This window comes from Dermacentor albipictus, chromosome 3, assembly GCF_038994185.2.
Source record: "Dermacentor albipictus isolate Rhodes 1998 colony chromosome 3, USDA_Dalb.pri_finalv2, whole genome shotgun sequence".
NCBI lineage: Eukaryota > Metazoa > Arthropoda > Arachnida > Ixodida > Ixodidae > Dermacentor > Dermacentor albipictus.
Genome location: NC_091823.1, coordinates 179,134,515 through 179,410,878, shown reverse-complemented (window position 1 = coordinate 179,410,878; position 276,364 = coordinate 179,134,515). Strand labels below are relative to the sequence as shown.

The window sequence follows — 276,364 nt, the reverse complement described above, 5'->3', positions numbered from 1 at the left end:
ACATGCTTCTTCTTCCTTCTTATATCTCGCTTTATACGTGCGTGTTCTAAGGCATCCCGATCTCGCTTCGAAAAGTAATGAGCTTCCCTTTGAGTTATCATAAATGGTTTCTTTCCTAATTTCGTTTTTTCCCCTTAAGTAGTTACTCATGGCAGGTTTCTTTTCCATTGCCGCCACCCATGAGATTAATTCAGCCTCTCTGACTTTCCGCTTGACCTTCTTTGTTGCTGTGTTGCCCACCCCACAGGCCGCATACTTGCTGGTAAGCTTCCTAGTTCTTTTCCTCCACTGTGAATCAATGTTTTGCCTGTACAGATACCTGAACACTCTCCCAGCCCATTTACTTTCCTCCATATTCCTCAGCCGTTCTTCATACTCAATTTTACTGCGAGCTTCCCTCACTTCAAAACTAGTCCAGCCCATATCCCCTTGCACAGCTTCATTTGTAGTCTTCCCGTGAGCGCCCAATGCGAGGCGACCCACTGACCTTTGGTTCCCGTCGAGTCCTGATTGTACCCCTGATTTAAAGCAAACAACCGCATTTGCAAAAGTAAGTCCTGGAACCATTACCCCTTTCCACATACCTCGGAGGACCTCGTACCTATTGTATCCCCATAGCGCTCTGTGCTTCATTATGGCTGCATTTCTCTTCCCCTTGACTGTTATGGTTTTTTCCTGTGTTTCCATATATCCGTTGCCTTCGTTTATCCATATACCAAGGTATTTATATTCTGTTACCCGAGGTATTTCTTGGCCCTGTATCTCCACTGTCTGTTCACTGTTTTCATTGAATACAATAACACCTGATTTTCTAACACTAAATTTCAAACCTAAATTGTTGCCTTCCTGTCCACAGATATTAGCCAGACGTTGCAAATCACTTTGCTTGTTTGCGAGCAACACAATGTCGTCCGCATAAAATAAACCTGGGAGTTGCTGCTCTATTACTGTACCTGCCTGTTTGTATGAGAGATGAAACCCGATATTACTTCCTTCTAGCGCCCTCTCCATCCTCACCATGTACATCATAAACAGCAGCGGGGATAAAGGGCACCCCTGCCTCAGTCCCTTGTTGATATGAACTTTCTCCGCGCTCCTCATCCCTTCCCATTCAACGCAAACAGTATTTTCTAGGTAAATCTCTCTCAAAAGCTGTATACAATCGTTACCTAAGCCTTCCCCTTCCAGAATATCCCACAAAATGCTGCGGTCTACGTTGTCGTATGCTCCTGTAATGTCCAAAAAGGCCACATACAACGGCCTGCTTTCTGCTTTTGATATTTCAATACACTGAGTAAGAACAAACAAGTTATCATCCAAACGCCTACCTATTCTAAAGCCATTCTGAAGCTCTCCCAAAATGTCATTATTTTCTGCCCATGCTTGAAGCTTTAATTTGATTGCCTGCATTGCTAGCCTGTATATTACCGATGTAATGGTCAACGGTCTATACGAGTGAATTCTGTCTTTCTCCCCCTTACCTTTATAAATTAAATTCATTCTACTTTGTCGCCAACTGTCTGGTATTCGTCTATCTTTTAAAGTTTTTTCAACTGCTTTCACGAGAGCTTCCTTACTTTTTGGTCCCAGTTCATTTATCAGCCTAACGGGAACCTCGTCTAGCCCTGTGGCTGTGCGCTTAGGAATTTTCTCTTCCGCTTTCTTCCAGTTTAAATTTGTAAGCACTAGCTCCTTTCCCCCTTGGGTCTCTTTCATGCTCTTTTTTTCTTCAAATACAACCTCGTCCTTGCCTTGGAAAGATTCGGCTGTTACTTTTTGGATGTAATTTATTGCTGCTTCTCCTTCCAGTCTGTTTTCATCTTCGTCTAGGATATGTTGTTGTATTGTTGTTGATTTCCTGCCTAATAATTTTATGTGATTCCAAAATATTCTAGGTGCGGCCTTCTTTTTCTCACGTATTTCTGACAACCAACTTTCACTTTCACCTTTTAATTTTGCTTGCACCAGTATTTGAACCATATACTTTTTCTCCCGGTATATTTCCCATTTACCGGTTACTTCATCCTGTGGCAACTGCGCCTTCTTTGCCTGCCTGTGCTCTCGAGATGCTTTCTGTCTTTCGGCGATCGCTTCTCGTATCTCCTTGTTCCACCAGCTTTTCGGTTTCTTTTTTCCTTTCCAATGAACGTGTTGTTTCTCTTTCCGTATTTCTGTCGTTACTACACTTAGAAGCTCACCATATTCCCACCCCTTGCTTGGCGACTTGCCAATTTCTTCCTCCACTCTAGTGACTATATTTGCTATTTGTTCAGCGTTCAAATTTGGACTGGCCATTTTGCTTTCGTTGCTCTCTTTCCCAACTACATATCCCATTTTCAAAATGATGCGTTTATGGTCACTGCCTATGCTGCTAAACCCTTCCTCATCGATGACCATTTCTCTCAACTTATCATGAATTCCTTCTGTCATCAGACAGTAATCAATGGTCGATTGCCGGTTTCCCACTTCCCACGTGATCTGTCCTTCACACTTAGGCCCTGTATTCACGATCACGAGGTTATGTTGCTCGCAAAGGTCTAGCATTGACTTCCCGTTATTGTCGGTATAGCCATCTAAATCCTGTATGTGGGCATTCATGTCACCTAATAGGACTATCTCAGCACCATTCCCGAAACCCCTAATATCAGCGCTTATGCATTCCACTAACTCTTTATTCTTCTCTGTGCAATTTATTCCGGTCCACAAATACGTAACTCCAAGCCAAGTTTCTTTCCCACTCATTGTACCTGATAACCAAAGATGCTCTTGACATTGTGAATTTACTCTTCTCCATTTGGCTCCCTGATGGATGAGCATTCCGACTCCCCCTCCCTTTCTTTCCGACTTAGTTCTGTTGCACCCTTCCCATACATAATTCTCAATAACTGGCGGCTCTTCTGAGTCTCTAAGGTGCGTTTCTGTAACCGCATACACCCCTATTTGTTCTCTATGTAACTGCTCCTCAATCTCTGCCCACTTTTCCTTTCTTCTGCCGCCCTGCATGTTTATGTAGCCTATTGCATGGCGAGCTCTTGTTCTTGCTTTCCTCCTTTTTCTCTTATCGACGGCGATGCTCTTCTGCTGTTCCCCTAGGGGACCTTCTTTATTACTACCTACTCTGACCTCCCGAGCGCCCGCGTGCCCCCTAAAAAAGCAACAGCGCGACCCCCAAGTCGCCAGCCCACTTCTCGTGCTAGCCTGTAATTGAAGTGGATCCCATCTCGTTTAAAACCACCACAACTTCTCACTTCCCTGTTTACTTCGACAACCTCGAAGCCTTTCTCTCGGCTCATTTTCCATATTGCCTCATTGGCAGCCATTACGGCTCTTTGTACGTGACTGTCACGCACAGGCACCTCCGGCACCGTGCACACCACGATCTGCACCTGAGGGGATAGCTCGCGCAAGTCGTCCACCCCCTTCGCCAAGCGCTTGGCTAGTCCTGGCCCTTTCCTGTTCAGGACGTCATTTAGCCCACCTGCTACTACGACAAGGTTGCGCACGTGGGCATTTTCCGTGAGCTTTTCTTTTGCTCGCTCCATGACAGAACCCAGTGTCTGCCCTGGAAATGTCCCTACCGCCACTCTTTTGTCGCCTTTCACCCTCTCCACAATTGCTCTTGAGCACCCAGCCATGTTTGAGTCGCCAGCGATAATCACCCTTTCACTCTCTCCTACCTCTCCTGCTTCCCGGCTTCCTGTGGCTGCAGCGTCGCCTCCCGCGGGGCGTGTTGCGCTGCTTCGCTATAACTACGCCGATTCACCGGCGGCGAGCTGACTACCGCTTGCCCTGCCACCCTACCCCCGACTTCGCATGTAGGGTCTACCCTACTTTCTGTGCTTTTGCCACCGGCTTGGTGTCCCGACCCATCATTCTCCGCTGCGCGCGTCTCAAGCGCATCGAGACGCCTATGCAGTTCTGCTCTCCTTTCCTTCTCTTCTCCAAGCTCGGCCACGGTTCTTACTAATTGCGCGGCCTGCACCGCTTCCACCTTGACCAACTCGGCGACTTTCGCCTGCAAAGCTAACCGCCTCTCCCGCTCCTCCTTCAGGTCTGCTTTCAGCTCCTCGAACTTGGCTGTCCAATTTCCTTCCAGTTTTTGGACTGCTTCCCTGACCTTTTCGCACAGCCTGCACGTAAAGCTAGACTCTTCCGCGTCTGCTAAGCTCTGGAAACTGGTCTCGTCGAGGGAGCACCAGCGCAGGCACTCTTCGCACTGCACTTGCTCCGCATCCCCCGCGGCCTTCCCTTTGTTTGGTTTCATCGCTAGGCCTACTTCCTCAGGCTCAACGAGCACGTCCGCCAAATCACTTCGAAGAGCTAGCTGAGATAGTTACATAGGCCTATCAAACAGGTCCCGCCTAGCACCCAGGCCCAACGAGGGAAACCGCCAGACCCAGACAAAGCCGGCACGTTTACCACGCTTACCACGCTTACCACGAATTCAAAATTTGCGCCCCCGCTCCATGCAAAACAAAACTCTTCAAAAACATCAGCCAACAAGAAGAAAAAAAGACCACCTAGCCACGAACGAAGTCGCTGAAGCCTCGACACAGGGGCGTCCGCACGCCCAATTACTATTTAAATACAAAAAAACAGCTAATAAAAACAGAAGCAAGCTCAAAGCATGCACAAAAACTTATGATTTCGTCGTCGCCACGGAGCCCCGAAAAGCACGTCCATCCGCCACAAAATCCAAGCTAAGACTCTAAGCTAACTATAACTATAAGCTAACTATAAGCTAACTAACTATAAGCTAAGCTGCTTATGGGGCTTAGCGCCATCTGTATGTGGTGGGAACACATCCGGTGGAAGAAAAAAACAATGTGACGCCATATCCGTTGAAAGCAAAAGTGACGTCATTTTGTTTTCGAAGGCGCGAAATTTGTTTCGTTCGCCTGCCTTTGGAGCTATATATTCAAATGCCCCGCCATTCGACTTGATGGGCGTTTCGACCTTTCAGCGAGGCAAGCGATGCAGGAAAAGGCCAGCCGTATGGTTGTCGAAATCGCACCCCTGCACAGAACATACTTTCTTTGGAGGCCGACGAAAGCTTTAGGTGTAGAGTGATGATCCTATCGTCGGATGCCAAGCCCGTCGGCCAGCGCAGTCGCACGAAAACAACCACACAATTATCTCGCGGTCGTAACTCACTACTTTTGACTGAACAGGTTAAGAAGCGATGAAGCTACCCGCGTCACCAAATTCAGACACACTTCGACAAGCAAGAAAGCACAACGTGTGAGGGGGATGTATTTCAACAGGTGGGTGAACTTTACGAGCGCGCCTTTTTGCACATTTCAAGACGTGCATTGCACTGCGAGTGATAGTGGCGTCAACGCCCCCTGTAACAATGGGCGCTGAAAAGAAATGTATTTATTATTATTAATAAATTCAATAAGCTTGTATTTTTTAACTCGTCACGAATATAAAAAATTGACCAGGAATTTTATTTTCGTTGAATGAATCTAACTGTGTCTCGCTTGAATTAAAAAAAAAACGCTCTATTCTTTCCCAATGTTTGTTCCCTCCAAACGTAGTCGCGCTTCAATCGCTGTTCCCATAACCCCCCTTGCTGATGTCGGTGACAATTTGTACTGAAACGCGTTTCGCCCGAAGCTTCGCCACCTATTTGGATCGAACTTGCTTCCGGCGAGCGTCACTCGAACACTCGTGTTTAGGCGACGCGGCTCCTCTTTCCGCTCACAGCGCGATTCCTAGATGCAGCGTCCGATGCGGGATGCCTCTGACGTGATCGCTGTGCCGTAGCGCGTCTGGTAGGAAAGCGTCCCCTCCGATGTGCGCGGTACTGCTGGCGAGGAGTCGTGCGTCTGCGTGGTGCTCCCAAGCGAGATAGAGGACGATCCCATCGAGGCGTCAGCCCCATGATCGCGTGCGCCTTCATGGCGCGTCGCGGCCTGGCTGCCCGTGCCGATCCCGGTGTTTGGCTCGCGTAGATCGTTTCTCCCTCTGAAACACCGAGTTCTTTGATTCGTTCCGCTTGATCAGGCGCACGTTTCGTCTTTGTGTGACTCAAGAGCATGCCCAGCGAATGAGTTGGCGGTGCGAACGGGGTGCGATAACGCTATCGCGTTCCACTCTTGAAGGCGAAGCTTAAGCATCCTCCAATTTTTTCTTCACCCACTTCGACAGTTCCAATTTTATCAGGTACATTGTCATTCGATATGCCACCGACGTTACTGTAGCTTGCCTTACTAGCTCGTCTTATCCTTATCACATTTGCATTTGTAGATAAGGTTCTCCTTGCTTTCAGGCCAGCCAACAGGAATTTTCTTCGTTCTAATCACTTGTTCTATGGCGTTAGTCACCAGTGCCTTGCTCTTTCGACCGATGTTTTCGATTAGCTCTATTGGAATTTCGTCGGGTCTTGCAGCTGTGTTAGTAGTGGTATTTACTTCTGCTGTTACCGACGAAAGCTTTCTATACTAAATTTTTATCTTTCAGGCTTCTCTGTTGTTGCTCGATCTGTTTGAGTCTGAACTACGCTTTCTTTCGTGCTGAAGTTGCCCCTAGTAACGTCTCGAATATACCGCAGTGCTTCGTCTCCATCGTTTACGTTACCATCTTCATCCCTTATAGCCGTTAGCGAATTTTTATTGAGACCTTCGAGTACTCGTACATGCTTCCATAATGTTTTTGGGGCGCCTTTGTCTCTTTAGCGAATGCTATGCACTCAATGTTGACTTGGGCATTTAATTTTCTCTTGCACTAGCTCAATCACTAGCCTATTCGTTTCTGGGTATCTATTACAGTTAAGGAGCACCTCTTCGAGAAATGGCAACTTCCTGTCTTTTCGATGATCCCTAGACGCCTACTTACGCTTCTTTATAGCTTGCTTTATTTCCTTCTTCCGCCACTCACGTGGTTCTACCTTTCCAATCGAAAAAAATTTTCTTGCGTGTGTTTTGTTTCCTGCTGCATAACGTCTACCAGTTCCTTATATTCTGAGATTGGTGTAGGAAAAGCCTCCATTTCCGTATCTACATTTCTTGCGATGTCTCTTATCTGCTCTTCATTTATTTTGTAGAAATTCTGACGCTATTAGTTTGTGTTTTGCTTTAGTATCTGTCTGAACCTTTATTGTAAGAAGTCTGTGACGGCTACTCAGGCTATTTTTCCATGTTTGTCTACTATCATTTGGTCTAGCTGTTCGTAGCCCATTTCTGAGGCTAAGGCGTAGTCTATACATTACTGTCTGTTTCCGCATTGCCACGTTGTCTGTCCATGACACTTATTTTCCCAGTTAACTCCTATAAGCTTGTTTACTTATCACGCAGACACAGCACTAGAGAACCGTTGTAATCTGCATATGAATCTAAATGACCCATGGTTGCGTTCATATTTCCCAGTAATATCAGCTAGCCGGATTTATTGAACTTGTCAGGAAGAAGAAGTGCGCCGTGCAGAGCTCCGCAGCCGGATCGCCAATGCCTCTGAAGTGGGGCATGGGCTAGACGCTGTTCCTGGTTTTGTACCGGCTAAGCCTACGCTGTTGCGTCTTCTTGTCCACGTCCTTCGTGTCGTCCACAGCCGTGTCGGACTTCTTTGCCATAATTGGTGGAGGTTTGCTGGGTCTCCTGCAATCCTCGAATTGCGCAGCCGGACTCTCCCTGCCATCATGACCACCGAAAGCGCCACGAGCTTACCATCACCTGCTCCCCAGTCTACCGTATGCCCCGGCACGTTCCGCCAGCGGGACCCTCCTATCTTTAGCGGCACTGACGACCATGACGTTGATGACTGGCTCTCATCATACGAACGCGTCAGTCGGAACAACAAATGGGATGACATCACGAAATTGACCACCGTCCCTTTCTACCTCACCGGAATTGCCCACTTGTGGTTTCGGAACCACGAAAGCGAAGTTCCAAGCTGGACGGTGTTCAAGACAAAGTTCAGCGAGGTCTTCGGCCGCCCTGCTGTGCAAAAGCTTCGTGCCGAACAGCGCCTGCAGTCGCGCTCTCAGCAGCCTGGGGAGAACTTTACCAGCTATATCGAAGATGTCATCGATCTCTGTAAACGCGTCGATGCATGCATGACTGAGGGCAATAAAATCAAGCATATCATGAAGGGTATCGACGAGGACGCATTTCAGATGCTCATTTCAAAGAGCCCATCTACTGTTGCACAAGTTATTGAACTGTGCCAAAGCTATGACGAGCTCCGCCGTCAACGCCTCCTCACTCGCCGTCCTGTTTCCCATCAGGAATCGTTGTCCGGCTTGACCTCTCCTTTTCCAGATGCCACCCTCCTCTCGCAAATCAAGGCTTTCGTCCAGGAAGAAGTTGCTCGCCAGCTCTCCCTGATCTCCAACCCACCAGAGTCAAGTTCGTCCCTTAGCCCAACCCTACGACACGTTATACAAGAACAAGTGTCCGAGGTCCTTCCTCTGGAACGGGCGCCTCAACTCACCGCCCCATAGACTTACGCCGACGCCGTCGCACGACCACGACCACCGACCATCCGGGCTTCGCCTCCGATGCCTAGCCCTGTTTTTACGCCCACGCCGCCACGACCTCCAGCCCATCGAGTGATTAATCCCTGGCGCACACCGGACAATCGGCCCATCTGCTATTCGTGTGGTATTCCCGGGCACGTCGCACGCCTGTGCCGCCGCCGTCCACCTCATCCACGTGATGACCCACGCACAGCCGCGTACGACCATCCGTTGTCTTACGCTCCAGACCGCGATTTACCCCTTCCCCGCCCAAGCCTTCGCCCAGTTTCCGACCGCCGTTCTCCTTCTCCTCGTCGTCGCTCGCTCTCCCCGATGCGTCGACGTCCCTCTACCGCTGACACGGAAAACTAAGTGGCGCAGTTCCCGAGGCAAGAACTGCGTCATCGTCACAACGCTCAAGCCCTCTTCTTTCGCCGCCCAACGTTATTGATGTCGCTGTTGAAGGAGTCTCTGTGCTTGCCGTCATTGACACAGGTGCCGCCATATCTGTAATTGCCGAAAAACTATGCCGCTCAATACGAAAAGTCACGACGCCTTTCTTCGGTCCTTTACTCCGCACAGCCACAGCAGAGCACGTCCAGCCGGTGGCTGCGTGCACCGCCAGACTTGAAATTCAAGGAGTGGTCTACACAGTCGAGTTCGTCGTTCTTCCCCACTGTTCCCACGATATTATTTTAGGTTGGGACTTTCTCTCCCGTCACCAAGCTGTTATCGACTGCTCCCGTGCAGAAGTCGCCTTCTCTTCGCTTGGCAATGCCATATCTGATGCCGTTTCGCTTTCCTGCACCAAGTTGTCCCTCACTGACGACATCCATATACCTCCGCACGCATTCGTTCTGGCACCTGTATCCTGTTCCGTTGCCTCCGACTCTACCGTACTGTTCACGCCTTCGACTGCTTTCGTTCACCGCCACCTCTCACCACTCCCAACTGCGCTGCTTAGCCTTCAAGCTGGTGCTACTCACCTTCCTATACGCAACCACTTCCCATTCTCGATTGCGTTGCTTCGTGGTGAATCTCTCGGCACTGTGGAGCCTTATGACACCATTACCACGTCGGAACTTCCTGATGGATCGTCAGAGGTCACCGCCCTCTACTGTAGTCCCGCACCTGCCGCATCGCCTGAAGACGTTTTCAGCCACGTCATCGACAACGGCTTAAGCCCCACGCAACGCCATGACCTTCTCCGTCTCCTCGAGAAATTTCGCCCTACTTTTGACAGTCATAGCACTTCTCTGGGCCGAACGACGACTGTATGTCACCGTATTGACACCGGTTCTCACTCACCGCTACGGCAGCGACCCTACCGCGTCTCGTCGACAGAACGACGCGTCATTGATGAGCAAGTAGGTGACATGCTAAAGCGTGGTGTCATTGAACCGTCCGACAGCCCATGGGCATCGCCAGTTGTTTTAGTTAAAAAGAAGGATGGCTTGATCCGCTTCTGCGTGGATTACCGCCGCCTCAACAAAATAACCCGAAAGGATGTTTATCCATTGCCGCGGATCGACGACGCCCTCGACAGCTTACAAGGTGCAGAGTTCTTTTCTCCCTCGATCTACGCTCTGGTTATTGGCAGGTGCCTATGGCTGCAGAAGATAAGCCTAAAACTGCTTTCATCACACCAGATGGCTTATACGAATTTCGTGTAATGCCATTCGGACTTTGCAACGCGCCCGCGACTTTTGAGCGGATGATGGACACTATTCTTTGAGGCCTCAAATGGAACACGTGCTTGTGTTACTTGGATGATGTAGTAGTGTTCGCACCAGACTTTCCTACTCACCTTCATCGCTTGGAGCAGGTTTTACGCTGTCTCAGTGACGCTGGCCTCCAACTAAATCTGAAAAAATGTCACTTTGGGGCACGCAAGCTGACAATTCTCGGACATGTCGTGTCGAAGGACGGGGTTCTCCCTGATGCCGCTAAGCTCCGTGCTGTTAAAGAATTCCCGAGGCCAACGTCTCTAAAAGACTTGCGCAGTTTCATTGGTCTCTGCTCGTACTTCCGCCGCTTTATTCGAAATTTCGCTTCGATTATGGCACCTCTGACAGAGCTTCTTCGGGGAGACCCCAATCTTTCCGCGTGGTCCCCGACTTGCGATGATGCCTTCGCAACGCTACGTCGCCTGCTCACAACACCACCGATACTGCGCCATTTCGATCCAACTGCTCCCACGGAAATCCATACGGATGCTAGCGGTGTTGGTCTTGGCGCTGTGCTCGCCCAGCGAAAGCCCGGCTGCCAAGAATATGTTGTTGCTTACGCAAGCCGTACTCTGACGAAAGCTGAAGCGAACTATTCCGTCACGGAAAAAGAATGTCTCGCGATCATCTGGGCCATCACAAAATTTCGCCCATACCTGTACGGCCGGCCCTTCGATGTCGTCACCGATCACCACGCACTTTGCTGGTTGTCGTCTCTCAAGGATCCCTGCGGCCGCCTAGCCCGGTGGGCACTGAGGCTCCAAGAGTACGATATCCGGGTTGTCTACCGCTCAGGCAAGAAGCACGCCGATGCCGATGCTCTTTCGCGCTCGCCTGTCCACGCCGACATTGTCAGTGTGTCTGTCCTAGACGACCCACTTCTCCCATTCGCTTCTGTCGACATGGCTTTGGAGCAGCGCAAGGACTCCTGGATTTCGTCTTTGGTAGATTACATCTCTAATTCACCTGCACGCCCACCATCCCGAGCGTTACGCCGACAAGCTTCGCACTTCACCATCCGCGACGGAATTGTCTATCGCCGTAACTACAGTTCCGACGGCCGCAAATGGCTGCTTGTAATACCTCGGCAGCTCCGCACTGATGTATGCGCCGCTTTCCACGCCGACCCTCAGTGCGCACACGCTGGTCTCTTCAAGACCTACACCAGACTACGTCATAGGTTTTATTGGCGTGGTATGTACACATTTGTGCACAAGTACATTCGTTCTTGCACAGAATGTCAACGCCGCAAGCCTGATCCTTGCCGCCCTTCTGGACCAATGCAACCTTTGCCATGCCCTTCGCGGCCCTTTGACCGGGTTGGGATAGACCTCTACGGGCCTCTGCCATACACAGCTGCTGGCAATCGCTGGGTCATTGTAGCTGTAGACCACCTCACGAGGTATGCAGAAACGGCCGCTCTACCAGCCGCGACGGCTCGTGACGTTGCTTCCTTCCTGCTTCACCGCTTCGTTCTACGTCACGGCGCTCCCCGCGAACTCCTGAGTGACCGAGGTCGCGTCTTTCTCGCCGACGTCATTCAAGAACTTCTCGCTGAATGCCGCATCATTCATCGCTGTACCAGTGCATATCACCCGCAAACAAACGGATTGACAGAGCGCTTTAACCGAACTCTTGGCGACATGCTTTCGATGTATGTCGCCTCCAACCACACCAACTGGGACCTCATCCTTCCCTATGTCACGTACGCCTACAACACGGCACCCCAGTCAACGACGGGCTTTTCTCCCTTCTTTCTTCTATATGGCCGGGAACCATCCTTTCCCATTGATACTATTCTCCCTTACCGTCCCGACTTATCAGAGGGTACACCGGCTTCCGAAGCCGCCCGGTATGCAGAAGAATGTCGGCAACTAGCTCGCTCCCTTACAACGCAAGAACAAGCGCTACAGAAATTTCGTCATGACGACGGGCGCCCCCACCACCAGTTTTCGCCTGACGCTCTTGTTTGGTTGTGGGTGCCTCCTACTTCGACACAAGGTGTCTCCTCCAAGTTCGTATCCCGATACCATGGACCTTACCGGGTTCTACGCCAAAATTCTCCTGTGAACTACGCTATCGAACCTCTGACGCCCTCTACGGACCTGCGACGCTGAGGCCGCGAAATTGTGCACGTAGATCGGCTCAAGCCGTATCACGAGCCTTTCGTCCTCACCACGCCTTAGGCCTCCTGTGCGGCTCCGTCTTCAGCGAGGGGGGAAGTTGTAAGGAAGAAGAAGTGCGCCGTGCAGAGCTCCGCAGCCGGATCGCCAATGCCTCTGAAGTGGGGCTTGGGCTAGACGCTGTTCCTGGTTTTGTACCGGCTAAGCCTACGCTGTTGCGTCTTCTTGTCCACGTCCTTCGTGTCGTCCACAGCCGTGTCGGACTTCTTTGCCATAAACTCATTAATAGCGCTTCCAAGGCAATCAATGGATTTCTTATTTTGATCTCTGCTATCATTACCTGTTCATTGGTAAGCTACTTAAAGCCAAGTCTTTTTGCTTTTCCATGTGCCTCTAATCCGTAAATGCTCCCTACATGTCTATGTTACCATTTGACAATTCAGACCTCGCCTAATTAGCATGTCTACGTCTCAGTCTTTCTTGTCATTCCGTTTCACCCTTCACATACAGAATTGTCAGTAACAGGTGGCTGCTGAAAATATCGTGGATGGGTTTCGATGAAGTCGTACACGCCATTCTCTTCGTCGTTCAGCTGCGTTAGATTTCACGCCCGGTTTTCCTGCTTGCGATAACCCTTCCTGTTTATTTCACGAAGTTTACATTCTCTGTGCTTATAGTTTTAGCGTCTTTCCTTACCCTTCGTGGCCTAATTCTGCCCTTAATTTTGTAGAGACAGCGCGTGCGCCACCAATTGACTCTGCTCCACCAATAGGGACGCGCCCATGTCATCGCCTGCCCTCGCTGGAGGGCTCCAACGGAAGGATAAAAAAATGTCGCTGCCTTAAGTTTTATTCAGGTGGCTAAGCGGCAGGAGTATCAGCTTGAGAAGTGGAGTTGCGCCAAGCTTTATAGTTTCACAGGGCGATGTGATAGTAGTGTCTTGCATCATAAGATACACGATACATTATTTCATGTATCTGCAATACTAACAGCGAAGCGTCATCATCATCATCATCATCAGCTTGACTACGCCCACTGCATTGCAAAGGCCTCTCCCATACTTCTCCAACTATCCGGTCATGTGCTAATTGTGGCCATGTTGTCCCTGCAACTGAGGACGACATGGCCACAATTAGTACATGACCGGGGCAGTTGGAGAAGTATGGGAGAGGCCTTTGCCCTGCAGTGGGCGTGACCAGCCTGATGATAACGATGATGATGATGATGATGATGTCCGTGCAAACTTCTTAATCTCATTCGCCCACCTAACTTTCTGCCGCCCACTACTACGCTTCCCTTCTCTTGGAATCCACTCCGTAACCCTTAATGACCATCCGTTATCTTCCATCATTACATGCTCTGCCCATGCCCATTTCTTTTTCTTCATTGCAACTAAGATATCATTACCTCGCTTTTGTTCCCTCGCCCAATCTACTCTCCTTTTATCCCTTAACGTTGCACCCATCATTCTTCTTTCCATAGCTCATTGAGTCGTCCTCAATTTAAGTAGAACCCCTTTCGCAAGCCTCCAGGCTTTTGTCCCAAAAGCTGTTATACACTTCTCTTGTGAGGGATAATGAGAACCTGCTGTTCATGAACTGTGAATGCCTGCCAAACGCACCCAAGCCCATTTTATTCTTCTGATTATTTCAGTCTTGTGATACGGATCCGCGGTCACTACCTTCCCTAAGTAGATGTATTCCCTTACCACTCCCAGTGCCTCGCTACCTATTGTAAACTGCTGCTCTCTTCCAAGACTTTTAAACATTACTTTAGGTTTCTCCAGATTAATTTTTAGACCCACCCAGTGAAACACGTCTTGCCAAACGCATCATGATACAGGTACGAGATACCCAAAAAGTATCTAAGATAGTATCTAAGCTTTATGCATCTTTGATACTGACCAACACTGTGAATAGGTTAGCCGTTGCTGACGTTGTTGAGCGAGATATTGACACGTGTACTTGTTTATCCTTACTGGGCGACCACCGAAGGTTATCGCGTACCGCAGGTCACGCCTGCATGTATCGGCAGTTTCTGGAATGGTATCGATGGTTCCATCCGACGTGTGTCACCGCAGTTTGTGTAATCTGATCGCGTGTATGCACGACGCGAATTATCTAGAATTTTGTAGAAAACACGCGGGTCCCAGTAACTGCTCTGGAGCATTCGACGACTTATGTATAAAAGCTGATGCGCTTGACCCGCAGATCAAATTTTCGACGACGCCGACTGCGTTCGCCGTTTTCGTTGAGCATTGAGTGAAGCCTGTTTTTTCTGGGCACAGGTTCGCCCAATAAAGTTAGTTTCGCTACTCACAGTTTTGTTGCTGTGTCCTCAACCGCCACTACCACGTGACATCTGGTGGAGGTGCTGGTTCGTTCATGTACCGGACGCCCCCGACAAGCCGTGATCCAAGCCCGGACAGCAAAGACAAAACCTACGTCGTCCCGGATGATCGAGCATGTTGCCGACCTGCAACAGCTACCCCGAAACACGGACTTCTACATGAGACGACCAAGAAGATCGCGGCCAAAACAGCCCCAATAGCTGCCCCAGCGGCCCCCGTTATCCTGCAACAACCTCGGGATCCACCGACCTTCCATGGAGCAGTGACTGAAGACACGGAATCCTGCCTGGATACCTTGGAACAAATCGCGACTTTGAGCAATTGGGACTCCAATGACAAACTGCGGCATGTATACTTCGCCTTAGGAGACGCCACCAGAACGTGGTTTGAGAACCGCGAGTCGACCTTGACAACACGGGACCTGTTCCGTAATGGCTTCCTGCGCACCTTAACGAGCGTCATGAGCAAGGAAAGGGCCGAAGCTATACTGGAGGCACGAGTGCAGCTTCCTAACGAGAGCGTTGCCATCTTTATGGAAGAAGCCGTCTGTTCCACCACTCGGACCCGCACATGCCCCAGGAGAAGAAAGTCCACCTACTCATGCGTGGTGTGCACGAAGAACTTTTCGGCGCAATGATACGAAGCCCACCGAAGACCGTAGAACGAGGCCGCCAGCATCGAGAACGCTCTCGAAATGCGGAACCAGCAATTCAACCGCCGTCTGAACTCTACACACTACGCCGGGATGCAATCACTCGCCACCGACGATCTGCGCGAGACTATCAGAGCGGTCGGACGGGAAGGGCTGCAGAAGTTGTAGCCGAGGTTGCAGCCTCAAGTCGCCTAGATCGCCGACATCGTCGAAGAGGTTCAGCGATCCCTTGGAGTTCCTGAGGTATGACCACCATCACCGCAGCGCCAGCAGGAAGCGATGTCATACGCGGCCGTTGCCCGCCGTAAAGGCCCCGCTGCGCGACAGTGCTATAGCCCTTTAACGCCAGAATTCCGTCGTCCGCTGCCACCAGCACGCCCACCCGTCGCCCGCCGCAGCTATGCGAGGAAGACGGACATTTGGCGAGCTCCTCACCACCGCCCACTCTGTTACCACTGCGGAGAAGCGGGTCACGTCTACCGCCGATACCCATACCGGGAGATGGGACTGCAAGGGTTCGCCGTAACGGACCGCGACCACAGCTTGGGGAACGACCTCGCGATATCGCCGACTACCTCGTCGCCACTCAATGAAGCTCTCCACGACCATCCCGTTCGCCGTCACAAGGCCACTAGTTGGCGCCGCAGCCCCAACCATACTGTTCCAGCCTGGGGCCGGTCTGCGACCGCATCAAGCGATGGAGGTGTGGTTGCTGTTCTTCGAACTGATGAAGATCCTCGGCCGCCGACGAAGACGCCGTAAAGCCTACCTCGACAACATAACAATGACACGCCACCGTCCCGACGAAGTCTGGAAGCAAAGAATACGCCATAAAAAGACGACCTGACGACGCCACATACCAGCCACAGGTCAACGCGACGCAGCCGTAATCCGACGCCAAGATTTTAATGTAACGCAATCATTCGAGTGCAGTCCAGGCAGCTGCAGGATAGGACGGCATTTAACCGCAAACCTTTTTTTTATTGATATGATATAAGGAGATGTTGGCACACAGTTTAAGGCGTCGGCTACTCCTCATCTCTTGAGTGGTTCCGTCATACATCGTACAGGGTTCAAGGTTACATATCAAATAGTCTTTTCACGCAAGCATCAGGACTTATCACGCAACGTTTCCACAGGAAGACTATGACGTAAGGAATATATGGTACATACAATACGGAATGTAAATGTCTCCACACTTATGTAGATGAAAGTCTCAAAAGTACAAAAGATATTGTAGCCTAATAACACATTGTCTAGTCAGCGGGTGGTACATACATCATGTAAATGCATTATCACATACAGTCAAAACAGAAGAGTCAACATAACATAATTCACAAACAGATGAATATATACAGTGACAATGAAATGAAGGGAACAATGAAAGCGCTAATAACGTCCAGCAATGCCGCTGTCTTCAAAAAAAGTCTTTAGTGCTTTTAAAGCACTCTTCTGTAAGGCCTTTGTTGGCCAAGGGCCCAAAAGTTTCCTTAAACTGAAAGGTCTGCGGTCTAATTTAATTAGCGCTGATTTAAGTCGGCTTCTTGGTGTGTCGTGATGTGCGCAATCTAAAAGGAGGTGATATATATCTTCGCCTACAAATCCACAATCACATTCGGGGGTATCCGCACGGCCAATTCTGTGTAAGAAATGCTTTGTGTAGGCAGTGTCTAGCCTTAATCGATGGATAAGGGTTTTCATAGTTCTATCTAATGACAATGAAAATTTGAATTCAATAAATGGATCAATATGATATAAGTCCGAGCTCTTAGAATTCTGGTCAAACCAAGTGTTTCTAGACATTTTGAGAGACGTTGTCCTTATTATGCAGCGTAATTCATCCTTTGATATTGGGAACGGCACCGTATCATCTTTGAGGTGCGCTTGTCGTGCTGCTTCATCGGCCGTTGTGTTGCCAGGAATGTCGCAATGCCCTGGTATCCACTGGAATGCTATTGAATGTTTCGATTCCTTTGTGAGGTTTTTAAGTGTTTCATATATTATACTGTCACTGAATGTTTTCCCTTTTGTGTTGCAGAGTGATGTTAGAGCCGCCTTTGAATCGCTGAAAATTACCCATTTTTGCGCATCTCTTACTGACAATATAAATTTTATCGCACATAGGATTGCGAACAGTTCAGCCGTGGTGGACGAAGTCGCACGAGATAACTTAAATGATTCTTGTTTGTTGAGGTGCGGTATAATGAATGATGAAGTTGAAGAGGTTGCTGTACTGGAGCCATCTGTATAGACGTGTGTGTATCCTGAATACCGCATATATATCTGGTACAGGGCTAGTTGTTGAGCAGCTCGAATGAACATGTCTCTTTTGCTGAATATCCCATCTACTGACAATTCGATTTTTGGAGCTGTAAGCAGCCATGGAGGATATTCGATGTCTGAATTCCAAAATTCATTTCTTGGCAATATGTGAAGATTTTCTTAAGTTTCTACATGAACGTAACTTCTATCTCGTTTCATTATGTCTAGAGCCAATGGGTGGTTCTTATGCTGGGTTTGAAGACGGAAATAATGCCGGCATGTTTCTGTAGTTCGCATAACTGGAAATGGTGATTGGCGAGCCTCAGTTATTACAAGAGAACTAGAAGTCGCTCGTGGAACTCCTAGGCATAGGCGTAGTCCTCTAGCTAAAAGCCTTTGAAGTCGCTCTTCTGACGTGTGGGAAAGTCCGTGTAAGATGGGCGCGGAATACGCAACTTTTTGTCGTATTAATGCATTGTGAACAATCAGCATGGACAATACTGATCCGCCCCATGATGTGCCAGCAAGTCTGCGAAGTACAGTCACTATGGCATTGACCTCGTTTTCGAGTTTTTTTTTTATGTGGGGTACCCAGGATAGCTGCCTATCAAGTATTATGCCTAGAAATCGATGCTGTGTGACAATCATTAGAGGGTGTCCTTCCAGATTAAGAGTGAAATTTTTTAACTGCCTTCGATTGAAGGTCAATACAGCTGTCTTTGCGTGTGATAGTACCATTCCTCTCTCTCTCTCAAAAATTTTTTCATTATACTTATGCTGTCTTGCAATGCCATTTGAAGTAGTTGAGCATTAGACCCAGATGTACAAATACACACATCATCTGCACACATTGAAAACTTTAACTGTGATGGCAGCCTTCTTGTTAAATCAGCTATGACGCAGTTAAAAAGGAAAGGGCTGAGTACGCTTCCCTGTGGTACTCCCTGTTTGACAACATGTTCAGAACTCTTTCCTTCACCCGTCTGAACATATATTTTGTGACCTGATAGAAATTCAGACATCCATCGCAAGGACCTGCCAGACAGACCAAGTTGCAACATGCTTAGCAAAACATGAACGTGACTAACAGTGTCAAATGCCCTCTTGATGTCTAGAAATACTGCTATAGTCATGTTCCCACGGGCACGCTCGTGCTCCACGCAGGTTACTGTATCTAATATTGCATCCATTGTGCATCTATGTTTTCTAAAACCTACTAAGCAGTTGGACAGCACATTCGTTTCATCACACCACCATTGAAGTCGCGCGTCAATCCTTTTCTCCATTACTTTGCATTCCCGCAAACTTGTCAAACTAACAGGGCGGAAGGATTCAAGGCACAAGGGCGTCTTACCAGGTTTTAAAATTGGTATGATTCGAGCGACTTTCCAAGAGTCAGGTACAGTTTCCTCTATCCATAAGTTATTATAGATGTCTAAGAGAGCATTTGTACCTGTCGGTCCGAGGTTTCTTAGCATATTGTACGTAATGCCGTCCGGCCCAGCAGCGGACTTTTGGCGACATGATGCAATTGCACATTGAAGCTCGCTTAATGTGAAAGTATGATCTAATTGAGGATGTTGGGCCCAGTAGCAAGCAGTAATTTTTCGCTTAGCCAACACTACTGAAATATCAAATTCTGCACATATCGATGACAAAGCAGGTCTGGAAATAAGCTCACGAAATTCATCTGCAACTGTTATTTCACATGTGTCCCGAGCTACAGCGAGAGCATGAAATGGGAAGCTCTGCGCTACAGGTCCGCTTAAAGAACGAATTGCTAGAAAAATTCGTGGGACAGCCGTGTGAGGAGACAGCGTGCCGCAGAAATCGCGCCAGCGCCGTTTGCCTAAATTGTCCATTCGTCTGCGCATTACATTGTGTATTTTCTGAGCGTTTCCGTATGCTTCTAAACTTTCGCTCCGTCGGTAAGTTCTTTCGGATCGACGTGGGATGGCTCTTAGGTGTTCATATTCTCCGTCAACTGCAGCATAATCTTTTGGAATTGGGACCTTCTTTGTGCATATGTTCATATTGTCCTGCGAAAATTCTGTAAATTTTTTCATTGTTGCATGTTGATTAATTTGATCCGTTAGGCGGTACCGAAAAGCTTGCCAGTTGGTTAGTCTGCTGTAACGCCTGATATCACAGTGCATGCTAGGGTGGTAAACAAGGATGGGAAAATGATCACTTCCGCGCGTTTCCATATCTGTTGTCCATCCCACACCATTCACTAGATCATGTGAGCACACGGTAACATCTATGCAGCTTGAGTAATTATATCCCCGAAGGAATGTTGGCGACCCATCGTTTAAAACAGTCAAGTTGCATTTATCCATGGCGCACTCAATAACGTTACCCCGTGCATCACAATGATCACTGCCCCAGATGGTGTTGTGTGCATTGAAGTCGCCACATATAAATACATTAGAATGAGCTATTTTGAAGATATCCACTAGCGCTTCTACTGAAATCCGGTTTGAAGGTTGTAGATATAGATTAATCACTGTTGTACAGAGTTTGCCAAAGGATACTTTACATGTGATGAATTCCGGGAAGTCTGAATCACTGGACTGAATTTGATAAGATGGTAGGTCCTTTCTGACGCACAGGAGCACTCTGCTAACAGCACCTTGAGGAGAAGTTTTGTATATCACATAATTTGAGAGGCGAAAGTCGTCATTGATTCCCGCCTCTTGAATGCAAAGTATTGCGAAGTTGTATTGCACAAGCAGTTTACGCAGGTCAGCACACTTCCTTCGAAGACTGTTGGCATTCCACTGAATTATGGAGACATTTTTGTAACGGTTATTCATGCTCTGCCTGCAGCAGTTTCGGCCCGGATTGTTGACACAATAGTGCTTCTAGAGGCAACAAGGCTTTCACTTCTGGTAGGTTGTTTGCTTCCGGCAGAGCAGACAGGTTTGCCTTAAGAGCTGCGAAAAGCATTGGCAAAATCAGTTGTGTCACCGGTGCTGTGGTATGTTCGCTATTAGCTGGGGTTACTTCTGCAGTAGATGAGTAAGGTTGCTGAGAGAAATGTGTGCGAGTACTGGAGCTTTCTTGTGTATTACTTTCTGCCTGTTCTCCTCTGGGTTTCCGTAGCACTGATGCATAAGACTGGGCACTTGACTGTGATCCTCTTGATTGGTCTCTTGTTTGCACTGTTGGTTGTTCTCTAGAGGAGGAATAGCTTGTTGATGCTCTTGGCTGTGGTGGTCCCGGTGCCCGCTGAGGGGGGTGATCTGGCACTGGATGAACAATCTCAAGGTTTGGGGCGGGTTCATTGCGTCGCGGTTGTCCTCCATGGATTAGTTCATGTCGATGCATTTGTGCCGCTGCTTTTTTTGAGGGCAGCCTGAGAAGGAGGCGGCATGGTTCCCCGCACAGTTTGCACATTTAGGTTGAAGAAGTGACTTGCACTCCTTGTGGTCATGATCTTCTGAGCAGATTTTGCATCGACGTGTGCTGCGGCAGGTTTTCTCCATGTGCCCAAATCTCTGGCAGTTATAGCAGCGAAGTGCTGATCCTAGGTATTCCTCGACAGGGTGACTGGTGAAACCCAAGTAAATTCTTCCTGAAATAGGGCGATCGTCTCTGAAAGTCAGAATTACCGTGTGAAGTGGACGTGACTGTACTGCTCCATCTTCTTGGCGGGAATATCTTATTTGTCTGCGTGCCTATATAACTGCTGCGTCTTTCAAGAAGTCTAGGAGTTGTTCGTCTGTATACTGCAGAGGCACATGTTTTACTTTCCCAACGTTTCGCGTGTATGACTCGGGGATGAAGGGCTTGACTTCCAGGCAGCCTACACTTGAGAGCATCAGAAGGCGTTTCGCCGACGCTAAGGAAGCAACGCTGACACTGAAGCTTCCATCTCTGTTCGTCCTGAAAGACTGTACTTTTTCTTTGGCAGCGGAAACTATTTCGGCAGACACTCTGTTTGGATTTACTTGCCAAAAAGTAGTACCTTCACTTGTTGGGCGAAAGACAACCGGAATGCCTTCGGCTCGCTTTTTCTTGTACGTGACCAAAGTAAATGGTGCATCTTCACCCATCTCTTCTTCATCACTTAGCTCATAATTCGATGTTGTGTCATCGTACTTGCTGTCTTCTAGGCGAGGCTTCTTGCTCTCGGCTTCACTGTCAGCCATTATTCCTGAATTCGCCGAAGTTGATTCCGAGTTGTGGAGAACCAAACGTGCCGGCTTTATGAAGCTTTGTGACGCTTGCAATGCCCCAGGCTTTTCATTACGGCCCGTAGCTTCATTCATATGGCTTGTTACGTTTGGACGAGCATAAGGCTGGTGATGATGTGCTCGGCTTCCGACCACCGTAGCGGCAGGGTAATAGCCAGGTCCTCAAAAAAGAAATGTCGTACCTGTAAGGCGCCTGGCTAGTTGAATCTTCGCCCGACGTCTTGTTAATCAATCGTCGTCAATGGTAAATGTCCAAAAACCAGAAAACTCAGAGCACCGCACAGAAACAGCGACTGAACAGATACACTTCTTCTTTCCTCAACCGCATACCTTACTTCACGCAGTGCATTCCATAGCACCACCCAGGGAACCTGTCTGCAACGAGGCCAGTAAACCCACTTCATATCGCCGTCCCATCGCGACTTGTCTCGCACGTGTCAGCGCATGGATACACTTATTAAGTTGGAAACTACGCTGGAGGCTGCAGACAACGCCCTCGGATGAAACCGTGACGTCATCCCAGGACTATGAAAGCACTGTACTGAGCGGGCAAAAGCATCATTCGAGAGCAGGCCAGGCAGCTGCAGGATGGGAAGGCATTTAACCGCAAACCTTACTTCACGCAGGTATGTGCTGAGGCATTTCTAAACGTTCTATTTGCGCGCACTGTTGCTCTTGGACAGCTCTCTGGGTGAAACTTATCAAAATGATTACTATAAAGGAGCTGGGTAAGGCAATGTCAGATTTGACTGCACAAATCGCAAAGAATCGCGAAGAATTAAAACGCGATCTCATCAAAGTGATTGAGGGCGAAATGGAATCAGTGAAATCGGCAATGAACTTCATTAATAAGAGTTTTGAAGAAATCAAATTGGAAGTCGCTGCCGTGAAGTCGGACAGCATTGATATAAGAGAGGAGAACAGCCGCCTGTCATAATAACTGAAGAATGTTAAACAAGAGCTTACTGCCGTTGCACAACACAGTCGTAATAGTAACCTGGAAATCAAGGGTGTTCCAATTAAGTCTGGAGAGAACATCGGTACCACAATGCAAGCCATCTCTACCCGCTTGAACGTAGAAATTAAAGACTGAGACATTGATGTGATACACCGCGTTCCTGCAAAGAATAATACATCTGCACCGAACATCATTGTCAAGCTTGCTTCTCGAAATATTAGGGACACAATTCTGAAAAAGGAAAAAAAAAAACAAAAAATTAACACGAGTCACCTGGGTTTTGATTGCGAAGCCACCCCGATCTTTGTAAATGGACATTTGTGCCATTCAAATAGAGCTCTTTTGGGTCTTGCACTGAAAGCAAAACGAGAAGAAAGCTGGAAACTCACGTGGGTATCGGACAGAAACATTCTAATGAGGAAATCTGAAAACTCACGTGTGGTCCATATCACAAGCACCGAAGATTTTGCTCAAATTGTATAAATACTTGGAATTACCAGCCCTAGTAACGATGTTAATTGGTTTAATTGGCTTATAACATTGACGAACTTGAAGACTTACATCGTAAGGAAGATCATTTTTCACTTTTGCACTGCAACGTACGCAGTATTGGAAAACACTTTGAAAGCCGATCAGCATACTTATCGCAGCATACATTTACTTATGTCATTATAGCTCGCACAGAAACATGGCTAAAAACGGGTGAAACAGTCCAGCTACCGGGATATGTCAGAGTGTCGCAACCCCGACTGGGGACAAACCGACGTGGAGGAGTGGCACTATTTATTAAAAGTAATATTAAATATGTTACGCTCCCTGAAAGCTCGATCTGTCTGTCACGTGCTGAAATTCTATTTGTTCAATTGAAGAGCGGTGTGAAAGTAGTAGTCGTGTACCGGCCTCCTTCTTCAAACATGAATAATTTTGTTGCAAGCATGGAGAAAATAATGATACCCCTTATTTCCTCAGATAACGCTGTAGTCGTTTGCAAAGATTTCAATGTTGACCTTATAAAACAGAATTGCTATGGTTACATGTTCTTACTTGAAAAACTCAACCTAAAATTGTCATTTCTTCTCCGAAACGTATTACAAACCACTTCGAAATTCTTATTGACCACATCTTGTGTAATTTTGAATTTAATGTATCAGCTAGTGTTTGCGATGTTACCATTGCAGATCACAACCCTACGTTTCGCTTCTTACCTCATAAATACCTGTCCTCCTTGTGTAATACACGGGATAGAAGACCTTCTTGTATAAATTGTGCAGTAGTACGAAGATTGCTCCAATGCATAGACTTTAAGAAAGTATTTGATTTGCGTGATGTTCATACTCAATGTGAAAATTTTATTCAATGTATCTGCAATGCCATTAAGCAATCTACAAGTGTATATGCGCGCCACAATTACGAGCGACCAGTGTGTCCTTGGATAAGCAATACTATACTGGAAACATTGAAGCAGAAAGACCCTTTTTTGCCGTGGATGGAAACGCAACAAATCATATTCATATTACAGGGAGAGCTTTAATTACTTTAAAAATATCTCAGTTAGTATGATTAGAAAATCGAAAAAGCAATACTATACCAACCTTATTAAGAACGAGAGTGGTAATACGAGAAGGATATGGGAAATCACAAAAGAAGTTTAGGGCAGGTACGGTATTAAAAGATAAAATATGGTTAGCCAAATTCGTTCCTATGTTAGAAAAATAATAGTTAAAATCATTAGCTACTTGTGTCCATGGTTTATCAGGTTGAATGCTCTGTGTTTTGCTTTTTCCTATACCTAGAATAGCTGACAACGACTTTCAGCTAGAAGAAATAAGTCATGATGAACTTATATCAACGATAAATCAACTTTTCATCTAAAGAAAGCGGCTGGTCATGATGGTATATCCACTAGGATTTTAAAAGACAATACAGACATTCTCCGCAGTCCCATATGCAATGTATTCAATCTAGCGTTAGCTTCCAGCTCGCATCCAGATATATTAAAAACAGGCAAAGTCGTTCACGTATGCAAGTCCGGAGATTCGAACCAACCAGAGAATTATAGGCCAATTTCCGTGTTTAATATGATAAACACTGTTTTTGAAAAATTATTTCCAAGAGATTGAAGCAATTTCTAACTGAAAACAATTAATTTGTCCGCAGCAGCCTGGTTTTGTTCCCTCCAGATCGACATCAACAGCAGTCCTAGCACTTTCGCAATTAATAAATTCTGCACTTCATCATAATAAAATATTTATGGGAATACTTTTGGATATAAAGGAAGCATTTGATACCGTTTCTCACTCTATACTATTGCAAAAACTTGAAAGTTATGGCGTCACAAAGGATTTCCTAAAATTTTTTTCCAGCTATTTATCCTCACAGAAACAAATGGTAGTAATGGGTGATTATTGTTCTACATACATCACAGTCACCAGTGGAGTCCCACAAGGTTCAGTGCTCGGTCCTGTGTTATTCTCATTGTCATTAATGACCTCCCTAATGCTCTTCAGAACTCACACGTGCTAATGTACGCAGATCACACAGCTTTTATTATTCACAGGAGACACACTTTCTGCACTCCAAACGCATGTGACGTCCGAGTTATCGAACAGTTCCTCATGGTTCTTAGAAAACAAATTTAAATAGCAATAAATACTTTAAATAGAATAAAGACTTTAAATAGCAATAAGACAAAATATGTAGTTTTTCGATCGAGGAGAAACAATGTTGACACCAGTCAAATAAATATCACGTTAAATAAAAGCCCCATCCAAGAAGTTGATTCGTTTAAATATCTGGGCGTCATATTTGACCAGCATATACATTCGGAAGCACATATTCATAATCTATGCAAGATGGTCGCATATCGTTGTTACTCCCTAATTAAAGCAAAGCAATATTTCCCTCACGAAGTACTCAAATCCCTTCACTGTGCGTTTTGCCATAGCCATATTAGTTATTGTTTAAAATCATAAGGCGTGACTTACATGACATACTTACAACCTTTACAAAAACTACAGAAAAGGGCCCTGAAAATAATTAGCGCTTCAAATTATACCAGTAATACATTTAATGATGTTTTTCAAACACAACATGTATTATCCGTTAATGCACTATGTAATGACAAGATCTCAATTTCAGTTAATAATATTTTATGCACTAACTTTCCTATTCCTCGAAACGTCTTTCCATTTCCAACTCGCAGTTACATTAAAAGGTAACCTCAACTTACCAAAGTGGTACAATGTGTACGGCGAAAGGTTAACTGAATTGAGTGGAACAAAAATCTGGAATATTTTCCCCCTAGAAGTTAAAACAACACGTAATTTCAAGCAGTGTAGCAAATTTTTTTCTTGATAACGAGAATCTCTAACTTACTTGAATTCATTATTTACGAGTATTTTCAGACTGTTTTTTGTCTATATAACATGATGACGTGTTCCGGAATACTGTGCTGTTAAAAATCTCGGCCTGACCTGTCTTTTGTAATTTGCCACTGGACCGCAAACTAGCCTTCCCCGTCTATCGGTCCAGATATCTGCATAACCACAATTATGTGAAGAAAAATAGAGCACTTGCTAAAACAAAAAAGAACCACCGACCTCGACATGATTCTCTACGGCCACGCAGTCACCGCCTTAGCAGACAGAAGAGATGATTACTCCATCATAAGTGAACCCATCGCCGTCCAGTTCAAGAAAGTTAAGACTGCACGGGAAGGCCCTCAAATTTGGAACGCTGGAGGACACTTCATCACGCTGACTTTAATCTGCCCGGCAAGAATTACCGTTCATGACCAGACTTACACTGAAACCTTCGTTATCCCACAACAATGTTCACGCGATGTCATTCTCGGCATGGACTTCCTGAACCAACACAGAGCAATCATCGACCTGCAGTAGAAGTCGATAACGCTGTCGGAAGATCAAGCGATACCGCCGGAGAGCTCTCGTAGTCACCACGCCTTGAGTATGCTCGAAGATCACGTGAGCTTCCTGTCGCGCTCCAGCGTTGTCATTTCCGTCGGCACCAAAACAACTCATCATCGAGTTGTCATCGAGTCAGCGAGGGTGACAAATTTCCACTGCTAGGCCGTGAAATTGGTGTCGCAAGAGGGATCGCTCAACTGCACAGAGGACAAACTAAAGTGTTGCCGACAAACTTCCGACAGGAGTTCAAGTACATCAACAAGGGCACGACGATCGCGTACATCAAGGAAATTCTGGAAACCAGCAACACGTTTCTCTTCTCGGATTCTGTCGCACCTACCGTGACGACCATAATTCCTGAACCAGACTTCGACATAAATCCAATTCTCCCCATGATTAAGCAGCAACAGCTCAGAAGTCTGCTCCAACCATACAAAGACTGCTTTTCGACGTAATCGAGGATTCGACAAACACCACTCGCAAAGCATTGCCTAATAACCGATGAGTGCCCTCGACCACTGTGCCCGAGCCCTCGCCAAGTTTCGATGCGAGAACGTAACGATATAAGAGAACAAGTCGACCAAATGCTGCGCGACGACATCATCCAGCCGTCAAAAAGCCCGTGGGCATCCCCTGTTTTCTTGGTGAAGAAAAAGGATGGAACCTTATGTTTCTGCGTCGGTAATCGTCGACTGAACAAGATCAAAAGGAAAGATGTATACCCCCTACCACGGATAGACGACGCATTAGATCGGCTATGCAACGCAAAATACTCCTCGTCGATGGATCTCAAATCTGGCTACTGGCAAATAGAAGTCGACGAGAAAGATCGCGAAAAGACCGCACTCATCACGCCAGACGGCCTCTACGAGTTCAACGTCATGTCATTCGGACTGTACTCGGCCCCTGCAACGTTCTCGCGCGTCATGGATACGGTGTTAGCCGGACTGAAGTGGCAGACCCTCTTGTTTTCTTGGGTGATGTCGTCGTCTTCCAAGGAAATTTCCACGATCACCTTAGGCGACTTGCGACGGAACTAGAGGCCATCAAGTGATCAGGGTTCACTATGAAGCCAAGAAAGTGCCGCTTCGCTTCCTAGGCGACTTCATCAGCAAATCTGGAGTCCGCCCCGACCGACAAAAGACTGCTGCCATTGCGAAGTTCCCACAGCCCATTGAAGAGAAGGCAGTGCGTCGATTCCTTGGCATGTGTGCCTACTACAGGCGCTTTGTCAAGGACTTTTCACGCATCGCTGTGTCGCTGACACATCTAACTAAATGTGCTGCGAGTTCAAGTGGAAAATGCAGCAGGCGGACGCATTTCAAGAACTCAAACAAAACATGCAGTCGCCCCCAGTTCTCGTGCATTTCTACGAGGACGCCGATACCCAAATCCACACTGATGACAGTAACCCACGCCTCGGTGCCGTCGTAGTCCAGAGAAAAGACGGACTTGAAGGCGGGATAGCCTACGCTAGCCAGTCGTTATGAAAAGCGGAAGGCAATTATTGTACTACCGCAAATTAATGCCTCGCCATCGTTTGCGCTACAGCAACATTTCACCCTTACCTAAATGGCAGACCATTTAAAGTCGTCAGCAACCATCACGCCTTGTGTCAGCTAGAGAACTTAAAGGACGCTTCAGGACGGCGGGCGTGGTGGAGCCTAAGAGTGAAAGAACATGACATCACTGTAACCTACAAGTCCAGACGAAAACACTCTGATTCCGATTGCCTATCAGGCAATCGACATCATGTTGACTCGCCACCTCCAGATGACGAGGATGACGACGCCTTCCTTGGTATATTCAGCGCGGAAGACTTCGCTGGACAGCAACAAGCAGAACCGGAGCTTAAAACCCTCTTTAAGTATTTGGAAGGGCACATCGACGTTGTCCCTAGGGCATTTAAACGAGGATTGTCCTCGTTCTAGTTTCAAAACCACGTATTCGTAAAGAAGAACTTCCCACCAGTTGGCGCCAACTACCGTCTTGTTCCGTCAGGGCTATGTCCAAAGGTACTGCACGCCCTACATGACGTTCCGACTGCAGACACCTCGGATTATCCCGGACACTTCCGAGGATAGAGGAAAGCTATTATTGGCCGCGCCTAACCGCCGACGTCGCCCGTTACGTCACGACATGCTGAGACTTTCAGCGACGCAAGACACCACCGAGAAGGCTAGCGGGATTACGACAGCCAATCGAGCGTCCTTGCCGACCATTTCAGCAGATCGGGATGGACTTGTGGCCATTTCCGACGTCATCAACCGGAAATAAGTGGATCGTCGTGGCAACGGACTACCTCTCCCGCTTCGCTGAAACGAAAGTTTGTCGAGAAAATCCTGCTGTGATGTGGCGCCCCAGAAGTCCTCATCACCGACAGAGGAACAGCCTTTACAGCAGAGGCAGAGCCATTCGCAATACAGTCAGACAAGGCACAGGACGACAACTGCCTAGAACCCACAGACGAATGGTCTTACGGAGCGCCTGAATAAGACCCTCGCCGGTATGCTAGCAATGTACGTCGACGTCGAACACATGACCTGGGATGCCGTCCTGCCGTACGTAACATTCGCTTACAGTACGGTGGTGCAAGAAACAACCCGCCGTGGTTGCTCAACTGGCTATGGTGTTGGGCTGCTGAGCACGAGGTCGCGGGATCGAATCCCGGCCTCGGCGGCCGCATTTCGATGGGGGCGAAATGCGAAAACACCCGTGTGCTTAGATTTAGGTGCACGTTAAAGAACCCCAGGTTGTCAAATTTCCGGAGTCCTTCACTACAGCATGCCTCATAATCAGAAAGTGGTTTTGGCACGTAAAACCCCATAATTAATTTTTTTTTTGCAAGAAACAACACAGGTCACGGCGGTTAAGCTTGTTAACGGCAGGAATCCGACGAGGACCCTCGACGCCATGCTGCCGCACGTCACTGACGAAGAGAATCTTGACATCGCTACCTATCTCCAGTGCGCCGAAGCCCGACAGCTCGCACGCCTATGGATCGAGAACCAGCGACTTAACGACAGCCGACACTACAACCTCCGACGACACTACATCGAATACCAGCCCGGCGACCATGTTTGGCTTCGGACCCCGATACGCCAACGAGGACTCAGTGAGAAACTATTGCTACGCTATTTCAGACCCTACAGACCCTACAAGGTCATCTGACGTATTGGCGCACTGGACTATGAGGTCGTGCCAGACGGCATTTCGCATTCACAGTGACGCCGCGCACGATCTGAAGTGGTCCACGTGGTGCGTCTTAAGCCCTTTTATGCATGCTGACAAACTTCCTTATTTTGTTGTTTCTTTGCTACGGGTGTTTTTCTTTATTACTTTCGTTTGTTTGCAGCATCGGGTTTTTAAAAGGGGGTATTGACACGTGCACTTGTTTATCTTTATCGGGCGACCATGTTTCACCGCATAACAAATGTTATCGCACAGCGCAGGACGCGCCTGCATGTATCGGAAGTTTATGGAATGTTATCGATGGTTCCGTCCGATGTCTGTTACCGAATCTTGTGTAATCTGATTGCATGTATACGCGACGCGAATGGTGTAGAACTTTGTGGAAGACACGCGGATCCCAGCGATTACTCTGGAACATTCGACGACTGATGTATAAAAGCCGATACGCTTGCCTCGCTGATAAGATTTTTGACGATTGCCGACTGTGTTCGCCGTTTTGGTTGAGCATTGAGTGTAGCCTGTTTTTTCTGGGCACAGGTTCGGCTTAGTAAAGTTAGTTTTGCTGTGGCCTCAACCGTCACTACCACGTGAGAATATCTTGAGCGCCACTTGTATCCTTTAAGGGTGGGAAACTGAAACAGTCCGTGTAGGCGTGCGTATAGTGAATACCGCATGGTACGGTACTAGCTGTTGCGCAGCTTTGATAAACGTATGTTTCGTTTTCTGTCTGATTTTATATAATTTATTGCCAATTCTATTGGCGGGGGCCTAAGCAGAAATGAATGGTATTGGACCTTTTATTTTCAAAACTCATGATTTAAAAGTATATTGATGCTTCTTAAATTTGTTTTCGGACGTAACTTTTGTCGCTTTGCTACATGCCTAAATGCAATGGGTGGTTTTCATGCAGGGTTCGTTGTCGCAAAAGAAGTAGTCGCATAATTCTGAAGTTCTCGTAACTGCGAATGACAGCTAAAAAAAAAAAAGACAGCTAGATGTCACTCGCAGAACTCCCAAGCTAGAGTTACTCTATATGACTCCCTGCGGGTGCCTATACAGTAAGTCTATCTTAAGTATACGCAGTAACCTGTCGCTAAGCGTCTTTGGAGTTGGTTTCCGGAATGAGGAAATGTTGCGTGAGGTGCGCGCAGAGTATGCTATTTTTCTGTCGAGTTAGAGCTTTGGGATAGTTGAACAGGGATGATACTGATCCGTCCAATGATGTACCAGCAAGCAAACGACGTACGTTGGCTATCACCATGACCTGATTTTTCGTTTATTTTGAAAGCCGGCCAGAACTCACTGCTCTTCGTTATTTTTGAACTGTTTTCACTAATGCCGCATATATACTCGCAAGGAATAATTAGAATTTGCGCTTTCATCTTGCTGATATCAATTTAGCATACCTTTCTTCCAAACTCCTTTGTCTCTTTAAATCAAGGGTAATCGTGGATTGCAGAATCCTTGTGACTGCTGAGGTCCGTTAGTGCATTTTACCCAACCTAATATCTCGACATCCTGCTCACAGCTGCGATCGCAACGTAGTGCAAAGCCGTTTATATATGATACGATATAGCCTTCATGGCATTGTCAAACAAGTTTTATTTCCGGATATCAAGCTATCAAGCTGTCTAGCTGAAAAAGGACTTAAGTCACTGTTTGTGTGCAGCTGGATATGTGGCACTCTGCACTGAACCCCTTCGACGCCAACTTCGTTCACCGGCTATGAGCCACGGTATGTGCTCCTAGTAAGATGAACCTCTATGACGCCCACTAGGGTGATTAGATATGTACCCCACGGGAATGTCCCGCTCTCCTTAACAGTCATAATAAGATATAATGACATATCACCATGATTTATACACCCATGAGTGCATAGATTGCTAATAAAATGCACAAATTGTATAACGTGTACATAAACCCTGATTTATTTATGCGTTAGCATTCTTAAGGTACTTCACGCATTTTTCGGTGCGTGTGGGCGCGTGTGTGTGTGTGTAAAACATTTTCGCTCCTGCCTGGGTCATTGGGTAGTCCGCGGTCGAATGGGTAGTGCATCGGGCTGCTGTTCTGAAGGAATTAAGTTCAAAACCAACCCTTGGATCACTTGGGTCACTGAGCATGTGGCAATGCTCACATATGTCTCGCTCTTTAACCAACCTTTTTCATGCCTCTTTGGCCACTGTAGATGCTGGACTGAGTAGGTACCGCTGTTGAATGACACTCTTTGACGCCGACATGGACACTGGGCATGTGCCACTCGGTTTGTGCTGGCCTTAACGAACATACTTGATGCCTACTTTGGTCACTGGCTACGTGTCAGTAGGTGTGTACCGTTCCCCGGTGAATATGTTGGCGCCAACTTGGGTAACTAAGTGTCACTTGGAATCTGCCGCTCTACAATGTTGAAACATACCTTAAATTTATTTATCGATGATGGGCGGAATCGCACCCACGTCGCAAGCGTTCCTCAAGAGCTGCAGCCCGATACATCAGCAGGCTGTGCCACAAAGGCACTAGATATGTGCCGCTTTTCAATGAGCCCCTTTCCCGCCGACACTGACGAGCTGCTACAGGAATGCACTGCTATGTGCCGCTCTTCAATGAACCTCTCTCTAACTTTCCCCACTGTGCGTGTACCTGATGGTGCTGCAAGCGAGGGAACAATTCTCAGTGTCCTCAGGCACCGGCCCACCACGCTCCTCGTTTCGGAATCCACGCGCGGACTTCTAGGCAGTACCGCTAAATGGCGCACCGTGTCCAGAAATAACCACGGGACAGAAGCGCGGTTCCTGCATGACGCGTTTCCCTGCTTTCGCACGCATCGAAGTCTATGCATTTTGAGACTATCGCGCAGCCTTCGCGGTGGCGGCGCTATAAGATATCGCTGAGTGTTCTTACGGTAGCGCGAAAGAGGTATCTGCTCCATAGCGTGCCTCACACGTAACTAATTTGACGGTGGCACCACGTTGTGTCGCCATAGTGATTTAGTGCTACACGCATTGCCATCGACAGTTACCGTGAGAGGGGTTCCGCCGAATCTCTTTCTGAATGAATTCATTTTCACCTCTAAAAGTGCTATTTGTATACATTGATAGTAATCATAGGTGAGTTCTGCTAGAATTTCACCCTCCGCCGCAGTGTGGAAGTAGTTTTGACGTTGCGCTGCTAAGCCACAGGGCCTGGGATCAAATTTTGACCATGTCGGCTGCATTTCAATGAGCATGAAATGGCAAAACCGCCCTGTACTGCTCATTGGGTGCACGTTAAGGAACTCAAAGTTGTCAAAATTGATTCGGCGTGCCCCTCTGTGGCGTGCCTAATAATGAAATCGTGGTATTGCTTTGCAAAACCCAAAAATATATATATTTTTAAAATTTCGCCGTAGACTAACATAAGTGACTGAAATGTTGCGCCCATAGGCATTACTTATGTTACATCATGCCATGTTCGCGCAGCTAACATTGATTGGAATTGCTACACGACACGTTGAGTGTCTTGGGCACGTATATCGCAGCATAGTAACCGTGTTGCGAATTTTGCTCTGGTCATTGGTCACATCTTCTCTTTATGTGCCCCTCACTTCGGAACAGCGTTCCAATTACTAGCAATGCTTAAGTTTTTCAAGTGTGCTCGGAACAGTTGATTCGAGGTATGACTTCCCTAGGCTGTTGCTCCCTGATTCGCAACGAAAAATACCTTGTCTGGAGTGCGATTCGAGAATGTAATGCTTATTCGGCCTCGTTTGGCGAAAACGTGTTCGTCTCATTACATTGTGCATGCGCCTGCCAGCTCAGCCAGTGAAATTTGCACAAGACGCGTTCCATTTGATCACTTTTTTCTTATTTCGTTTGGATATTTTTATGTCCACTTCTCAGTACAATTTTCCTCCAATGGCTGTAGTCATTACTTATAAGGTGTTCCTCTGTTTGACCAATACCAAAAGATATCTAAGTCGTCCATGAGTGCACTTAGTATAATAACTTGTGACCCTTAATATTGCAAATTAAACGTCTTTATATGCTGTCTACCAGCATATTATTATGAATAGATGTAGGATATTGGGCTTAAAGTGCGTGAAATTTATATATCAGATTCTGCATTACTAACTGCGACCGTCTCGTCAACGCTGAGAAATTCGTTGATGTTCCACAATACGGCCCTATGAACTGAAATTCCTACCCAGCATACGGGTTTCTCAAGAACATCTTGCGGCAGAAAGCATCACACAGCGCTGCATTTACCTAACTAGTCCTTCTGACCTCGCTAGTCGCTATGAAATACAAAGCAGCGCATAATAATTTCTACGCAACAGGTTGGGCCGCCGCCTTTGTGAGGGGCTCCATAGTCTCTAGAGATCGAAGGACAAGATTTTCTTGCGAGATTCACGTGGATGTAAGACCAGTAATGTGCCGAGGACTGATAACTGCTGTTTTGGAGTGTCCTTCGTCGCATTCCGCTCGGCATTACCTTAAAAGGAGAGGGAGAGACAGAGACACAGAGAAAAAAAGCTTTATACAAAGTCTTTGCTGGGGTCAAGGGAGGCGGGGGGCCAGAAGACTAGCCCCACAATAGCCTCCCTTCCTCAGACGGCGGTCGCACCTTGAGTCTTGGTGGCGTTGCCAGCCAGCCGGACTACCCAGGTTCGATCCTCTGCGCATTCGCTGAGCAGCATGGCCGCCCACTGCTCAGGCGTAGTGATTCTAAATGCAGGATCAGTGCCGTGATTGATGGTGCGTCGTACTGCGGGGCATGCCCAGATATCGAGATCCGCGCGTGGCACGTGGCATGTTCTGCAGCTTGGTGTAAAAGCATCGGGGTAGATATGTGATGATAAAGTGACGGGGCAGGAGTTGATGTGATGCAGGAGGGTCGCGAGTGAGCCACCGTCCGTATTCCAAGGAAGCCGATTAGTTGTACAGTGGTCCCTGGGGGCGGAGTCGGGGCTTAAGGTGCTAAGCACAGCCTGTAGTTCCGGAAGGGTAATGGGGCGTTAAGTAACGGGGAAAGGGTAACGGGGCGTTGTAATCTCAGCGCTGCCCTGGACTGTGTAGGTTGGTTGTTGTTTAGGTTTTTGTGTGCTAATGTACTTGGCGGATAGGTCCCGTAATAATTGATCGTCGGAGCCCGGGGCCACATGTAGTGTTTTCTGAAGATGCTGCCTTCGTGTTGTAATACTGGACGTGATCATCGAGGAGATTCCAGAGGATATTACAGGTTTTGTGGAGGTTAGGTTGCCGTTGCATACTTTCGCATGCAGCATGCCATTGCTGACTGGTGAGCTGATGCGCACAGTGCTCGATATCCCGGTTGAGTGCGCGATGAGTTTGCGGAGCCTACGGTTGAGTTTCTGATCCTGGTATCACCTGTGATACTAAGTCCCTCAAGCGCCTCTAACTTGTTTAGAGGTCGGTTGTCGAGTTGCTGTAGGCCAGCTTCTTCAGACACTTTTGATCGCTTTCCAGGCGTCCTCTAACAAACCCTAGCATGATTCCATTTCGGCAGAGCTATCGGTTGTCGTATAGTCCATTCCTTGAGGAAATGGAGGCGTCTTTTTGGATCGAATGAAGCTTTTTCGCGATGAGACATAGACGCCTAGTGAGAAGACTTTCCTCAAACGAATGCCGATGTCTCAGACGGAGTTAACACATGTGCAAGCTATCAGTAATGTGTTCAATTGTTGCTTGGCATCACTGAAATTGTTCTCCCAAATGGAGGAAGCTGGCTCTTTGACCTGTGTACTGCCTTTGCGAATGTCTTGCGATGTCGGATGCGTGATGAGCTTCTCCATTATTAAGACGTTACCTGCGTAGAAGAAAAGAACGCCGCTTATGAGCAAGGGTTCATTTTAGTTCAATGGAGAGCACTGCACTAAATTTGATGGGTTTCATGCCATTCTTTTTTTCACGGTGGCATCCTCTATGAGTATCAAACTATCGCAGATTTTGTTTTCCATTTGCTGCTAAGCTTGTTTCCATAAGTTCGGTGCCAATAATTCCATAGGTCTGCCGAGACCAGAATTCTCCTGCTGAGAAACTTGAGGATAGGAAGTGTTACGCTGAGGGATGTTTTTTTTTGTTTACGCTGAGAGATCTTGTTTTATTCACGATGACACAGCAGTAAATTTGTTGCTGCCGTTTACTATGACACAAAATGAAAAGCGGGTGGGGCAGTGCAGGTTTTTTACTTGCAGTGAAACTTAATTTTTCTTTATCGCGGTGCAAACATTGCAATTTTCGACTCTACCCTTTCATGCTGGGTACATTGGTGGCCCTGGAAGATCCCGTAATTTGCAATCAGTAACTATGAGTACGAATTACTGATGTAATACGACGGTGGTAGCGGCTGAGATATTGTCACGTGGTAGTGACGTTAAAGGGAAGCTCAAATGTTTTCCAGAAAAAATGAGTGAGCATCTGTACATAATGGTTTTCAACCCTCCGAATTCGAATATCGTATCGAAATTGAGCGAAAGAAAGCGCAAATATATTTTATTTCGACGAAAAGTGCAGCAGCGGACACGCCCAGCTCGCGCGTCTCGTTTCCGCCTGTGATTGGTCGGGCGCCTCGTGACGTCAACTCTAGTAACCGACCACTGCCGAGCCGATTGCGAAGAGCCGGCCTCTCGAAAAAGCAAACGATGCTGGTGCGAGCAGTGCTTTCGACGCGAACGAAAGCAAAGTCTTGGGATCTCCTCGTGTTGGAAATGCTCTTTGGTGAGTATGTTTTTTGCAAAGCGATCTAGTGATCTCGCCGATCTTTCGCCGATCTCGTGAGCTCGGTTCCGGTCAAACAACTGTAGTGTTGTGTTCCTGCATGCCTCCTCGTGAAACGTAAGCGGGGACGCGATCGTCGGCATTTGTGCGCTGTCCAAAGCTGTCGGCAATCTACAAAGACGGTTTAAACGCGTGAAAAGCTTCCCGGTTCATGCAGTACGTGTAGTGACCTTCATCTGTCGACTACCACGTTGACTACCACTCACGTTGATTACCACTCACGTTGACTACCACGCACGTTGACTACCACTCTACATACACGCAGATGCACCAACAAAGGCATGCAGGGTCGATCGAAGCAGATTACGATGGCACGCACGCAGAAACAAGTGCGGTCAGGCACGGTCGCGGACGCTGCGAAGGAACGAAACACTAGAGTTGACGTCACAGCACCGCGGTTTCCGGTCTCCGCTCGCATCGTCAGCGTCAGCAGCAGCACGCGGCATTCGACGGGGGGGGGGGGGGGGGGCGGAGCTACAGCGCAATTTCAACCGACGATTACGTCGCTCCTAATTGAAAAAACACCCCCCAAATTTTACCTACATGGTTTATAAGGTTCCCGCATCCGTATATGAGCGTCTTATTGAATTCGACAGACTCTTCAGCTTCCCTTTCAAGAACACAGTAGCAATATTGGGAAAGACCAAACTAGCTATTATTGGGCGAACCTGTGACTACAAAACAGGCTGCACTTAAAGCATAATGAGAGGGGCGAGCACAATCGGCGATCGTCGTAAAATCTGATCAGCGGGTCAAGCGCGTCGGCTTTTATACAGCGGTCGTCGAACGTTCCAGACTAATCGCTGAGACCCGTGTGTCTTTCACAAAGTTGTACACAATTCGCGTCACGCGATCAAATCGGAAACATAAGGTTCGGCGACAACAGACAGCGAATAGAAGCATCGATAACATTCCAGAAACTTCCTATACATGCAGGCGCGTCCTACGCTGTGCGATAATATTTGTTAAGCGGTGGAACGTGGTCACCCGAGAAAGATCAACATGTACATGTGTCAATATTTAATGTGCTCCTGCAACGTCAGTATCAAACGTAGCGCTGCGTGTCTACCACCACTGGATAGATGAACTAATGATCTCTATACTATACTTTAGAACCATCATTTAGAGCTTGATTATAAATCTCTAGAGGTTGATAAAATAGGTTACCATTGTCTTGTGAATATTAACCTTGTGGTCATAGCATCCACCTTTAGCTGCTTACGCGGCGCGCACTGCTCGCACATCAAAGGACCACCTCGGATTCGAGCACGCAGCGCCCTGTAAAGGCGCCACAACACGACGCTAATCGTATGCGCCTGACCACATGTCGCGCGTCTTCGATGCCGTGTGCGCTTGTTCTTAGGGAGATGCGAGAGCCGCGCACAAGTCAGGCAGCACATGATTTTGAGCATAATTTTGAGCGTAGGCAGTAGAAGTGGCTGCTTTTGCACCGACATCAAGTGGGCGGCATGCAAACGTCCGGCACGGATCTTGAAACAGGTTGTTTTGGTTTAGGAATCGTGCGGAGACGACGCGAGTCAGCACTGGTTTCGTGTCGCACAAGTACGATGGAAGCTAGCTATCAGTAATCAAAGGCTGGTCCCCTTTGTGTAGACTCAGCCTGCACTTTGGCCGGCGAGGAACGAGCGCCATAAGAATAAGCACTTGACAGGGTGCTTCTGGGCCGAGGTGGCGAGAAATGTGATTCCTAATGCTGCCGTAACAGGTAAGTGCTCAGAATTTTATAGTTTCAACCACGATCGAGCACGCGTCACACGCGTACGGCCTCGGAGACGCGTACGCTCACGTGCACGTATACGCTTAGCAGACGTGCATCCCGCGCTCCGCGTGGTCAGGCCTTTACACGCATCCTTGTCGTAGCACTGACAATGTGAGTTGATGCCCCCAAATCTAGACAGAAGGCTCCTAAGGCGCCACACTATGACCGCCCTCCCCCCCACTCACGCCGCCCTCACGTACACGTTTATCCAGACGTGTATCCCATGCTCCGTGTGGTCGGGCCTTTATGCGCATCCTTATCGTTGCACTGACAACGTGGGTTAATGCCCTTAGCTCTAGACAGAAGACTCACAAGGCGTGGCACTTTGACCCCTCTTCACCCCGCCTGCACGTGCACGCTTAGCCAGACGTGTATCCCGTTCTCCGTGTGGTCGGGCCTTTATGCGCATCCTTATCGTTGCACTGACAATGTGGGTTAATGCCCTTAGCTCTAGACAGAAGACTCACAAGGCGTGGCACTTCGACCCCTCTTCACCCCGCCCGCACGTGCACGCTTAGCCAGACGTGTATCCCGTTCTCCGTGTGGTCGGGCCTTTATGTGCATCCTTATCGTTGCACTGACAATGTGGCTTAATGCCCTTAGCTCTAGACAGAAGACTCACAAGGCGTGGCACTTTGACCCCTCTTCACCCCGCCCGCACGTGCACGCTTAGCCAGACGTGTATCCCGTTCTCCGTGTGGTCGGGCCTTCTTGCGCATCCTTATCGTTGCACTGACAATGTGGGTTAATGCCCTTAGCTCTAGACAGAAGACTCACAAGGCGTGGCACTTCGACCCCTCTTCACCCCGCCCGCACGTACACGCTTAGCCAGACGTGTATCCCGTGCTCCGTGTGGTCGGGCCTTTACGCCCTTCCTTATCGAAGCGCCAACAACGTAAGTTGGTGCCCCTAGGTGTGCACAAAAGACTCTTAAGGCACCACAGTTTGATCCCTCTCCCCCCCGCGCCCGCATGCACACGCTTAACCAGACATGTATCTCGTGTTCCGTGTGGTCGGGTGGTCGGGCCTTTACGCGCTTCCTTATCGTAGCACTGACAATGCCAGTTGATGACACTAGGTATAGACAGTAAACTTTCAAGGCGCCACAATTTGACCCCTCCCCGCCTACACGTACGCGCTTAGCCAGACATGTATCCTGTGCTCCCTGTGGTGGGGCCTATACGGACGTTTTTATCACAGCACTGAATGCGCCATACTGCATGGTACGCGGTATATCTTTTAGTGACGCTTTCGTCACAATCGAGCCAGGCCTACTCTCCCCCGTATACTCCGTGCGCTCAGCGCCTACACATTATCGCTTGCGCATCCCGCGGTGAGAGCTTATTTCCCATGAGCTTTTCCTTTATATTTTGAAGACTACAGGCTTCAAGATACTTTTCTGAAACTGTTGTATGTAAATCCTTTCTTGACTGCGCTGAACTCGAAGCACGTGAATTGTGACGACCTGAGGAGGGCCGGGGGCCTTTGTCAGGCATGACTGCCTTTAGCGCCCTTGGCACTGCAGTGCGCTTTGTAAATTGCTTACCATATAACAATTTGGGGAGAACATATTAGTGCATTAGGTGAACAGCTTGATGCAATGAATGGGATGAAAGATACCTTTCAGTCGCTAAATATGACTTGCTGCTGTTGAGTCTTTCGAACTTATGTAGCTTTCTGTAAATATGAGGGAACATCGCCCAAAAGAAGTTCAGCTGGTATAGCACGAATACTTACGTTACTTCTTTGTAGCCGTCAAACTAACACATTAATAATTCATGATATGGCACGGTAACCGACGTTCCACGGTTTTGCAGAAAGTATAGAAGTATTTAATGGAAGTTGACGCGCCAGTAAGCAATTCTGTACAGGACTTTCTTATATAATAAACACGATTCATATCACTCCGATTAGTCAATTAAAATCATTATTGCAATTTTCTATTCTTCCTTCTAGAGGATAGATTGATGGCTGTTCGCGTAGCACAATTACTAATGCAAAGCATGCGTAATGCAGAGATTGGGAATTCGTCTCCCACCGGCGTCAATTAATCTTTTATCTACTTTCATTTTCCCGCTTCCTTAACCCTTTACTGCACAATGTTTTGCTTCCTTAAAATATTATTCATGGAGCTGTAGGGAAGCATAACAGTACCTGTACTCCCATGGAAACTTACTTTAGCGAATGTCTGTGGTTTCAATTTGCAGAAAAAGGGTATGTTGCATATTTGCAATGATGTGCAAATGAAGAAGTTGAAAGTAAAAGATAGATTTAGTGCGACTCATACTCAGATGCTTATTTGCACGAGACAATCATTGGTGCACCTATGATTTAGTGTGGAACAAAGAGAAGCACTTGTACATGCTTGTGCAGCACAGGTGGTTCCCACACTTCGTGCAGTACGTGATGCAGATTCCCGTCCAGCCACGAAACAATGCAGTGTTTTCGGGTTATTGTCAAAATGCAGAACATCGAAGCACAGACGTCAAGCTGTGCCCGTGATGACGTGACACGGCAACGTGCGGAGGCGCAGCGTACTTTTGAAAAGGAAAAAGGAAATTCGACCAGAGAACATCTTGTCCACATATTGAATCGAAACGGACTTACACTCGTGGCTGTCGCGACAAATGGAATTGTCACTGCCTTCACTATCAGGAGGAATTGATGGGCCATACCAGCGTTTTTTTTGCGCTTTGTCTTATGGAGAAATACATCTACAATTTGTAAAACTTACCTATATCACTGCTCGCGGGCGCGCGCAGCCTCCGCCACGTTTGTTTTGGTAGAACATGCGAAGAATTAGCACAGATTGCAGCACAAGGTGCCGCGTTTTACATACCAATGTTGCGGATATGCAACAACGTGTACAGCAGCTCCAAACTGACTTTGCTTCGGTTTTAACGCCATTAATCAGAATGTTGCGTAAATGCAACAAAGTGCAGTAAAGGGTTAATATCTTCTACATTTGAATTTAAATCACGGTTTCCTTAACCTTGGTTAATTAACCCGTATGCTTTCCACTGCTTTATCGCCTGTTGGCTTTATGTTGTCTTGATTAAGGAAAATTTAGCCCTTCTCTTTCCCTGCATCTCGTTCATTCTTATCGAAGGTCTCGATTCTGGCCTCCTTGACGCCTCTAGGTAGCCTCTACAAGGGTTAATTGGCCACGTTCCTGCTCTCCTAAGTTGACACGTTACGTGACTCCATCTGGCGAGAAAGGTTGTTCCACATCCACCTGTCATCGATCTGAGCTGCGCTCACTACGACTCTCAGGACCAGCTCAAGAAATACCTGTAATAGTGGATGGATTGATGCCCGTCACTGTAGTACCACGCACGCGTAATGTAGAGGTTGTGGATTCGTTGCACACCGATGACAGCCCACTTTAATTTTTCCTTTTCATCATTATTTTCTACATCTGTATTTGAACCAAGGCTAATTACGCCTATGCTTCCTTGGCTGCTGGATTTCAACGGTCGTCATTAAAAAATAGGGGCAAACTCAATATACTGTAGTCATGGGTGACTTCAGTGCAAAAGTGGGCAAAAAGGAGGCTGGGGAGCAAGCAATTGGCGAATACGGCATCTATTCTAAGAATACTAGAGGGAGATGTTCATAGAATGGGCAGAAAAAATAATTTACTACTTATAATGAATACCTTCTTGAGGAAGTAGGCCTAGAAAACACTAATAGAGAAACAAGAAATCAAATAGATTTCACACTCTCTGCACTCCCAGCCTAGTGCAGGATTTAGAAGTGTTAGGTAGGTTAAAGGCCAGTGGTTACACGTTAGTAAGGTCAACGATTGCCCTCAGTTTGAAGGCAGGAAGCGCAAAACTAGTCAAGAAGAAACAGGCCAGCCTAAACACAGTAAACGTAAAAGGAGACGAATTCAGGCTGGTGCTCGTGAAAAAATATCTAGCTTCAGAACAGGAATATGAAGATACCATAGAGGTACAGATTGAAACCATAACTAGGCTGATTTAAGAAGCAGTAATTAAAATGACAGGTACGACTCCAAGGCACTGATTGCACACCTTACTTTTCAATAACAATGGTAAGCTTCCAGTCAGGAGCTGGAAATGTCGGCCCTATGCGATCGAACCCGTTTTCCTTCTTCTATGAATTTCCTTTTAATGATCAAGGTTCCCTGTGATTAGTTGACCTAGATAAACGTACCCCTTCACAGACTCTAGAGGTTGGCTGGCCATCCTGAACTCTTGTTCCCTTTCCCGGCTATTCATCTTTATCTTTGTCTTCTGCATAATAATATTCAATCCCACTCTTATACTCTCTGTTAAGGTCCTCGATCATACGTTGTGATTCGTCTGCATTGTTGCTGAATAGAACAATGTCATCGGCAAACCGAAGGATGCTGAAATATTCGCCGTCGATCTTTACTCCTAAGCCTTCTTAGTTAAATAACTTGAATATTTCTTCCAAGCACGCAGTGAATAGCATTGGAGAGATTGTGTCTCTCTGTCTGACCCCTTTCTTTATAGGTACCTTCCTGCTTTTGTGCAGAATTAAGGTAGCCGTAGAACCTCTGTAGATAGTTTCCAAGGTATTTGCGTAAGCGCTCCGTATTCCTGGATTACGTGATGCCGCTACGACTGTTGGTATTTCTACTGAATCAAATGCCTTTTCATAATCTATGAAAGTCATATAGAGAGGCCTATTATACTCTGCGGATTTCTCGATAACCTGATTAATGACATGGATCTGATCCATTCTAGAGTATCCCTTCCTGAAGCCAGCCTGTTCCCTTTGTTGACTAAAGTCCAATGTTGCCCTTACTCTATCGGAGATTATTTTGGTAAATATTTTATGTACTACTGGGAGTAAGGTAAGGTGCCTATAATTTTTCAATTCTTTAACGTCTCCCTTTTTGTGGGCTAGTATAATGTTTGCATTCATCCAGTTCCTTGCAGTCGATAGACACTTCGTATAAAGAGCCGCCAGTTTTCGAAGCATTACGTCTCCTTCATCATTGGTTAAATCTACTGTTATTCCATCTTCTCCTGCGGCTCTTCCTCCTTTCATGTCTTGCAAGGCCCTTCTGACCTCATCGCTAGATATAGGAGGAGTTTCCGGATCCTGTTCATTGCTGTTTCTAATTGAGGTGTCCTGACTCCTGTGGATACTGTACAGATCAGTATAGAATTATTCCGCTGCTTTTACTATATCTTTGAGATTGCTGATGATGCCCTGCTTATATTTTAGCGAATAAATCTTGGTTTCTCTTATGCCAAGCTTCCTTCTCACTGATTTCCGGCTGCGTCATATTTTTGCGGCTTCCTCAGTTTTTCTCCCGCTATAATTTCGAATATTCCTCATTTTGGCATTGTTGATCAGTCTTGACAGTTTTGCTAATGTTACCTTATCTCTTGAGTTGGACAGTTTCATTCTTTGTTACTTTTTATTAGGTCCTTTGTTACTTAAGAGAGCTTGCCTACTGGTTGCCTTAGAGCCTTGCCTTCCAGTTCAGTCGCTGCCTTTGAAGCTAGCCTAGTTACGGTTTTATTCACTACCTCTGTGTCATCTTATCTGTTCTAAGGCTGCATATTTGTTTGCAAGTACTAGCCTGAATTTTTCTGCTTATACCCTTACTGCATCTAGGTTGGCCTGTTTTTTCTTGACGGATTTTACTATTTTTCTCTGCAAATTGATTATTGCACCTTACCCTACCTAACACGTTTACATACTGTACTACGCTGGGATCAGCAGAGAGTATAAAATCAATTTCATTTCTTGTTTCACTATTACGATTTTTCCAGGTCCACTTTCTGTTGCTAGGCTTCCTGAAGAAGGTCTTCGTTATTTGCAGCTTATTTCTTTCTGCCAATGCTATCAGTATCTTTCGTCTAGCGTTCCTAGAATCGACACTGTAGTTGCCAAATGCTTGTTCACCAGCACTTTTTTTTCCACTTTTGCATTGAAATCGCCCATTACTAAAGTATATTGAGTTCGCACATTTCTCATCGTTAATTCAACTTCTTTATAACAGTGATCTACTTCAGCATCATCCTGAGTGGATGTTGTAGCGCAGGTTTGTACTACATTCAATCTATATGTCCTCATAAGTGTGATTACGACTACTGCTACCCTCTCGTTGATGCTGTAGAATTCGTCAATGTTTCCCGCTATATGTCTTTATGGTTAGGAATCCTACCCCGCATTGCTTCTTATCCGGGAGACCTCTATAGCAGAGAACATATGGCCGTTATTCAGCAATGTGTAAGCCTCACCAGTTCTTCTAATCTCACTAAGGCCGATAATATTCCAAACAACGTCTGATAGTTCTTCGAAGAGTCCTGCTAAGCTAGTCTCACTCGAGAGGGTTCGGGTGTTAATGGCTGACAGGGTCAGTTTCCATTGATAGCGTGTCGAGACCCAGAGATTCTTAGCAACTTCTGCTGCATTTCAGGTCTAACGGCTGCCTTGGCCAGCTGCTCCGCAGCGGCTAGGGACTGAGGGCCACGGGTTAATTGTAAGGATCGTGATGGAGGTAGTGACCGAATATAACACCAGGGAGGCAAATTCATGTTCTTGTGAGGGAGTGTCTTTGTTGAAGCTAAGTGGGCCTTCCTTATTTGGTTGTACCTGAATTAGTATAGCCTCACTCGCTCTTGGCATCTTTTGCCGGTGTCAGGCGCCACTGCAAGCCTGGAGACATCGGGACTGCCACCTCGTCAAATATGGGCCTAGTTTGTCACACCGAAAACGAGCGACCGAGCCTTTCCCCTCGTTTATCTATACGTTAGCACTAGAGAGTTTCGTTCAAGTACTAGACGGAACTGTGGTGCTACTGTCTACGGGAACTACAAGCAGGACGATTCAGATAGCATTGAAAGGACGTTTAGTGCATGGATTTGCCTCAAATTAGTCCTTATGACTTTGAAACGGCTTCATGACTGAAAACTGATCATTTAAAAAAGAACTGCGTCATAAGTATATAAATATTGTAAAATTGTCTGAAGACAGGATTTGAATAGAAGACATCTACAGAGAAGCCTGACACTGAAACCATAAATTTGTGAAAGCACGGACAAGCAGAACCACTGCAATTAGCAGCTATTAGGCGTGTTCGCAGTCTTACTGCCTTCTGCATTTAAAGGACGTATATATTGCGTTTAAATTGAGGCCAATGAAGGCAGAGAAAGTGTAATAAACATAGTCACAAGAATATCTGAAGCTACAAGCACGAAGATCACACAAACACACGTAATAATCATCATTCTCAGGGTGGGTGAACGATCGATGCTCCAGTGCTCCCTCTAGTAATTATTGTAGGAAACTCTATGGTTAGCACTATTAGGCACGCATCTTCCGTCATTATCGGGATCGAAGTCCAGGATATCAACTTGCGCAAGGTTCGCAGCGTACTAGACGTTGAAGTTCACATTTGAAGTCGCTGCTATCGCTGGCGCGCGGACACTTCGTCATGTACTATTTTTTACGTTTCGCTTTTTGTCCAAGAAATGCATTACGCAAGGTGTAGGTTGCTTTAAAATCTGTGAGCGTTCCTTTCTGTACACCCTCCACTTTTTCATTTATGTCTTATCAATTAACGAACGTGAGTAAATGTGAGCCAAGTAAACGTAATTACTTTAGCAAAGTGAAACAAAAAAGTGAGTACCTTTCAACTCTGTGACAAAAGATGACCAGTGAAGCTGTGTATGTGGGCCACCTAATGGCGGGCTGCACCTCCGCCATGGGTCTGCCGGCATTGTAATATCTTCGGGATCGGACCACGTATGGGCAGTGTTTGAGGCTTGCTTCACCTCCGCCGCGGGTCGATCCGGTATTGCACTATCTTCGGGATCTGCCCATGCACGAGGAGTGCTTAACGCCTGCTTCACCTCCGCCGCGGGTCCGCCCTCAACATAAACGGTCGGCGTTCGCGTGGGGCCCTGTGTCCTAATTTTTAATTATTGGCGCAATGTAGTAGGGGCACTCAGTATATTGAAAAGCTGGAGGTTCTTTGAAGGAACGACTTTTCGATTACACCCTTCTTTTTTGCAAGAGGCCTTTTCACATTTCTTTAGCCTTGAATGTGGATACAAAGTACGTACCGTGCACAGTCCTGTCGTCTGGTTGCAGAAGCCTTCGTCGAAACAAGAACTGCACGGCTGCCCTTCGCTGTAGACCGGCTCGGTGAGAATGTTGCCCCTGCGGTGACGAGCAGACATTAAGCATTGTTGCAGCTCGAGGTGGCGTTTGGGAAAGGAATCCACCAAGCCATTTGACGAGTACGTCCGGTTGTAGGAATGAAGGAAAAGGGGTTTATTTAACTTTTTTTTTACGGGCTCCAGATACGGAAGCCCACTCCAAGTAGGAGCATATTAAACGTCTGAGTTCACAACAGGACACGTGAGCAGCTCCTCACTGCGCCAAGGTCTCGAGTTTGAATACCGTCGCCTTTCCGATGTGTCTAAACTGGGGAATCTGATGACTGTATTGGGGCTAATGAGAGTCGTTGAATCAGTCGCAATATCCCGCCCGCATCATTCCGACGAACTCCGCCTTCGATGTTGTACCTTCGCCCCCACATATTTAGCAATCTCGGAATCTGAGGACGAAGCCGCTCCCACGGTAGCATTCGACGTTGGCCCTTATCATAAGTTAGTTCAGGTTATCAGGTTTAGGTAGAGGCGCCTTTTGTTGATCCGTCAACAGTCGGCGTCAACGCTGCGTTGACTTTTGGATAGGCGCTGATGGATGAGGGTGGTGGCCTCATGGTAAACATCTAATCAATGCCCTTGGCCATGTTTAGACGTAAGAGACCCTTCCGCCGCCAGGAAATTTGACCTCCGGATGACAAGCTGTCAGTTTGCCCGAAGTGTCGAAGTTCCCTTCTGAAGTAATGGCTGGGACCCACTGCACCGTTATTGTGGCGTTCTTGCTACGAAACACACACTATCACTGGCGTACTCGAGCGACATGCCTACCGGACACTATTACCACTTGACCGCTTTAAAAAGTTCTACCCCTCTCTCTGTCTCTCTCTCTTTGTCGTGGTCAGCCGTCGGCAAGACAGAAATTAGTTGCCTATATCAGTAATGTTTACAGCGATACGTACAGAACACGTTAAAAAACAACACCTTGGGTCCGTTGCTTAAAATACCCGGCTCAGACCCAGTGCATTGTTATTATGGCTCCCTTTCCCATACTTGAGCTTGAAATTGTATGGCTGGAAAATGAAACTCCATCTCAGCAATCTCTCGTTTTTTCTCATCATTTACTTCAGCCATGCAAGTGGCAATGGTCGCTCTCAACAGTGAATTTCGTGCCTTGAGTATAGCATCCTAGCTTTTGAATGGCCTATACTGTGCACAAGCACTCTTTCTGGGAGGCGCTAAACGCCTCTTCTCGTGGTGTCAGTTTTCGACTGAGATACAGCACGGGACGCTCTTCACCGCGTTGGTTAAGTTGCACAAGGACGACACCTAGACCACCGTTGCTGGCGTCACTGCGGAGAATGAATTCTCTGCGAAAGTCTGGCGAGACAAGCACAGGCTCTGAAGACAAAGCTTTCTTCAGATTCTGGTGAGACTCTTCCCTACTGGCGCTCCAAGTGACACCTTCTGGCTCACGTTTCCGGAGGCTGTCAGTTAGCGGACAGGCAAGCTCTGAATAACTTGAAATATAGTGCTCGTAATACCAACCATTGCCATAAATGATCCCAGATCCTTTTTTGTTACTGGCCTCGGACAGTTAACTATTGCCACCACTTTGGCTTTCATAGGTTCACGTTTTCCGTGTCCTATTTCGTGCCCCAAATACGTGACATGGGCCTGGCCAAACTGACACTTCTCGGTTTTGATAGTCAAGTCCGCCGCTCTGAGTCTTTCAAGCACCGTTCGGGCATGTTGTAAATGAGACTCCCAAAGGTTAGAAAACACGGCCACATCATCAAGATAGAGCGGCGCGAATTCTTCTAGCCTTTCAAGCAGCTGATCCAATAGTTGAGATACAGAACTGCGCGTTCTTCAAGCCAAAGCTCATGATAACTGACTGGCGAACCCAGAAAGCTGTCACAAAGGCCGAGTAGCGACTGGCTCGATTTGCTAAGGCCACCTGCCAATGTCACCTTACTAAGTCGAGGGATGAAATGAATGTAGCCATACTTACAAGTTATACTCTCTCTTCTATATTCACTAAGGGGTAGATTTTGTCCTTTTTTGAGAGAGAGTTCTTTACTGTGCATAATAATAAGGTTACAAATGAGGATTATACTTACATACAGAGGGAGGTCCCATAGTCAACATACTGTACAGGCGACCTTCCATTACAAATGAGTAGGATATGTAAATACAAAGCAGCTGTATGCAAACACGCAAGACACCGTATTAAGTTAGTCACTAGCTAACGCTGTAAAATATTTAATGACACACAGCACTTATTAATATAATGATAACGTTGAAGTTGTTATATTGAGTGCAAACATTTACGAAGGTTTGATTTGAATGTGAAAAAATGAGAGAGTATCTTAATATGACGCGGTAATGAGTACCAAAGTGTTGTGGCTGAAAAATTAATAGTAAATTTACCATAATTAGTTCTATGTTTTGGTAGTAAATAACTGTTGGTAGAAGCGAAACGGGTAGACGTGGAATGTGGATACTGGCTCTTAGTACTTACAGGGAATGGGAGCTTTCCCTTAGCATATTTATAAAGAGATATTCCAAGTGAGTATTTATTTAGTTTCTGTAACGATAAAATGTAGTTAGATCTGAGCAATGGAGATGCTTCCGATGTGTAGCTGCTACGTGTAATGATGCGAATTGCTTGATTTTGGCTGTGCTGTAGTGGGGATAAATGTGTGGGATACGTGTTTCCCCATGATGATATAGACACGTGCGCTTGCTTATCTTTATCGAGCAACCACGTTTCGCCGCCCGACAAATGTTATCGCACAGCATGGGACGCGCCTGCATGTATTGGAAGTTTCTGGAATCCTATCGATGCTTCTACCCGCTGTCTGTTGTCGCCGAGCTTTGTGTTATGATTTCATCGCGGGACGCGAATGGCGCAGAACTTTGTGGAAGACACGCGAGTCCCAGCGATTAGTCTGGAACATTCGACGATGGCTGTATAAAAGCCGACGCGCTTGACCCGCTGATCAGAATTTCGACGATCGCCGAGTGTGTTCGCCGCTATCGTTGTTCTTTGAGTGTAGCCTGCCTTTGAGGGCACAAGTTCGCCCAATAAAATGCTAGTTTCTATAATCGCAGTTTTGCTGCCTTCTTCACCGTCACTAATACGTGACATCTGGTGGAGGTGCTTTACATTCATGTACAGGACGCCCCCGACAAGCCGTACTTTAACCCCGGACCGCAAAGACAACACCAATGTCGTCCCGGAACATCGAGCAAGCCACCGGCTACAGCAGCTGCCCCCGGAACACGGAATTCTACCAGAGACGACCAAGAAAATCGTCAGAGAAGATCGCCGAGAGACGACCAAGAAGACAGCCCCGATGGCAGCCGCAGCGGCCCCAGTAGTTCTGCAGCAGCCCAGGGAGCCACCGGCGTTCCGCTGTTCCACATTTGAGGACCCGGAATGCTGGCTGGAGACGTAAACAGTTGGGACAGTGACGACAAGCTGCGACATGTCTATTTCGAATTGGAAGACGCTGCCAGGACCTGGTTGGAGAATCGAGAAGCCACCCTAACGACCTGGGACCTCTTCCGAAGCGGCTTCTTGCAAACATTTACAAGCACCGTGCGAAAAGAGCGAGCTCAAGCTCTACTAGAAACCAGAGTGCAGCTGCCAAATGAGACAATCGCGATCTTCACGGAGGAGATCGTCTTTTCCGGCACGCCGACCCGGAAATGTCCGAGGAGAAAAAAGTCCGCTTCCTGAAGTGGGGCGTCAAGCAAGAACTTTTCGCCGGGCTTATTCGTAACCCGCTGAAGACCGTAGCTGAGTTTTCTGCAGAGGCATCAGCGATCGAGAAAACTCTGGAAATGCGCACCCGACAATATAACCACTAGGTGCTCACGCCGCATTACGCCATCCAAGGACTGGGTTCCAACGACCTTCAAGAGACCACCAGGGCCATTGTGCGCGCAAGGTCTTGCCTTCGTCGCAGCCTCAAGTGGCCTCGATAGCCAACATCGCGAAAAATGTAAAGTGATCGCTTGGAGTTCCTGAGGTGCAACCTCAGTTATCGCAGCCCCAGCCAGAAGTGATAGCTTACGCCGCCGTCGCACGCTGTCTAGGCCCCCTCCTCGACCGCGCCAGGGCCCTATAACGCCGCAATTCCCTCGTCCACCACCACCGCCGTCGCCGGCGCGCACACCTGTCGCCCAGCGCACCTACGCGAGGAAGATGGAGACTTGGCAAGCCCCCAACCGCCACCCGCTCTGCTATCACTGCGGAGAAGCCGGCCATGTGTACTGCCGATGCCCATACCACGACTTGGGAGTGAGAGGGTTCGGCGTCAACGTGCCACGTCCACAGCTTCGGGAGCGCCCACGTGACATCGTCGACTACCTTGCAGCCACTCAGTGGAACTCTCGACGACGGCCCCGTTGGCCGTCACCAGGCCGCTACCTGTCGCCGCAATCACGACCATACGCTGGCCTAGCCCGGGGTGGTCCGTCATCCCATATCCGGAAAACTAAAAGCAGCAACCGATGGAGGTGTAGTTGCTGTTCGTCGAACTGTTGAAGATCCTCCGTCACCGACGAAGACGCCGAAAAGACTGCCTAGACGACATAACAACGACGACACACCGCCGTCCCGACGAAGTCTGGCAGCAAAGAACACGCTGATGAAAGACGACCTCACGCGACGTTCCAGCCACTGGTGAACGCGACGCAGCAGTGCTCCCACGCCAAGACCTAACCGTAACGCAAGACAAAGAACCGCCGACCTCGATGAGCTTCTCGACGGCCACGAAGTCACTGCCTCAGTCGACACAGGGGCCTATTACTCTGTCATGAGTGGAGACATCGCCGCCGAGTTGAAGAAGGTCAAGACTGCATGGGAGGGCCCCAAAATTCGGACCGCTGGAGGACATCTCATTACGCCGGATGGAATCTGCACGGAAAGAATTACCGTTCATGACCGGACTTACCCTGCCACCTTCGTTATCCTGCAACAGTGTTCATGAGACGTCATTCTTGGCATGGACTTTCTGAACCAACATGGCACAATTATCGACATCGATAACGCTGTCGCAAGATCATGCGATACCATCGGAGAGCTCTCGTAGGCACCACACCTTGAATGTGCACGAAGATCAAGTGAACATCCCGCCGCGCTCCAGCATTGTTATTTCCGTCGGTACCGAAACAGCCGCTGACGTAGAAGGCGTCACTGAAGGCGACCAGCATCTACTACTCGACCGTGATATTTGTGTCGCAAGGGGGATCGCTCGACTTCACGGAGGGAAAGCGAAAGTCATGCTAACAAACTTCAGCCAAGAGTTCAAGCACATCAACAAGGGCAGGACAATCATGTACACCGAGGAAATTATAGAAACGAGCAATGCCTTCGTTCTCTCAGATTCTGCTGCATCTACCCTGCCGACTATAGTCCCCGAACAAGACTTCGACGTAAATGCAAGTCTCCCCATGAGCAAGCAGCAACAGCTCAGAAGTTTTCTCCGCCGATACAAAGACTGCTTTTCGACGTCATCGAGGATTCGACAAACACCAGTTGCAAAGTATCGCATAATAACCGAAGAGTGCGCTCAACCACTCCGTCAGAGCCCTTACCGAGTTTCGACGCGAGAACGTGAAGCTAGTAGGCAACAAGTCGATGAAATGCTCCGCGACGACGTCATCCAGCCGTCAAAAAGCTCGTGGGCATCTCCTGTTGTCCTGGTGAAGAAAAAGACGGAACCATACGTTTCTGCGTCAATTATCGTCGATTGAACAACATCACGAAGAAGGATGTATACCCTCTTTCACGGATTTACAACGCATTGGATCGCCTCTGCAACGCTAAATAATTCTCATCGGTGGACCTCAAGTCTGGCTACTGGCAAACAGAAGTCGACGAGAGAGTTCGCGAAGAGATCACCATCATCAAGCCAGACGGCCTCTACGAGTTCAAGGTTATGCCGTTCGGACTGTGCTCGGCGCCTGCAACGTTTCAGTGCGTCATGGACACGGTAATAGCAGGATTGAAGTGGCAGACGTGTCGCGTTTACTTGGATGACGTCGTCACATCCGCCGGAAATTTCGACGACCACTTTAGGGAGCTTGCGGCAGTATTAGAGGCCATCAAATCATCACGGCTCACTCTGAAGCCGGGAAAGTGCCGCTTCGCTTACGATGAGCTTCTGTTCATAGGCCATGTCATCAGCAAATCCAGAGTACGCCCCGACCCGCAGAAAACAGCTGCCATCGCAAAAGTTCCCACGGCCCATTGACAAGAAGGCAGTGCGTAGATTCCTTGGCATGTGTGCCTACTACAGGCGCTTTGTCAGGGGATTTTCACGCATCGCTGAGCTGCTAACGCATCTAACCAAATCTGATGCCGAGTTCAGGTGGCAAACGCCGCATGCCGACGCATTTGAAGAACTGAAACGACGCATGCAGTTGCCGCCGGTATTTGCACATTTCGACGAAGACGCCGATACCGAAATCCACACTGACGCCACCAGCCTAGGCCTCGGTGCCGTCATAGTCCAGAAGAAAGACAGCCATTAACGGGTGATATCTTATGCTAGCCGGTCGCTGTCAAAAACGGAAGGCAATTATTCTACGACTGAAAGGGAATGCCTCGCCATGATTTGGCCTACAGCGAAATTCCGCCCTTATCTATATGGCAGGCCATTCAAAGTCGTCAGCGACCATCACGCGTTGTGTTGGCTAGTTATCTTAAAGAACCCTTCAGGACGGCTGGCGAGGTGGAGCCTTCGACTGCAAGAATATGACGTCACGGTGATCTACAAGTCCGGACGAAAACACTCATACGCCGACTGCCTATCACGCGCCCCCATCGATCGCCTGCCGCAAGACGACGAGGACGACGACGCCTTCCTTGGAATAATAAGCGCGGGAGACTTCACTAAACAGCAGCGAGCAGACCCGGAGCTAAAAGGCATCATCGAGTATTTGGAAGGGAACACCGACGTTATCCCTAGGGCATTCAGGCGCGGGTTGTCTTCGTTCACGCCACAAAACAACCTGCTTGTAAAGAAGAACTTCTCACCAGTCCGCGCCAGCTACCTTCTTGTTGTACCGTCAGCGCTGCGTCCAGAAGTACTGCACGCCTTACACGACGATCCAACCGCTGGGCACCTCGGATTCTCCCGAACGCTGTCGAGGATACCGGAAAGGTATTACTGGCCACGTCAGACCACCGACGTCGCCCGTTACATCAAGACATGCCGAGACTGTCAGTGACGTAAGACACCACCGACAAGGCCAGCAGGATTACTACAGCGTATCAAACCTCCTTGCCGACCATTTCAGCAGATCGGGATGGATTTGTTGGGACAATTTCCGGCGACAACATCCGGAAATAAGTGGATCGTCGTGGCAACGGACTTTCTCACCCGCTTCACTGAAACTAGAGCTCTGCCGAAAGGCAGCGCAGCCGAAGTGGCGAAATTTTTCGTCGACAACATCCGGCTGCGACATGGTTCCCCAGAAGTCCTCATCCCCAACAGAGGAACAGCCTTTACAGCAGAGCCATTCTGCAATGCAGTCAGACAACGCACAGGAGGAGAACTGTCTACCACCCGCAAACGAATGGTCTCATGGAGCGCCTGAACAAGACCCTCGCCGACATGCAAGCAATGTACGTCGACGTCGAACACAAGACGTGGGACGCAGTCCTGCCGTACGTAAGGTTTGCTTAGAACACGGCTTTGCAAGAAACAACACAGATCACGTCGTTTAAACTGGTTTACGGCAGGAACTCGACGACGATGTTCGACGCCATTCTGCCGCATGTCACTGACGAGCAGAATGCTGACGTAGCTAGCTGTCTCCAGCGCGGCGAAGAAGCCCGGCAGCTCACCCGCCCTACGGATCAAGAACCAGCAGAGGACCGACAGCCGACACTACGACCTCCGACGTCACTTCGTCGAGTACCAGCCCGGTGACCGTGTTTCGGTTTGGACCCCGATACGCCGACGAGGACTCAGTGAGAAACCACTGCGACGCTATTTCGGACCCTACAAGGTCATTCGACGTATTGGCGCACTGGACTATGAGGTCGTGCCAGACGGCATTTCGCATTCACAGCGGCGCCGCGCACGACCGGAAGTAGTCCACGTAGTGCGTCTTAAACCCTTTTACGGACGCTGACGAACTTCCTTACTTTGTTGTTTCATGGCTACGGGTGTTTTTCTTTATTACTTTATTACTATTGCTGCATAGTAGAGGGACATGAGTGTCTTCATATTAAAGAAATTGCGAACTTTAAATAATATTCTTATTCCATAATGCTGCCTTCTTTGCTAAGGATAAAACATGCTCGACAAATTTTAGGTGTTTATTTATTATGACGCTAAGAAACAGTACACTATCAGTAGGATAAAGTGCACTGGAAGCAAAGGTTAGCGATGGATACATTGAGATAGGCTTTTGTTTAGCTGAGATGACGATGAAGTTAGATTTGGCAGTATTAGTATGTAGTATGTTTAGTCGGCACCAGGTTACAATATTAGCCGCGTCGTGGTTAAGTCTGAGAAGATGGTAGTTTCGTCAGCATAAAGGATACAGTAAGAGGACTTTAGGTAATGTGGGAGGTCATTAATGTATAATAAAAACAAGAGAGGTCCTAATATATATTCTTGTGGTTCACCAATGATAGTTGTTTTAGGGTGCGAGTGAGTGCTGGATATTGATACACTATATTCTCTATCTTTCAAATAGTTACGTAGTAATCACAGTGCCAGGCCGGTTATACCAATAGAGCCTAATTTAGCAAAAAGGATGTTATGAACAAGTGAATCGCACGCTTTAGAAAGGTCAATATATTGCTACGGGATAGTATTTCCAATGACGAAGAGCCGAGCAGTAAGAAGACGACGACGACAATTGGAAGCTAGCGCGGGCTGTTGCCTCTTGGCTAACTGCGGAGTATTGCCTTGTAAACATACTTGTAAATAGCTTTTCGTTGGTGTCTTCCTACGTAACATATCTGGTGGAGGTGGGCGTTCTCTGTACCTCGTCACGGAGCTTCGCAGTGGACGGTACGTCGAGCCTTCCTTCATGGCTCCCGGCGACGACAACTCGACTCCGCTGGCTCCGACACCTGCTGCCACATCGACGACCTACATCACTCTCCCCGCTCCTCGTGATCCTGGCGTATTCTCGGCAAAAGATGCGGAAGACGTCGAGGACTGGATCAGCCTGTACGAACACGTCAGCCGCAATAACAGGTGGGACCCTACTATCATGCTCGCCAACGTAGTCTTTTACGTCGGTGGCACACCTAGAGTTTGGTATCGGACGCACGAAGATGAGCTGACCAGTTGGGATTCGCTTAAGCAAAAGCTTCGAGACCTGTTCGGCAACCCCTACGGTCACCAACTTGCCGCGCAGAAGGCGCTTTCCGGTCGTGTGCAGACGTCAACGGAGCCCTACGTCACGTACATTCAGGACGTCTTGGCTCTTTGCCGCAAAGTCGACGCACACATGACTGAGTCCGACAAGGTCTCCCACATCCTCAAAGGCATTGCCTATGACGCCTTCAACTTGCTCGTATTTAACAACGTCGCGACGGTGGATGCAGTTATAAAGGAGTGCCGCCGCCTGGAATTCGCTAAAAGCCGACGTATCGACCAACAGTTTGCCCGTCTGCCCAACACCCCAGCGACATCTTCCTGTGCAGACGCTTCTCGTCCCAACAGCACTGGCGATGTTACCAGGATTCTCCGGCGTGAGATCGAGGCCGCCTATCCGGCTGCCTTCGACTCCAACCCCTCCAATGCACCTGCAGTCACTGTTTCCCTGATCCAGGCAGTTGTCCGCCAGGAGTTCGCCAACATGGGTATTCACACCATCTGCTCGGCCCATCGCCCTGATACCCACCCGGCTTCTTCGATTCCGCCCTGTCCAGCACCTTCTTACCCACCACGTTTCTGCAACCCCTCTGAATGGCGCACTGCAGACGACAAGCCAAATTGTTTTCACTGCCATCGAATTGGGCACATTTCTCGGCACTCTGGCAGTCGCTGGAGTTCCCTGAACCAGTCTACATATACTGCATACTCTCGCCCCCCAGGTGGCCTTTCTCGTCCCTATGCTGCCCGCTCAGATAATGCCACCACCAATTCTCCTGCGCCGAACCTCCCCTATTCTCGTTCGCCTTCGCCCCAACGACGACAATTCCGCTCCCTCCAGCCCCGTCGCTCCTATTCGCCGACTCCCTTCGGACGGCGCTCCCAGCCGGAAAAGTAGACGATGCAGCGCGTCGAGGTGACGCTGCATTACTCCCTACGCCGCCAAATCCTCCTGACGTTGCCCACTCATCTGAACCTTCTTGACGTGCAAGTCGACGGTGTTCCTGTATCTTCTCTCATAGACACTGGGGCGCATTTGTTGGTAATGAGCGCTGACCTTCGGAACCGGCTGAAGAAAATAATCACGCCCGCCAAGACGCCTGTTGCTCCGCCAGTACTCTCCGCCTCGACCTGCCTGTTCTGGATCCCGCTGAACAGCACCCTACCCGCCTCAGTTCCGTCGACTTCGTTCGCTTGCCACCTTCGGCACTGACTTACGTTGAATTCGCGTCATCCCCACCAGTCCCCGACGGTCACTACATCGCGGCTCTTATGCAAGACGTCCTCCTTACACACGGGATCACAGTACCTCATACAGTTTTATCTATTACGGCGAATTTCGTCTGCCTGCCAGTGGTCAATTTTGGCTGGCCGACACAAGTGCTGCCACGCGGGATGTCTCTGGCCCAACTTTACAGATTCGAGGATCACTCTATCGCATCGATTTCAGTAGACGACAATTCAGCCGATCCTCCTCTACGATCGCAGTCGGCAACTTGTACCATCGCCAACTTACAGAAAATCATTGCACCCAACATGCCGTCCGAGCACGCTCGTGCGCTCTACCGCGTTCTGATTTCCTACCAAGATATTTTTGACTTTAACGATCGTCCTTTGGCCCAAACAACAGTTGTTAAACATCGCATTAGGAGGGAATCAGTTGTTAAACATCGCATAGGAAGGGCATCGCCGTCGGCGATGCCCCTCCTATTCATCGCTGCCCGTATCGAGTGTCACCGGCTGAGCGTCAAGTTATTCACACCGAAGTTCGCAAAATGCTTGCCAAGAACATTATTGAACCATCATGTAGTCCATGGGCGTCACCTGTTGTGCTGGTAAAAAAGAAGGATGGCTCATGGCGCTTTCTTGTGGCTTATCGGCACCTTAACAGGGTTACCAAAAAGGACGTGTATCCCCTATCTTGGATTGATGACACCCTTGACTGCCTCCACGGTGCTCGCTATTTCTCCTCTATTGACCTTCGCTCCGGCTATTGGAAGATTGCCGTGGATGATCTCGACCGCGAGAAGACTGCCTTTATAACACCCGACGGTCTTTATCAATTCAAAGTGATGCCGTTCGGTCTATGTAACGCTCCTGCTACTTTTGAACGCATGATGGACTCCCTTCTTCAAGGTTTCAAATGGTCCACGTGCCTGTGCTACTTGGACGACGCTATAGTATTCTCCCCAACATTCGCTACGCACCTCGAGCGCCTCTCAGCAGTCCTGGACGTTTTTCGGCGAGCCGGTCTGCAACTCAACGCATCGAAGTGCCAATTCGGCCGTCGTCAGATTACAGTCCTTGGACATCTCGTTGACGCGAACGGAGTGCAACCGGGGCCAGGCAAGATCCATGCTGTTACGCACTTCCCTGTTCCAAAGTGTGTCAAGGATGCGCGCAGCTTCATCGGCCTTTGCTCGTACTTCCGCCGTTTCGTGGAAAATTTCGCGGCCATAGCACGACCATTAACCGAGCTTTTGAATAAAGACGCCCCTTTCCAGTGGGGCGATAACGAGGCCTTTGCATTCTCGCTTCAAATCGACCTTCTCAAAACGCCTCCCATTCTGGCCCATTTCGATCCTTCTGCACCTACCGAAGTCCGTACTGATGCCAGCGGTCACGGAATTGGCGCAGTACTGGCACAACGCCAGCGTGGTCACGACCGTGTTATCGCTTACGCCAGCAGGCTCCTCTCGCCCGCGGAGCGCAACTATTCCATCACTGAGCGTGAGTGTCTGGCCCTAGTTTGGGCAGTTGCGAAGTTCCGCCCATACTTATATGGCCGACCCTTTTCCGTTATCACAGACCATCACGCGCTTTGCTGGTTATGCTAATTGAAAAACCCTACAGGAAGACTTGGTCGCTTGGCCTTACGCCTCCAAGAATATTCGTTTTCTGTTGCCTGCAAATCTGGCCGACTACACAAGGACGCTGACTGCCTGTCTCGCTACCCTGTAGACGAGCCTGACGACGCCGACAGTAGTACCGCCGACGGCATTTTCTCTGTGTCTGCCTTTGCTAACATCGCCGATGAGCAGTATCGAGACCTATCGCTGCGAGTACTCATCGAGCGTCTGCGCTCTACACCTACCGACGCATCCGTTCGCAGATATGTCCTTCAGGGTGGCATTCTGTACCGAAGAAACTTCCTTCTTGATGGCCCTGATCTTCTTGTCGTGCCAAAACATCTACGACAGACTGTGCTCTTTGAGATGCATGACGCACCCACTGCAGGGCATCTTGGGGTACCCCGCACGTACGACCGCGTCCGCCGCCGCTTCTATTGGCCTGGTCTCGCTCGCTCCGTCCGACGCTATTTTGCTGCCTGTGATCCCTGCCAGCGTCGGAAAACACCTGAGGTGCTACCTGCCGGTCATCTCCAGCCGATCACCATCCCTGTGGAACCGGTCTTTCGTGCTGGATTAGACCTCCTCGGTCCCTTTCGCACTTCATCCTCTGGGAACAAATGGGTAGCCGTCGCAACTGATAAAGCCACCCGATACGCTATCACGCGGGCTCTCCCTACTAGTTGCGCCACTGACATCGCGGACTTTCTCTTGCGTGACATTATCTTAGTGCATGGCGCCCCGCGACAGCTGCTTACTGACCGTGGTCGTAACTTCCTCTCAAAAGTTATCGCCGACATTGTGCGTTCCTGCTCTATTTAACACAAGCTGACTATCTCATACCATCCTCAAACCAATGGCCTGACAGAGCGGTTAAACCGTACTTTTACCGACATGCTGTCCAAGTACGTTTCGAAGGACCACCACGACTGGGACGTTGCCCTTCCTTACGTCACATCTGCTTATAATTCTTCCCGGCACGACACCGCCGGATTTTCTCCATTTTATCTACTCTACGGTCGCGAACCGACCTTGCCCCTTGACACGGTACTTCCTCCTGCTGCGACCTCAACAAGCGAGTATGCGCGCGATGCCATTGCCCTCGCCGACCATGCACGCCAGCTTGCCCGTGCTCGACTGACGGACTCGCAAACCACGCAGCAGCGTCAGTACAACGCCCGCCATCGTGACGTACAGTTTTCGCCTGGTGCGCTCGCGCTCTTGTGGTCGCCCTCTCGTCACGTCGGACTTTCAGAAAAGCTCCTTTCTCGGTACACAGGGCCCTACCGCGTGCTGCGCCAGGTGACGCCTTTGACGTACGAAATCGCTCCTGTGAGCTCAACCTCGTCATCTACTCTGGCATCTAGTGATGTCGTGCACGTCACTAGGCTCAAGACCTACTACACTGCTTCAGAGTCCGGCTTTTAGTCACTCCGGGATGGCGCTTTTGCCGCCGGGGGTAGTGCTACGGGATAGTGTTTACAATGACGAAGAGCCGAGCAGTAAGAAGACGACGACGACGATTGGAAGCTAGCGCGGACTGTTGCCTCTTGGCCAACTGCGGCGTATTGCCTTGTAAATATACTTGTAAATAGCTTTTCGTCGGTGTCTTCCTACGTAACAATATAATGAACCAGCAAAATATCCCGTGCCAATTGCTTGCCGAATCTTGTCTGTTAGATTGTTAATGCCAAATCAGCTGAGTAACCCTCCCTAAACCCAAATTGGTTTCATGATAGGATACAAAATTTCGATAAATAACTTGATAAGCGTGTTACGATTAGTTTTTCGATAATTTTACTAAAGAACCAAAGTATAGCAATAGGGCGGTGGTTAGATGTTAGACGCCTATCTCCCTTCTTTAAAATAGGGATTATTTTGGCCTTTTTCAAAGAAGTTGGATAGAATCCTGTTGTGACAAAATATTTGAAATATTAGAAACGCTACCATTTTTATGAGAGATAGGCTGAAGTTATGAAGACCAGACCCTGTATTTTTTAGACTGAAGTTTACTGTCACTATGTCTTCAGGTGTCGCGGGATTAAGGAAAAAGCTATGAGGCACACGGGGGTAGGTAATGGTCAATGAATCGTTGCGCCCTTCATTATCGGCACAGAAGAAATTAATGAAGGAGTTGGCAATGTCCAGGGGATTATCAAGGAAAAGATCCTCCGATTATATGATAGTTATCTCGGAATTATGTGTGGATCGACCTTAAAAACAGTTTGATACTTTCCATTGCTTTCTGACATCATTACCTGCAGACCTAAATTTCTTATTACGTTGTTTTAGCCTGTTTGAGTAGTTTTCCCAGTAAGTTAAAATATTTATTGTACCTTTCGTGAAGCGCAGTGTTAAATGGCTCTTTTTTGTTTTTCTGTAAAGGTTCTCTTTTCTCCTTAAGCCATTTAGCAAACTGGTGGATAACCATGGGTCACAAGGAGCTGAAAATGTCTTTTTTACAATTCATTGGTACCGTGGAATCTGAAATAGCACTAGAAATTATTTGTGAGAATGCGCTATAGGCAGATTCAGGGTTATTACATACCATTACTGGGGACGAGTCTGAGGCGGAAATTAATTAAAAAAAAATTACGAATTAAGTCCTTTTTGGTGAAGCTTCCATCGGTAGTGCCATCAGTAAATGTTAAGCGCAGGAATGTTGGGTAATGATCGGTTATTGAAGCTTCGACAACGCCACAGTCAGGGTTAGCAAAGAAGATTGGACAATATGCGGTCGATAACCGTGCCCTGCTTGTTCGTGGGACAATGAGTTGGAAGAGTAATTCGGTTTTCATATCCGAACCCATTTTGGCAGCTAACGTAATCATTAAGTAGTAGGTTGGATGTATCTAAGAGAACAATATTAATATCGCCCATGATAATGATATTTTTCTGTTCGAATGATAAATTATGCAGCAAATTACTTAGTGCTAAGCAAAACGCGCTTCCAGATGATGAGGGTGAACGATAGATGCAGCCAACTATCGGGTTTTTCTTATCTTATGAAAAAAATGTATCGTCAATGTCGACCCTGACAGATTCACAGTTCGCCACGTTGTGTGTCAAGTCATATGGCCTATGAAAACGCAACTCTGAGGATACAAAAATAGCACGACCACCATGATTACTGTTTTCACGGTGGCAGTACTCAGATGAGTACGAAGGAAAGCTATACAAGTTGTTGTGAGATGCGAAGAGCCAGGTTTCACTAACGCAAATAACAGAGAAATTATGACGGGTAGATGATAAAAAATTTTTGATTCCATCCATATGTCTTTAAAATTTTTTGCGGACTTTGCGCATTGAAATGGGCCAGAGAATGGCAGTGCGATAAAAAATAAGCCTAAAGCCTCAACTTTCGACTTTCATTGCTAGCTTGATATCATGTTTTATAAAATGACTTCTTCCCAGCTTCCCCTCAAAACAGTCCACATATTCCCGTATAAGGCTTCTGAAATTTACCACTGTCTGACTTTGTAGTTTCTCCTTGTTAGCAGCACGCGTTAATTTTTTTTTTCATACTAGGGCCTGTTTTCCCACGAGACCATGGAGCTCTCGAGGAACGTGTCTTCTCAAACATTCACAGCTATGCTGACAATGGAGGTTGACTCGAAGAAGGTTTCATTAGGTGCACATGATAAACCCGTTCCAGACGCGTACGGTGTGATTCACATCTGAAATGCGCTCAATAACTTCGGCGGTTTCATAGAACTGGACTTCTAGCTTACTTTGGCGATATGACCGCAAGATCATCACTTTATCGCCAGTGTCGAATGATCGCTTCCTCGCATTTCTCTGGTAATATCGCTTTGAAGCGTCATGCGCTGCCTCTAGGCTAGAATTCACGATCCCACGAGACTCACGTAACCTTTGCATGAGATTCAACACATACTTGATAATACTTTTGGGCACCCGATTGTTTTACTATAGCTCGCTAACTAACGTCAGTGGAGCTCGAAGATGTCGGCCATATACCAGCTTTGCTGGAGCAAAAACCTTGGTCCCTCGTTTGGAACCGTGCGCAACGCAATGATTGTGCCCGGTGGGCAACAGTCCAACTCACACTTCCTTTTTCGGGAAGCCGCTCTCCAAAATTTCTTGTGGACAGCATGCCATCTCTCTACGCTGTTGCTCTGAGGATGATTGACTGAGCTATGCGAAAGCCTAACGGGACATTTCTCGAGGAATGTTGTCCTGAGTGCGCTCATGAAAGCTGTTCCTTGGTCTTATTTTATTTCTGCCGGGCAACCAAGGCGTGATAACATGGAAAGCAGAGCATCCACTCCCTCGACCGAAGTTGCCTCTTTTAAGGAAAGCGCCTCAGGAAACTGTGTTGCAGGTCACAATAAATTTAGAATTTACCTATTCCCTGTGTTTGTTTTTGGCAACAGTCCAACCAAATCCACAACAACTCTGCGGAAAGGCAGAGAAGTAGTGGGCATCCTTACCATTAATGCTTTCCATTTGTCGTTAGACTTTCCAGGTCTCTGACAACTCTCGCAAGTGCGGATGAATTTTGCGCCTCTTTGAAACAACCCGGCCAATAAAATTCCTGCAGCAGTCCTTTTTCTTGTTTTATTTATACCTATGCTCCGTTCCATACATAGCAGTCAATTCTGTGGAAACTATGCAAGAAGTTTGCCATGAAAAATTATCACTCCTCGCGTGCCGCCTATGCTTCGTTCTGTCCAGGCTTCGCTGCGCGCCAACGGCGTTCGCTCGCGCGAGCACGCACGTGATGCTCCTCGCGACGGGTTGGAAGTAAAAAAAAAAAAAAACTCGAAAAGAACAAATAATAAAAATGATCTAAAACAATGCATTAGCAGCCATATAACACAGTGTGTTTGTTTCTAAGGAATAAAACTTGTTTCATTCAATACTGAGCCTATATAGAAACATGCGCACAATTGCAGTCAACAAAATATCGATCTATATCCCGTTGCGAACGAAGCCACTGCAAGAAGTATGTCTAGCCTGCACAGCGTTGACTGCTATGTATGGAACGGAGTATAGGTGTCCTGCCTGTGAGTGATCATGACAAAGGCTCCGCACGTCCTACGATACGCTGCCGGCACCACTAGTTGATCGTAAGATTGGCTTCGCCTATCTCGGTACTTGCGGTATAGGACACCATTCCTCACTTCGAAAGAAATGTTTTTCGACGACACACCTTCACTTGTTCCGCTGTTCAGAACCGCTACCATCGAGTCATTCTGCTGTGCCACCTGTAGCACTTCCCTGTCAACACATAGCACGCGCTCATAGCTATGCGGGGTCAGTGCCAGCACGGACCCTGGAAACCGTTTTCTTTTCCTTTCGAGTGCATTTTTCTTTTTTTCTTTAGCGGCTTCTCGGCATGATCCTCCTCCTGATTTTCTTTCGGGAAAATCGGAAAGGTTTTCTCCTCCGGCTTTACTACGCCTCCGGAGCGACCTATTTCATTCTCTTTTCCTGCACTTTGTTCCTCGTCGTAACGCAGCTGATGAGCTAGTTCGCGTGCTTTGTATCTCGTCTAAGCCATGACTTGGGCTTCAGCAATGTGCACCCCCTTTTAATCAGTAGCGACTCCGAGTGGTTCGCGAAAAAGTAAGGGCTGCCTTCCGGTAGCCCACAGAGACTGCTCCGAAAGGTCCCTCAATTTGTAGCTTTGACATAGGCAGCAGGCACACTGAGTCTTCGCTGATGGCCAGCCTTATGCATGCGCATTCGGACACGTAGTCTCCACTTTTCACATACTTCGGATGGACGAAGTCCATGGTGGCTGTGGAGTCGCGGCTACCCTACACTGTTTGCCATTTACCATTGGATCCATCACCTATGGTTTAGAAGGTCATTCCACTAGGAGATCACAACGTGGCATCTGGTAAAGGTGATTCCTTGTTACCGACTCTTCCCACAAGCCGCAAACAAAGTAAAAAAGATACAGACATCGTCATCGTCACCTGAGACCATTCAGCTAGCCTCAGGCTGCAAGTATTGTCCCCGAAGTGCGAGCCCAAAAAGGCCAGGAACATTGCCATGACCATCAAGAGAACTCTGGAAATTCGCACGAGGCAATATTTTCACTAAATGCTTGCGCCAAAGTGAGAAATACAAGACGTAGCTTCGAGAGACTTTCAGAGCCGTTGTGTGCTTTGAAGTGCGCAAGATGTTCCCTAGCTTCAGCTGCTGACATCGCCCGCGGAGGTGCAGGAGTCACTAGGAGTTCTTGAACCGCAACCTGAATTGACTTATCCGGAAGCGATAAACTACGTGTCTGCTGTCCGTCGTCATCTTCCGTGCCAGTGCCCCGCAACGCCACACTTCTGCCGTCAACTAACGTTATCACGTTTACAACTCATACGCACACGTTGTGTATTCCAGAATATGTACTTTGCAGGCCATATGCCTGCAGGAATGCATTTTATCGCAACTTCATTTATTTTCCGCGAGCATTGCCGGCACTTCGTGAAGGGTCAAGAAAATCTCCGTTCACATTGAATTGCACTGTGCACCAAGGCTGTGACTGATATTTCCGAGCGCCGTAGTTTGAGATCGTTTTCTCCGGTATAGACGCCTTAGGGATACGAGAAATTGAGCTTTCTAATATGATAGACAATGCGGCTAAGGCACTGCTGGTCAGCATCTGACAGGCTTTTCACGAGTGCAAATTATGTACAAAAATAGACTGATTCAGGAGCAATGTCACTGTGAGCGCCAAATGCGAGTAGGACAGAACCTTTGTAAGTACTTTGGACGTGAAAATTTTCAGCCAAGGCCCATTGAATAGGTCGGAAAGCTTGGAACGAAAAGCGTGCCAAAACCTATCGCCAGAGATATCAGTTAGTGGCACACGATTGAAGTGCGACTAGGTGAGGGCGCGGACAAACAATGAAACTAGAAAACCTATGTGATAAAAAATGTTCAAGATTTTTTAATCACACAGAGTACTGTCATACGAGTAAATATTCCGTTTCAAATATATATGCGGTACTCCAGTGTCAGCATGCCCAGTGTCAGCATGCAATTTCGCGCCACTGGTGCCACGCAAAAGGGGGACTTCGCACAAGCGCCGCTAGACTGCGCAGCGTGTCCAGAGGGAAGCGCGCCAGAGGATCCCGGCTGTCAAACACGGCATGCCACGTTTCATCGCATGCGACACGGCTGTCGCTACTTTGCCATTGCCAATCGCATTAACACCGACAGTCAACGTGAGTTGGGTTATGCTGGAATTTCTTCGTTGGGGTGCATATGCTGTCGCCGTTTTTTTTTCTAGTACGCATTTGTTGGCTCTTAAAGCAGTTATTTGACACCGATGCAACATTTTAACTGGGCAGAAGAGCTACGCCACAGTGTTATCGATAATGATGGAACAGAATCTCTTCTTCGAAACGACTTTCCTTGGGAAAAAAGTCAGGATTCGAGCGATTTCTTCGGCTTCGAAATCATTAACTGTGATTGCAGCAGAGTCTCACAGAGCTAACAGCAATCCTTTCCAGAACATTTCGTTTGTCACGCACATATCGTCCTCGACAGCTGTGGCCTCTGAAGAAGACAACAATATACTCAGTGATTATGCAGTGCGCAAAAAGGCACAAAAACGCTGAGGCTCCGCGATAGCGCAGTAGTTAGCGCGCCAAGATGCTGAGCAAATATAACCTGATAAAAAACGAGGGCTTCACGCAGCATGAGCGTGATAACCGCGTCGTTATTCAACTTGTGTGTCCTAATTGGGGTACTGAAACTGAACCAAAAGCCAAAAGGCAAAAGAGTCGCCTTTCTTGCAACCGGATACGAACTGAAAGGTTAATATTTCTTTTTTTCACTCAGGAGTGAAACCAAAAAGTAAACTTAACCGTTTTCGGTTTAGGCTGGCCTCCTTTTTTGGAGCTGTACCTTTGCCTACGCCTTTAATTGGCTCAACTATATATGTTCTCTAATTTTTAAATACAAACCATATTTACCTGATTTTAATGTAGCAGCAATATTAATAATGTGTTCAACTTACCGTTTCGGGGGCAGTTAGTAATGAAATCTTAAAAGTTTCGATTGGGTGACCGTCAAATCGTTTCCTATTAATCGGAGACCTATATCATCAAAATTATCATGAGCATCACCGTCACCAGCATATATATATATATATATATATTCACTGGAAAACAAAGGCCTCTCCCAGCGATCTCCACTTACCCCTGCCCTGCAGTAGCTCATTCCAACTCGGGCCTGCAAATGCCCTAATTTCATCAAGCCACAAAATTTTTTGCAGTCCTCGACTGCACCTCTCTGTCCTCACGACCATTCTCTAACTTTAATGGTCAACCGGCTATCTGTCCTGTGCAACACATGTCCTGCCCAGCTCCAGTTCTTCGGTTACTGTCAATTAGAATACCCGCCATCCCCGTTTCCTCTCAGATCCACACCTATCTCTTCCTGTCTCTTAACGTTACGCCTAATATTTCTTGTTCCATCGCTCCTTGCGGGGTTTAGAACCTGTTCTAGAGCTTCTTTGGTAACATCCACGTTTCGGCCCCATATGTTTGCATCGGTAGAACGCAATTATTGCGCACGTTTCGTTTCAATGACACTGGAAACCTCCTAGTCAGGATTTTTTAATGCCTGGAGTATGCAGGCCAACCCGTTTGTATTGTGTAAATTTTCTTCTGTATATGATCTATATCACTTATATGAACGATATATGGCTCGTAAAATAAACAACCGCTTCTTAGCTGGGGGTGGGCCTATTAATATTCAATTGGTTTATGTGCGCTTTCTTACGGGAATTTTGTTTCTTTTGACTATCAGTATCTATTGTAAGGACACAGGCCTAGCCAAATCATCTTTTTGGCTTTCTGAGTCTAGGCTCCTGACATGAGTACAGATTTGATTTGCAGCATTAGAAGCAGGTGCCATACAGAAATCACATTGCTTTTGACATGTGCTTCTGCAACGGGATATTATATGGAAACCCTTTTTGCCGACTATCCTTGGTTGTCGGAAATTTTTCATTTGTAATAACCGGGTACAATCTGTAATGTCGTTGATGGGAAATACGGGCGGGAAGAAACGGAGTGGACAGTACATACGCTCACTTGGAACTGAAGTTTCATTAAAGGTTTTCCAGGGAGCGGAGGGACGCATATGCTTGGTCAAACCTTGATACTAAGGTCATGCATAATCACATGCAAAAATTGTAAAGGAAGCTACAGCCCAAGGATATAGCTAATTTCGTTATCCGTCAATGAAACTGACGGGACCCTGACAGAAGTGGCAGATTATGCGTATATCTGGCCAGCTTCAATATTTCTCTAGCCAGTCTGTCATTAGACTTGCTTAAAATGGTTGCATTTCTCAATAGCCGAGCGTAACCACAATCTGATGTGTGCGGTTAGGTGCATACCACCCGTAACAGCCTTTAAAGACGCTGACTGCTCTCTGAGTAGGTCTTTTATACATCGTCCCGTTTGGCCAACATAAATTTTACCTCAGCGGTGTGCAATCTGGTGAACGACCTAAGTGGCGCAAGTCACCAGGGTATATACGTGTCTCTGCTCGCATGCGTTGTTTTACACTTTTCTTTTACCTCCGATTACGTATCAGAGAGAACAACCTCGCGAGCTTACAGGGGGCTGTGAAAACTACGTCCACCTCATGCTTGCGTCCTACTTTCTTCAGTTTGTACGAAACTAAATGTATCTCCGCTGAAAAATTCATAAGCGCCATACCTCCCATATGCAATAATCCGACATGAAACATTTGGGATCCCATACAATAGCCCGTTCTTCCTACATGTAGCATGATGTTATACGATATGGGAGTTAAGGGGAATAGGGGTTTTTTGTTCAGTAGGGATGTACGGTGTCACAACAACCTTTTTTGGTTTCCGCTTTTCCTGTGTCGTTGCCGCGGCTGCCATGTTGAGCTTCTTTAAAAGCGAACCTCCCCCAGCCCCCAGAAGATGGGAGGGGAAACATAAGCTTTCGAGACGTGACACATGCAAACTGAAGCTGTGCTCAACCTTGTGCATACAATACTTTCTCAAAGCGGAATTCAGGCACGATAAAGCAATTCCTCGTTTGCCGAGCTTAGTGTGTGAGGAGTCATAAGGTATAAGGCTTTTCTTGGAACCTGGTAAATATTTTCAACGGACATGGTCGTCCTATCTAAAATACAAATCGAGGTATAAAAACTGCCTCACGCTATTAGCGGGATGTGCAAGGCTAAAAGACAAAGAACATGAAGTATCATTAAAAAGATCTAACACGCTATTAGCTGCTGATATCATTCATGACGATCAGGTATTGGAATGCCAGGGTCAAGTACATATTTTCATGTGAGACCATCCATGACGTGGACCAGGAGGTAGATTTGGTCGCACTTCACTACGCAAGCCTGGGGTTGGTTGAAGGAGAAGAAAACGGGGTTGCTTGAAGTGGTGGACATTCAGGCTATGGGGCGGGCGGGCAACGTCAGCATTGGCATTGCTGGCCAATCCGTGCCTCTGGTCGGCGTGACGAACGACGGAGTGGTTGAGCCTGTGGTTCGAGTTGGCCATATCAGTTTTGTCAGTAGGTACAATCTGCCTTCGTGGTGATGGTGTTCTGGAGTAAACACAGAGGACAGGAACTAGCATATGGGCAAGTTAAAACTGAGCCGACAATTACGACGTCTCTCACAAAGATTGTACGACAGCCCGTAATCCCCTTTCTGTGAAGGGGCTCGCCTCTTGACCTCTTCCATTGCTGAAATCTTGCGCGACAGAGGGCAGCAGGTGCACTGCTTATAATCTTGCGTCGGTGCTGGCTAAAGCCTGTGTGCTGCCATGCCAGCAGGAAGACGTCGTCTGGCTCTCCGATGCTGCACCTCAAACACCAAATTGTAGATGTGTCTGGTCCACTATGACAAGAAGTCTTCCCTTTGGAAAAGAGTGCCAGCCTCACCGGCATTAGGGCAGTGCCCGTATACTATTCTTAAGCAAAGTTTGACTGCTCAACCGTGTTCCTGCGGAATCAGACCCGGGGTCCCAATTCACAAAGCGGTTTTTTCTTAAGTGGCTCGCCGGCTTTGTTAATATATGTCCGGGATTGGCTGAAATATCTTTACAAAGAATTCTAATGTAAGATCTTTTTGTAGATAGTACCAAATACACGTATTTACAAAAATCAATCAAGGCCCTCTCAGAATTAATAGTTAACGCTGGCTTAGATTCAAGGCTGTTATTGGGCCATTTGGACAAGAACGCGTATATGTAGCCGTATCCAACTGCCAACCTCGTCATCACCCGTCACTTTCGTAGATATCTCTATCTTCTTTCCTTTACCTCAGCAGAGAAGAGCAACAGGTTAGAAGACTGCGTTTCCTCAATCAATTGTCCCCTCTCTCCCTAAAGCTTCCCTTCTTGTAGAGTACAGCACTGGTACAAAGAATTCAGCTGATCCAATTATGTGTCGCCTTAAGAACACGCGAACAGAAGTAGCGTCGAGCTTTTGTAGAAAATATAGTTGTGCTGTTTCCTTTCGATAATTGTTCGGTGATAAAAATCAACTTAGTGTTGAAGCAATGAACGACAGTTTTGTGGGCATCATTAAGGAGTGTGCAATAGAAGTCGGTGGTAACTCCGTTAGACAGGATACCAGTAAGCTATCGCAGGAGACGAAAGATCTGATCAAGAAACACCAATATATGAAAGCTTCTAGCCCTACAGCTAGAATAGAACTGGCAGAACTTTCGAAGTTAATCAACAAGCGTAAGACAGCTGACATAAGGAAGTATAATATGGACAGAATTGAGCATGCTCTCAAGAACGGAGGAAGCCTAAAAGCAGTGAAGAAACTAGGAATGGGCAAGAATCAGATGTATGCGTTAAGAGACAAAGCCGGCAATATCATTACTAATATGGATGAGATGGTTCATGTGGCTGAGGAGTTCTATAGAGATTTATACAGTATCGGTGGCACCCACGCCTTTAATGGAAGAGAGAATAGTCTAGAGGAATTCGAAATCCCGCAAGTAACGCCGGAAGAAGTAAAGAAAGCCTTGGGAGCTATGCAAAGGGTGAAGGCAGCTGGGGAGGATCAGGTAACAGTAGATTTGTTGAAGGATGGTGGGCAGATTGTTCTAGAGAAACTGGCCACCCTGTATACGTAATGCCTCATGACCTCGAGCGTACCGGAATCTTGGGAGAGCGCTAACATAATCGTAATCCATAAGAAATGGGACGCCAAAGACATGAAAAATTATAGACCGATCAGCTTACTGTCAGTTGCCTTCAAACTATTTGCTATGGTAATCGCAAATTGAATCAGGAACACCTTAGACTCCTGTCAAGCAAAGGACCAGGCAGGATTCCGTAAGGGCTACTCAACAATACACCACATTCACATTATCAATCAGGTGATAGAGAAATGTGCAGAACATAACGAACCCTTATATATCGCTTTCATTGATTACGAGAAAGCATTTGATTCTGTCGAAACCTCAGCAGTCATGGAGGCATTGCGGAATGAGGGTGCAGACGAGCCGTATGTAAAAATACTGAAAGATATCTATAGCGGCTCCACAGCCACCGTAGTCCTCCATAAAGAAAGCAACAAAATACCAATAAAGAATGGCGTCAGGCAGGGAGATACGATCTCTCCAATGCTATTCACAGCGTGTTTACAGGAGGTATTCAGAGACCTGGATTGGGAAGAATTGGGAATAAGATTAATGGAGAATACCTTAGCAGGTATTCTCCATTAACTCAATGAGGAGCTCAATGAGGAGCAAGGTACGATGATCACTCACCAACTAGCCCAACTTTCGACTTTACCTTAGCAACTTGCGACTCGCTGATGATATTGCCTTGCTTAGTAACTCAGGAGACCAGTTGCAATGCATGCTCACTGACCTGGAGAGGCAAAGCAGAAGAGTGGGTCTAAAAATTTATCTGCAGAAAACTAAAGTAATGTTTAACAGTCTCGGAAGAGAGCACCAATTTATAATAGGTAGTGAAGCACTAGAAGTGGTAAGAGAATGCATCTACTTAGGGCAGGTAGTGACCGCGGATCCGGATCAGGAGACGGAAATAATTAGAAGAATAAGAATGGGCTGAGGTGCCTTTGGCAGGCATTCTCAGATCATGAACAGCAGGCTGCCATTATCCCTCAAGAGAAAAGTGTATAATAGGTGTGTCTCACCAGTACTCACCTACGGGCCAGAAACCTGGAGGCTTACGAAAAGGGTTCTACTTAAATTTAGGACGACGCAACGAGCTATGGAAAAAAGAATGATGGGTGTAACATTAAGGGATAAGAAAATAGCAGATTGGGTCAGGGAACAAACGCGAGTTAATGACATCTTAGTTGAAATCAAGAAAAAGAAATGGGCATGGGCAGGGCATGTAATGAGGAGGGAAGATAACCGATGGTCATTAAGGGTTAGGACCTGGATTCCAAGGGAAGGGAAGTGTAGCAGGGGCGGCAGGAAGTTAGGTGGGTGGATGAGATTAAGAAGTTTACAGGGACGACGTGGCCACACGTAGTACATGACCGGGGTACTTGGAGAAGTATGGGAGAAACCTTTGCCCGGCAGTGGGCGCAACCAGGCTGATGATGATGATGATCGAAGTGAACTTGAACTGTTTGGAACTGGTTTGCAGTCATTTTTTTTTCACAGGAGTTGAACCGGAACTGAACTGTTTTCGCTGAACCAGATCGAAAACAGGAACGAATATTGGTTTGAAACTCTGGTTCTATTATGGTCCGAGTCACATTCGCAGAGTCAAGTACTAGTGGGCAGGAGATACGAGTCATCCCCTACAGAACACTTCCGTGCCCACCCTGTAGTTGCCTATTATCTTGCTAACGACCCCAAGGTATGCGGCAAGCCATGGCTAGGTAATGAGGAGTGAAATTCAGCGCTGGGTGATTGTTGTCACTGCTCTCTTTCTGATCGTTAAGGCGAGCGAATGTAACGCGGTGTGCTAGCCGACTTTCATCTATTCGTGCTATAGTGAAGACGACGAAGTAATTTCCATCACGTATGCATCACTTGCACTGCTGAAATTGAATTCGGAAGGTTCAGTTCAATATTACGGAAATATAAATCGCAATAATTAACTGCAATACAAAGCAAGATGTCCCGAAAGCAAAAAAAAAGATGTATGTAAGTATGTAACTCCCATGTGGGAGTTAAAATAAGGTCAAACAAGGACAACCTTACAAGTAAAGTATGTACATCATAAAGTAGTCTATTAAACTGTTAGTACGGTGTAGTTGCTGGCGACAGCAAAGAGAACACAAAATGACGAAGAGCTCTAGTACGACCGCGACTCAATCATGCTCAGCGTTTGGTGTTCTCTTTATATATTGACACGTTCGCTTCTTTTCTTTATCTTTCTCCGGCGACCGCTCTTTCCCATCAAAAAAATTTTCAACGTTATCGCTCAGCGCAAGAAGCGCCTGGATGATTCGGAACTGATGAGAATGCCATCGCTCATTATATGAGTTGTATATGTCCTCATCGAACTTTCTACTATCAGACTGCATGGGCCCCACGATTTGTGTAGAAGTTTCTGGAAAGCACGCGTGCACCAGCGATTACACAAGAACCATCGACGAGTCATGAATAAAAAAACGGCACGCTTGACCACTAATCATATTTCACCGGTACCGACTGTGTTCGCAGCTACCATTGTGCTTCGAGTGCTGCCTGTTGTTGAAGACACAGGTTGACCTGCAGATCTCAGTGCCCTTCCACTCTGTGGAGGATGACCAGCGAAGCTGTTTATGTGGGCCTCTTAATGGCGCATTGCAACGCCACCGCGGGTCTGCCCGGCATCGCACTATCTTCGGGATCGGCCCACGTATGGGGAGTGTTTAACGCCTGCGTCACCTCCGCCGTGGGTTGGGCTTGCATTGCCCTATCTTCGGGAGCGGCCCACGTATGGGGAGTGCTTAACGTCTGCTTCACCTCCGCCGCGGGTCGGCCCGGCATCGCACTATCTCAGGGATCGGCCCAGGTATGGGGAGTTTTTTTTTTGCTTACCACAACGACACGAAAATTTCCTTGGACGGTAGAGGTATACAGCTTCACTGTAATAAGAACTTAGTTTCCTCATTTATAGTTTTGCTACTGTGTTCTTCACTGTCACTAGTACGGGGCATCTAGTTGAGGTGCCAATGAGTTCATGTACCGTACTCCGCCGCAACGCCACGATCCAAGCCAGGGACCAGAGGACAACACCAACGTCGCCAAAGACCAGTGAGCTAGGCGTAGGCAGCAAGGACTGCTACCGGAATACGGATCTCTTCGCGACAAGACCACAGGGATGAAAATCAAATTAGCGACCTGAATGGCATCCCCAGCATCCACAATCTTGCCGCAACAACTTCGGGAGCCACCGACCTTTCGTGAATCATCGACTGAAGACCCGAAACTTGACTGGAGACTAACGAGAGTACCGCGACGTTCAACTGGAATGGCGATTAAAAGCTGCGCCAAGTCTGTTTTTCATTGGGTGACTCGCCTTTTACGCGTTGCCCACCTCGAAATGTCTTAAGAAAAGCAAGATCGGTTCTTAATGCGGGCTGCGAAAGAGCTATTCGCCGGATTGATACGCGACCCGCCCAAGACGGTCACAGAATTTGTTTCGTAGGCCACAATGATCGAGAAGACGCTTGAAAGGCACACCAGGCAATACACCGCCGTGCGTTGACAACAAACTAGGCGGCAGCTTAAGCGCTTGGCACCAACGACCTAAGTCAGATGATCAGAGCGATTGTACGGGAAAAGCTGCAGAAGTTGTGGCGAACGTCGCTGCCCCCAGGTGGCCTCCGATCACTGACGTAGTCAAACAATACCTTCAGTGTCACTGAAACTACCAGAATGTGCGTCATTGCTACAACTGCAGTTGGAAGTGATGACCTGCGCTACCGTCAAGCGCCGTCAAGGTCTCCCTCCGCGGTCGCGCCAGGGTCCCGTAACGCGGCAATTCCGTCATCCACCGCCACTGCAAGCCCGTCGCCAAGGACAGCTACCCAAGGAAGACGGACTACCCAAGGAAGACGGACCCAAGGAAGACGGACCCACCGCCGCCCGCTCTGCTGTCACTGCGGCGAAGCCAGCGATTATTACCGCCGATGATCATAACGCGACTTAGGACTGAGAGGGTTCGCCGTCAACCCACCGTGCCCACATCAAGGTGAACGGCCACGGGATATTGCCGACTACCTCGCCGCCACTCAGTGGAGCCCTCGACGATCATTCCGTTCGCCGTCACCAGCCCGCAACCTGGCGCCGCAGCGCCGATCGTACACTGGCTCAGCCAGGGGACGGTCAGTCAGACCATATTGACACGCGCATTTGTTTACCTTTTCCGGTTTAGCCCTTTTCACCGTTATCGCTTTTGACAGTTAAACTCTTATATTAATTCTCTATTATATACTTACTCTTTTTATTTTATCGCATCTGTGCATTTTTATGTAAACCTTTCTTTATGTGCCCCACCTTCTAGGATCTCTCTTCGAGATAGCAGTATTCATAAATAAATAAATAAATAAATAAATAAATAAATAAATAAATAAATAAATAAATAAATAAATAAATAAATCGTTCAGCGCGCACGCGCCCAGATGTATAGGAAGTTTCTCGATTGTTATAGATGGTTCTGTTGTCACCGAAGCTTGTGCAATCTGATTACATGTGCGACGCAAATTGTGTAGAATATTTCCGGAAGACATGCGGGCACCATCGATTACCCTGAAACCTTCGATGACTCGTGCATAAAAGCCGACGCGCTTGACGGGCAGATCAGATTTTTTGACGATCGCCGATTGTGTTCGCCGCTATCTTCGTTCTTTGAGTGTTGCCTGTTTCTGAGGGCACAGATTCGCCCAATCAAACGCTAGTTTCGTTATTCCAAGTTTTCCTGCTTTCTTCACCATCACTACTACGTGACAACATCCGCAAAACGAAAGGCAGCAACAGATGGAAGTGCGCTTTCTATTCGTCGAACTGACGAAGATCTTCCGCCGCCGACGAAGACATCGTAAAGAATATCTCTGTTTATTTAGTAGTGTCGACAGAGTAACAGCCTGGACCAGTTCTCAGCAAGCGCAGACACCCCAGCGTTTATTCGTGCTCGTTTTATGCCCAGGAAAGGGCACACAAGTGGCCAGCATGCGCCGAAGATCCTACACGCAGGCACGTATCACTTCAGCTTATCTAGCTGATACAATCTCGACAACATATCAAGACACGCCGCCATCCCGACGAAGCTTGGAAGCAAAAATATGCATTAGTAACATCTTGATGAGGGCTTGTTGGTTCATATTTAGAACTCAAGTTGAAAAGCCCCTCTCTAACGCCTCGAATGCCCAGAGGGTAAATAAATAAATAAATGAATAAATAAACAAATAAGACAAGGACACGAGGAAGGCAAATACTACATACAAGCGCCTACTACCAACTGAAAGCTTATTTGAAAGTTTTCAGCCATATTATGCGTTTTCCAGCATAGACATGTGTACACCAGTCGCAAATACACCTGCAAAATCACCAGCATAATAATATTTCACGCAAAGAAGCTACTTCTTTTTCCCGCAAGGCAAAAGAGGGAGCGCTCACATACTTATCTGCGTCATTTCTAATGCAATGAGCCTCTATTGTTTCCCTTTCCTTCTTGCCTTTTACATTTCCTATGAATTAAGTTTTTTTTTCAAATGTGAGTGTGCAGAGAAACTTGTTACGATGTCCTGCTAAATGACTCTCGTAACCATTCTTTAGGGTACTGCTGTGCTGACGAGCTCCGTCCCGTTTGCCCTATATAAGTTTTTCCACAACTGAGCGGTATCTGATAGATAACGTTGTGACTTCAGTCAGTGGAACGATATTTACGATTTGTGTTGCACAGAGGCCTTTCGAGCGTTTTCGTAAGAGTGCATGTCGAGGAAAGCTTGCACGGGGCACTGAAAAGCAAATTAACATTATGTCTATTGGAATCTTTCTTTAGATTGTGTGACAACTTGTACAAGTATGGCACCACGTGCGCTCGTATATTGACATTATTCTTTTCTTTGTGGGCTGGTTGCGAAGTTATTCTTTTTTCTTTCTGCGAGATGGCTTCGCATACTGAAGTGATGAGAGAATGGGGAAAACCTGCATTCTGTAATTGTGCTATCTGATTTTGAAAACTTCGCTCGCACTTATCCTCACACGACTACAGTGTTGCCTTAATGCATGTGGTTGCTATGCCTCCCTTATTCAGTTTAGAGTGTGTCTTGCCGTAGCGGAGCTAGACTTCTTTTAGATCTGGGATGATATGTCCAGCATACATGCTCATCCGATGAAAAACAGAGATTGAGATCGAGAAACTGAATGCGGTTGTTTATTGGCAATTCATCCGTGAACTTAAGTCCTCCCGGTGAGTTGATGAACACGCCCAAAATTTCTTCGACCGCGTCATGAAAATGCATACATATATCATTCTTCATAACAATTAAGTAGTTGTCAACGTACTTAACACTCGCGTTCATGGCGTGTCCACTAACTTAGCAGAAATTACATCGTCAACCCGAGGATAAAAAAAATGTTGTACAAAACGGGGCTGTGGCTAATTCTATACAGATGCAGAACTGTCCATCATAAATAATGGCAGTTTTTAACGCTTTTCGATTTTATCTTCATTCAACTGAACCAGTACGTTCACCTAGATCTACTTCTTGTTTCTGACTCCAGTGATAAATTCCCTGGTCGCCTAAGATGTACAGGTCATGTTCGCCTGCCAGCTAAAGTTGAGATTTAGGTTTCCTTGTCATCGACCCTTGATGTACCTTACAGTTACTGCATATTATCACCGCTTCCTGACGTCTTGCTTATGCCCAGCGTTGCTGTTCCCAAAATTGAAGACACGTGCCTTCCTTTTTTGAATCTCGGCTTGTTCTCACAAATTTTACCGGCAGGAATATCAGTGGCCACAATTTACGCTGTTCAGGTCCAGCTCATCCCTAAACGCTTACCCTAAACGCTCCCCATAAGCCTCAAAATGCCGAGAAAGGCTCACGGTGGGAGCATGAGACATTCTGGAAAATGATTCAATCGGATTTTCTGCTTCTGTAGACTGAAGACATCTGCCAAATATTGAGCACATACAGATATTGAGCACCTTTCTGACTTTAACAACTGACAATTAGGTCAAATATCAGTCGTCACTCACCGCACTTGCACCGGTGACAGTGACCGCATTCACCGTCGGCCGTATTGTGTCCCTGCTGCTGAGCGCGAAACTGTTCAAGATGAAATAAAAAAGATGTTCTCCAATACGTAGTTTAGCCTTCGTCCAATCCTTGGGCATCACCTGTTACTTTGGCAAAACATAAAGTAGGCACTTAGGGCTTCTACGTAGATTATTGCCACTTAAACAAAATCAACAAGAACGACATCTACCCGTTGCCTCGCATTGAGGATGCCATTGACTGCCGCTATGGTGCCAACTACTTTTCTTTAGATTTTCGCTCTTTTTATTCGCAGATGATTGTTGATGACAGGGACCGCAAAAAGACCGCGTTTGTCACACCCGACGGGCTTCATCAGTTCAAGGTAATGCCCTTTGGCCTACGCAACGCGCCAGCAACCTTGGAGCGAATGATGGACTTCCTGTTTAATGACTTCAAAACGTTCATTTGTTTTTTTTTGTTTCGCTACCTCAACAATGTGATCGTGTTCTTGCCTAAGCCCGAAGCAGACCTAAAGCGTATGCCGGTAATTTTTACCGCCTTCCACCTGACCGATCCTCAACCCAACTCGTCGTAGTGCCTTTTTGCCCTCAATCGAATTCCTGTCCTTGGTTATCTCGTACACGTTATGTGCATCTGCCAAACTCTGACAAAATATGTGTGGTGAGTGATTTTCCAACTTTCATTTACGCTTTTAGCGTTCACCTGCTGGCAGACAAACAAACTGCCTCGCGTGCGCTGAGGTTAGATTACGAAAAAAGTAGAAGAGCGAGTCAAGAAGCAGATTTTTCTTAGGTCCACACGATACAGATGTCAATGCAGCCTACACAAATTTTCTTCCTTAGCGCAATCAAGATGCGTAAAAGTAACGTACAAATTTTGTAGAGCAGTGCGCCTCTTCACACAAATGTTCTCTTGGATGAACGAAGCACTATATACTCAAAGTGATTAGATTAAGAGAACACTTCCTGACCGAAATGAAATAAAATAATGACAACGGCTATTATAAGGAACTGCGCAGAAACACACGCAACCTATTGTTATCGATGATGAGTAAACGAAATACAGTGTATTAATGGAGGTATCGTGAAAGCTAATGGTAACACATAGAAAATTTAGCGTATGAGAAAGGCAGCCGTTAAACTGTTCGCAGGACAAAACGTTAGACCACGCTTGAGGATATCAACTTCACCGGGATTTAAGCTCTGTGATGCTCATGCAAAGTGCGCACTTCTAGTGGCAACACGTTGCGGAGACCGGCACAGATGCGGTACCACCTAGAATCTGCTGGACAAGCTCCGTCTTGAAAAGAAACAAGCATACGCAAATTGTTCGGCCGGGAGCTGTTGAATATTATGCTCCGAAAAAGAAGAGAAGAAGACGAAGTGAGAAACGAGGTGGAGCCGAGCGCGCGCCAGCATTTTTTGGAGTTGTTTTTTAGCAAGCGTCGAATAAAGAAGACGTTCTCTACTTCGGCTCCGCTTCCTGGTTTTCAACATATAGTGCCGTGACCAGGATATCAGTTCTACAGTTGAAGACCCCTGACGATGAAGCAAGCTACCTGAAGAGGACGACCGACCGACGCGATCAACACGACGACGCTGTGACAGAATCGAAGAACGATCCACGTCATCACGAAGCCACCGATTCCCGACGTGACGACATGGAAAGACTACGACGGAAGCGTGCTACCGTTCGTGCGGTGGTCACCAGGATCATCAACGACATGACAACTCTTCTGCAGACGGAACCGACGCCATATGGTGAGCTGACCGATCATCTTAACCTATTGAAGATAAAGGAAACTATGCTTACGGACCTTCATAACCAAGTAGAAGAGCATGTTACGGATGATAACCTTGAGGATGAGCTTCAAAGCGTCGGACAATATCAAGAATCTATCGTCCTCGCGAAATCCCGCGCTGAACGCATTTTATCCGATCAGCAAACAACGACTACGCGCGAATCTCACGATGACTTTCGTCAAGCACGCGCACACGTTAAGCTACCGAAGCTCGACGTGCCGAAGTTTCATGGTGACCCCATTAAATGGCCAGAATTTTGGGATCAATTTGAGTCTACTATTCACCAGAACAGATATATTACAGACGTAGACAAATTGAAATATCTTCGGAGCTACTTGATGGGTAAAGCGGAAGGTGTCATCAGCGGCCTGTCGACAACTAACGAGAGCTATAGCACAGCTATAGAACTTCTCAAAGAAAGATTCGGTCACAAGTCACTGATCGTTAACGACCACATGCGTCGCCTTCTAAACCTACGTAAAGTTCGTTCTTGCGAAGATTTCGAAGGGCTTCAAAGGTTGCATGAAGAAGTGCAGACTCGCGTGAGATCCCTGCATAACCTTGGCGTCGAAGAAAAAGAATATGGAGTGCTTCTGAAAACTGCTATAATACAAAATCTTCCGCAAGAAATGGTGCTCCGTTATAATCAGCTCATCTTGTCTTCGACAAATACAGGCGTTACTAGTGACAGGGTAAATGAAATGTCTGTTCTTCTAGACTTCTTGAGCCTTGAAGTAAGAAGCTGGGAACAGACTATAATGATGACTTCTGACAAGAGAGAACAAGCCTCAACAGCAAAACGACAATCTAATGAGCATTTCCAAGGTTCTGCATCTATGCTGACCGTGAAACTGACTCCAGAGAGTTGTATATTATGCGGAGACAAAAATCACTCGGTGGATGTCTGCACAGCGGAACTAGCATTAGACGAAAAGAAAGAGAAACTACGGAAATTAGGATGCTGTTTCCGCTGCGCTAGACAATTTCACAAAGCTAAGGAATGCCGAAACTGGAAGAGACTAAGCTGTGCGAAATGCAAGGGGCGACATATCACCACAATGTGCGACCCGAAATGGAAGCAGAAGAATACGGAAACACAGACAACTGTTTCCAGTTCGTCAACAGATTCGCCAAAGTGCGCAGTTCTTCTGCAGACCGCCCAAGTTTGGGCTGTGTGCACTGGAAGCAGATGCTTTGTAAGAATGTTAAATGATGGTGGCAGTCAACGCAGCTTCATCACGGAAGAATTGTCTAGGAAGCTGAAAGCCACTGTGTTAGCCGAAGAGCAGCTCACAATCTCGGGATTTGGAAACGTTTCAGCACCGCGGAAATATTATAGGAGAGTACGAGTCACGCTGCATAGCCAGTACGACTCAAACTCACAAGAAGTAGAGGCGATAGAAGTTCCCGAAATATGCAATTACTTGTCAGCATTGACAGATACAAATGTACTTGCAAAGTTGAAAAGCAAGAACTTACGTTTGGCTGACGTTAACGCAGTTCAGGTCTCGCCTGAGCCTGGAATAAGCATCCTTATAGGTGCAGACTATTACTGGCAGCTTGTCAGCGGAAGAATTCATCGACTGGGCGACTCCTTGACCGCCATCGAAACAATCATAGGATGGACACTTCATGGAGATACGAGAAGTCCACCTAAGTTCTACAAGCGGGAAACCATAAGGAACTTCAATATATGGCTAACGGAAGCCAACGTTTCCCAGCAACTGAGGTCTTCCTGGGAAGTAGAACATCTGGGACTGACTAACGAAGACAGACTTTCGAAAGATGACGAGCACGTCCTGGAGAACTTCGTGGAAACAACTGTTAGAAACAATGGTCGCAATCAAGTTGAACTGCCATGGCGCTGCAATTGTTCCCAGCTTAAAAATAACCGGGATGTCGCATTAAAGAGGCTGGAGTCCTTGCAGAGAACACTACATCGAGAACCAGAGTTTCAGAAGGAATATGACACTGCCATTAGGAGCAACTATAACAAAGACTACGCTGAGAAGGTCCCAATGGACAGTACGAGTGAACATATCACGTACTATATGCCACACCGAGCAGTAGTGCGATGCGACAGAACTACGACTGAAGTACGGGTGGTATCCGACGCCTCTTCTCATGCTCCGGAGTCACCTTCACTCAACGATGTCTTGTGGACAGGACCGAATTTGAACCCCAACATCATCGACTTACGACTGAAGTTTCGCAGCTTCAAGATTATAATTTCCGCCGATATCAAAAAAGCGTTTCTTCAAATATCGCTGGCTGAACAAGACCGAGACGCGTTTCGTTACTTCTGGTTTGAAGAAGGATCTTCCAATATTAACGAACTGCGCATCACAAGGGTTTCTTTTGGTGCCTGCAGCAGTCCCTTTCTCCTTGCTGCAACTCTGCGACACCGCTTCCAACTAGTAAAAGACAAATACCCTTCTACAGCCAAACTATTGAAAGATCTTCACAGACTGGAGGCCACCAATAGTGTGCCGGCTACTCAAGGACAGTCATGGAATTCTTGGACCAAAACTATCTGCCTCAAGAGTCCAGAAAACGAAGAAACCGATACAGAGGCAGAGACAGCGAAAAGAGAAAGCGATGCCATGAAATTAAGAAAAGTGGATACGGGACTTTTCGGATTTTGTCTAGCGTGGGATGATTTCTATTTAGTTGTGTGTGAAATATGTAACCAAGTCACAAAACCACACGCTCTGCGAAATCACTTGGAGCAGCGGCATGGGAGCACCGACACCTTTGGTAAGGGTGACGACACTGCTGACACGTCCGTGCTCCAACCGGCGGGTGGAGGGAAGTCCTCGGGGCACAGCTCCTTGTCATTGTCGTCCTCATCGTCGTTTTCAACGTTATCGTCTTCCGCCCTGCGACACTCGAGCGGGCCTACTGGGCGCCCGTCGTCAACAGCAAAGGCTTCATCTGGGTCCGCACTGTCAGGGAGGCACAGCAGTGGGGTGAAAAGACCAAAACGCAGCAACCACACGCTGGCCCCCGTTGTCCAGGTGGAGCGAATGCCACTTCCACGACAGCCTCAAGCCATGGCTGCCCGCAACAGCTCGCCAGGCGTTGAAAAGGAATTACCTTCACCCCAACAGCCACCACCTTTAACCACTAGAGGGCTAGGAATGCTGTCTGGGCCGGGGCCAGGGCAGGCCAGTCACATAACACCCGACGCATGCACCAGCAGTACGTCAGCAATGGTGGCTGCGACGACTTCCACTGCGGCACCTACGCCCATCAGGAAGACATGCCAGCAATGGTTCCACCACAAACACAAAGTGCTCATGGTGCCGACGGCTTTGCCGACGGCAAAGTTCGCTCATGCAAAGTGCGCACTTCTAGTGGCAACACGTTGCGGAGACCGGCACAGATGCGGTACCACCTAGAATCTGCTGGACAAGCTCCGTCTTGAAAAGAAACAAGCATACACAAATTGTTCGGCCGGGAGCTGTTGAATATTATGCTCCGAAAAAGAAGAGAAGAAGACGAAGTGAGAAACGCGGTGGAGCCGAGCGCGCGCCAGCATTTTTTGGAGTTGTTTTTTAGCAAGCGTCGAATAAAGAAGACGTTTTCTACTTCGGCTCCGCTTCCTGGTTTTCAACAGTGATATGTCCGCAACGTTTCTGCAGAGCTCTGGATGCTTGCTCGTAGCACTATCGGTAGGAGCTATGTGCTGTAGGGGCCATAGCAGTTTTCTTGGGTGGATCTGCAGCTCCAATAGCTTTGTGCTGGCACTTGTTTAGTAGGTTTTTCTGCCTAGTTACGACGACCTGTTCAAGTTGTTTTTTTTCCGGTTGAGAGGAATTTATGCTATCGAGTTGATTAGTAATTATCGTAAGTTGTTCCCAGCAGAGTTCTTTGAGGATATCAATTAAAGAGAGCGCTTCATTTTCTACGACAGTCACCGGACTCAGTGAAGCACAATATTTTGCTTTACAAGCTCAGAAGTTCTGCATTTAGAGGGAGAGTTTGAAAATGTTTTCGCAGCTATATGATTCAGTGAACTCACTCCGTACAAATATTCGACAACAAAAAAGAAAAGATATTCTTTGAAACAGGAGTGCCACAGGGTTCAGAACTTGGACCAATCTGTTTTCCCTCTGCATAAATGGTTATCCTCTCTTCTTGACATACACGTAAACAGGACTACATGCTGATGACACTGCTTTACTTATAGGACACCGCTCTCCTAAAGGGTTGGACAACTAATTATTCAGGACCTAGTTTTTTATGGCGCAACGCAAAGCTCACCATAGGTAGTGTGTACATCTGCAGTGGTTACTTCCAAAAGTATGTGGATATTCAGTAAGCAGTTTTTTCGATCTGAGCAGCGTCTAAAAAAGTAAGAGTCCCTCCTCAAGCAACGCTGAGAAGTCAGAGCGATGTTGATAGCCCGCCTCGCAAATTCTGAAAGCCTCCCATCGTTCTGCTTCCCCAGGAGTAGGTGTAACTCTGGTTAACCACCTACATTTTGACCTTTTCAACCACTGTTGAAAATGAAAATCTCGTGCAATAAGTTGGCGTTGTTTTACAGACAGTTATTGTATTTCTTCCGCGTTTTGCCCCAAGTGCACCCCTCCGTCATGGCTGGCCGGCCCCTCGTCGTTGTTCTGTCGATAGACGGGCCAAGCCAACTCGCCCATAACGAAAATGAAGGCAGCGACACTTTTCTGCTCACTACAAACGGAGTCTTATGAGCACACTGTAAGTCAGGAAAAACTTATAATAAAGAAAGAATGCTTCATTTCAATAGTAATAAAATGACCGATACAGTCGTACACCAGTAGAAAGTCCCTTGGTGGACCTCTTATGCAGTGTCATGTTTTTGCCGCGTGAGGTACCAAAGGTAATTTTCGACTTTTAGTGATGAATTAAAAATATAAATCCACATTTAATTAGAAAGACACGAGTCGTTTCCTCAGCGTTTCATTAGCGGGGTTATCTCGATTCAGGTTCTGAGCGATTTCCTGTTCCTTTATGGAAGTAGACTTGCGCACTAGTTTAAAGTACAAGAAACTTCTAAGTGGTTTAAATCAAGCAAATTAGTGCTATATACAAAGAGAACTACGTAAGTTAAATTCACTTCTAAGCGATATGTGGTGCCTGCAAGATACGCCAGGTCTGACCGCTCGTCGCGTATGTCGTGGCCCCCGCAAAGCCGGCGCTCCGCTTAGCAGGTGGTGTGTCGTTAGCTCTCCGTTGCTATGACGACGCGTGACGTCGGCTTGCTACTCACCGCCAGTGTTGCCAAGTTTGGCTATATATAGCCAAATTGGGCTACAGAAAAAAGTGTTTGGCGTCGACTTGGGCGAGTTGGCTATATGGCTATATTTCGGCTACTGAAAATATGCGACTTGGCTTTGTTCGGGCTATAAGTGGCACCTTAATCCACTTTCCAGAGTTTACTCTCATCAATGCCTCCTTTACTAGACGCCTGCCGCGTTGTCCGGTAAACTTGGTTCCGTGCCCTCTCCCTTTTCTCGTCACCGCGAAAAGGCAACGAGCGCCTCTCATGGCGAACGCCTGCAACTTAGAACACGTGCTGTGGCCTCTGAGATTACCATGGCATCTGTCAGCGTCTCGGACGCTCGCTAACAGACATCCGCGCATATAACGCGCCGGCGGAGGCATTCAGCCGCCGCTGCCACATCAGCCGGAAGTTAAAAAGGCAACGGGCGCCCCGTCACGGGATTCATGCTGAGCTAAGGGAACAGCAGCTACAATGGGAAAGGGAGCAACGCTGCGGGAATCTAGTAAAGGAGGCATTGCTCTCATCGAGTAGAAACAAATCTCGAAGGCTGTGATTTAACTGGCTGAGCCGGCAGCGTGGCTGTGCATGTGCGCGCGAAATGCCGCACCCCCCCCCCCCCTTTGACGCACTGAAATTCGCACCGCGGTTCACCATGCTAACATTTACGCCAGCAACGTCGTCTAATCTTCGTCTTATCCCGACACCCGATCACCGGATATCGGGATGAGCCTGGGAGCGGAGGGTGTTTCACAGTACACTGTACTAACTAGTTACGCTCAGAAACGGAGAGCAATGGAGTCGGGCGATCGTGGCGCTAGCATGAAAGAAGGGAAACACGGGTAGATAACACGCTCCAGTGTCCCATGGCGAAGGCGTCTGGTTGAAGTATCGCGCTGGGTACAGCTTTGAACCTACTCCGCGTTTCTCTCGGTAAGCTTCCTTGCCATTTTCCTGTGCGTGCCAGATGAACTTTAACACGATAGTGTTAAGGGCCTCATGTCACAGGAAATCCGGCGTCGGCACCGTTGTATGTGTGAGAAAAATGATGCCGAACCACGTAGGCCCTTCGACTGACGCATATGCGGGACTGAAGTAATTCAATTTCTCAAAGTAGAACGCATCAGAAAATTCGTAAAGTATGACTTACACTCAACCTGCAGACATGATAGCGTTGAGTCGTAATTTGAATATACGAGAAAACATATGTTTGTTACGCGGAACCTCGAACACAAATCCTTTTTCCAGCTGCCATTCGACGTCTTATGAGGAGGGTGATGGTTTGTGCTAGTTGATTTTCCATGAGTCTTTGTGGTGCCGTGCTAAGCGGGACAGGGGACGCAGGAAGAAACGAGAACATGCAGTTACTGCCCAGTAGGAGTAGCGCGCCCCGCTCGGTCTCTCGCCTCCGCGGCAGCGGTGGCGCCTGCCGTGAGGGTGGAATGAAAAAAAAAAGAACCAGAAAGTTCGCCTTCGTGCATATCGTCCACCTCCAGCGTTTGCATGCAAACATTATGGTTACATAGGCCGCAGTTGCCGAGAAGTGTGGGAAGCAGTCAGGGATCTTTGAATGATATCGCGTTCCACTCTTAAAGGTGAAGATTAAATGGACTGAGAACCAATTTTCATGGTGCCTATTTTTTATGCAATGGAAAGCCTACCAGTCAGAGTGTCTAATCAAGAAGTGGTAACGCGGAAAGCGCCATGGAGCATTTTTATCAGAATTCTTTATCTGCAATGAGGATGTAGTCATTCACAGAAAGCTTGCTGAAAGTGGTGATAGGTGAGCGCGCTAGCAATTATACGCCGGAATTTGTGGGAGACAGACAAGTGCCGCCGTAACTGTGACAAAGTATCTTGTTTAATTATTTTTAATTATGGAGTTTTACGTGCCACAACCACTTCCTGATTATGAGGCACGCCGTAGTGGGTGACTACGGAAATTTCGACCACCTGGGGTTCTTTAACGTGCACCTAAATCTAAGTACACGGGTGTTTTCGCATTTCGCCCCCATCGAAATGCGGCCGCCATGGCCGGGATCATCTTCTCTAGCAATCCAATATTCCCGTAGTTCATTTTTTCCGAAGTGTTAAGTATTTCTGCGGCAGAAATTCTGAAATTCTGAAAACGCGTAGCTATAGCTACGCGTTTTCATTGTTTCCTGTTTAACTGCTTTGGTATTTAACTCTTTCCCTACCATGGGGAAAGTAGGTGTATTTTATAAGTTACGCCAAGTCTTTTTTCTGGAGAAAGTGCTGAACTAAATATTTTACGTAATGCATAAACAAAAAGCAGAATAAATCCACTTTTCATGCATAATAGTTTTATTAACGAGATATATGTCAAAAAAGACAAATTGCCAGAATCAAGATTGTGGTATAAAATTGAACGATGTTTGTAAAGACGCGCTTGTATCTACTAAGAAATATCTGTAAAAAAATTATGAGAAGCAAAATGCATTACCGTCTAATGGGCACTCTCTCCGAAAAAATTAAAATTTTTCATTGAACAGGTATCCCACTACAAAAATGTTGCATCGTCGTCGCTATCAGAGTCAAAATCCGACGTGCAGGTAACATCCTGAGACTCGGTGCTGCTCGATCCATCAATAAAATCAGCCGCATACCCACGGGAATCGCGACATCTACAATCTTTCGAAGTGCACGCACCTCCCCCGTAGGCGGCCATCTTTGCTTTCTACTTTGACGATCGCGGAAGTTCAGAGTGCATTCAAAAATTACCGCCTGACGTGACAAAATCTACCTCCTTAGAAAAAAAATGTGGTTCTCTTCCTTCACGTCCAATGGCGCAGTGTGTCCGTGAGTGGTGCGTAAGGTCTCTAAAGCGGTGTTTTAGACAATCCATAGCGGGCAGCCATTTTTTCTTTCCACTTGGACGATCGCGAAAAATCAAAGCGCATTCAAAAATAACCTCCTGGTTGGAAAAAAGCGAACTCGAAAGCGGCCTTTCAAACTATCATTAGCGGGATAACTATGTCCAATGCGCGCGCTATGGAAAGGGTTGAACAGTCAAAGTGAAACCAATTGGATTGAAAACGAAAGGACGATTTTACACGTGACACGCAGTTCGGCGTGTTGCCGTGGCCACGCGTGCGCTTTTGATTTGAGAAGCATAGAATAAAGCGGAAATGTCTAATGTTATAGCAACTGCAATTTTAAGCAATAGTTAGGTTGTACTTAATAACGGCCGACTTACAAATCTCTCATAGACTACATCCGAAGTAACAATATTTCATTGCCAGGCCTCACCACTTACCGGCCTTCGAGATTTTCCTTGCCAAATTGAAATTATAATCCCTACTTCAATTGGGAACAGCGTGCCTTGATCTTTATCACTGCAAATAATGATAATTTCATTTCCATCAACGTCCTATAACACATTCTGGCCAGTTGTTTTTTGTTCGTGCTTACATTCTATATTCATTTCGACAGGTTCTCCCTCAGCAGCGATTCGTTGGAACTTGAGTATCCGGGGCCAAGAAAAAAGCTTTCTGTGTGCAAGCATGATGTCGCTGTGGTGAACGTCAAGGGCCGACAATCACAGCGTCACGGACTTTTTGTTACGATGGGTTGTGAAAAAGGGATTCCCGCAGTCGAATGTGAAAATGCATATACAAATTAAAATGGCTATATTGGCTACAAATTCGTTTTGCTCTTCATTGAGCTTGGATACATTTGGGCTACAGTTTCTCTAGCTTTGGGCTACGCCGCCTTGTCCGACCTGGCAACACTGCTCGCCGCAGCTAGAAGGGACGTCGCGTGTGCGGTGGCCGCCGCGCCAGCGCCGCGCCTCATAGGTGGTCTCTCCGTTGATATGACGACCTCCTCGCCTTGCGCTCGCTCCGTGGCGGCTTCAGTGGGATACGCTACGCGTTTGTTGATTAGTCTCGCCATGGAAGTTACCGACGAAGAATCTATATCTGAATCTAGTTGCTCTACTGCTTCGGAACAGTTAAATTCTAAGGCGAAAGCTAAGCAAGCTAGGAAGAATGAGAGAAAGAGGTTGCAACGTGCCCAGGAAACAGAGGAACAACGAGAAGAACGATTGCGAAAACGAAGAGAAGCCGAAGCAGATAAGCGAGCCGCTTTAGGAGGTGAGTCTAGTTGTGCTAGACGGAATGAAACTATGAGACGACAACGTGCCGAGGAAACAGAAGAACAACGGGCCGAACGTCTTGAAAAGCGGAGGAGGAAAAATGTGTGTCTTTCTACTGAAGAAACTGTGCAAATAAGTGACTACATCGAACGAGTGGCTCGGTTTGCATCAGCTACACGCGAATTCCATCGCCGCTTCACCGAGAACTCGTTTGGAATTGTGTGTTCTGTATGTAATCGACTGTGGCATAAGCGGAATTTGCAAACGGTGAGTGAGAACATGCATGTGACTCTTCGCACCAACTAGCCCGCCAACGCATTGTGCTGAACTATCTTCGTGAAGCCTTCTCAGATTGCACTGAAGTGACTATAGAAACTCCCAAGGTGTGCAATACTTGTAAATCTAGTCTGAGAGAACAGAAGATTCCACTGTACAGTGTGTCTAATAGTTATAAGTAGCCTCCTATGCCACCAGGTTTGCCTCCGCTTAACTGTGTAGTCGAAACGCTAGCTTTCGCAATTCAACCAGGTTTAACCACAGCTACACCACAGCCAATTTTTGTGGCCACAGGTTCACCTAGTAAGAAACTGCTTCGTCATTCACACTTTTGTTACCGTGTTTTTACCGGCACTACTACGAGACGATATTTTACCATATTTTATTCGCACCTAAAATATTGCACAGAGTGAATAGGCTACATATATGCCTCGTATTGTTGTGTAGTCATTGTACTGCTAAAAATAGCTGTACGAACCACTCCCTCAGCACCCAAGGACGCACAGTCCACTGAACGTTTTAGAAACCAGAACATATTAGTTTACCATGTCATTGGGCAATATAAATGCGCAACATTAGTAAAAAAATTATTTTACTAGGGCGTGCGCTTTCACTCATCAGTTTTATGAAAACCCAGGTGCAACGCTCAACAGGCGGTGCAAAAAAATCGTAATCTGCTCATAGTCCGCAATGTTTAACGCCGTCATACAATATTCTTTGTTAGAGCAAAGATTTGGAACAATATTATTACGATATTATCGGTAGATACCCGAGAGACGAGCCGCCGTGAGAACGACGACGAAGTGGGTCTGTGCCCTTGGCGCGAGTGAATGTCGGCCTGGCGCTCTGGCTCCAGTCTAGTGTAAATAGTCTGTAAATAGCCTCTTCTATACATAGCACGTGGCGCTCTGTAATAGTTCCTCGCCACGGAACTCCGGAGTGGTCGGTACGTCGAGCTTGTCACCATGCCTCCCGGTGACGAGCCCGCCTCTGCAATGGCTTCGGCTGGTCCGACTGCTCCCGTCGTCACGGTTGCTCAACATCGCGACCCTGGTGTGTTCTCTGGCCTGTAGGGACAGGACGTTGACGAATGGCTCAAGCTATATCAACATGCCAGCGCTAATAACAGGTGGGACCCAACCATTATGCTCGCCAATGTCATCTTTTACCTTGGCGGCACCACACGCGTGTGGTACCAGACGCACGACGACGAGATCAGCAGTTGGGACTCTTTCGAAGAAAAGCTACGGGAACTGTTCGGCAACCCCATTGGCCGCAAGGTTGCCGCGAGAAAGGCTCTCGCGTCTCGCGCTCAGACATCTACAGAGCCGTACATTTCCTACATCTTCGACGTCTTGGCTTTATGCCGCAAAGCTGACGATTCTATGTCGGAATCAGATAAAGTGTCACATGTCCTAAAAGGGATCGCCGACGACGCTTTCAATTTGCTTGTTTTCGGCAATATCTCGACAATCGACGCCATCATTAAAGAATGCCGTCGCCTTGAACAAGCCGAGAGCCGTCGTATCACACGCCACGTCACGCGGCTACCCACACCGCTGCTACGTCGACATGTGAGGGTCGATCGCGTCAGGCCACCACCTGTGACGACGTTAGCCGTATTGTTCACCACGAGCTCGAGGCCGCCTGTTCGCCAGCTTTCTCCACGACGCCTCCTGATCCGCCAGCAACCACGATTGCCATGATTCAGGCAGTAGTCCGACAAAAATTTGAGAACATGGGTCTGAACTCCGTGTGTTCAACATCTCAACCCAGCGTTCCCCAGTTTTCTACCGGCCCCCCTCGTCCCCGACAGTACTTTTCCGCCACATCTCGCCGCAACCCGTCCGATTGGCGTACACCTGATGACAGACCAATCTGCTTTCACTGCTGTCGCATCGGCCACGTTGCTCAACACTGCCGCAATCGATGGCCTCCGCCTCCTCGGATGTACGCCGCCACTTACTCCCGCACCTTTGGACCTTCTGTTCCCTATGCCACCCGCCGTGAACCCACTGCCGCTGATGCCCCTGCTCCGAACCTTCGCTACAGCCGCTCGTCCTCACCTGTCGCTCGCCCCCGTTCGCCCCAACCCCGCCGCTTCTCTTCGCCGCCTATCACCTCCCGGGCCCAGCCGGAAAACTAGGCGCTGCAGCTTCTGAAGGTGAAGCTGCGTTGTCGACACTGCCCTCAAATCCTCTGCTCACGTTAAACACGATCCAAAACCTTCTTGACGTTAACGTTGACGGCTATCCTGTCACGGCACTCATCTATACAGGAGCACGTCTTTCTATTATGAGTGCTGCCTTCCGACGACGACTGAACAAGCTCCTCACCCCAGCGTCGGCACGCGTCGTCCGCGTTGCGGATGGTGGTACTGTGTCTATCATCGGCATGTGTACGGCACGTGTTAGCATCGCCGGCCGCCACACTCCTGTTCTCTTCACCGTGATTGCTCATGGCCCCCACGACCTCATTCTCGGCCTCGATTTTCTATCCGCGCATTCTGCTCTTATTGACTGCTCTGCCAGTACCCTTCGCCTTGAGTTACCGATTCTCGCAGAACCTTCTGACGCACCCCAGTGCCGCCTGCGCCCCACTGGCTTTATTTGCCTGCCGCCAAAATCAATAGCCTATATTGAACTCTTGACTTTCCCACCAGTCCCTGATGGCGAGTACCTTGTCACTCCTCTGCGCGGCATTCCACTACAGTATGACGTTACCGTGCCTCACAGTATACTTGCTATTACTGCGAACCGCACTTTTGTGCCTATCTTTACCTTGGATTGGCGAAGCAAATTCTGCCACAAGGTATTGGCCTTGCCAACGTTGACTGTCTCGGGGACCATCACGTGTCAACTTTATCAACCAATCCTTCTTGCGAGCTTAGCAGGCCTCTCGTGCCAGCCTCGGCCGCCGATCCCAAGATACAGAAAATGTTTGCGACGGACCTGCCTTCTGTGCAGGCTGAAGACCTTTATCAAGTATTATCCGCCTACAGAGATATTTTCGACTTCGACGATCGCCCTTTAGGCCTGACGCTCGCGGTCAAGCATGGGATTATAACTGGCGATGCTACTCCTATTCACCGACGACCGTACCGAGTTTCTGCGTCGGAACGCCAAGTCATTCAAAGCGAAGTGAACAAAATGCTAGACAAAAACATCATTGAACCTTCTTCGAGTCCCTGGGCGTCACCTGCAGTGTTGGTTAAGAAGGCGGATGGCACGTGGCGCTTCTGTGTAGACTACCGTCATTTGAACGACATTACTAAAAAGGACGTCTACCCGCTCCCACGTATAGACGACGTCCTTGACTGCCTCCACGGTTCCAGCTATTTCTCTTCTATTGATCTAGGCTCTGGATACTGGCAGATTGCTGTTGACGATATGGACAGAGAAAAAACCGCGTTCATCACACCTGATGCCTCTACCAATTTAAAGTAATGCCGTTTTGATTATGCAACGCCCCTGCCACCTCTGAGTGTATGACGGACTCCTTGCTCCGAGGTTTCAAATGGTCCACATGTCTCTGCTACCTCGACGACGTCATCGTCTTCTCACCCACGTTTGACACTCATCTTGAGCGTCTCACAGCTATACTTGATGTATTTCGAAAGGCGAAGCTGCACTTTAACTCGTCCAAATGTCGTTTCTGCCGCCGCCAAATTACTGTTCTGGGCCACCTCGTTGACGCTTCCGGAGTCCAGCCTGATCCCGACAAAACTAGCGCTATCCGAGACTTTCCGGTTCCGAAGACAGCCGCCGACGTTCGAAGTTTTGTAGCGCTATGCTCGTACTTTCGTCGTTTTATTCAAGATTTTGCGGCAATTGCTAGACCCCTCACTAATCTTTTGAAGAAAGGCGTACAATTCTCGTGGGGTACTGCAGAAGCCGCCGCCTTCTCTCGTCTCGTTTCTCTTCTCTCCTCACCACCCATTCTCGCCCACTTCGGCCCTGATGCCTCTACAGAATTGCGTATAGATGCCAGCGGTCATGGCGTAGGTGCCATCTTAGCCCAGCGTCAGCGTGGCCAGGATCGCGTTATTGCTTATGCGAACCACCTCCTCACACCACCGGAGCGCAACTATTCCATTACGGAACGCGAATGCCTTGCTGTTGTCTGGGCGGTTGCAAAGTTCCGTCCATATCTTTACGGTCGCCCTTTTTCCGTAGTCACTGACCATCATGCTCTCTGGTGGCTCTCATCGCTAAGAGATCCTACAGGCCGGCTTGGTCGATGGGCTTTGGGGCTACAAGAATTTTCATATTTCGTAGTTTACAAGTCTGGCCGCCTGCACCAAGACGCTGACAGCTTGTCGCGTTACCCTGTTGACGACCCTGACTCTTCCAATATTACCAGTGCTGCTTGCGTATTCTCTGTGTTGCAGCTGCTTCATTTCACCGACGAGCAACGTCGTGACGCCTACATCAGAGCACACATCGACCGTTTTGAACACTCTCCGGCCGACGCCACACTACGCCTCTTCATCCTCTTCCGCCTCTTCATCATCCGGACGGCTCTGAGTTCCTACTTGTCATACCTAAACACCTCCGCTCAACCGTTTCAGAAGAGCTCCACGACGCACCAACGGCAGGACACGTCGGCGTATCTCGAACCTATGACCGTGTACGTCGCCGTTTTTTCTGGCCGGGCCTTGCCCGTTCCGTACGATGCTACGTCGCCGCCTGTGAACTTTGCCAACGACGCAAGAAGCCTTCCCAGCTCCGCGCTGGTTACCTGCAGCAGCTCGACATCCCTGCCGAGCCCTTCCATCGTGTCGGCTTAGACCTTCTCGGCCCATTTCCGGAATCAAACATGTGGGTTGCAGTGGCGGCGGACTACGCAACCCGCTATGCCGTAACCCGCGCTCTTCCGACCAGTTGCGCCACTGATGTTGCGGACTTCCTCCTGCGTGATATCATTTTGATTCATGGTGCTCCGCGTCAATTGCTGACAGACCGTGGCCGTACGTTCTTAGCCAAAGTCATTGACGACATCATGCGTGCCTGCTCAATACAGCATAAGTTTACCACCTCCTGCCACACTCAAACGAACGGCCTCACTGAGCGTTTGAACCGCACCCTTAGACATGCTATCCAAATACGTTTCAGGCGACCACCGTGACTGGGACCAGGCTCTACCTTACATCACCTTTGCGTATAACTCTTCCCGTCTCGAGACTGCTGGCTTTTCACCTTTTTACCTCCTGTATGTCTGTGAACCGACGCTACCTCTGGACACTGTGCACCCGTCCACCACAGCATCAACTAGCGCTTATGCCCGTGATGCTATTGCCTATGCTGACCATGCTCGCCAACTTTCGCGCGCTCGTCTACAAGTCTCTCAAGACAAACAAAAGCAGCGCTACGACCTTCATCACCGTGATGTCAATTTTGTCCCCGGCACCCTCGTGTTGCTTTGGTGACCATTGCGTAAAGTTGGCCTTTGGGAAAACTGTTTTCCTGCTACACGGGCCCATATCGCGTGCTTCGCCAAATAACAGATGTCGCCTACGAAATCGTTCTCGCCAAGCCCACTACGTCCTCTGCTGTGACCACCAGTGACATTGTCCACGTCCTTTGGGAAAAACTGCTTTCCTGCTACACGGGCCCATATCGCGTGCTTCGCCAAATAACAGATGTCGCCTACGAAATCGTTCTCGCCAAGCCCACTACGTCCTCTGCTGTGACCACCAGTGACATTGTCCACGTCGCCCGACTCAAGCCCTACAACTCTCCACGTGCCTTGGATATTTAACAGCACCGTGACGGCGCTTTTGCCGCCGGGAGGTAGTATTACGATATTATCGGTAGATACCCGAGAGACGAGCCGCCGTGAGAACGACGACGAAGTGGGTCTGTGCTCTTGGCGCGAGTGAATGTCGGCCTGGCGCTCTGGCTCCAGTCTAGTGTAAATAGTCTGTAAATAGTCTCTTTTGTCTGTGTCTTTCTACACGCAACAATATATATGGCTTGAATAAATGCCTGCCAAATATTACACCGTCACTAAAAAGACTCGTTCTTTCGGGCAGCTACCAGTCACCCTACTGATATCGTACTCGCGAATCACTGCTGATATTGTATACATGTCACAGTGGTGCTGTAATTTCCATATTAGCATTGTATTCGGTAAATGATGTTGTTTTTACTCAGCCTTTCTTAATTTATCCTCAAGTAGCCATATCGGCTATGGATGCAGATGCCGTCGCCGTCATATTAACGGATTTCAGAGCAATAATCATTGTTCTCCTTCTTCCGGTTCTTCACTCGGTCAAAGACATGCAAAGCTTTCTAGGGCATGCTTCTATTTTCGTCGCTTTGCCAAAGACCTTCTCAAGGGAAATGCCTATTTTTCATGGAATCCTCAAGAAGTCATCGCCTTCACCGAGCTTGTAACAAGCCTCAGAACGCCGTTTGTTCTGGCATGTTTTGATCCAGCCGCAGTTATCAAGGTGCAAGGAGACGCCAGTTGGTAATGGCATCGGAGTAGTGTTTGTTGAACGACAACGAGGCCTTGGCCACGTTATTGCATACGCCAGACGTCTATCTAAAGCACAACGTAACTATCTTATTATAGAGCGGGAATGTCTTACTAGGCTGTTGTCAAATTTTGCCCTTAGTTATACGGTCGGTCCCTTTCTGTGGTTAGTGATCATCATGCTTAGCTGAAAGACCCAACGTGACTGCTTGCTCGGTGGATATTACATTTTCAAGAATATTCGTACTCAGTAACGTACAAGCCCAGCTGCCTCTACAAATACGCTGAGTGTTCGGCGTGTTATCCCGTTGATTGATTGATTGACTGAGAACTTTATTTAATAGATAGGAAAGGTAAGGGAGGGGGATGGGTGGGTGCCTAGTCCAAGACTCCATTGGCCGTTGCTGTACGCTAAGCCTGGTCTAAGAGACCCTTCCGGGTCTCCAAGTCCGCTCTAGCGAGGACGGTGACAAAACTGACGTTGTACACACTGAGTCTTATCCACTGCGTCTTATCCATCTCTGAGTGTTTCCACATTCGCAACGAGCAGCATCGTGATGACTTCCTGTGGACGCTCATGAATCTCCTTCAATTCAGGCCTCCTGACGTATCCATGCGCATGTTCGTTCTCCAGGATGGGGCACAATATCAACGGAACTTTCTGCCTGGCGACCATGAAATATGGCTCGTCCTACCGAAATGCCTGCGTTTTACTGTTTAGTGCCAGCTCCCCAACGCGCCAACCACAGGACATCTGGGAGTCTCCCACACATACGGCACTTATGAGCGGGCCAGGTCTTGCGCGCTTCGTTGGGCGTTATGTTGCCGCTTTGTGTTGGGTCGATATCCTTTCTCCTCTCCATACATCTCCCTCAGCTAAAAATTGGGTCGCCGTAGTCATGGAATTTGCGGTATGCCATTACCCAACTGCTCCCTACCAGCTGCGCGAGTGATATCGCAAATTTTCTTCTGAGCGGTGTCCTTACAGCGAAGCTGTTTATAGCTAAGCTTCCCTAAAATGTCCATGTGTGCGAGCAAATATTAACATCATCAGCGATGGCTCGTGCCACTGCTCCCGCGTTAGTGGTCGTCGTCTTCCACAGCTCGTTCCAATGGCGCTCATGCTAGCGTTCCTATAGTGCCCCTCCCTCGGCGAAAGCGCTGACGGCACTAGCCCACTACCAGTCGGTGCTGTGATTTTGGTCTCAAATTCTTTGCTTCATTGTATAGCTTGCGCCTTCGTCGTCGTCGTCTTCCACAGCTGGCTCCATTGCCGCTCATCATGCTAGCATTCCCATACTGCCCCTCCCTCTGCGAAGGCGCTGACCACGCTAACCAGTCGGTGCGGTGATTTCGGTGTCAAATTCTTTGCCTCAGTGTGTGGCGAAATGAAAGCACGAGTGTATATAACAAATGCGTATAACGAATGTATAACACGAATGCATAAAAATAAATCTTCGTCATGACTACCACTGATAAAAAAAAAAATATGCAGATCCCACGCACTGTGTGAATAGAATTAAGCGAAGCCTTACGTGCTGGATGCTTTGATTGACGAGAATTAGCGGTGATGTTTACGGTAAAGCTTAATTTCTTCAACGCTTAGTCTGACACGAGTGTGGTGAGTTGATGTTCAACGTTACCTTACGGGCTCCAGTGCTGTTTGTCTGCGTAGTACACAGAACATGCAGGGAGAGGTGTTTGCTTGAGGCATTGTTGCGATTCATATTTCATAACCTCTGAGAGGATTGAGCACAGTAATTAGTTGACATGGCACATCGCATTGTGGCAGAAGTATTAAACTTGAATTGTATTATGGCACTGTACGTGCCAAAATCACAATGGGGTTAGGCGTCACACAGTAGTGGCGGACTCCTGATAAATTTTGACGCTGTGATGCTCTTCAACTTCTCCCAAAATCTAAATGCACGTGAGTTTTTTTTATTTCGCCTTCGTCGAAATGTGGCTGCCACGGTCGGGATAAAATCCGCGACTTCTAGCAACGCCATAGCCGCTAAGCTACCGCGGCGGGCACAGAAGGGGTGATATCACGGGTGACCGCTTCCGTACTGTCGCCTGGACCCTGCGGTGTACATTAATTAATGCGGCTCTACTTCTGCACGCCCTGCGTAGTTGTCCACTTGACATATTTGCATAGTGTTTATTTTTCATAAATAGCAGCAACGTACTGCTCCGTACTTTGAACATAAGCTTATTCAGCTTCTCCCGTAACCGCCATCCTATAGTGGTAGGGTTTGCTTACCTTCTCACGTCACCCCCCTCCTCGCTTGTATAGGAATTGTCTCTACTCCTCCCTCCTCCCCATAGTTCTACGTCCCCTCTGGACTCGTACGTTAGTAGAAAGAGAAGCGCTGCAGTTTCTGTAATTTTTCTGAGGGGAGTCACGGATAATTACAGCTGTCAAGAAGCTATGGTGGCGATGGCCAGGGAGCTCTAGAGGGCATTGCGCACATTCGACGCAGTGGCGTGAAAACGAGTTTCTAGCATCACCTTTCCTCTCTGTCTCGCCTCTGTCCTATATGCACACGCATTCAATCACCCCCTCCGCCATCCGACGCGCTGTGCTTGACAGCAGCAGCAACAGTGGGAAAGTCGAAGGAAGGGGCAAAGACAGCTTCGCTTTAAAAATAAGTGTGTTCGTACCTTTGTTCAAAATTTGGTGTTACCTCTTTGTCCAGAGTTACACAGCTTCGTTGGTAGCTCAGGACTGCGCACCTTCACACAGTGGAATGGCTCATTATTCTTTCCTTTTTTACAACATGGTGCTCCACGTCAGTTACTCACAGATCGCTGCCGTGAATTTTTGTCGTGAGTTATCGATGACATCGTCTAATCATGTGCTATGCAGCATAAACTGATCACGTCCTATCATTTCCAGCAGGAATAGTTTGGCCGAGAGCTTGAACGATACGTTGATAGAGATGTTCGCCATCTATGTCTCCGCTGATCATAGTGAGTGGGGCTGTGCCTTACCATGCGCAACGTTTGCCTGCAACTCCTGTGGGCACGACAGGGCTGGTTGTTCTCCCTTTCATGTGTCTGATGTGGCCGAGAACCGAGGTTATCACTGGATACCGTGCCGCTCTTTTCTACGTCACCGGCTGTGGCGAGCACGGCGCCATTGCACGGGCCGATCACGCACGACTCATTGTCCTCACTCCGCTCACTGCGTTCCAAGCCAGCCAGAAGCACACTTACTGCCATCGACGCCGCGCAGCTAACGTTTTGCCTGGTTGACATGTGGTCCCCGCCACGGCCAAGCGGGCTTGTCCGAGAAACTCCTTGCCCGCTACGCCTGTCTTACCGTGTGTGGCGCCAGGTGACTGAAGTGACATGTGAGATAGCCCCGGTGTCTTTTCGGACGGTATCCTCATCGCCTTCCAATTTTGTCCGCGTTTCTCGGCTCAAGCCGTGCCATTGTACTCTCGACGTTGACCTCTAGCACCACTTTAACGGCGCTTTTGCCGCCGGGGTAATGCTACGGGGCAGTTTCAGGTGGCAGGAAATCCCAGGGACGACGACGAAGAGCTCTAGCGAGAGCCGCATTCCATCTTGCTCAGCGTTGCCTATCTTGTGCTCGTATAGCTTGTACATAGCCTTTCGCTTGCGTTTCCTGCCACTTTAAATATATCGAAGCTAGAAAACCGTGAATTGATAAAATACGAAGTACGCACAATGTTAAAAGATAACTAAAAGATTGAGTTAAAAATTGAGTTAGAAGTTAAGATTGATGACAATTGAGTTACAGTACAATAAATAAAGGTATTTGTGCAAATGTGTGTTATGCAAGAGATACAAAATACCGGATCATACGTTTTACATCAATAAAAGTTCATTGTGACAATTATTAAAATTGCAAAGTGAGCAAAGGTATTTATATAAAACGCAAGACAGCAAGTCTTGCGTCTTGCAGCAAGAGGCTCACAAGAATGTATCTAATATACAGTTGTTTAAACAGTTCGTTTACCATTGATTTTAAAGAGGCGATCCTTTATTGGATCAAGTAAGCATGACTAATTAATTATTTTATTTATTTCAAGAAAAATCTTGCAACGGAAGAATTGAAGCTAGAACAGGGCGTTATACCAAAGAGGCATTCGTAAAGAATGTGGACGCGTTGTTCCTGTTGTATACATGAAACAAGCTCGTGAAAGAGGGGTACGAAAATAAAGAAAAAATGACGTAATTTTAGCTTTTCTTTGAACAAAGCTTTGCTGTGATACTGTTTGAAGATAGCAGGGAAACTTGTGGCTAAATGCATTGGCCTTTCGACCTTGCTAGAAAGCTTTGCGAGGCTAAGCACGAGGCCACCTGTTCGATTCCCGGCCACGGCGGTCGCGTTTCGATGGGGGAGAAATGCACGGGCGCTGGTGCACCGCGCATTGGGGTTCAGATGGACGATACACAGGTGGTCGACATTGATCCAGAGTCCCCCACTACAACGTGCCTCGTGAACAGACGGTGGTTGCGGCACAAAATAAAAATAGAACACACAGAATTAGGAAAGGACCCTTTCTAACATGCTAAGCAGTAAAACTATTTCAATCACATCATGCCTCGTGGTAAAATTTAGCTACTGACATTGTGAAAGGTAACTCAAGTTTTCTTGCAATCAACATGTCTTGGACACGGACGGGACTTCGGCTAATCAACTGCGAAAGGTAGGCTGATTATTAAGGCGATGCGGATATTTAAAATTTCGCATATGAATCGAATAGTATTTGCTGTTCCATTCAGGAAATCACCATTCGGAGGGGTCGGACATTCACTTCGTTAGACTAATATTAAGGACCAAAAAATTCTAGCAGTCTACAGTGAGAAAGACGGACGCGAGTGGACGCTCCTAGGAATAATTGTAGCGCAAGAAAGCTGTAGTTGTTGCCATGACGAACGAGTTGCTGAACAAATTCATGGAGGAGATCACTCCTGCACAACAGTTTGTCTCGCCTTACGCAGCCTGCGAATTCACTCGCTCAACATAGCAGACCAATTTACTATTTCAGCCACCTTCTTATGCATGTTGGCACTCTTTTGAAACAATTTATCGGGTCCTATTTCACTTAGCTCCGTCAACAATCACTTCACTTTACTATGTGCCTCGAGCTATGCGCAGTTCCTTTGTTTTCTTTTTAGGCTAAACAGATCCAATCACTTTTTCTTTGTTCTTTATTGACAAGCTTCTTAGCTGAAATGAAACGCAGTTGGTAATAGCATGAAATGTATTAAATAGCGGAAGTAAGCATTTTGTTGCCAACAGACTCCATGGACCCGCATATTTCATATTTTTTAGAAATTAAGAGTATTCGGCATTCGATTCGATATTATAAGGTTGTATTACTCGGACATTTGTGTTCGATTCGATTAGAAAATTTTATTTGCGAACACTTCTGCTAATTAAATGAAGTTATCTTGCAAATTCTGGTTAATCAAAGAGCCAGAATTCGCTAGATTTTTTGCCTGCGTCCGTAAAATACTGCGCTTGCAAAAAAAAGTAATGTTTTGTTTTTACTGCTCTCTTTTTGAGAAGTATCGAAAGTATATACATACCTTGGTCCGTAGTTGCATACTTGCGTGGTCTGGTATCTCTTAGCGTTGTCGTCGTTCTCCAGCGTGTAGAATGTGTAGCCGCAGCCGACGAACCGGGTCTCGCCCCACATGAGCTGCGAGAAACGAGTCAGAATCGCAAGCTGACCACTCTAGGCATTTCAGCACTGTACTCGGAGCACAGGTTGCGCCGTGGGTGGTCAGAGTTGGATTCAACTGCTGCGGAGAGCGGAAGCGCGAAGCAGGAGCACAACCGGACGACGAGACAGACAAGGATGAGCGCTACTTCCAGCTGAGGTTTGTGTGGGCAAGACACGGAAATAAGTAGTCTACCAAACAATCACAACCAAGCCTTTTTATCGAAGGAATTATACTTAGATGTAAAACAAGAAAGGCTAAGGAACTATAATCTCGTTTATTGCATGCACCGTTACTTCCAAGGAAGCTCATTCCCTTGTCCGATAGGGACAGGGAAGATGTGCTCACGCATGAGCCGCGCTCATGGGTCATCTGCGTAGTTTCAATGACAATGTGGGCGCTGTGCTCCCTGTGGCTTTATAATGTTATGGTGTCGTGGAACACGGGTGAACAAACGCATGAACGGCAAAGCTGTGCAAAGAAGCCATCTTTGTCGTTCCGAAAGTTGTTCGCGTGTTCTTGAAGGCGGTCGTTAAGGTATCTACCTACCTGGCCCACGTAACAATCACCGCATGAGAGAGGTATCCTGTAAAAGACTCCATGTGCACAATCCACATAGCTTTTCCCGTGTTTGACATTACACATGGTGGCCTGTTTTTCCGCGGGAATGGTTAGTCTGACAAGTCTTGCCAATTTTGAGCAGTGCGAAAAACGCCACCCGAATTCGATCTCTCTGTCCGATCTTTTTTAGATGGTGGAAAAGCCTGTGCTTCTATGGAATGACGGATTTTTCGCAAGCTTATCCGTTATCTTTAGTGGGGTATCTTGTCCTTTGCTGCTCTCAGTTTTTCCTTTTCGGTGGATTACTTCCGCAGTTGAGACGATAAACGCCTCTGCGAAACACGAGGCCTTAAGACGGGATACTTGGGCTTTAAAATCCCTAACCATGGTATGGTGGCAAGATCAATACAAGGTGTTCCAGAGGCACCTATGTTCAATGCCTCACTTCACCAGTCTGCTGCGTGTGGAAGAAAAAGGCAACAGTGGCTTATGCGCATGGGATTCGTAGCACCAATATACATGATGAGAGTGAAAAAAACAACCTGATATTGAAAAACCACAAAGTATTGCTTTCAATCTCCCGTTTCAATGCTAGAAGTATCAGACACTCTTCAAACGTGTCTATCATCTGCACTGCGAAGCTTGCGGGACCGCGCTCTAAAGCAACTAACAAATCGTCAAAGTACATGATGTTCATAATGACACGCGTACCTTCGAACCATTTCTGCAACAAATTGTCAAGTTGGAGCAAGCACAAATCGTTCAGCAAAGATGCAGTGCAAAGAAGCGATTGAAACGGCCTTCGTTTATAGGATATACACATTTCGACTCCGTTCCACGAGGTGGATGCGAAGTATAACTTAGCGAGGTCTATTTGTCGCAAAATTTGGCTGACTTCTGTACGCGTAAGCCCACAGTAGGTGCAATGATAAAAATATTGTGCAGTTTTCCCACAACACCGTAGGGAGCAGAGTGATAGCAAGGTTCATATTTGGGCTTGGATCTCCTAATATGGTGTTCTAACTATACCATTCGCGAGCGCGATATGCCCGCACAACTCCTGCTGGTCAGAAGAAACAGCGCCGTGGCAGCTAGCAGGCGTCTCACAACGCTAGCGTCACCAATAGGACTGCATGTGTCGCACCTTGATGGTGCACGCGATGAGACTCGCGGGTAACCATCGGCGTCATTGAGGGCCCAGTGAATTGTGAGATAACCGCAGCTTGACGTTTTGCGGCCCGTCCCGCTTAGACCAGTTGGGGGTGAGGACACTCTGTGGCGCCGCCTGCAGTCAGCGCCTCAATGCAAGGAAAAGTAGGATCACATGTCGGGAAGTCTACTTCAGTGCCGTCGCCTGCTTTGAGTTTCGTCGCACATCCGCGAAATTTCGGTTGCTTGCCGTTGTTGCAATTGGGTCGCAAGCCCCAAGGGTAGCGTTGTCCTGGTGGCCTGGGGCACAGCTGGAAGCATCCGAAGGCCCTGGCAAAGGATGAGTAGACTGCTAACAGAACAACTTGTTTATTCTAGCATCGTAAAAGAGCGGCCGGTCAGGTCGACCGAAGTGGAGAGACGGGAGCGCACGTAACTCGACAGAAGAAATCGGAGCCTCTCTCTGCGTCCGTGGGCTGCTGCTTTTATACTCTCGGAGTTGAGGGCAAGAAGGAACGGCTCTGGATGGCGCGCACGTGACGGCGCCGCTCGGGCACGTTGAGACTAGAAGGTGACGCATTCGCCGGGCCGGCGCCGGTCAGACCTCCTCGCTTCACAGTTGGGGAGCTCCTCTCCGCGGCTGCCGCGCTTTGACAAGCGTGGGCACCAACATGCACACACACACACACGCACACACGAAGACACGTGGCATTGAAACATGCCTGGACGCGATTGGCGGGGAGGTGTTGCGGCAGCGCTGAACGGGCCAAAATGTCCGCCGCTTTGAACGAAGCACCGGCGTCCGTTGCATCCGCGCCGGCCATACCACGCGTCGTAGGCGAAACGTAACACCGTACTGCTATGCAACAGCGCTTCTTCTTTGTTCTGATCTGTATGTTTTATACGGTGCTTTCCTGTGCCCATTTGGGCCGAATTTGACTCTACGTGCTATAGCTGGTATAGAATTCAGGGTAGCTTCTGCCGACGCTGAACAGTCCTTAAATCCCGGTGGCAAATTTTAAAGCGCGCATACATATCTAGGAAACAAAACGAGTTCATTCGAAAAAGTCATGCCAATCGAGTACGTAAACCGACTAATGCAGCCTGTCATGCACGTGGCACAGTGGCTTGAGTTGGCTTGAACACGTGAAGGAATGGTGTCGTAGCCCTTGAGGATATTTTGGCCTTTTGTATTGTAATAATGCGAAAGCATTATGTGACTCGTGAAGTGGAAAATCCGGCGTTGTCGGCGTGACTGGACCAAAAGGCCAACGACCGCTCAACCTTTGGTGGGAGTCGTACCCACGACCTTTGATGTTAATAAAGCTAAAGTTAATTAAGGTACTCGAACCAATAACCTTTGTTGGGAGTCGAATATAGAACTAGGTGTCCCAAGAACTAGTTACTCAGCGGCTGAAAGGCTATAGACATTGCACGGCAGTCGCAATGCTTCACGTTGGAACAAATAAGTGCCCCTTGAATCTTTTTCACTCCATCGCTGACGACGTGCGCATGCAGTTGTATCGCGATGCTCGATTCAGTTATCCTCACCTGCCTGTGTAGCATGAATTGCGGCTTCAATATCAGCATCTCTTCATGTTGTTATGTATCTTCCTCGGTTAAGTTACCAACAATATTGTTGATCAGCAGAGAGAGAGAGAGAAAACTTTATTTGGTCCATTAAGGGTTTAGCGTGCACTGTTCGTCTTCATCGCTGCAGACGCTTGACTTTCTTAGCAAGGTTGGGCGCCTAGTTCAGGGCTCCACTGAGCCGCGCTGCTTCGCTTGCGTGCTGCACCATTGCCCTTTGGGCGGCGAGCTCGCAACTGGTGAGCCGGCTCTCCCACTGCTCCGCACTCGAGGTTTTGTGTTGGTGGAATGTGTAGTTACGTTTACACTCCCCGGTTATATGGTAAAGCGTGGTGGTTGCCCCGCACCACGGGCATGTGTCCCCAAATTGTGTAGGATACATCTTGCTTAGTATATGTAAGTTAGAGAAGGTTGCCGTTTGCAGCCTCCGCCAACTAGCTGCTTGTTGCTGTGTTAAGGCTTCGTGTGGCGGGGAGTATCTAATTTTCTTGCCTTTGTGGTACTTCAATAACTCTGAATAGCCGATCTCCACGGTGAAGTGCTGTCCTAGGGCGTGTGGCCGCTCAACTCGGTACGTGAGCTCGCGAGCCAAGCTGTCTGCCCTTTCATTTCCTTCTATCCCCGTGTGTGCCGGAATCCAGATTAGTTTGTGGGTTTCGGTGTGTCTGAGGTGTTCTGCCTTGCGGAGGATAGCTAAGGCAGCCCTGCAGATTCTACCCTTTGTGTAGTTCCTGCATGTCTCTTTTGAATCCGTTAAAATGACCATTGATTTGTCTTTTTGATAGCCCTCAGCCGCCGCCAGCGCAATAGCGACCTCCTCCGCTTCCACTATCCTGGCGCTACGTGTCGTTGCGCAGGTGATTAGCTTGTCTGCATTGTCAACCACTAACGAAGCTGCCTTAACGTAATTTCCATGCCTATTCCATGGATACAGTGTTGCATCCATGAAAACCGTGTCTTCTAGTTTGGCTAAATGCCTTTCCACATAATCTGCCCGCGCCTGCCTTCTGGCTGCGTGGAGATTTGGATCCATGTTTTTTGGAATGGGATTGACCTGCAGGGTCTTACTGATCTAGTCGGGTATATCGGCGGATCGATCTAGATGCCTCCTTGGGTCGCGACCTAACCTTGTCAGGAGCGCTCTTCCCGTAGCCGTGTCGCTGAGTCGGTGATACTGTGCTCCAAGCTGTGCTTCTGCCAGTTCGGCGAAGGTGTTGCTAATCCCTAGCTGTAGCAGCTTGTCGTTCGGTGTGTTTCTTGGTAGGTGGAGTGCCGCCTTGTAGGCCTTCCGCAGGATTGTCTCTGCTTGTCCCGTTTCGCTCTTGATCATGGGGTGGTATAGCAGCCAGTAGATTACCCTGCTGACTATGAGGCTTCTGACGAGTTTTAGCTTGTCCTCTTCTTTCATCCCACGCCTTCGGTGGGAGACTCTGGTTATCATCTGCCTACCTGTTCAGCCGACTGTGTGGCTGAATTTCCTGCTTGCTTGTAGCCACATTCCCAGGACTCTTATCATGCTCCTCTCCGGGGTGTTTCGCCCCTCCAGTTTCACCTCGAGTCCATCCAGATCCAGATACTCGCTAAAGAATAAAATATGATTTTATTTTATTTTATTTGATGCATCAGTGGGTGCCTTGCTACGCTCAGTAGCTCAGACTTCTAGGTAGAGCAGGCTAGTCCTCTTTCCTTCACGTATTTTTCTATGCAGCTTGCTACTTGTTGTAGCTTCTCCTGTTTCTCTCCCAGGGATCCATGGTTCACCCAGACGTGATGTCGTCTGCGTACATCGCGTGCTGGATGCCCTGGATTCTGCTGAGTCTTTCTGCTAGGCCGATCATCGCCACATTAAAGAGTATGGGCGAGATGACCGAGCCTTCGGGTGTGCTTTCGCTTCGCGTGGTGAAGACATCATTCCTCAACTCCCCTAGTCCCACTGTGGCTGTTCTGTTGGTCAGGAAGTCTTTGACAAAGTCATGGATTCTTCTCCCACAGTTGGTGTTATTTAGCCCCTCCATTATAGCGGCGTGGCTGACGTGGTCAAAAGCACTTTTTATATCAAATGCCATGACTACGCTTTTCCCATTCTTGGGCATTGTCTCCAGGACCTCTTCTTTAAGTTGCAGAAGCGCGTCCTGCATCGAGAGGTTCGCCCTGAAGCCAAATATAGCGTCTGGGTAGAGCCTCTTGTTTTCTAGGGGTTGCTGGTTGCGTTTCGTGACGATCTCCCTCACTTCCAGAAGTGAGGGAGATTGGTGTGAGAGTCTCGATCTGCAGCTTCTTGCCTGGTTTGGGAATCATGACTACCACAGCATGCTTCCACTCGGCTTGTATCTTTCCTTCTTCCCAAAGCTTGTTGAGGTAGCCCGTCAGCTGGTCTGCTGCTTCATCGCTTAGGTTCCTTATGAGAGAGTTTCTAATTCAATCTGCTCCTACCGCTGTGTTTTTCGTAACGGCTCTCATTGCCGCGGTGACTTCTTCTCTGGTGATAGGCTTGCCTATACCTCAGTTTTCCTCTCCGAGATAATCTCGTTCATATCCCTTGGGCTCGTCAGTCCCGTAGCATTCGGTTCTAACTTCATCGAGGAACTGCTCGTCGGTTCCCTCATGTTGGTGCACTAGCCTTTGAATTGCTTTGCCGTTTTCTGCTTTAGTCTTGGTAGGGTCCACTAAAGCCTTAAGAATACGCCATGTTTTAGCCGTTCTAAGTGTCCCATTCAGTGAGGTGCTGAACTGTTGCCACCCTTGCCTGGTTAGGTGTGTTGCGTACTCTTCTGCTTGAAGTGTTACCGCAGCTATTTTCTTCTGTAACTTCTTATTAAATTTCTGCCTTTTCCACCTTCTGGTGAGACCGCGTCTTGCCTCCCATAGCTGGAGTAGCCGCTTGTCTACCTCTGGTATTTCTTCGGTTCAATCTGCCTCCTTGGTATACATTTCCTGTGTTTGTTTAAGTTGTTGGCACCACTCCCCTATCGAGGTGATGTTGCCCTCCAGCTGCCGGCAGTGGGGTCTAAAGGCGTCCCAATCCGTGCGGCGAGCTGTGCCGATCTTCCTCTTGACATTTTCTGCTACGGTGCTTATTTTTATAATGTGATGGTCACTGCCAAGGTTTTCTAGCAGGTTCTCCCATTCCACTTGCTTTGCTCCTTTGACGAAGGTTAGGTCGGGACACGTGTCTGGGCTAACGCTGTTGCCCTGTCTAGTTGGTTGATTCTCATCCGTACGGAGCTCGCATCTGATGCTCTCTGCAGCTATACAGATATTTCTCGCCTTTTCGTCTTTGGGGTAGCCCCAGCTCGGACTCCTAGCGTTAAAATCTCCCGCTATATTTAGGGTGTTCTACCCCATCAGCTTGCTCGCCCCGGCGAAGAGCTTAATGAAATCTGCTTTCTTCTGCCTTGGGGGGCTGTATAAGTTTACTATGAAGGTGCTCCTGGCTTTCCTTTTCTTCTTAGGTATAACCTATGTTATTACATGTTCAATCTGTGTATCCTCAATCCCGTCATGGGCTATAGCTATAATTTTGTTGCTAACGAGAGTTGCGGTTCGTCCGCTCTCTTGGCACTTGTACCCTCGCAGCATGGGTGTGCAATTAGTTTCTTGAAGCATAATTATATCTGGTGGTGTGCCTTTGGTATAAATGAATTGCTGCAGGAGTCCCCGCTTGCGCCTGAACCCCTGCAGTTCCATTGACATATCTCTAATTTGTTTTGTCCTGCCATGTTGCGGAGTTACTAGCATTTGTTCCTTGCGCTTTTGATCCAAACTTTTGTTCGTTATATAGCCTAGTTCTGGCATCGTTAATGGTTTGCTGGGTGTTTTGACTCTTCACGTAATTACGGAAGCTCTGATCTGGCAGCGCTACCTTCTGCTGTATTTGTTGGACTTGGTTCTGCATAGCTGCCATGAAATTGCGCATTTTATCTTTGAAGCTCTGCTCTTCTGATTGTTGCTGTTGTGCGGGCTGCTCAGCTGGCGGCGGCGGCGACCTAACGGACGAACACCCTTCCTGCCTTTGCCATTGCATCTCCCTTAATAGGTCGCCAATTCTTTCCTTAAGCTGGCGCGTCTCTTCACGGCGGAGCTCTAGCTCTCGCTTTAGTGCCTTGTTTTCCTCTATGATTCTGTCATAGTTTGCCTACATGTTGTTTTGTTTGTGGGTGTTTTGCCTCGAGTGCGGGGCTAGCGATTTGGGAGGGCCCGCTCCCCAGCTCACCTTGACTCCGCTGCTCTTCTTCTGCAGTTGCTGCTGCTGCCCTGCCGCTGGCCCGGCCCGCCGGTCTGCTTCGCCAAGGGAGGGTAGGATTCGTCCCTGATGGCGCCTCGACTCTGGCTCCTGCTCCGATTGCGGCTTCGGCTGCATGATTTGTGTCCGCTGCCACCGCCGCCCCGGCCCTGGTCCGAGTCTTCCTCCCCGAACCAACGTGGCCTCCGTGTTCGGCTCCGGCTTCGGCTCCGGCTGCGCCGCTGGCCTTTATGACTCGGTCTCCCCCACAGCTCCTCGGCCGCCTTGAGGCCCTGCTTACAGTCCCGCGTGCCTGTCACGTGGCCGCCCCCGCAGATCAGGCACTTGGGACTGCACTGGTGCTGCTCCATTAGATTTTGTTCGCCGCACGGCTTGCAAGCCTTGGCCTCGGGAGTCGGGCAGACATCTGACCGATGACCTTGCTGGCAGCGGATATAGCATACTTGTCTTGTTGGACGATGTGGGTAGCACGACATTTCACCGCCATAGTAGAGAACTTGTTTCGGAGTGATGGGGCCGTCGAAGGTTACGACCGCGGTACTTGATTTTCCCAGCATGCGGGCTGCAAGGATCTTAACTCCCTGCGTCCTGACTCGTAGATATGCTTTGAGCTCCTCCGGCGTGGTCCCTGGGTCCACCCCGTGGATAACTCCTCGCTGCGTGCCTTCCGGCACCGCAACGTGAGCGGGAGCGTAACGTGATCAGCAGAAATTTCTTGGACGTAAAATTTTAAATTTTACAACACGTAAAATGCAAAGCCTTCAGGATCAGCGCGCACCTTTAATAACGTGCATAAGGAGCTTATCGTGCCACATAGGCGTGTCTTGTTCACATGCCAGCCCCGTGCACAACAACAACAAAGACGATGAAACTTGGTGTAGTTTTCTCTTTTTACCGCAGAAGCCCCAAAAGAACAAGAAAAAAAATTATGCACATCCCACACACTGTGGCAATAGAAGCGAAGCTTTCCTTCCTGGATGTTTTCATGGACGATAATTAGCGGTGATGTTGATGTCTAAAGCTTAATTTCTGCAACGTTTAGCGTAACATGTGAGTGGTGAGTTGATGGTAAACGTTACCTTGCGTGTAACACTGCTGTTTATCTGCACAGTACACAGAACACACCGGGAGAGGTGATTGCTTGAGGCGTTGTTGCGCGCCATATTTTATAACCTCTGAAAGGGTTGAGCGTTGTCATTGCCTCACATGGCACATCGCAATGTGGCAGAAGTCTCAAACTTGAATTGCATTAGGGGGCTGGACGTGCCAAGACCACACTCGGATTATGAAGCACGCCGTAATAGTGGACTCCTGATTAATTTTGACAGCGTTGTCCTTTAACGGGTCCCAAAGTCTAAGCGCACGTGCATTTTCTATTTCGCCCCCGTCAAAATGCGGCTGGCGTGATTGGGATCAAATCCACGACCTCTAGCAATGCCATAGCCGCAAAGCTGACGCGGCGGGCCCAGAAGTGTTGATTTGATGGTCAACCGTTTCCGTCGTTTCTCCTGGACCCTGCGGTGCGCTTTAATTAATGCGGCTGTGCTTCTGCGCGCCCTCCATAAGCTGCCCGCTTGACATATTTGCATGGCGTTTATTTTCAGAAATACCAGCAACGTACTGAACCTTTCTTTGAACTTAAGCTTTTAATGTGTCCACGAAACCGCTGTTGTATAGTAGTTGGGTTTCCATGCCTTCTCACGTCAGGTCCCCCACCCCCCTCTCTTGTTTGTAAACTGCCTCTTCTCCTCCCTCTCATTCTTCGCCTGTTCTCTCTACACATCTACCTGCGTCCCATCTGGCCTCGCACGTTAGTAGAAAGGGAAGCGCTGAGGTTTCTGCAATACTTCTGACGAGAGTCATGGATAATTACAGCTGTCAAGCGGCTAATGTGGTGATGGCCAGGGAGCTCCAGAGGGTTATTGTGCGGATGTGACGCGTTGGGGTAAAAACGAGTTTCTCCCGTCGCCTTTCCTCTCTTACTCGCGCCTGTCATCTATATACAGACTCTGCACCCCCTCCTCCCCCACCGGACGCGTTGTCGTGACAACAGCAGCCCATAGCAGCAGCAGTGAGAAAGTCGAGTGAAGAGGCAAAGGAAGCTTCGCTTTAAACAGCTTTGTTTTAAAAAACAAGAATGATGTGCGAAACTAGAAAGTGAGGTGGGGAGTGGTCATGTTTTTGTTTTGTGCTGTGAAATTTACTTGAAATTTTCTTATTTGTTCAAAATAACCTTACAGGCCCTATGGCAGGGCATAAAGTAAGGAGGGCATATTAAACAGTAAAGGTATAAAAAGTACAAATTTCCAAAAGGAACAGTTCTATAAAAAGATTTCCGTGTTCATTATTGAAGACAGGGAATACAAAGTAATATCTGAAGCCATAGGAACACTTTGTTTTGTGTAGGTCGGTGTGTTTTGTGTGTAGGTCGTTTTGTACGCATTGCTAAGGAAAACCGAAGTCAAATGCGTATTTCTTCAATATGGTAAACGTTATCATCAGCTGTAACCCGGTCACTTCTTGAACTCCGAGTCTTCGAAAACAAATTAACTTGCTGACCACAAAATTCCAAGAACGCGCCTTTAACTAATTTATGCCGTCAGAAGAATTTCTCACCAGTTTACTTTCACACAGATCAGGTGTTGTCGCTACATTCTAAAGAAACAATCCAACCAGAAGAAAAATTAATATATTCCACGATGAGCGTATTAACAGCAGCTAGAAGGCCCTGAGCAATTCCTTTCGAGTATAATGTGGCAATTTGTACCGTTAAACCACGAGGGGCAACGTTTTATGAACAATCAAACTAAAATAAACCTAAATTGCACGTGCCGGCGGTGGTGACTACTTTACTTTTTCTTTTGAATAAAAAGGGAAGAGGGATAGAAGGCGGCCGAGGGTGCTACGCACGGTAGTCATCTGCAACCCGCTCAGCTCACTCCACGATGTCGTCCTGGATTGCTGGCCTGAAGCTGCGCAAGGCAGCTTTCCATTGCTCCTCACTACCTATTAATTTACGGAGGGATGGCAGGTAAAATAGCCGCGCGCACTCTCACTGCGGCTAAACAATGTCACCTGGCACAACTTTCAACGCAATAAAGATTACAGCGCGGCAATTCTCGTGGTGGTCATTGCGCCCAATAAATAGTGGACACCGAGGAGGCTCACAGGACAGCGCGTGCTTTACTATATTCCGCTGATTTGCCCTCTGCGCAACGCTCGGTCGTTGCTCCGTCCTGGCGTATAACACGGGTCACTCACCCTTCCACACTTGCGGACCTTGCAGAGGCGCGGCGGCGCGCGCACCGCGATCGCCAACAAATAATTTCCCACCTGGCGAACATTGAACCAGTGAAATGCAGGAGCCCCCAGACGAAGCTACGGAGGCTCGATGCTCTGCTTATCCGACAGGTGCAGACCGCCACTCTTGTCTCTAGCACAACCTGTCCTCCTCAACAAGTTTGGCTAGTCGGCGAGGCTGCAGCCACCTGGGCCTGGTCCTCCCCGTCAGGCCTGTCTCCGGTGTTCATCTGTGCTGAGACAACACACCACCTGCACGATAGCGTTCTGTCTCACGCTTTCTTGGCTCTGCCACCGAGGCAATTAAGTGTAGCCCTGGCAGTGCGTCCTGTCCGCGCCGTCATTTTTGCGCCTAAACGCACTTCGCGTCTATGGAGACACGGAGCGCGTGAGCCGCGCATGCGCCGTCGAGTGGGACCGTATGACAACACTGGTCGCGGCGGCGACTGCGCCGAGAAGCAAATGCGCCTTGGTCGTTGACATGAAATCGGTTGCCTGACTTGTGTTGAGAGAAGGCACTACTCGTTTTAGAAGCAGCCGGCCCATGGCATGCCAACGAAAGCGTGATTTGTAGCTGAGAAAGGGGGCACTAGCCCAGCTCTCACTAATATCGCAATCGTAAGGAATGATCCCATGTAGCGCAGTTGTACTCTCCAAGCTCCGTGCTGTAATCTCACAAGTCCAAGAAATCTGGTTATGCGAAATACTTCTCCTTTTCCTAACCTGATTAGAGTCTGCAATCATCTTTACGCATCGGCTTATCGAAAACTACAGCTGGCATAAATGAGCTGACGGTAGCAACTGTGGCAACTGCCGCAGAAGGACCTAGAACTCTTTTACATCTATTGTGTAGAAACAATGCGAAATTGGTGAAAGCATGCACTGCTAAACATCGGACGTCGATAATGCTGCGATGTGCGCGCAAAAGGAATTGGGAGAGGAAAGTGGGCGATAAGTTGCATATATTATCGAGGTAGCAATTATATGTCGTCATTCCTGTCGTCTTCGTGACCGTAAGCATCGCTGTGATGTTCGGTATAAAATCCAAGTGCGATAACATAGCTTAGGTGCTGTAGATAGATAGCTGTAGTTAGATAGGTGTAGGTGCTAGCGAGAACTTGCGAGGGTGAGCTGGCAAGGGTGATGCCTTGATGCGGCGGTGTCTTCTCACGCTGGCAAGGAAGGAAGGCGGGAAGGGTGCGTGGCGTGCGCAAAGAAGGGAGAGGGCAAATGTGCTCGCTTTTGAATGGCGAGGGCAGTGCGCATCTGCTCTTCTACTGCAGCCGCTGAGCGTGGCCGCGTGCGTGCTATTAGTGAGGCAACTTGCGCTGGGTTCGAATGCTAGCCGACCAGAGATAGGTGATCGCTTGGTGTGCGCTATGTTTTCGCGCCCATAATTCCCGTTGATGCGAGCGGCAGTGCAAAGTGAAATTTCTTCACTGCTGCTGGCACTCTTGATCGGGCCAGCGTTAGGACAGCTAGTTTACACGGTTATCGAGTGAGATGTATTCGTGTTTGCCTGTGAGCACGTGAAAACCTGCTTCTTTAGTTATTAGGCAAATGTGTACAGTAGTTTATCATCATCGTTGTCACCATCACCATCATTATCACACCATCATCGTCACCACAATCATCACCATCATCACCAACATCATCACCATCACAACCATCATCATCATCATCGCCATCATCACCATCCCCATCATCACCATCATCATTCAGCGGCAGTCAGCGGCAAACCTTTGTCGAGGACTAAACGTTTGCTTTGTTTTTAGTAGGCGCTGCAAGCAGCTGTGGGACAGTATCAGCTGGAAAAGCGCTCGTATCTTCAACGGCTATCATCTTCGCAACTGTTACTGGTTACTGATCTACGCATGCGGATCTCGGGGAAGCTGCAGTTTCGACGTAGCAAGCCATCATTGACTTCATTGGCTCTGGACCTACCAATAACGTCCCCCTGGCGTCGATCACCGATTATTTAAAGGCCGGCAACTTCGTGGATCGTTGCAGTCAGCGGCAAATCTTTGTCCTAGACTAAACGTTGGCTTCGTTTTTGACAGGTGAGTGTTAATTACACCTGTTGTAATTCACCACTTTCCGGGTTTTGCCGCTGACTGCACCATGTCTTCTTTGTGTACTTCTTGCTCAAAAGCCATACCGAAAGATGGAAGATTTATGAGTTGTTCTACCTGCGAGGGCGAATTCCACCTGGGGAAAAACTGCTCGTCAGTTTCTGATAACACCTACAAGAAGATGAGTACAGTAACACGTGAAACGTGGAAGTGTCCTTCATGCAAGGTGGATTCGGTTGAGCAACCAGACGAAGCATCCAACCCAGGTGATGGTTCATTCTCACAGCAACTGTCTGCTCTAAATATGAAACTAGATTCTTTGACTACAACTGTTTCAGCACGGATGGTGAAAATTGAGGAACTATTGTTGGTCAAGAAAACTAGTGAAAAGGTTGCTTCGGCAGTCGAGCACATACAGTCCGCTATTGATTTCCTTTCGTCAAAGTATGACTTGGTGCTTGCTACAGTGGTCACTAATCAGAATGATCTTGCAGACCTTCGATCACAAGTTCAATCGCTCGCTCCAACAGTAGTTTCCCAGACAGGTGATTGACAGGATAAGTGGAGAAATAAATGACCTTGAAGAATACAGCAGATGTAACTTCAAGATTCACGGCCTTCCTGTCAAATCTGATGGAAACTTACACTCTTCCTTAAGTACTTTGGCAGGCAAGCTAAACATAACCGACTTTCAACAAGCAGATATCTCGGCAGTGCATCGGCTGCCATCCAGAGGCGACCATATTCCACCGATTCTAGTGCAAACTCGCTCAATTTCTGTTAAGCAGAAATGGCCCGGGGCCCAGAAGAGCCTTCCTGATTTGGTGCACGACGATCAGTATCCTTGGTTGTTTTTGAATGATAACCTGTCTCGGGCTAATCGCGAGTTGTTCCGTCTGGCAAGGTCTCGTGGCAAAGAAAAGGGTTTTGAGTTCGTCTGGACCAAAAATGGGAAGGTCCTTGCAAAACAGTCCGAAGGCGCACCTCTCATTCGTATCAATAAGCTTTCGGATCTTGAAAAACTAACATAACCATGTCTGACATTGGTTTCGTGAAGTGTTCCGATTTTTCTGAAGTCCAGAAGTTCTTTCAGCATCACACAGGCAATTCATTTCAGTTTAATCACGTTAATATTCGCAGTATACGGAAGCATTGGGACCATTTTTGTGCGCTGACTCACTCTTTTCATTCAGATTTTGATGTTGTTGCTCTCACGGAAGCGAACGTTTCGTCAGATGTGTTATCACATTTCTCGCTGTCAGGTTACCAGTTACATTCTTATACTTGTCTACAACGAACAGGAGGAGGAATCGCAGTTTTCGTTAAAGGTTCTTGGTCCGTTTCTGAAATTAGTATTCCTTTTACTCAAGCAGAAGAAGTTGGGCTCCGCCTAAGTACACCTTGGTTGTCGTTTATTCTACTCACAATTTACCGCCCTCCGTGTTGTAACAGTCGAATCTTTTTAGCTGAGCTTGATTCTGCAATATCATCATTTTCCAGTGAAGAACACGTGTGCATTATCGGGGCTATGAATGTCGATATTCTACGCCCAACTGTGCCAACGGTCGCAGATTATCTTGACACTTTATCAAAGTGTGGACTAGAGACTAAAATCCACAGCCCTACACGTGAGGAATACTTAGCTGGGCAGCTGATCTCATCTTGCATCTACCATATAAACGTGCGTTCTCAAAACCGGTTGGTGTGGCCTGCTGTGGTTGAAGTCAAGCTCGCAGACCACTATTTTGTCTGCTGCTCCTTAACGGATGGTTCCAGCCATCCTGCACCATTGCGCAGCCAGCAAAACGTATTAGTACTTGATTATTAGTGTTTCGATGAAATAATAGCAAAGTATGATTGGGATTTTTTTATTTACAATGTGTCCCCTGCAGACTTATATGACAGTTTCGTAGAGGTTTTTCGTTCACACAAAGCCGAATCTTCACGCATGGTGATCGTTAAGCAACGATATTTAGACAATAAGTGGATATCACCCGCAATATTGAAAGCCAATAAAGAGAAAGATTTGCTCTGGGCTCGATCGAGACGTGCTCCAAACTGTACTGAACTACGACTGCAGTTTAAACATGAACCAAACCGAGTTATTGCCATGATCCGTCTGGCCAAGCGCAACCACTTTAGATCTCAGTTTAACGACGCACGTTTTAACAGCGAAAAAACATGGTTATTGGTAAATAACCTCAAAGGAGTGAGCGCTGTTATTTATAATGATAGATATTTCACATCTCATTTCCATAAACATGCAAAGAGCATTGCGAATGACCTTAACAAACTATTTTCTCTGGTCCATCTCGTACCCCGCCTACCCTCTGTCCTATGCCTCCCAGTGTGATGGAATCTGCTTTCCTTTCTGACATTACCGAAAGTGATTTAAGGTGTATACTTTTCAGTCTTAAACGTAGCAAGTCTCCTGGTCATGACGGCCTCACTGTTTTTGAATTGTGCAGAAATTTTGAAGCGATTAAAGGTGTCATACTAGTTATCCTTAATAGTATCATTACCAGGGGTATAATACCGACTTCAATGAAAACTGCTAAAGTTATACCTTTGTATAAGGGTGGCTCCAGAAATATGATGAGTAATTAGTGACCTATCTCTATTCTGCAATGCATTGGCCAAATTTTCGAAAAGCATCTACTACTTACCATGACGAATTGTTTGAATAGGCACAATGTTCTATCACCTTGTCAGTATGGCTTCACACCAGGAAAAGGAACAACAGATCTTCTTGAAGAATTCTCTGACATACTAAATTCAGCTTTTGATAAGAATGAAGTCGTATGCTCTCTTTTTCTTGACGTAAGCAAAGACTTCGATAGCATGTGCCACGTTCTTCTGCTTGATAAACTTTCTGCATGGGGATTTCGAGGTTCGTTTTTACATTTACTTAGTAACTTTTTATAAGATAGGCGCCAATATGTGCCGATTTCAAGATTCCATAGCGATTTAGCGGCAATTACTTCTGGAGTCCCGCAAGGTTTTATAGTGAGTGTTTTGTTAATCAATCTATACGGTAATGATCTTGCTAACAATGTGCCTGTTTCACTGTTCTAGTATGCTGACGACACTGTTATTGTTGCGCACGCAAAGAAATACACTGATGCTGTCACAGCATTACAGATGGCAGCTATTAAAGCCAGGTACTGGTTTCAGTCTAACCATATCAATGCTAATACTTCTAAAACGCAACGTATTTGTTTTCATAACCCTTTAAAAAAATTTGAGTTGAGTCATCCTCTTTATTAGCATAATTCCTCCTGTTCTCTTTGTAACTGTGTACCAGTAAAATATGCGCATTCGGTCAAATATCTTGGCCTGACCTTCGACAGTGATCTCTCTTGGAACTCGCACCTTTCTTTTGTTTGTCAAAGACTTCGTGCTATATCTTGTGTGCTGTATATTATTAGACATTTTATGCCTTTTTCTGTCCATAAATGTGTTACACACGCTCTAGACTATAGTGTGCTTAGTTACGTAATCACTGTTTATGGTCACTGCGTTTTTCGCTGGAAGCGCAGGGTGAATTCTCTTCTGCGCTTACTTTTAAAGAATATTGCCTACGACCTGCCCATTCGTAATAACATTGATATTTTTAGAAGATTAAAGCTTCCAAATTTTAAGGCTTTATTCACAGAATTTATTGTGCTTAAACATTTCTGGTACAGTCAGTTCACCATTCCATATGTTCCTGCACGTGATTTGAGAGCAAAATAGCGTTACTGCATTTCTCGCTCTTCAACCCAGTACGGAAAGCGCACACGTCAATACTATGTACATACCTGCCTGTTTCAATAGTATGCCACCTAGTGTATTCCGCATGAGAACAAAATACACCCTGAAAAAAATATTGCGCTATGTCTCCGCGTTGCTTCCTGCCCCATAATGATTTAATCGAGTGTTACTGTCTTAATTTCGCATTGCTGTCATCCCTTTTGATGTTGTATGTTGTAACAGTTATGTCTCTATATAAGTGTCTCTGAGTTGTTAAATATTTCTTTATTTCGCTTGTCGAGTTCGTTGCAACACCTCTATTTTTCCTTTGTTTTGCTAATGTTTGCTCAAGCCCTCAAGCCACTCAAGCCCTTGGTGAGGCTTTGGTAGGCCTGATTTTAGTGTACGAGAATTGATATTAATAAAAATTCTATCTATCTATCTATCATCACCATCATAACCATCATCATCGTCATCATCATCATTGTCCTCATCATCGATGGTGGCGGCAGCAGCACCTTATCTAAGGACCACAACAGGATGAAGGCCTCTCCCTGCGATCTCCATTTACCCTGTCCTGTGCCAACCGATTCCAACTAGCGCACGCGAATTTACTAATTTCTTCGCTTCACATAGTCTTCTGCCGCCCTAGACTGCGCTTCCCTTCACTTGGCACCCATTCTGTAACCCTAATGATCCAACGGTTATCTAACCTGCGCATTACATGACCTGCCCAGCTCCATTTTTTCTCTTTATGTCAATTAGAGTATCGGCTATACCTGTTTGCTCACTAATCGAAACCACTCTCGTACTTTCTCTTAACGTTACGCCTACAATTCTTCGCTCTATCGCTCTATGCACGGTTCTGAAGTTGCTCTCAAGCTTCTTCGTCAACTTACAAGTATGTGTGCCATATGAGAGTACCTTAAAATGCACTGATTCTACACCTTTCTTTTCTATGATAGTGGTAAGCTTCCAGTCAGGAGCTGACAATATTTTCCGTGTGCGAAACAACCAGTTTGTATTCTTCTATGAATTTCGTTCTCATGGTCAGCGTTCCCTGCGATTATTTGACCTTGGTAAAGGTACTCCTTCACAGACTCTAGATGCTGACTGGTGATCCTGAACTCTTGTTCCCTTGCCCGGCTGTTGATCAGTATCTTTGTCTTCTGCATATTAATCTTCAACCCCACTCTTAGAATCTCTCTGTTAAGGTCCTCAGTCATTCTTTTGTAACTCGTCTTCAGTGTTGCTGAATAGAACAATGTCACCTGCCAACCGAAACTTGCTGAGATATGCGGCGTCGATCCTTGCTCCTAAGTCTTCCCAGATTAATAGCTTGAATACTTCTTCCATGCACGCAGTGAATAGCATTGGCGAGATTGTGTCGCCTTTTCTGACCACTTTCTTTATAGGTATCATCCTACTTGTCTTGTGTAAAGTTAAGGTAGATGCGGAATCACTGTAGATATTTTCCAAGACATTTACGTAAGTGGTCTGTACTCCTTCATTACGTAATGCCTCTATAATTGCTGGTATCTCTACTGAAACACCCGTTCGTAATCTATGAAAGCTATGTAGACAGGCTGATTGTGCTCTGCAGATTTTTCGATTACCCGAGTAATGACATAGATGTGATCCCTTGTTGAGCATCCGTTCCTCAAGTCAGCCTGTTTCCTTGGTTGGCTAAAGTCAAGTGTCCCACTTATTGTATTGGAGTTTATCTTGTTGAATGCTTCATATAATACTGTAAGTAAGCCGACTGGCCTATAACTTTTCAATTCTTTAACGCCTCCTTTTTTTGTGGATTAGTAAAATCTTTGTATTCTTCCAGTTTTGTGGAACCGTTGAAATCGATAGCACTTCGCATAGAGAACAGCCAATTTTCCAAGCATTATGTCTCCTCAATCCTCATCATCAGCCTGGTTACGCCCATGCATGCATTGCAATTGGTCCCCCTCTTAATAAGCAAGGCAATATCATCAGCGAATCGCAAGTTACTAAGGTATTCTCCATTGACTCTTATCCCCAATTCTCCCCAATGCAGGTCTTTGAATACCTCCTGTAAACACGCTGTGAATAGCATTGGAGAGATCGTATTTCCCTGCGTGACGCCTTTCTTTATTCAGATTTAGTTGCTTTCTTTATGGAGGACTACGGTGGCGGTGGAGCCACTATAGATATCTTTCAGTAGTTTTACATACGGCTCGTCTACACCCTGATTCCGTAATGCCTCCATGACTGCTGAGGGTTCGACTGAATCAAACGCCCTGTCGTAATCAATCAAAGCTATATATAAGGGTGGGTTATATTCCGCACATTTCTTTACCACCTGATTGAACTGTGAATATCGTCTGTTGTTGAGTAGCCTTTACGGAACCCTGTCTGGTCCTTTGGTTGACCGAAGTCTAAAGTGTTCCGGATTATATTTGCGATTACCTTCGTAAGTACTTTGTAGGCAACGGACAGTAAGCTGATCGGTCTATAATTTTTCAAGTCTTTGGTGTCCCCTTTCTTATGGATTAGGAATAAGTGAGCGTTGTTCCAAGATTAATAATCATTATTGAGACTTGGCAGCAGCGGGGGCAGCGAAGAGCACGCCTGAAACGTCATTCTTGTCGCCGCAGATATGCCCATTAAACAAGCCACATCTACTGCTTGCCTCGGATCCACGGATCCAGCCTACGTTGGGGGTGTGGCAACAGTATCTTCTGGAATCTGCGCCACTGTACCGCCACCAGGGGCCATCGAAGCCTATATAAACCGGACATCATCGTTCGCCGGATCACTTGGCAGCAGCAGGGGCAGCGAAGAGCACGCCTGAAACGTCTTTCTTGTCGCCGCAGATAAGCCCATTAAACAAGCCACATCTACTGCTTGCCTCGGATCCACAGATCCAGCCTACGTTGGGGGTGTGGCAACAGTATCTTCTGGAATCTGCGCCACTGCACCGCCACCAGGGGCCATCGAAGCCTATATAAACCGGACATCATCGTTCGCCGGACCCCTTGGCAGCAGCGGGGGCAGCGAAGAGCACGCCTGAAACGTCTTTCTAGTCGCCGCAGGTTCGATATCACTCCAATATGTACTTTCTTTTGTTGTTTTAGTTTTTCATTATTCTTTTTTTCCCTTTTTTTCTGCGTCCCGCTGCCATAATTATCCACTGTTCGTTTGGTACCCTGTCTAATAATGTCTACTCGTTTCGAAGAAGATATCAGGAAAGAAATGAAAGAATTCAGATCTAAAATGGAACGTGATCTGAGGAAGGACTTGAGAGAAGTCAAAGAAAGTCTTGAGTTCCTAAGTCTAAAATTTGAAGAAAGCAAAGTGAAAAACGATATGCTGCAAAAAGAGAATGAAGCTCTGAAAAAAGAGAACCTAGCGCTCAAAGAAGAATGTAATAAGACTGAAAAAGCTTGCAGATCATGAATCAAGAATCACAAATAGCGAGCAATACTCTAGGAACCGCAATGTGGAAAACAAGGGTATAGAGGAAGATAGGAATGAAAATCTGCATGAAATACTGAATCAAGTGGGTACAGCTCTGAATGAACCAGTAACCGAGAGCGACATTGATGTTTGCCACAGAGTGAAAACCAGGAATGATTTTTGTTTCAAACATAATAGTGCAATTTAAGAACCGCTCAAAGCGTGACGCCTTTCTGCTTAAAGCAAGAAAAACTAGGCTCTCGGCAAATGACATTGGTCGCTCAAGCAATAAGTCAATATTTGTTAATGAGCATCTCTGCCTTACTCTCAAGAAATTGCTTGGAATGGCAATCAGTAAGAAAAAGGCATGCGAATGGGAATTCGTATGGACAAGAGATGGTAAGATTTTTGCTCGAAAGGGTGAGCAGTCCGCAGGGTTTCGCGTAAGCACTGAAAGTGACATCGGAAAAATAGTTTAGGTGAATGGCGTCAGGCTACTGAAGATCACTCCTATTCATCATGGTATTGCAACCCGAAGACGTTAACAGTCTTTCAGCTTCCGAAAACGATATTGGACTAACATGCTTCCACCTAAACATCAGATCTGCCTACCATAAACACGACTTGCTAAACGTATTCCTGGACCAATTTTGCTTTAAATTCGACGTAATTATGCTGACCGAAACGTGGTTTAATTCGGACTGCGATGCCATACAGATTGATAATTATCAGACTTTTCGTCTAAACCGCCAAGATCAACGTGGTTGAGGAGTCTTACTGAATATCAAGAAGTGCATTACTTGTGACCTACTTCCTGAATTTTCATTTATAACACGTGATGCAGAGTGTGTTGCTATTGTATCACAGAAATATATTGTAGCTGTAATGTACCGCCCTCCAGATGGAATTGTGGATATATTCATTGTGTATGTGGAAGGTTTATTGAATTATGCAAGTGAAAACGACCTAGTACTAATACTGGGGGGTGATTTTAACATCGACATGCTGAATTACTCAAATGCTCAAAACAAGTTACAGACAATGCTATCTTCGTACTGTTCAACTTATGTAAATAGATATTTTACACGAGTGACATACACAACGAATACATCAATTGACCTATGTATAACAAACCTATGAGAGCACAAAGTTATTGGTGGTGTATTGGCATCAAGCATTAACGACCACTTACCTATTTTTTTGTTGGCAAAAGTGCTTAATTGAGACCGTGCGCCACTTCCACAAACCATGAAAATTCTAGAAATTTGCGAAAAAATCGTTGCAGAACTTTCGCAGTCACCTTATCAAAATAAAATGGGATGCCGTATACATGTCTCATACATCTGACGATGCATATGACGAATTCTTGCGCCTATTTCGTGATGCATACATGAAGTCATTTCCATATATCGTACACAAGAAAAGTAAAAAGGCGCGCAAGCCTTGGATAAATAAGGAATGCCTTAAAATGATTAAAAAGAAAGATAAGCTTTTTAACAGGTTCCTCCAAACGCGTAACACTGATGATAGGGACGTATTTCGTACACACAGATGCAAAACTGATGCCTAATTACGGAATACAAAGCGAAACTATCTCTACAGTTACTTCGATATTGGGAGAAAACAGAAATTGGACCTAATGTGGAGGAAAATTAATGAGATGCTAAATCGGGTACCAAAAAATGCAGAGGTTGGTGAAATAACGCTGAACAATCAACTTAAAGAAGGAGCTGAATTAGCAGAAGCATTTAATCACTACTTCACAAATCTAGTCACTAGCTCTCGTTCTCCGGAGGGAGTAAATCGGATCTCGAGAACTTCTACCAGCATATTTATGAATCCCACAACTGAGAGTGAAATAAATAACGTGTACAAATCTCTCAAGAAGAGCTTAACGTGTGATATCGACAACATTCAAATCAGGCCAGTAAAGTACGTTCTTGACATCATATTGACACAGCTAACGCATATTTATAATCTAGCTCTCTCGACAGGTGTTTTTCCAAAGAAAATGCAAATAGCAAAAGGTATTACGATATTCAAGGGCGGAGAAAGAAACAACTTATCAAATTATCGGCCGATATCCATACTACCCGTGTTCTCCAAAGGTTTAGAAAAAATAGTGTACGCTAGAATAATTGGGTTTGCCAACAAATACAATTTGATTAGCCCCACCCAATTTGGATTCAGAAAAGGCAGGTCTACAGAACTTGCCCTTGTCATGCAAAAAGAAATCATTCTGAAAGCATTCGATGAAAAACGCCTGATAGCTGGTATATATATCGATTTCTCAAAGGCGTTCGACCGTCTAAACTACTTAACACTAACTAAAAAACTAGAAGTATATGGAATTAGAGGCACACCCCTCCCGCTTATAACATCCTACCTGCAACATAGAATGCAATGTGTTTGCATTCAGGGAAATTTATCTACATGCAAAGCAGTTACCTGAGGTGTCCCCCAAGGGAGCATACTTGGACCGCTTCTATTCAATTTCTATATCAATGACATTACAGAAGGTAACCACGGCGCAGAGTACATAACTTATGCAGATGACACAACAATTTTTCTTCACAGGCATCATTATGAAACTCTTGAAAGTAAAATTAATGGAGCTCTCCGCGATTTACACAAGTGGAGCATAATAAATTCGCTTGAAATTAACATAGATAAAACAAAAGCTATTATCTTCACACCTCGACAGTCCCCTGCAACACCTACTTTGAATACAATCTTAGGGAATTCACGTATAGAAATTGTTACACAGTAAAGTCACTTGGTGTAATTTTCCAAAAGCATATGTCTTGGGACATCCATGTTAACCACGTTGCCTCGCAAATTGCAAAGGCACTAGGAATTCTGGCGAAATTCAAGTTCCACTTAGCAACAGCTGTGAAACTTCATATTTATAACGCACTACTTTTTTCACACTTGAATTATTGCTGTCTAGTATGGGGCACAACCACGTTAACGAACCTGAACCAGTTGCTTATGTTGCAAAAGAAAGCACTTCGTCACATTGCATGCATTGAAAGTACTGCGCACACAAGACCTCTATTTTTAACATACAATCTTGTAACTGTGCATAAATTATACGCTCTAAATCTAGCCAGAAAATATAAATATGATTCAGACGGTCTTCCACGTACACTTTCAGAGTTGACATCACTCACAAGGTCTTATAATTCACGCAGAGATGATACCTGGAAAATACCCTTTATACGCCTTATGTTAACAAATCCACTTTTTTTCGAGCCCTCGTCTTCCACAAAAGAACAGATTTGTGGATGGAATAAATTTTTTTGATCGATTTATTTCGGTACGTTCGAGGTCATGAAGCATTGCGTATACAGGGTGGCCAGTTTTTCTAAAACAATCTGCCCACCATCCTTCAAGAAATCAGCTGTTACCTGATCCTCCCCAGCTGCCTTCCCCCTCTACATAGCTACCAAGGCTTTCTTTACGTCTGATGTCTCCTCCATCTTTGATTAAATCGACTGTTATTCCGTCTTCTCCTGCCGCTTTTCCCCTATTCATGTCTTGCAAGGCCCTTCTGACCTCATCTTTATTTATAGGATGAGTTTCTATATCCTGTTCATTACTCGTTCGAAGGGAAGTATCCTGTCACCTCTGGGGACCGTAAAGATCAATATAGAATTATTCCGCCGCTTTTACTATACATTCAAGATTGCTGATGATACGGCCCGGCTGATCTTTCAGTGCATACCTCTTCGTTTGTCGAATGCCAGGTTTCGTTCTCCCTGATTTTAGGCTGCATCCATTTTTTACGGCTTCTTCAGTCTTTCTGACGTTATATTTTCGAATATCGCTTATTTTCTCTATGCAGATTAGTTTTGACAATTGGACTCTTGAGTTGGACAGTTTTATTCTTTGTCGCTTTTTTATTAGGTCCATTGTTACTTGGGGGAGCTTGCCTTCAGGTTGCCTTGGAGCCTTGCCTCCCAGTTGAACTGCTCCCTGTGAAGCTAGCCTAGTTACACTTTCATTCATTGCCACTATGTCAACTTCATCTCTCTGTTCTAAGGTTGCATATTTGTTTGCAAGTACCAGCCTGAATTTGTCTGCTTGTACCTTTACTGCATCTAGGTTGTCCTGGTTCTTCTTGACCATTTTACTATTTCTCTCCGAAAATTGATTACTGCACTTCACCCTACCTAACACCTTTACATCCTGCACTACGCTGAGATCAGCAGAAAGCATGAAATCAGCTTCATTTCTTGTTTCACAATTATGCTGTTCCAGGTCCACTTTCTGTTGCTACACTTCCTGAAGGAGGTGTTGTTTATTTGCAGCTTATTCGGTTCTACGAATGCTATCAGCATCTTTCCTCTAGCGTTCCTAGAATCGACGCTGTAGTTGCCAATTGCTTGTTCGCCAGCCTGCTTTTTTATCACTTTTGCTTTGAAGTCGCTCATTACTGTAGCTTACTGAGTTTGGACTTTTCTCATCGCTAATTGAACATATTCATAAAACTGATCTAGTTCATCACCTTAATGACTGGAGATTCGAGCATAGGCTCGTAACCCCTTTGATCTATATCTGTATTTAAGTTTAATACGACAATTGCCACCCTGTCATTAATACTCTAGAATTCGTCAGTGTTTCCTGTAATGTCCTTATGCATAAAGAACCCTACTCCGTATTGCTTGTTATGTGGGAATCCTCTATAGCTGAGGACGTGGCCGTTAGTCATCACTGTATAAGCCTCACTAGTTCTGCTAACCACACTGAGGCCAAATATATCCCAAACAATGTCTGATAGTTCCTCAAAGAGTCCTGCTAAGCTACACTCACTCGAGAGAGTTCGGGTGTTAAAGGTTGCCATGGTCAGTTACCATTGGAGGCGTGTACAGGTCCAGAGATTCTTGGCACCCTCTGCTGCAATATAGGTTTGACCGCCGCCTTGGTCAGGTGCTCCACAGCTACTGGGGACTGAGGGCTATGGGTTATTTGCAGGAATCACGCAGGATGGAGTGTTTTTGTTGAAGCACAGTGGGCCTTCCTAATTTGGTTGTACTTGGATTAGCCGCAGTCACTGTCGACACCTTTTGCCGGCCATCATCGTGAGACAAAAAAATAATGCAAATCATACAAAAATCATACAAAATCACACAAATCATACAATCATACTTCCAACTTTGGCAACCCAGCATCCGACATGCCTCAGTCAGATAATCCCGTAGGCGGCCAGGCTACTATCGTCGAAAAGTACAGGCCTTACATGCCTGAGGGATCCGTTCATTTATCCTCCATATATTCGCACAATATAGTGTAAATTCTCAGTGGTCCTAACATCGAGGCTGTGGAATCTCACGTATGCATGCGGCCATAAACGCGCCTTGGTACTCGATATATTTCCGACGAATTTGAACAGCACCTAAAAGCAACGTGTGTGAAAGAAACAAAGCAAGAAAAAGGAAAAAGGTCTCAGCGCTTACCGAGAAGCCCCGAGCCGCGTCATGTCTGCCTGCCTCTTGCCGTCGTTTGTATATGTATAGAAACTTGCGCTTCCGGGCAAATACTAAAACGGCCGAGACGGGCCACCAGAACAATACGGTTCTGAGCCTCGTGTAAAGCAGAAGACCTTGACAGTGCTTAGGTGTCTTCGACCTTTCTACAGATTTAGACGGCGCCTATACCAAAGCTAATGCGAAGAAGAAATAGCGGACCGGGCCCCTTACGTTTCCAAGAACTCTTCAGGCCTATACGCTAGGAAGACAGGAATGCTATGCTGCATTTAAGCTACAGTAATGCTGTCTGCGATCAATCAGGCATAGCTAGCACATTTCGCTCGTGGAAGCAATCGAATGCGCCGTTTCCGCCGCGCTCGCAATACAATTCGCGGGAACAGAAACGAAAATATGCCAGAACGAATAACTGCAAATGTATACAAAAGGAATGAACGCAAATACGATCGTTCCGACGAGATTAAAATCTATGTGTTAACTTTAGTTCATGCAGGTGGTAAAATAAATCCCCTTACTTTGTATGGCCACCCAATAATTTGTTATCGTAATCAATGGTTCGCCTGTCGGGTCAAACTGACTTTTCCCCCCGCTCGATCGAAGTGCTGAGAAAATGGCAAAACTGTGATCGTGAAGACCCTCGATAATTTGAAAGTGCCGCCACTCTTTGAACGCTGCCACCGCCGCCGCGCGTCCTTCTCGCCCCTTGCCCGGAACCAGTTTTGTCCCCGTTTCTCTGCGCGCCGATTGGTCTCTTTGCCGTTGGTCTTGGAAACGCCGAATCTTGCGTTTTGCTTGTGTTTTTCTTTTTTGTTGGCGACATGTTTTTCCTTAGCTCGCGGCTGGCTCGGTGCAGCGAACGTTGCACGCTGTGTTTCCTGCGGTGTTGTGGTGACGCTATGCCGTGCTGCAACGCATATAACCGCAGCAACAAGCCTGAATATTGTTATGCCGTTTTTATGATACCACAAGGAAAGCGTAACGGCTTGTGCAAGAAGCAGTGGCTGCACAACATTGGCCGAAAAAAACCTTGTTCCGACAAGAACTGTGTTGTTGGCGAGGTGAGGCGCATTTGTTAATGCTCGTAGCATAGCATCCCTTAATGCTTCATATTTTAACTCCTACGGCCGGCTCATCAGCGTTTTGGCTGCGACAGTTTGTACATAGCCAAAAATGGGGGTGTTTAGTATGCTGAATATTCTGCTAGGGCTCATCATCTCGCACGTCGTCAACTGTTATTAAGACGGAAATGCAACTCTATAGGTTCTGCTTTCAGCCGTGAATAATTATGTGTGAAGATACAGCCTCTCGATCGCACTTTTCGTGATAAGATACATTGCCTGATTTACTGAAAATCGAAATAGCGGCTTCTAGAGAAGCTTTCGTTGTAGCTTAGGTCGATGTGCGTCAATCACTTAGATACAATGAATGAAGGCCCTGAAATAATTAATGCCAAATATACCGGTGGCTTTGCCGGTGATAAGCGCTAGCTATTCGGCATTGCGTTTTAAACCCGCCGTGGTTGCCTAGTGACTTGGTGTTGGGCTGCTCAGCACGAGGTCGCGGGATGGAATCCCGGCCACGGAGACGGCATTTCGATGGGGGTGCTATTGAGTGTTTGGCAGAAGTGGTTCTGATGTCGATAAACGTCTTCGCTCGGGATGCCAGAGTGGATAGTAACGCTACGAAGTCATTCTTTGTTGCCTTCCCACATGACACTAGTGCTATGAAGGGGAACACACTTATTGTGTTCATGGACAATGCCTGGCTTCAAAGAAAAGATAAAATGAAATTATTAGGGTTGGTCTTTGATTTGAGATTAGGCTTTAAGGAACACGTTGATTACGTTGGAGCGAAAATGGAACTTGCTACCAAAATTGCAGCTTATATTAAAATAGAACATTTGGTAAACCCTTTTGCCATTAGAGCTCTACACAGGCAAGTAGTGCTCCCTGTCACCTATGCGGGACCGGTCTGGTGGTCGGAATTCCCGGATAGTGTTCTAAAGGCGAAAGTTATCTCTTTACATAGAGTCACGTTGATTACACTCGCAGGGGCTGACGGCACAACGCGCACGTCGGCCCTGCAAGTCCTCCTGCGGGTGGCGCCGTTACGATTGGAATTGGAACGGCTTCGCACTGAATATCATCATTTTACTCTTCTTTGGTTCACATGTTATGGCCCTGTTTATTACCTTCCAGCAACGGTTGATTATTCCTGTGATCATTTGATAGACCACCCAGCCGAGAGATGCCGGTATCCATTTGCAAGGCTGAACATCTTAGAGGCATTTAAAAAATCGGCGGAGATGCCATTCCATGTCTATACCGATGGTTCTTATTCTGAACTCTCTGATGGGGTTGCATATGTAGTCATGGGCCCTCGCAATAGTCTTCGGAAGGTCGGTAAATTAAAGGTTGAACGGGCCGGCGGCGCATACTGTGCGAAGGCCACTTCATTTTTTTGAGGCGCTCGATTACCTGGCGACGTCGCGGACCGAGGGACGCGTTAATATATACTCGGACTGTCTGTCTCTATTGTCGGCGATTGCGGCACTCAGGTCTAGCGAGGCTTGGGGGGTACAGATAAAGCAGGCGTTACGCTGTCTGTCAACTAAGTTTGATATTAAGTTATACCACGTCAGGGGCCACTCCGGTGTCTTTGGAAATGAACCTGCTCACGAGGTGGCGTCGAGTGCAGTGCGGTATGGCCTGCCGCGCAGCGCTCGAACTTCCATTCGACCTATACGTGCAAAATTTTATAAACAGATTGAGAGAAACTGGCGCCGCTCATGGACCACTGAGTATACTGACACTGAGGCCTTTCTTTGGGTCCCGGACATGTCAACCATCCCGGCCTTTTCACCCCCTCCTAAACCTTTAGTACATGTGATCACCGGACATGGCCGGTTCCCGTATTATTTACATCGATTTCGTTTTGCCCCACACAGCATATGCCCCTGTGGGTTTCTTTGCTCGTCATTCTGCTACTACACAACGAATTATCGTTTCGCTGGCGGCGCGGCTCACTGGTGCCCCGATGGCCGTCTGGACGAGGCAGCTTACCCACACCTTTTCGGGGGTAAATGTAATCGCGCTATTCTTTTTAGGATCGCATGACTCATATGTGCGGCGTTGCCGGATTGGCAGAGGGGCGTCCCCCGCATTGATGCGTCCTAGGCCGCGCTGTTACCTGGCCCTCATGCCCTGTTTTTTTTTCTTTCTCTCTTCTTCCTGCTCTTCGCTTGGCATATGGTGGTAGCTGGGTCGGTTCTCTTGGTCGCATGCTATGCACTGCATCTGTACTTGACCGGTGTCTCGCTGGACGCCAAGGGTACATCGGCCTCGCACGAAGGTGGAATCAAATGGCCTGATTTGCGTGCTCGGAGTCGTGGCTGACTCTGCCATCCTGAGACTGGGACAGTCGCTGGCACACGTCCTGGCTGGGAGCTGTGGCGTGCCCGTTTAGCAGCGGGCGTACGCTTGTGCACACAACCGTGTTACCGCGCCCACCTTTTCTTTTTCCCATTGGCTTTTATATTAAATTATGTGATTTTGGGTTTTTTTCAACCCCTCATTTTTTATTTTTCATTGCCTTTAAACCCGTTATTCTCCTCACTAAGTACTGGTTTCCCCTTTTTTGCTTAGTTTGCTTTTACTACTTTCGGGGAACAGAGGGAATCCTCGGGCGAAATGCGAAAACATCCGTGTACAGGTGGTCATTCAGGTGCACGTTAAAGAACGCCAGGTGGTCAAAATTTCCGGACTCACCGCGCAACGAAGTGCCCCATAATCAGATGGTGGTTTTGGGACATGAAACCCCATAATTTAATAATTACCTGCGTTTTTATTGCGTAAGAATTCTTTGACAAGTGCCCCAGCCGCGTCACGCGAAATGTTTGATTGCGTTGTATCTGCAAAAAAAAATGTATTTTGAAAACTTGTCATTTAACATTATAATAGTGTAAACGTACATTATTGATGACTTTATAAGTGAGAACAATTTTAACCCACAAAAACATAAATAGAAAGAGAATACCCAGAGAAATACATAGGGCTCATTATAAAATGCATGGGGAAGCTTATAGTAGAGGTGGGCAAACTTGAAATTTGGGGCTGTGTCAACATGAAATTTAGAGGTCAGCCAACTGAAATTTGGGGGTGAGCCAACCTATATTTGAGGGCTGGTCAACCTAAATTTGGGGATAAGCCAAGTTGAAATCTGGGGATGGGCCCACTTGAAATTCGGGGTTGGGCCAACTTAAAATTTGGGGGCGGGCCAACTTGAACTTCGTGGTGGGCGAGCTTATTATTGGGGATAAGCCAAGTTGAAATCGGGAGGTTGGCCAACTTGAAGTTTGGATGTGGTCAAACTTAAATTTGGGTGTGAGCAAAATTAAAATTGGGGGTGGGCTAACTGAAGTTTGGGGGTGAGTCAACTTCAAATTTGGAGCAGGGCCAACTGAAATTTGGGGGTATGCTTGCGCATACTTAGACAACTCCTGCGGAGTTTCTGTATTATTTTGGTGTTCTTGAATTCGTTTGAATTGGGCTGCTCCGAATGCATGAATGGGTGACGATTGTTTGGTTTCTCAGTGGTACAGGCAATGTGCAAGAGGTGTTTGTATGATCGCGCACCCTTGCTCGCACTGAAATTGCACAAGGGTCTTATTCAGTTTCACACTGAGCTACGTAGCTTTCACATAGTTACTTTCACATTGATATGACAAACACATGGAAGGACAATGCTCTCGCGGCTAATTCATGACACGAAGGCACGCTAGGTATGACACCTGCGATGCACTTATGCGCACAGGGAAGAAGAAAAAAAGCCAAACACAAAGGGATGTGCCACAAGCAATACTAGATGAGATGACAAAGTGAAGCATCACTTCATGGGACAGAAAAAAGATTTATGGAGTTTAAAACTCACCTCAACGCTGCTTTAACATCAGTATGCCCCATTCTTACAGCTTTAAGAAACCAATTCCTCATAAACGACGATACCTTCAGCGCTCTCGACGCTGTTATCACTAGTTTTCAACATGCTATACACCACTGTGGCGCGCAACATGTCGAATATGATGCGTCTCAATCGAATAGTGCGACCCATCCGCGGAAGCCATGGTGGCAGCCAACGAGATAGAGTGTGCCGTGCGCAGCGCGCGTAGCTGGCGTGCAAGAAGAATGAGGGAGGAAGGCGCCGCGGGCAGGAGAGTGTCGCTACTTTCAAATTATCAAAGGGCTTTATGTAATCTACCACTCTATCATCACCTACTGTTTAAATTTAGCGTCCACTAAAGCGTCTATCTAAATTGCAATAATTAGGCGCTAGTGTCTCTGATTTCGGGTCTATATTTATAGAAACATAATTCAAACCTGAGTGAAGTGACCCGTTCTGGGTGGTCCGCGGATGACCTTGAAGCTTGCGATGCCTTCGGGCGGGTAGCCCTTGTATTCGTCGAACCAGTTCTTCACACGCTGGCTCCAGGTAGCGCTACTGCGATTCCGGTTCTCACCACGCCAGCCAACATTTTGGCCGACGCGGGGAAATCTCGCTGAAATGAGAAGTCAGAAAATTATACAGTCACGATGTCGAGACTTGGGACGGCTGGAAGTTTATATTTTGGTAGTTCTGTGCTAGACCTTTACGCTTTATCACTTCGTGCGTTCTTACACTGATACCGTTGTCTTGCAGGCTCGACTTTTCAATATTTCTACATATTAGAAATGTGCCCTAGTTGTCACTAAAGGAATCCAAGACACATTGATAACTCCATAGCAAATGTACACCTCATAAAACTCTGTATTCTAGAACATTTTGGGACAGGATTTCACACTATGCGACACTACGAAATTTTTTCTAAGCCTAAACTTCCGCTGGGTGTTCCCGATACTTTGCGGAGACTGGCTGCTGCCACCTCGCCGGTTATACGTTGGCGTGGACTCCTTTGAATTCACCACTACGTGTGTGCCTAAGAGAGAGAGAGAAAGAGCGAGAGAGAGAGAGAAAGCAAGGAGATGAAAGGCAAGGAGGTAAACCAGAAAAGCATCTGGTTTGCTATCCTACATAGGAGGTAAGGGGAAGAGAAACAGAAAAAGGAAAAGAGTGAGAGAGTGAGCCCTGAGTACAAGTGGGAGGATACACAGAAGCACTATAAGTGGCCTCTTAAACCGGTGCACTTAAAGTAGTGTACTAGTGCGCAAATCGCTTCTTGTGCCGGTGACGGCTATGACCACGGCCCGAGAATATTTGACCCAGCGAATGGTCTGGACTCCAGTCGGCTTAAAGTTGCCCTGAAAGAGAGGCGTTGTAGGCTGTAGCGACGACAGGTACACAATAGATGCTCGATGTCCTCTTATCTACAGGAGTCGTTCATAGGGCTATCGGCCATTCCGGTACTATAGGCGTGCAGCGGTGCGACTATCGCCTCCAGAGCCGGAGTGGAAGACGGCTCGCGTGCATGTAGGTCGAGAATAGAACACGCTATCGCGCTTGACTTGAGCGGCTGAGGTGTTAGCCGCTCCCGAGATGCTGCTGCACCATGGCTGGCCGGCCTAAATGAACCGGGGCTACGCCGGCTACGTCATCGCGCCGCCTCCCACAAATTGGTGACCATGACAACCGAGCCCAGCCAGGCCAGCGTCAGCTCACCGACTAAACCAATGCTTGAGTGATGTCGCTTCTTGCGGTCCGGGAGTGGTCCCATGGTTGTAGGTTGCCCGTGAATTCTACATCAACATGCAGGAGATCTGGTTCATCCAGCTGAGCAGCCGCTTTCTTCTTAGCAAGGTTCCAGGCTCTGGCTGCGTTCGAGGCTCCAGTTGCCATCCACAGGCCTTGACTTTTGCGAAGACTTACTGTTACCAGCTCCATCTACAGAAACTACCGCATCCGTACACAGGAACACAGATGCGTGCATGGAGATGGATAAGGCACGTAATGCTAAGAGGAAATTAACGGAAGTTATAGACTCCACTGCACAACCGGCGAAGTTCCTCGAACAAAAAGTCGAAGCAGTACAACAATGAAAAGCCTAGCGTAGATCATAGAAAAAATATTCAACACAATACAGTGTGTAATGCAAGAAACACTCAGAGCCTTACATGACCTGCTTAAAACCAAAATCAATCCGCGTTCTACCCACCTTAAACAGCAACACAGAGACTCCGCAATCCTCGTTGCCACCATTGAACAGAGGTACGAGTCACGCAGGACGACCTCAGGACGGGCACGGCATCCCCACAGATGTGCCCGACGCCAGGTCCATGGTATTTCGAATAGGTGATGGCGGAACAAGTTAGGATATTACAGTGGAACTGCAGGTCGTTTGGCAAAGAGAGTGCAGCGCTGCAGTTCGCAATGGCGGACCTCGACCCCAAGGTCGATGTCATCACGCTACAGGAAACAGAATCAGCAATCAAAATAACGGGCTATACCTGCTTTAATGAGTTTTCGACAAACAAGAAACCGAGTGCAAGAACAGCAATTGTTGTGCATCGAAACATCTCCGCAATGCAGATCCACTTAGAAATCACAAATCTGCACTACACTTTTGTACAGCTAATGCCCCAAAACAGGAAGCATAAATGCCTCTATATACTAAACATATAAGCTCGCCAAAGTGCAGTACTATCCCTTTTCCCACAATTACGAGAAAAGTTGGGAAAGAGGCGACAAAAGCTGTGGTCGTCGTTCTGGAAGGCTAATTAAAGCCATACCATGTGGGGCTATCCGCGAAATACTAAGGGAGTGTCGAGAGCAAATGGGGCCAACAACCACGACTTGACCCTGCTCACAGATCGCACGCAGCCGACAAGTATTGGCAACAGCGTGTCACGAAACACTACTCCTGATCTTACCTTCGTTCGGCAAGTGGAGGGAGTGACGTGGCCCAATACAGGCCTCGATTTGGGCAGTGATCATTATGTCTTGTGCATTAGAATACCTGCAGCGGGCTATAATAAAAAGAAGAAACTACTCGTCAAATATACAAAATTGGAGCAATTTAGACTCAGCCGCAACCGTCAGGCAGCAACGAAGATTAAAGACCTAAACGAGTGGACGACGCAGCTCCTCTAGGATGCGGAAGACGCAACGATCGAGGCGCCCAGCGAGGACGATAGCTCCAGGCCCGACACTAAGCTGATCAGCCTCTGGGAAAAGCAGCAGACTCTCCAACCAGAATAGATCAAGCTCAAACATAACCTCCCACTTAAACTAGCAGTGGCCGCACGCAGAGTACACTGGCGAAGCGAATGAGAGCATACATGCCGGCACAACCGAGGCTGAGGTGAGAGCTGCGCTCGCCGATCCAAAACTACCTCGGCAGTGGGGCCCGATGGCATAACAAATAAAATGCTGCGCAACCAAGATGACCGGACAATTAGAAGTCTAACCGGCCTCTTCAATCATGTGTGGCGCACTGGGGAACTGCTACAGCCATGGAAGGAGGCTGTCGTAGTATTTATTCCAAAACCTGGAAAAATGCTGCAACTGGAGCACATTGGACTTTGTTATTGGAATTATTGCACTTACGTCATGTCTGGGCAAAGCAACAGAGCACGTGGTTTTAACACGCCTCGTCGAGCATGTAGAGGAACACTAATTATTCCCACCCCCCTCTTTAGCTTTCGGCCAGCTGTGCCCACCCAATACATCATGTGGATGCTCAAAACGGACGTTGTGAATGCCGGAATCCCGGGGGCAGTGCGCGCGATCCTAGGGCTTGATTTGCACAAGGCTTTCGAAAACGTCAGACAGAGGCCATGCTCAAACACCTATCGGACATGAATGTTGGGGCACGGGGAACAGATACATAATCGCCTTTCTTCGCGACCGGACAGCCACCTTCAAGATTGGACATATAACAGCCCTCAGATCAATCTCGGCGCTAGGGGTACACCCCAGGGTGCAGTACTATCTCTTTTTCTTCTCAACTGTGCAATGAGGAACCTAGCCAAATAACTTAACAAGATCCCGCTCATCTGCCATGCCATCTATGTGGACGATGTTACCCTTTGGACGAGGCAAGGCAATGCTGGAGCCGTCAAACAGGCATTGCAAACAGCAGCCGACACAGCACAAGCCTTCATGGCCGACAACGGCCTCAAATGTTCCTCTTCCAAGTGAGAACTGTTTATTGGCGGAAAAACAACGCAAGCAATGAAAACTACCCTGCATATCTACACTGTAAATTAGACAGGCCCACTAAGCTTGCACAAAGACACTCCCTAACCAGAACATGAATTGACCTCATTGGTTCTGTATTCGGCCACTACCTAAATCATGATTCCTACAATTAACTCATCACCCTCAGTCCCCGGCAGCTGATCAAGGCAGCGGTCAGACCTGCAATGTAGCTGAGAGTGCTAAGAATCTTTGGGCCGGACAGGCTGCCAATGGACACTGACCCTTGCAACGTTCAACACCCGAACCCTCTCGAGTGAGGCTAGCTTAAGTAGCTAGATCTTTGAGGAACTACTAAAAATTGTTTGGGATATTATCGGTCTTACTGAGATTAGAAGAACTGGTGAAGCTTACACATTGCTAAATACCAACCATGTCTTCTGCTATAGAGGTCTCCCTGATAAGATGCAATAAGGGGTAGGATTCCTAATCCACAAGGACATAGTGGGCAACAGTGACGAATTCTACAGCATTAACGAGAGGCTAGCAGTACTAGTAATGAAACTCAACAAGAGGCGTACATTAAAGGTAGTACAAGTCTAAGCTCCAACATCCAGAAGTAGATAAGTTTTATGAAGGTGTTGAATTAGCGATGAGAAAAGTGAAAACTCACTAGAGAGTAGTAATGGGTGACTTTATTGCAAAAGTAGGGGAAAAGCAGGCGGGTGAAAAGGCAATTGGCCACTACGGCGTCGATTCTAGAAACGCTAGAGGAAAGCTGCTGGTAGAATTCGGAGAAAGGAATAATCTAAGAATAATGGACACCTTTTTCAGGAAACGTAGAAACAGAAAGTGACCTGGAAAAGCCCTAATGGTGACACAAGAAATTAAATTGATTTAATACTCTCTGCCGATTTCCACACAGTGCAGGATGTAGAACTAATAGGCTGGGTAAAGCGCAGTGATCATAGGCTAGTGAGGGTTAGGATCCACCTCAATTTGAACAGAGAAAGAGTAAAATTGGTCAAGAAAAACAGGCCAACTTAGCGGCAGTAGACTAAGGGTAAAAGCAGACGCATTTAGACTGGTACTTGCAAACAAATATGCAGCCTTAGAACAGAGAGCTGATGATGATGACATAGAGGTAATGAATGAAACCTTAAAGGGACACTAAAGCGAAACAATAAATCAGTTTAGACTAATGAAGCATTGTTTGAGAACCCTGGAGGCAGTCATTTAAAAAAAATAGTTTGGTTATTAGATGGGAAAGTGAAGGTCTAAGTATCAGTATTTGAATTTCGCACCGAAACTCCAGCGCCGGTACGTCCGCGATTCCAAAGTATATTTTCGCATCTGGGCCGCGTTGGCTCAATAAGGGTTCCCGAAACTTGCCATGTTTAATATTTGCTTCCTTTAGAGCATAATGTAGTCAATCTGTACCACTATATATGATTAGTAGGTCCTAGAAGATGCCATCAAAATCCAAGCCGTCACAGCCCCCAGGTGCGGGAACGTAAGTAGGCGTCGCCACCCGTATTTCGTTCTTGCGCTTTTTCTGCCTTACCAAACATCTTATCGTTGTAAGAGCGGTGTTTTTGGTGTTGTAGCACTGTAATTTACTGATGCAGAAGGCATCATTCTTCACTTTAGTGTCCCTTTAATGAGGCTGGATTCAAAGGCAGCAACTGAAGTGGGAGGCAAGGCACCAAGGCAACCTTAGGCAAGCTCTCCCAAGTAACGAAGGACGTAATAAGGAAACGACAAAGAAGGAAAGGGAGGGCGGAGCCAAAGGGGAGGGAAAACAGGGAGGTTAGCCAGTGTGGGCACCGGCTGGCTACCCTGTGCTGGGGAAGGAGTAAAGTGAATGAAAGGAGAAAGAAGAAGAGGGAAAAAAGGAAACCGGAAGATTCACACAGTAACGCGATACTACACGTTGCAATTCTCAAAGAGAGTCACACAATTCGCATGTCCTTAAAAACTTCACAAAAGCCCTTACGGTCTTGAGTGCCGAAGCCCGTCTGGACCAGTGTCCTAGAGCTTTTTCCTCTGTAAAGGGGCGATTGTCCTGTTTTTGAGCGCGGTCACGAGCACTTTTCTTGGCACTTTGTAACAGGGACAGTCACAAAGGAGGTGCTCAATCGCATCCTCGCAGCCACAGGTGTCGCAAGTAGGGCTGTCGGTCATTCCAATGCGGAATGAATAGGAGTTCGTGAATGCCACGCCGAGCCACAGGTGGCACAGAAGTGTTGCTTCCACTCGTGGTAACCCTGGTGGTAGAAGGAGTTGCAGACGTGGATCCAATCTGTGGCGACGTACGTTCGTGAATTCCTTGGTGTTCCTCATATTCTGCGAAAAACTCGCGGGTGAGGGAGCGAAGACTTGTGGCTGCATCTGTTCGTGACAGTCGTATTAGTGTAACATGGGCACCATCGTGGGCCGATCGGGCGGCATCATCCGCACTGTGATTTTCCAAATTCCGAAGTGACCCGGTATCCACCGGTAGATGATGCTGGGCACCGTGTTGATTGCGTGATGGTGGAGTAGTCGGATGTCTGCGACTAGTTGCACATTTGGTCCGTGATTGAAAGGGCACATCAGAGACTGGAGAGCTACCTTCGAGTCACATAAGATGAAACATGAATGTGATGGTTTGTGACCAATAAACTCCAGAGCAGCATGGATAGCTGCGAGTTCTGGAGCCGTGGATGATGCAATGTGAGCAGTCTTGAATTTGAGGGTGACGAACTCTGCAGGAATTATCACTGCTCCAGCTGAACTTTTACAGGAAACAGAACCGTCCGTGTGAACGTGGATACGCTCTTTGTGCTCGTCATGGAGGAATGAAAGTACGATTTGTTTGAGGGCGAAAGATGACATCACTGTTTTCTTTTTGATACCGGGAATTACAAGAAGAGCCTGGAGTGAATGGAGGCACCCAAGCGGTAGTGATGGTCGTGCTGCAGGCGGGAAGTTTCATGGTAAAGTTCCATGATTGGCGGCAATAATCTTGCTAAGCGCTGAACGAGGTCGAGCGGCACGAAGGGAGGCGAAATGATGCGACTGAAGTCGGGCGAAGTGCCTGATATGCATCCTTAAAGCGTTGACTCGAAGATACTTATTGATGGGTTGGTCAGGCGCGATGGCTATTGTTGCTGCCCTGAATGCACATCTGGTAAGACCAAGGGAAATTTGCAGAGCTTGAGCTTGTACAGACTGGAGGGCACGGAGGTTGGTCTTACCGGTCCCATCCAGTGAAGGTAAGCTATAGCGCAGGAAACCGAGGAACAATGCATTATAGAGTTGGAGCATCGCACTCACAGACGCACACCATGACTTTCCCGCAAGAAATCTGAGCACGTGGGTCATCATGACTAATTTTCTTTTTAGGTAGGAGAATGAGGACTCCATGAGAGGTCTCGATCTATTATCAATCTTAGAAAGCGGTGCGTCTTCTCGTAGGCAATAGGCTGTCCATTAATTCTGACAACGTATTGTTTCATTGCTTTGCGCGTGAAAGCGACCATAGAGCATGTCTCGGAGGACACCTCCAGACCTCGCACTCGAAGATAACTTGATGTTAGTGTGGCAGCTTTTTGAAGTCTGGCGCGCACTTAAGGACGCGTCGCGCCGGATGACCAAAAGCATGTATCCTCTGCATAGATCGACACATGGACGGATTGCGGTAGGGTATGAACCAGGTTGATGAGCACGAGATTAAATAGAATGGGGCTCAAGACTCCGCCTTGTGGTACGCCACGGTAGGTGATCAGATGACGCACCAGCCTCTGTTTGCACAAAGAATTACTTGTCCTTCAAGGAGCTGAATATCCATCGGAAAACAAGGCTGCCTAGGCCGACATCGCCAAAGGCGTCCAGGATGGCTTGATGGGTTACGTTGACATAAACGCCTTTAACATCCTGGAACATCGCCGCTGACAGCCTCCTTAGGCTTTTTTCGTGCTGTACAGACGAGACAAGATCTATGACGTTGTCTACAGAAGAGCGTCCGCGTCGATAGCCTGCCATAGCGTAAGGGAACAACTTGTAGTGTTCTAGATACCACTCTAGACGCCTCAGCACCATCCTCTCCATTACCTCTCCCAGTTGGCCAGCGCAATGGGACGACAAGACGCCACGCCACGTCAAGGGGTGATTTACCTCGTTTGAGCAGAAGCACAAGGCGACTAGACTTCCATGCAGCAGCAACCACTCCTTCACGCCATGGGTTATTGTACATGCCTAGAAGAGCAAGCCGGACTGTTTGACCGAGGTTTCCAAGAGCTGCGTATGTCACCCCGTCAGGCCCAGGCGATGAGGAACGTCTGCACGCTGCCAACGCCGCCTGCAACTCCTCAATGGAAAACAGATTGTCCATACGAGAATCCCGCAAGATTGGAACATCCCGGGGATCACGTGTGGTGAATGATGGCGGTAGATCAGTAACCTTGAAACAGATGTCCTCCGCTACGTCGATCTCTCTGCGACCTTGGTAGAGAGCCAGGCAATTGAAGGGGAGGGGTTGTAGCGGTGATGTTCGAAGACCACGCACCATTCTCCATATATCTGACAGGGGTTTATGCGGATCAAAGGAATCGCAGAAGGTTTTCCATCTTAGAGAATGTAGGGAGTTGGTCCGATGCTGTATCTTCCTCTGCATGCTTCTCGCCGCCCTTATGACGTAGATGGACTTGGTGCGCCTGTGCCTTCGTTGCGCGTGACAGCGGATTGCTCGAAGCCGCTCCAATTCTGCTAGAATTCAGAAAACTTAGGAATAGCCCTAAAAGCTTTTGTGGCTTCTGGAGCAGTGGCGTTAATTGGCTTCTCGATGTTGCCACGTAGACAGTCCTGGAGTTTTTGGCAATTCTTCTCCATGAGCAACGTGTATTCAGGCCAGTAGATGTAATGAAGTCTGGTAGAGTGTGACTTGAGTATGCCGTCGATTTTAATTGATGTTGCAACCATGCCATGCGTTTCCATGCGTTTCTTTGCCCGTAAACTCTTTCACACTGGCACTGAGGCATCTTGAAACAAAAGTTAAGTCCAAGCAGCTGCTGTGTGTCAATCCCCGCAGAAAAGTGGGATTGCCATCATTTAGGCAGCAGAGCTCATGGTCCGACGCGAAGGGTATTACACTTCTTCCTCGGCATTCATTCTTAATGCTTCCCCATAGCGGATGATGCGCACTGAAGTAGCCGGTTAATAATCCATGGTTCAGGTGTCGCTGTTAAAATTGCACTTCGTCTTGCGTTGTCAAATCGACTCGAAGGTGACATGTAGGCACCTACGATTGTGAGTGCGACGTTCTTGCATTTTATAGTCAAACGTACGTACTGATTGTCGTTATCAGGTGCCACTGGGTGTAAAACATACGTGAAATTGCATATGATATAAACGATGACTTTGCTGCGGTTGCTACAGGTGGCAGACATGAAAGCTTCATATCCTGAAAGGTGGATGGCGCTCTCAATGTTTGGTTCACAAATGACGGTTATTGGAAATTTGTTCTTAAAAACAAATGGACGGAAGTCCGAAATGCGGGATTTAATGGCTTTGACATTCCATTGGAAGATAGACGCTTCCTTGACCTCTAAGGAACGAGTGTAGAGGAGCCGGCTATGGTGCTTCTCAAGACCGGACAGTACCGGATTCAGGGCATCCAGTATTTGAAGTGCGCCTCGAGCCGCAGGAGTGTGTATGGCGGTCAGTAGTACTCGTAGCGCGTTCATAAGGGACCTTATCATGGTGACAACTTGTTTGTCGTGGTCTTGATTGCTGCCAGAAGGTGAAGCATGATTAGGCGATCGTGCTACATCTTGTAGGTCCGCTTGTGGATCTAGCCGTGGCAACGGCGGCCACTCGTCGCATAAGGCAATAATTTTGGATGCGTTCTGCTTAGGATGATCATTGCTACTATTGCTAGTTGTATGTGGGTTTGCGGACTGTAAGTGGACGCGGTGCATCCTTAGCAGTAGGTGCGGGTTTCCTAGATCTCCGGTGACGTGAACGCCGACATCGATCCTTAGCGGCAGCCTCCCTGTGCGAGGAACCGTCCCTGACCATTTGCCTCAAGATTTTTCTATCACTTTTCCATGTGGGAAAATCTTTGAACTTGCATCGTGAGAGCCTTGACAATTGGGGCACTTTTGGTTTTCTGCACGACAGGAGTCAGAGCTGTGCAACCGACAGCATCGTGAGCACACGGCAGCATTTGTGCAAACCGCACTAACGTGCCCTATGCTTTCACACTCCCTGCACTGAAGCGGTTTTTGCACAAAAGGCCGTACTATGTGTCGGAAGTAACCGACCTTGACGTGTGGCGGTAGGCTGTCACCTTTGAAAGTTAATTTCACACACTACGAGTTTCCCAGGCGACAGGCTTGCAATGTGGCAATTCCCTCTGTCGTCGGCTTGATGCGTATATGCAAGTCAGCATCGCTTATGGAATTATCGACGTGATACACAACGCCGGCCGTACAGTCATGATCGTCTTGTTTTTAGCAGCGTACGTTGATGCTATCTAGCACCTTAACGTTGCTCAGAATGTCTAGCGCGTAGCGGTCTGTGACATCTACAGCGAGGATGTTCTTACGGGCGTTGAGCCTTACATCTTTGATTTGACCCGGAACAAATGCCTAGACCGACACAGATGTGGCTTGGCGGTTGATCCAGTTTAGATTGTCGCTAGCAGCCACAGGCACAAATAACTTTTGAGGTCTGATGACTTTCACGTCGGGATCACAGTTGCCTTACTTGTGGAAGGAGATGTCCTGACTAGTCTTCTCTTATCTTTGTGCTTCGCTATGGGCACGAAGTCACTGTCATCCGAGGTTTCATCACTGGTCGCTGAGTAGATCACAGTGTCCTCGCTGTCGGTGTCACTCGGGCGACTAGACCTCCTTCCCGGAGCGGCCGCTGTTGACGGAAAGGGACCAGTAACCCTTCCTGGTGACTTCACGCCCATCGCCGTAGTTAAGGGAGCGGCGTTTCCCACAAAGTAGCTTCAAATTCGCAGAGACAAAAAAAGTAGCGTTCCACAGAGTAGAAACTTCGTCATCGTCTCCAACTAACCACCACAAAGAATGAAAGTGTCCAACTCAAGAGATAAGATAGAACTCGTGGAACTGCCAAAAGTGATCAACAAAGCGATAATAAGTGATGTTAGAAATTGCAACGTGAGAAAGGCTGAGGAAGCCGTAAAAAATGGACGCAGTCTGAAATTATTGAGATGGAAACTTGGCATAGGACAAACCACGATCTATACACTGAAGCAGGCCATGGACACACGTGTCCTGCTTGAATCATACAGTGACATCTTTGATTTCGGCGACAGGCCTTTAGGACAAACATCTGTTGTTCAGCACCGTATAAACACTGGAGACACGAATCCTATTCGTCGGCGTCCCTATCATGTATCGCATGCTGAACGTCGAGTCATCCAATCAGATGTGGACAAAATGCTCTACAAATGGGTTATCGAGCCATCAGCCAACCCCTGTGCTTCACCTGTCGTCCTTGTGAAAAAGAAGGATGGTACCTGGCGTTTTTGCGTCGACTATCGCCACTTAAGATCAAGCGAAAAGACGTCTACCCACTACCACGCATCGATGACACCTTGGACTGCTTGCACGGAGCTGAATATTTCTCGTCCATCGATCTTCGATCCGGCTACTGGCAGATTTCAGTTGGTGAAATGGACCGCGAGAATACAGCTTTCATCACGCCGGATGGTTTATATCAATTCAAAGTCATGCCCTTTCGCCTATGCAATGCTCATGGGACATTTGAACGTATGATCGACTTTCTTCTGCGAGGCTACAAATTGAGCACCTGTCTTTGGTACTTTGACGAGGTTATTGTTTTTTCTCCCATGTTCGCCAGCCACGTTACCCGACTCACTGCCTTTCTTGCGGTCTTCCGAAAAGCCGGCCTTCAACTGAACTCCAGGAAGTGTCAATTAGGGCGCCGTCAGATTACCGTGTCAAAGGCCGAGCAACGTCGGCCTTTGACAGATGTTCTAAAGAAGAACACGCCATTCTCATGGTGCCCAGAGCAGGATCATGCGTTCGCCGCTGTTGCAGATGGGCCGCAAGCCCCAAGGGTAGCGTTGGCCTGGCGGCCTAGGGCACAACTGGAAGCTTCCGAAGGTCCTGGCAAAGCATGAGTTGACTGCTAACAGAACAACGTGTTTATTCTAGCATCGCAAAAGAGCGGCCGGTCAGGTCGACCGAAGTGGAGAGACGGGAGAGCACGTTACTCGACAGAAGAAATCGGAGCCTCTTTCGGCGTCCGGGAGCAGCTGCTTTTATACTCTCGGAGTAGAGGGCAAGAAAGAACGTTTCGGGATGAGGCCACGTGACGGCGGCGCTCGGGCATGTTGAGACTAGAAGGTGACGCATCCGCCGGGCCGGCACCGGTCAGACCTCCTCGCTTCACACTTGGGGAGCTCCTCTCCCCGGCTGCCTCGCTTTGACAAGCGTGGGCACCAACACGCACACACACACACACACGCACACACGAATGCACGTGGCATTGAAACATGCCGGGACGCGCCTGGCGGGGAGGCGTTGCGGCGGTGCTGAATGGGCCAAAATGTCCCCCGCTTTGAACGAAGCCCCGGCGTCCGTTGCCTCTGCGCCGGCTATACCGCGTGTCGTAGGCGAAACGTAACACCGCTCTCATCGGGTTTCTGACCAACTCTCCCATACTTTCCCACTTTGATCCATCTGCACCAAGTGAAGTCCACACTGACGCAAGCGGCCATGACATCGGCGCTGTTCTCTTCCAAAACAGAATGGTACCGAGTGTGTGATAGCTTACGCGATCCGCCTCTTCTCACCTGCCGAGAGAAATTGCTCCATCACGAGCGGGAGTGCTCGGCTTTAGTTTGGGCTGTCGCAAAGTTTCGCCAATATTTGTACGGCCGCACATTTTGGTCGTTACAGACAACCACGCACTCTGCTGGCTGTCTTCTCTCCGGGACCGAGACAGGACGGCTTGGTCGTTGGGCTTTGCGGCTCCAGGAATTTTCCTTTATTGTCAGTTACAAGACTGCATGGACGCTTCCACAAGGACGCTGACTGCCTCTCTCGTGCCCCCGTGGATCCCCCTGATTCTGCTGCGCAGGATCCGGTGACCTACGTGATGGCTTTTACTGACCCACATGCGTGCTGTACAACAACGCGACGAATCCTTACAGTCCATCATTGCCTGCGTGCAATGTGGCAGCACTGACGGGACGTGCCGCATGTTCTTGCTGCAAGACGGCAGCCTCTACCGCCGCAATATCACCCCTGACGGCCCTGAATTGTTCCTTGTCCTTCCTCATCATCTGCGATCCATCGCTCTCGAACAACTTCACGATGCACCGACGGAGGGAAACCTTGGAGTTTTGCGTACATACGACCACGTACGATGCCTGTTCTTCTGGGCGGGTCTACTACTGTGCCGTGCGTCGCCATGTCGCAACTTGCAAATTGTGTCAGTGCCGGAAGAAACCTCCCCTGCTACCTATCGGACGACTCCATCCAATCGAAGTTTTCTCTGAACCGTTTTTTCGCGTATGCCTTGACCTACATGGCCCTTTTTAGATGACGACTAGAGGGAGTAAGTGGATCGCCATCGCTGCTGATTACGCGACACACTACGCGATAACAAAGGCGTTGCCGACTAGTTGCGCAACCGACGTTGCCGATTTTCTCCTTCATGACGTTATTCTTGGCCATGGTACGACTCAACAGTTACTTACAGACCGCGCCAGCTTGTTCTTGTCTTGAGTTGTCGATGACCTCCTCCGCTCTTGTGTCACTGAGCACAAGCTGTCCAGCGCCTATCACCCACAAACAAACGTTCTTACGGAACGTCTCAACCGAACAATCACAGAGATGCTGTCGATGTACGTCTCCAACGATCACCGCGACTGGGACAGAGACTGGGACGCCACGATGGCCTACGTAACGTTCGCGTACAACTCGTCCCGACATGACACCGCAGGATATTCACCCTTTTGTCTTTTGTACGGTCGCGACCCCATATTGCCGTTTGGCACTGGACAAGCCGGGCGTTGCATGAATGACTGTTTCAGGGAACTTGTGAAAAAAAAACTAAATAAAATGGAGGATAAGGGCGCACATTTGGTGGCTCATGTTAGCGCGTGTGGTTGTGACGCCCAATTTTCTGCGACTATTATTCTGGGCACGAGTGGCAACGACTCTTCCAGGCTCGCTCGTGAGGCCTTCTTTGGGAAGAATAGAGATAGGTACATAGGAATAGAGCCTTCTATCACATTACTAGATGCCGAATTCGACTTCTTGCGCAACCGCCTTTGATGTGCATGTGCCTGTTTCTCTTCTGCTTCATGGGCGCATGCGTGACAAGAGGATATATATGTACTCTCCTTCCTTCCATTAAACAGTTGTGAGTAGTGCTTGTCCTTGTCCACCTTTCTTGCTTCTATGTTTTTATAGCACTAAGTTACTACTTCAAATTATTCATCAAGGACCAGCCCTTAGACGCAGCTCTTCTGGTACATTGTCCCAACGTCAGGAACAATTTTTTCTGTGATGACACCAACGTAGTGAGAGTTTTGTGGCTCTGTCATGGGCCTGATAGGGCGTCCACTTAGCCCGAAAACCTGGGTGAGTAGAACGGCCGTCAAATACTCGAAATACCCGGGCTCCTGCACGTATCGATCGCCTCGAAATTTGTCACCGAGGCCGACGGATTGCCTACACGGGCGTCATAATACTCGGAAGGTACGTAGCACGTTGCAACGCTTATTTTACGTCCACTAACTGGCCTTTTTTTACCTCAATAGAGCCCATGCACGAACGCTTCAAGACGCGCTAAGGCCATTGAGGCACTAAGCGGTCAGGGCCGCTAAGCGTGTTCCATAAGGAGGAACTGAACGCCCGAACGGAAGAATTTACGCCGGAACTTCGAGCCCCAAATTTTGAAATTATTCTGTTTCGTTTGAAAGGTAAAAAACCACTGCAATTACACCTTTCAAGGGCTCGCATGTAAATCGCCAGATCACCTTCGGCGGAGGTGTATACCACTGCATCCCCCACTGACATAAGGCGCAATTTCGCTGAACTTGCTTTGCCATAAGCCACAGATCAGGCGTCTGCCACGACACTGGAAAACCAAGGTGCAGAACATCTGGAAAAACTGTTGGAAGTCCTGCAGAGGATCATTGCTGCAAACCAGGCTGCGGCAATGGGGGCAAAGAGCACAAGGCCGATGACCCGACTTCTGAAGTTGGACAAGTAGCAGATGAAGAGGTCAGAGAGGTGGCCTATCTGAGGAGCTTACAACAACGAGAGGAGCACAAGAAAACGAAAACAGTCCCTATCGTAAGCCGAAGCCAAAGCCCAAAACGCAATTCTGACAATATATCGAGAGACAGATGCTGTGAAGCCATGAAGTCCAGGGAACGCAGGTGATCCAGGGGCCGCAACCACTCCAGGGGTGGTGGCCAGTTCGGAGGCCATAGACAGTCTGAGAGCCAAAGCCAGTCCGACGACCGCAGCCGGCCTGGGGCGGAATCTTATAAGGGTTCGGTTGGGGGAACCATTCACTTGGCCTCACCCTATTGACCAAATTTCCATTACGTCACAGGTAGTCACAGGCAGCGGAGTGGTATCGCAATATGAATACGTCACGCGTCTTTCAATCGTCTTCAAAGCGAACCGATCGTGGGAACCGAAGAAGGGGTAGTCCGCTTTGGGTACCGTTGCTGTGGCTTGGCTGTTGGCTTGCGACGCTGGCGCTGCGCGCCGGTCGCGCGACCATGGAGACACGCGGGCATCGCACGCACGTGCGTTGGTTGCTTCGGAGGCTATAAGTTGCCTTCGTCGTCAGCTTGGCGTTGCTCTTTCGGTGTCGACGACGGCTGGAACAGCGATACGCGTTTCCCTTCTCTTGGTACCCATTATGTCACCCTAATGGTCCAATGGTTATCTAGTCTGCGCATTACATGACATGCCCACCGCCATTCTTTTCTCTTAATGTCTATTAGAATATCGCCTATACCTGTTTCCTCTCTGAGCCAAACCGCTCTCTTTCTGTCTCTTAAAGTTATGCCTAGCATTCTTCGTTCTATCGCTCTTTGGGCGGTCCTTAATTTGTTCTCAAGATTCTTTGTCAGCCTCCAAGTCCCTGCGCCGTATGTACGCACCGGCAAAATGCATTGATTGTATACTTTCCTTTTCAATGATAACGGTAAGCTCCCAGTCAGGAGCTCACGATGTCGGCCGTATGTGATCCAGCCCATTTTTATTCTTCTGTGAATTTCTTTCTAATGATCAGGGTTCCCTGTGATTAGTTAACCTATCTAAACGTACTCCTCCACAGACTCTAGAGGCTGACTTGCGGTCTTGAACTCTTGTTTTCTTGTCAGGTTATTTATCATTATCTTTGTCTTCTGAATATTAACCTTTAGCCCCAGGCTTACGCTCTCCCTGTTAAGGTCCTCAATCATTTGTTGTAACTCGTCTGTATTGTTGCTGAATAGAACAATGTCATCGGCAAACCGAAGGTTCTTGAGGTATTCGCCGTCGATCTTTACTCCTAAGCCCTCCCAATTTCTTTTAACATTTCTTCTAAGCACGCAGCGAATAGCATTGGAGCGATTGTGCCTCTTTGTCTGACCATTTTCTTTTTATGTATCATCCTATTTGCCTTGCGCAGAATTAAGGTAGATGTGGAATCTCTGTAGATATTTTCCAGGATGTTAACATAAGCGGTCTGTACTCCTTGATTACGTAATGCCTCTATAATTGCTGGTATCTAAACTGCTACAAATACATGTTCGTAATCTATGAAAGTCATATAGAGAGGCTGATTATACTCTGCGGATTTCTCGAGAACCTGAATAATGACATGGATGTGATCCATTGCAGAGCAACCTTTCCTGAAGCCAGCCTGCTCCTTTGGTTGACTAAAGTTCAGTGTTTGCTCTATTTTATTGGAGATTATTTTCGTAAATATTGTATATAATACTGGGAGTAAGCTAATGCGCCTATAATTTTTTAGTTCCTTAACGTCGCCTTTTTTGTGGATTGGTGTATTGTTTGCATTCTTCCAGTTTTCTGGGACCCTTGCAGTCGATAGACACTTCGTATAGAGAGCCCTCAGTTTTTCTAGCATTTTGTCTCCTCCATCTTTGAATAATTTGATTGTTATTCCGTCCTCTCCTGCCACTTTTGCCCGTTTCATGCCTTGCAAGGCCTTTCGGAGCTCATCTCTAGTTATAGGAGGAGTTTCTGTGTACTCTTCCTTATCGTTTCGAATAGAGTGCTCCTGAGTCGTTTGGATACTGTAAAGGTCAGTATATAATTCTTCCGCTGCTTTTACTATGTCTTCGAGATTGTTGATATTACCCTGCTTATCTTTTAGTGCATACACCTTGGTTTGTCCTATGCCAAATTTGTTTCTCACTGATCTCAGGCTGCGTCCATTTTTTACGGCTTCTTCCATCTTCCTCACAATATGGTTTCGAATATCACTTATTTTTGCCTTATTGATAAATTTTGACAGTTCCGTGAATTCTACCTTGTCTTGAGTTGGGCACTTTCATTTTTTGTCGTTTCTTTATTAGGTCCTTTGTTATTTGTGAGAGCTTGCCTACTGGTTGCCTTGGTGCCTTGCCTCCCACTTCCATTGCTGCCTCTGAAGCCAGCCTCGTTACGGTTTCCTTCATTACCGCTAGGTCATCATCATCATCTCTCTATTCTAAGGCTTTATATTTGTTTGCAAGTACCGTCCTAAATTTGTCTGCTTTTACCCTTACTGCCTCTAAGTTGCCCTGCTTTCTCTTGACCAATTTTACTCTTTCTCTGTTCAAATGGAGGTGACTCCTTGCTCTCATTAACCTATGATCACTGCGCTTTACCCTACCTATTACTTCTACATCGTGCACTATGCTGGGATCGGCAGAAAGTATAAAATCAATTTCATTTCTTGTTCCACCATTAGGACTTCTCCAGGTCCCTTTTCTGTTGTTACGTTTTCTGAAAAAAAGTGTTCATTACTCTCAGCTTATTCCTTTCTGCGAATTCTACCGGCATCTCATCTCTAGCGTTTCTAGAATCAACACCGTAGTTGCCAATTGCCTGTTCACCCGCCTGCTTTTTCCCCACTTTTGCATTGAAGTCCCCCATTAATACTGTAACTGCGTTTGCACTTTTCTCATCGCCAATTCAACATCTTCATAACACTGATATGCATCCTCATCGTCGTGATGCGACGTTGGAGCTAACGTTTGTACTACCTTTAACCTGTACCTTTTATTTAATTTGATGACCACTACTGCTACCCTCTCCTTGATGCCGTAGAATTCGTCAATGTTTCCCGCTATGTATCTATGGATTAGGAATCGTACTCCGTATTGCTTCTTATCCGTGAGACCTCTATAGCAGAGGGCGTGACCGTTATTCAGCAATGTGTAAGCCTCACGAGTTCTTCTAGTCTCACTAAGGCCGATAGTGCCTGATAGTTCTTCGAAGAGTAATGCTAAGCTAGCCTCACTCGAGAGGGTTCGGATGTTAAACGTTGCAAGGGTCAATTTCCATTGGCTTGCCTGTCTGGACCCAGGTATTCTTAGCACCCTCTGCTGATTTGCAAGTCCGACCACCGCCTTGTTCAGGTGCTCCGCAGCCGCTGGGGACAGGGCCATTTCATTGAGGAGATCGTTTCATAAGTTAGGTTGTGGCCGAATACTGCACCAGGGAGGCCAATTCCTGTTGTGGTGAGGGAGCGTCTTTGTTCAGGCTCAGTGGGCCTTCCTAATTTGGTTGTACCTGGATTAGTATAGCCCCACTCGCTCTCAGCATCTTTCACCGGTGCGAGGTGCCACTCCAAGCCACCAGATGTAGTGCGCTGGAGGATGTCATACGCAGATACACCATCGTTAAAACAAAAAAAAAGAGGGGGGATTGAACTTCTAACTATCGTAACCGAGCATAAGACACAGCTCAGTAAGATAATCCTGCAGGCGGCTGGGCTACCTTGTCGCCGAAAAGTACGGCCCAGAGGACCCTACATGCGTAAGAGATCCGCTAATTTGTCCGCCCTTTGCGGGTTTTTGCTGATCGGCATAAGTTGCACGACGTAGTGTCATTTCAAGGTTGCGCTAGCCTCTTGTTTCCCGCATCTTACCCATGCACACGGTCTTGAGCACGATATATTTTTGCTAAATTTGAAGAGCGTTTAACACTTGTGCGTGAAAATAAAAAAGGTAAAAGTTTTGCAGCGCATACCGAGAGGCCTCAAGTGTCGCATGATCCGCTCGTCGCGTCTGCTTGTCTCTTGTCCGAAAACTCGCGTTCCCGGGTGGCCATTCACAGTGTACAGTCGCACCACCATCTCCCTACCGCACTGAGATTCGCGCAAAGCAGCCGACCTGGACAGCTCTCAGTGGTGCCTTCATCCTTTCTACAGCTTTGGACCGTGATTATGCTAGAGCTAATGAGAAGGAAGGAATGGAGGAGGTGGGGGGAGGTAAATGACCTCGTATTTTTTCTGGGAACGCAGCGAGCCTAAGAACTAGGGAGACGGGAGCTGTATGCCTCATTTAACTTATAGTAGTGCCTTCTTCGATCAGTCAGACATGGTTTGAACATTTCGCGCTTGTAAGAAACTGGTGGCTCTGCTGTCGCCGCCATCGCAATATAATTCTCAGGAATAGAAACGAAAGTAAGCAAGAAAGAATAAGAACAGTTGTGTATAGTTACGACTATATGAATTTAATATATGGTGACTGCTATATAGATTCAAAAAGGCGTATACAAGTTGCTTCGTGATTATACCGTCTTTTATTTTATTTTGTTGCCATAGTGATCATGGCTTTATGGTCATCATGATAGACGCCATGGCCTAAACGACAATGCTGGAAATATTTTTAGCAAACGCCCACTCTATAGGTGACCGACGAAGCGCAGTTGGTACATTGACATGTGCGTAGCATTGAATACCGAACCCAACTTCCTAGTGGTATTCGGGGTCCCGACGATCAGTGCGCATACGCTTGGCGTTGGCGGCCCGCTGGTCGTCGGTGATCTCCTTCCGCGCCGCTGCCGTGCCCATTCACGTTTATAATCGTGAAGGCGATCTTCATGGGCACGCTGCTGTTCCCTGTCGGACGGAAGGCGGCTACGCGACGGTGCAGGCCCGTCTACCTACGCGCACTCGGCGATGGCGGCTTCCCGCCGTCGTCGCGCCCATTCCCGCTTCTGTCCACGCTGTTGCTCCCGGAGGGCTGGTCTTCTTCGGTTCGCAAAATACGCGTCCTGGCAAGCACGGCCAGAACGCAACTGCTGATAACGTTGCTAGGCGACGTTGACGTCATCATAAAAAGGCGCACACATAATGTCGGACTATAAATGCTCCTTGAGCGTTTATAGACAATTTGCATCCGTGATGTGGCAGCAGTAAGTTCATGACCACAGATAACTTGCGGTCAGCCATTTTCGGCAGTCCAGGTAGACAAGAAAAAGAAGTATTCTGCCGCACAGTGTACTCCAGGCACATATTCTTGATGTTTTCAGACATAAGGAACGTACGCCTTGAGTGGAGCTCATGCAAGGGCTTTTTGCAACGAAGCTTTTTTATGGCTAGGTTCAGGCGGATCTAGTCTCCGTGGACATAGGCCAGCTTTTTTTAATACGTGGGCGGATCCCGAAGATAGTGTAATAAAGGGCTGACCGGCGGCGGAGGTGAAGCAGGCGTTAAGTACTCCCATTACCTGGACCGAACCTGAACGTAGTACAATGCAAGGCCGGCCCACGGCGGAGGTGAACCAGGCGTAAAGAACACTCCATGCATGGGCCTATCCCGAAGATAGTACAATGCAACGCCGGCCCACTGTGGAGGCGAAGCAGACGTTGAGCACTCCCCGTATGTGTGCTGATCCCGAAGTTACTGAATAACGAGCCGAACCACGGTGGAGGTGAAGCACACCTTAAGCACTCCCCATACGTGGGCCGATGCCGAAGATACGTAAATAGCGCGTCGACCCGGGGCGGAGGTGAAGCAGGCGTTAAACACACCCCATATGTCTGCCGATCCCGAAGATACTTCAATAACGGGCCGACCCACAGCGGAGGTGAAGCAGGCGTTAAGCAGTGCACTCTCCGTACGTGGGCCGATCCCATACATAGTACAATGCAGGGCCGAGCAGCGGCGGAGGTGAAGCAGGCGTTAAGCACTCCCCGCACGTGGGCCGATACAGAAAATAGTACAATGCAGGGCCGAGCCGCGGCGGAAGAGAAGTAGGCGTTAAGCCTTTCGCATACTTGAGCTGATCCCGAAGAAATTATAAAAACGGGCCGATCCGCGGCGGAGGTGAAGCAGGCGTTAAGCCTTTTCATACGTGGTCCGATCCCGAACATGCTGTAATCACGGACTGACGCGCGGCGAGGCGAAGCAGGCATTAAGCACTCCCCGTACGTTTGCTGATCCCTAAGATACGAAAACAACGGGCCGACGCGCAGCGGTGGTGAAGCAGGCGTTAAGCACTGCCCTTACGTGTGCCCATCCCAAAGATATTGTAATAACGGGCTGGCCCACGGCGGAGGGGAGCAAGCGTTGAGAACTCCCCATACGTGGGCCGACCCGGAATATAGCACAATGCAAGTTAGGCCCACGGCGGAGGTGACGCAGGCGTTAAGCACTCCCCATACGTGGGCCGATCCCGAACATAGTACAATGCAGGGAGGAGTGGCGGCGGAAGCGGAGCAGGCATTAAGCTCTCCCCACACGTGGGCTAATCCCGAACATGGTGCAATGCATGATACAAAAATGATACGTGGGCCGATCCCGAAGATAGTACAATGCAGGGCCAGCCCACGGTGGATGTGAAGCACGCGTTAAGCGCACCCACACTTTTACCGATCCATAAGCGTGTCCTTTGCTGGGCCGCCTCGCGGTGGAGATGCAGTTCGGCTGGTAGAGGCCCAAAATCACAGCCTGGCTGGTCATCCTTCTTCACAGAGTGGAGGGCAGTGAATTTTGTTGTTGCACTTAACAATACAATTCACTTGTCAAACAGTCCAACCATGCAGCAAAACTGGTGCCATCTAGAGGGTCCTATAAATTTATAGTGTCGTAACTTGTGCTGTGCCGGAGAGTTTAACCGGAAGTCATCTGGAACTCAGCTCCCGAGCATCCGAGCATAAAAGAAGTCTATAGTTTGACGTTATCGGCACGTGGGCGAACATCGCTCGACGCCGCGCGCATTGAAGTGCTGGACTTGGCTATGTCGATTTCTTGGTCTACGCGAACGTCTTCTATGCAAGAAAAAAAAAGGGGGGGGAACATAGCCATATACCCCTTCGCTGTCAAAAGAAAACATATATAGAAAGGTTACAAAACAGTTTTTATCAGTTAAGCTAGCGTTGCGGTTATAAGAAATATTCATCTTTAATAATTTATTGAAAATGTCAAGCAGGCATTATTATGAAAATGAATTTGTGAAAAATAAGTTTGATTCGAAAGAAGAATGGTAACTTATTAACGCGTTTTTATGTACCGCATTTTGGCAGTTCGGCTAACAATGTACCTTAACATAATGTAACTATCCCTAACCCCCCTAGCATTGCCCGTGCGTTCAGCAACCACTGTTATGAAATATATAATACGGCCCATGTTTCTTCTGACTATCATGCGAGCAGATGCGACGAATTTTTCTTTGTTTTCTGTAACCTCTGGGGAAGTCCTTGGTGAGATTCCCATCTTAAAGACGACAAGTGCTGGTCTTGATGGAAGTTATGCATTGCATTTAAAGCTTGTTGCTCCGACTATATCTGATGCTCTCTGTAATATAATTAGCCGTATCTTTAAAAGTGGTATATTCGCCAGATGTCTAAAAAAAGCTAATTCCTCCTCACAATAAGGTGACAAAGCTCAAGTTGTTAACTATAGTCCTGTAGTATCTTATCTACAATTAGTAAATTTGTTGAATATTTATTACTTTACTGACATCAACAGATACCTTAGCAAATTAGCTTGCTGAAACGTTGTCAGTCCAGTTTGCGTTGAGGAAGCTCGACTAATTTGGGTTTGCTTATCTTAACTGATTACATGAGATATTCACCTGATGTCATTTTGTTGGTCAGGCATTCATGGGCTTTACTATAGCATTTGATACAATAAACTATAATTAATTCATTCATATATTCATTTAATAACCCTAACAGCCTTTGTACGCTATTACAGGAGTGGAAAAAACATAAGTATACATAGGCATAATTTCAACAACCAGATCTGACGCAATATACAAACAAACGCACTGGAAAAGAAAGACAGCTGAATTAACGAACAAGAATACAGAATACACAAGTTGTGACAGGGACTTGTGCTATTGTGTAGGTGCGCTGTGGTGCATGAAATATTCGAGGCGTTCAATGAAGACATCAAGACAGTCACTTCTCACGATCGAGTCAGGCAGCAGGTTTCACTCTTTAATACCTCGAAGAAAAAGAATGCTGTATTTAAAGCAATCAGTCTGAGAAAGTGGCACATCAATGTACCTACTGTGGCGATGTCTAGAAGTTGGTTGGGATGAACTGTAACGTATTGTGTTGTATTGATGTTAAAGTGACAAGGAATTAGCAGGAAAAGAAACTTCATCCGTTCAACATTTTTTCTGTTTTCAAAAGTTTCTAGGTTTGCTTGTTTACATAACTTGGTCGGTGAATAGGTGCGGCGATATTTATTATGGATAAAACGGGAAGCCAATCTCTGAAGTTTTTCCATTTTTGCTGTTAGATGCAGTGTAGAAATCCCACACAATTCTCCTTTATTCAATGTCTGGTCTTCTCTAAAAGTGAGCAATTTTACATTGGGATTACATTGCGGATGTTACGGCTCAGACCCCAAATTACCCGATAATCTTTGAGCAAACGTTATCTATGTGCGTATTCCAGCGTTGGCCAAAAGGGAAAGTTAAACCGAGGTACTTGCGCTGTTGCGCTAATAACTTGCGTACCTGCTATGCAAAGGATATTTCATTGCATATGTCTTTTTAGTGGCGGGCAAGATTACTGTCTTGTTTGAGTTTGGCACCATTAGCCACGTGGAGCACCATTGTTTTAATTTCTTGTAAGTTAATGCTTAGCTCCTCTTGGCCACTTGGTGATTTAGTTGGGACAATCACGACACAATCATCTGCGAACAATCTTAGTCGAACTGTGTTAGATTTCGGTAAATCATTTGTGAAAACCAGGAACAATAGGGGGCCCAAAACGCTCCCTTGAGGCACACCTGTGACCACCCGGGAAAGTGTCGATTCAAAACCTCCAAGGTCGCCGAAGTATTCGCGCGAGATAAGAGAAAACCAGTTTGTTATTTTGGGGTTTCTGAAGATAGCGTTAATTTCTTGCAGCAAGCTCAAGCTGGATACCTTTTCGAAGGCTTTTGGGAAAGCCAATAATAATATATCAGTTTGTTTATGGCTGCTCATTGCTTAAGAGAGGCCGTCAGCAGTTTCTATAAGCTGGGTGATTGTGATAACCCTTTACGGATCCATGTTGATAAGAATGTAGGATGTTATAGTCCAGGTATGCCCTGAGGTGTTTAAGCACAATATGTTCAAGCAATTTGGAACAGATAAATATAAGAGAAATTGGGCGAAAATTATTGAGAACGATGTGGAATCGCTCTTATCAATTGGTATAATTTTTTCACGTTTCCGGGCAGCCGGGAAAGGCCCTGTGGTAAGAAATGTTTGTCAAATTTTTGCGAGGTATTCGGCAAAACAATCTGCATATCGAAAGGGAAATTCACTTGGAAATTCCATCAAGGCCCTGGGTTTTTCTTTACACACAAGTGAAGACGTAACTTAAGACCCCTTGCTCTGTCATTTCTGTCTTGCACTGGAGGGCAGCCAGGCGATTAAGAATAAGATTAAGATTGGCGACAAACCGTCATCAGAGGTGAAAACTGACGAGGAAAACAAATTAAGGTTTTCAGTTCCTTTTTGACTATGGTTACCTCTCGTACTTTGAGAGCTCGAAGGATTTACAGAGCACCAAAACTTTCCATGTGCTTCACTTAAAAACATTTTGAGCCTTACACTGTAAAGCTTGTCTTTAGCCGGCGTGGCATGACGCTTCAGGTCCTTACTCATAAAGTCAGCTACTTGATCGTGAATTAACAGCGTGCGCATCCAGGCCTTTCTCTGAAAGCAAAATTATTAACGAAGAACCAATCAGGGCTGCATTTTAGGTCCGCTATTCTACATGTTCATGAATTATTTATGCTACGTCGTATTTATACACTACCTATATTATACGCAGACAATACTGCTTTTCCCCTCTCAGATAAATCCTTACTTTTGCTAAATTTGAAACTAAACAGTGACCTGTGTAAAATTCTTGATTTGTGTAACGCCAGTTTTCAAATTTTATAGGCTATGAAAACGCAATTCATTATATTTAGGTCATGGTAGAGATATTTACATTTATCTCTCACCACAACCGTCAATGGACATGGCATTCCTGCCTCGACTTGTGTGTCTTTCGTCCGCTATAAATTTGATCCCCATTTTAAGTATACTAACCCACACCAAACAAAAAACAGCATCTGGCAATAGAGCACTATTCAAACCGCGTGCATTTTTTCCAAAAGAGCATTATTATCATTATACATCGTTCCATTTATAGTTATATAATTTATGGTATTGCTTCAAGCGGTAATACTTATATATTCGTCATTTTTCCTCTATTGAGCACATTAAAAATAAGGCTATTCGCTTTATAACCCAAGGCAATTTTTTTTCGCTAACTTCTCAAAACTACGTACAAACCGCATTATTCAAGTTACAGATTTGTTCAACTATCATTGAGCGATGTTATTTTTGAAATTACTAACTAAATAAGTTCCTTACAACTTCATTAGTTCTGATCTACTCCTTAACCCTAATAACACAAGGTTTGCAGCACAAGCATATTTCATGTTACCTTTATGTCATGCTAGCTAAGGAATGATGGCTTCATCTTTTTGTGCTCTCATCCTTTGGAATAGTCTACCATATGCCCCTAAATTGTCATCCGCCTTCTACTCATTTAAATACTAACTCAATAATTAGCTGCTGCCTGATTAGCATTGTATATTGTTTTGCTAATTTGTAGCGGCGTGATTAGGTATGCGTGCGTACGTTTCCTCTTCCTTTCGTTTGTTATGTGTGTCCTCACTCAGTTTCTTGCTTATTTTTGTTTTTTCCATTTGTTGTTTCGCTGCTCTGTATACCGCTTTATTTTTATGTAATAATTAATCAATGGTCCCAGTGAAGTCTCTGACTATGGGACCCTCGTGTGTACACCATTTCTTGTAACTAAATGTATGAACAAATAATAAAGTGAAACTGAAACTCATAGGCCCTCAGAAGCCATAGCTATAGAGTTTACAAAGTGAAAGATCATGATTCACGGAATCAAAAGCTTTTGTTACGTCTAAAAATAATGCGCAAGTAAATTCGCTGTTTTCAACAGCATTATTTTAAGGCAATCAGTTAGTTGATCTAACGCTAACAGAGTCAGACGCCCGGAGGTAAATCCATATTGGTTGGGCGATAGGAGGTTATGTGCATCGATGAAGCTTTGCATTTTATGATAATATATGCTTTTCATTATCGGAGAAATGCACCAAAGTACCAAAATATGTCTATAGTTGGTGATAGAATGGATACAGCGTTAAGCAATGATATTATCAAGGCATGTACAGTGAGTTTCTCCTGCGGACCCTGGCTGATACAGTCGGACCGTGCACTGTTCTAGTCTGGAACAATGAGCGCTTGTGTGCTGTTTATAAATGTAAAGTCACGCACAGTGTCTTTCAAACATATTTGTATATTCGTTAATTGAGTATATCAAGCAGAGGCGCTATGTGAGTTTGATAGCCCATGTGAAACTTCACAGCAATTAGGTCGCATATTTTTTTTTTATTTATTTAAAATGCCTTACAGGCCCCATGGGGGCATTGTGTAAGGGGGGTTACAGAGTAAGCAGCCTTTTAAAGTGGTATACAAAAGATACACCTCAATACAGGACTCACCAACATTACTATCAAGATTGAAACATGAAACACAAACAACTGAAGTAATGAAAGGCCACAAAGGTACACTTAAGGAAATAACTTGAGTAAAAGTTAACGTAAGGCATTAATACAAGAAAGTCAAATACACAAAAAAATGAACATATCAGGGAGTACAATTCTTGAAGTGATATTAAGGGAAAAAGACGCAAAAAAAGCAATAATATATACAGAGCATACAAGTGAACACACGATACAGCATAACATAGCAATTCACAAGAGCGAGATAGCAATCCATAAAAAAAAAGTATCACAAGAAGTTCGAAGCAGATTTCCAAGTGTTAGAAACAAGATAAAGTGATTTGTAAGTGCTGTTATGAAAAATGCTCGTGTAGGAGATGACGAAATTTTTCTTGATCTGACTCGGAAGCAATGTGATCAGGCAGATTGTTCCACAAGCGAATGGCCGTAGGGAGTGCGGAAAAGTTAAAAGCATGTGTCGTACCGTACATGCGCGCAAAACTTAAGTGGTTATTTAATCGACGAGACGTGCTCGAGGCGGTCTGGATATGTAGTGTGAATTGTGTGGCATTATAAACATATTTGTGAAACAAGGATAACAAAGCGATATTACGGCGAAGAACTAAAGGCTGTATGGAATGATCGAGTTTCATTTGCGTTACGCTGGAGTGATGGCTATAATTACGTGAAATGAAACGGGCAGCTCGGTTCTGGACTGATTCAAGCATGTCGATTAAGTATGTAGGATGTGGGGACCAGATGGATGATGCATACTCGAGCTGTGGACGAACAAATGTCTGATAGGCCAATTTGCGGATGTTTGAAGGTGAATTACCCAGATTACGACGTAGGTAACCTAATGTCCTTGAAGCTTTTGCGGAAACGGCTGCAATATGGTCTGTCCAGGAGAGGTTTTCGGTTAGGTGAACACCCAAATATTTATACGATACTGTATGAAACAATTCTTTATTATTGACGTTGTATAAAAAATGTGAGTTGTCACGCTTACGGCTAAAAGAAATTACCTGACATTTTGATACGTTTAAAGACATTAACCAGGTGTTACACCAATTGTGAATTAGGCTAAGGTCATTTTGAAGGGTCAGGTGGTCATCAGTACTGTTAATTGATCTGTAAATAATGCAGTCGTCAGCGAAAATACGTAAGCGAGAAGAAACATTAAGTGGCAAATCATTTATGTAAATTAGGAACAGTAAAGGGCCCAAAACGCTGCCCTGAGGCACACCAGAAGTAACGTAAGTAGGAGAGGAAGCAATATTATTAACTACTGTGAATTGTTGACGATTCGAAAGAAAATTACGAAGCCATGTTAAAGTGAAGGAGTCAATTCGAAGTGCAGTTAATTTAGCAATAAGGCGACAGTGAGCTACACGATCAAATGCTTTGGAAAAGTCAAGGAAAATGCAATCGGTCTGCTGGTTATTGTTCATGTTAAGGTGCAGGTCAGTCGTGAATTCGAGTAACTGTGTCTCACATGATAATCCTTTCCTGAATCGATGTTGGTGGCGAAAAAAAAAATTATTGGACTCCAGGTGATTATAAATATGAGAAGCAATTATATGTTCGAGCATCTTGCAGCAAATGCAGGTCAATGAAATTGGGCGGTAATTTTCCGGGGAGTGTTTATTCCCAGTTTTAAATATGGGTATGATTTTGGCCATTTTCCAGTCATTGGGCAGCTGTCCCGATGACAAAGACTGCTTGAATATATGGTACAGAATGTTACTGGATATAGAAATGGTATTTTTTAATATCTTGGAACTAATATTTTCAATACCAGATGAAGTAGAAAACTTCAAATTATTAATAAGACATGCAATTCCCTCCACCGAGATTTCAATACTTTCCATGAATTGCCAGTCATAATCAGCAACATCAGGTACATTGGTATGATCCTCGCGACTGAAAATCGATGAAAAAAACGTATTAAACGCAGAGGGGCACTCATTGTCAGGAAGGGGAGTATTTGTATCACTATACAAGGCTATCCGGTTAGAGTCACGATCAGGTGATATAACACGCCAAACCTTTTTCGGATTCGAATTTAAGAGAGAAGGTAAATCTGTGGAGAAATATTTATTTTTAGCTGCAGCTAAGGCAGAACAGTACGTTTTTAAGCAAAGGCTGTACCTTTCCCACGAAGGAGCAGTATTGACGAGTTTAGCGGTATTGTACAGACGTTTCTTTTTATTTCTGAGCTTACGTAGGGCATTAGTAAACCAAGGATTTGTTTTGTCATTTGTTATCGAGATCAACGGGATATATTTGTTAATTAGAGCAGACATATTATTCTTGAAACATACCCAGTTATCTTCCACCGAGCGATTATAAAATGAAGGAAGTAGCGTGCGGTTGAAAAATACTTCAAGTTCATCGTTTATTTTATAATTGAAATGTATAATGTAATGTAATGTAAATGTATAATGCACGATATCTCCAATATCGTACATTATACATACCACCTGCTATAGCGCAGGCGATTCAGAGTGTGTCAACTTCATCTCTGCCTCTGGGGGGGGGGGGGGGGGGGGAGGCTCTCGTGCAGGAATGTGCATAGTAGAAGGTAAAAGGGTATGAGCAAGAACAAGTAACATAGCTCTTGAAAAGAATGCGAAGGCGATTAATCAAGGGGCCCGATTTTTATTAATTATATAGTTTTTATTTCATCCACTTTCATTGTCATTACTTTATGATTTCTTAAATTCAATCAGTAAGTACAAGTAGTTTCCCCTGTGTGGTCCTTGCCATCTTTGTTTATTCGCTTCTCATGATAGCTTGTGAAACGTTGCCCAAGATCCTTCTTATAAAGTAAACTCCCGCGTACAGTTTCCTCAGTCGCCCTGCAGGGAAAGTGAGACGGTCCGTCGTAGCACGCGGAAACGTCAGTGAATGCTTACTATGCTTACGTGCGCTGCTTACGTCTCCTTCACTACCTTACTTTGCAGTGAGCCATACGCACGGAAAACATTCGTCCGCCATGGCCAAGTGCTTTCTAACAAATCCTGTCCGACAAATGCGCCGACTGATTACATAGAAAGTGCGACCATTCACCTAACGGTTTTGCACTAGCGAATGCTTCACCAGACAAAAGACTGGCAGGCCGCACTCACCTGTCGCTCTCGCCTGCTTCTTGTCGTGTTCCGCGTAGCGCTTCTCCGAGCACTGGTCAGCGTGAGCTTGTGCAACCTCGGCCAGTTCGGCGTCCCAGAACTGCGTGGTGCATTCGATGCATTGCGCACTGTGGACATTACATACCACTGATAGTGTCGATGCTGCCGTAGAGATAAACAATATAATACTCTCTGTCAGCAAGTCAGCAAAGGATATAAACTTGCTTCTGTTCATACTGAAATTGGAAAGCAAGCGTATTCAAGAAACTTAAGAGCGCTCCATATGTTGCGTTTCCTGTGCACGTTGCTGTCAAGTGCTCTAAATGGGACACGATATTTGGCTGTTACGCGTACACTAATAAAAGCGCACATTTTTCACTGCCGAAGTTCTTTGTAGTAAATAGTAGTAACATACAACAAATTTTTTATCGTGCAATTATTTTTGTGAAATGTACAGGAACCATCAATGAGAGTCAAATTTACACAAGCGAATCACAGACAACCGCAGCGGAAGGTGTCATGCGAAAGCATATCTAACGCGTCTGCTGCCACTGCACATAAGCACCTTATAGCCCATGTAAATTTCAATACCATCGACGCTGCCGTCAGGCACAACAAAAGTGTCCGCGCGACTTGTGCCTCTATTTATTACTGAGAATCTGTCTGTCTAGGCGAAACGCTCGGGGTCTGACCACAGAAACCCCCTCAAGCAATGACTCATTCCTCCCGTCAACGTGGCCTCCCCATTACGACGACAGAAGAGAAGTGAGATTCTACGCTGTAATGATGAGCGGCAATGAAGCCAGCTGTGAAAGACGAAGACGCCCGAGGCATTGCTGATGATGATAGTTCTTTGCACAACGGAACCGGCTGTGGAAGAAGACGACGACGAACGCGTGAGCAGTGATGCTAGCGCATTTGCACGGTTGGTGGCCGCACTTTTTAAAGCAAAGCTGTATATGCCTATGCTCTAGCCGTTGGCTTTAGCCTAGGCGAAACGCTCGCGATAGTGACGCGAGCGTTTCGCCGATAGTGACGCTACACCAATAGTGACGCCGTCTGTCCGTCGCAGCGAAGTGCGCACGCAGCAGTCTCTCCCCGAATTCGCAATGGGACAGCCACGCATCATTCGTTCTCCCGAAAATCAGTTGGCCTATGACCAACAGCGCCGAGAGCAGGAGCGAGAGAGATCTCGTCAGCGTCGCGCGAACATCTCGGCAAAAGATCGGGCCAGCGATGCGGAGCGCAGTGGTCCGGCCGCTCGGGTGGCCTAGCTAGTTCGCGAAGCGGAGGTAAAGCGGCAACGTTGCGCGGCCGCGGCCGAGCGAGATCAGCAGCGGCGACGACGCGCCGAGGATCCGGCGTTTCGGATCCTCCGGCCGGATCCGGCGGATCCAGCGGCCAATGGTCCGCCGACAACCTCGACGTGAACATAAACACAGGTGCCGCACATTTCAGCTTCGATGCTTTACTATCTGTGTGAGGAGGTACATGGATGGTGCTTTCTTTTCTTTTTTGTTTTTGCAAACAGCACCGGTTATTTAAGAAATGCTCCTTCACAGTTTGCATTGCATTATCAGAACGCTCCCAATTCAAAAAACCCATATGACCTCTAAATCCAATAATCCCGTAAACCACATATCGGATCCCATAGAAAAACGCGTTTTTCTCATATGTCAAATGATGTTGGATGTACACGCCATGGTTGCTCAGTGGTTATGGTGTTAGACTGCTGAGCACGAGGTCGCGGGATTGAATCTCGGCCATGGCGGCCGCATTTCGATGGGAGCGAAATGCGAACACACCCGTGTGCTTACATTTAGGTGCACGTTAAAGAACCCCAGGTGGTCGAAATTTCCGGAGTCACCCACTACGGCGTGCCTCATAATCAGAAAGTGGTTTTGGCACGTAAAACCCCATAATTTTTAAGATGTTGGATGTAGTTGTTATAGGTACTACCGAATGTTTCAGGGGGGCTGTGGGTAGGCGGCCCGGAGGCAACATCGATTTTTGTGCGCAAACGACTGCAAAGAATTTGAAGATTAATTCGCGATGCCCCCTTAACTTCTCTGCAAATGTAGTCCATGCCACGTAAAGAGTAATATTAAAATTACCATAAGTTAACTAAACGATGCAGACACTTCAGCGGCTTTCGTATTAAGCCTTCAGCTATTCGCTGGGACAAGTGATCAAGTGCGCCACACCCGAGACTGCAACAGTGCTTCGCGAGGAGGTCGTCGCTGTGCGTGCCCGTAACCAGCGCTGAACTGCGCACTATGTGAAAAAGGCAGAAACTATATTTTTACAGGATGTTAAAAGGTGGGGAAATGGAATGTTTGTACCAGTGCATACCTTTAGCAGTTTGCACGTGGTAGATGGCCCTCGAACTCTTTCGCTCCACAGATCATTAGAAGTGCGAGGAAAGGGCATGTAAAGGTGACCTGACTTACAGTTGGTAGTGTAGCTGAAGTTTGAGGTTGACCAAGACTAGACATTTATCGAAGAACTGCTGTAAAATTAGCATTTGGTGCGCATAGAGAGAGATATCAAAGAGAGGAAAGGCAGGAAGGACAACCAGACAAGCATCCGGTTTGCTACCCTATACTAGGGGAAGGGATATGGGGGAACAGAAAGATGAAAGTGGGATAGAGGGAACACTGTCTGCACGCAGAAAAGCACCTGGAAATCAGTCAAGTCCAAGCAAGTACTCCGCTGATACGTTAGGCTGCCGTCATTCCCCTGCCTGAAGCCAACCTTGCTGCTTCCCCATAGCTGGTGATGCACGTTGAAGTCACCAGTGAAGACCGGCGGTGGGCATCAGCAGTTCGTTGCAGTGCGTGGCAGTATATTGTTAAGCTAAACCCCAGCCGTTTTGACGCCAGCGCGAATAGAATGAGGCGGGTGAGCCATAATGCTAAGTCAAGAGTTGGAAGTACTGAATTGAGAGCACCCAGCGCTTTTATTGCACCTCGCACTGACGGAGTGTTCAGGTTATTTAAGAGCATTCGAAAAGCATTCATCAGAGACCGGAGCATCATAACCACTTGCCGGTCTTCTTCGGGCAATTTGTGAGGAACCCGCGCTGCACTCTACAGCCGTGCGCAGCTGTGTCACTCCACGTGGCTCCGGCTCCGGTGGTGGCATCAGCTGTGGCATCGGCTGCGGCTTCGGTTGTGACTTCTGTTGTTGTTCTGGCTTTGGCTGTTGCTTTAGTACTGGGGACCAAGTTGTATTGTTCTCCGCCATGACCTTGTCAGATTTAGATTCAATTGCGCCAGGTCTAGGGGCAGAGGAGGAGGTGTTGTCGGATGGGGGGTAGTCTTCACAGATACATCAGCGTTCTTTGAAGTCAGATGTCGTCGGGAGCGTCGCTTTCTAATGGCCGCAACAGCTTCCTGCGAGACGAATGGTCTCCCGCCATCGGCTTCAAGATGGGCTTTTCTTTCTTCATTTTGGGGCAGTCCTTCGAGGAGGCATCGTGGGACCCAAGGCAATTGGTGCATTTGAGAACCGTGGCTCATAAGAGTCTGCAGCGTGGGGCTCGGTGATGCGTGCGCAAGCTCTCGTGTTTTCCCCCATGGCGCTCACGGGCCTCAGCCTCATACAATTGCGGCATTGCAGTGGCCTTGGGATGAGTGGTCGCACAGGGTGTCTAAAGTGGCCCACATAGACGTGCGAAGGGCGAGACACGCCTTTGAAGATAATTTTCATACAGCGGGATGTGCTGAGGTGACACACGTGTTATGGCAGCGCCATCAACGGCAGGTTTCACTAGAATCGGCAAGTCGAGTCGGCGCTGGAGATGGAGACATCCACGTCGTAGATGCCACCAGTAGTGGAACCACTGTTCATGGGGATGTACGAGCGGAGCTTAACGCCACCTAGTTCTGTAAGTTTAGTCGAATTTCTCAGCGTAGTTTCATGTATGACGTCGGCAGCCAACACATTTTTTCGTGCGTTGACTCTAACGTCTGTTACCTGATTTGGCGCCACCGCTTCAAGTTTCGCCAGTACAGACTGTCTGTTGAGTCGCCTAGGTTGTCGGTAGCAAGTTCTCGTACAAATGGAACCGCACGGACTGCGGTATTACGAGTTGGTCCCAACGATGGCGTACTCGAAGACATGCATGCCCTGATGGTGTGTATTTGTTTCGCCTTGCGGCTCCGTACAAGCTCGAAGACGTTATCAGAGAAGTCCTCACTGCTGAGCGAGTAGACGCTGGTGTCGTCGCCGTCGGTGCCGCTCTGGAGGCCGGTGCGCTTCCTAGACGCAGCCGCCGCTGAAGTCGCCACTCGCGGAAGAGGCATGGGGACGCCAATTTGCATCCGCGCCACGAACTATGCCGGCCCTCCAAAGATGTACACAGAAATAAGGAGAAAACAGCTGAGCTAGAGAGATAGCGTCCTGACGCGCAGACATTTCGTCCGGTGCACATGGAAAATTGCAATAAAAGTGCAGGGAGACGAACTGTACGGCCTTGGAAGCGCGGGAGGTTCAAAATAATTTTTTTAAGACTGTGAAATATGAAATAAATCTAGATGAGTTAATACATTAACAATTTGTTCATTTATTTATTTATATAACATCAGGGCCCTGCGTCGCACAACATAAAGGGGGTAAACGGGAGGGGGGACGACGAGAGGAATCAACATTCAGTTGATGAATAATAACTCATAGAATGCGTAACACACGCTCACCTAACTTATACAATGATGTAAATTGCGGGGTCTGATGTGGAATTCTCACACCGTACTCTTGGGACAAAGGAACGACAACACAGTAGTGCAAACAATCACAAGGGCATTTATTGCACCTTTCATAGATCAATGCCCGCTAGCCGAGTTGCTATCCACAAAACATGCCGATGGGCGCGCGACAAATCTAGAAGTCCGACTTACCGCGACCGGAAGCGAGCGAATATGTTCGCCCCATGCTGGATAGCAGCGCCTGGTCGTTCGCGTGTACGGTCACGCGAATCGTGGCGCGTTCGAAGGCGGCCACGCGAGGCGGTCTCGCAGAAGCATGGGTCGCCGCGCGCTCGCGCGGGCCGTCCACGCCGCGCGCCGACCTGCCGGGAAAGAGAGTCGCTGCACGCGCGGCACGTCCGTGCGGCTTGCTGTCTCGAACCCAAGAGAGCAAGCCCTTGTCTCTCCCGCACCCAAGTAACCCCACAGCAGCGCAACACTAGCGCCATCTCTCGCACTGCGCTTGTACCACTCCGACCGCCGCGTGCGCGGCGAAGCGGGATTACAGGAGACGCGCTATGCGGGAAAAACATCGGGGGACGCGCGAGAGTCGCGCTTCCCCGCATCCCCCCAACCTTAAATCATTACATATTCCGGCGAAACATGGCACTCGGTCTCACATCAACGCGTGCTTCGCGACAAAGTAGTACATATAACAATGGCCGCGCCGAAGAAATGTCCACACGCTGTCCATAGCATGCGAGCCGACATTGTCCCTGGGTACGCCGCTGGCGTCCGACGGTCACAGTAGCAGCTTTGCAGCCTCGACGGCACGATCCCGGGCCAGGACTCGGAGACGACGACGCAGTAGTCGGTACGAGCAAGCGTCGCTCGTGCCGACGCACCCTGCTGGGAAGAGCCGCCGTAGCTGTCGGTGACCGCCGGCTCTTTTGTCCGCCGCCGAGGGTTGTGAGCTGGATGCAGGAGGCCGCCGAAGTCGCTGCGCCGAACTGGCCACAGCATCACCATCACCCGCGGTGGCTCGATCGTAGTCCGGGGCAGCAGCGCAGACTATGTGCAGGTGACAGCAAGCCAGGGGTGACTCTAATCACGCTGCGTAAACTCAAAACACTCGGCAAACACTAAAGTAGTGCAAGGGAGAGGAATTCTGCATGCGTATCGCCCACGTGGTACGATGTTCAACTCGGCTAGAAAGATCGGGCAGCTACTCAGATGCTAAGTTCACGTGAACGAAGCTCGCTTTCTTGAGTCGAACGAGTAATTTCAATTCGTGCGAGGCTAAATAGAATGAGGGAAGCAACTTGCAACACCTCAACGCCACGGTCCACCAGGTTGTGTCCCTCCACGTGCGACAGGCAGCTTCGTAAAGCCTTAGGCATAAAGCGTCGCTACCCTGACAACAACCGGCATCCAAAAAAAAAAAAAAACACCCAAGATGGGCGCAAAACCGGCAGCCGCGAGGAGACGTGAGCTCTGTGAGCTGGTCCTACTCCGCTCGGTGCACACAGCATCCGAGTTGACGGCGCCCACCGTCCCAGACGGTGTCGGAGCGCCCGGTGCCAGGCCGCAATACCAGTCAGCCCGTAGTGGCACCCGTGGCCCGCGGCCACCCGGCTCCCAGAGCCGCGACTTCATCAGAGTCAAAGAGATAGAAGAAGCTATTTACATAAGAAATTCGGACCACCCACGAGGCTTCCGTGCTCACTCGCTTCAGGTTTGCCAATGCTCCGCGGGCGCTAAGTCTCGCTCTCCCAGGATGCAGACCACGTGGCTCCCGTACCGACGAATGCCATTAAAAAAAAAAACTTGCGAAGAGGCTTAGCATGTTGACACGTCCAAACACACTACAGCCACCATCACCTCCCTCAAGAAAGCACGCCGCCGACGCTAGCGATCAAAATTCACGCTAGGCCGCCGAGACCTTTGTTCGGTTCAAACAAAGGTCTCGAACGAAGCAAACTGTTAAGAATATCGTCCGATGCCCCAAGAGTCCCACGTTGGGCAGCCAGATGTGGGGTCTGATATGGGATTCTCCTCCCGTGCTCTTGGGACAAAGGAACGACAACACAGTAGGGCAAACAATCACAAGGGCATTTATTGCACCTTTCATACATCAATGCCTGCTAGCCGAATCACTATCCACAAAACATGCCGATGGGCGCGCGACAAATCTAGAAGTCCGACTCACCGGGACTGGAAGCGAGTGAATATGTTCGCCCCATGCTGGATCCCAACGCCTGGTCGTTCGCGTGTGTGGTCACGCGAATCGTGGCGCGTTCGAGGGCGGCCACGCGAGGCGGTCTCGCAGAAGCATGGGTCGGCGCGCACGCGGGAAACGTACCCACCGTGCGCCGACCCGCCGGGAAAAAGGGTCGCTGCACGTGCGGCACGGCACGTCCGTCCCGCTTGCTATCTCGAACCCAAGAGAGCAAGCTCTTGTCTCTCCCTCACCCAAGTAACCCCGCAGCAGCGCAACACTAGCGCCATCTCTCGCACTACGCTTGTACCACTCCGACCGCCGCATGCGCGGCGAAGCGGGATTACAGGAGACGCGCTATGCGGGAAAAACATGGGGGGACGCGCGAGAGTCGCGCATCCCCACAAAATATACTAAAAAGAAAATTAACGCTACTTGAGTAGGTAAAAAATGCATAGCACACTTCACAAGTTATAAAACCCTGTTGGTCTACACACAAAAAAAGAAAAGGAAACGCTAATTTAACGAAGAAGCTAAGGCTTTGTAAAAACTGAACAAATGAAAGATTGCCTTTCCGAAACAGTAGCAATGTTGGTGTAGATGCTATGCTCAAGGATCTTACAGAGAATCCTAGTTATCGGGCGATAGTTAGGAGGCGAAATTTTACTACTCGATTTGGGCACCGGAACTTCCTATGTAAAAGATTATGGGACACTCGGTGAAAACTGGCTACTGGAAACACGTCACGGCAAGTGTTAACCTCATCGGTTACTTAAGGCGTGCATAAAAAAAATGTGTTAAATGAACTTACAGACAATGTGTTATTTTTTCAATCCTTTCCCGCTAAAGCTAAAAAGTTTTGCTTGTAAATGAACTTATACTTTCCGACCTACCTGTCTTGCATCGCCTATAGCAATAAACTAACGGCACGCCATGCGGGACAGATGCATGCGTCATGCGCCAGACTGGCGCGACCGAAGTCAGCGGGGCCGGTTGCGCGTGTGAAGATCACCCGTTCGGCGACCCGTCTGCTTTAGGTGTAGCACGTCTGTTGGGTTCCCGCCGTGTGCTTGCGTTTCTCCTGTACTTCGACACGGCACCACTGCACTATTGGACTGAATAAAGGGAAAAATCAGACGTCCACCCCTTCGTAGCAATTTCTACAAAGGAAACCCATATGGGTTCCCCGAAAGAAAAGCCTCATAGTTGAAGAAAATTCGTCCAGGTTTGGGACTCGAACCCGGGACCACCGCCTTTCCGGGGCAGCCGCTCTACCATCTGAGCTAACCAGGCGGCAAGCAGATGGCAGGGCGAAGTCGAATTTGTGGACAACACGAAGCAAAGGCAAGAGTTTGACGTAGTCTCTCCACCTTGCGGGTTTCCGCAGAACTACTACTATTGGACTACGCCAACGTGAGAAATATTGTTTGGCAGTGTGCGACGCATTTCAAGCAATTTTGGCTTTTACGGCACAGAACCGCGATTTGTGACGCACTTAGCGAAAAAAAAAAACTCGGCCGTCCTGGCGTAGTTAATTTGACTTAATCACTCGCACTGGGAGGTGTTTGCGACACTTTCTATGGGCCCGAACATTATTTTAACTTATTTCGGTAGTTTTTGGGCACCCTCGTCGCACCCGCTTTGTGATGATGTTAGCGAAAAGCACCTCGGCCGTGTGACGCTGTTTTGTGTGTACTGAATCTTACTGAGACAAGTTTTGGTTTTTTTTCTGACCCACAAAAATTACTGTAATTTCGTGACTTCTTGGGATACTTTTGAGGCATGGTCGCGGCGCCGGGGGTTGTGAAGCAGTCAGCGAAAAAGCAAGCCGGCCGTGTTGAGAATAAATTTGGAGAGTAGTGAATCTTAGTTTCTATAAGCAGCTGTTCTTTGCAAAACATTGAAAATAAACTTCTAACACTGGGCATTTTTGTTGATTTCAGCAAAGCGTTTGACTGTATTATTCATAACATTCTTTTAGATAAACTTTATGCATATGGTATAAGAGGCAATCCGCTTAAGTTGATAAGGTCATACCTTGAAAAACGGCAGCAATCTCTATGTGTCGATGGTTGCAGCTGTAGTTTTGAATATATAAGATGCGGAGTACCGCAGGGCAGTATCCGTAGGGAGTGTCCGTTCCTTTTTAACGTATATATAAACGACGTCGTCCATATCTCCAAAAAAGCCTCCATATATTTATAATACATGCCGACGACACTAGTTTATTTTTATCTGGAAACTCATCGAATGAGCTCCTATTTGAAGCGAACGTCATATTAGAAAGCCTCTATAACTGATCACGTGTAACCAGCTTAAAGAATAATTATAATAAAACAAAGGCGGTTACTTTTCGTTCAGTAAATCGGAAAGTAACCATACCAATCCCACTGCTTATCAAAATCGTAAGTAAATATAAATCTCTTAGCGTAATATTTGACGAACACTTTAAATGGGCTGATCACTTCCGTCATCTTTCTTTAAGCGTGTCGAAATCTGTAGGAGCTCTTTCACGTGGTCGCGACTTGTTTCCCGTGAAAGTTAAAAAATTAATATATCATTCATTATTTCATTCTCAAATAAGCTACTGTCATCTTGTGTGGGAAACTGTGGCTCGCGTGCATCTAAACCAACTACTACACCTGCAAGAAAAAGCTATCCGCATAGTTTCTGGCTCAGATTACCTAACTCGTACCAGACCACTTGTTCATTAAACATGGAATATCTCCCATTCATCATCTAGTGTCATTTACCATTCTTCGCGCCTTGAGTAACTTGAGCTTACCTCGGGCTAAGTTCATAATCCAACTCTCATCGGTGTCACATACGCACACTCATACAAGCCCCAGACGCAAAGAGAAATGGCATCTACCCCGACTTCGCACAACGTATGGCTGCCAAATGTTGCATTTTCTGGTTCCGAACACCCTTAGCACAAACAAATGGTACACAGAAAATATGAACCTAAACAAAAAAAAACAATTGTTCAGCAATTTTTCGAGCATGTGGTGGGTTCAAACCCAAATTAGGCTAATAGCTTTATATTTTTTGCCATTGTATAAGAAGAAATACTGCTATGTATTGTGTTTGAACTTCATATATTATATCGTAGTGGTTGAATTGCAATTATGTTTTAATCCTTCTGTTTCTGCAATACCGCTGTTTTATGCTTTTCTGTTACTTCTCAGTGCGTTGTATATTTGAATTTTACTTTGTCTTACATTACGTTTAATTGCAATCCTGCATTGTGTATGGTTCCGTGATTCATGATGTCTGTCAAATTGTACTTTTTTCCCTTCACTGCTGCCATTTTGTAAATGGGCCCCGGAGCCCGTCAAGCTGCTCCAAGGCAGCTTTTTGCCCCCAGCCTTTTTCTCTTGGAGAAATAAATGAATCTTGAATCCAGTGAGACAAGTTTGTGACATGTTCTACAGCCCCGCAATACATACCTTCTTTTGGTACTCACGCTTATTGAAGACGCGACGAGCGCTTGCCAAGAGTGATAACACGGGAGTGTGTTGCTTGCTCCGGGAGAACGTGCAAAAGACAACGCCGAGGAGCTCAAAAACCAAGAACTCGAAAATTCTGCCTTATGAATGACTGAAAACAGGCTTTGCACCGACGCATTTCTCTTGAGTGCGAGTAGAAGGTATTCCGTCAGACTCTAGCATCGTCCAGCTGAGAGCCTGTGTTATGGCCACCTCTGTGTATGTAGCAAACTGTAGTGTCGCTTGAGGCCAAGTTGTTTTGGAAACGCGCAGTGGCCCGTGCATTTGGGCTCTCCAAGTGCAGGAAATTATGCCCGGGAAATGCTTGGAAATCAGATGTTTGCTTCACAACTTATAGCTCGGCTTGGAATGAGTTGGGTATTTCAACACCATGTATGTAAAAGCGCATTGCTTTTGTTTGTTATGTCATCGATTCACCACTTTCACACGTTACCCCTCTACACGCAGCATTCCTGTAAGTTCTAAATAACAAAATGACACATGCTTGTAATTTACTTTTTTCAGCTGATGCGGTCCGTTGGAGCTTCGTACGGGAACTACTGCGGCTTACTTGGTGCCACAACGTTGGATGAAGGCACCAAAAGCCCGGAACGAGGATTTATATAGAGCGAAATAAATATTTCCTCATTTACAAGGCGTTTTGGTCTTCTATAGAATTTGCACGTGACACAAATTCGATAGAGGCTCGTAAAGATTGTTCGCAACTATTTTAATTAAACAGTCCCCCATTAAGATCACGCGCGCGACTGAGCAGCAGCAGAAAAAAAAAGAAAGGCGCCGAGCAGCGCAGACGGCGTAGCACGTGCCCGCTGGCGTTCAAATTACGCGCTCACGGAACCGAAACCGGAAGAAGTTAATCCGATCCGCTTGGTGCGCTACAGTCGCTGGGCTCTATGGCAGTGTGCACTTTTGTGGAATGTCTGTCCCAATGCTGTGTTCTCGTCGCTTCGTTCACGTAGACAGGCAACACGAAGGTAAATCCGCCCGGTTCTGCGGGCTGTAGTGACATTGTGTGCTTGATCCCACAGAATGTATGCATTTTTCGCTTCACTTTGCTGTGTACTTGCAGGCTGCATCAGCCCCACCGCGGGTCGGCCCGATCTCGACGGCAGTATCTCAGGGATCGGCCCACATTTTAACGCGATAGCGTTAAGGAGCTCGTGTCGCAGAAAAGCCGGTGTCGTCGGCGTCGGGTGTCGGCGTCGGCGGCGTTGACCGTGAGCGATAAATCACGGCAGGCGCTTCATAAATAAAAAGCAACTTCCAAGATTGGCCCGGTGGGAATCGAACCCGGGTCTCCGGAGTGTGAGACGGAGACGCTACCACTCAGCCACGAGTTCGATGCTTCCAAGCGGTGCAAACGCGCCTCTAGTGAATGCGGTGTTGCCTTCGAAACGAGCCGTGGAAAGTTATACTGCGGTGTATATCGGTAATTATGAACATGTAACGTACAGAAGTCACAATTACACGAGTTGCGAAGTGCGTTTCCTCTGCATTTCTTCTGCGCTTTCCGCACACGCAGAGCCATCTTGCGGCAAACACAGAAGACCCCCTCCTCTCAATGTACGGCGCTGCCCCGACAGGAGGCGCGCCGCGCGCGCATTGGGACCGCTGCCAGGCGCGTCGCGGGACTCCCTCTCCCCTGACGACGCTTCGCCGTGCTCCCGGTTTAGATCACTATCTATCTCTCTGCCCGTGCCGATCACGACGTTTAGCTGGCGTAGATCGTTTCCCCTCCGAGACACCGAGTTCTTTGGTTCGTTCCGTTCGCTCAGGCGCACGTTTCGTTGCCGCGCCGAACGCTGCGTTGCTCGACGCTCACCGCGTGATAGGTGGGCGCTAAGTCCGATGCGGGGCGCATCGTAAGTGATCGCTGTGCCGTAGCGCATTCTCTTATACCCCTTGGCGGGTCGACGGGAACGCTGTCGCGTCCCACTCTTGAAGGCGAAGCTTAAGCGTCCTCCAATTTTTTCATTTACGTGACGGGCACCCCGCCGTGGTTTCTCAGTGGCTATGGTGTTAGGTCGCGGGATCGAATCCCGACCATGGCGGCCGCATTTCGATGGGGGCGAAATGCGAAAGCACCCGTGTGTCTAGATTTAGGTGCACATTAAGGAACCCCAGGTGGTCGAAACTTGCGGAGTCCTTCACTACGGAGTGCCTCGTAATCAGAAAGTGGTTTTTTGGCACGTTAAACGCCATATTTTATATATTTATGTCTCACGTGATGGAAGCTTTGTCGTTGGGTAAACATAAAAATGCTTATCCATTTAAAAACAAGGAAGTCGAAGCATAACCCAAGCAGTCGTACACTACAAAGTTTTTACTAGAGAATGCCGCAGTTTCGCCCGAATGGCGAAGCATCGATTGTGAAAGGAAATTATTAGACAGCTATGTGAAGTAAGGAGGGTTTTATTGGCTGTATAATTTTGTAAACATTCGTTTACTCATAAATTAACAAACATGATGTCAAGCACGCACAAGTCAACATGAACACACCTCACTGGAAGATCTCGGACATTCCCTGTCAAACTGCTGGTCTGATTAAGCGCGACAGCAACAGCGAGCTAAACGGCCCCTCAGTGTTGTGCCTCACTTCAGCGCGAACTTAAGCGGCTAGAACACAGTGCACTCGAAGCGATGAGCTATCTAGAAAATACAAACGTAACATGTGCTCGTAATCGTAAACGTAATCATGTGCTCCAATTTTCAGTGAGACTGTGTTTCTGAAGCACGCAAAAAAAGAGAGAAACGGTAGATGCTTACTGCATTGCTAAAGCAGAAGATAAATTTTCAGCGTAGCGTCAATCGGTCGAACAAAACTTTTTCTAACGAAAGTACTTGTTGACAAATACATGTACTTGTATGCAGTAAACGCATTCCCTTCAACCTTATGGTTCTTGTTCGAGTTTTTGGCATGTTATAAAGCTGGTTCTTCCTGCAATGAATTCTGCAGTCAGCAGTTCCACGCTCGTCTTGTTTTGTTTGTTTTCGATTACTGTCCTCGTTTTCGCCCTGCTTCAAGTTATGCAGAAGTTTTTGTACAATGAAAAAAAGTGTCAAGAAAGCTGGCAACCAAAGACACGTTAATTGAAAGTGTAAATGCACAACCAGGAGTAAGCAGAAATAAAGTGAGAAAAACAGAGAGATAATTGTATACAAAGAATGACAAAAAGTTAAAATCGCGATTTAAAAGAATGAAAAGAGAGATATTAGAAGGAATAATCTCTACGAAATCACAAAGGGCAGTGCCTTGCTATTTGAGCCTCGAGCTGGTTGCCTAAGCAGAAATATTCATAATGCAGCAAATAATCGCCACTAAGATGAGGCATGTGTATGGTGCAGCAAAACTGCGGAGAGCACTCGCACATTATAGTGGAAAGGGAAGAAGACATTCACCCATTGAACGTAATTGAGGTAACGTAAGCTTTCAGAAGCGCTTGGACCTAAATTGGACGGAAGCATCGACCGATCAGCAGTAGAGATAAGCAAGAGTACCGGTAGAAGAAAAGCGGGGAAGAGTTTCATATGACCGGATCCGTTACCGTCATAAGTAAAAACAGTACAAAATAGAGACAATTTTCAGGGAGAAAAACAAAGGACTAAGGAGATGTATACAGAAAATGCTACAATGAAATAATGTACAGAATACCTAATTCAATCAGGCTGGCTAGGTGACTATTTGACACCACCCCGTTTCAAAAGGGACACCAATTAATCGTCATCACCATCTTAGGAGAGCGCGAAAGGGGAGGCCCGCTGCAGTATTTGTGCACGCCTCATACATCGCTCGTTCCGAGGGTGCCAACGTTGTGTCGCTATATTGACTGTGACGCCTCGTCACGTACGGAGTGCAGCTTCAACATGCATTAGCAGTGCTTACGCGCCGCTTACAGCTTCGCTTGCAATGACATCAGCCAAGAAAACTGGACCAAGCGGGCTACGCGGCGAAGGAAGGCCACGACGTCGAAGGGCGAATCTCGCTCTTGTGCAGCGAGTGAAGCGCCAGCGTGAAGCAGAACGCCTTCGCGCGTTCGCCCCGCACGCTCCCAGTTGACGCTGCGAACTCTACCCAAGGGGTGAATCTCTGCATAGCTGCCATTGGCTGTTTTGAAGCAGACGCTCTTTCGACGCTAGCGCCAAAGGCCCCTTCAGTTATGGCCCTAACAGGAGGGCGATGCTTTAGCAAAATGGCAGCGCATATGATTGTTTACGTTGTCATGATAAGAGGAACAGCAGCCGCGTTGCATCTCCTCTCCCTAGCGGTTATTTGTCGTTTTGTTTTTATTATGCCGACCCGCTCACATATCCTGAATTGCTATTAGGTACAGCGGCGCGTGGCACTTGCGGAGACGACGAACGTTTGCTTACACACGCGAGTAAGAGCCAGTGCGAGAGTGGAAATGTGGGGACTTTTGCTCCTTGAATATACGACTTTGTCTAGGCACTAAGGAGGAGTTTCTTAGTGCGTGTTGTACGTGCTTGTCCCAAGGCGCGCCAACAGAAGTCGCGGGGTGCGGGAGTGCTGAACTTAGCATCGAAAGTTGGCGGCTTGACACAATTTTATTTATTCAATCGTGTTTTTACTAATTAAAAATACGTGTCATTATTTCGCATTATTGGCGCCGCCTCCAGGACACCAAAGCGGCAATGGGTCATCAACGCTAGAACCCCGACTTGTCCGTGGGTTGGGGCTCGGAGAGGCCTGCGCGTGCCAGGCGTGTTGAAGATCGGCTGTCGGACACCCAATGTTTTATGCGGACAACCCCTGGCGCGCTTCGGCCTCTGCGGCCCCAACCCACGGGCCGCCCTGCTTCCAGCTTTGATCCCCCCGATACCCCGGTGCCCTGGAGATAGTGCACCGCCTGCTTTAATATGCTCTCAGGTGCTCTCCTGAGGCCTCCGTTTGCCGGTTACATGTGCCCTTCTAGAGCAGTGCTTGTCAAAAATGCAATCTATCGTCGCGACTAAAAGAGCGACCCACCATTTATACAACACCAGTCAGAACCTTACCCCTTCAGACACAGCGATCACCAAATGGGGCGTCCGTGCCCACTGCCTCACCGCGCGGGCAGCCAGTGGCGGAGCGTAAACAAACTCGATCGTACTCCGCAATGCCGGCATGTCTAGCGGAGAAACGCATACAACACCCGTTAAGCAACCTCCTCAGTTGTGTCTAGGCAGACTCGCATAATCAAGGAGCAAAGGCCCCGATATTTTCCTTCACGCACCCGATCTTACTTGCACCTGCGAAGAATTCGAGCGCCATGAAAAGCGTTACGCCCCGCTGTACCTACTAGCAATTGCAAAACGCGACCCGCTCCACTCCCTCCCCACCCTTCCCCATGCCCCACACTCCTTTACTTTTGCTTTCTTTTTGCCTTTTCGCGGCGCGTGTTCTTTCTCTTTTATTTATCACGCATGTGCGCTACTTCAGGCATTGTTTATGAACTGGCGAGTGGTGTGTAGTGGTTCCTTTATGCGTTAGCACGCACGCAATCTTCGCAGACTACGACTATGCCAGCATATTCCAGAACCTATAAAAATTCTACTTCCAATACAGCACATCTTGGTCTCGTTTTATTCACTTCCGTTTCCGAAAACAAATATTTTTTCACAACTTGGCATGATACACATTCAGAAAACCAACAAAATTGAAAAGGCATAAGATAAAACTCGAGAAAACGTGAAGGCCTTTTCCTGTACACACATAAGATATATTTATCATTGTCACCATCATCATCACCCTGGTTACGCCCACTGCAGAGCAAAAGCATCTCCCATACTTCTCCAACTACCCCGGTCATGTACTAATTGTGGCCATGTTGTCCCTGTCAACTTCTAAATCTCATCCGCCCACCTAACTTCCTGCCACCCCCTGCTACGCTTCCCTTCCCTTGGAATCCAGTCCATAACACTTAATGACCATCGGTTATCTTCCTTCCTCATTCCATGTCCTGCCCATGCCATTTCTTTTCTTTGATCTCAACTAAGATTTCATTAACTGGCGTTTTTTCCCTCACCCAATCTGCTCTTTCCTTATCCCTTAACGTCACACCCATCATTCTTCTTTCCATACCTCGTTGCGTCATTCTCAAATTAAGTAGAACCCTTTTCGTAAGCCTCCAGGTTTCTGTCCCGTGCGTGAATACTGGTAAGACGCAGCTGCTATACACTTTTCTCTTGAGGGATAATGACAACCTGCTGTTCATGATCTGAGAATGCCTGCCAAACTCACCCCAGATCATTCTTATTCTTCTGATTATTTCAGTCTCATGATCCGGATCCGCGGTCACTACCTGTCCTAAGTAGATCTTTTCCCGTGCCACTTCCAGTGCCTCATTACCTATCGTAAACTGCTGTTCTGTTCCGAGATTGTTAAACATTACTTTAGTTTTCTGCAGATTAATTTTTGATCCACCCTTCTGCTTTGCCTCTTCAGGTCAGTGAACATGCATTGGAATTGGTCCCCTGAATTACTAAGGAAGGCAATATCATCAGCGAATCGCAAGTTGCTAAGGTATTCTCCATTAACTCTCATCTCCAATTCTTCACAATCCAGGTCTCTAAATACATCCTGTAAACACCCTGCGAATAGCACTGAAGAGATCGTATCTCTCTGCCTGACGCCTTTCTTTATTGGGATTTTGTTGCTTTCTTTATGGAAGACTACGGTGGCTGTGGAGCCGCTATAGATATCTTTCAGTATTTTTAAATACGGCTCGTCTACACCCTGATTCCGTTATGTCTCCATGACTGCTGAGGTTTCTACTGAATCAAACGCTTTCTCGTAATCAATGAAAGCTATATATAAGGGTTGGTTATATACCGCACATTTCTCTATCACCTGATTGATAGTGTGAATATGGTCTGTTGTTGAGTAGCTTTTATGGAATCCTGCCTGGTCTTTTGGTTGACAGAAGTTCAAGGTGTTCCTGACTCTATTTGTGATTACCTTAGTAAATATTTTGTAGGCAAAGGAGAGTAAGATGATCGGTCTATAATTTTTCAAGTCTTGGCGTCCCCTTTCTTATGGATTGGGAATATGTTAGCGTTCTTCGAAGATTCCGGTACGCTCGAAGTCATGAAGCATTGCCTATACAGGGTGGCCAGTTTTTCTAGAACAATCTGCCCACCATCCTTCTACAAATCTGCTGTTACCTGATCCTCCCCAGCTGCCTTCCCCCTTTCCAAGGCTTTCTTAAAGATTTCTATATAATGCCTTAAAGAACAACGTGTAGAAACGCTTCTGATAGGCGAACTGAGAGCTTCTGATATACCACTGAGATATTGCACAAAACTGGGTAACATGTATGACACAGTCATGACAACTAAAGAAATGGCAAATTCACAGCTAATGGCAAGAACAATGACACGCAAAATACCTAAAAAATAGAAGAAAATGCTAAAATTGTTTGACTGACAACCATACCAAAAAAAGAACTTACTGATAAATATGCACAAAAGCATATGAAATACGTGACATGTTCATTACTACTGAAGGAGGAGGGCGGGAAAGAGATAGGAAGAAGGCAGGGAGGTTATCCAGAATCACGTCCGGTTGGCTACCCTACATCCGGGAAATGGGAAAGGGGAAAACAAAGATAACAGGGAGAGATAGGAGGGAAGGAAAGAAGAAAATTGCAGTGAGTTCGCTGACGTGTGCGGCCTTACAGAAATTGCATTATTGACACAAATGGACGCACAAGCCCGTCGTCCTTAAGAAGCACAAAAGCGCCTTCACCGCTTTATGGGCCGACGGGCGATGGGGGCGGTGTTCCAGCAGCATCTGCACAGAAAGCGGCCGATTGTCCAGTTTTTGAAAAGCTTTTGCAAGTTCTTGTCTCTCAGGGGTGTATCGTGGACAGTGGCACAGCAGGTGGTCGATGTTTTCTTCCGAGCCACAGACCTCGCATGCTCCACTGTCAGTCACTCCAATTAATGTAGAGTATGCCTTTGTGAAGGCAACTCCTAACCAAAGGCGACAGAGAAGCGTAGCTTCACGTCGAGGAAGTCCGAGTGGAGGCGGGAGTTGCAGGGAGGGGTTTAGTCGATGCAGTCGTGTAAGTCGTAAGTTTGGCGAGTTCCACTCGGTCAGTGTGAGACTGCGCACCAGGTTTCGAAGCTGCCTAGCGGCATCTGTCCTCGAAAGTGAAATTGGAATGCTCTGCTCTTCATGATGTGCTGTACGAGCAGCGTTATCGGCGGAACCATTGCCACTGATCCCACAATGGCCAGTTAGCCATTGAAAAACGAGCTCGTGACCTTTTTGTAGGACATGATGGTAAAGTTTCGCGATTTCATATGTCAGTTGGTCATGGCATCCGTGTCGGAGAACTGACTGCGTGCAGTGTAATGCGCGTTTTGAATCACAGAACACAGCCCATTTTCTAGCTCGTTCAGATTCAATGAATTCCAGTGCTCGACACAGGGCCGTTAGTTCTGCCGCCGTTGAGGTCGTGACATGCGATGTCTTGAAGCGCAGTGTCATTCCTCGCGTTGGTAGCACCATGGCACCACCGGAACTGCACGACGTAGTCGATCCATCGGTATAGATGTGCACTTGGTTGCTGTACTTTTCATGCAAAAGAAGTAAGGTCAATTGTTTTAGAGCAGATGTCGGTAGATCTGTCTTCTTCTGTAGTCCTGGAATCATTAGGTGTACTTGTGGACGGCTCAAGCACCAGGGAGGAAACGCTGGCTTGGCCGCAGGTGCGTACCCTGAAGTAAACGAAGCACGATGTGCACTGACAATGCCGCTAAATGTCGAGCAGGGCCTTGCAGCAGTGAGGCTCGCCAAGTGGTGGGAAGGGGTCCTAGCATAATGCCTGAGATGCATGCGCATTGTCTCAACGGTAATGTGCGTCGTGATTGGGTAATCCTGCACAAGGGCAATGGTTTCAGCCTTTGATGCACTGCGTGGTAAGCCAAGACATATCTTAAGGGCTTGGGCTTGAATACTCTGCATCGTACGCAGGTTAGACTTGCAGGTGTTGGATATTGCAGGCAGGCTGTATCGCAGGAATCCAATGAACAACGCCAGGTACAGCTGTAACATAGCGTGTACAGATACTCCCCAAATTTTTCCTGCAAGGAACCTGAACAGGTGACAGCTAGCAGTCAGCCGCTTTTTCACGTAATTGACGTGCGGAGTCCAAGACAGGTCTCTGTCAATTACGACTCCCAAGAATCTGTGACTTCTGCTGCATGGTATAAGTTGTCCGTTAATAGATACGCCGTAACCAGACATTGGCTTCCTCGTGAATGCCACCATTGCGCACTTGCCGCATGAAATTTCAAGTCCTTGTTCACGAAGGTAGCAAGATGTCATTGTGGCAGCCTTCTGAAGCCGAGCGCGAAGGTGAAGTCGTGTCACACTTTATGTCCAAATGCAGATGTCGTCCGCATAGATGGAAAGTCGTATGGTGCTTGGCAGGTTGTCAACTAATCCACAGAGGGTGAGATTGAAAAGTGTCGGGCTAAGCACTCCGCCTTGAGGGACTCCTCGGCTACCGTGATGCTTGGATTTCGGGCCATTTTCTGTGTCTACACAGAATGGTCTCCTCTGTAAGTAGCTGCATACCCACATATACATCTTACCACCAAGTCCGACAGCTTCTAACGTGCTCAGGATGGCTTCATGGGTGACATTATCATAAACCCCTTTAACGTCTAGAAACAGAGCAGCAGATAGTCGCTTACAGGCCTTTTGGTGTTGCACAAATGTTATCAAGTCAACAACGTTGTCTGTTGACGAACGGCCACGTCTGAATCCGGCCATAGCATCTGGGTAGATTTCACAGTACTCTAAGTACCATTCCAGACGTGTTAAAAACATTCTTTCCGTTGTTTTCCGACACAGCTGGCAAGTGCTATCGGACGGTATGAGGAAATGTCCATAGGCGACTTGCCAGCTTTTAGAAGTGGAATGAGGCGAGTTGACTTCCATTCTTGTGGAACCGTACCTGTCTACCAGGAGTCGTTGTACAGGAGCAAGAGTGCCTTCCGAGCTTGGTCTCCTAGCTTACACAGGGCACGGTATGTAATGCCGTCAGGTCCTGGCGCTGAAGAACGCCTGCATGAAGCCAGCGGAGCTTCTAGTTCTTCCATAGAAAAAGGGCATTCCCTGCGGGGATCGCGTGAGAACGGTGGGTGGTCGAGCGTTGCCGTTCCCGTTCCATCGGAATTTGCTTCGCCAGCAATCTTTCTGCAGAAAGATTCAGCGACATCAATATTTATACATTGTAGATGGAGTGCCAGAGATTTAAACGGGTGGCGCTTACCAAAGGTTGTGCGAAGGCCACGAACAGTCCTCCATATAACCGACAAAGATTTTCGCGGATCCAGGGACTCGCAAAAGGATACCCAGTGTCGCGAAGCCAGCTTGTTCATGTGACGCTGTATTTTCTTTTGTGTTCGTCTAGCCAATCTCAAATCATAATTGGACTTCGTGCGTCTGTATCTTCGCTCCGCACGACGGCGAATTGCTCGAAGTCTCGCTAGTTAGATGTCGAAATCGGTGCGGGAAGAACTCTTCGAAAGCAAATTCGTGGTTGTTTGTATGGCATCCTTTATCGCGCGCTGTAGGTTATAGGAGGTGCCGTCACGACAACAGTCTTCCATTATTATTTTGTATTTAGGCCAATCGGCGCACTGGACGGCTCTGGAGGACTTGGAGCTAGTCAAACCTTCGATCTTCAAATAGGTTGGGATGTGGTCGCTACCCCGCGTTTCTAAATCCGAAAACCAGTGCACTCTTCTCGAAAGCAAACGTGAAACGAAGGTAAGGTCCAAGCAGCTACTATACGCTGATCCACGCAGATAAGTAGGGCTTCCATCGTTTGACAGGCAAAATTCCAGTTCATAGGCAAAGGACACCAACGTTCTGCCTCTAGAGTTCACTTTGGAGCTTCCCCATAGGTAATGGTGGGCGTTAAAGTCACCAGTTAGCACCCACGGCTGTGGAGTCGATGTCAAAATTCCCCGTAAGCGCTCAGAATCTATACGGCTTGTTGGAGATAAATAGGCTCTGTTAGATATGGAGCTGTTTCCTGCGTCTACTTCGAGTTCCCCCGGACCACATCGAATCGCAGCACATTCCAGAGGAGCGCTCGAGCAAACAAGGCCACGTGCAAACAAGTTCGTAAGCCGCTGGTAGCTGTTCTCTGCTTGACTCTTCCAGAAAGCGAGGGGATAGCACGGCACTGTTGGAAGTAAAGTGGGTGCCAGACCAAGACGGCGGTAATGCGCCGTGACAGCCGGACGTGCCGGGAAGGCCCAAGCCTACCCCTCTTCGCCTTTGAAGAAGGCATTTGCCACCACTGCGGAGCCGTAGCACCGGGAACAGGTCGGCCCTCGGACAATGGAGCATGAGCGCCCCCACTTCTCCTCCTTTGAAGAAGCGCATTGCAAGTCTGCGAGGCAAGACCGCAGAGAGCCGCCGGGTGTGACAACGCGATACGGGCGCCAACCATTGGCTGAAAATGGCGTCATCTGAACGGACTCTCCCATTGGCCAAACATGACGCGACTTCCAGTCCTCGAAGGGTTTAAAAGAAGCATTCCAGAAAGACCAGAGCATTCCCTGATTCCCTGATTCACCTCTCTCGAACTTCTTGCCGCGGGCCGCAGCGTCCGAGTTGCGACCGGCCCATAATGACTGTACGACTGTTACTTGAGTCTTACCTCTCTGTATATAATGTAAAATAAACCCTCCCAAGTTTGTTTTCATCCCGAGGTCCGTCCCCAACCCCTACATCTGGTTGGCAGCGGTGAGATCGCCTCCGAATGCAACAGCTGGTGGCAGCGCTACGGATCAACCTTCGTCGAGAGAGATCGTAAGGAACCGGGAGGAGCGAAGAAGAGAGAGCCTTCGTCGAAAGAGGTCCGAAGAAACTGGGAGTAGCGAAGAAGAGCGAGCCTTCGACCCAGGGAGTCCGGAGGAACCGGGAACAGCGGACAAATGAACAGGATGGCAGGGTGCTGCAACTGTAAGTGAGCGCGTGTTTTTTTCCTTTTGATTCGGCAGACTCAAATGTTGTGTGTTCATTTTGATAGTTCTGGGAATCGGGAGTTTGTTGCATTGTGTGTTTGCACAAATTAAGGAAAAGAGTTCTAGCCACCTGTCGGGGCAGCTGCCATGGATCTTAGAAGGTTGACGAGGTTAGACTTGTTGTTGGTGTGCGACGATTTGGGAGTTGAGGCGGACGAACGGATGAAAACGCCAGCTATCATAAAGGCGATTAACGATAGTGGCAATGATGACAAAAGCATTGAGCTTGCTTGGGCGGTGATACAGGAGCCACGGGAGCGTAAGCGTCGTGAACGCAAGAGTGAGCGTAAGCGTCAAGAACGCGAGAATGAACGGAAGCATGAGCTTCAAGAACTTACTCTTAGGTGTGAGCGTCACGAACGTGAGAATTAACGCGAATGTGAGCGTGAGCAAAAGTATGAGAGAGAGAAGGCAGCACTGATCAAAGAGAGACAGTATTGTGATCAGTTAATGGCACAGAGACAACGGCTGTCTGAGAATTCTGTAGGTAGTACAGAGCGAAAGAATGAGGCAGCATCGAGCGGATTTTCACCAAAAGCCGACGAGAAGAGTAGTGCCTGTGAGATTGGCTGCAGATTCACCGGAAAAGGGAAAAGGCTAGCTGCTAACGATGCCTAGTGGCAACAGAGGCCGTTAAAGGCCGCAGTGAGAGCGACGAGGTGCTGTGCCAACAGATGACTGTGGAGACAGCTAGGCCAGCTGCGAACAAATTGGCACAGTTACCGCGCCTGTGCGTCGCTTGTAATGTTAGCGAAGTTGCTAGCGAAGAAAAGGGTACTGTTGACGCGACAGACACGAGCACCCATGTAGAGCCAGATCTGCGTGCAGAAGTGAAGTGCGAACTGGACGATGCAGTTGAGAGTAGTTCTCGGGATGGCGAGCTCCGTAGTCCACGAGAGAACAACTGCACTGTTCAGTGATCGGTGCGGCTCTCCGCCAGTCTAGGTAGCCTAGAGAGGGATGGTTCAGTTATTAATCATTCGGACTGTGCGCGTGAGACAGTGATCGATACTGACGGGCTGTGTGCCGATGCACAGCGTGAGCTGGGCAATGTAGTAGAGGGCAGTTCGCAAGAGTGCGAGTTGTCTAACTCGAGTAAAGCCTGCTGCATTGTTCCAGAGTCGGTTGGGCTGTCCGCCAGTCGAGGCAAAGTGAGATTAGATTTAAATGTAAATCACTCAGACTGTTCGGGTAAGAGACCTATCCGGGCCGACGAAATGTGTACCGGTCAGCACGAGGCACGAGGCACGAGGCGACATGAAGACGAGTGCAAGGAGAAAGCGCCGTAAAAAGAAGCGCGGTAAAGACCGAAAGACGGTAACTAATGTAGCGCCGCCAAAGATGGCGAGAAACCCATATGGGCAGGGCACGAGGGAAAAGGTGCGGTCGTCACGGACGATGTTGACGCACCCAAAACGTTCGAACCACCGGTCAAAGGGGGACCGTGAAGCATGTTCTGCACGGACGCGGACAAAGGGCACGGGGCAGATAAACTCCTCGTCGTTCCGTAGTTCTTTTCAAAGCTCAGCGTGCAGTTCGAAGAAACGCAAGGTGGCAGGACGAGACCAGGTGGGGAGTAGCGACGCGGTCAGTCGAGGTCATGTTGAAAGCGGGGCGCGAGGACGCAAATTGGCAGGAGACCGTAACGTCTTGGGGGAGCTGATAGCGAATCAGCCCTTTTGTTGTTCCTCCGTAGCCAGAGTAGCTTAAAAACCGCGACCACCTCGAGTCCGACTCAAAATTATGAATCAGTTGACAATGCTTGGAACGGGATGCCAGGAGAACTTCCGTAGAAGTAAAGCATTTTGTTTTTTATTTTGAGCATCGGAAAGTTTTCGCGAATTGAGAGTAGGATTTCTTTCAATATGTAAGGTTTGAGCTTTGTTTGTGTTTTCGTTTCAGAAGCTCCGTGATTTGAAAGATGAGGTTGGTGTGAACATGTAGTCTCGCGAGTGTTAGTTAATGAGTAAATAGGCTTTCTTTTTTTCGTGCGTGTTGAGGGCAGCCGTATTCTGACTTCTTTAGTGAGTGTGCGTGGAAAGAGTTAATAGAAGACGCATCATTTCAAGAGTTCTGCGGAGTGTGTAAGTCCCGCAAGTTTAATTGTTCGTTTATGTCACGTGTCCTGTAGGACTTTCAGGGAAGAAACGTGAGTAAGCGTAAATGAAAAGTTTGCCTACAACGCAAGTACGCGTTTTGTTTAGTGACCACAAGGCTAGTGCGCTTGTGATTACGTACTTGTGAGGTTGACCAGATTGTTCAGTGGCAACAATACGTGCGATAAGTACGCCACTGCGATAGATTGGAAACATGCTGTTCGTGTAGTTAGGCCACTTAAGTTATGTTCGGCTGTTTTCATTTGTTGTTTGCATCGTCAACAACACTTTGTTTTGCAACAACAATAGTACTCTGGTCTTGTCGGCATTTGAGGTGAAATGGACAGCTGTTTGGAAGGGTGGTTGGAACTGTTTTGTGAAAATTGGGGAAATAAAAGATCAGGGTTGATTTTGACTCAGTAATAGCCTGGCGAGTCAGGGGTGAAGAGCCTGCGCTTACACGTGGTGCAGCGCTGTGTTTTGTTTGTTTGACTTATGTTCTCCAGGGCCTAGGATCCCGAAGTTCGTCAAACGAGGCTCGACCCCAGTACCCTACAGCTTCTATCAGCGTTCCTCATGGCCAGCGAATCGAGTTCACCGGCCATGCAGAAGAACCGGGGCGAGGACGCGCTGTTAGATATGGAGCTGTTTCCTGCGCCTACTTCGAGTTCCCCCGGACCACATCGAATCGCAGCACATTCCAGACGAGCGCTCGAGCAAACAATTTCACGTGCAAACAAGTTCGTAAGCCACCGGTAGCTGTTCTCTGCTTGACTCTTCCAGAAAGCGAGTGGATAACACGGCACTGTTGGAAGTAAAGTGGGTGCCAAACCAAGACGGCGGTAATGCGCCGTGACAGCCGGACGTGCCGGGAAGGCCCAAGCCTACCCCTCTTCGCCTTTGAAGAAGGCATTTGCCACCACTGCGGAGCCGTAGCACCGGGAGCAGGTGGGCCCTCGGACAATGGAGCATGAGCGCCCCCACTTCTCCTCCTTTAAAGAAGCGCATTGCAAGAATGCGAGGCAAGACCGCAGAGAGCCGCCGGGTGTGACAACGCGATACGGGCGCCAACCATTGGCTGAAAATGGCGTCATCTGAGCGGACTCTCCCGTTGGCCAAACATGACGCGACTTCCAGTCCTCGAAGGGTTTAAAAGAAGCATTCCAGAGAGACCAGAACATTCCCTGATTCCCTGATTCACCTCTCTCGAACTTCTTGCCGCGGGCCGCAGCGTCCGAGTTGCTGCCGGCCCGTAATGACTGTACGACTGTTACTTGAGTCTCACCTCTCTGTATATAATGTAAAATAAACCCTCCCAAGTTTGTTTTCATCCCGAAGTCCGTCCCCAACCCCTACAGCTCCAAGAATTGTAAACGTGAGCTTTTCTTCTTCACTGTTAAGCAAACCTATTGATTTGCTTCGTCAGGAGGCATTGTGTGACGTACATAAGTCAAGTCTGGGCGTATAAACACTACGACCTTGCTGCACTCTCCGTGGGCAGAGGACATAAAGCACTCATACCCGGACAGTCTGATGGGAGCTGACAGGTTGGGCTCGCAAATCACGATAATGGGGAATCGGTGCGTAAATACAAACTGTCTGAAGTCGGACATGCGTGACTTAAGCCCTCTGGCGTTCCACTGAAAGACAGATGCATTCTTGACCTCCTCTTGAAACAACGGCAATTTTAGAGCCGTGGTTTTACCCTAGAGCCGCAAGCACCGGACTCAAGGTGTCCAGCACGTGCAGTGCGCTCTGTGCCGACGGGGTTTTCATGCTGCTCAGTAGAATGTGCATGGCGTCCATAAGTGACTTCAGCATCACTATGACTTGGCGATCCTCAGTCGTCGTCACATCCTCAGTTCGTGAGGTGATTGAGGGCGGCGCAATTTGATGTGACTCCGATGCAGGTTGTGCTCGTGGAAGTGTTGGCCACTCTTCAGGAGGTGCGAGTCCTGCCCCTTTCTTCATTTTCGCAGTGTCTGTCTTTGTGGAAGTCGGCGTTGATATGGTAGCCGCTTTGCCGGAAGATGATGGTGCATATCTTTCAGTAGATGTTACTCTTCGTGATGCTCTTCGATGGCGATGTCGTCGTCGCCTGAGAGTAGCGGCAGCCTCTCTGTGTGTTGAATGGTCCCGTACCATACGTTTGAGCACTGCTCGCTCGTTCCTCAACCGCGGGCAATCATTGGATGAATCCTCATGAGTACTATGGCAGCTAGGGCACTTCAACACAGTTGCGCGGCAGGCATCTGCTGAATGAGATTCAGCGCACCGTGGGCACAGGAGGTTATTCCTACAGACACCTTTTACGTGCCCCATCTTGCAGCATTTGTAGCACTGCAGGGGCTTCGGTATGTATGGGCGGACTGGATGGCGGACGTTGCCAACTTTGACGTGTGAGGGAAGGCTGTCTCCCTCAAACCACAGCTTCAGGCAACGTGTGTTGCCAAGTCTTGTGATGTGCGTGATAAGAGTGCCTTCTGTAGTTGGCTTTATTAATATAGGTAAGTCGTCGGTTGGTATAGAAATATCGACATCATAAATGACGCCGACAGTGCCATTGCAGCCTGTAGGTATCATGGATCGAACTTGAACTTTGTCGATCTCCGTTACGTGCCGTAGGCTTTGCAGTGCACTACGGTGTAGAACATCTACTGCTAGGACATTCTTCCGTGAGTTTATTTTCACGTCCTTCATCTCGTTTGGCGCGATTCCCTCAAGAAACGCAGAAAGGACTTGCCTGTTTAGGAGTCGCAGATTGGACACTGCGTCCACAGGCATGAAGAGCATGGTGTACGGCCAGCGCTGTCGTGTTGTCTTCACGGTGGAGACACTTGGCGACGAAGACCTCCGCAGCAGTCTTCTTTTTGTGGTTCGGCTCATGACAAGTGTGAACTCGTCGTCCGACGAGTCGACGCTGTCCGAATACAAATCGGTTGCCTCGCTGTCCATGTCACTTGACGCATTTCCACGTTTCCTGGACGCGACACCACGTGATGGCTCGACTCCAGGAAGGTCTTCGAGGGCTTCCTCATTCATTGCCGCAACAAGGGAGCGGCAGCTCCAAGAGTTTGGAAATAAACAAAGCGAGACAAAGGTACAAGCGTTCTATGATAGAAACACTTCGTCGTCCATTACTAATGAACAATATGGAAAAGACATGGCAGAACAAAAATACCATGGTAGTAAAAACGGAAATACACCTTATCACATTTTTTTTTTGCACTTGGCCACAACTTCAGTAATAGCGGCAAGGGGGAACAAAAGGTAGTCAATCAGCTTTTGCAGCAAAACATAGAAAACGTTCGCAGAAAGACCTATTCCTCAATCAAAGACCAGATAAAATAAGCCAACAACACGACTTTTCTTTCACCCTGAATGCAATGCTTAGCAGTAAAATTGCGGTACTTAAGGCACTAAGTCGTACCTACTGGGCACTCCTTTGTGTAAGAAACAAGAACTGCAAAAATCTGCATTTAGGGCAGTTGCGATGCTCATGCTTCCTAGAAGAAAAAAAGAGCGTATCGTACTTACACATGAAGGTTGTTCGCACGGTTTTCCTATTGGCGTATACTGAGATAATACACAAACACTAACAGTAATTTTTCAACTTTTAGTACGTTTGTAGGACGTGACACCCAGAAAAAGCACTGAGGGCGGAATGGAAAGCTGGGCAAGCTACTGAAGTTGTAGAATGAGACTTGGCGCAGAAAAACACAAGTCATAAACCAGGAGACAATGAGGAGGAACATCTATTTGTAAGCTTTCTCTACCGTGAAGAGGGAAGTGTAGCACAATCAAGGCGCAACGACGTCCGGAGACTCATGGAGCACACACATGCACAGGGCCGTGTTCATGTACATGCGCCTTCTGATGTCCTTGGGTGTGCACGCTCACCTGTTGCCTTTAGGCACCCGAAACAACCTTGCAGGGCTTCTTTTGGAGGCATTCGGGCGCCACTGCACGATGCACGAGCGTTGCGAGTCGTGAAACTTGTGAAACATCGCGGAGAACAAGCACACAGCAATCGGGGATCACGAAACTGACGAAACTCCCAACGCCGGTCAACGCACAGCAGGGCACGCTTCCCGATAACAGCAGATAACGAAACATGAAATGTCATGCAGCGGGCTAAGCTGGCGCCGGGCCGGCGGGCGCGCGCGGATACAGTCGACGGTGAAGAAGCTGACGGAGATGGCAAGGGGAGAAGAGTTGAGGGACGAAAGGGCGCGGCTTCCTGGACCGGCGCACGCCCGCACGCGCCGATATAGGAGGTCGTAGCAGGCACGTGGATTTGCTTTCCCGCCCTCCTGATGGATTGCGCCAATTACATCTGCCACCGGATTGGCCGAGACTCCGAGGCCGGACTCGGCCACGCGCATTCCTGAAGCTGAGCGCGTCGCAACTGGCTGCCCAATACGCTTCACTCTTAGACAAAAGTACATCCTTTGGGGTGTATATGAGCCGCACAACGATTATCATCACTGCCTTGCTTGCTTTTCCTTTCTTGAAAACGCCGCGTCCGCTACTTTCCTGTCGGGAATACTATGTCATGTTGATAACTCGCATGCGGTTCGTTACTGGGAAGTATCGGGCACGCCGCGTTGAAGAAAGGAAATGCGGACAAGACAGATGACGATTATCGTTATGTGGCAAAAGGGTGCAGTTTTGCTTAAGAGTGTACGGAGCCGGCGAAAATGCTCGTACCTTCATTGAAGCGACTCGGTAGCAGGACGCCGCTGGCCAACAGGAAGCCGCGCGCCAAGCAACCTTGCAACGTGGTCGCCGACCCGCAAGTGTTGCCCCATTCGCTGCAGCGGACCGCGAGTTTATGGAGGAAACATGTAACTGTTTATGTGCAAACACGTTTCACTTTCATGTTCTACCGATACCTATGAAAGAGCGATCAACTTTATTTTTTTTCTATTCTTTCCCTATCTGTCACAGGGATGGGGAATCGCCGTGTTAACGAAAGTGTAGAGGCGTCAAAGCCAATGACGAAGGGCTAAAAGAATGGAAAACATTTGGCTCTCCATCTTGGCCTGGTGAAAGTGGATCTCCAGTGAAGTTGTTGAAAACCACAACTACGACTGCTGAGGGTGTTATGCAATGCTTTATTGGTTTAGAGTAATGCTAGTAGTGATAACATAGAGTAAGGGTAGTAAAGAGAGTAATGGTAATTCTGGCGGTGTTGCGGCAACATTGGAATAAGTTGCTAGGCTGGTTCTTTTGTATACGAAAGGCTAGGGACGTTACTCCCCACGTCGCAAGCTGCCGTCTGCGGGGTAGCTTGGGCAACAGTAATCTGTACTGGCAAACATATGCGGGAAGCGCAACGTGCTTCGCATTGTTACAGGAGCGCCTTATGACCAATTATGTGATTCGCATGATTGTTTTGCACTCGACCTTCATTGAAATCGTTCTTCATTGTTCCGTATGCTGCATGAGTGATTCCAAAGAATGTATGCACTGTGCGCTTCACTTTGCTGACTGTTTGAAGACCCTGCGTTACGGGGCACCAGACACTGCTCCTGTCCCTGTACTGACGCCGGTATCAGCCCACACCTTTGCTGACGGACGTGGACACAGAAAATTCAAACCAACTAGAGGCTAACAGCTTCGTTGTAAAATAGAATGCATCGTTAGACGACGTTGTGCGATGAGTGGCAGCTGGGAAGAGGGGCGTTTCTCAAAGGTAGTGAGGGGAATCTACGGGGAGACATGGGCGTTAGTCCACGGAGAACAGCACGTGTAATCGGAAAGCTTCGGGAGCGGCTTTCTCCCGGCAGAGGATTCCATTAAGGTTATTACGCGAGGAGTACATAGCTCACCAACTGGTGCATGTTGGCGGCTGGCTTGAATCCTGGCACCAAGCCTAGTGCCATCTGACTGCGATAGGTATTGTGCAATCGCAGGATCTCCTCGGCCTCGCCGCCTCTCAGGCCCCGCTCGAGGATGCGGCAGCGCAGGTTGGGTGCCTTGCATGCCGTGTGCGTGACGCCGGCCTCGGACAGCTTCCGGTACTCGGGTCTGCACTCGGCGCGGCACCGCTCCAGTGAGTGCGGCGATGACAGCAGCAGCACCAGCGTCGAAACAAAATGGCTCGACATGAGGCCAAGGACGTCAGCTGCAGAGTCGGGAAGAAGGCCTTTAAGCAAAGGCGAAGAAGGTGTTTAAACCTGGCTGTTTTTATTCATGGGGCCGCAACAAATGTGGGGAGTGTGCTTACCTTAGACGCGAAGAAAAAATAAGCTTTTCTTACCTTGTGCTTATTCTTATGGAAGTATAGAGCCTTAACATGTCAAAATATCAAATATCCTTACCATGTATTAAAAGCTTAGTTATCCTTCAAGAAATATTTCCCCTACAGGGGATTTGTAATGGAAGAACTAGACAAAAGAAATTCAATTTCTTTAAATTAAATGCAAAGCTACAAGCCAATAATATCATGATGTAGAAAGCTGCGGCGAACAGCAGGAAAGAAAAGGTTGCAACACCGTATATCGCGTCTGAAAACGACACTATAACCAATTATGAACTAAACGCCACGGCTTTCAATGACTACTTTATGTCCGCTTTTCCCAGCACTTCGCAAAAGTGCAATTTCGTATGGCCAGCCTCAGCCGCAATTTCTGATCAAATGCACGATGTCACTCTATCAGTAAACGATGCCCTTCACTTTCTCTGCACCCTAGGTACTATAGCGACAGAGCCTGATGTCATACCAAAGCTGGTGCTAAAAGTATGCGATTGATTTTTGAACAATCTCTTTACGCATTGTATGTTAAAGCACTGAGTTAGGGGGCCTTGCTATACGAATGGAAATTTCCTTATGTAGTCCGAGAACATGGCGATGATAAACAAATGCAGTTCGATAAAACCATTAGATTTCTATGTTGTGTGGTGCTTCGAAAATAATGGAACATAAAGTGTATAGTAGCTATTAAAGCACTTGAGCCTACGTAATTTTTTCCCCCAGAACACGCATAGACACGCCCACGTACACAAAGCCTCTCAGTCGTCGATAAACTAGGTCTAGCCGCGTTAAGGAGCTCAAAAATTACTACTGCGAATCTGAAGCGCTTCGAAATTAATATTTTCCCCGGCCCATTAGGGAATAGAATGTATTTCCTGCTACTGCAGTTGCCTGCGACTGATTCATTGCTAAAATTACTTAAAGAAATTGTATAAATTCGCGCGGTACATCAACTGCCCTCTCTGGATTTTTTTTCTCAGCCTGCTCTTCCACGTGATTGCACGCATGTTTTCTGATGCGTCTTCCACTGTTAAGCATTTTTACACACCTCATTTCAATGTTTTTTTGACAGGATATGTGTTGTAAAACCGTTTGCTACTCGTCGTGTACATGTAAGCTTTTGTTTTCTGTCACTTAATGTTCAACTTATCTCTAAGATCAATCAGTTTACATTTCTTGCAAATGGTTTCCCGTTGTTAGAGCTGAATGCTAAGGTTTCGCAAATGACACGCTGTTCGTGGTTTCTTAAATTGAGAGCTATTACAGGCTGCTCAAGCTTCCCACCTTGTATTCAATGTATTGTTCCTCATATTTGTAACCATTTCTGCTTAAAGCCCCTCATGAGAGGCCAGCAGTACTCCTGAAATAAATAAATAAATAAATAAATAAATAAATAAATAAATAAATAAATAAATAAATAAATAAATAAATAAATATGTGACTTTCCTGTGGCATTTTCGTGTCATGCTCGGCTTGCAGAATATATTTTTGAGTGATCTAATGCATTATATGAAAGTATGCCTGCTAAGTGCGTGTTCTTAGATTAAAAAAAAGAAGCATCCTTGGAAACTTGATGAACATCTCGGCTCAAATTGTAGGCACGCAGCAGTGGTGCATTATCAGCAATTCCAGCTACGTCTGAGGTGCCGCGGGGGTCTGCTTGAGCCCCATTATTTTTTATTATTTTCCTCAAAATATACCTAAATAGATACAATCGAGTCTGCGATTGTATGCGGATGATTGTGTTGTTTAGGGCTCAATGAGGAAACCGAACGACAGCGATATCTTACAATACATTCAAAACATTTCGGAACGGGGTGCCACGTGGTGTATGACATTAAATGAATCAAAGTGCATTGTATATGGGTGTTTATTTCTATAACACTCCCAGCTGGCAGCATCATCTTGCCAGAGCTGCTAGGAATGCGAACAGCATGCAGATGTTCTTGGTTCGAAACTTGCTCCACGCCACCCTCTCGAATATGCGCGCGTAACACGGCACCCTTTTCAGTGAAACCGCACGGCCAACTCACAGCGTTCACAAGTCAGTGGGGGAGGTGGCGCGTCTTGCCTTGCTTTAGCGCGAGTCTGTTTGAGCATTCAGAAAGAAATTCAACAAGAGATTACACTCGGCGAAAACTCGGAACAGGGTCACGGATACTAATATTCTCATCCTTTAGTGGGCGCGAGCATCGGAAAAAGTGTGCGAAATGAACTTACTGATAACGTTTAGTTTTTTTTTTATTCTTTCCCACTAAAACTAAAAAGTTTTGCTTGTAAATGAACGTATACTTTGCGACCTACTTGTCTTGCATCACCCATAGCAACAAGCTAACGGCACGCCGAGCGCGACAGATGCATGCGTCATGCGCCAGACTGGCGCGACCGAAGTCAGCGGGGCCGGTTGCGCGTGTGAAGTTCACCCGTTCGACGACCCGTCTGCTTTAGGTGTAGCACGTCTGTTGGGTTCCCGGCGTATTCTTGCGTTTCTCCTGTACTTCGACACGGCACCACTGCACTATTGGACTACGGCAAGGTGAGAAATATTGTTCGACAGTCTGCGACGCATTTCAAGCAATTTTGGCTTTTACGGCACGGAACCGAGACTTGTGACGCAGTTAGCGCAAAACAGCTCGGCAGTCATGGCGTAATTAATTTGACTTAATGACTCGTACTGGCAGATGTTTGCGACGCTTTCTATGAGTCTCAACTTAACTCGGTAGTTCTTGGGCACGCTCTGCGCACCCGGCTTTGTGACGCAATTAGCGAAAAGCACCTCGGCTGTGGGACGCAGTTTCGCGTGTACTGAATCTTATTGGGACAAGTGTTGTCGCTTTTTCTGACCCCGAACATTATTGTAACTAATTTAGTTACTTCTTGGGGTACCTTTAAAACACAGTGGCCGCACCCGGCGTTATGGCGCAGTTAGAGAAAAGTAGCTCGGCCATGTGCCACAGTTAGTTTCGCGTGTACTGAACCTTACTCGGACAAGATCGTGACGCATTCTCTCACCCAAAACATTATTGTAATTATTTCGCAACTTTTTGCGGTGCTTTTGAGGGACGCTCGCCGCACTTGGGATTGGGAAGCAGTCAGCAATAAAGCAAGCGGGCCGTCGTGACGGTTAGTTTGGCGTGTACTGAATCTTCGTGAGACAAGTTTGCGACCCCGCTTTCTATACGGCTTCACAGCATGTACCTTCTTTCGTTACTCACGCTTGTCGGAGACGGCACGAGCGATTGCGAAGGGTGATAATACTGGAGTGTGTTGCTTGCGCAGGCAGAACGCGCAAAAGGTAACGCCGATGAGCTCAAAAAACAAGAACTGCCTTTTGGACGACTTTCTGTCTGTTGGACTGTCTTTTGGAAGACTTAAAACGGGCTTTCCACCGACGCATATGTCTTGAGTGCGAGTAGAAATCATTCTGCGGGCGTCTAGCATGGTTTAGCTGTGTATGTAGCGTGCTGTCGCGTCAGCTGAGGCCAAGTTGTTTTAGAAACGTGCAGTGGCCCGTGCATTTGTGCTCTAAAGTGCAGGGAATAATGCCTGGGAATCGGGGAGTGCTTCAAAATCAGATGTTTTCTTCATGATTTATAGTCCGGCTTGGAATGAGTCGGGTTTTTTCGACGCCACGTATGTGAAAGCGAAATACTTTTGTTTGTGATGTCATCGAGTCGCCACTTTCGCATGTTCTTCTCTACACCCAGTGTTTCTATAAGTTCTAAATACAAAAAATGACATGCTTGTACTCTTTTTTTCCGCTGATGCCGTTCCATGGAGCTTCGTACAGGAACTATTGCTGCTTACCTAGTGATCCAACGATGGATGAACGCACAAAAAGCGCAGAACGAGCATTTGTATAGAACGATATAAATATTTCGTCATTTACAAGGCGTTTCGGTTTTCTTTATGAATTTTCACGTGACAAAAATTCGATAGAGGCTTGTAAAGATCGTTCGAAATCATTTTAATAAAACAATCCCACGCTAAGACTGCGCGCGACTGAGCAGCAGCAGCAGAATAAAAAAAAATAAAAAAAAAAACGCGCTGAGTAGCGCAGCCGACGTAGCGCGTGCCAGCTGGCGTTCAAAACGCATGTGCCCAAAACCGAAACCGGAAGGTGTTATTCCCATCTGCTTGCTGCGCTACAGTCAATTCGGGCGCTGGGCTCTATCCCGTACAAAAATGACTGTTGATTAACCATTGATATATTGTTGGGGAATTGTTGAAACAACGGACTTCAACAAATTTTCAAGAGCAATTGAGTTCACTCAACCCTTGCACAACAATGTTACTGTTGAGTGTTCTCAATAAACAATTTATTGGGTAATTTGTGTTGATTTTTCTAGCTGTTTTTTGTTGTGTAGCAGTTGAGTCCAGTATACAACAATTAGGACTCGCATATGAAGACATTCCAAACATTTATTTCGATGCGTTCCAACCTCATTCCTGTCACTTTGCGGCAGGTAGGTTCTTCTTTCGCCTCGATTTCATTAAAAGAAAATAATGTATGACCGATGGGGTGGAATCGAAGGTCGGCCGTCGAGCCCGGTACTCTAACCAATAGGCCATGAGCGCGCGCATACTCCTCTCATTCGAAAGCCAGTAAGCTCTGAAATGCTTGGCGCGTGCGCCGCGTGCCACTTCCTGGTGCTGTCGCTTTGAAGCGCCTATCTCCGGGACCGCCCCACTTTCGTAGCCATTTTCGCTACGTAAAAACTGCAACGTTAGACTAGATTCATGACCGCCAAAATTCATAACAATTTATTTCTTCGCCGCTCTACAAATGCCATCGTCGTTTTAACATACACTAGATGACATAACCATTAGTACGATCCAAAATGAGCACGTTTCGGGGAGCAGAAGAATGCCAAATTCACTTGCAAACACGGTGACTACGCGCATGTGGAGTTCCCCAAAAGTAGACACGGCGGCAGCGCGGCCGGCGATAAGACAGGTGCCGACAGGCGACGACGCTACCTTCGAGCATCGGACGCGCTGTGGGAACCGTATGATGCAAGCGCGCACACGCTGCAAACATACACGGGTGAGGTCTTCGAATTTCCTACGATGTACCCTCTGTCCGCAAAGCAAATATAGATTTTTTATCCAATGTGCGTGGTACTAGAGATCAAAGAACGCGCTTTGAGATCGCAGCGCGCAGCCGCTATAACCATTGACTTCAAAGAGCTTCAGATTCAGCAACGGCCGCAACAGTATCACAGCTAATCGCTGTATCTGCGGCTGCTCCCGTCTCTCGCCTTGAAAGAAGCACGCGATTTATTTGAGCCTCGCCGAACTGTCGCCGTCTCATCTCCCTAGCCTGCAGGTCTCGTATGTTCAGTTAAGAACACCAAAGGGAAATGAAAGAAATACAGGTGACGGACTCTTATCATGCCTTACTTGTCACCTCGTCATCTGCAAAGGCATTACAAACTATTTTAGAAGGTTTACTTTTATAGAAATAGCAGAACTAGTAGTAATCTTTATTTCTAGGTGGCGCGACAAACGTCAAGGTAGCGTTCGGGTGTGTATGTGTGCGCGCAAGCGGTTGCAACCGAGCTTGGTTTTGCGCACACTTTTGCAACAATACACACGGTTACCGCTAGTTTCGTAGTCGCCTTTTTGGTCGTCGTATTTATTGTTTACGCTACGAATTAGGTTGTTCTTCAAGACTTATAAAGGTTAGTTGATGAAAAAATATTGCTAATTGATTGGCGGTTTTTAAGTGCCGTTATGTTGTGTTTGAAAGGTTTGTATAACTGAATACGATAGTGAAGCTGTGAAATGCTTTCGGACTCAGTTATTCGGTTGCAGTTGTGCGGTGGATCGCGCCTCGTGCTTCTTGATGAAAGTATTTGTTTCTTTTCGGACATCATGACGCTCATTTTAGTGAAATGCTTTAACGACGATAAGTGGGACGTTTATCCGTTGAAGTGGTTGGCTCACCCAGCTACTAGCCTTCTACTGATGCGTGAGCCTGGTTGTTTTGATGAGTTGGGCGGCAGAGGCCATGATGCCTGTTGGAGAGAAGGCACCCCGAAACAGTCGCAGCCGCACTTATGAAGATAGGTAAGTAATCTCGTTTTCTTGGGCACGTAGCCTTTTTCTATATTTTGACATTGACGAGCGTGAGATGTTAAGCACACCGTTCACTTTCTTCTAGCAAACCGCATGCCCCAGAGCAAATGCGTGCGATATAACTCTCGCTGCCTCCGTCACTTCGTTTCATACAATGGTAGGCGAAGAGGCAGCGGCGCCCCATGTGCGTAAAATTGTATTCCTTCATTTGTTGCTTTCTAATGCCGTTTCCTTCATTTGTATGACAGAACACTATTGGAACATAAGGATCGGCTTCTCTGTGCAGTGATAATTTTGTACAGTGGCCACGTCATCTTTCATGGGGGCTCACGTGGGCTGTCTAAGCGCTTGTTATCGCATTCCGATACGTGAGAGGCGCGCTGCCTTTCAAGGTATTTAGGCAGGGACTACGAGCTTATAGGAGAACCGCGACAAATAATTGAGCGTCAGGTGTGCAGCTGTGCTGCGCTTGTACCACACTCGTACCGGAAGGCAGCGTTGCACTTCACGCTTACACATTTCGTAACTATGGCGGCCGCCGTGGCAATTTGGGGCTCGAGGTCGTGGATACGATCCCTGCAGCGGCCGCATCGCAAACGAGCGGAATGCAAGAACGCTCGTGCATTGTGCATTGTATGCACGTAAAAATTTCCGGGAAGTCAAAATTAATACGGAGTCCCCAACTACGACGTGCGTCATAATCAGATCGTTGGTTTGGCATGTGGAACATCAGAATTATTTTTTTTTCGTAGTGGCTCATCGTATACCATACGGTTAGTGTGATCACCTTTTGTGCCGTAGCGGTTAAGCGCGCCTCGATTTAGGTTGCGGCTGATGATGCAGCGCACCGCGAAATATATTTCGCCTCTTTGGGATTTGCGGAGAGCGGCCAACCGATAAGTCGCAGCTTCCGCGCGGTGACTGTACACGGATACACAGCGCAAATGAACAGAGAGTGGTGACGACGTCGGCAAAAACCACAGCCGCCGACGGGCTCACCTTATCGCCTATCACCGCCAAAACTACCGCAGTAAGCATCTTTATCTAGCGCGGCGGTTGCCGTTGAAGGCGTACTGTACAATTTTAATAGGCGATAACCGAAACATGCCACCGTTCTCTGCAGCCTCTTTGAGTTGGACCGATCCGAATGTGCATTGCTTCCAGAAGCGAAAGTAGCGCCAATCGGTGCGTTGTCGCCTCGAGCTGAGCGTCGCACTCGTGTACCGTTTGCGCGGTGAAGAATGACGCGTGCATGAAGCTAGCTCACTGCGCGGAGGCTACCGCGCAAAACGCGCAAGGGCGTGTACGCGACGTTCTGCACACAAATCGCGCGTGGTGATCGGAGCCACGCCGGAGCGGCGAGCTTTAAAGAAGCGGTACATATTCTCACTCGTACAGGCACGCTCACGCTCGCATCGCTCTTGGCGTATCTTTAGGTCATTCCTTCTGCTGGACTTCTTCCTTAAGATTCCATATCTGCTTGGTATCGGCTATGCACTGTCGCGTGGTCTTTGGTTCTGCGAGAGAGCCGGGAATATTTTTCCCCGCTGCGAAACATCGCTGTGCGTGTTTTAGCTAACATTTACCATAGCAACCCATTTCTTCCTTGTCTCGACGGCACTCGTACAGAGACGCAAATTTTTGCTTGCCAGTAGATTGTGTACTTCTATTTCGTGCGTAGTTATGTGCATTTGTGTGGCGGATTCTTAACCCGCATAATCTCACTTTCTGTCCGCATTCCCTTCCCACAGGTCACGCATGCAGAAAATTCCCAGGTGCTAAAGTGTTCTACGCCAGAGACACCTTGGCGTCGTGCAAGAGACACCCGTTGATATGTGGCTGGTTCACTAGCAAGCTCTCAACTCTGTTGTTTTAATTGCGGTGAAAGACGTGATAAAGCTTGCATATATTTACGTGAAGTCATTTGTTTCAAGTCTGTTATTTTGCCTTCTCACAGTCAGCTGTAGCTCTTCCTGTGATGTGTTTGAGTACGAAACATTTAATGTAACATAATTCAGATGTATTTTGTGTATTCACACGCAAGCAGCTTCAAGTGTTCATGTGTTCAAAGTTGGTTGTTACAAGGGCATGCTTAAGCACTGCCTTTTGAGTCGCTTTGCCTTCTAGTCATAAACTTAAGTTAAAGTGAAGACCGCAATGATCTTTTTGATTGAATTCATATGTATAGGTTTTTTCAGATGTATTTACACTGCTAGAGTGCTGTAGGTACTAGCCTATGTCTCCAGGTTCGATGCAGTGGTGCCTTATGTACTGTAAGAATGTTTCACATGCACGCATCTTTAGTGTAAATAAAGGTACTTCAAGTTGATCAGTCTCTCCTTTGATCTCGTTTGTGTTATGAGCAGGCACCGGGGCATGCAAGTGTGAACAGCAAAGCAATTTCAATATATGAATAAAAATATACTAGCCCAACGAAACGTCAATCATATTTCAATGGCGACTTCTGAAATCTCATTGCCATCTCAACTGTGCCACAATGTGCTTTTCAATGCTGTGGCAATATTAATTCAACAACAGGTCAACAGAACTATCACAACGTCAGTTCAACGGAGAATTAATGGTAACTCTACAATCATTCAACAAAACAAACACAACGGGCCGTCTAAGCACAATGGACTTTCAAGGGTAACTTAAAATTATTCAACATTGAGGTACCCAATGGTGTTTCAATTAAATTTCATTGGTTAATATTCAAGAGTCCTCAACACTCAGCCCAACAATTCTCCAACAAACTGTCAATAATTCCTCAATAAAAAACTCAACATTGATCAACAAAAGTTCAATGCCTTCTCAATAACTTCTTTTGCACGGGTATGGACGATCGCGGTTTTATGGCAGTGTCCGCTCCTGTTCATGTTGTTCTCTATGGTTTCAGTATGGAAGTAAAAGGACAGGCAGGTGACAGGATGAGCGCTAATCCTGTCACCGGTCGGCCTTTTATCCTCCATGCTCAAACTGAGTTGTGCTAAAGCAAGAAAAGAACTTACAGCGTATTGCTAATCGAGCAGCGCGCCTTATGCAATGGAACTATCGCGGCGATACTAGCGTCACAGCAATGAAACTTTGCACTTGCAACACGCTGTCTGGACGCCTGCGTTTCTTGCGTTTGATTTTTTTCATATTTCTTGCAACGCAGGCCTTAGAAGTCATCCTACTTGCGTAGTCCGCAGCCCATATCATATCAGCGGGACACAGCTGAAGAAACGTAAGGAGAAAAATATTCGCCGTTCCGCCCAAAAGGCGAAGCACCGATTGCGATAGCACATTAGTAAATAGCTGTACGAACCAATGATAGTTTTATCTGCCTGCAACCATTCCTTGCAACCATTTAACTTGCAACCATTCGCTTACTAACTAAATTAAGAATGATAGAATGCCTGAGGTGACTCAACGAGGACGTAGAGAGAAGCAGACACACGGAGACAGCGCTGTCATTGTGTGTCTGCTTCTTTTTCTACGTCCTTGTTTAGTAGCGCTTACAGATTTTATCGTGGATTTAAACCAAGTATCCCGTCAACGTGTTTTAACTTAATTAAGCAGCACGGTGTCAGGCGCGCACAGGTAAACATGAGGCGCGTTATGTTAAGGCGCCCGAGCGTGCAATAGCCAGCAGAGTGCGCTCTTTTAAACTTAACGGCTAAAAAGCAACTTCCGGTGCGTGATTGGGGAGCTCTCTCTACGCGCCCCTTCCTGGAAACGGTACGCGAAAGTGCGCGCCTGCTACGGCTTCTGGAAAGATGACGTGTTTCGTACTCTTTCCACTGATGCAAGTCCGTTCTCCTTGCCTACTCGTTCCTCCCGCCGCCGCGCAGCCGGGCGTCTGAAGCTGATCTCAGGCGAGATCGGGAACGTGTTGGCGCGCTTTGAGCTTGGCGCGAACGTTGAGCTTGCATCACATACGTAAGCCGCTGCTGCTTCCTCCGTCGCCGCGCGTCAAGTTCTTCTACCTCTTCATCGTCTAACAAGAACTGCAGGGGTACAGTCGGCGGGGCCATTTTCGAAAAACGCGCGAAGTGCGATTGCGGATGCGGAAGCCATAGAGTTTCCTACAAAAATTACTAGAGGGAACTCTGGCGCTGCAGTCGTTGTCCTACCATGGGAATGATGGGAAGTACATGGATTTGTCTGATCTTCGTGCTTATGGATTCAAACGTTCTTGTGGCTTTGTATATTACGCTATATAAATCTTATTGTCGTATATTTCAGCGCAATCTCTATTCTTCGAAGTGCAGAAGACGCCGGGAGCGCGTACAATTGCTATTAATTGCAACGATTGAGCTTGTCTATGTGCCCAAATCGAAACGCACCAAGCGTCTCAAAGCACTGGCATGCCCTCGATAAATTCATTACTGCGTTTCATTCGCTTGTCGATACATGCATCGGTGGCTTAATGGGTTCAATATCAGGCTCCTATACTAGAGTCCTTGTGTTCGAATCCTGCCGTCGGGCAATTTTAATGATGTTTATTTAATTATTTATTACGCAATAAACTGTTGAAAATGACGAGTTTACAAAGTCACAAATCCGTTTGAAGCCAAAAAGGACGAAGTTTAGGCAAATCCATGTACTTCCCATAATTCCCATGCTGGGACAACCGCTCCCATTGTAGCTCACGTAGACACTAGCGCCAGAGTTCCCTCTAGTAATTTTGTAGAAACTCTATGGCGGAAGCAACATAACATTCGCCAGTCGGCGCGTTCGTGCACCCGAAAACAGTCGGCGAAAATGGCCGTTAAGTTAAGCTCTGAAGGCGTCGCACTCGAGCGCACTCGAGCGTGCTCCTTTGGAGTTCGGAGCACGCTAATTTAACGCGCCGATGAACACACATCGTTCGATGAGAGCGGAAACCGTTTGTGAAACGCTTGAGTTAGGACTCGCCGCAGCAGCCGCGAGCCGTTGACCTCCGTACATTTGTCGCGTAGACGCGTACAAAATGTCGAAAGCACAGTGCATACGAAGCTACCTGCTCTACGCGCCTTATGAAAACATCGCAGATCGCTTTGCAGATAAGGCACGCGCGGGAGCGCACTTTAGCCGCGTCGCAGACGGCTTTCAGGACACACGAACGCCGGCAACGCGTTCGTACGGCGCCCGCCAAAAGCGTCTACTACGGCGTCCGCGATTCGCGTGGCCAACGCCCTATAAGAGGCTGCGGTTGTCTCCGCTCTGTAAGAGCGGCGGGCGAGGAGGACATGAGGCACCGTAGCAGCAGGCGCAGGAGAAAACGCCCCTCCTCTTTCGCCTCACCCTTTCGCGCCAGAAGAGAGCATTTGGGCCGCGTTCCTCGCTCGCGAACGCTCACCCTCACAAGCTTTCACTCATACGCAACCTGACGGCGATGGCGACGATGTCAGCAGAAATGCAATTGGAGGGTCCATACAATTGCTATCGCAATAAACCGCAAATGAAGACAATTAATTTATTTAGTTTGTTTCCCCCATAATCATAGATTGGTTGAGGACGCCGTGTTTCCCAATCATCAAACTCGGCCATTCACAATAAATTGTTAGACATGCTATTTAATTAGGTCCTTGTTCGAACTCTGCCTATTTTGTTCATCTTATTTTGTTACCTCTCTATTAACGGCAGATATATTGATTTTCTCTTTTGATGTATAGAATATTGCGCAGCCTGTTCTGGTAAGCGTCACCGTGCCATTTTTTTGTGCAAATTCTAATTTTAATTCTTTAAGTATTGTCAAGTGTGAATCCCCTCCTCGCTACATACGGTGCTGCCCCGACAGGTGGCGCGCCACTCGCCCGCTTCTCAGAGAATAATGGCACTTTAATGGCATAATGGTATAATGGCAGATAATAATGACATCAGAGAATAATGGCATTTTAGGAGAGTTTCAGAATGGATTCAGAATAGGTAGGAGTTTAGATGAGAACTTATTTGTTCTTACTCAGTGTATTGAAATATCAAAAGTAGAAAGCAGATCGTTATATGTGGCCTTTTTAGACATTACAGGAGCCTATGACAACGTAGACCGCAACATTTTGTGGGATATTCTGGAAGGGAAAGGCTTAGGTGACGATTGTCTACAGCAATTGTACTGCGACAAGTTTGTGAGAATTTTTATTACCCCGCAAGAACTTAAGACTCCTTTCGCTTCTTTCGGCTTGTCGAAAACGCGACGAGCAATTTCCAACAGTTATCACATGGGAGCGTGTTGCTTGCGGTGGCAGAACTCGCAAGAGAGAACGCCAAAGAGCTCAAACATCAGGAAATTGTAACTCAAAAATTCTGTTTTCTGAGCGACTGAAGACAAGCTTTGCACCCTCGCATTTTTTTTGAGTGCGAATAGAAGGAATTTTGCGAGCATCCATCATGGTCTGGTTGAGGGCCTGTGTTGTACCACCTCTGTATTCGTAGCGTACTATCGCGCCGATTGTAACCAAATTGTTTTCAAAGCGCGCTGTAGCCCGTGTATTCGTGCTCTTAAATTGCAGGATGAAAGTCCCGGGAAGAGGTGAATGCTTCGAAAGAGGATGTTTTCGTGATATGTACGGTATTGTTTACGATCAGTCGGGTGTTTTCCACCTCATGTATGTAAAAGCGAACTGGTTTTGTTTGTAGCGCCGCTCTTTTACCATTTTCGCACGTTTCCCCTCTACACGCATTATTCGTATGTGTTAATACCAAAATGACACATGCTTGCAATTAAATTTTTTTTTCAGCTGACGTCGTCCGGTGGAGCTTCGTACGGGAACAACTGCTTACCTGCTACCACAACCTCGGATGAATGCACAAAAATCCCGCAACGAGCATTTCCGCAGAATAAAATATTTGCTAATTTCAAAAGCGTCTTGCCTCTTTATGGAATTGGACGTGGCACATATTCTATGGAGGCTTGCAAAGGTCGTTCTTAATCATTTTTACTTAATCAAATGATTTCGCACCAAAACCACGCACGTTCAAGCTGCAGAAGCAAAAAGAAAAAAAAAACGCGTAAATGAGTGCTGCCGGCTTAACGCGTACGTTCAAGCACTCGGCAGCGATGACATGCGGGAGACCATCAGAGCAGTCGTTCGCAAGGAACTGCAAAAGCTCTTTCCAAGGTCGCAGCGTCAAGTGGCCTCAATAGCCAACATCATCAAAGAAGAGGTTCAGTGATCGCCTGGAGTTCCTGAGGCGCGACCGCATTCACAGCAGCCGCAGCCAGAAGCGATGACATACGCCGCCATCGCCCTCCTTCGAGGTACCCAACCGCGACCACGCCAGGGCCATTTAACACCGATATTCCCTCGTCCCCCGCCGCCGCTGTCGCCAGCACGCCCACCCGTCGCACAGCGCAGCTTCACGAGGAAGACGGACTCATGGAGCGCCCCCGACCACTGCCCGTTATACTACCATTGCGGGATACCGGCGATGCCCATACCGCGATTTGCGACAGCGAGGATTCGCAGTTAACGCACCGTGTCCACAGCTTGGAGAGCGCCCTCATGACATCGCTGACTACTTCAATGATACTGAGCGGAGCCCTCGACGACTATCCCGTACGCCGTCACCAGGCCCCTACCTGTCGGCGCCGCGCCGTGCATACACTGGCCCAGCTCAGGTTGCCTGTCCGTCAACCCGTAACCGGAAAACTAAAAGCAGCAACCGATGGGTGTGCGGTTGCTGCTCGTCAAACTGACCAAAAACTTCCGCCGCCGACGAAGACGCCGAGGAGACCTCACAACAACACGATGCCATCCCGACGAAGGCCGGAAGCAAGGAATATGCACCTACAAAAGACCTGACGATGCGGCCTACCAGCCACACGTCAATACGACGCAGCCGTAATCCGACACCAATACCTAACTGTAACGCAAGACAGAGAACAACCGACCTCGACGTGCTTGTCGGCGGTCACGCAGTCACCGCCTTAATGGACATAGGAGCCGACTGCTCCGTCATCAGTGGATTATTTTCCGCCAAGCTGAAGAATGTCAAGACTGCATGTGACGGCCCTCAAGTTCGCACAGATGGAGGACAACTCATAACACCGACGGGAATCTGCACGGCAAGGATTACAGTTTATGACCGGACCTAACCTGCAACTCTCGTTGTCATCCAACGAGACGTAATTATCGGCAACGACTTTCTGAAGCAACACAGCGCCATCATCAACCAAGTCGATAACGCTGCCCTCAGACCATGTGATACCGACGGAGAGGTCTTCTAGCGTGCCTTGAGTGTATTCGAGGGCAATGCCGCACGACCCCTCGCTCCAGCATTGTTATTTCTGTCGGCAGCGAAGCACCAGCAGACGTAGCAGGCGTCATTGAAGGTGGCCAACGTCTACTGCTCGTTCGGGAAATTAGCGCTGCAAGAAGTATTGCTCGACTGGGTGGAGGAAAAGCGTTAAGTGATGCTGACCAACTTCAGCCACGGGCTCAAGCACGTTAACAAGGGTATGTCGATCCCATACATCGAGGAAATCGAATGAACTAGCAATGCGTTTGTCTTCTCGGATTCCGCCGCATTCACCCCGACGACCATAGTTTCGGTACCAGATTTCTACATAAATCCAAGTCTTCCCGTGAGCTAGCAGCTGCAGCTCGGAAATCTTCTCTGGCGATACAAAGACTGCTTTTCGACGACACCAAGGATTCAACCAGCACCAGTTGCAAAGCATCGCATAATAACGGAAGAGTGTGCTCGACCACTCCGCCGGAGCCCTTATCGAGTTTGGAGGCCAGAACATGAAGCTATGAAGTGAAGTGGTCACGTCAGCGGCTCCCCAACAAGCATGAACCCGTTTCTGTATTTTGTGCAGATTGCACTTCTCGGCTCGGCTGGACTGACCGGTGCACCTACAGTAACGGAAAAGGACACCACCCGATCGGCAGACACTACTCGAGGCGCCTGCGCAGATGGGCTTCTTCGTTACTTCGGCGGCAGCAGTGACCAGGAGCATCCGCCCCCCAGTTCGACGTCATCCGAGCCGAGAACTATAAGAACAGGGATGCACGACAGCTTCTTCAGTGGACACGTCAGCGGCTCCCCAACAAGCATGAACCTGTTTCTGTATTTTGTGCAGATTGCACTTCTCGGCTCGGCTGGACTGACCGGTGCACCTACAGTAACGGAAAAGGACACCACCCGATCGGCAGACACTACTGGAGGCGCCTGCGCAGATGGGCTTCTTCGTTACTTCGGCGGCAGCAGTGACCAGGAGCATCCGCCCCCCAGTTCGACGTCATCGGAGCCGAGGACTATAGGAACAGGGATGCACGACAGCTTCTTCAGTGGGCACGTCAGCGGCTCCCCAACAAGCATGAACCCGCTTCTGTATTTTGTGCAGATTGCACTTCTCGGCTCGGCTGGACTGACCGGTGCACCTACAGTAACGGAAAAGGACACCACCCGATCGGCAGACACTACTGGAGGCGCCTGCGCAGATGGGCTTCTTCGTTACTTCGGCGGCAGCAGTGACCAGGAGCATCCGCCCCCCAGTTCGACGTCATCGGAGCCGAGAACTATAAGAACAGGGATGCACGACAGCTTCTTCAGTGGACACGTCAGCGGCTCCCCAACAAGCATGAACCCGTTTCTGTATTTTGTGCAGATTGCACTTCTCGGCTCGGCTGGACTGACCGGTGCACCTACAGTAACGGAAAAGGACACCGCCCGATCGGCAGACACTACTGGAGGCGCCTGCGCCGATGAGCTTCTTCGTTACTTCGGCGGCAGCAGTGACCAGGAGCATCCGCCCCCCAGTTCGACGTCATCGGAGCCGAGAACTATAAGAACAGGGATGCACGACAGCTTCTTCAGTGGGCACGTCAGCGGCTCCCCAACAAGCATGAACCCGTTTCTGTATTTAGTGCAGATTGCACTTCTCGGCTCGGCTGGACTGACCGGTGCACCTACAGTAACGGAAAAGGACACCACCCGATCGGCAGACACTACTGGAGGCGCCTGCGCAGATGGGCTTCTTCGTTACTTCGGCGGCAGCAGTGACCAGGAGCATCCGCCCCCCAGTTCGACGTCATCGGAGCCGAGAACTATAAGAACAGGGATGCACGACAGCTTCTTCAGTGGACACGTCAGCGGCTCCCCAACAAGCATGAACCCGTTTCTGTATTTTGTGCAGATTGCACTTCTCGGCTCGGCTGGACTGACCGGTGCACCTACAGTAACGGAAAAGGACACCACCCGATCGGCAGACACTACTGGAGGCGCCTGCGCAGATGGGCTTCTTCGTTACTTCGGCGGCAGCAGTGACCAGGAGCATCCGCCCCCCAGTTCGACGTCATCGGAGCCGAGGACTATAAGAACAGGGATGCGCGACAGCTTCTTCAGTGGGCACGTCAGCGGCTCCCCAACAAGCATGAACCCGTTTCTGTATTTTGTGCAGATTGCACTTCTCGGCTCGGCTGGACTGACCGGTGCACCTACAGTAACGGAAAAGGACACCACCCGATCGGCAGACACTACTGGAGGCGCCTGCGCAGATGGGCTTCTTCGTTACTTCGGCGGCAGCAGTGACCAGGAGCATCCGCCCCCCAGTTCGACGTCATCGGTGCCGAGGACTATAGGAACAGGGATGCACGACAGCTTCTTCAGTGGGCACGTCAGCGGCTCCCCAACAAGCATGAAACCGCTTCTGTATTTTGTGCAGATTGCACTTCTCGGCTCGGCTGGACTGACCGGTGCACCTACAGTAACGGAAAAGGACACCACCCGATCGGCAGACACTACTGGAGGCGACTGCGCAGATGGGCTTCTTCGTTACTTCGGCGGCAGCAGTGACCAGGAGCATCCGCCCCCCAGTTCGACGTCATCGGAGCCGAGAACTATAAGAACAGGGATGCACGACAGCTTCTTCAGTGGACACGTCAGCGGCTCCCCAACAAGCATGAACCCGTTTCTGTATTTTGTGCAGATTGCACTTCTCGGCTCGGCTGGACTGACCGGTGCACCTACAGTAACGGAAAAGGACACCACCCGATCGGCAGACACTACTGGAGGCGCCTGCGCAGATGGGCTTCTTCGTTACTTCGGCGGCAGCAGTGACCAGGAGCATCCGCCCCCCAGTTCGACGCCATCGGAGCCGAGGACTATAAGAACAGGGATGGACGACAGCTTCTTCAGTGGGCACGTCAGCGGCTCCCCAACAAGCATGAACCCGTTTCTGTATTTTGTGCAGATTGCACTTCTCGGCTCGGCTGGACTGACCGGTGCGCCTACAGTAAGGGAAAAGGACACCACCCGATCGGCAGACACTCCTGGAAGCGCCTGCGCAGATGGGCTTCTTCGTTACTTCGGCGGCAGCAGTGACCAGGAGCATCCGCCCCCCAGTTCGACGTCATCGGAGCCGAGGACTATAGGAACAGGTATGCACGACAGCTTCTTCAGTGGGCACGTCAGCGGCTCCCCAACAAGCATGAACCCGTTTCTGTATTTTGTGCAGATTGCACTTCTCGGCTCGGCTGGACTGACCGGTGCACCTACAGTAACGGAAAAGGACACCACCCGATCGGCAGACACTACTGGAGGCGGCTGCGCAGATGGGCTTCTTCGTTACTTCGGCGGCAGCAGTGACCACGAGCATCCGCCCCCCAGTTCGACGTCATCGGAGCCCAGAACTATAAGAACAGGGATGCACGACAGCTTCTTCAGTGGACACGTCAGCGGCTCCCCAACAAGCATGAACCCGTTTTTGTATTTTGTGCAGATTGCACTTCTCGGCTCGGCTGGACTGACCGGTGCACCTACAGTAACGGAAAAGGACACCACCCGATCGGCAGACACTACTGGAGGCGCCTGCGCAGATGGGCTTCTTCGTTACTTCGGCGGCAGCAGTGACCACGAGCATCCGCCCCCCAGTTTGACGTCATCGGAGCCGAGGACTATAAGAACAGGGATGCACGACAGCTTCTTCAGTGGGCACGTCAGCGGCTCCCCAACAAGCATGAACCCGTTTCTGTATTTTGTGCAGATTGCACTTCTCGGCTCGGCTGGACTGACCGGTGCACCTACAGTAACGGAAAAGGACACCACCCGATCGGCAGACACTACTGGAGGCGCCTGCGCAGATGGGCTTCTTCGTTACTTCGGCGGCAGCAGTGACCACGAGCATCCGCCCCCCAGTTCGACGTCATCGGAGCCGAGAACTATAAGAACAGGGATGCACGACAGCTTCTTCAGTGGGCACGTCAGCGGCTCCCCAACAAGCATGAACCCGTTTCTGTATTTTGTGCAGATTGCACTTCTCGGCTCGGCTGGACTGACCGGTGCACCTACAGTAACGGAAAAGGACACCACCCGATCGGCAGACACTACTGGAGGCGCCTGCGCAGATGGGCTTCTTCGTTACTTCGGCGGCAGCAGTGACCAGGAGCATCCGCCCCCCAGTTCGACGTCATCGGAGCCGAGAACTATAAGAACAGGGATGCACGACAGCTTCTTCAGTGGACACGTCAGCGGCTCCCCAACAAGCATGAACGCGTTTCTGTATTTTGTGCAGATTGCACTTCTCGGCTCGGCTGGACTGACCAGTGCACCTACAGTAACGGAAAAGGACACCACCCGATCGGCAGACACTACTGGAGGCGCCTGCGCAGATGGGCTTCTTCGTTACTTCGGCGGCAGCAGTGACCAGGAGCATCCGCCCCCCAGTTCGACGTCATCGGAGCCGAGAACTATAAGAACAGGGATGCACGACAGCTTCTTCAGTGGACACGTCAGCGGCTCCCCAACAAGCATGAACTCGTTTCTGTATTTTGTGCAGATTGCACTTCTCGGCTCGGCTGGACTGACCAGTGCACCTACAGTAACGGAAAAGGACACCACCCGATCGGCAGACACTACTGGAGGCGCCTGCGCAGATGGGCTTCTTCGTTACTTCGGCGGCAGCAGTGACCAGGAGCATCCGCCCCCCAGTTCGACGTCATCGGAGCCGAGAACTATAAGAACAGGGATGCACGACAGCTTCTTCAGTGGACACGTCAGCGGCTCCCCAACAAGCATGAACTCGTTTCTGTATTTTGTGCAGATTGCACTTCTCGGCTCGGCTGGACTGACCGGTGCACCTACAGTAACGGAAAAGGACACCACCCGATCGGCAGACACTACTGGAGGCGCCTGCGCAGATGGGCTTCTTCGTTACTTCGGCGGCAGCAGTGACCAGGAGTAGTGACGAGGATATTTGTGTGGATGGTTTCATAGTGAAAGATAAACTGACAATTGCAAATGCACTTAACAAGTACTTTTGCTCTTAGTTCACGAGGGATGATGGAAACACACCACACATAGCTGCTTTAAATGATATTCCACCCATCGATGATCTCGACGTAAGCGAAGCAAGTGTACTGTCCTTGCTTCTTGATCTTGATATAAAGAAGTCGCCAGGCGTCGACGAAATACCTAATGCTTTTTTGGTGAGATACGCCGAACGGTGCGCCAAATATCTTTACGTTATTTATAATAAATCACTTTCATGTGCAGAAATTCCACGTGACTGGAAACATGCAAAAATAATTCCCATCCCTAAATCAGGCGACCGTTCATTGCTCCAGTCTTACCGTCCTATCTCCCTACTTTGCACTTCATCAAAAGTGATAGAACACATAATATTTAGGCACATCTCAGTATTCATAGAAAGCAATGGCCTCTGTAACCCGCGACAACACGGCTTCCGTCGTGGGAAATCCACTGTAACACAACTATTAGAAACAGTGCATGAAATCGCGGCAGCACTAGATGGCCAAGGCCAAATTGACATGGTATTCCTAGATTTTGAAAAAGCCTTCGACCGTGTGTCCCACCAAAAGTTGTTATCAAAGTTAAAACCTATTCTCAAAAACGAGCAACTACTTCACTGGATTGAGGCGTATCTTACGGGCAGGCGACAGACAGTCGTTGTTGATGATGCGAAATCAGACTTATCCGATGTACAATCTGGAATCCCACAGGGATCAGTCTTGGGCCCTCTGTTCTTTCTAGTTTTTATCAATGATATAGGGAATAATATACCAGTTAAAATTCGACTGTTTGCAGATGACTGCGTACTTTATCATGAAATTCACAGCGAGGCAGATCAGACGATCCTAAATTCATCTTTATCAGCAATAGCGACTTGGTGCTTAGAGTGGCAAATGAACATTAACCTAACAAAAACAGTATCAATGATCATTACACGCAAAAAGAAGCCGTTACCCTTTGTATACAGCATTAATGGCCATAACTTATCCTGTGTTACAGAATATAAATACCTTTGTTTAGTAATTGCGTCGGACCTTAGGTGGAATAGTCATGTAGCTCACATTAAAAAGAAAGCCATGAATAAGCTCGGATACCTGAGGAGGACCTTGGCTAAATCTACATGTAATATAAAATTATTAGCATACAAGACTTTCATCAGACCATTATTAGACTACGCTACTCCTGTATGGGACCCTTACACCCAAGCAAGCATAAGCATGATTGAAATGACACAGCGGAAATCAGTCAGGTTTATTTTTAATTCCTACCGCCGTCATACATCGGTTAGCGCTCTTTTACAGCAGGCGAACCTGGAAACCCTAGAGGCAAGACGGTATCGAGACAGGCTCAAAATGTTATATTTAATTCATCGGGAACATGTAAAACTAGATAAAAAATTGTATATTACCCCTTGTAGCCGGCGCCCAACGCGTTCATCACATTCATTCAGGTTAGAAGAGTATTCGCACCATACCACATTATTTAAGCAGTCCTTTTTCCCCCGAACCATCCATGACTGGAACTCCCTGCCTGAAAACGTTCTTCAAAGCTCCACCATATCATCCTTCATGCACGCACTCATTAATCTATGAACCGAAACGTTTCCCACGATTTCAATCCTAATCCATACACTATGTGATATAGATCATATCATGTTAAGGGCACCGTTCATTTCTTTGTGTGTGTGTGTGTGTATAAGCGATTGTGTAAACATGTGCTGTATTGCAGAATTCTTTGATATCTTCCTTCCTTTTTATTGTTGTTTCTTTCTTTTGCATTGTACAAAGACGACGCTTTGCTTGTTTCCACTTTTTTTTCTTTTTCTCTTGTGTTTCACATTTTATTGGCTCTCAAAGCCTATGTGTATATCCCACTCCTGCCTAGGGCCTCTAAAACAGGCTGGCAGTACGGAATAAATAAAAAAATAAATATTAGGCAAGAAGTCGACGAAATGCTGAACGACGACATCATCCAGTCATCAAAAAGAGCGTGAGCATCTCCTGTAGTCTTGGTGAAGAAAATGGACGGAACTCTGCGTTTCTGCGTCGATTATCCTCGACAGTACACCATTACGAAGAAGGACGTATACACCCTTCCACTGATAGACAACGCATTGGATCGGCTCTGCAACAAAAAGTACTTGTAGTCGATGGACTTCAAGTCTGGCTACTGTCAAATACAAGCCGACAAGCGAGATCGCGAAAAGACCGCCTTGATCGCACCAGGCGGCCTCCATGAGTTCAAAGTTACGCTGTCTGGACCTGCCACGTTCCAGCGCGTGCTGGACATGGTTATAGCAGGATTGTAGTGCCAGACCAGTCTCGTTTACTAGGATGACGGCGTCGCCTTCGCCAGAAGTTTCGACGATCACCTTAGGTGGCTTGGAACAGTACTAGAGGCTATCAAGTCATCAGGGCTCACTCTGAAGCCGGAAAAGTGCGCGCTTCGGCTACGATGAGCTTCTGTTCTTGGGCGGACGTGCGTCGAATGGGCTCTGACCATTCTGACCCCCCATGACGTTCTCAATCCACTGGCCCCACAAATTTTGTTTGGACCTTAGAGGACACACAAGCTGGACCACCTGGATACCGAAATCAAGACGGTAGGACCAATTTTTTGCTTTTTACCGCACTTGGAAGATTCCGCGTGGCCGAGCGGGCGCTAGGCCTAACCGGGCTTAGCTCAACTACGGGCGCTCGCGGGTACCCCCACTCGCTCCGAGGTGATGATGCAGCCCGGTGCGGACCCCCGCCCTATGAATTACCCAAGTTTTGAACCAACAACGAGCGGGCTACCCCAGAATTTATTGGAAGCCCAGGAGATGGACGAGGACTACCTCGGCACCACCGACTCCGAGAACTCGGTAGACGGGGGGATCGAGGATGCCGCCATGCGAGAGCAGCAGCACGAAGCCCAGAGAGAAGACGAATCGAACTGGGAATTGGCCTTGTCCAAACGCCAGAAGAAGCGACAAAGGAAGATGGAACTCAACGCTCCCGGGAATTTTCCGCCCACCACTCAAGGTGACCCCAGCGGAAAAACTCCGGCCACTGCTCCGCCGGCAGCTGGTGCGCCAGCTGCCGCCGCCTCGAATAGCGTCAAGAGAGGAGCGATGCGGCGGCACAGGCCACGGCTGCCCCCGCTCCCCAAGGACGATTTCAAAATCATTTTGCGGCCGAAAGGACTCGTAATCAGATTGCTCCAGACCCACCAAGTAGCCCGCGCCGTAGCGGCAGCGTGCAACCACCAATGTAAAGGAGAAGATCTGATCATCAGACTTCGCACGGGATCAAACATCATAATAATGAGCACGGCAAGCGAGACGGCCGCCCAACACGTGAGACGCATTTCCAACCTCACGTTCGGGGAACGCTCGTACAATGTCAATGCTTACGTGGCAGCTCCGGAAGACACCCGCCGCGGCGTGATTCACGGAGTGGACCCCGGGACTTCGCCGGAAGAACTGAAAGCCAACCTGCGGGTGCGGACTCAAGGAGTCAAGATTCACAGCGCCCGAATGCTAGGAAAATCCAAGTCGGCTGTCATCACCTTCGACGGCCCCATAGTACCGAAACAAGTCATTTATTACGGAGGTGAAATGTGGTGCTACGCGTGTCGTCCCACCAGGCAGGTATGTTATATCTGCTGTCAACAAGGTCATCGGTCGGACATGTGCCCCAATCCGAAAGCCAGGGCGTGCAAGCAGTGCGGTGCGCAAAACCCGGCGGAGGGCCACCAATGCACACCCAAATGCCTGATCTGTGGCGGAAGCCACGTCACCGGATCCAAAGAATGCCAAGACAAGTTAAAGAAAGCCAGGGAGCTGCGTAGCAACCACGGCGCCAGGGGAGGCGGCGGCGGCAGCCACGACAGCAGACGCCGCAGCCGGGGCGACCGCGGTAAGAAGCTGCGGTGGTGCAGCTCTGAGGGGGAGACCTCGAGGAGCCGTTCGAGATCCCGGGCGTCACGGAGCCGGTCGAGGATCCGTTCATGGTCCTTCCCGCCCCTGGTGTCCCTGGTTGGCCAGCAGCAGCAAAAGCAGAAGACACCCGCACGGAAGACCGGAGTCAAGGTGAGCTGGGGAGCAGGAAATCCTTGGTTTGCTCCGCACTCGGGAGGGGAAGTTAAATAGGACACAAACACAAATAACAACAACGCGCCTAAACAGCAGGAGGGTGCGAACAAAGTTATTACAGCCCTAAGACGCGAACTAGAACTCGCCCGCGTCAGACAGAGCGAGTTAGAACGCCAGGTAGCCGAGCTTACGAAGGCAGTTAGGGACCAGAGACCGAGCAGCCCTCCGCAGCCGCAACCCGACCTAACCCAACCACCGCACTTGTCGCAGGCAAGCAACGAGAACTTCAACAGATTTAAAGCCGAAATGCAGCAGATGATGCAACAGATGCAACAGATGATTCAACAAACAACACAACAAACGCAAGCGCCAATAACGGCATTACGCAGCTTGATCCGCAAACAAAAATTCACCGAAAACATCAGAGAGAAGGCATACCACCGTCCCGCGCTGACAGGCCTCGCCAACGCGACCGCGACTAACACAGAAGCTTAACATGGCCAGAAAAACCTTAAGCAAACAAGAAAATCTAGACATATGGCAATGGAACTGCAGAGGCTACCGAAGGAAGCAGGGCCTACTTCAACAATATATTCATACACAACAAACGCCACCCGACATTATTGCGCTTCAGGAAACGGGCACCACACCAACCCAGGAGCATACACGTGCTACGAAACCCAGGAAAAAGGAAGGACGGCAATCTTAGTCAACAAAGCGATCATAGCCATAAACCACAATAGGATATGCGAAAGAGACATAGAGGACGTGATCGTAGAAATTATCCCAAAGAAAAAGAAGAAAGGGGGCAGCATCTTCATCGTAAATACCTACAGCGCGCCGAAACAAAAGAAAGCGAAATTCCAAGAGCTCTTCCAAGGCGCCAGCAAATTGGCAAAGGGCAACACGCTAGTCGTCTTAGGCGATTTTAATGCCAGGGACAAGAGCTGGGGATACAAGAATTTCAACGTTAAAGGAAAGACACTAGCAGAAGTGGCAGAGAATGCAGGCTACATTCTCCTCACAGACCCGGAAACTCCGACCAGAATGGGCAACAGCGTCAGTGCCGACACTTGTCCGGACCTCACCTTCATCAAAGGACCATGGTAGGCGCAATGGCAGAACCTGATGGAAAACCTGGGGAGCGACCACTACGTACTCAAAACTCAAGTGACTTCAGACAGGCTTAAACGGCAGCTAGGAACAGTCAAAATAACGAAAATATTGCACCAGAACCATGATATCGCGCTAAACCGCATTCGTCTGCACTTATGATTGCTTACCTAAACCGGACAATCCACTTTTACGCTTTGTGTCGGGACATAAGTGACGTGACACACTTGATCTGGTTCTGGCCTCCATTAAAAGAGTAACGGAAGCCTTCGTGGCCTACAAAAGAAAGGGATTCTGAACACGAGCTTTAAGGATGTTCCCTGAAGCGCCCACGGGAAAAGAAAACAGCTCTACGGCTGTTGATTGCGTTCTCCACAGTTTGCAGAAATACGAATGCTCAGAAGAAACCGACCAAGTGCGCCAGGCTAAACCGGGCTGGCGCAGCACCACCGCTAAAAGCAATCCACCGGTAGAACTATAGGCTGATCCAGCACATGAGATTAGTGGCTTCCTGCTTCTCAGCACTATACGGCAAGTTCGAGCACCCGTGGTAGTGGCTATATTCCAAATAAAACCCATTGTTAGGCTATTATTGCAAAACGTTTCTGTATTTCCACAACAAAGGGTGGTTGAATTTTATGACGAGGTATCTACTGTTTCATGGTTCTCAGATTTAAACTTCATCCATTAGTAAATCAGCTCACCTGAGCAACCAGAAATCCTCCGACGACCCAGCATCACGGGAAATACGCAGGCGATTCTCGGATGCACGTCGAGTAGCGCTTTTAAGGAGGAACGATAGTCGTGCGTGTCTTCGCGTACGCGGGGCGCGGCTCAGAAACTTCGGCGTCCATTAGCCGCTAAGGAGGTCGCGTGAACGAAGCCTGCCAAGGTCGCTCGCACCTTGGTGAAGACAAGGTCAAGACGAGAGCGGTGATTAGTCAGTGAATAAAAAGGTGGCGTGAGCCATTGTGTCTTCATCTACGAAGAAGACAGTTTTGGCGGAACTGGAGTGAAAGAGGTGTGTCGGAGGACGACATACACAAATGAGAAGGGGCCGCCTTGCTCTAGCCGAATCTTACGCTTTGTTAACCGAGTCTAGCGCTACCTTGCCTGGGTGGACCAGTGCAAAAAAAAAAGCTCTAGCAGATGTACTCAGTGGCCTTCCTTGATGCGTCGGCTGCGCCGAGTGTAGATGGTGTTTATTTTGGCGTGAAGAAAGCCGTACTGTCGGCGACCACCGAGGCCGGCCGCAAGGCGCTTCTTACCATTTAGGTCGTGGTGACATGAGTGTGTAAGGCCGTAAGCGCAAGTTCTGTAAAACGCTATTCCTCGAGGTTGGGTAGCGCATGTCGAAGGGGCATGGAAGTCAACCTATGACACCGTTGATTCTGGACAGACTCATTCCAATCCTATATGAATTCCTAGCCGAAGAAAGGAGAAATCTTGCCCGCATTCGATGCATGAAAGTTTTACTGGACAGAATGGAAGACTGTGTGAGGTGGGATACCATGTACGCTATTTGACCCTCTTGAGTGAGAGCGTTCTGGAGAAACTGAAACGCGAAAGCATTGGGAGAATGCGAGCGAGGGGTGTTAATGACGGTCATGTGGTAGGGGCCCCTTATATACATTGCCTGTCGCACAGTTTGAGGAACGTTGAAGTACGGGGATAGAAGACGAGTATCTGTTCAGCCGCTTTCTTTGTGTGGTTCTCTGATTGTTCTGTTTTTTTCGGACGTTTACGGTTATCATTGACGACGATTGATTAACAAGACGTCGAGTGAAGATTGAGCGAGCCAGGCGCCTTACATGTACGCCGTTTCTTTTTTGAGGACCTGGCAATTACTGTATGATTACGGTGGTCGGAAGCCGAGAGCATCGTCACGAGCCTTATACTAAGTGTAGCGCCCAAGTGTAGCGAGCCATATGAATGACGCTACAGGCCGTAATGAAAAGCCTAGGACCTTGCAAGCGTCACAAAGCTTCATAAGCCGGCATGTTTGGTTCTCCCCAACTCGGAATCAACGTCGGCGAACTCAGGAATAATTGCTGACGGTGAAGTCGAGAGCAAGAAACCTCGCTTACAAGACAGCAAGTATGATGATACAACATGGAATTATGAGCTAAGTGATGAAGAAGAGATGGGGGAAGATGCATCAGTTACTTTGGTCACGTATAAGAAAAAGCGAGCAGAAGGCATTCCGGTTGTCTTTCGCCCAACAAGTGAAGGTACTACTTTTTGCCAAGTCAATCCAGACCGAGTGTCTGCTGAAATAGTTTCCGCTGCCAAAGAAAAAGCACAGTCCTTCAGGACGACCAGACATGGAAGTTTCAGTGTCAGCGTTGCTTCCTTAGCATTCGCAAAATGCCCTTGGATGCTCTCACGTATAGGCGGCCTAGAATTAAAGCCCTTCATCCCAGACTCTTACACGCGAAACGTTGGGAAAGTAAAACATGTGCCTCTGCAGTATACAGACTAACAACTCCTAGATTTCCTGAAAGACGCAGGAGTTATATCGGCACGCAGACAGATAAGGTATTCCCGCCAAGAAGATGGAGCAGTAAAGTCATATCCACTGCACACGGTAATTCTGACTTTCAGAGGCGATCGCCCTGTTCCAGGAAGAATTTACTTGGTTTTCACCAGTCACCCTGTCGAGTAATACCTAGGACCAGCACTTCGCTGCTATAATTGCCAGAGAATAGGGCATATGGCGAAAACCGGCCGCAGCACACGTCGATGCAAAATCTGCTCAGAAGATCATGACCACAAGAAGTGCAAGTCACTTCTTCAGCCTAAATGAGCAAGCTGTGCGGGGAACGATGCCGCCTCCTTCTCAGGCTGCTCTCAGAAAATGGCAGCGGCACAGATGCGTCGACATAAACTAATAGATGGAAGACAACCGCGAGGCAATGAACGCGCCCCAAGCCTTGAGATTGTTCATCCAGTGCAAGATAACCCACCTCAGTGGGCACCGGAACCACCACAGCTAAGAGTACCAACAGGCTATTCATCCTCAAGAGAACAACCAACACTGCAATAAAGAGACCAATCAAGAGGATAACAGTCAAGCACCCAGTCCTATGCATAGTGCTACGGAAACCCACACCACAACAGGGAGAAAGTAATGCCCAAGAAAGCTCCAATGTACGCACACATTTTTCTCAGCGACCTTACGCACCTGATGCAGAAGTAACGCCAGCTAATAGCGAACATACCACCGCATCGATGACACAACTGATATTACCAATGCTTTTCGCAGCTCATAAGGCAATCCTATCTGCGCTGTCGGAAGCAAACACCCTACCAGAAGTGGAAGCCTTGTTGCGTCTGGAATCACTATTGTGTCAACAATCCGAGCCGAAACTGCGGCAGGCAGTACAGGAATAACCGCTACAAAAATGTCTCCATATTGCAGCGGAATGCGAACAGTCTTCGAAGGAAGTGTGCTGACTATCGTAAACTGCTTGTGTAATACAACTTTCCAATACTTCGCATTCTACAGGCGGGAATCAATGACAACTTTCGCCTCTCGAATTATGTGATATACAAGATTTCTCGTGAAGGTGCTGCTAGCAGAGTTCCTGTGCGTCAGAAAGGACCTACCATCTTTTCAAATTTAGTCCAGTGATTCCGACCTTTCGGAATTCATTGCATGTAAAGTATACTTTGGCAACCTCTGCATAACAGTGATTAATCTATTCCTACAACCTTCAAACCGGATTTCAGTAGAAGCGCTAGTGGATATCTTCAAAATAGCTCATTCTAATGTACTTATATATGGCGACTTCAATGCACACAACATCATCTGCGGCAGGGATCATTGGTATGCACGTGGTAACGTTATTGCGTGCGCCATAGATAAATGCAACTTGACTGTTTTAAACGATGAGTCGCCAACATTTCCTCGTGCATATATTACTCAAGCTGTTTAGATGTTACCCTGTGTTCACATGATCTAGTGAATGGTGTGGGATGGACAACAGATATGGAAAGGCGCACAAGTGATCATTTTCCCATCCTTGTAAATCACCCTTGCATGGCCTACGATATCAGACGTTACCGTAGACTAACCAAGGGGCAAGCTTTTCGATACCGCCTAACGGATCAAATTAATCTACATGCAACAGTGGAAAGATTTACAGAATCTTTACTGGATGATGTTGTTACGTGTGGAAAGACGCAGACGAAAGAGGCTATTTACAGGCTGTTTTCACCGGAGTAGGGACGCCAGGCCAACACTCGCTCGCGCCAAGGGCACCGACCACCTTGATCGTCGTTCTCGCGGTGGCTCGTCTCTTGTGCGCTCGATGATACCGTAATGCTGCCCCACCCCCCCCCCCCCCGTGGCAAAAGCGCCGTCAAGGTGTGGTGTTGTGCTGTGCTGTTAAATATCCAAGGCGCGTGGAGAGTTGCAGGGCTTGAGTCAGGCGCCGTGGACAATGCCACTGGCTGTCACAGCGGAGGACGTAGTGGGCGTGGCTATAACGATTTCATAGGTGACATCGGTCACATTGTGCAGCACGTGATATGGGTCTGTGTAACAGGACAGCAGTTTTCACAAAGGCAAACTTTACCCGATGGTAACCAAAGCAACACGAGGGCGCCGGCCACAAAAAGGACATCACGGTGACGGAGGTCGTAGCGTTGCTTCTGTTTGTCTTGACACACTTGTAGACAAGCGCGCGCAAGTTGGCGAGCATGGTCAGCATGGCCGATTGCATCACGGGCATAATTGCTAGTTGAAGCTGTGACGGACGGAACTACAGTGTGCAGTGGTAGCGTCGGTTCGCGGCCATACAAGCGGTAAAACGGGGAAAAGCCAGCAGTTTCAAAACGGGAGTAGTTGTACGCAAAATTAAGGTAAGATAAAGCCAGGTCCCAGTCACAGTGGTCGTCTGAAACGTATTTGGATTGCATGTCTGCAAGGGTGCGGTTCGAACACTCAGTGAGGCCGTTCATTTAGGGGTGGTAGGAGGTGGTAAATTTATGCTGTATGAGCAGGCACGCACGATGTCGTCGATGACTTTGGCCAAAAACGTACGGCCATGGTCTGTTAGCAATTGACGCGGAGGCACCATGCATCAAAATGATATCATGTAGGAGGAAGTCCCCATCATCAGTTGCGCAACTGGTCGGAAGAGCACGGGTTACGGTGTAGCGGGTCGCGTAGGCCGCCGCGACTGCAACCCACTTGTTTCCTGATGTAGATTCCGAAAATGGCCCGAGAAAGTCTAAGCCAACACGATGGAAGGGCTCGGCCGGGATGTCGAGCGGCTGCAGGTAACCAGAGGGGAGCTGGGAAGCGTTCTTGCGTCATTGGCAAAGTTCACAAGCGGCGACGTAACGTCGTACGGAACAGGCAAGGCCCGGCCAGAAAAACGGCGACGTACACGGCCATAGCTTCCAGATACGCCGAGATGTCCTGCCATCGGTGCGTCGTGAAGCTCTTCTAGAACAGTGGAGCGGAGGTGTTTAGGTATTACCAGTAGGAACTCCGAGCCGTCCGGATGAAGGTTACGACGGTACAGAGTACTGTCACGGAAGACGAAGAGGCGTAGAGCTGCATCTACCGGAGAGCGTTCGAAACGGTCGATGAGTGCTCTGATGTAGGCGTCATGGTGTTGCTGGTTGGTGAAATGAAGCTGCTGTGATACAGAGAATACGCATGAAGCACTGACAATATTAGAGGAGTCAGAGTCATCAACAGGGTAACGCGACAAGCTGTCAGCGTCTTGGTGCAGGCGGCCCGAGTTGTGCACCACGGGATATGAAAACTCCTGTAGCCTCAAAGCCCATCGACCAAGCCGGCCTGTAGGATCTTTCAGCGATGAGAGCAAGCAGAGAGCATGATGGTCAGTGACTACGGAAAAAAGGCGACCGTAAAGGTAAGGATGGAACTTCGCAACCGCCCAAACAACAGTAAGGCATTCTCGTTCCGTAATGGAACAGTTGCGCTCCGATGGTGCTAATAGGCGGCTCGCATGACCAATAACGCGATCCTGGCCAAGCTGACGGTTGGATAAGACGGCACCTACGCTATGACTGCTGGCATCTGTACGCAATTCTGTAGGGGCATGAGGGTCGAAGTGGGCAAGAAAGGGTGGTGAGGTTAGAAGAGGGACGAGACGAGACAAGGCGGCGGCTTTCGCAGTACCCCACGAGAATTGTACGCCTTTCTTCAAAAGATTAGTGAGGGGTCTAACTATTGTCGCAAAATCTGGAACAAAACGACGAGAGTACGAGCATAGCATTACAGAGCTTCGAACGTCTGCGGTTCTCTTCGGAACCGGAAACTCTCGGACAGCGCGAGTTTTGTCGGGATCAGGCTGTACTCCGGAAGCGTCAACTAGATGGCCAAGAAGAGTAATTTGTCGGTGGCCAAAACGACATTTGGATGAGTTAAGTTGCAGCTTCGCCTTTCGAAATACATCAAGTATAGTTGTGAGACGCTCAAGGTGAGTGTAGAACGTTGGCGAGAAGACGATGACGTCCTCGAGGTAGCAGAGGCATGTGGACCATTTGAAACCTTGCAGCAAGGAGTCCATCATACGCTCAAAGATGGCAGGGGCGCTGCATAATCCAAGCGCCATTACTTTAAATTTGTATAGGCCATCAGGTGTGATGAACGCGGTTTTTTATCTGTCCTTATCGTCAATAGCACTCTGCCAGTATCCAGAATGAAGATCAATAGAAGAGAAATAGCTGGAACCGTGGAAGCAGTCAAAGGCATCGTCTATACGTGGGAGCGGGTAGACGTCCTTCTTAGTAACGTTGTTCAGATGACGGTAGTCTACAGAGAAGCGCCATGTGCCGTCCTTCTTCGTAACCAGCACCACAGGTGACACCCAGGGACTCGAAGAAGGCTCAATGATGTTTTTATGGAGCATTTTGTTCACTTCACTTTGAATTACTCGGCATTCCGACGCAGAAACGCGATACGGTCGTCGTTGAATAGGCGCAGCATCGCCACTAAGAATCCGATGCTTGACCGAGACCGTCCTGCCTAAAGCGCGATCGTCGAAGTCGAAAATATCTCGGTAGGACGATAATACTTGGCAAAGCTCTTCAGCCTGCGCGGAGGACAGGTCTGTCGCAGCCATTTTCTTTATGTTGAGATCGGCGCCCGAGGCTGGCGCGAGGGGCCTGCGAAGCTCGCAAGAACCATCGGTTGATAACGCTGCCACATGATGGTCGCTGAGACAATCAACGGTGGCAAGGCAAATATCTTGTGGTAGAATTTGCTTTGCCAATCCAAAGTTACAGACAGGCATGCGAGTGCGGTTCGCAATAATAGTAAGTATACTGTGAGACACGGTAACGTCATACTGTATTGGAATGTCAGGCAGAGGAGCGAGGAGGTATTCGCCATCAGGAACTGGTGGGAAAGACAACAGTTCAATGTAGGCTACTGACTTTGGTGGCAGGCGAAGAAAGCCGGTGGCGCGTAAGCGGTAGTGGGGTGCGTCAAAAGGTTCTGCGAGCATCGAAAACTCAAGGCGAAGGGTACTGGCAGAGCAGTCAATAAGAGCAGAATGCGCGGAGAGAAAGTCGAGGCGGAGAATTAGGTCGAGTAGGCAGTGAGCATTACGGTGAAGAGGACAGGATTGTGGCGGCCGGCGATGCTGACACATGCCGCACACATGCCGATGATAGGCACAGTACCGCCATCCGCATTGCGGACGACGAGTGCCGACGCTGGGATGAGGAGCTTATTCAGTCGTTGTCGGAAGGCAGCACTCATAATAGAAAGATGTGCTCCTGTATCGATGAGTGCCGTGACAGAATAACCGTCAACGTAAACGTCAAGAAATTTTTGTTTCGTAGGTAAAGTGAGCAGAGGATTTGAGGGCAGGGTCGACAACGCAGCTTCACCTTCATAAAGTGCAGTGCCTAGTTTTCTGGCTGGATCTGTGAGACGATAGGCGGTGAAGAGAAGTGATGGGGTTGGGGCGAACGGGACTGATGGCGTCGAGGGGAGGGCAAGCGTCTGTAGCGAAGGTTCAGAGCCGGAGTATCAGCGGCGGTGGGTTCATGGCGGGTGGTATAGAGAGCAGAAGGTCCAAAGGTGGGGGAATAAGTGGTGGCGTATGCCCCAGGAGGTAGTGGCCATCGGTTGCGGCAGAGACAAGCGGCGTGGTCAATGCGACAGCAGTGGAAGAAGTTCGGCCTGTCACCAGGAGTATGCCATTCGGACGGGTTGCGGCGAGATGCGACAGAAAAAGAGTGCCGGGGAGGAGCAGGACCGCTAGAGAACTGGGGAACGCTGGAATGAGAAGTTGAACACACGGAGTTCAGACCCATGCTCTGAAATTCATGTCTGACGACGGCCTCAATAATCTAAATGGTGGTTGTTGGCGGATCGGGGCGCGTCGTGAAGAAAGCTGGTGAACAGGCGGCCTCGAGTTCGCGGCGAACAATACGGGTGACATCGTCACAGGTGGTGGTCTGACGCGGTCGACCCTCACATGTCGACGGAGCAGCAGTATTGGGTAGCCGCGTAATGTGGTTTGAGATACGGCGGCTCTTAGCGTGTTCAAGGTGACATCATTCTTTTGTGATGGCGTCGATAGTCGAGACGTTGCCGGAAACAAGTAAATTGAAAGCGTCACCTGCGATGCATTTTAGCACATGTGCCACTTTATGTGCTTGAGACATATCACCGTCAGCTTTGCGACATAAAGCCAGACGTCGAGGATGTAGGAAACGTACAGATCCGTAGATAACTGAACACGAGACGCAAGAGCCTTTCTCGCGCCAACCCTGTACCCAATGGGGTCGCTGAACAGTTCCCGTAGCTTTTCTTTGAAACTGTCCCAACTGATTATCTCGTCATAATGCGTTTGGTGCCACACGCGTGGGCTGCCGACGAGATAAAAGATGACACTGGCGAGCATAATCGTTGGGTCCCACCTGTTATTAGCACTGGCGTGTTCATAGAGCTTGATCAAGTCGTCAACGTCCTGTCCCTCCAGGCCAGAGAACACACCTGGGTCACGATGTGGGGCAACCGTGACGATTGGAGCAGTCGGACAAGCCGAAGTCGTTGCATAGGCGGGCTCGTCACCGGGAGGCATGGTGACAAGCTCGATGTGCCGACCACGCCAGAGTTCCGTGGCGAGGATGGGGATCGCTAACCTCCACCAGGATGTTACGTGGGGAAAGACACAGTGGAAAGAGGCAATTTACAGGCAATTTACACTGGAGCCACGCCACCAGGCCAACACTCGCTCACGCCAAGGGCACCGACCAACTTCATCGTCGTTCTCGCGGCGGCTCGTCTCTTGAACATCGCTCTATGATATCGTAATAATATGAACATATGCACAAAGAAGGTCTCAATTCCAAAATATTATGCTGCAGTTGACGTAGAGTATGAACACCTAAGAGTCATCAGAGGCCGATCCGCAAGAGCGTACCGACGGAGTGGAAGTTTAGTAGCATACAGGAACGCCCAGAAAATACACAATGTAATGCGAAGACGCATGAAAAATTTAGGCAAACGGTGCTGGCGAATATTTCTGCGGCACGCTGTCCCCTCACACGTCTGTCCCACAAATTTATAGTAATTCGTTCTTTAAGTGGACCTGTAACACATAGCTTCCCGCTTCGTGCTCTGGCTGTAGCTCGGGACACGTGTGAAATAATAGTTGCAGATGAATTTTGTGAGCTGATTTCCAGACCTGCTTTTTCATCGCAATGTGCAGAATTTGATAATTGAGTAGCGTTAGCTAAGCAAAAAACTACTGCTTGCTACTGGGCCCAACATCCTCAATTAGATCATGCTTTCACATTAAGTGAGCTTCAATGTGCAATAGCATCATGTCGCCAAAAGTCCGCTGCTGGGCCAGATGGCATTACGTACAATATGCTAATAAACCTCGGACCGACAGGTACAAATGCTCTCTTAGACATCTATAATAACTTAGAAGGAACTATATACCTCACTCATGGAAAGTCGCTCGAATCATACCAATTTTAAAACCGGGTAAGACGCCATTGTGCCTTGAATCCTTCCGCCCAGTTAGTTTGACAAGTTGTTTATGCAAGGCAATGGAGAAAATGATTGACGGACGACTTCAATGGTGGTGTAATGAAATGGATGTGTTATCCGACTACTTAGTAGGTTTTAGAAAGCATAGATTCACAATGGATGCAATATTAGATATAGTAACCTGTGTGGAACACGAGCGTGCACGTGGAAACGTAACGATAGAGGTATCCCTAGACATCACGAGGGCATTTGACACTGTTAGTAACGTTCCTGTTCTGCTAAGTATGTTGGAACTTGGACTGTCTGGCAGGTCCTTGCGATTGATTTCTACATTTTTATGAGGCGGCATATTTGCTCAGACGGGTGAAGGAAAGATTGCTGAACATGACGTCAAACAGGGAGACCCGCAGGGATGCGTACTAAGCCCTTTTCTCTTTAACTGCGTCAGAGCCCAGAAGCACTATTCTCGGCTCTGGCCAGGTGGTGGGTCTGAATTCTAGAGCTAGATCACGGCTGATTTAACAAGAAGACCACCATCCCAGTTAAAGTGGTCACTGTATGCAGATGGTGTGTGCATTTGAACATCTGGGTCTAATACTCAACTACTTCAGATCGCATTGCAAGATGGCATATATATCATTAACCAATTTTTGAGAGAGAAAGAGAGAGAGAGAAAGAGGGAGAGAGAGAGATAAGATTGGTTGTATCAGACGCAAAGGCAGCTGTATTGCCCTTCACTCGGAGGCAGTTAAGAAATTTCACTCTTAATCTGGAAGGACACCCTCTAATGATTGTCAAACAGCACCGATTTCTTGGCATAATACTTGATACGCAGCTATTCTAGGCACCCCACTAAAAAAAGAAGCTAGAAAACGAGGTCAATTCAATAGTGACTGTACTTCGCAGACTTGCAGGCCCATCATGGGGCGGATCACTATCATCAATGCTGACTGTCTACAATAATACGACATTGCATTAAAACGACAAAAATGGCACGTTCCGCGCGCATCTTACACGTACTCTCCCACACCTCAGAAGAGCGACTTCAAAGACTTTTAGCTAGAGGACTACGCATATGTCTAAGAGTTGCGCGAGTGACTTCTAGCTCCCTTTTAATAGCTGAGGCTCGCCAATCACCATTTCCAGTTATGCGAACTACAGAAACATGCCGACATTATTTCCGTCTTCAAACACAGCATGAAAACCACCCATTGGCCCTAGACATAGTCAAACGAAATAGAAGTTATGTTCATATAGGAATTTGAGAAAATCTTCACATATTGCCAAGAAATGAATTTTGGAACTCTGATGTCGAGTATCCCCCATGGCTGCTTAAACTTCCAAAAACCGAATTGTCAGTAGACGGGATATTCAGAAAAAGAGACATGTTGATTGAAGCTGCTCAACAACTAGTACTTTACCAGATGTATATGCGGTATTCAGGATGCACACACGTCTGTACAGATGGCTCCAGTACAGCAACCTCTTTAACTACATCATTATTTATACCCCACCTCAACAAACAAGAATCATTTAAATTATCTCGTGCGACTTCGTCCACAACGGCTGAACTGTTCGCAATCCTATGTGCGATAAAATTTTTATTGTCAGTAAAAGATGCACAGAAATGGGTAATTTTCAGCCATTCCCAGGCGGCTCTAACAACACTCTGCAGCACAAAAGGGAAAAAAATCAGTGACAGTGTAATATACGAAAGACTTAAACACCTCGCAAAGGCAAGCAGAGCGAAACATGCAATAGCATTCCAGTGGATACCAGGGTATTCCATTCCTGGCAACATTCCTGGCAACACAGCAGCCGGTGAAGCAGCACGACAAGCACACCTTAAAGATGATGTGGTTCCGCTCCAAATATCAAAGAATGAATTACCCTGCATTATAAGGACAACGTCTTTCAAAATGTGTCGAAATACTTGGTTTTACCAGAATGCTCAGAGCTTGAACTTATGCAATATTGATCCGTTTATTGAATTCAAATTTTCATTGTCATTAGACAGGACTGTGAAAACCCTTATGCATCGATTAAGGGTAGGCACTGCCTACACAAAGCATTTCTTACACTGAATTGGCCATGCGGAAACCCCCGCATGTGATTGTGGATTTGTAGATGAAGATATATATCACCTACTTCTAGATTGCACACATCACGACACACCGAGATGCCGACTTAAATCAATCCTAATTAAGATAACACCGCAGACCTTTCAGTTTAAAGAAACTTTTGGGTCCTTGGCGAACAATGTCCTTGCAGAACAGCGCTTTAAAAGCACTAAAGACTTTTCTTTAGGACAGTGGAATGGTGGGACGTTATTAACGCTTTTATTGTACCTTTCATTTCAATGTCGCTGTATATACGCAGGTGTTTGTGAATTATGTTATGTTGAGAGTTCTGGGCGTGGGCAGAAATGGGTATGGGCAGGACATGTAGTCAACAGCGAAGACGACTGATGGTCATTAAAGGTTACGGACTGGATTTCAAAGGAATGGAAGCGTAGCAGGGGGAAGCAGAAAGTTAAGTGGGCGGATAAGATTAAGAAGTTTGCACGGACAACATGGCCACAATTAGTACATGGCCGGGGTAGTTGGAGAAGTATGGGAGATGCCTTTGCCCTTCAGTGGGCGTGACCAAGCTGAGGTGATGATCATGACTGTTCTGTTGTGACTATATATGATAATGCTTTTACACGATGTATGCACCATCCGCTGACTAGAGACTGTGTCGTTAGGCGAGATTATCGTTTGTGGTTTTGAGACTTTTGTCTACATACCTGTGGAGACATTTACTTTGTATATTGTATGTACAATGTCTTTCTTACGTAATAGTCTTCCTGTGAAAATGTTGCGTGATTTGTCCTGGTGCTTGTGCAAAAAGATTATTTTATATGCAACCTTGCACCCTGTATGTTGTATGATGGGACCATTCAAGAGATAAGGAGCAGCTGGCACCTTAAATTGTGCATCAACATGTCCTTATATCTTATAAAAAAGAAGGTTGAAGTACGGTGCAAAATTAACGTCGTTTTTTGGCGAAGAGCAAGTTGAACAGTCTTTGCGCTGCCGTACATAATAACGCAAAGGGGTGGACCGGGAACACCGCGTGTGTGGCATTGAGCACCGGAAAAAGCGTGTTCAATGCAAGAAAGGCGTGGTGCATGAAATACAAGTCTCGTGTAGTGCCAAGGGAAATATGCGTCAGTGTACGCCTTAATGAGCTTTTGGCTTCCTTGACGGGACAGCCGCTTTCAAATTTTGCCTTGCACTTCAAGAAATGCGGGAGCGGCTACGCTTCAGTGCCTTCGAAAACCAAAGTACTAGCGAAGTACGAGGGAAAATCAATCCGAGTAATAGTGTAAGCTTACTTCACTTATAAAGCAGGGGACACGTGTTGTCTCGTCTGTCTGTTTCACTCCACGAGTCAGAGATAGATTACATTGACAACTTTATTTAGGGATTTGTTGATAATTGCCATTTATGTATTTATTTATTCATTTATTTATTATACCTTACAGGCCCATTTAAGGGCATTGGGTAAGGGGAACACAAAGTAAGTGTTTCAACAGGAGTAAACAATATAAATATCAATACAAGCATTCAAAAGATACGTAAAGCAGTGCAGGAGTAAACAATATAAATATCAATACAGGCATTCACAAGATAAGTAAAGCGAAGTTCAATAAATTTCTGTCTAGGCTAAGCTTTTGAGAGCGTAAACACAGTAATGTACTCATGCACACAAAAATACAAAAATACAAGTTTGAGAAACAGGGAAGGAAAGCAGGTCAATAACATCCTTATAAAATGTTTTTACAGGAAACTTTGCAATTCTTCGCGAAAAGCGTCACGATCTGTTATGCTCGTAATTTTATCAGGAAGACTGTTCCATACGGTTATGACACATGGCAGTGCTGATGCTTTAAATGACAGTGTATTGCCGAATATGCGCATGAAACTATGCTTAAGGCGGCGTGACGTGCGCGCTGGTACTTCAAGCGGCAACACATGAGATCGATTACCATGGACGTATCTATGGAAGAGGCAAAGAAGACTTATCGTGTGACGAGTTTCACGTGGCTGGAGCGAAATATCTGCTTTAATCTTGGTCACGCTGCAAGTTCTGTCGTAGTTACTTGTGATGAAGCGCGCTGCCCTGTTGTGAATTTTTTCTAGCATATCAACTAAATAATTTTGATGTGGTGACCATACTGATGACACAAATTCTAACTGTGGGCGAACAAAAGTCTGATATGCTAATTTACGAACTGTAGCAGGGGATTTACGCAAGTTCCGTTGAAGATAACCCAGAGTTTTCGAAGCTCTTGCGCAGATAGCTGTTATGTGTGGACACCAGGAAAAATGAGTTGTAAGTTCACTGCCAAGGTACTTGTAGGACAATGTCGGAGGTACGGCGGTGTTATTTAGGACGTAAGAAAAGTGAGAGTTTGAATGTTTTCGCGAGAAGGACATACCTTACATTTGTCTGAGTTCAGGGTCATCTGCCACGTACTGCACCAAAAACTGACAAGGTTAAGGTCGTTCTGCAATACTGAATGGTCATCAGATGTTTTTATTGTACGGTATAAAATGCAATCGTCGGCGAAAAGCCTTATTTGCGATGATATGTTTTGTGGAAGGTCATTATTGAAAATTAAGAAAATAAGAGGACCAAGGACAGTACCTTGCGGTACACCAGAAGTAACGTCAGAAGTAAGCGATGAGTGGTTATTAACAACAGTCAACTGTTGCCGCAAGGAGAGAAAGTTTCGGAGCCAAGATAATGTTAATGAGTCCAGTCGAAGCGCGGATATTTGTGAGATGAGGCGACACTATCAAATGCTTTGGAAATATGTAAGAATACACAGTCAGTCTGTTGTTTGTTATTCATGCTGGAATGTAATTCTGTTGTAAATTCAAGCAACTGAGTTTCACAAGATAAGCCTTTTCTGAATCCACGCTGGTTAAAATAAAAAAAAGTCACTTGATTCTAAATGGCGGTAGATATGCGATGCTATGATATGTTCCAGTAGTTTACAGCTGACGCATGTTAATGAGATGGGACGGTAATTTCGTGGAGAGTACTTGTTATCCCCCTTGAATACAGGGATAACCTTTGCGATTTTGCAGTCCAGGCGTAGTTCGCCAGAAGATAAGGATTTCCTAGAGATATGACAAAATTTGGCTTGAAATTGTAACGTTGTTTTCTAGTATTTTTGAGTTGATATTATCTATACCGGAAGATGTGAATAATTTCACATTATTTATTAAAGACGAAATGCCATCTGCTGTAATATCTATCGGTTCCATAAAAGGATATTCAAAGACAGGAACTATGGGAACAGTGGAACAGTCTTCCTGTGTAAAAAAAGATGTGAAAAAATTGTTGAACGCTACTGGACAATCAGCGTCAGACAGAGGACTTTCACCATCATCATGTAGCACAATATTTCGGACAGTGTTACCTGGTGATATGACTTCCCAGAATTTTCTGGGATTGTTGATTAAAAGAGATGGCAGGTCACGAGAGAGATATTTGTCTTTGGCTGCGCATAGCTCTTTGCAGTAAAGTTTCAGAAAATCACTGTATGCTGCCCAAGATGAGGCTCGATTGTCCCTTCTGGCCACCCGATACAGGCGCTTCTTCTTGTTTCTTACTGTTCGAAGGTGCTTTGTGAAGCAAGGATTAGATCTGTCATTTGCTGTAACGATTTCTCGCCCGTTATTTTCTACAAGAGTTGTTAATTTTTGCTTAAAAAGTTCCCAGCTGTCACTTACCGATCTTGAAATAAAGAATGGCAGAAACACTTCACTAAGAAAAATAGCCAATTCAGCATTAATATTTTTATAGGCGGCCCCATTGTAATCTCTAATACCTTTAGTCTGAACCTGATAGAAAGTTTGTGGAATATTATTGTCTAATTGAAGAATTTTGAGATCACTCACGCCATCAATGTAAGCAATAGGCCCGGGGGTATCAGGTGCGGAAGTTAATACTAAATCTAGGATGTTGGGACCACGGGTGTGTTGATTTACTGTCTGGGTTAAATTGTAATCTAGTATTAGGCTAATAAATTCAGCAGAACTACGGCATGATGATGACAGATTTGGCCAATCAATAAGGGGAAAATTAAAGTCTTCCAGGAGATAAACAAGAGTCGTGGAACATTGTTGAGTAGCACGTGTAATGCTTTCACGCAATACATCGAGAAACGAGTGGTCAGCGTCGGGCGGCCGATAACATGTGCCCGCTCGGACACGGGCAAAGGCTGTTGCGCACGCGACGCAAACTATTTCAGCTGGGGAATCGGTGTCTACGAGAAAGGACGAAATGCAGGTTTTTATAGCAATCAGGACGCCACCACCCCTCTTCCCACTACGGTCATGCCTGTAAATGTTGTATTTGTTACTGTTGGAAAGAAGTTCTTCATTAGTGATGTCTGTGTGCAACCAAGTCTCAGTTAATGCTACGATATCAGGATCGCCATCTTCCCAATAAGCACTCAATGCATCGCGCTTGTTTAGTAGACTGCGAATGTTCGTGTAAGATAACGACAGCGTTGACGTTAACGTAGATTGCGATTTCTTAGCTATACCAGCAAATGTTGCCTTTTTTAGCTACAGGATTGACGGTACAACTGTGTCGGTAGCGTGGTCATAAACATAAGTGGTGTCATTAATATGATCCTTATCTATTGTAAGTTTGAAAGGCTGTTTTCTTGTTTTGGAAAAATCAAACAATTTTTTCCCTTGCCTGCCTTGTGGACAAAAAAAAATGTTCGCGTATGGAATGATCAGTACCTATTAGCTTGTGCGCAAGTGCGAGGATATTCTGCTTGTCTTTAAAAAGGGCTAATCGTGCTATGATGGGCCGACGTTTCACAGAAGAAAAACGTTCCAATCTATGCACGCGCTCACACTGTGCGTTCACCATGGTAAGGCCAAGCTGTTCAGAGCAAAACTGTATTATTTTTTGTTCAGACGCAGCCCAGTTTTCGCCTTGCTCATCATCAATACCGAAAAACAGTACATTACATCGTCGCATTCTGTTTTCTGTATCATCACATCTCGAAGTGAGCGAGTGAAGTTGGTCACATAAACTGCGTAACTTGTTATTAGGCTTCCGAATTTGAACACTATCCAGAGATGCAACCATGTTTTCGAGTGCATCTATCCTTCCAGCTAAGAAATCTACTCTGGCATCTGTGGCTTTTTGCCATTCCCTGACACCTTTAAGCTCATTTAGAATAGCTGCCTGTCCCGCTTCAAGTCTGCGCACAGTCTCAAGAACGGAAGCAAGCGTTTGCGCGATGGCATTTGGGTCAGGGCCCAGGTCTTGTTCAACATCCCCAGAAAGTAAGATCAACCAGCTACCTATGGAAGGACGTACGCTCGACAAGAGTAATGACACCAGGCACAATTTATCAGAAAGCACTTCGGGGCACGACACCGCAGTGAGGCAGTACTCATCAGTCTTAATACATGAAGCGGCAACGCGGTAACTGACCTCTAAATACAGCAGCGGTAAGTACCCCATTTCGGCGTAGGTGTCATGCTCAAAGCGAGCCGTGACCGGACGCTGCTTCTATTCCCTGTCGAGCGCTGCGATGATAGCGGTGCCAAGATCCAGGTTGCCAGCCCATTCCATGGAAGCGCTCCGAGTCTAGCGGGTTGAATGGGGATCCAGGCGGCGATGCGAGTAGAGCACTTGAAGGCGGGAGCGAGCATGCAGTGGACGAAGCATGGACGCCACTTAAAATGGCAGCCTGTAAATACAGCAGCGGTAAGTGCCCCATTTCGGCGTAGGTGTCGTGCCCAAAGTGAGCGGTGACCGGACGCTGCTGATATCCGCTGTCGAGCGCTGCCAAGTGCGCCTTTACTGCGTCATTTTCGGTTGTTATCACGTGTATTAGCGCTTATTCATGTGTGCTTTCAGTAAAGTTGTCTGTGGATAGTCATTGCTTCTCCGTGTATATTTCATGTGTAGTCCAGCTGTCAATAGTTTCGGAACGAGAGAAACCGATTGGTTAAGACAAACCACATGCTCACCGGCTGAACAAGCCAGCCCGAACCAGTTCTCTGGAAGGCGCGCTTTGATCCCACTCATTCATTAGGTGAACCCAGGGGATTGTGGCATTAAAGCGTTTAATCATACCTATATGCAATTACGATTTACGAGATACTTGACCATCGGATACGTTATAACATATGACGATATTATGATGATGGTTTCTGTTGGGATACCCTTTCAAACAAGCACTCACCGTCACCGAGTCTGATAGAACTAACCTGGTTTTACTGCGTGTATTGCACTGTAGTATAATGGCTGCTTTTCCTTGGTCTTTTATCTCTTCAGTAAAAATTTAATCTCAATGTTGTACACTTCCTTTGGCCATAACAAACTGGGCTGTCTCAATCTCTTCCCTTCTTTTTTTTAACAAACACTCTAAAGGTCTCTTAGTTATCCGGACTGTTGACCGTTAGGTTGCAAATGTTACTGCTTCCACCCGCGTTGAATCTCAGTGCTTCTGGGAGGTGGACGTTCCCCACTGCTCTTGATGGGTGAATATTTTGGCATTACAATACAATGCGCTGGGTTGTCTCCAGACTTTCCAGCTCCATTATGTTCTTGTCCTCAGGCAGCCAGCTCGGCGATGCCATAGCAAGACACTGCCCTTTGTGTTCTCGTGTAGATTTATACCCTGATTTATAACAAAACGATTGTATGAATTTAGCTTGATGTTTAACGCCATTTATGTTTACAGCAGTGTATGCACCGTGGCGTGGTAAGCGCACAGCTGCTCAGCAGGAATGTTATTCTGTGCCCGCGCACCGCTCATGCCAGTAGCAGAAGCCAGAACGCTGCGCTGGCTCCGACAGAGGCGATTGTATGGAGCGACACGGTGCGTCATGTGGTATTAGGCATATTTAACAGATTGTTTACATTCCACTCCGCTAGAACTGGTATATTCTAATGAACAGATTTAGCAGAGTGAGCCTTATGCTCCGCTAAGTTCGCATTTCACGTGCTGAGGAACTACAGAGAAGAGTGTAGAACAGCTCAGCCTCCGACGCAGCAGAAAATGGATGTACCCCGTGTGTCATCGCCTTTCGGGTGAGAGAAGCGACCAGTTAAACCATTATTTTACTCCCTACTCGCTTTAAGCGCGTAGCCACAGCCACACACACAGCCAGTGGAGCCGTTCTTGGCTTCAAATCAGCGGCTCACTGACAGCACATCGCGGTCCGTGCACTTTGTACGTGGCCGCTGACCATATCTGCAAGCATCGTGGCATTCACTAAGTAAGCTGAACACCGAAACCACCCCTATGCCTTCTGCGCATGCATAGAAGTCTGTTAAAAACTACGCCCGAGCAATGCGTCCTTCAGTGGGCCCGGTAGCAAGCTAGCGATGGCCCGTGCTAACATTTCACGCTTCTGTCTGGTGCAGGAAACGAACTCTTATTGCCTTTACGCAAAGACAAGTAGCCACCATGCACTCTTTGTGTTGCCGGGCCAACCGTGCGTTTGTTCCATTTTGTGTGATTGTGTGCAAATGCTGTTGAAGCATCTCATACTGGCTGGTGATATCGAATCTAGTCCCGGCCCCGACAAAGATATTCCTAATGTTTTGAAAGAGCTACAATCTGGTCAGACGGTAATGCAAGAACAACTAAGGTCTTTGGAAAAAAAGTATTTGATCATGATAAAGCGTTCAGTGAAATTAAAACACGGCTAGACAAAATTGAGACAGCCTGTGATGGTAACGACGACAGGCAGATTGAATTGGGCAAACTTCAGGAGATAAGCACCGAAAATACGGCCCACATAGGTGTACTGTCTGCCCGGCTAAACAACGCTAGAAGAAATAATCTTGTTTTCTACAGCATCGCAGATAAACCAAAAGAATCATGGTCTGATTGTGAGAAAATCATTATTGCACATTGTAAACAATATGTAGATGTACAAATAGAACTGCGTGATATTGCATATCCAGCTTTTCTGGACACGTATCAACTAGCGGCCCAAGCGGCCCCGGCACGAAGGTAGCGCGTTTTCAATGGAACGAGCTCGTTTTTCGCGAGTAACAAAAGGCGCATGGCGGTTATTGAAAAAGGCAGGTGACAGACATGTTCTAGAAGGCGATCCGCACTTGCCAAATGCAGTGATCACGCTGTGGCAAGCAAGAATTCTGTTCCCAGAGCGGTTTAAGATTCGGCAATGGAAGCCTATGGAAACGACGAAAATTTGTGCTCGATTTTGGAGACAAAAACGGTACCTGCAAAAAAACTACGGCGTCTATCGTAAAACTCACGGCAGCGTATAGACAAGAACGGCACCGAGAGCGGCGCTGCTGCGCCGGCGTTGAGAGCGCCGCATGCGGAGCAAAATTCTATTAGCGGTGGTACCCCTCTCCCATCTCTCGTTCGCGCCGCCTTGATTGCCTCCTGCACTGCGCGTGTTTGGGCACGTTTCGCGCCGCGCGCGGTGTGTGCGCGTGGACATTTCCTTCGAAGGGCGGTGTACAGTCTCTCTCACATTTAGGGGAAAACTCGAAGCGCAGCAGTTCGCGCAGATGCTCGAGGGGCGGGATCTTGAACGGCGTCGTCTGCTACGGCGGCGCGCGCTGGCCGCATTGTCGAGAAACGTTCTACTGTCAGGTGCAGGGCGCCGATCACATCGTTACTGCGTGAAATGAGCCGGTATTCTTTGCTAAGCGTTGCGCGACGCCCACTGATACGCCTCGAATGTAAGTTCATCGCTGCATGGCAGTCATAGATGACGTACTGATTCCATACATTCTTGACGGCCCGTTTCTGGAAGGCGACTATATATATTCTAACGCGATAGGACGCCGATCCACACTGCTCGTGCTGTGCAAGAACTGCTAGAAGAGCGCGCAGTCACTCTCTTGGAGCGGCCGCCTCAATCCCCGGGCGCCAACATCATTTAAAAATGTCTGGGGCTCGTTGAAAGTATCGCTGGCGCAACATCCCCTCTATCAGTCGCCCGAGGATAGGCTTCGATCCACCGTCGTCAGCGACTGAGACGTGCAGCGAATGAACACATCCCTGATCAAGTCATTCTACACTTCACTGCTTTCCAGGATGAGCGCTGTCATCGCTGCCGCTGGGGACATGACGAGATACTAACTGAAGTTCCGAGCGTGACGTGTCCAATTCCCCACCGGCGGGCAGGGTCTGTCTGGTGTAGCGAATGATTGTCGAGAAAAATCACTTCCAGCTCATTGTCTGAACCTAAAACGTTCATTTAATCGTGTCCGTTTGTTTCACCGTGTTCGACTCCCATTGTTGAGTGCTTTGTTTTCCTTTCGAGTCAAACAAAGACTGAGCACGTTGCGCGCACATCTTGGTGCGTTTTGTCGCTGCTCATTACGGTAGCACACACAGTGAAGAAATATACGTGCACACGCTCAGTACTCCGGACTTTCGAAAGAACAAATGAACCATGTTGTCAAAAGAAGTTTGTGGAACTCCATTATCGCCAATGAAGGATCAGAGTGGGGCGACGCACAACGTTTAGTAAAGACTATCAGCTCAGTTCCTGCAGTACCGATGAAATCGGTGCACTGCCCCTGACAGTACCATGCTTCCTGAAAATGCGGCCAGCGCGCGCCGCCGTAGCAGACGACGCAGATCACGACACTGCCTCTCAGGCCCGTGCGCCTGCTCGAGCTGCTGCCGCCGCACGACTCATTGCTTGCCGCATCGCGACGCAATACGTTCCGAGTTTTCCCCCTAGTGTGAAACAAGCTGCACACGCTATATTTGCCTTTAAGAAGATCGGTACGCTTCACGATTATTTTTATGGCTGCAATGCGGCGAAAGGGCAGCGTCTGCTTAACCATGTAAGGGACGCTGAGCAGGTAATTAGAAACGACATCGTATGTGCCGCCGGAAAAATCGTCAGCACAAACGATGCGGCACATACATACAGCACCAACGAGCTAAAGTCATTTTTGCAGTTTCTCACATTATGTTTGCTACAAATCCGTGTTGTCTCTGATGGCGACAACGGACTTCTATCGACACTGTGCGGAAATAAACAAGATATATCGCTGCATAGCACAAGTACGACATGCGCACACAACTTTAACTAGTACGTCCCCTACAATATGGAATAGAGGCAGCAATGTAGACAGCTTGGTCATTTTTTAACAGTACTCAAGAGACGGAAGTTGAAAGTATTATTAATCATTCCTGCTTCAGCAATGCCGGCGCGACCAAGACGCGGGTGTGTATCGTCCAGTAACCCGATCGATCGGTGCAGTGGTGAAGCGGGAATGAACTCCGGTCATGTTCAATGCATCATGCACATATTGAATTTCTCGGCACGCGTGAACTTCGGCCACTGCTAGCGCATACAACAGACGTGGTTTCCATTCTTAGACAGCGCACACACAAACGAAACACGAGAAAGAAGACAGGATAAGCGCTCGTTTAACTTAAAGTTTTTATATGAATAAAAGGATTATGTACCGAGTAATTATTAATTTCACGTGGGTTACATATAGAAACCGTCATACACTCAGGAGGGATCTATGAACGAGCTCGCTTCGTTTGCCAGATGTTTACTTCGCTCGGCGCACCGCAGTAATGCATGTCCGTCGTCTGCTTCTTTCGTACCATTTTCTTGTGAATCGGCAGAATTTCACTGGTGGCATCAACCTTTTCATGTTTACATTGCTGTCGTGACAGTTAACAACACAATAATAATTTCCGGTCATCCGAAGAGGTGCCGTCGCAAACAAGAGACGTTTCGCGCGCAGCGCGAACTGAACGCGGGCGCGACCGTGAAGGGAAGCGGCGACGGAAACCCCCGCTGGAGATGAAATCGCTCCGCCAGGGGAGAAACGAGCGCTGGCGTCTAGGATGAAACTTGGCGTGCGGTCGTCTATTCAGTCCGGAGATTGAGCTTTCGATTTATGTCTGTCGCGGCTCTCTACACCTGGCGTAACGGTGTTCTCGAAAGCAATTTTTGAAATGCAGTCATGCAAGTTCACGTTGTATCTATAAAAACCCAAGCGTATCTCTCGCTCAAACGTTGACAGCCGTGGCCAAGTTGTGTAATCGCACGCGCCTGTGGTTCTGCGTCAGGCTGGCATTGATTCGATGCCGAGCTGCGTGATTACCCCCTTTTTTTAACGCTACCTGGTACTCAGTTCGACAGTTTTCCACCAGGTGCTCCTAACACAAAACTGAAGATTGGATTTCAGTTTTCATTATTTCAGGAGTGCTCTTCAGAGAGAGAAAGAGAGACAAAAGGGAAGGAAAGACAGGGAGGTCAGCCAGTGCAAATACCGGCTGGCTACCCTGTGCTGGGGAAAGGGGTAAGGGGAATAAAAGGAGAAGGAAGAGAGAAAAAAATTCACACAGTAACGCGATGCTACGCGCAAAACAATAGTCAAAGGCGGTCGCACAATTCACATGTCCTTAAGAACTTGAGCAAAGCCCTTAAGGCGTTGAGTGCCGAAATCCGTCTGGACCAGTGTCCTAAAACTTTCTCTTCTGTGAAGGGGCGATTGTCCAGTTTTTCGAGCGCGGTCACGAGCACTTTTCTTGGCACATGGTAACGTGGACAGTCACAGAGGAGGTGCGCGATCGTCTCTTCGCAGCCGCAGGTGTCGCAAGCAGGGCTGTCGGTGATTCCAATGCGGAAGGAATATGAGTTCGTGAAATGCCACGCCCAGCAATAGGTGGCACAAAATTGTTGCTTCCGCTCGTGGCAACCCTGGTGAAAGACGGAGTTGCATACTTGAATCCAATCTGTGAAGACGTGTGTTCGTGAATTCACTGGTGTTCCACAGAGTTAGCGTAAGCTCGCGTGCGAGAGAGTGCAGACTTGTGGCTGCATCTGTTCTTGACAGCGTTATGGGTATAATCTGGGCACCATCATGGGCCGACCGGGCAGCGTCATTTTCACTGTCATTTCCCGAAATTCCACAGTGTCCCGGTATCCACTGGTAGATGATGTTGTGTCCCTTGTCGATTGCGTAATGGTGGAGTAGTCAGATGTCCGCGACTAATTGCACATTTGGTCCGTGGTTGAAAGGAGACAGCAGACACTGGAGAGCTGCCTTTGAATCACAAAAGATGGACCATGAATGTGGTGATTTGGAAGCAATAAACTCCAGAGCAGCACGGATAGCTGCGAGTACTGCAGCCGTCGACAATGTAACGTGAGATGTCTTGAATTTGACAGTGGCAAATTGAGCGGGAAGTACTGCTCCAGCTGAACTTTTAGAGGAGACAGAACCATCCGTGTCAACGTGGGTGCGTTCGTTGTGTTTTTCATGTAGGAATGAAAGAGCGGTTTGTTTGAGCGCGAAAGATGACATCTCCGTTTTCTTTTTGATGCCGGGAATAACAAGAAGGGCCTGCAGTATATGCAGGCACCACAACGACAGAGCTGGTCATGCTGCAGGTGTGAAGCTTGACGGCAAACTTCCGTGGTTGGTGGCAATAATTCTGCTAAACGCTGAACGTGGTCGAGCGGCAGGAAGGGAGGTGAGATGATGCGATGGAAGTCGGGTGAAGTGCCTGACGTGCATCCTTAAGGAGTCGACATGAATATAGGCATTTATAGGGTGGTCATGCGCGATGGCTATTGTTGCTGCCGTTGATGCACACCTGGGAAGGCCAAGACAAATTCGCTGAGCTTGAGCTTGTACAGACTGGAGGGCTCGAATGTTGGTCTTACAGGTCCCGCCTAGTACAGGTAAGCGGTAGCGTTGGAGACCCAGGAACAGTGCGTTATAGAGTTGGAGCATTGCACTCACAGATGCACCTCATGACTTTCCTGCAAGAAATCTGAGCACGTCTCTTATCATCAGTAGTTTTCTTTTTAGGTAAGAGACGTGAGGACTCCAGGAGAGGTCTCGATCAATTATCACTCGTAGAAAACGGTGCGTCTTCTCGTAGGCAATAGGCTGTCCAATAATTCTAACAACGTATTGTTTCATTGATTTGCGCCATGAAAGCGATCATAGAGCACTTCTGGGAAGACACCTCCAAACATCGTGCTCGAAGATAGCTGGATGTTAGTGTGGCCGCTTTTTGCGGTCTGGCGCGTACCTGTGGACGCGTCGCTCCTGATGACCAAATGCATATATCGTCTGTATGTATCGACACATGGACAGATTGTGGAAGGCTGTGAACCAGGTCGAGGAGCACAAGGTTAAATAGAGCGGGGCTCAAGACTCGGCCTTGTGGTACTCCACGGTAGGTGTTGTGTTGTGATGATGCACCATCCTCTCTTTGAACAAAGAATGACCTGTCCGTCAAGTAGCTGAATATCTATCGAAACACAAGTCTACCTAAGCCGACATCGCCCAAGGCGTCCAGGATGGCTCGATGTGTTACGCTGTCATAAGCGCCTTTAACATCCAGGAACATCGCAGCTGATGGTCTCCTTAGGCTTTTTTCGTGTTGAACAGACGAGACAAGATCTATGACGTTGTCTACTGAAGATAGTCCGCATCGGAAGCCTGCCATAGCGTCAGGGTATATCTTGTAATGTTCTAGATACCACTCTAGATGTCAGCACTATCCTCTCCATCACTTTTCCTAGACAACTGGCCAGAGCAATGGGACGATAAGATGCCACATCTAGGAGTGATTTACCTGGTTTGAGCAGAGGCACAGGGCGGCTGGACTTCCATGCAGCTGCAACCACTTCTTCACGCCATGAATTGTTGTACACCTCTAGAAGAGCATGCCGGGCTGTTTGACCGAGGTGGCCAAGAGCTGCGTACGTCTACCCGTTAGGCCCAGGTGAGGAGGAACGTCTACATGCTGCCAACGCCACTTGTAACTCCTCGATCGAAAACTGATTGTCCATACGAGAATCCCGCGAAATTGGAACTTCAAGGGGTTCATGTACGGGGAACAAGGAAGGTAGACCAGCAACCCTTAAACAGAAATCCTCTGCTGCGTCGATCTCTCGGTGACCCTGAGAGAGAGCCAGGCATTTGAAGGGGTGGCGTTGTTGTGGAGACATTCGAAGACCGCGCACCATAGTCCATATATGTGACAGGGGTTTATGTGGATCAAGGGAATCACAAAAAGTTTCCATCTTAGAGACTGCAGGGAGTTTATCCGACGTTGGATCTTCTTCTGTATGCGTCTCGCCTCACTTAGGCCGCAGATGGAGTTGGTGCGTCTGTACCTTCGTTCCGCGCGACGGCGAATCGCTCGAAGCCGCTCCAATTCTGCTTCGAATTCAGAAAATTTAGGAAGGGGCCTAGAAACTCTTGTGGCTTCTCGAGCAGCGTCGTTAATGAGCTCCTCGATGTTGCCAGGTAGACATTGTTGGATCTTTTGGCAATTCTTCTCCATGAGGAGCGTGTATTTAGGCCAGAAGATGCGTTGAAGAACTGTGGTAGAGTGTGACTTGCGTATGCCATCGATTTTAACGTACGTTGGAACGTGGTCACTACCATGTGTTTCATTGTCCGGAAACCATTTCACACTGGCACGGAGGCATCTTGAAACAAAAGTCAAGTCCAGGCAGCTACTGTATTTCAATCCCCGCAGAAAAGTGGGACTGCCATCATTTAGGCAGCAGAGTTCATTGTCCGACGCGTGAACCGTGAATTATGAACCGTGAGTTATCTGAGTATTTCCATACGTTCATCGTTAACTTTCCACTAAATTCTCTCCTGTCGAACTGGCTGCTTTATAAAGCAGAGATGCATCCCCTTATGCGTCTTTACATTCCCACCATTACAATAACATAAAGAACAACATCACCATGGATGATTCTATCCCTCAAACGACTAAATACTAAGAAAAATGGCTGTTTCGATCAGTTAAACGGTCTAATTCTTCTTACACTTGGCAGAAGTATTACGAAGTCGAGAAAGAATATGACAAGTTAACCTCTCAAGCGAAATGCAAGTTTCTTTCTACCACTTTACCAGCTATGCTACATACTAACACGAAGCGATTTTGGCAAGCTAATAATCCTGATCAATGAAATGAGATTTCACTTAACAATAGCTCCTGACTTCCGATCCCTGAGACTGCGGTTGCAGATCGTCTTAATACAACATTTAGTTCAGTTTTTACTAATGAATTACCTGAGGGCTTGCCCGATCCACCATACTTCGCGTATCCGCTCGGGCAAAATATCACATTCGATCCCATCGGCATTGTCAAAGTAATTGAATCATTGAAGAACTCGTCATCCAAGGCAGAAGATGGTATCAATGCTACAGCGCTAAAAAATACTAAACATGTGTGCAGCCTGTTTTTATCACTCATATTTCAGGAATCACTTAACAGCGCTTCAATTCCACATGACTGGCAGGTGGGCAAGGTCATCCCAGTCTTCAAGCAAGGAAGCCGATCATCACCGAGTAACTACTGCCCTATTTCCATAGCAAGCGTGTCTTGTAAAATAATGGAACATATTTTACACTCGCATATTGCTAACTTCCTCACATTCGTCAACTTTCTTTCACCCAAGTCAGCATGGTTTCCGCAAAAATTATTCTTGTGACACCCAGCTTGCTCTTTTCTTGCACGACTTACATTCAAACCAGGATCGTAACATCCCGACTGACACAATATTTTTAGATTTTGAAAAAGCGTTCGATAAGGTCCCTCATGGTGGTCTCTTAATAAAGTTCTCCCGTCTTAACATTCATCCTTGTGTTCTAAGCTGGATTCGAGGTTTTTAAATAACCGTCAGCAGTTCGTATACGCTAGCTCACACACTTCTTCTTTAACACCCGTGCTATCTGGCGTACCTAAGGTACCGTACTCTGTCCCCTCCTTTTCTTAATATACATAAAAGGCCTGCCTTGTAGTATTTCTTCTCATATCCGACTCTTCGCAGAAGATTGTGTGGTTTACCGAGCGGTTACTAACCCCACCGACCATTTGGCGTTACAAAATGACCTATCGCGCATACAAAACTGGTGTAACACTTGGCTCATGTCATTAAATGTAGCTAAAACCGTTTTAATGTGTATTTATCGTCGTCGTAATTACGATATGCGTAATTATAGCATCAGTAACATGCAGATTTCAACAACTGATTCATTCAAATATCTTGGTGTGTATATGTCGCGTGACTTTACTTGGACCTGTCATGCATGTAAACCACATAATAAATTTTGCTAATCGTACTCTATGTTATCTACGCCGTTATCTTTTCCTCGCTCCTCCCCCTATTAAACAGCTAGCTTTTCTTACATTGGTGTGGCCCAAGCTGGAGTATGCCGATTCTATTTAGACCCCTACCACAATAACCTAATTAACGCCCTCTAGTCGGTTCAGAACCGCGCGACAGGATTTATTCTGCCAACTTACTGGCACAATTTAAGCATCTCAGCACTAAAAGCCCAAATAAACTTACCCTCTCTAGCCTCACGCCGTAGAATCGCACGTCTTAAACTTTTTCATAGATGTTTCCACTCTGTACCTTTTGACAACCTGTACATAAAAAGAGCACATCGCATTGCCCGCACCAGTCACTCTAATACAGTATATCCCCCACAAGCCTATACCGTGACTTTTCAGCAGTAATTTTTTTCTGCGTACAACACGAGACTGGAATGGCCTGCCCACCGAAGTGGCCACAGTGTATCGACCCACTTCCATTCCAGCGACTCATCGAAAGTATCCCTTTGTTATTTGTAGTGTCTTTCTTCGTCGCTACCCCCCCCCCCCCTCCGCTCCCTCTTGCAATGTCTCAGCAAGAGATCTTTGAGGAAATAAATAAATAAACATAGCGCTAGGCAGCGCGCTTTGGGCTGATAAAGGGGCCCTGAACCACTTTTTGTCGAACTTGATACATGCATTTGAAGTAAAAATTTCATGAATGTTTTGCCCCGACTAGCCATTGGCAACCACATAGGCCTTTCGTAGTGCTTCCAATCCTTGTTCAACGGCTGGCACTGCGAAGGCTACGGCGGAGTGGGGCGTTCCCACAACGCTCCGCCTACTGAACGGCACCGTGGCGCACAGTTGAAATTTCATTTGCATGTTCACATCGAAGGCCACTACAACGTACCCAGTGAGTGCCCTCAGCCAGCGGGCTCGTCGCGGTGCCGCCCGGTGGCGGTCGCCGTATCTACGCCATCGAAGCTGCCTGCAACTGTAGCGCGCCGCGTTTGGTTTGTGCACGACAGGGCTTGAGTGCGCGCTCGCGCTCATATGCTCCAGTGCGGACATGCTGCGTGGTGCGGCCAGGCTTTGCCCTGCACCAGCTTGATTGACGCACAGTAGCCACATCCAGCCTCTTGAAGCACCATCAAGACGAAGCCAGGTCTGCGAAGGCGTCTAACCAGGAGCCGCCAGGAGTGAGCGCACGCTGGAAACACTGCTTGTGCTCTTACCTCAAGTTTCGCGCCGTGGGAGGCTGGCTGACTGTTCAAAAGTAGGCGGAATTAGCGAGACCCGATGGCTACGAAGCGGATTATAAGCAGGGTGGGCAAAGTGCTATTCCTACGTGGGAGGCCACGGCCGACCATCAGCAAACGATGCGCGACTTCTGGAAGTACGTAGCTATTATCGAAATTCGAAAACAAATTTTGGCTTATTTTAGCACGTTTCATAAACTGAGCCAATAAATATACACAGTAATAGTAGGAAGAAACCCACTGTTCTAAACACCCTTCTTGATTGATGTCAGCTATTGGCCAATAGCAGGCCGTATGGGAATCCATAATAGATAGTCTATAGGCGTAGTGCGTGCCGACGGACGCGCCACCAGTGGCGACCTTGCGCAGAACACACGGGAGAGGAGCCAGCCGGGCGCCGTAGTTTGTTGTCTCGTTGATAGTGCTTCTCTGTCTTATTCACCTTTTCAGAGCAAAATAGGCAACACCTTTCACATGTGTGGGGTGACCAAAGCTTCAAGGAATGTCGAAGAAGAATTGTTGCAGGGTGAGGGTTGGGGGACTGAAATACTGGTGAAAACGCCGGCGATATGGTTCTAATCATTCCCCGCAAAGCCTCATCAGCGGGAGCAACGGTAGCAATGAATCGTCGCTTTGGGCGGGACATTTCTTGTTCTCATCCTCTCCTCTGTCGCGTCGTTGTTTTTTCCAGTCAATCATAGCTAGACGCGTAAGCGACGAAGCTCGTCTGCAGTGCAGCATGCGGTTTTAAGCCATTTCGCCAAAGTTCGGAATGTCGTTTGCCGCTTTACCGCGTTTTGCTAGCTAGGCAGCATGACTGCATGAGCGTATTCTGTCGTATGTTAAAGCTACTGAAGTTTGAAAGAACTGAAATTGTTGGTTTTATGTGGCCCGGTAAATCTTCGCACCAGCTGTCGCGCACTCCATGTTCTTGCATATATTTTATGAGTGGCTTCGCACATGTTTAACTGTTGCTAGTAGCTTCATGCGCAACTCTTGATTTTTTGAGCTGCGAGGTTTTCACCCTGCCTCGTTTGTAAAGGGTCTAAGTCACGCTGCGTCTTTTCGGAATGATAACAAGCAAGTGCTTCTTTATTAGCTTTATTCTTTTCGCGACGGCGTCTTAGATATATTGTGGCTTTGTGGGAAATTCGTTTAGAAAATAGGTAGTTCAGGGCAAGAATTGCTAATAGTTGCTGCATATGGTATTTTTGTTCCATTTCTCGCTGAAACGTTCGCGTCACGTTTGGGGAGTCACACGCCTCGATGCTGTCTGAGCTTGACTTAACACGCCGAGTAATATTTCTTTGTTTCACAACGTAGTCCCTTCTTGCATGTGAATGTTGTACTCAACTTAATTCTTTCTTATTATGCTTACACCACAGAGGACTAAACCCGGCCTAGGCTTGCCGCTGGCGCTCATCTACTTTGACTAGCGCTGCTTTGCCTTTAAATACATCATGTGACACTTCTCTCTAGTAAGATAAGAAATAAAGTACTGAAAAGCTAGTCAGACTTTAGCTTTGTACGTTTCCAAGCAGCTCCCTTGGAGAATTTAAAATTGCAAGAACTGCAGCGGGAACGCCAGTTCATCGGCGTATGTAGCAGAATACGCTAATTAGCTAATTTCAGCTAATTACATTAACGCTGGTTCGGAAATATGTGCTGTGACTTCATATAGGTACGTAGGCGTTAACTTGTCCAATAACCTCAGTTGGTCCTCGCACATTTGCAACATTAGCAATGATTCCAATCGTGTACTATGCTACCTGCGCTGCAATCTACGTCTTGTTCCGCCCTCAGCAAAACTACTCGCGTATTTAACACACGTTCGACCCAAACTGGAATACGCATGCTCAGTGTGGGACCCACACCAATCTAACCTGTCAACAGCACTAGAATCCATACAGAATCGTGCAGCAAGGTTCATTCATTCTAGCTACTCTTACCACACTAGCGTTACTAAACTTAACTCACCTCTGAACCTTCCAACCCTCGAGCAGCGCCGCAAGACAGCCAGACTGTGCCTCTTTTACAAATTTAATCACTCACTACTTCACCAGACCGACATCACGCCTGCGCATCGCACCTGATCCCGTCATAGCCAATCAAAGGATGTTTATCCCCCTCCAGCTCGCACCTCCACTCATCTCAACTCTTTCTTCGGTCAAACAGCGAAAGACTGGAATCATCTACCTGCTGAAGCGGTGCACCACTCTAGTGATTCATCGTCCAAGGCATTCATTGAAAATATGATCTAAATATGCCTACCCCTCATGTAAAATCCCAAATGGGGTATTTGAGGTACCAATAAATAAATAAATAAATAAATAAATAAATAAATAAATAAATAAATAAATAAATAAATAAATTGCATCGGAGTTACAGCGCTAACACGCGCTTTTATGAACCCATGCACTTGGTGACTTCGTTGACTAGTGTACGCGTTTCCATCAATAAATTCACAATTACTCTTGTTAAGCCGACTCTGACTGCACGTAACATGTATTCGTCGGCAGAAAATCACAACGGCATATGCAGACATCGCACCATGCGGATTTGCTTGATATAAGTCTGCACTAACGACGGGTGCTTATTATTGAGTTACAGAAGTAGCGTTAGGGCAAAAGTAGAATTAAAAGAAACGATCGAGACATCGAATAACTCATTAAAATTTATCGGCTAGTCAACATGAGCTCCACTTCATGTAAATGGGGTTCATGGCGTTTGTCTGCGGGACGCACATGGCATGTATGTGGACCATGTTGCCCCAAACATCGGTAAGATCGTGTTCATACCCGCTCCCGCAGAGGTCAGCGTCTTCCCTACAGCTGTCACCGCAGAAGTAGCAGTCAGGCGCCCGAACAAAGAAATCGCAGCCGCAAACTTCAGCCATACTTCACTCTAAAACAAAATTACACTATTTGAGTTGTATCTTGCCACGAAACAATAAACGTAATTTGTCTTGTCCGCATTTCCTTTCTTTACCGCTGCGAGCCCGGTACTTCCCTTTAACGAACGACATGCGCGTTATCAGCATGGAATAGTAGTGCCCACAGGAAAGTAATGGGCGCGGCGTTTTCAAGAAAGGAAACACAAGCAAGGCAGATGGATATTATCGTTGTGTGGAAGATGTACACCCCAAAAGGTGCACCTTTGTCTAAGAGTGTTGCTGCAAAGGGTTGTCGTCTGCTACTGCTGCCGCGCGTACAGTTGGAAGCGCCCGCTAGGTTGCTATCAGTGGTGCCTCTATAGGCGGTACATTAGGCGTGTAATAGATAATCTATAATAGGTAATCTATAATAGAAAATCTGTATTAAATAAAACGTAAAGATTAGAGTGAAGAGCAGGCTTCTCTTGAAAAGAAAGCACTTGAAAAAAGAAAAGGTAACTTCACACTCAGCTTGCGAGCTCCAAGCATTGCGTACGATTATGAAATTTGACTGAGATTTCCACAGCAGCGTATGAAATTCGCGAAATGTTTTTTTTTTATCTAGCCAGAGGGGTTGTGCCAAACTCTTCTATAGGTCAACTCCAGCGAAATTTGATTTTGGGTAAATGTGTTTTAATTTCGTACTATATTGTCGCGTTGTACTGAGAGTAAAGAACACCGAATCGCCAGAAATGTGAATCAGGAAACCAACTGCATATTGCGAAAACCTGTGCGCAATATGCACTCCTATGAGCACGCGTTATTAACGAAATATTTTCATGGCCCCAAAACACGGAGAAAATGCGGCGATACCGCATGCCTCTCAGCTGCCATTGCATATGGCCACTCATTAGCATAATTTCGGCAGCTAGTCACACAATAAAGTAATTTTAAAAATCTATGCAATGGCGGCCAAGCGCAACGTCCCACAAGATCACATTGACGTTCACTAAACGGCCCTTCCTGTCACGCTTCTCACGACATATTCCTTCAGCCAATCAGCAAGCTGACATGGTGGCTAACTTGGGCCATCGCCACGTATTCGCAAAATGGCACATATATTCCACGGGCTTGCACAGGCTACCGCTCACTTTATTTTCGAAGCGCTAACGCCGCAATATGGCTCCCAAGGACCCGAAAAAACTATTAGCCAATAAAATTTTCAGCTCCACGTCACGTTTTGTCAGCATGATCAAAAGACAAAATTGAATTTCGCAAAATTTCCGCTTCCCCGCACAGATGCTAAAGCACGTGACCTCTTGACAGCCAATGAGAGAGTCAACATGGCATATAATGACAGGCGCGCAGTGGCCATGTGTGTCGAGAACAGAGCCCAAGTATTTGCATCGCGCATATAATATATAATAATATATTATATATTAAAACTGTATATAATATATAGTTTCAGCGAGAACATAGAAAGCAGATAGAGTCAAAGAAACCATTCAAGTTGTCTCCAGATAATGTAGGCGCGTCTTGCGATGAGGGAAAGCTAAGTTAGCGGGTGAAATGCACTCCCACGAAAAAGGATAAAGAAGCACAAGTGTCAATACATAAGCGAAGAAATCTTGAGAAAACTGCAACGCTGATTGTTTTATAACACTTTGTTAGCAGCCTTTAAAGGGACGCTAAAGCCAATACTAAATCAAGCTAAAGATCGGTGCTCGAGAATCTTTGAGACGTCAATATTATCGCGAACAGAGCCTTAATGTCGGACATGATTAGAGACTGCCTAGACATTCAAGTACTTGCGCGATGACGCAAGTACTCGTCACTTAAATTCTGTCTCTAGTACTCAACCTCTCGATGAAAAAAAAATCCTTGTATTAACAAGAAGAAAGTGGGTTAGCAGAGGGGCCGGATATTTATTACTCGTATCATTAGAAGCCAAGAAACAAAGGCACCAATGACTACATAGGGGAAATTACTTGTACCAACTAATTGAAGTAAACAAACTATAAATTAATGGAATGGAAAGTGGACGAAATAACTTGCCGCAGGTGGGGAGCGATGCCGTGTCTTCGCAAAACGCGTGCGATGCTCTAACCAACTGAGCTACCATGGCCCCAATTTCCCATCCACTTTCTTGGGTATTTGTGCGTTACTACTAGAACTAACCTTGGGAGTTTTATAGCCAGCGCCACCACTCAAACCTTGGCGGCGGATGTGGGACATCTTTTCTGCCGCAGGCGTCATGAATACGGGAACTTTCTGGTTGAAGACAACTGGTCAATAAACCCACCCCTGCTACTGGAAGTCATCAATGTTGCCGGATTCGAGACCCTCGTCGCGTAATGAACGAAAAGGAAGGGGTTTAACCGAGGGGCCGGATTTTTATTAATCGTATCCTGAGAAACCAACAAACAGAGACACCAAGTACAAGATAGGGGAATGGCGGCGCTGGCTAACACTCGGAAGGTTAGTTCTAGTAGTAACACATAAATATCCAAGGAAGTGGATGGGCGAACAGGACTGCGGTATACCTCTATTAGTTAGAGCATCGCAAGCGTGATGCGAAGAAGCGGGATTCTTCCCCACTTGATGTAAGTTGTTTTTTCATCCACTTTCATTGCCAAAAATGTATAATTTCTTTAGTTCAATTAGTAAGTACAAGTAATTTCCCCTATGTTGTCCTTGGTGTCTGTTGGTTAGCTTCTCATGATCATTGCATTGTATTATAAGACGAAATAAAAATGCTGCTTGCCTAGTTGTATTTATTTTTAGAAAAAAATGTCATTGAAATTCCTCTTGAAAAGACGCAGGCGGTCGAAAGGTTTCGTTCTCGCCCAACTCTGCGCCGCCCAAGCTTTCGAGTTTCAGTATCGTTGTGGCGTAGTGCTGCGCTGTTTTTGCTGGCTCGAGAAACTCGCACAAACTGGAAGCAGCAGAGAATTCCACTTCCATGTATGGTCACGGGATGCCCGAATGGTCTACGCCATTTTACGAAAAAGGACGCAGCGGAGAATCTCCCGCTCTGGATGGACGGATAGATGCTATGGGAGGGCCCTTTGGAACGGGGCGGTGGGTTGCGAAAGCAAGCTCTTTTTATTATTCTGCTTAATGTCCTACCTAGATTAAAAAGAAAACAAACACCATGAATTCCAACAACCTAATTTCATGAACCCATATTGTGGACTGTGATTTTGTGCGTCTCCGTTTTTTTTGTCATTTCCCTACTTTTCTTCCACCAGTCTTCCAATCACATCTTACTAATCTCTATTGCAGACATGTTTACTTTTCCCAAGCTCTCGCTGAAGCCAAGGGTTTGAAGGAGGCCAGTGGTGCCTAAATAGACTGCGGGGCGGATGTCCTCACATTCTAATCAAACATGCTCTATCGTTTCCCTAGATTTGCCACAGCAAGCACATGCTTATTCTTCCTTCTTATATATCGCTTTATACGTGCGTATTCTAAGGCATCCTGATCTCGCTTCGCGAATAATGAGCTTCCGTTTGAGCAATCATAAATTGTTTCTTTTCTGACTTCGTTTTTTCCTCTTAAGTAGTTAGTCATGGCAGGTTTCTCTTCCATTGCCGCCAGCCATGAGGTTAATTCAGCCTCTCTGACTTTCCGCTTGACCTTCTTTGTTGCTGTGTTGTTCACCCTACAGGCCACATACTTACTAGTAAGCTTCCTAGTTCTTTTCCTCCACTGTGAATCAATGTTTTTCCTGTACAGATACCTGAACACTCTCTCAGCCCATTTACTTTCTTCCATATTCCTAAGCCGTTCTTCATACTCAATTTTACTGCGAACTTCTCTCAATTGAAAACTAGTCCAGCCCAGATCACCCTGCACAGCTTCATTTGTAGTCTTCCCGTGAGCGCTCATACGAGGCGACCCACTGACCTTTGGTTCTCGTCGAGTCCTGATTGTACCCCTGATTGAAAGCAAACAACCGCATTTCCAAAAGTAAGTCCTGGAACCATTACGCCTTTCCACATGCCTCGGAGCACCTCATACCTATTGTATCCCCATAGTGATCTGTGCTTTATTGTGGCTGCATTTATCTTCTCCTTCATTGGTATTGTTTTTTCCTGTATTTCCTTATATCTATTGTCTTAGTTTATCCATATACCAATGTATTTATATTCTTTTACTCAAGATATTTCCTGGCACTGTATTGCCACTGTCTGTTAACTGTTTCCATTGAATACCATGACATCTGATTTTCTAAAGCTAAATTTCAAAGCTAAATTCTCGCTTTCCAGTCCACAGATATTATCCAGACGTTGTAAATCACTTTGCTTGCTAGCTAGCAACACAATGTCTTCCGCATAAAATAAACCTGAAAGCGGCTGCTCTGCTACTGTACCCACCTGCTTGTATGAGAGATTAAACCCGCTATTACTTCCTTCCAGCGCGCTCTCCATCCTAACCATGTACATCATAAGCAACAGTGGGCATAAAGGCCACCTCTGCTTCAGTCACTTGTTGATATCGACTTTCTCGTCGCTCCTCATCCCTTCCCATTTAACGCAAACCGCATTTTGTAGGTAAATATCTCTCGAAAGCTGTAGACAATAGTCATCTAAGCCTTACCCTTCCAGAATATCCCACAAAATGTTGCGGTCCTCGTTGTCATATGCTCCTGTAATGTCTAAAAAAGGCCACATATAACGGTTTGCTTTCTACTGTTGAAATTTCAATATACTCAGTAACAACGAATAAGCTTTCGTCCAAACGCCTACCTAATCTGAAGCCATTCTGAAGTTCTCGCAAAAAGCCATTATTCTTTGCGCATGCTTGCAGCTTTAATTTTATTGCCTGCATTGCTAGCCTGTATATTACCGATCCAATGGTCAACTGTCTATACGAGTGAATTCTATCTTTCTCCCTTTTACCTTTATAAATTAAATTCATTCTAATTTGTCGCCAACTGCCTGGTATTCGTCTATATTTTAATGTTTTTCCACTGCTTTCACTAGCACTCCCTTACTTTTTGGCCCTAGTTCATTAATCAGACTAACCAGAACCCCGTTTAGCCCTGTGGCTGTGCGCTTGGGAGTTTTCTCCTCGGCTTGCTTCCAGTTGAAATTTGTCAGCACATGCTCCTTTTCCATCTGGTTCTCTTTCACGCTCTTTTTTTCTTCTAACAGAACCTCGACATTGACTTGGAAAGATTCGGCTGTGATTTTTCGGATGTAATTTAATGTCGCTTCCCCTTTCAGTTTGTTTCCATCTTCGTCTAGGATATCTTGTATTGTTGTTGACTTCCTGCCTAATAATTTTATGTGGTTCCAAAATATGCTAAGTGCCGCCTTCTTTTTCTCACGTATTTCTGACAGCCAACGTTCACTTTCACCTTTTAATTTTGCTTGCACCAGTATCTGAACCATAGACTTTTTCTCCCGGTATTTTTCCCATGTACTGGTTACTTGATCCTGTGGCAACTGCACCTTCATTGCCTGACTGTGCTCTCGGGATGCTGTCTGTCCTTCGGCGATCGCTTCTCGTATCTCTCTGTTCCACCAGCTTTTCGGTTTCTTTTTTTCCTTTCCAACGAACATGTTGTTTCTCTTTCCGTATTTTTGTCGTTATTACACTGAGAAGCTCATTGTAGTCCCACTCTTTACTTGGCCATTTGCCAAGTTCTTCCTCGACTCTAGTGACTACATTTGTTATTTGTTAAGCGTTCAAACTTGGACCGGCAATTTTGCGCTCCTCGCTTTCTTTCTCAAGTACATATCCCATTTTCAAAATTATGCGTTTATGGTCACTCCCTATGCTGCTATACCCTTCCTCATCAATGACCGTTTCTCTCAAGTTATCGTGAATTTCTTGTGTCATCAGACAGTAACCAATTGTGGATTGCCGGGTTTCCCCTTCCCACGTGATCCGCCCTTTACACTTGGGCCCTGTATTAACGATAACGAGGTTATGTTCCTCAGAAAGGTCTACAATTTACTTCCCGTTGTTGTCGGTATAGCCATCTAAATACTGAACGTGGGCATTCTGGTCACCTAATAGGATACTTTCGGCATTATTCCCGAAACCAATATTATCATTATTTAGGCATTCCACTAACTCTTTATTCTTCTCTCAGCAAATATTTCTGGTCCACGGATACGTCCACATACGTCCCAGCCGACGTTTTTTCCCGCTCATTGTACCTGATAACCAAAGATGCTCTTGACGTTTTGAATTTACTCTTTTCCCGTTGGCTCTCTGATGGATGAGCATTCCGACTCACCCTCCCATTCTTTCGGACTTAGTTCCGTTGCGCCCTTCCCAGACATAATTCCCAACCACTGGCGGCTCTTCCGAGTCTCTAAGGTGCGTTTTTGTAACCGCATATACCTCTTTTTGTTCTCTATTTAACTGCTCCTGAATCTCTGCCCACTTTTCCCTTCCTCTTGCCACCCTGCATGTTTATGTAGCCTATTGCATGGTGAGCTCTCTCTCTCTCTCGCTTCCCTGCTTTTTCTGTTATTGATGGCGATGCTATTCTGAGGTTCCCTTAGGGGACGTACTTCATTACGACCTACTCCGGCCTCCTGAGCGCTCGTGGACCTCCTAAAGAAGCAACAGCTTGACCAGCAAGTCGCCAGCCCATTTCTCATGCAAGCCCGTCTCGTTTAAAACCCTCTCACCTTCTCACCTCCCTGTTTATTCGTCAACCTCGAAACCTTTCTCTCGGCTCATTTACCATATCGCTCCATTTGCAGCCACTACAGCTATTTGCACATAACTGTCACGTAGAGGCACCTCCGGCACCTTGCGCACCACGATCTGCACCTCAGGGGATAGTTTGTGCAAATCGTCCTCCCCCTTCACCAAGCACTAGGCTAGTCATGTCCATTTCCTGTTTAGGACGTCATTTATCCCACCTGCTAGTATCACAAGGTTGCGCACGTGGGCACTTTCCGCGAGCTTTGCTTTTGCTTGCTCCATGACAGAATACAGTGTCCACCAGGGGCGTAGCCAGGGGGGGGGGCTTATGGGGCTTCAGCCCCCCCGAAATTTTTTCGTGCTGTCAATGCACCACCGACCAAAGCAACCCCCGGCGCCGGAAATCACTCTGGATTTTGTCTAGAATGCCTTTTTGACGCTCGAAAAGACATTTAACCACGAAGATTGCGAACTCGGGCTGGAATTCGTGGCAACGCCCATACACCGGTAGTCACATAACGCCAAGCAGTCCCATCCGAGCACAATGTTTCAAGGGCGCTTTGATGGTGAGCGGGCTCGCCGCGGCATCTCACTGAGGCCACGGAATCTATGGAGCGCATGGATATCAATTGCGAAACTTTATGGGTATAAATCTCATAAGCTCTTGATGTGAAACGTGCATTGATATTTCCAAAGTTCTGCTTTAAATTTTCAATTGCGGAACTTTGTGGTTTTAATGTTGATATAAACATTTGACGCCAAAGGTCCATTGATTTTTCTAAAGTCTTACATCGGAACATACAACGAGACAAGCCAAATCAACACACTAGCAGACGAGTTGACAAAGCACGCAGCGAGGTCCAATGAGACGATGTGTTGGGGTGGTTCATTTGTGCCGCCATGTCACATAAAAAAATATCAACACTTTTTTAACCTACGCCAGAACAACCATGTCAAGACACTAACGCCAGTCAAAGTAACTACGTTCTTATTTATTTTTTCTACTTTGACTTTTATTCGCCGAGAACACATTGAGCCTCTTCAATTTTTTTGTGTTCTCGCTACCCTACCCGCGGGCTGCCAGAGCGAGCCAGAGCGCATATGTTTTTCTCGTATGGCCCCGACCACCACGCGGTGCACTTCGGTGGGCGTTCGGTTTGCTCTGGCCGAGTGGATTTTCACCTGACAGAGTTTTGGAAGCTTTCTGGCTAGCAGACGAGAAAAAAAAACAATGGTCGCTCGCCGCAATCACTGTGGGGACTCGAAGGATTGCACCGCGTTCCTTGAGCGGAACCTTTCCGGAAAGTCTTGTTTCGCCGGTGTAGGATACTGAGCAATATGTGTATGGTTCTCAGTGGGCCAATCGTCTCATGTTTTCTTCGGTATTAATTCTGTCGCCCCATTAGGTGCCCGATGTAGGCATTCGATTCTGGCCAACATACTTTCCTATGCGATTTTTTTCTTCCATTTCGGTGCCTCTGCCCCACAGAAAAAAAATACATTGTTGCGGCGCAACGAATTGTCGCATGGTGAAAGTTCGATTTTGATACTTCTTTTGCGGGAAGTAATGGGCAACGAGACGCTTCAGTTGTCGGATACGTTTATTGTATTATTGCGAAAGCAAGTATATGGACACTCCAGGCGCATTCCTGCCGTCGCCGTCGCCCTCATGTTTCGTATAAAGTCCAAGGGTGATAAAATCTTGACCAGGCGCTGCATGCTGTATGTGCGAGTGAAAGCGTAGGGGGGGGGGGAGGGGTGGAATGGGTGAGCCGACGATGGTGGCTCAGTCTTGTGTGCGCAAAGGAGAAAAGCGGGGAGCAAGCGCGCCGCCTTCCGTAGCGCGCAATACATCGGGGGGAGTGGATGGAATGGGGGCAGAATCTAGGATTCTGTGAATCTATGATTGTACAACATGTTTATTTGCCTTGTTTGACGCATTACACAGAGTTACTTTTTCTTACGTACATAGACTCATTGGAGACTCATACGTATACTTAAATATCTTGTTGCGATGTTTTGTGTATACATGCAGTGAACTATGTTTCCAGTGACACTTTCTTTTCCTTTATCAAGCCGTATTTTCACATTTGTATATCCCATTGTATCTTTGCATTTCTAATGTACGAGGGCAAGTCAAATGAAAGTGCACCTACCCTAACCGCGCAATAATGGTTCGGTTCATTATCTGCGAGGCATGCGCGTAGGAGAACGGCATGTCTCATTTACAAAAGTGACACGCAGGTGTGAAGATAAATGTTCCTAAATGCTCTCGTACACTGGGTATATATGGTTGTGTCACAAAAAGGAGACTTCAAAAGTTGAACAGCTCGGTGTCGCGAAGTTTTTGACAGCTAAAGGTGTTTCCGAAACAGAAATTAATCGCCGTATGGCTGCAGTTTACGTTGAACACGGAATTTCATTGACCACTGTGAAGCGTTGGAGCAAACGGTTTAAAGGACGTTGTAAAGACATTCCAAGACCGGGCCGAAACCATCGTGCAATCACCCCCCACACAATTTCAAAGGTTCATGAGCTGATGAAACAAGAACGGAGGATAAGCATCGATGAACTGGCAGACCGTCTGAACATCAGTCACGGTTCGGTTGACGCCTTAATTCATGAGCTTCTCGGTTATCGGCTCTTTGGTGCGCAATGGATCCCCAAGATTTTGATCCATAGCGAGAAGACGGAGAAGTTTCGCGCTGCCTTGACTCATCTGATCGGGTATCACAATGAGGATGACGACTTCATGTTTGCAATTGTGATCGGGGACGAACCTTGGTGCCACTACTACGAGCCTGAAACACGACGGCAAAGCTTACAGTGGAAACATTCGAATTTACCACGCCCAAAGAACGCAAAGGCCATCATTTCCGCTGGAAAGGCGTTGTTGACTTTTCTTTCGGTCGTCAGGGTCCATTACTGATAGAATTTGCTAAATCTTGAGAGGCTATCAATTGTTTCCGATATTGTGAAACGCCAGAACGGCAGTGTGTCGCAATCAAGAACGAACAACGTGGAAAATTGACGAATGGGGTCATCTTGTTCCACAACAATGCCTGTCCCCACGTCGCTTATGTGGTTAATACAAAACTGGCAAAGTTCAATTGGGAAACCCTGCAGCATCCGCCATACAGCTCAGACCTGTCACCTTGCGACTTCAACATTTTGGGGCAACCGAAGAAACAGCTCAACGGAACCAGATACAGACTTGTTGAAGCAGCAACCCAAGGAGTTTTAAAAGACGGGAATTACGCGACTCGTTAGTCAATGGGACAAATGTCTAAATTCTCATGAAGACTACTTTTAAAAGACGTACCCCGTTGTTGGCTCACATTCATTTGACTTGCCCTCGTATATCTTGCAGAATTCCTGCTTTTTATACGTGCCCTCTGTTGCGACTGATTTCGGTGCAATTACTCACGCTATACGACCGGTGACAGCTGCTTCTGCGTAATACATTAAAACAAATTACAGCGTCATTGAGATTTTTCACTGGCCATTGCATATATACAAGAATGTAAGCACGGTTCTTGAATGACAAAGTTTCATTAACATATTTGTTCTCAACTTGTTCAGTTCATTGCCTTTTATTTTTTCATATCAGTCGCATGCACTGCTTTCCTGGTTTCGAACTGATATAGTTCTAAAGTTCGTGTGATATTTTCTTTACTTAAATAGACAGAAATATGGAAGCATTGATATCAGTTATTTTGGGCAATGTTTTTGGCCCATACGAGTATATTCTTTTATGAAAAAATACATATTTTATTGTTTTGACTGTGCGTAGCGTTCAAGAATTCATTTGCAGCATCTTTGGCAAAGACAATGCAGTTATTATTCATGGATTTGATCCCTTGACAAATTGTTTAAGAGGAAGCTTTAGCTCGGGCCCAATCCAACGCGGCCTATTCAAATACTTGTAAAACGCAGAAACCCTTTCCTTAGATAATCCTGCTAATCGCTTTTATTGAAATTCGTTGCATTTGAGAGAGAAAGTTAAATCCTAGTTCAGTTGGAAACACAACTTCGATTTAGGGCCTCAATGTTGTTTAAAATATTTTGAAAATTTCGAAAGTTTGAAAATATGGAAGCACGACGTTCACAAACTAATAGCTATGCATGAATAACAGACATTGTGGTTCTGTAAACGGCATCTATTATAACAGTCAAAGCGGACAAGTTTGCTATGTCAATTTGTATCTTACGTGAATTGGTTACGTTGTGTACAGGGGCTCTGCACAAGCCGTATTTCCACAATACTAAATTTTTTTGAGATTCATGTGTAACATATCCATTTTGTCCGCTGTAGATGTACTATTAGATGCAATTCACAGAATTGTGATATCATTTTTCATTGTTGTGTCAGGAAGTTTTAAACTTGATAGTTTCGTTTTCTGAAAATTATCGATTTGGCCAATTGTTAATAATTAATTGACCACCTAAATAAAAAATTTGAAACCAGTAGTCACTAGAATTAAACTTTTTCTTTTAAATGCAACAACAAAATTTCTGGCTACGCCACTGGCCCCATGTATGTATATATATATATATATATATATATATATATATATATACACACACACATGGGGCCAGTGGCGTAGCCCCCCCCCCCCGAACAAAATTTCTGGCTACGCCACTGGTGTCCACCTAGGAAATGTCCCTACCGCCACTCTTTTATCGCCTTTCACGTTCTCCACAATTGCTTGTTTGCACCTAGCCAGGTTTGAGTCGCCGGCAATAGTCACCATTTTACTCTCTCCTACCGCACCCTGCTTTCATTTGGCCTTTTCCGTTTGATTCGGACTCGAAAAGGAGCATTAAATCCCGCACTCATGCTTTTTGTATGTGGTGGCCCCAAGGTAGGTGCCGCTCTTTCCAGCTACCTCCTCCCCATGTTGCACGCATTCCACGTGCTTTGCTGACGCTCCGTCAGCTGTCAGGTCGGGGGACTGCGTTGCCTTGTAAGACCGTTCTCGTTCACAATGGCAGCGCTGTTCAGCTTTTCCTGGGATGCTTGAAGTCTTTCTCCCACTAACTTCCGTGCATCATGCTCCTAATTTACCTCATTTTGAGCACTTCAACCTGTTTTACAAGCTCTTATTGGAAAGCCTTCATTTTCTTCAGTCAAGCATCTGCACTACAGTGTGCGCCGATTGACTCTTTTCCCTCTCCATTCTCATCGGTCCCCTCATCTGCCTTGAGGGACTCCCGCACACTTTCCCGGCTTTCTTGCCATGCATTGCACGGTTTTTTCTAATGCAAATATTATAGTATTATAATACTAAAATAATGTAGAGGACCTGCCTTCTAACAAAAACAGATACGCACAAGATCTAAATCCTTAAAATTTCGCAAAGTAATTCTAGCCAATGTTTTAAAACACATCAGTGCCACACAGATTTAAGGTATGACACGCTTTCGCACGTGTTCAACCGCGTGGCCACGCTCTCATTTTCCTACCAAAGCAATATTTCCGTTACCGAAGCACACACAGCAAAACCCCTAATAGCTATTTGTCTTGCGACTTCCAAGGTACTATTTAAAGGCTATAATTACTTATCGTCCCACCCGGTTTCACATGTTGAAGCACGTGGCGCGAAAGGACGCTCTGACTATCCTGCATTACTAAATGCACACGAAAGACACCCCCGCACCTGAAATAAGAGAGACAAAAAAAGGCAAACTACCCAATCATTACCTAAATGCAAAACAAAAGATCAGGAAATGAAATAACTGAAGGAAGCTCAAAGCATAAAAAAAAGAACTTATGATTTCGTTGCCGCCACGGAGCCCTGAAAAGCACGTTCGTTCGCCACAAAAAACTCGCGCCGCGCTGGTTTTCTCTTGGCTCGGTGCTGCCGTCTGTCGGGCTCCGTTTTACCCACAGGTGGCAGCAAACGGTGAGGATGGCGAATGCAACGTTACCATTTTTCCCGGTTGGGCGGCAGGAGATTTGAATTTCGAAAAGAGTATTAGAACCTTTCAGATGCAATTTTTGCGTAAATTAACTCTTTTCTTGACCCGAAACAAGCGTTCCGAGGTTTCTGGAATGGTATTTAAGCAATCCACGTTGACTTTGTATTTGGCTTTAGTGTTGCTTTGTGATGCAGCATCTTTTGTCCGAAGGTTCTGACGGTTCTCTGAGGCGGAGCCTCCGAGAACCCAATTGAGGACAAAGCCGCTGGTTTCAAAAACGCACACAGAAACGTAATAAAACTAGAAATAGGAGAAAGCATAACATAAACACTCCAACAGACATCACGGCAAGGAACACACTTAAGGCTAGTATGGCGTTAACAGTACGCGAGTCCGGGCTGACCACGACTGCAGCGGCGCATAACAGTCTCCACGTGGAGAAGCGATGACAAGATGATGAGAGAAGTGGCGCCGGTCTCAGCAAAGGTCGGGGTGTTTGATGGTTGACCGGGCGACCAGAGCGCGCCAGCTCTGGCTAGGAGAGGTATGGCAGGCGGCTTAGCGGCACGAGCAGACGGCGGCGGCGTTCTGGCCGGGCAGCGGGGCGTTGAACTCGGGCCCGTAGCCCGACTGCTCTCGTCCTGCCCGCGGGCGCAGAAGATCGATCGCTGGCCTCGGGCAGCAGGCGGCACGAGCAGATGGCGGGGATAGCAATAGGGGCTTGTTGGTACGTCATATCCTGTTGTGTTACAGCGCAAGCTTGACAAGGACAACCGAAGGCACATCTGACACACACAGCGCTACTTTCAACAACAGATTTATTTCTCGTACTCGTCGCTATATATACACCCTCGACCCGTCATACAGCACGTGGAACTTTTTTTTTGAAAAAATAATTTAAAAAATATTAAATGGGAACCACACGTAGGCAGTTTCTTGACTCACATATTTACAGACATGTATACGTTCAACACGAACAAAGATAATTCAGTTCTTTTTAAGATAACGAAATGGTAGGTTTACTGACGCATGCGTCGCCGAATGTCGATATGTGCCAGGCTTCTATTATCAAGCTAATAAATTGGTCAGCCTCTGTAAGAACACAAGGCCAGAAAGAATCCCACGTTGCGCATGCGAAAAAGAACACAAAAATGAATTGGTTGATTGCATCGCCGGTGTGGTATACCGTATTCCTCTCGGGTGTGGACAATCCTACATCGGTCAAGCAGGCAGATGCATAAATGACAGGCTACGAGAACACAGTAACAAAGTTAACAGCGTAGCCGCTGACGGCTTTCTTGCCGTCCATTGCCAGAGATGCAGGTGCAAACCAAGTTTTAAAGAAACAGTCATGATGAGTGGAAGCGGGTGTGAAATGACGCGCTTGATAATAGAAGCCAGGCACATATCAACATTCGGCGACGCATGCGTCAGTAAACCTTCCATTTCATTATCTTCAAGAGAACTGAATTATCTTTGTTCGCGTCTAACGTATACGTGTCTGTAAATATGCGAGTCAAGAAACTGCCTACGTGTGGTTCCCAGTTTATATTTTTTTTGTTTATTTTTCCAAAAATGTTACACGTGCTGTATGACGGGTCGAGGGTGTATATATAGCGACGAGAACTAGAAATAAATCTGTTGTTGAAAGTAGCGCTGTGTCTGTCAGATGTGCCTTCGGTTGTCCGTGTCAAGCTTGCGCTATAACAAAATAAAACCGATAGCGGGGGCGTTGTGGCCAGGTAGCTGGGCGTAGAACTAGGGCCCGTAGCCCGAGTGCTCACGTCCTGCCCACGGGCGCAGAAGCTCGCCGGCCTTGGGCAGCTGGCGGCACGATCGGGTAGAGTGGCGACGCACAGGAACGGCCTGGCAGGAGGCCTCGGTCGGGTGAAGTCCTGGGGGTTCGGATCCGGAACCCAACAGCCTGTCTTCAACTCCCGGTCCGGTGGCCGACCTTCTCCTGGCGTCGCTCCCTGGAACTTTCCTTGCGTCTCCCCGCTTCTGCTCAGGCGCCTCGCTTTTTCTCCCGCTCTGGCCGTTTCGCCATTTTCTCATTGGCTATTTGACGCTCCGTGGCTTCTCCTAATTGGGTTGGCTTTCTTCTTTTAGTTCCTTTTCTTGCGCAGCGTATTCACGTGCCGGTCGCTTTTCGGCGTTGTCGTTTTCTCTCCCGCACGAAATTCGTCTCGGCGCGCGCACTACTTGTCGTCTGCTTCTGTCCTTTCCGACCGCCGCAGCGTGTCGCGCACTACACACATCACACCCTTTAAACAGCACCTAAGCATATGATGCACGCACCTGGTGGCGTCGCTATGACGTAAGTCTTAGCTGGCAGCGTGCTGCATTTCTCACCCATTTTCGGGGCGCCGCGGGTGCAGGTGGCCTACCTGGCTCACATCGCCACGCCCGGAAAACCGCAGAGACCAATCAGAGGCAGAATCTTATAGCTGTTCGGAAAGCGAATGGTTAACTTCGACGTTTGTGTCACTAAATATGCCACTTCCAAGCAGGAGGTGAAAAAAGGGAGTACGCGGCCAATAAACGAAAGGGTGCCACCTCTGAAACTTCCAGGGAGAATCGCCAGAACATACAAATAAGATTTTGCCAGATGGCATAGAGTGAACGGGTTGCAAATTGGTGAAAACATTGACTTTTTTTCTCTCCCTCAGTCAATCATCAATTATTGATCCAGACTTTAACTATAGTTCTCGCACTGAACACATATTATTTGCTACACTCTAAAAATTATGGAGAGTATCGCAGAAGTAGAGGGGTAGATTTATTCTTCAGCGAATGGTATTACTCTCAAAATGTAGAGTGGTGTGAAACGCATTGTTCCCTCACCGTTTTTTCCCACGTAGAATAGAGCTTTGGAATTCTCAATCCTGTAACTTTGTTTATTATCACTAAAAGTTCTCATAGCTGCCAGTGGTAGGCGCTTGGCTAACATCTAAAGCGCTTCTTTTTGATCACTCATGTTATTGTGTTTATGTGTGTTTTTAATGTGTAATGTGTAGTAACGTATATTGTTCCCACTCCTGCTATAGCCCTATATATGGCTGCAGTATATGTAAATAAATAAATAAATAAATAGATCAAGTAAGTAAATGATGGCTTGATCAACGGAAAAACCAGAGGTGGTGCGGAGGGCACGCCGGACATGTGCTTAGGATGTGTCACAAGTGGTGTTTGTGACACGCCAGACTAGTGAGTGACTTATGACATTTGACAATGACGAACATTCTATTTATTAGCAGGAGTAGTATAACATTGCTGCTAAACGAGGATGAACTGTCGCGTATTTCATTTTTCTTTAAATCTAAAAATTGACCACTGAAGCTTGATAGACACACCGAAGTCGCCTTTGCACGACTCAGAATAGGACACACTTATAGTACACACAAATACCTCTTGACTACAACTAACCCACCGACGTACACACGCTGCTGTGAGAACCCAATTGTCCTGCATGTCCTCATTCAATGTCCGGAACTTCACGGAGAGCGAGTGACTCCTTTTAGGGAACTTTACTCACACCAAATACCCCCATCCCTCGATGTTTTTCTCAGAGGATGTACTTTGCCACTTTAAAATAGCATGTAATTATATTGCACTAGTTAATTTTCTAGACATCATCTCATTCCATCCTAACCATCAGATTGCGTCTCACAGGTGACGTACAATCTGATGCACAAAACTATGTCTGAGCTCTCGCACTTCTTGCGTAAGCAAAAATTGTACCGCAAGGGACAACCACAATCCACAACAATTTAACATGTGTGCATGTAGCCAATGCACATACGGCCCTATATTTATTTTACTAATATTTTAGAATTGATGCACTAATATCTATAGATCTACCTTAGGCGTAGGCCTCTATAGAGCCTTTATTATAAGTCATAGCCTAAACTCACCATTTGTGAGCTCTGTCGATTGAGGCACATTCCGTAAGTCAGCCGGAATGTACTGCACGTCGCTTGCCGCCCATCCGTTTGAAGATCATCAATATGCAAGCAAGGCTTCTTAGGCGAACCACACTGCAGATCCTGCGCTCACCTTTCTTCTTGGAAGTCTTTCGCGTACCGGCACCTTCGACAGGTGCTTTAGAACATTCGACAGAATGGTCGGTACTGCGTCCGGGCAAAGCGAGGGCTTTCGACGTGGTATCAGCACTTCCTTTCCATCAATGACGTGAACAGAGTCTCGAAGTACGTACTTTCCTTCGAACTGTAGCTCACACACAGCGTCACTCTGCCCCAGGGACTTCTCAGCGTGGTGATTGTTCCGATTCCAAGCACAGCGCTTTTCGTCGTCCTCGGCGACTCCAAATAACTTCGGCGCTTTCTTCACGCCGCTGTTCCCACTGATACAACAGCAATCGAAGCAGTAGTTCTTCCCACGAGGCTTCGTCATGTCGCCTCATCGGTCAGGGAAAAAAACTGCAAACGAAATAACAAATGCGGCCACAAAACACAGAACAATACAAATAGGTGGACGAGTGCAGGCGACGGCCAACGCGCGAGCGTGGCGGTGGCGCCATGGCTCGGCGGGCCCGAGGTGAAAGGGTCCATGGCGCCGCTTTGCGGCGGTAAAAATTTTGCGGCTTTTCTGCTTCACGCGCGCGCATTGCACGCACCTCTCCCTCAGCCCGCTACTCCTACTCTAGTACACTACACTGAAAAGTGCCGCGATCTCACACGGGCCTTTACCTGCTACGACCAAGAGCACCAGAGGAGCACTTGTGGCGACACTCCCTCTGCACCCACCTTCCTTCCGGGAGCGCTTGTGTGGCGCTCATTTCCTTCCGATGCACCTGGGCTCTCTTCAAAACTACTGCCGAAATACGAAGGGCAATACCGTCTCATCGAGCGAGCATCCCCCGTTAACTACGTGATCGAAGTCATTGAACCGTGGTCGGACATGCGCCGTCGTGGACGAGACTTTGTCAACGTCAAACGCCTCAAGCCATACTGTGATCCACTCATAGTGAGAAGCTGTTAGGTCACTGGACGGCTCTCTTTTTGTTCCCGGGGATAATTGTACGGAAGAGGAACACTATAGTGGGCCATCCTCTCCAGCGCTTTCTAGTGGGTCAAGCTCTCCAGCGCTGTTTCCGGAAAACGCCGCTCGTGCTGTGAGTCCGTGCCCTGCACTAACGGCTGGTGCGCAACGCCGGTGACTAAAAAACGCCTTTACTATTTGATTATTGATTTATTTATTGTACCCTTGGGGCCGTAGGCTAAGGCACGTTGGCGCGTTGGTTGGTTGGAAATAATGATTACACAGTGCAGCGGAACAGCACGAAGACAGAGAAGAATTTTGACGCGCGCGCAGCACTAACGCAGAATCCATTAAAGAAGACAGTGGTTATACAATCAGCAAGAAATAAAGGAACAAATGCGCAGTAGGTTAAAGTATATGCAAAAGGCTTGGCTGCTGCTAATACAATGTTAGCGAATTACTAGTAACAAGAAATGTAAGTTTCAAGCCAATGACGAAACAATCAACAAAGCAACAATCAATATGCAGAGCGTAGTACAAATATTAACTATTCATACATTGTTAGCTAAAGCTTGGGTTCTTGTTTATCTAAACATTGTCAGAAGGAAAGTGGTGCCATTGCTTTGATGTTCGGGAAAGAAAAGACAGTGAATGGGTTTCCGTATTACAAAAAGTAATCCTTACCTTGAGACAATGATTAATGCCATGTCAAGCGCATATAGGCAAAGAAATGAGATTGCTTCTCAGTACCGGATGATGGTATTGTCACGTCGTAGTGACGGTGAATAAATTTAAAACTGTGAATGACAAAACTAACTTTCTGTTGGTCGAAATTGTGCCAACAAAAGCAAGTTACACTCAAAGCACAGTAAGACCGGCGAACATGGTCGGCGATCGTCGAAGTCTCTAATCTACCCGTCAAGCGCGTCGGTCTTTATACACGAGTCGTCGAAGGTTCCACAGTTACCGGTGTTGCCCGTGTGTCTTCCAGAAAGTTCTGCACAATTCGCGCTACGCATGCAATCAGATTACGGAAGTTTTGGCGACAACAGAACCATCGGTTACATTCGAGAAACTTCCGATACATGCGGGCGTGTCCCGTGCTTAGCGATAACATTTGTTAGATGGTGAAAAGCGCTCACCCGAAAAAAAGATAAACAACGCCACGGGGCAGTATAAATAATTAAATATTGTTAATCTGGATACGTCGTGGCGGTGACTTGATAATGGCGATGAGAGCATAATTTTCATAGCTTGCAGTGCGATTGGAGTTATATAAAATGAAATGAACAGAGTTATGCTGATCTACTTCAATAGATGAATTGAGATTGTCATGATATGGGTGCCAATCTGCGTATGCATATTCTAATTAACGACGTATTAGTGTTTTATGAAGCAACAGCTTTAGACTATACGGAGCGGAGGAAAAATTTCGGCCCGAGTAACCTAATGGTATTGTTAATTGTGCAATAAGTACGAACATTCCTAGTGAGATTATTTGTTATGTGAACGCGAAGGTACTTGAACAATGGTACTTGAACGCGAAGACTTGACAAATTCAAGAGCACTGTCATTTAGAGAATAAGTAGGTTAACTACGATCTGTACGAGGCGCCCTTAAGACTTTACATTTATTAGTATTCAGCTCCGTTAACCATTTGTACCACCAATTACCGTCAGTGTTAAGATCGGCCTGTGAATATTTTATGTCATTATAGGCACTTATTTAAAAAATATATACAGTCATCAGCGAACAGGTGAACATTCAACGAAATTGTAGAGGGAAGGTCGTTAATGTATACCAGGAATAAAACGACACCCAGTAATACACCCTGTGGCACAGCTGAGTTCGCTATAAAGAATGGAGAGTTATAAGCAATAGTGCTTACAAATTGGGAGCGCTTAGTTAGACAACATTCTATCCACATAAAAATGATTCTAATCAATACTAAGAAGGCTTAGTTGATACAGCAAAATCTTGTAACATACCTTATCAACAGTTTTTAAAAATGTAGATAACGCAACCGGAGAAAGATGACTTATCTAGTTTATTATGCAACCTACGTTAAACCATGTTAGTATGTTTTGCGGAAACCATGTTGTGCCGACGTGAAGAAAGAATTAGATTCGAAGTTGATACGGTTACTGAATATCTTTTTCAACATCTTGCAATACGTGCTAAGTAGAGACATGTACCTGCTTATAGCAGGAGGAAATTTAGTACCAGATTTATAGAAAGGAACCACCTTTGACTTGGTAGATTTGATGCGTGTAAACATTGTTGATGCAGTATAGGTAATATAATTGCGCTAAGTTTGGAGGTATTCTTCAGAAATGTACCACCTATGGAATAATAGGCTGTTGATGATATCATCATGCATGATGTTGCTCCCCGACCGCCCCTCGCAAACCAAGACCGGGACATGTTGTCCCGCATCATCGAGGACATCCTTCGTTCATGCTCTACCCGCCAGAAGCTCACAAGCGCTTATCGCTCACAAACGAAATGACTTACAGTGCACCTGAGTCGAACTCTCACCGATCTGCTATATATGTGCGTTTGCGCCGACCACTGTGATTGGGAGGCTTCTTTGCCCTATGTTACTTTCGCATGCGACTCGTCCAGGCAGGACACCAATGACTACTCACCGTTTTATCCTCTCTGTGGAGGCGAGTTTTTTCGGCCTCTGGATACTTCTCGCGCCTCTGAGCTCATGCAATAGAGTCACCGATAGAGCGCGTCAAATCGCTCGTTAACGGGTCACAGTGTCCCAGGCTTCCCAAAAAGTATTGTATGACAGTCGCAACAGAGACGTCTGTTACTCCCTGTGTTCCCATGTATAACTGTGGTATTCGACCCACCGTATAGGTTTCTCCGAAAGCATTGTGTGGCTACAGTGGTCGTTGCAGGGTGGTACGTCAAGTAAGTGGCGTTACATACGAAACAAAACCAGTCGTCAGACCAGCCGCATCTGCGCAACCACCCTCTGCTATCTTGCACGTTGTCAGAAAACCATACGTGACGGCCCCTCTGGTCTGTCTTAGCAAGCGCCGGGTCGGCCATCTAACCCGTGTAAACGGGGGGGAGGGAGGGGGGCGCCGGGGGGAGGAAGGTAAGGATAGTACCACGAGACAGTGAAGGGGCTGCTACCATCGATCGGACGATGACGATAGCAACGAAATGGCCAGAAGCACGCGGAAGCCTTGCATTCGTCACAGCGGCAGGTGGCTGTTGTTAACCTCGTAATTATTTCTTTGCAAATGCACGCTATTCCTGTAAGACCCTGCATTCCTTCCATGAATTAGATATCCTCGATTCAAAAAGCACCATTTCGGAACACTTTTGCTGCCCAAAGTCGCTTATCCTGAAGCTTGATTTTGCCAAGAATGTTTTCCATGTAAAACCGAATGCTTCCTGGCTAACCATCGCAAAATGTACGCAGTTTTCAGGGTGTGACTTCTTCAATTGTGGTATTTCGCAAGAAGAATTCAACATGGAGATTCCTTCTTTAGAGGTTATTGGAGACTTTAATTCAATTAGCAGTATACAGTACATTACCATTGGTGTGGTATTGGTGATCAAATCAAATCAAATAAAAATTTATTCATCTTCACTTGGCACAGCATTTTCCTTTCCTGTCTAACCTAAGCACAACGCGCTTGTTGGTTGTTAAGGCAGCGTGGTGAATCCCCGAGTGTGTACCACAAGAACAATGAAGTAAGGCACAGTAGTACATGCAATGCATAACATGCAAACTATCTACGCACAATAAGAAATACTGAATACTGAATGCTGAATAAGCAATACTGAAGCAAACAAAGGACAAATAACAGCTTGAAATGAGCCATATGCCAATTCATAGAATATCTAAAGGGAAAACAAAGAGAGTCGTAACTCATCTAACAAAGAGGTCATCAGTAACTTATCCGAAAAGGCGAGCACCATTTTCTTATTGATTTAATCATTTTTCGTTTAGTTTTGAAATTGCAAGATGCTTTGCCAAGTTCACTAAATATCTGTGGCGCGTAATACCCTCTTATCTTTTTCGCGTAATGTGTAAATCATCTTGGCTTTTCGCACGGTTCGGTCTTTCTTAGGGCGGAATTTTTCTTTATAGGTACTTTGAAAGCCTTTCTATTGTAATGACATGTGAGTGCAGTGTAGTACAATATTTCACGCATTCCCAGTATGTCGAACCTATTGTATTGTTCGTCCTTGTAAACCTGCTGCAGTTTATTCTATAGGTTATATTGTTTACTATTATTATTGTGATGGAGTGTTTGAACAGTTCAGTTGGTAGCGTCTGTTTGTAATCGAGAAGGAAGGTCACGCAGAGCAGGAACAGCTGGTTGCTCGAACGGCTCACGCTCGTGTTAAACACTGGCGCTCCGGCTGGTCAACTGGTTGCACTGCAGGCACGGAACTGACGATCTGGCTGGCCTTGTCCTTGTGCTCTTCTTCTTCATTACATTATAGTTATCCGTTTTATGGCTCTCGCTTGTGATCAGAAAAAGTTCCATGCAATGTAAAACTATAGCTTATAGTAGATTCAGCCCATGCCAAGTATATGATGCCCCTCAAGTACATCGAAGTTTTATCTCTTAGGTTGTAAATAATCTCAAATATTCTAAGCCTGTTCCATATATACTGCACATGATCATTCCATGTTATATGCTCATCAGATATTATTCCGAGATATTTTATCGCATATTCAAATGGTGTTGCATTAAATGTGGACGGATCACATGTAAAAAGAGTGACCCATTTACATAAAGCCAGGCAACAGAGCTCCGCCAAGTCGCTCGTTAAGGGCTCACAGTGCCCCAGGCTGCCCAAAAAGAACTGTATAACCGTCGGGTCAGGGACGTCGGTTACTCCCCAGGTTCCCTTGTCATTTAGGTGCATATGTTTGTATGGATTTGAAAAACAGGAAAGCTTTGTTTTTTGCCGATTTAAATATATTGAATTTGGCGTCAGCCATTCTATAACCCTGCATATATTCTGTTGAAACCGTTTGAGTCCAAGATCAGTATCAGTGAATTCTAGTGCTAACGCTGCATGCTGCAAGACTCTTGATCTTAACGTAAAGAAATCTCGTTCAATCACATCGATATTACATGGTAATTGGGCCGGAGTACTTCCCTGTGGAAGACCAAATTTTATTCCTATAAATTTACTGTATTTGTCCTCAACTCTATCAGACTGTGATCTGCCTGTGAAATAATTCTTGAAGAATTGAAGAAATTGGCCCCTGATGGAGATGAAGTCTTTTATATGTGGAATATAGTATCATATGCGCCCCGTTGTATCCGTGCCGCGAAGGACGTGACAACGGCAAGATGGCCAGAAAAAGAACGCAGGTTTATTGGGAAGTGCTTCTTTTAGAGTCCACCAAGTGATCATGGGCCGACCGCAGCGCTCATGTCATGAACAGGCCTACTGTCATGCACGCACCTCATACATCATTTCGCGTGAAGAAACAAAACAGACTGTATTGACAGACTAGTACGCAATTTGATTAAATGCCTCGTCACAGTGAAGGCATTGCGGGGGTCTACTGTTGCGGGACGACCTTCTCGGAGCTGGGGTCTGCAAATAATCCGGTGTTGCCCTTCCTTCTTTGTTGGCTGTCCACTGTTGTGTCTCATCAGTCATTCGTGATGAGTTCGAGGCCTGCGATCTTGACCCAGCCGAAGAATGCGTTGCAGATACCTGAGGGTTGTCGACAGGGGTGCTCGCTCCGGTTGTGCCGTCGCCGTCTTCGCTGCTCGTTTCCGCACACGGCTTGTATGAGGTATCTGCGGTTTTGCCGCAGAACTCGCCCATCTTCCGGTACTAGCTGGTCGGACCTTGGAGCTTGTGTGCCTCTTACACTCGCTCTCCGGGACCACGTTCTCGTTCCTCGCAGCCTCGCTACGTCCCCTCGAGAAATCCTCGGCAAAGGTTTGCCTTGTGCGTGCTAGCAGTGCTTCTTCACCTCGATGCAGGGTACTTCATGGAAGTCGCAAAGATTGGCTTGAAGGCGCCTCCCTTGCAACAGTTAAACAGGCGATCGCCGGTCCTCGAGTGGAGCTGAGCGATACGCCAGTAGTCCTTGACAGAAGTCGTCCCTCCTGGGATTTTTCCAAGATGCGCTTGACGGTCTGTACACCTTTTTCCACCACGCCATTTGTCTGCGGGTAATGAGGACTAGAAGTTACACATGTAAAATCAGTTTCGTGCAAACATGGGGAAGTGATAACTCGAAAACTGAAGTCCATTGTCCGTGCAAACTTCTAATGGGATGGCATATCTTGCGAAGATAGCACTGAGTGCATCAATGGTGGTCCTTGACGTAGTGTGCTGTAGGTGCTGGAACTCTGGAAAGTTCGAGAATGCACCATAAGTGACAAGGTAGGAGTCTCCAGTGAAGAAAATTATGTCCACTCCAACCTTTTACCACGGGCATCTGGGAACCGACCGCATCAGTAGAGGTTTCTTTTGCTTGCGCATAAGCATCTTTCTTACAGGTTGAATAGCTTGCATGTAGCGCAACAATTTCATTGTTAAGGCCTGGCCAAAAAACAAAACAAGGTGCCGTGCCCTCTCTTTGAACTTTTGAACCCCAAGATGTGCCGCATGAATTCTGGACAAAATCTTTCGCCTGCTCTGGAGCCTTTAAAAGGTATCCCATTTCCAACAGATAATTCTTGCGCACAAGTTCACCCTCAATGGGCTAGCTCCTTGACACACAATCCACTACTACCTGCAGGTAGTTGTGGCCGGCCGTTTCTGGCCACAATTCGCGTTCTGTCCTTGGCGTCACCATGTAGCTTAGGGCCTGCGCTGCGTGAATTTCCCCGTCGTCCATGTTTGTGTCTTGTCTGCTGCAGTCAGCAACCATAGATCGTCTTATCAGCTAGAACCAAATGCTTTCCCGGAATGTAGTGCAAAAGAAATTCATACCTAAACAGGCGAAAAAAAAACAAACCTTTGCAGTCGGGGCGGCACGTCATGAATTGCTTTCTCCGCTATCGACAAGAGTGGCTTGTGGCCAGTTTCTATGAATAGCATTCGCCCGTAGATGAATTCATGAAATTTTTCGCATCCGAAGCAAATACTAAGGGCCCCCTTTTCAATCTCAGGGTATCTCTACTCTGCCTATGTTAGAACGCGTGACTCGTATGCTACGGGTCACTATTCATCGCTGCTACGTTACAGAAGAGCTGCTCCTACACCATCCCGTGAAGCGTCGCAGGAAACCAGGAGCATAAATAATAGCAAGCACGGGAGTTGTGGCCCAATCTTGTATAACGCTCTTGCGCTCTCTAGTGTGGTGTTCGGTCCACTGAAAATCGGAGCGACACAAATTTTCCGAAGTATCTTAGTACTCCCAGCATGCGCTGAACAATGGGCTTTCTTGTTGGTTCTGGCATTTCAATCATGCTTTTAACGAGCTCTGGGTTTGGTAATACACCAATTTAGGTTATTATGTCAGCAAGAAACTTGATCTCTGTGTCACCCCAAACTTGCACTTTTGCGCATTAAAAGTAAGGCCAGCTTTCTCGGTGGCTTTCAACACAGCTACAAGGCGCTCATCGTGCTCTCGCCACGTTGAACCCCACACCAATATGTCAACCCTGTATAATAGTACGCCCGGCAGCCCGCCATAGAAGTTGAGTCCTTCTTTGTTGAAACACTTCTGGTGCAGGAGATATTCCAAACGGTAGACGCAAAAACCGGTATCTTTCAAAAGGCGACGAGAAAGTACATATATTCGAGGTGTGCTCATCTAAAAGTATTTGGTGGTAGCCAGAGTCAGCATCGATGCCCGCTAACTTAGCTTCTAAGTTTTCGCGCTTCGGGAGGGGGACATGCTGCCTTTTAATAAGCTGATTGATATTTCTAGCATCACACAAACCCGTTGACCACCATTATTTTTCTTCGCAAGTACCAGTGGGGTGTTACGTTTCGCCTACGACGCGCGGTATAGCCGGCGCGGATGCAACGGACGCCGGGGCTTCGTTCAAAGCGGCGAACATTTTAGCCCGTTCGGAGCTGCCGCAACGCATCCTCGCCAAGCGCGTCCAGGCATGTTTCAGTGCCCCGTGTCTTCGTGTGTGCGTGTGTGTGTGTGTGCCCACGCTTGTCAAAGCGCGGCAGCCGGGGAGAGGAGCTCCCCAAGTGTGAAGCGAGGAGGTCTGACCGGCGCCGGCCCGGCTGATGCGTCACTACACTCGTCTCAACATGTCTCTCCGCTTGTCCGTGCCCCGCTGTCACGTGGTCTCGTCCCGTGACGTTCCCTCTTGCCCTCAACTCCGAGAGTATAAGAGCAGCTGCCCCGGAGGCCAGGAGAGAGGCTCCGATTTCTTCTGTTGAGTAACGTGCTCTCCCGTCTCTCCACTTCGGTCGACCTGACCGGTCGCTCTTTTGCGATGCTAGAATAAACAAGTTGTTCTGTTAGCAGTCGACTCATGCTTTGCCAGGACCTTCGGATGCTTCCAGTTGTGCCCCAGGCCGCCAGGCCAACGCTACCCTTGGGGCTTGCGACCCATTTGCAACAACTCGTGCCAGCGGTACGATTGCAACAACGGGTGTCAGCACTGAGATTGCAATAACTGGTGGCAGCGGTGGGATCGCGACAACGCAGGCCAGCAGCGAAGATATGCGGTTGACAGTATGCTGAGCAGCACAACGACCATCCGGGAGTAGTGCAACGAGCCCTGTGTGATGACTGGTTGCCTGCAGCGGAAGGACTGCGCTGAATTCTTGGTTG

At 47.4% G+C, this 276,364-nt stretch overlaps 1 protein-coding gene and 1 long non-coding RNA gene across 3 annotated transcripts; one reads left to right on the top strand and one right to left on the bottom strand.

Annotated features, from left to right (window-relative positions):
• Positions 1-34,343: 34,343 nt before the first annotated feature.
• LOC135899893 (CRISP/Allergen/PR-1-like) lies at positions 34,344-267,127 on the bottom strand. Of its 2 annotated transcripts, none has more exons than XM_070536296.1 (7): positions 266,523-267,127; positions 192,833-193,128; positions 162,440-162,539; positions 132,509-132,687; positions 101,434-101,546; positions 46,479-46,575; positions 34,344-35,652 (listed from the first exon to the last, which is right to left on the bottom strand). In XM_070536296.1, exons 2-7 carry the CDS (start codon positions 193,109-193,111, stop codon positions 35,641-35,643), a joined length of 780 nt encoding a protein of 259 aa, XP_070392397.1. In that variant the 5' UTR covers positions 193,112-193,128; positions 266,523-267,127; the 3' UTR covers positions 34,344-35,640. The 2 variants fall into 2 exon arrangements, with proteins under 2 accessions (XP_070392397.1, XP_065285358.2); XM_065429286.2 differs by lacking the exon at positions 266,523-267,127 and adding an exon at positions 218,449-218,484.
• On the top strand, positions 65,773-88,616 carry LOC139057664 (uncharacterized). Its single transcript, XR_011512974.1, has 3 exons — positions 65,773-65,924; positions 78,220-78,288; positions 88,446-88,616. It is a non-coding gene; the product is annotated as an uncharacterized lncRNA (long non-coding RNA).
• Positions 267,128-276,364: the final 9,237 nt, after the last annotated feature.

Coding starts and splice junctions, on each gene's coding strand:
- LOC135899893 (XM_065429286.2), bottom strand. CDS start 218,482: ATGCTGGGTCGTCGGAGGATTTCTGGTTGCTCAG. Junction 193,129..218,448: donor GAGGATTTCTGGTTGCTCAG/GTGAGCTGATTT, acceptor CCGACTCTGCAG/CTGACGTCCTTGGCCTCATG. Junction 132,688..162,439: donor GAAGCAGGCGAGAGCGACAG/GTGAGTGCGGCC, acceptor TTCTCATTTCAG/CGAGATTTCCCCGCGTCGGC.